Consider the following 259,428-nt stretch of genomic DNA (forward strand, 5'->3'; position numbering starts at 1 on the left):
TGTGGAGATGAAAGGTCCTAAGTCACAGATAATGGTTTACAAAATCAAAACCTCATTTTGCAGGGTAGTTAAGCCTTAACCCCAGCAACGCTTGACCGTTATCCGCCTCGGTGCTGATAAAGTTTAGGAGACGTGCCTGAATTAGACAAACGTGACCGATGTCCTTTCATAAGAAAGACACTTAGTAAAGAGTCCTAATGGAGTCACCCAATGTATTACTGTGGGCAATGAAACAAAGTGAGTTATAATAGGACAATAACAATCTGAGTTCAAGAAGTACACTTATGATCTGCTGGAGCTTCATCACGCGTTGTTTGCTCCTATCCAAATGGGAGACTGAAGATGCGCTTACGCCATCTACTGTAGCAGAGGGGCAAGTATTGGGGGGCAAAAGCTTGAATCTGAAAGCATGTGAAATGCAAGAACACTTTTAATTTTCTCCCTCCCCCAATATTTTTTTTAAAGCTAGGACCCAATGGGTGAAGAAGTACAAAAGTCTCGTTATTTTTGAAGAAGTTATTGGTTGCCACAGCAGATCATTTATTTCCATGGAAGTCCAGGTCATCGAATGATCCTGTATGGAAATCTGATTTTTATGATTTGTTTTTCACAATGGTGCTCGTTCAGAAAAGTTCCTTCACAAAACAAGATAATGTATTTTTGATTGCTGGTACGTTCACTGCATTTTAAGCCATAGATGAGACTATTCCACAATCTGTCTCTTTCAGCGTGAAGTCTATTTTCACTCCTGAAATCTTTATATTGCCTTTAGACCTTGGGTATAGATTTTTGGAAAAATGTGCTAAAACTAGATTCTCTTAACTTTTGAAAGTTACAAATGTTCTGTGTAATCTCCTTTCTCCATGTGAAAGTAGGCAAGTTGTCTCACGGCGGTTTTAGCTCCTGCCGGGAAAGAAACATAAAAAAGATTGTTGGCGATATTATTTCTGAAACCGAGTTGACGTTATTGCAGTTTTATGTGTCATGGGAAATCATTGTGTCCTGGGCTGCAGCAAATGATTATTGAGAACTAATAGTGTGCGATGTTTAATATAAGGGGAAGAACAGACAAAATCACTCATAGCACCTCAGGGAATGAATTAAGGGCGAGGGAGAGTGAGGGTATGTGTCATCTCTGCAGAAAGAGAATCTTTATTACCACCTGCCTTGCGTTGCGTTTTGTCATTACCGGGACACAACAAATGTCATACTGCACAGCTGTTTGAGACCTCCATTCCCAGAGTCTGCTGCAATGAGAACTGTGTGTGGACTGCAATGGTTTCTAAAGCCAATATATCTAGCAAATATTGATCTGAGAAATGTAGTGGGGAACCACGGTGTCGGCAAACTCCTGAGGCAATCTGCAGCATTACTTCATTTTTTTCATTTTTTTTTTTTGCCACATGTTTGACTTAACAGGTCCCCCCGTCTCATGTGTTTGGCGAATGGCGATGATGATACATTTCCTGTCCGTAAACAACATCATGTATAATTTACTCGTCCTTACTCGATAGTGGTGCAGCCCAGTAGTGGCCTGTGGTGGCAGGTCATTGAGTCCCCTCTGCAAGCCCGGTCCCCGGGCAGGCGGAGGCAGATCTCTCTCTCTCTCTCTCTCTCTCTCTCTCATTGACCTTCTGCAGGGCAGATGAAGGCTGGTGAGTGGTGGAGAAAAGCCGCGTGGTCTCAGGAGGCTCGCCTGTGCCCGGGTGTGCTTATCAGCAAGTGGAAGAGAGAGAGAGAGAGAGAGAGAGAGAAGCCATTTTCCCTTATCCTTCAACGAAGGGCAGCTGGAGAGGATTCAGCACAGGTGGGACCGGCCGCAGTATGAATACGTAGCTACAGAAAGAATCAATGAATATGCAAAATGATGGAGAAATATAGCACAATCCGTTATTTTATTTTTCATTTCTAATATTTAACCATAGCCATGGTTTGGTTTTAAATATGTGCTGAGAACAGTCAGTTAGATAGCTAGCTAGTACAAATGTTAGTTCTGTATATTTGTTTTGGAATCAAAAGGCGATTCATAATTATAATTCTGCTTCCATAAAAATTCATGAAAACATCTTTTGTTCATTTTTACAATGTGAAGTTTATTGGTTTTAAAATGTCCAACCACACAAAACCAATCACGGAAAACCCCAAAGCACAATCCCTACAATGCAAACCATAAGAAAGGAAACAACAACAAATAAATGACAAATGGGCTAATAATAAAAAGATAAGAAATAAGCCAGAAAATAACCAGTGCACTAAGATAAATCCAAAGAACGGCATTAACATTACATGACAAGTGTCAGTCCCCTGTACTGGGACCAATCACATCACCCATTTATCATTAATTAGGATATTCCCTCACCGTGCTCAGTCCTGACATTCATTCATCTTTGTCTGTTTACCAAAATACTTCATCCATGTTCCCGTATACACCAGGACAGATCAATTAATCAATCAATAAGTTTCAAAAATGTGAAAAAATGAAATCAGTTAGAGACACTTATTGGCTGGGACATTGCTCTTAAAGTAATAAAAAATGCTTACTTTAGCTTTCTCCAGTGACTTCTGGACCACTGCATGTCTTGCCTTCTGCATTAAGTCGTGGTGCTCGAGGTCTCAACAGAGCCGCAGTGGAGCGAGTGGTGATTAAGTTGGAAGGTCAGGTGGAATTGATCATTGTCCCCACGGTACATCCTTGCAGCACAACTGGCAATTTGTTTTTGGGGAGCATAGGATTATTTTTGGAGTTGATTTTTCATTTCCCTTGTTTCTCTCCTGGGCTTTTTATCATCTCTTATTGGCCCTCTGGTGCTGCCGTGACGAGACAAGTTCGGCCGCTGGCTAGAGGTCAGAGACGGAGTGGTCAGACATCGGGACAACAAGGCAAACCCTGCAGAGATTGGCTTAGTTGAGCTCAATTACTTCATGAGAGGGCACGCTCTAAACATAAGTGATCACTTAATGATTCATTAGTGCATTAATCACCCATTTAGCTAATGGGAATAACCCTTTATGCTTTAATAGCTGCTAATAACAAAAATAACTTGTCCTTGGTATATGGAAGGCTTTCCAGTGACAAGACCACCTCACAGCTCGTGAATAGCTGGATCACAAAGTATAGCCACTGCTCATATTTAAGTTGGAGCAACGAAATTGTTAATTAAGTTGTCACGCAAAATATTTGCTTCTTTTATTGTTTGTACGTGAAGATGTGTGTGGTTGGCACGCTGGCAGGCGTCGTGTATTTCATGTCATGTAGACAATATCTGAGCAGCGCGCGCTTCAATCTGACAACTCGCTCTGTTGTCTTAATGGCTCATCGAGCACTGACGGAAGCCGTAATTGTGGGTCGAGCTTTGATAGAGCTGTCTGACACAAAGCTGACAGCACACATACAGCCTCCATCAGTTAGGAAGCCTCCGACATTGTCTACATGTTTATTGGGCTGAGCTTATTCAAAGACACCTGAAGTATATCAAAGAAAAGCACAGAAAAATAGGCATATTTAACCAAAGTGGCTTGAAACAATGACACAAATAAGCATATGAAAAATGAAAACTATTCAGTAAGTCTCTATAACCTCAATGTTGCATATTTAGTGCTGATTGAATCCGTATTGACACACTTTCATGTGTGTTAGCTGTGTCAATATTTAATTTGTGCAAAATAAATTATGGATACATTGTACAAATATAACCCAAAAGGATTTCATCCATCCACCGGAGAGAGCAATACCGACATGGTAGATATCCCCAATCTCATCAGCATCAGCTGATGGAATCAGCAAGAAGAATGAGGATCAGGGGGATCCTGACACCATGCCTAATGCTCTGTGTGCAGCACGGCTTTTGAAGTTATCATGCAGACCTGGTGCGTTATGGATCAGCCAAATGTCCTTATGCTTAAATAGTATTGACACTGTGAGGATGCTAGCATTGCATTGAATATTGGCGCTTGTACTGGAACGGCACTTTGCAAATGAAGCAGAAATAGAGCAGCAGAAATGCATGTGCACTCCTGTAGAGTAAGTTGTTTAAAAAAAAATACCCCACAAAGCTCAGGTCAAAGCATTATTTTCCTTAGCACCCTTGTTCGTGTTTGTGTTCACGATATGGGGAGGTATCTGATACGTGTGTCGTGTGTGTGTGTTAGAGAGAGATGTCCTCTGGGACTGTATGCCTTTCTTTTTCACAGTTCATCCTTTGTCCCTACAGGTTGCCGCGCTTCAGCTGCAAGTCAGCCGTCTGTAGCCACCCCTCCTCATCCCCGGTATACACACACACACACACCTACACACACCTACACACACACATAATGTGTGGTCGATGGAGGCACTCTGACTGTGAAGAACAGGTGTAAAATGTGCCGCCGCTAAACGCCTCTCCACATCTCCCAGAGGAAATGCAGCCTCTGCACTCTCCCTCACCCTGTTTGTTCACATCCGTCGAAAATGGGTGTAGTGGTGGCGGTGGGGAGGTGCTTGGGTGGGTGCAATTGTTGGTTGGGTGGAGCGTTGGGCAGAGCAACAAATGCAATCATGACGCGGGGTAGCGGCTGCTTAGAATGGTAATGCTATTATAATGATTTTGAGGGAATGTCTTCATAAATGCCTGCTCTCTGGGGAGGCAGAGGGAGGATGCGGGGCCCTCTGCGTGGATGGGCTCGTTTTTTTTCTTTTTTTTTTTTAGCATGAATACATTCATGTCCACTCCCGTGTGCTGCTCTGTTTGCTCATCTCGCATGCAGCTGGTGCCGCGGCCCGTCCCGGGAGACGGAAGTTTGTAAACATGAATAATAATTAGGAGCAGGTTGACGGGCAGGTAATCTGCATGTGGGGTTCCTGTGGCGTCAGTATGGGTGGCCTTCTATTCGCATTTTGTTTCCCCCGGAGCACAGCTAATGTTTGTTCTCTTAAAAACGCAAACAGATTGGATGTGAATTCTCTTTGCGTCTGAAGGAGATTTAGACCTTTTACAAAGACTGAAATGACGAGAGCGTCTTTGACTTCGGGGGCATCTTTTGTCTTTAAACATTACTGTTAGGACTTCTGAATACTTTGCATCAACACAATGCGCATGGTCAGCAATGCGAATGCAGCAGTTGCAACGCTTTTTCAATTGAAAGGTTAGAAAAAAATGCACGCAGGCATGGGACAAGCTAACGGAGCCTGTGACACAGAGCCGTGGGAACATTTTTGCTTGGCCCAACCTTAGCAATGCTGTTGAGTTACCTTTTAGCAAAATGCTCTGATTGGCAAACATCCTATTTGAATAAAGAGATTTTATTGTGGTGAGCTAATAAAAAGTGCATCTGGTATGTGCTGCTTTGGTCTAGTTTGAAAGGCGTGATTTTGGATTTGACCGCAGAGCCTTGTTGTGCGTCATGGCGATTGGTTGAAGGCGTTCCTGCACGTGATTGGTGGATTCTTTTTGTCGAAGCTGAAAAACAATTAACCTCCATTAAGAACGACAATTTGTTGTTTTCTGCCTTCCTTGTATAAGCGCTCAAGACAAAAATGATATTTTGGTCAAACATATTGTGAGGCAAATTAAACGTACAAAAACCCCACCCAGTGAGTTAAGGGCTTTGTTCTCCACACACACTGCACATATTCAAAATTAATTATGAGACATTGGCCTAATTACTAGGGGGCATATACTACTAGTCTATGCAGCATTGTGCAGTACCACTCTGTTACCAGAAGACATAGCTCTTACCAAAACTCATAAGACACCATGACAGGATGCTAATGATTAATTAAGAGCCCGATTTTCATTATTACTGTGTCAAGAAAGACGTTTGATCTTGAAGTGACTTTGGAGCAGGACAAGAAATCAAGGCTTTTGCTATTCTGCAGCCATACCTTCTCCTGGCACTAATAAGCTCCTGACAGCAAACAAATCTTTGACAAGTCCCCCTCATCGCCCAACCCCCTCTTATAGATAGTCCTAAGACTTTAATCCGATCCAGTGACAGGCTCATCCCCAGTCAATAGGGTAAAGAGAAGTTCATGCCAGGGTTGTGTGCACTTGTCCAGAGGCTGGTTCAAGTGCTCGTGACCCGAATGTTAAACTTTAGCTCACCTTAAGTGAAGGGTATTGAAGAAAGGTTTGACAAATGTTTTGTGAATACGGCGCAGCACAGATATATTTTGTGTCGGTAGAAAAAAGTTTTCTTTTAATTCACTAAAATAAATCTCCATCCCAAAAGAGGTAAAAAGACAAAGTTTCTGCCAAGGGTTCCATTTTAAATCTGCATTAGATTCACTTGCTGTCTTTAACCTTCAAACCTGATCTTCAATCCTTCTGACCTTTTTAGAAATAAAATATATATATTTCCTCGTGTGTGTGTAGATGTGGGTGGTATCTTGTCCTTTCTGATGTGATCCATGCGCGGTCACATTTCAGAGCTTTGAGCTGGAGTGTGTGTGTGTGTGTGTGTGTGTGAGTGTGAGAGGATCTGCGGGTTATTGCTATGTGCCCTTCGGGTCCCAATCTGTCTTTGTTAGGCCCGCTGCGCAGACTATCGCACCAGACTTGGGGAAAGACTGATCACCACCATCTCCACTGGCGTGGGCAGCTGCAGATAATATAACAACTCACATCCACTTTGTAATTGTCACAGGTGGCACTTTAACTCTGTCTCTGTGTATTGTGACAACCCTATCTTCACCAAACATGCTGCATAGGGAAAAAAGGGAGGGTTTTAGATGCTTGCATATAGTTAGTGATAAATATACAGCGGATGGAGCAGCAAGTGCAATTACTCAAGAGCTGTGCATAATGCAGCACAAGACATTGAAGCAGCTTTTTCTTCTAACAAAAGGCTTTTTGTCAATGTGATGGTAAAAAAATATCATCTCTGAATTTTTGATAAATGAAAATAATTATTAATACCAAATACGCAAAGAACGCAAAAAAAAACTTAGTCCACACAGTGGCTGATGTCATGGTGACTATTTATACACATTCTATGGTAAAAGACTTGTTTACTCAGGTACAGAAGTTAAGGACAACTTTAAATAGAATGAAGTTACCTTTATATGGTTGTAATCACTTCATTTTGTATTAACATTAGCGCTAATGATTACTTGCATGTGACAGAGCTCTCACAAAGAATTATCAATTGACTCTGCACTTTTATTCTAAGAGACGTCACTTGGACGATCGGTTGATCAGGCGAACGCAATCTTGCAAATAAAGTTTCCTGCACTTTGGAGCACAGTTGAAGAGCAAGATATTTCTCAGGAGTTACCCAGATATAATGTTGTGTAATCTTCCAGCTCATATCAGGCATTAATAACATGTTTCTTTTAATTCAACAATTCCACAACTGGCGTTCCCACATTTTAGCATGAAAATATGTCTTAGACTCTGCTATTTATAATCTACAACGATGTGCTTTGAATCATACAATTACATCTGGATTAATTGAACATCAGCTGCTATTCATTCTTTTAACACAAAGCACCTCTTTATTGACTCTGTTGTTAACTTTATCAAGATGTCAATAGCCATTATTGCTTATCTTGTCTTGATTATCCACTGGACTGTAAAATCAATTAGGCATAATCCTATTCCGTTGTGCGGGTTAAACCTTGATACTTTATGATTCACTGTAGAATGTCAAGCCTCTTAAATGTATTAATAATACAATCTATTTCTGCCTTAAAGCAGTTAACATGAAGTTTTCTGAGCACCTGCGGAATACATTTTCATTCACCTAATAATGGCATCCCTTCATTTGTCTCTCAGCGGGAGTGCGCAGGTCATGCAATACTAATCACAAGGCTAATAATGTTGGATACAGTTCAGGCCGGCGCCACACGGAATGTCAATGATCAATAAGGACGAGACAGTGTGAGACAGAGCAAGGCAAAATATTCAGTGCAGAGCGCGCAGGTTACAGGTGGACATCATGACCCAGCTTGAATTAGCCAGCTCACAGGGGATTTTTGTGAATTTCCATACCCAAGGACAGACTGGTCCACATGGAGCATATTACTCTGTAAGCTCTGCGAATGACTCCATCTTTCCTTGCCAGGTGATGTGAGCAAATACAAGAGTGACAAAACGCAGGGTATAGAAACACTGAAGTAGTAATAATCCCCTTACTTCCCCCAGTAAATCCAATTTCAACAGCGCGCTATGTCTGGATAGGTGTTCATCCCTCACTGGATTTGATAGAAACCTGCAGTAACATGTGGGCTTGGCTGAGATAATGCAAAGTGACGTAACCACAAGTGGCTTTGTTTTCCCCATGTCTCTCCTGATGTAATTAAATGAGCCAAGGTGGAGTTAGAAATCACAGTGATTAAGAAAAGAAAAAAAAACAACAACAAAAAAACAGGTTCTGGTAATCATGCGGAAAAAATCAATAACAAACTGTTCTGAGGTTAAAAACCCAAAGTCAAAAGAAATGCCCCCAATTTGAATAATCAAAAGACTTTCACAGGGCGGTGAAAGAGGCTGTAGGTTATTGAGGAATTGTCCCCGGCGAGGCCCCGGCCTTCGCCCTCCACGTCTCTGGATGAGAGTACACTAATTTGATTTCACGGCATGCCGTTGAAGATGCATTAATCTTTCCCAGACCATCGCATGCCCCCGAGCAGCTGGAGAAGACACAGCTAGAGTGAGACACACAGAGAGGGAAGTGGGGTCGAAGCGACGTGCCTCCCATGCTAAAAAAATGTCCTCCTGCCTACAGAGGCGCATCCCCTGCGGGCAGTCCGTGTGAACGGCGCACGCCGCCTCAAAATCACTTTCACACCTTCGGAGACTTCCTCGGATCTCTGTCCCTCTCTGTGCCGCCTTCTCTCCCTGCGTCGGAGGACTGAGACCCCCCCATGGTCAGGTGGGCCGCTGCTTCTTTCAGTCGCTCACTTTGTCAATAACCATTTTTTTTTTTGCACCTTGCTGTCTATCCAAGGTGATCTTTGGTCCAAGCTACTGCGTGCTATTTCGATGATTTATTTGTATTAAAATGCAGGACTATTTAAATATAGTGTGTCTCAAATGTCTCAATCTCACACAATTTTAGAATCTCTCTATCTGGTTGATCTTTAAGAAGCGTCTGTTTTCTATTCTTTTAAACAAAGTGGACTATTGGTAACATTAGTATTCCATGCTATACATCTCAAGTTCTCATATACATAGTCCGGACCCCACAGGTTGGCCCCGAGAGAACTGTGTGCTCTGATAACTTCTGTCACAAAATCAAAGCTAATCCATAACCCAGAGGCAACTTCTCGTATCTCACTTTACAGCAAAGTGGAAATAAAAAAGATCCATCAATGAGCAAATGTCCCCAAGTCAATTTTGGGCGACAGTAATCAAAGCATAAAAGGAAGAGGAAGAAGAGAGAGAGGAGATAAAGGGGGACCACCAAAGATTCTTTCTTGCTGTTAACCCCCACCCGCCACCTGTCCCATTGGCCTAACCAACCGCCATCTCACTCTGGGGTACAGCATTAGCCGACATCTTTCTTGTCCCCTTCCATTGATCCCGTTTTTAACACTCAGTGGTGAAGACATCAAACGCTGCATGCCATGCAGGATGCATACCCCCCTCCCTTTACGGTTTTCAAAAGAAACGATGAAGGCACGAAAATATGAAAATGCTCTTCACAGGGGTCTGTGAAGAAGGCAATCTCTGTCTATGTCTATTTCCTATGTAGAGGAAAATAACACATTTCTCTGATGTTCCTCCACATGGAGTAGCAGTGACTCCACTTCTGCTGAAGCTTACAGTGTGGGTAGAACAGAATGGGGAGTATTAAATGACTTTTAACTCTTTATTTAGTTTACACCCCTGGGGTATGTAATCATAGGCCAAGCAAATCCTGGGATTGGCTTATTAGCATATTCATACACCCTGAGTTATTTGTTCACATGGAACTTTGCGGTTGTCCTTGATAAGCATTTTAAACTGGTTGTGTGATTGCAAAATCGTAATATATATATATATATATATTATACATACTGTATAAAGAGCGAAGGGAACACTGAAGCAGCAGAAGTGAAGGCAGTAATTTAAAGACTGCAGGCGGGACAAATGGAGGAATGAATTATGCATGTCGATATTCTAAATCAAACCCACACATTAGAGATGATGCTTAAATATTGAATATTGTGCAATACACCAGTATTGACAATTAGCAAGATATGTGAAATACAGATGTCAAATCAATTCAACAGGTAAGTTGAACTCTTTATATTCTAGTTAGTGTTTTTTTTATAGGTTTGTCCTTTGAGACCCTGATGTCTTTACTTAATTTCTGTTGGTTTACTTTGGTAACTCAATGTTCATTGATTGTCACAGTTGTTGACCTACGCTACCTATTGTCCGTTGTGTTTGCCCTTTTTGCACACTAATGATCTAGTGCTCGCTTATGTTACACCTGTACCTTTAGGCATTCTGAAAGGCCGTAACACTGCCCATCTACTGTCATTTTTTTCATGGATGTCCGGTTTAAAGCCAAGACAAATGCCATCCACACGCATCCGAGTTTTTAGATTTTAAACAAACATAGAGCCAAAGAGGGATCTTTGTATCACGCAGTGAAGTGAGGTTTGCATGGAGACTTGTGCGTAATCAGACTTTGATGAGTTGCAATTGCTTGGCAAATAAATATATAAATGGATCCCGTCCATTGTCCTTCAGATTTATTCAGCTGGCGTCCTCACGGGAAAGTAGAAGTTAATTAAGATCATCATGAGGGATGTGGCTCTGTCGAGCTACTCATAAAGATATTGTGGTTGGGGGGGGGTAGCGCTCCTTGGGCTGACTACAGTGTACAAAATAAACTTTTCATCAAAAGATTTTTTTTTTTTGCAAAGATACATTTACAGTTAATTCATTAATTAATCAGGTTTCAGGGGACTGACAATTTTGAATTATCAGGCTCTGCTTTTACTGAAAAATGATTTGTACTTTTGTACTTTTAAGTCTTAAAAGTACAATGAGAACCAAGTCTTTTGTAGATGGAGGTTTTGAATGATAATGGAAGAAAAATACCATTTTTGATTGGAGGTTAATTTTTATTAGGGTGTTTGTTGATATTTTTTCCTCCATATTATAAGACCTCTACATTTTGAAAAAGCATTTGAAAGGGAAAATATGAAAATATAAAAAATGAATAAATCAATCAATAATTGATTAAATGGAAAACTAAATGAGAGTAAATTAAAAATAACATTTTTACACTAGAAACCATGCAAATTAAAAAAGAAATATCAACTAATGTCACATTATATCAATGAAGTTGTGGCTATGTTTATCTTTGAGATCTTCTTTGCCATATTTATATCTTTTGCTAATAGCTTCTGTGCTCCCAATCCCTCAGCAAATACTGTAACTCAGCATTAGGGTGCCTATTTTTGTAAAGGCTGCTTTAAGTATACCGCATGAATATTAAGAGACACAGAAAACCTTTTTACAAAAGCAATATTGTATGCTTAATGAGAGTTTTGTGTACTAAACTATTCTATTGAGGACAAAAAATGCAACAGAAATATGAATCTGAGCTTTAACAACAGAATAAAGTTGGGTCTAAACAGTACAATGGCTTTAAACCTTCTAGTATTTAGCCCTTTCTACAATGTACATGTGTGATTACTGCCCCTCGGCCTGTATCACTTTGACATGCTTTTAACGCCATGCTTTAATTTATTAAAACCTACACTAGTGATATGCGTAAAAGAGCTCTGTATCTTTATTCCCCCCTGTTTTTTTCTTTCTTTGTTCCCTTAAAAGATATGTCATAAATGATGTTCAGTAGTTCAAACCTAATGATCCCATTGGTCCTCATTACTACTGCAATTTTGTAGAGGTCTACTTTATGGCTTTGCAGAAATTACCAGCCCTCATAGAGCTGCCCCAGGATGTTTCATAACTGCAACATTAAAATATATATTTTATACATTTTTTATTGTGGCTTTTTTTACATCCTGGCTTTGCAGCAGTTTTTAGAAGAGCTGCTTGGAGGGGGGGGGGCGGCATACCCAACAGTTCTAACGTGTATATGCTTATAAAAGACATGCAGTGGAGGCACAGCAGTGATTGAAATGAACCCCTTAGCTGTGACAGCTCCAGCCTTGATATTAATGGTAGCCCAGATAATTGCGCATGCCATTAAGGAAGTGCAGATGCTATCAGGGAGTGCACACATCATTATTTCACAGTGCAACACCTCATTAATATTTGTTGTTATTTTTATTTTTTTTGTTCACCGACCTCCCTCCCATTTAGAGGGGAGGAGCTGTGGACTGGCTGCTTGTGCAGGACAGAAAATGACAGCGAGATGAATCTTCTCGACTCCAGGGTCCGACGCCTCTCGTTCAGCATTGAAATAAGAGACTCTCCGGCTCTCAGAAGGGCCTCAGCAGCACGCCCACTGGATCGGGTGAAACATTTCTGAAGATTATCGGGTAGATTTAAGAACCTCTGCTGCACGCCTGGAACTTCTTTGAGTATCTAAAGGTCAGATGGCTGAGAGCATGTTGTGATCTATTCGTAGATGTGGGCAGGAACCGCAGCATCCCTTTGTAACCTTTTGCTGCTCAGGCCGCGGTTGGGTTTGTTGTGGCCCGCGGTTGTCACACTCAGTGGATCCATCGGAGACATGATGCGTTGGTGTGGTAAACACTATCATTTCACCGGCTGAGTAACAACTGCAGTGTAGGTTTTTTACTCGCCAACAGTATCCGTCAAATCTTCAATGGCTTTGGTTCAGAAGAGTAAAGGAACTACTGAGCCTTTTTAATTGCGGTTTTAAAGTATCTGTTGTCGAACCAAAATGAAGACAGATTTAGCCACCGTATTTTCGCGACTATAAGGCGCACTTAAAATCCTTTTTTTTCCTCAAATAATCCGGAGCGCCATATAGTCGCGAAAATACGGTAGATGTTTCTACATATCACACCAGGATTTTTTTTTTTGGGGGGGGGGGGCTTTTTTGGTAATATAATAGCAGGTTTCTAAGGTATCTTTTAAGCTTGTGATGAAATCACATTTTTTCTCCCTATGCTCAATTGGAGGTATGACTAGATATACTATACCTGCATTTTGAGGACAATGAGAAAAAGTTCCTACGCTGATTTTCTCCCAACACAACTCAAAAAAGCTTTATCTTTTCATAATAACTAGGTTCAAAATATGAACATTTGCAGCTCTACACAATGCAATCTACATGTTCTCCTTTCCAGGGCTGACTCAAACCTCGCAGCATTATTCGGTCTGAACCAAGAAAGCACTCATTGTACTCCTCGTCCTGGCTTTGAAACTAACTTATTAAACACACAATTAAGTGTCCTTTAAAATCCTCTACAGACCCATTTCTCCCATTCTGATTTTCTCTCTTCAGCCTTGAAAATAAAATAATATATTTTGGGAAGCACTGAACTGGAAGTCTTTTCTGTCATCTTCGATTTCATCATTTCTCCATCATTCTGCAATTTACGTCCGGGTTAAAGGAAACGCACCAGTAGATGTCCTATAACCCATGCAAATCTCATCCATTAAATGTATCATTCTCCTTTTTCCTTTTTGTAAAAGGGCAATAATAATTCATAATCTCGTATCCCAACATACACATTGACGTTCCCATTGCCAGGGAGGGGATGATGTTCAATACAGCTTATGTTTAATTGTGCTGCTTGGTGATTTAATGCAACGTTCACTGCATTAGCAGTCCTGATGGGCGGCAAAAGAGTTAAGCGGCACATTGAAGAACCTCCGGTGTGACACTTTGGAGGTAGTTATGTTCATTGCGCCTCTTGAGCTCCCCCCCCGGCACTTGAGATGTATGTGGTAGTTGAAGTAAAAGTGACTGTAAAAGCAGGGAAAGCCTGAATTCAGTAAATTGACCATGCAGCTGATTATAGCCTCCTTGATAGCACAGTTAACCGTTTCCCCCGGAGTGAAAGGAACATTCTGTAGTTACTTCAGCATTACAGCCTTACAGTGCATTTCTAAACAAAGTTTGACAAAAGACCATTTCAAATTCATTTTTTTTTTTTACATCATCACTCTTTTCTCTTTTCCCAGCACAATAGCTGTATGGTGAAACTGCATTTATAAAAAGAAACAGGTACCAACGATTAAATGTAATATGCCGCATGTAGACCACACGCAAATAATTGTTTCCCCACTAATGACCACGCTGCGGAGACGGAGACGTAGCTTTCTCCCTTTAGTAACCTCCGTTTGGGCATTTCTCGGAGCTCGTGTTGCCATCCCACGTAGTAACATTAGTGAAATATATGTCTTTGTTTGCAGAACCCGTGGTGCCACTCCAGTTATCCATCTCTACCATCTTATTACTGTTATTTGAAATGAGGTAACAATTTCAAGGCAATTTCCTGCATCTAACTAGACCAACTGGGAATATGTTTGTTGAGAATGATATGGCTGGGACACATCACCATCACTCCTCCCCATATAACTGTCATGTTATAGCGCTCCAATGTAATTACTGCATATGAATAATGCCATGCAATATCTTTCTCTAAATGAAACAGGTCCTAAATTGACCCCAAAAGGAAAAGGAAATTTAAGTTGTGCAAATTGAGAAGGAATTTGATGAACTTTTACGTATTATACATTATTTCTAGCATTATTGTGCATCTGCCTTTTTGACAACAACAGTGTTCTGTATAAACTGTATAAACACTGACCCACCAAAGTCTGCATTGAGTGCTGCGGCAATCATTTCTGAAAGCCTATAATCAGTGAGTAACAAAAGATGATCACAAAGAAAAAATAAATTCACCTTTTTAAAAGTTTTTAAGGATTTGTTTCCTGTTCTGTGGCTAAATTAGATTATTTTGTCATTGAATTACACACCAGTCTCCTTTGAGCCCAGTGGTGGCGATGTACAGCCGTGCTCACATGCTCTTGGTCACTCATAGACACGCTTTTTGGAAGTGGAAAAATCTCTTTGCAGAGGAAACATGTGCACGCATATCTTTTTAAAATTATCATATAACTCACCTTGCTTGCGTCTCTCACTTGGTCTCAACACTAAGATAATTACGTTGCCCGTAGTGATGGAGGACCAGATCCATTTCCAGGTCAAGTGCAGGGCGGAAGACATGACGCAAGTATGAGAAATGAAATGCACCTTTTGCTTAAGTATAAGCTGACAGAAAGATGAGAGTTAGTAAAAGATGACACACTACTTTAGAAAATGTAAACACTTGAGGTGAGTGCCTTTATCTATTGTGAGTGTAGGTATTTGCTAGATTAACCTAATGGGGATTTGGAGATAATCTTTGACTATTCCAGCCAAAAATATTTGAGTAATGTTATTTTAGCACTTGTTACTCACACCTCAATCCCACGTGGGCTGAAGCCTGGTGAAATGCAAACAGACTAATGAGGGATTTATCTGACTCAAACGTCCTTGTTTCTGCATACTTTTTGTCCGGTGTGAGATCATAATCTTTTTTTTTAGCGTGTCCTTGAAAGACTGTAAATTCTTGTCAACTGAAATCATCCCACTGTTCGGTACCCAATTAAATCTAACTGTTCAGCCCGATTTAATTGAGGGTCTTTCCCTCAGCACTACCCCCAAATCAACAACGTGGGGGGTTGTGAAGCATTTGTTGCTCGCTGCGGGTGGCTTGCCGTAAAGAGACAGCAAGTTCCCGTTAGATGACATATTATACGTTGGCTTCATTACCCTCTGGGCCAGTAACACTTCACACAGCTAATGAGAGAAATTATTTTAGTTTGCTGGGACCAGACACACAATTACTGGTGGTGATAGTCTTTCTGTACTAAACACAATTGTCTTTATCTCCATTACCGTTTTTTTTTACTGATAGTGCTATCACAACTGCAGCTAGAGTTAATCTTTCAATAAAATATCAATTACAATTTATAATGGGAAACCCGTACGAGCATCCCAAGAAGGGATGGAGAATCCTCTCCACAATCAATCTTAAATATCTTTGTGCTCTTTATCCACTTCAATGTCATCTTGCTCTTTCCCTCCCTCTTCATTTTTCTCTTTCCGAAGATCCAGTCTTTTCTAATTGGAGTTGATGAGTATGGGGACTTCATTACCGGATCGCGATGAATTATCACGTGGTCTAATTGGCCCTCCAGTCCCATATGAGGTGCCCTGCTTCAGCTGGTCCAAGAGGAGGAGGCTTCTCTGACCCAGGCCTGAACACGGCTGCAGTCTGACGTGAACTTCCTAGCAAGCCCATTTGTGAAAGTGTTGGAAATTAACCAGGGGCTCCTAGGATAACAGGGTTTTCCAACAGATGCTGCAGAATTGGCCAAATACATATTTAAGTCCTACTCATAAAGCTGGTGTTAATCAAAATCTTTATATCGCATAAGCATGAGTTAATTAACGTGTGTTAATGACTTCTAAGATGCTAATTGAGAGCCAGTGTTTACAGCACAATAAGCAACGCGTTCAGGCAGCGGCGTGAGCTCATGAAGGATGTCGGGCTGGCTGGTGCTGTAAGGCCCCTCACTCTCACACAGACGCGTGTTTAATAAATCACGGTGTCCTGTCAGAGTGACTAATAATTATGCCAAAGATCACACACTGAAACATTTCTAAAAGGGTTCACAGACGTTTTCCTCTTCCACTCATTGCGGTTGCTGCTGTCTCCTCACACATTTAAGGAGATTAGCGAATCTGAATGTGATGTGGTGTCAGAACAAAAGTTGGTCGCTAATTGAAAAAAAGCCAATTAGAGCCTAGATATCTAATTAAACTGGAATTGAATGGAAAAATCTTCCTTCAAACTCAATTGCTCTCTTTAATTTATAATCGCCCCGAGGCTGTGATTTGCCTGCTGAGTGAGTGCGGCGGCCCCTTTGTGTTGCTCGAATGCAATTGGCTTTTCCATTGTCACCATTGGACAGATTGATTTGTGGGTTCAATCCGAGTCCCCTCCATGCCCGATGAACAGATGAAAAAAAGATGAGCATGATAACACAGGGGCATTACGTGGATGGGAAGCCCGTAAACAAAGATAGTCCTGCGGATCTGCCTCCTCCCCTGGTGCCCACACGTGGACTCGTTCTCTGATTCGAAGCCTGACGCACACACACCACGGGGAGAGCGTGTTGAGGAGTTGATTGCAAAACGGAGACGTCGCTCGTGACAAACTGGTCCGTGTGCCGGAGCGGTGCGCCGCTCACGTTGTCACTCTCTCGGGGCGGCCGGGGTCCGTCTGAGATCCGCTGCCGCCCCTCTGCGACGCCGCAGAACCTAGCTGCTCACCTCTCGGTTTGTCCACCTCACGGAAAGGTGTGAAAAAAGTCAAAAACCAGAAGCACCTCGGGACGAGGTATGGACAGCTCCGGGGGCCCGGCATCAGTTAGGGGCCTTCGTAGAGGGCGGCTGTGTGAAGAATGAAAACTGTATTTGCGCTGACTGTATTCTATAGTTTTCTCCGGCTTCATTGTGTATTGTTTTGTAGGGTAATATGTTACAGGTTTTTTTTTTTTTTATGGGACCTGCTGGCTGCAGTTTTTCATCCGCCATAAACATTTTTCCGACTGTAGAGACGCATGGAAGTGAGGATTCAGTGTGGGCTGGAGAATTAGACGCACTTGCCAGACCTAAAGACATGCCACACCAATGCTACATTGTCTTAGGAAAGGAAGATTCTTTATTTTGGATTGACATACATATGGCTTTTGTGGTTTGGCGGTTTTGACAAGATGGATTTGGAGTTTGATTGAAAATTGATTGAGTGCCTTGACATTTTTTCCACCACTACTATAAGTTGAGGTCTTGGTTTTATTGTTGTATTTTACGGATAATGCAGAGATACGCCTTCAAATAAACAAATGCTTCATGATGTTTCACAATCTTCTCCTAAATCCAATTGAGTAGCTTCCTGTAAAGGTTTTATTTTGAAAAGACCATATGCATTTATATATATAGTGAAAAAACATGAAACCCATCCATTATTATGTTGAAATCAGAGAAAAGGCTCAGAAAGTATAATTAAAAAAAAGTAAAATAAAAAAAACAAGGAGCTATGCAGATGTGATGGATAGTTCAAATCAACCCACAGCTTTCAACCAACAAGGCTACTTATGTTGCATTGTTTACATCTAGTTCAGTTTAAGTATCTATTTTACGTGAAGCCATAATATTTTACTCCGTACCTATAAAAATAGTTTTATTGGAATCCTGGGAAAGTGTTTTTGTTTGAATCCCCAACATTTACCAGGCGGCGCTTCACAAAGTGCCTCCAAGGGTCCTGACCAGGCATCAGTATGTGACGAGTTGTAAGGCGTCTGTTTGGTATCTTGATGAATGGAAACGTTATATATAACACATCTACATTATAGGTAACACAAGTTCAGGGTCTTAAAGAAAATATAGATCACAGGATGTTATATCATTTCAAATCCTCTCTGTGCTTTATTATGTAAAAAGCCCTCTGAAACAAACTGAATAGTCATTTGTGGAGTTTGGGCTCCACTCAGCCATTTATCCTCTCCCATTATCTAAGGCATCCGCTCCCACTGACAGTTAAAGCAAGGACAAACGCTCACCTTCGCTTTTCTGCTTGATCTACTTTTTCTCTTAGGTTGACAGAGTGCTGAAGCAGGACGGACTGGATTTTCTCTGCAGCATTTCTTTTTAATCCTACTTTGAAATCATCCAGGGCGATGAATCAGTCTCTCCTTTGAAAACGGTAACTGCAGGTTTTTGCTTTAATAATTTATTTTCTGATTTTGAGTGACTTCTTTGCTCTACATTCATCCTAAAGTTCAGGTTTTCATTGTTGGCCCGCCGAAGCATTTCAATTTGGACTCCGCAGCAACGTACCGTTATTAAATAGTATAGACATAGTTTTCCTTTTGTACATTATTTTGTAACTTTCAAGGTCTTTTACACCTCTGATTGTGCTACAAAATATGTCTGTGCCCCGTGAGGCCTGCGCTTAGGTTTGACTTTAGGATGTGCGAGTAGATCAAAGGCGTCATTGAGGCACTAATGCCTTGTGGGTGGGACTGTTTTTATGTGTCATCACCTTTTTAAATCCATACAACCTGTTTATTTGATTGAATTGTTTACCAGAGCACGTTTCCAACGCCAGTTGGTTTTTCTAACATTCACACAGCACGTTTCTTTACCGTCTGTATACGGCTGAAAACTCCTCCTTAAAAAGACTGAACAGGCAAATACGACATAAGTGACAGCGCTGTTGGTGTGTTGTACCAATGTTTGAAGGTTTTCTTTGTTTATTTTGTATTACTTATTATCTATTTGTTTAATTTTCTTTCTTCTTTTATAATATTAATGCTTTTTGTCTAGTACAGCTTCTGAGATTTTACTGCTATTTTATCTTTCTATTTACAAGAACGGATTCCTAAATGTACTTCTGAGAATATTTCAAAATTGGCACTCTAAAGTAAATTGATTTGTGGCTATTATAGAAATAAATAGCAAGGGCTTTCTGTAATAGTCCTTTAAGAAGCTATTAGGAAGGCAACAGTAATTCATTCTGAACAATATTGTAATGAGTTTGCAATAGAAGAGTCCACAGAAGTTATTAATGAGAACTGGCCACAGACACGTAATTTAGAGTATTAACTTTTAAGGAGGGGGGAGTAAGAAAATGAATAGGAGGAGCCTAAACTGTATTAAGCCTTAAGCTGAAATGACTTCTTCAGCCTTTTCATGGCACAACTCACAAAGTCCAGGAAGGAACTCCTCTGCTACAAGTGCCAGTGGAGGTTTGACCTTTTCCAGCCTGCTACTGTACAAGTGAGGCAGAGAGAGAGAGAGAGAGCAAAAGAGAGCGCGTGAAATAGGACAAAAATGTCTCCAAGGGTGCGAGCGCGACTTCCACAACCGGGCCGAGGGCCACGCGGGGCAACCTGTGGAAAAGCCCGAGGCGGGGCAGGAACCTCCAGGGAACTGCAGCCCAACGCCGGCACCTAAAGATTCAAATCATTCACGGAGCACGGAGCGGGGGCCGAGGTAAACGGCAGGGTCACAGTCTCATCTCCCCCCCCGCATCTGTGTATCCCGTGGGGTAAACCAGCCTCACTCCGTCCCCCCCACCCCCCCTGCTGCTTTGTCCCTGCAGCGGTAAGTGACAGGGCCCGGAGAGAAGGGCAGGGGGGGGGGGGGAAGTCACTCCCATCTGGTACAGTTACATCAGCGTGGTCTGAGATGGGGGCGCGAGGGGTCATGTGTCCCTCTGCATCAGTGACAAGGCCGCTCCGTCTGGGATGACACTTTATCTGCTGGGAGGAATTCATTTTATCCACATATTTATATGCAGTTCCTTAGCCGGCTCGACTGTCTAATCGCAAAATAATTGCCCTACAGGTTGGACTAGAGGTTAGCTGGTATGACTGAGGTTTACTTGTTACTTTATATATATATATGATCTTTGTTGAACATTGAAATATGAAAGATGTGGCATGTTCACGTTCACACAATGGATCAGTCTCGATAAAGTTTCAAGTAGGGAAGATATCACACAATTTAAAGCACTAGATATCATTGTTTATTGCTGGCATTCATGTCAATTACTCATAAATGCTACTAAACTATTACATACCATGAAGTGTCAGTATTTGATTGTTATCACATACAATTGAGTCCACCTTTTAAATGAAGGACATTACTTTGACATTTCAGACCTTACTTGAAATGTATCATTGATAGTTTGTGTTTAAATCTTGGCTTTTAATCTTTCGTCAATGGTTCTTCTTGCAAGATTGGAGAAACCTACATTATTGTACAAAGGCAAATATCAGCGTATTGAGATGTCTCCCTATTTGTGTTTGTCCACAGTGATGAGTGGGTTTAAGATCTAACGGAGGTGAAACGGGTGAGTACCCTTTGCTCTTATTTGGACTTCAATGGATGGAAGAACCGACTTTTGGCTTCTACGACTAATTCACAAGTACGTGTCACTTTCACCAATTGTCTTCCCTGGTATATAACAGGGAAAACCCTCAAAATATATGTTATAATTTATAAGTATGGCGATCTGTTGGACTAAAATACAAAGTATATTCAAATCCAATTCTAAATTCTTTCACACAGCCAAACAATTTTCCAAATAATCTAATTTGGCGGGTTGCAAAAATGTTAACGTTGACATCTCAAAGTGCGACATGACTTAGATGGTTTGACCCCCCTCTCTTGCAGTCATCGATCATCATCATCATCTATAAGGGCAGAACATCAGTTGATGTACCTGAAGTTGGGAGCTTTTGCTACAACAAATATAAAATGAGAATAAGCGATATTTTTTCAGGAGGTCCTTTTGTCCAGCTGGGAAGTACATTCTCTTCCGAGCATTTTCATGAAGACGGAGCAAGAAAAGATTCCAGAAATGATTAAATATTCGTACCCGTTTAAAAAAAAAAACTGGATTAGTGTGACATTCATAATTATTGCCGGGATTTTGTTATTAGGAAATGAAAGCTTTCTTAGGATTCATTTGGGGGATGAAAGTCAAGGCACAACGAGTGCAATATCTTCATAAATGAGAGATACAGATTTATTTCTTTCATATTCGCCCCTTCTCCCCTGGATCACTTTACCTCCGTGTCTAATCCCCTTTCCTTTGGTGATGAGCCAGTCAGTAATTGCTTGATGAGCAGTCAGTCAAGGAGCATAAGTACACTGCCACCTTGTTTTCAGAGGGACCCCAGTGTGAAGGGCGCAGACTGAATCTATAAGGTGACTTAAATGACTAATTATGCCGCGTGCTTGTTAGCTGGCGGGTCAGTGGACCATGCCAGCTGTCCTGCCCCCTTGCCCCTCAGCTGTTAATCACAATGTCACACAGACTGATTACTTGGCAGCAAACTACTTCCAATTTTCTTTTTGAAAGGAGAATAATGTCCAATTTAATGTTAAATGTATTAATGATATGAGAAGAATAATTTATCTGCAGTGTAAGTGTGCTCCGTAAATTCTGCCAAGCGATAAAACCTTCGTCAATCACGCGGGGCCATTTTTGTATGAGCTTAGCCACCATCCATCCATTCATCCGTCCCTTTTATTAAACCAGTTATCTTGTTCAGGGTTGCGGCGGAGCGGGTATCCAATACGCTATGTTCTCCATTCTGAAAAAAAAATGTTCCTGGATCTTTATATCAGAGAGTTTACGAGAGAAACTACATAAGTACTTGGTGAAAATTGTTTGTCAGTGCCATTTCAAATAGATTCCCGACTGCCTGGACCATTCCAGCAAATCAAAGTGAATAACAGTGATGAAAGTGAACAATCAAAATCAAATAAAACAGGGTCACACATCACTGCAAGGGCAGAAAATGAGCAGTGAAATGGAAGTAATTTTTTTCCCTTGTGTCTCAACAAAAAATGGGGAAAAAAAGCCATCAGCGATGTTCAAAAAGCAAGTTGTCATTTTGCCTAAAGCAGCGCCAACCGCATCAACAGAAATATAGGTCTGTGTAGAACTTTATATGACAGTGGAGGGTCACTCATTTTAATTCAAAAGGACAGATCTTTTGTGAAAATGCGCTGAGCGTTCCAAAAACCCAGGCGAAGTAAAAGCGGAATGAATAACATGAATCTTATTCAATTTTATTAGCTTTTCTGTTCTGCTGTGGTAGATGTACCTGAGAAGGTAGGGAACCAGATATCCATCCAACGTATCTGCTGCGTATGAAAGAATATTTTCTAAAACATTTGCATAAATACATTTAAGACCAGCGTTAATCTTTCCATGATTGCTCTGCTAGAATTTCATTAAATTAAATTGTGCTGTTTTAATGAGAGGAAAAGATATTTTAGCAAAACCCCTTTCCATTACATCACATGTCATTTAGCTGACGCTTTTATCCAAAGCGACTTACAATGAGTGCATTTCAACCATAGAGATACAAAGTCAGAAGAACAAGAAACAAGAAAGTGCATTTTCATCAAATAAGCCGATTTAAAACTTGTTATAGATAAGAGCCATTATAAGTACAATGTAAGTGCTACTATTTGTTAGTGTTTCTAGTCGAGGTGTAGTCTGAAGAGGTGTGTCTTTAGTTTGAAGATGTAAAGGCTCTCTGCGGTCCCGATGTCGTCAGAGAGCTCGTTCCACCATTTAGGAGCCAGGACAGCAAAGAGTCGCCATCTCGCCGACTTTTTTCAGATTTAAGGAAAAAGACCAACCTAAAAGAAAAGGCTTCTCCAGGGCTGTAAATAACTGCTCTTGGCAGCATTTTCAAATCATAGGAATTGAATCCAGGAAAACCATCAAAAGAAGCACTTGTGGACCAACATTTTCTCCTTTATTATGGAATATTTTACCCATAGTTAGTATATTGTGTGAAATCACATGGAATCCTGCCAATGTTAATGTAAACTCACTTGGCAATGCTTATTCCCTTCTGGCTTTATTTAACACTTCTGACAGCTTTGAACAGCTGCCCTGGAAACACATCTGGTCCGAGTGGACAACCAACTCCCTAGTTAAAAAATGTACAATGACTGAGAAATATTTTTCATTTCAACTGATAAGTAAACAGTTAAAATATCACTCATTTCCCGGAGATGCTGGTGTAGTGTTGAATGTCGTTTTTTTTTGCATTTGTCATAGAAAGTGAGGAACAACAAGGCCTGGAGCTATGAACCTTGCATACTGAGTGAACTTTATTGAAAGTTGCGTGCATAAAAAGTGTTGTTACTGATTTACGCGAAATACATCTTCACAAGCGTGCACACGTGTTCTTTACTTTCCTTTTCTCGTGTTTGACTGAAAGGAGAGAAGGAAAAAAAAAAGCCTTTCTCAGCCCTTGAGAGGCGCAGGGGGGGGGGGGGGGGGGGGGGTTGGGGGGCATGTACGGTTCGTCTGCACCGGCGAGCAGCTTTCTCCAGGGGGGTATGAAACATGCGGCAGCCCATTAGGAGTCGACGGCCACCATGTTAAGCATGAGGAAGGTGGCCTCCTCTCTAATGATGTGAACGCTTGCCGACAGCATCCCCGCACACAGCTTGCATGATGAATCACACAGTCCGGGTAAACGGTGAGTATTACCCGTCTCTCTGTTGACGTACAATTACGAGTGTGTGTGTGTGTGTGTGTGTGTGTGTGTGTGTGTGTGTGTGTGTACCTGCGGACATTTGCAGAGTAATTTGGTAACAGCCCATAGTTCTCCATGCTGCTCCTAGGAGAAATTCATTTCAATATTCAGTATTTCAGTATGTCATTGGAAGCTTTTGGAGCAGACTCCCACTCTTTTTCTCCTCTATCACATCTCAGTAAACAGAAAGAAAAATATTGTGTTTTGATGTTACCCTCTTCTCTTTTTATCCCACCGTCTACTTCTACTCGACATCCCCCCGCTATTTACCACGCAGTTCACAGTATGATTTTGAACATTTCTTTTGTTTTGTGTGTGTATTAACTGTCACGCAGCGCTGACAGGTTGTCTGTTTGAGTCATCTTTGAGGAAAACGGGAGCAGTGGCTGAAGGCTCAAACCCTCCGCATCAACAGCAGACTGCGTTTCTCTCTAATCCCCCAACCCCCCCCCCCCCCCCCCCCAACCCGCCTTCCACCCCTGCAGGCCTGGCACATGTGTGACATATAATTGATTCATTAATAATATGAACAGATGTTTCAGGTCCGGTCTGGCACCATGCCAGCTTGCCAGCAAAGACTGCCAGGCTGCATCCCTTTAAATGCCCATTGACACAGAATGGAACAAGGTGATGCTTCTGTGGTCCTTAAGGGGGAGACGCCCCATGGGAATTGGCCACAAAATGTTGCAAATTGATACGACATGAAAACCCTCTAGTTGATCACTGACATTAAAATACATTTTTTCAAAATGTATGTTTGAATATGGAATAATTATGCTAATTTACACACATTTCCAGAACAACCATCTGAATACTGGATAATGCTAGATTATAACTTGTTTTTTTCACTTAAAAGGTTTAAAGAGAGGGACTTTCAGATATCTGTTTATAGTTCTGACTGCAAGTGTGAAAATAAAAAATGCAAGACAGGTGAAAACATCTTTTTTTTATTGTCATGCATCCACTCTTCACAGGAAACTAGTTTGGTTCAAGCCACAAAACCACTTCAATTTGAATATGTCTTTGTTTAGGTCACTTTTTGGTGAAAATGATTTCAACATTAAGCAGGGATTTTTTTTTTGTCTGTAGCACCTACCATTAAGAGATCTAGATTTATTGAATCATTTATGCACAAATATGTCAGAGAAATGTGTGACCCACCAACAGAAAAAGTGCTTTGGCAGATAGAAATAGTTTGTTTCACTATTAATGAGAATAGCAACTATGGTATTTTAAACTGGTCCTCCTCTCTGTTCCAGATTCTATTCCAAATACTGACAGTGGACATTTCTTGATTTGATTCAAAAGCTCTAATGATACTCAAAATTGTATTGTCTACATACTCAAAGGGTCTTTGTCCATTTTGTAAAAGCACCATCTATACCAAACCATAACAGCCCTGGTTGCACTGCATCAAAAATGAGTCCCAATAATGTTTTGTTTTCATGAAGTTAGATTTGCCCCACTAGTTGTTCTCAAATATCGGCGTATACGAGCCTATTTGTTTTGGGCGTTTCTGTTTGTGTGGAGTGACCATCATCATTTTCACCTCACGCTGGCCCGTCACACCTCGTCACACCAGGCCTGCTCTTGCTTGTAGGATATCAGATCACTATTAATCAGGAAGGGAAAAGGTTGAGAGAATAAACAGTTGTGGGAGGTCAAATAAAATGTCATCTCCATCCGTGATAGCAACACAGTACACTCAATTGGTATCATTTGGCAATTGTGCATGGAGAGAATATCAGTATCCAGTCCGGTTTGAAAGGAAAATATGTATTGTAGCCAAGATGTGGGGTCTTTTGTTGCAATGAGATGGAAAGGAGAGGCTTTAGAGCTCATGGTGACGGTCTAATTAATCAGTCACTGTGGCAGTTTCCCACAGCTATCCATTAGGGTCTCATTGAACAAGTCACTGGAGCTTCAATCTCACTGTCATTGTCGGAAATAGCTCCATAATAATAACATGATTGCGGATTGATCACTGGAAGGCTTTGAAAGGAAATGCGTGTGGTGAGGAATAATGATTCCCTGCATACATCTGTGTGGCTTGCCCTCAACAAAAGGATTTTTATACAAATTCAGTATTCATAACCAATTGGAAATAGTTCAAAATCACTTATGTTTCCCCCATCCACTTGAAACGGCGTGACAGCAGCAACAAAGCATTTTTTTCCACCAGGCGTCCAACGCACTGTGCCCATGAAGCACCAGGAGAACATCAATTTGTGTGCTAGGTGAGAACCACTGCTGAGCGATATCTCGGCCTCCCTGTGGCCAACCGAGCGTGATCAGGAAAGAACAATTAAAGTTGTTAATTTATACAGTCTGTTAACATCCGCCGCCATGCAAGGTCTCACCGTGGCGTCCGTGCGTGGGGCACAGCCCGCAAACGGCGGCTCATTTCGTCTTCTGTGGCGTCTGTCGAGTTTAACGCAGACGTTTTATCTTCCAAAACGAGCTAAAGATCAATCCGGTTAATCCGAAAGAAAAATGCAAAACATATGGGTTTGGACTTTCCTCTCACTCAATTCATTGGCTGATGGAATGTACACTGGTGTTACTGGTAAACTACATCTACAAACACACTTTGGATGATTGAATCTTCTTCGAGGAGATCCCTGAAACCGAAATGTGTCGGATTGCTCCCGTAGATTAAGTGAATTCAGCATCCTTAGTGTCCTAGACTGTCCTCGCTGCGATCTGACGTCTCATTGAACCCGCTGCACACCGTCTAGCGTGATCCCATCTGTTAATAGACTCGTCCGAGATAAGGCACGCCTGCACACGATCAGTCATCGGGAGTGGCGTGAGGCGTGCCTGTTAGATATGTGACTCTTGGTGAGCAGGGTCACGCCGTCGTCATTTTAGAGCGCAGCACGGTGAGTCAGGTTAATCCCAAATTTTCCCCTACGTTGGGTAACCTCATGGTATTTTAGTTCCTGTAATGAGTTATTATTTTTCTGTATTGTCAAACCGCATGAGTTGAGTTGATTATTTTTGTGCTTGCTCTCGTTCTTACAGGGAAGCATAGCCTCGCACAGTTTAGAGGTGCACGTGGCAAGATCCCTCCACCCTGTGTGTACACGTAAAAGCACTGGGACATGAATGTAGATTCTAGTGTTTGCCGCTCGGTCACTTAAGTGAGTGGTGTCTCTCCACCCAGCGTAGTCCGCCTCACTACCAGTGGCTGAGGCTGGCTTTACCCATTTCTGCTGAGTTTATGTTGAACTGGCAGTTTTAGATGCTGTAGAATGTCTCCCTGTTTCACATTTGGTATCAAGGACCTTTTTAGCTGAAATCAATCATGATTTCTGAAGATGTTCAAATAGTGCAAAGCACTGTGTGGTCAGGACGCGGCCTCATTCCAATGTCCTCCTGTGCTCAGTCTGGCTAAACGCTTGGGTCAGTGAAGGTTTGTGGCTTGTTTTTGCGGCAGCTGGTGATTTGACCAAACCCCCCTCCCCCCCCCCCTCAGGCTTAACACTGCGGGCCTCATTAATGCAAAGCTAGCTTTAACAGACTGTTGGGAAATTGGCTTGAAAAGGGAAGGAACGAGGTCAGGTAGCCCGGGCACAGGATTTTTAACTCAACTGGTGTGTCTGAAATGTGGCAAAAAAAAGTACATTTTACTTGCATTTGTGGCTCAACCTAGAAACAAAATCCTTGTTCAAGAATCTGAAAGTGAAGTAAACCACCAGTGTGTCAATGGTGACAGGATGCCCACGCTGATGTCTTAGGTGGAGGGAAAAATCGTTTTAACAAAGGGAAAGTTGTTCACTGTTTCTATGTTTCTAAAATTAGCAAAACGTATTCATTGTGGTTGTTCTTCTTGGCTCTTGTCACTTCAGGGTTCTTGAATGTTGTCCTGTCATGCTGTAAACATTACCAATTAAATTGGCATGGCCCAAGGGTTTTGCCTTCAGTTTGAGAATGCTATAATGAGGCCAATACAATACAACGTGCTGTTTCTAGTTATTCTTCTAAGCAGTGACAGTAGGACATGCATCAATTCAAAGGATCAGGGGTGAGAAGGTTTAAAATACTGCAATGCTGTTTTTCAAAACGGGAATTTTTGATTTCACGACCCTGTCTGTAATTTTTAACAGCTTGAAGTTTTATCTGCAACCTAAATATTGCACCATTCAGTTGAACTTGCCTTATGCATTTAAAAAATTGAGACTTCTCGTCTTCCCGATGTCACTTGAATCAATTGATTTAATTTGTCTCTACCATATAAACTTCACTTTAAAAAAAACACTCAATCATGTTTGAAAGGGCAAAACCGGTTTTAATAATCTTTTCAAAGAGCCTATAACTTTTCTCTGGATGTGTCCATTGTTTTAGTGGCCTGTAGTGCACCATTTTAAATGCTCACTTTGGAAATAATGCAAAATGGATTAAGTTTTTTTTTTTTCAAAAGTAATCCGACCCTACATTGCTCATCCAACTTTGTCATGTTACTCTGGGCACTGCTGTGAACTGCATGCATGTGTGCACTCGATGTGCTTTTAACACATGGATAAACTGGGTCCTTTTGGCGTGCTCAATCAGTGATATGAAGTAAAGACGAGCCGTGACATGATTGTCTTCGCCTGCAGGATGCTGTCACTTGACCAGCCTGTTTCCATTGGCTCCCGCCGCCCTGTAATGAGGGCACACAGCAGCACTGCAGGTTAACGTTCTGCCCATCTCCTGGAGAAGCCATGTCAATATGGATTAAGGGACTGAAGTAGCCCTAGAGGGGGGAGGGGGAGGGGAAACCTGTCCCATCTTCAATTACAATAAGCAAACAGCTTGTGGAAATGAAAGGGAGCAAGGGAGGAAATTCAGTTCAACAGCATCTGGTCCAACAAACAAAAGCTAAAGTAAACATTATTAGCGTAATAACATTTTCAATTTAGATTAACCCACATAACTGCGAGCTAATGGAACACAAAGCCCAAAGTTAATTAGATGGAATAACTTGTAATTACAACACAGTAAAGGCCCTTACAGGTTGCAACCTGAATGATGCTTCAGAGGATTTGGCCTGATTTTCTGTGGTCCTCATCGTGGGATGATACTCCTCTGACTAGCTGTGTACCATACATGAGGTCTTACTAAGATAATGGTCCCATCACAAGCTCTTCCTCTACTTCTTCCAATACACTACGGGCTGTTAATACCGGCCAATTGAAGGGCGTGTCCCTGTGGTATGTTCACGGCACATTGAGGGGGCAGGTACACCTGTGGGAACAATAACTGTCGAGCCTCGTGTTCTAAGTGATACAAGGAGATTGAAAAGGTTTTATGATCTGAGTGGAGTCCAGGTGTTGTTTCAGTAGCGCCATTTAACATCTGCTATCACGAGTATCATATGCTAGGGTTTTTTTTTCTATTCAATTAATGTTAATTTGGAGGAATAAGACATGGAGGAAGAAGACATTTGATGATCATGGCAAGATGTTTTAGGATTCTTTGATTGCTGGTTGTGTTTCCCCATGAATAAGCTTTCCACTGCTAATCTCCCTCAGAATCAGAATTTTTCTCAAAATGACATGGGAATACAGTGGTGCTGATTCAATCCATCTGTCCTTGTATCATGTGACTTGTTGCTCGAACATGAGGAGTACAGAAATGATCTTTTTCTTTTCAAAAATGTTTTCAATGTCATGACTGAATATTTAGCTCTTTTCAATAACTTTGATACAACAGAAAATTTCAATTTGCCGTCGCATTGAGGTGAGAACTTGGTGACACATAAATATAAGTAAAGTAGAAAGTGTTTATTTCTGTAGAGTTCTTTCCGTAATGCTCACTGATACTTAATATCAGTATAATAATAATAATCCGAGCCTGTGAGATGCAATAACCAGCACTATTGCCGACGGATAGGCGGTGAGAATTCTTGCCCTGAGTGAATACATCGCAGACCATTTACCGGCTGCAGCTTTCTCCCTCAATACTTGACCAATTTGGTGCAATCAGCCTGGAGGATTGATGCATTTAAATCCCTTTAAAGAGTTGCATGCATGACCCTGCTGAATGATTAGCGCACCTGTAAATGCAATACTAGAGACGGAGCGTATTTGAGTTTCACAAAGTAGAAACCGTAATGGTAACATTCTGCTAAGGGACCCCAAAATGCTCTGATAGTTTCCTTCTGTATGTTTAATGGAAAGTCGGATGTTAACACGATGTCTGGACTGCAGCGCGAGCTAACCAATGAGCACGAGCACCAGCTGAATAAAACTACAAGCTGAACAAAAATCACCAGAAAAAGAAATTGTGGAAGCCCATTCCTTCCTAAATGATTCAATTCAGTACTTAATATTGCACACATCCCGTAATTTGACATTAAGATATGTAACTTTGTTAGGTTTCATATCCTGTTCACAGTGAATTAGCTTTTGTTATTGCAGGCATTTTGAGAACAATAAAATGCGTAAAGCTTATAAAAGAAGCGCAAGTTCACAGCTATCTTCAGGGGGGAAGGGCTTTGGGTTCCCATCTCTTCTGGGACTTGCTTAAAACGTGTTTTACTAGAGCTTCATTAATATTGTAATAGGCAACGAGCCTTGGGACTGTTATGGCAACACAATTGCAGCACACCTCCCCATTAAACCTGATTACCTCTCATATGAAATACTTCTGATAATCATTTTATTCCTTTAAAGTCATGTGAAAAACAAAGCCCTTGCGTGACCTGCGAAAGTGTAAAAACCCATCCTCTGGGTACTAAACAACTTACATCAACGCCTGACGCATGATTTCACCACCTCTTTATTATGCAACGACAGTTGTGGAAGTGGAGTGACGCCGTTTAAATTGTTTTGAGCACCATGAAATTATAGTGCTGATCCACAACAAGCCAGTTGTTCAGGTCCACAAATGTTGTGTTCAAGCATGTTGCATGCTTTGCTTCTCCCTATCAATATTTAAACGTGTATAATCGGGCAGAAATGTTGTGGAAGTAGCATGCCAATGTTTTTTTACATTGATTGAATTTCTTACTCTAGGTCAATATGTTGGTATCTGTGAATGGAATTCTAACTAAAACAATGATTACAAAGCTTAAAATACTTCATAATATATTTTGGCCAATAATTATTTTTCCGCTTTTCAATAATACGCATGCAACATAACCTCATAAAAGCACAGTGGCACAAAGTGGCAGCTGTTAACATGTGACACAAGACACGTGATTCCATCCAGAGTGTGCGCACGGTGGGTGTCGTGCCCCGCGGCTGCGTGGAGGCTGTGCAGCACTGCGAGCTGCAGGCGGGATCACCGAGAGCTGGACACCATGTGGAAAGATGTGTCCATAACTGCTAGCAGTCCCTCCAGTGTTGGAACGGCCAACGTCGGCGTGTGGGCTGCGGGTCTTGTGGTTAACATTATTGGCAGGTGGTGCGTGAAGCCGGCTGTCTTTTTGTCAGGAGCCTAAAGGCAACTTCACAAACCAAACTGAGAGCAGACAGATCAACTTCTTTTCAAACATGAACAGGAGTACCCGTGTTGATCAGGCGAGGATACAATTCTAAGTGATTAAAGTGATAAAAAATACTATCTATTAATAGGGCACAATGGACTGAGGCTTATCAATGTTCATCTATGGAAAAGGACATGAATAATATTATTGACTATCACATTTTGTGGTTGGGAATGTACTTGATGTCAAAATGTGTAACCATTTTATTAAGTCCCTGAGAGTTATCTTCTCTCTAAAAAAAACAAACACCAAAAAGGTTGAAGCTGTGCTGCTGAGCCTTCAATAGGCAAAAAAAATGCTTGGAGGTCAGAAGTCGGTCATTTTAATCAGAAAACTCCAACCTCGGGGTTGTCTGCAAACAGCATAAAATGCAAAAACGTGCACTTAACCTGCAGGCCGGGCCAAACTCTGTAAGTACAACACACACAGGTGCAGAGTTCAATAACACAAATGCACTTCTGTTCTGCATTGTTTGAGAATTAAAGGTTTCCAAGCTCAGAATTGCATTCTTCATAAAGCAAGAGTGGTGATAATTAGAATGTAAGAGTGGCCAAATGAACAAACAAATGGTTCCATTTTCTGTTTCTTCACTTCTCTCTCTGGCAACTCTGCTTCTGTATTCCTCAATCGGACCCCACCTGCACCAGGTTAAACTGTGCAAACATTTGCAATGTCTAAATTATAGGCTATTCAAACAGATGTTGTTGTCACATCAGACATATCACAGGAAGGCTGTGGATGGAGGTCATTGTTGACAAAGCTTTCCGACAGGCCTGTGTGTGTGTGTTGTGCGTTTTGTGTGTGAAAAATCCATCTTATACAACCTGGACTTTAGTCCATTTTGCAAATAATCCGTACAATCTTTTGTTTCAATATGGTGCAGTGAAGAAAATTCACAGAGCAATGGAAACCATCGTAACACTAGAAACCAGTGAACCAGCGTTGTGTGGGGGTTTTGGTGTAATCTCCACTTGAATCAGGCTTCTGACTGGCGTCCGCCCCCGTCGGACCATCACTCTTTTTTTTTTGTTTGTTCGAAATAAATCAATTGTAATTTACGTCCCACTTACACCATGATGATTTTTAACTTACACAATAGGCCACATTCTTTCTGACAGGAGTTTCTCTCATTCAACTGATAATCAAGATGTTTGCTCCTAGATATCCACTGCAGGGGCTTCTGAAGCTGTCAACCTGTCTTTGGTACCAGGTTAAACTGAGAAAAAGAGAGGCGAGCAAACATGTTCTTTAGTGCTAGCTGAGAATCAAATCCAGATCTTTGTGTCTAACACTCCTTTAGTGAGGGCTTGGATACACGGTATAAATATACATGCAGATGTTTATTTGCTCGTTCCGTTTATCTTGAACAGATTGTGTCTCCTCCGCACTCGCACATGCACACATGGATAAGTGGTTGGCTTGTTGCCCCTTCACTCTCCTTCCGATGGCATCGACGAGGATGGATGGGCTTATTTTAAGCTGCAATTGGTCATCTGAAAACCTGCTGTGTGTATTTACTCAGTGATCTGCTCGCATAGATCTTGTTTTGTAAATACGTCCTAATCATTAGCACATGCTGTGCATACAGCAGGGGCAAAAAAATGAATCTTGTTCCTTCCGTGCACACAGACATTCTTTGGGCATTTTAAGCATTGTGTTTTAGCAAAATGCTGGAATGCATAAGTCTTTGCGCCACATGCGACAGCTGTTCTTTTAATTGATGCCAGATACAAGGTGCAGAAAGTAGAATAAAGCTTTCTAAAGACGGTACTTTGCATTGGTTGAGTGGCAGTGAGATGAGTGTGTGTGTGTGTGTGTGTGTCCGTTCTGGCTGCCGTGCCGGGGCTGGAGAGGGAGTCAGGAACAGTTCCACAGATCTGGGCATTAAACTAATGTGCTTGGATCAGGGGCCAGAGCCTCGCAAGCTGTCTCTTTGGCTTAAGGCTATAATACCAACGGGCCAGTGAGTGAGCACTGGCGCCGGAGATGGCACAGAAACCAAACACCTGCCGGAGTCTTGTTCCAGGCAACATAAACACATGCATTTACATCCATCTATCTCCCCTCCGTTTGTGATTAGTGTGATCAACAATGGACCCAGGTGATGAGATTAATGTGCCTGCTTTTTGTTTTTGGACCAGAGGGGCTGTTGAGAACCCACGTCTGGTGGCTGCTATTTGTCAAGTCATGCAGCATGATGGAAAACACCATCGCACTTTTAGAAAGCACATGGTGGGTGCTTGTAAAAATGTGCATCTGTCGCAATTTATTTATTTACTCCACCCGTGAGCTAAAGAGTTTCCATCACATCAAAAAAAGATTCGTCGGAGAAAGAGCTTTAGACTTTTACTTATTTAGATATAATGGGAAGACTGTATTTTATCGGCAAGAATAACTTCTGCAGGACGATTGAGACTTAATAACTCAATATGAAAGGAGCTTTATTTTTACTGCCAGAGATGAATTCCTCTGGACACGCTCACTGGCAGAGAAAGTTTCCTGATGGTGCTCGAGAGTGAAAGTGTTTCTTCTGTTCAAGTGGATCTTTTTTCAACTGCTCGAGTCATCTTTATGTCTCTTTAATCTCCTCTCTGATTCGTCTCTTGACATGGTCAGAAGCAATGGAGGAATCACAGAGGAGGAATGGATTTGTTGTCACACCACCATCCAGCTCCTTGTCCCTGAGAGTAATGGAAAGAAAAGGAGACCCAGATCAATTTGTATCTTTAAAAAAAAAAAAAAAGATGCAAAGTTTAGCTTTATATTAGCTGAGCTGTCTGTGGAACCTTGTGGTGGATTCCTTTTGTTTAATATTGGGACTTGCCATCCATTTTACTCTGCATGCCAACATCACATTCTTCACGTTGTGCGCATAAGAGACTTACATTCTTTCCTTGTCTGGCATTAGCAATTACCGCCACCAAGGAAAGGTCAGGAGATGTTTTTAAAATGCGACCAAGGCCTTTGCCTGACTGCTCTGCTAAAATATTGTCATTCATATATTGGGCATCAAACACGGCTTCTGCGTGTACTGCCAAGTAGAAAGCCGTGGCATCCTGACATTTTACATCCAAGGTGAAAAGCTGGAAGGAAAACTAGTGTTCCTCCTATATCCTCCTGCTCTAATGATGTCTGATAATTGAATTGAAATGGACAACAAAAATACGTTTTAATGATTCAGTTTGTTTATATTTTAAATATATGGCTTTAATTGGTCGTGCTCTCTTTTAGATTTAATTATAGAGACCTGGAGACACAATACAATACCAATTTCACTAAGATAGAAAATGAATTCCCAATTCAAAGAATATTTAATTTACATTAAGGTTAATAACGAGCACATTGCATATCATAATTACTCATTTCTACAATTAATGCCAGACTTGAAGTTAATGAAATAGACTTATTTCAAGTAATGTATATTTAGATAACCCTTCCCAATCTTGTGCTCTTAGTTTCATTCGCAATCTTAATCCTGCTCATCAAGCTGACCGTAGCGTGGCCCACTCGGCTCCATTTTAATTGTAGCAGTACAGTGTGAGCCTTAATGTGAGCCTAACTCACTTTACCCCTCAGCAGTTTAGGCTTAAGGCCTCATCCATCTCACTTAGGAACTGCACAGCCAGCCAGATCCCCACTCTATAAAGACATCAGCCTTATTACTGTGCCTAAAACAAGGATGCTAAATTATTTATCCTGTTTAGCTATGGTATTGCAAACAGCTGTACACAGAGTATTGTAGTAAGAATAGTAGTCTGTTTTGCCTACTATTCTTCTATGCTGGATGTTGAGGGAGGTGCATGAATATTAAAGATGAAGAGAATGATTTTTCAAAGGTTACATTTTACCACGGTCAGGTTTTGTTGGATTTTCATGGTATTTGCTCTGTGGGCACAGTGCCACATGCAGTTTAGCTGTCATGTTTTGGTAACATGACAGCTTTCTTTAAATGAAATAATTCAGAAGTTTTTTTACATATTGAAAATGGATGGAGATGTGATGGCAAACCAGCAACTTGATAGGAATGTTAAAATGCAGTGCTGAGTAGCACACACAGGCTAACAACTGGGACACGCCTGTCAAAAATACGGACCCTAAGAAATAGATGCTGGGATATAGATGCATGCTGGGATATAGATTTGCTTGACGCTAAATTGAAAACAAGATGGATGGCAGCCTTTAGACCAATACATTTTCAATGCCAAAATAAGGACAAAGAACTAGAGGCATTGCATGGCAGAACCCTGTAGGGACAGCATGTGGTGGCAGTTTTAGATGCAATATAAACTAATCAGATTATGCCCTGTATTAGTTGGGGATTCACTAAAATATACATATTTAAAATGTTTAGAATAAACAAAAAATGCTTTTTTCTGTTATTAATTAACTCATTTTAATTATGACAAAGGTGTGAGGCTGTGTGCAGAAACCCACACAGGTCTCTACAGGGCTCTTTCTCTGCTGGCTTTGTGTTTTTCCTCCACTTCCTTGCAGCCAGGAAAAGATAAAGGCACAGGAACAATGGGAGGGCCAAGGTGCATTACTTGTTTAGTTGATAAATTATGGATAGCTTTTCTGATAGGAGACGATGCCCTTTAGTTGAGTGTGACACCCCCTTTGATCTTTTGATTGCATATTCCTCCTCAAGCACAATCCTAATACATAATCAGCATTTCAATTCACCTTATTCATATAGCAACAAATCCGAATTGATCGTGAGACGCATTTCTAATAGAGATATATAGCGGATTATATTTAAGACAGACAAAAAATGCTTCCACAAGCAATCACTAAGCAGCTGTTTATTGGTTACAACAGGGGTGTCCAATAGGCCGATCGCGATCGAGCAGGCGATCATGAAGGCAGTACCAGTCAATCGCGTGGCATCGATTAAAAAATAAATAAAATGACGTCACGCACGCGCGGTCTACCACGGGAGATGACCGAAAACTAATGCTAATGCTAATTAGCGATGCTTGCTTACTAACGGACACGTTTAATTCCATTCCAAAGCAACCCAGGCTGACTCCAGTAAGGTAATGACCTTCATGTGCGCGATGCTTGTGACGGTTTCATCCTTCTGACAGATGCAGAGGCTCGTAGTTTTCTTTATATCGACTCGTTTTGTGCCGGTTCTCGGAGGGGTTCGTTTGGAACCCTTGAGCAGAATTGGGATCTCTGTTTAGCGGCCTTTTGCCTTAACAACTGGTTGATAAAGAGAGACATACAGGGCTTTCATAATAACAACAATAGTAGCACAGCAGCTATATGGATAGCTATAATGATGCTGTGTAATGATAGCAATGATTCTAGTATAATAGTATAAAAACAATAGATAAAAAATATTTACAGAAAAATATCTTCTAATGAAAACATAAATGTAAAACTGATAGACATATCACTGGTAATCATAGTAATGTCATCAGGGCCATGGCAGCAACTACAATTCCTGTTTAACTAACTTAGGTCCATAGGTACTCGAGGGACAAGAAGGACTGTGGGGAATTAGTCAAATTAGTATCATGCATTAATGGGATATGAGTGCATACAGATGGGTATGGAGAAGGAAAAGCATGAGAGAAAACCTCAATATATGCTAGGAAGTAAGTTATCCCATCTAGAACCATAGCAGCATAACGAGGGGCTGGTCCAAGGCAACCCGGAGCCAGCCCAAACTATTAGGTTTTTCAAAGAGGATTGGTTTTACTTTCTAGTAGTTGGATATGAAGAGAACGTCTTACTCCTGGCTCTATAAAAACTCAGAGATTGAAAGCTGAAGGCTCTGACTCCCATTCTACTAGAAACACAAGTAACATGTGCATTCTGGGATGCACTTTGCAACATGAACTGTTTAACGGAGAGCTCATGGCGCCTAACAGTTTATAGGCCTTTGTACACGAGGAGGAGGAGGACTTGAAAATATTCTGGATATTACAGAGAACTTGTGCTTTTTATCAGTACATGTCTGCTCCAGCCTTCTGGACCAACTGGACAGGCTTAAATGAGTGATTGGAGCAGTCCCTCCCAATTCTCAGGTCTCCCCCTCCGTTCTTACAACAGTTGTCATTGGCTTGGGTTTTAAACCCCTGAACACAAAGGTTCACCAAAGATAAATACACAAACTCTTTTGGTATTGGTAAACATGTGGGGACGGGATGTGGGGGTTTGCTTTTCTTGAGCTATCAGTCGAATGCCATTAAAAGGGTCTGTCATTGAGGATGATGTAAAGAATTGTGCTCTAGCAGGATCTCGAATGGTGAAATTGGGAAGAAAACACACCAAAGTGTTTGTTGCAGTATTGCTTTTAGTCGTCAAGTATTTCAATTTGGAGAGGTGGAAATCGACCTGTTCTGGATCTTTACACCCAATAAACTTATCACTAAAACAGTGATATCACTATAAACCTATAAACAGGTTTATTCATGAAACTAGACCAAAAGATACGTTTGTATGAAGGAGGGCAAACAACCAGGGAAATGTTTCTTTAATGGCTTACATATCATGGAGATGACATAAAAATAAAAAAAATCCAAGCTCCCAGGTCAGAAACAACACCTTGATTAACAGTGTGAGTAAGAGATACACCCCCATGAAAGACTGCACTCTAAAAAGCATTTTTGGGAGTAACTGGGACAAATGTGAGCAGTTTTAGTGACTATGTCAGAAGAAAGTAGGAGGGAGAAGAGGAAGCTTCTTTCACCTTCACTGTGCCTCCTTGTATTTTCATCTGCCTCTCTGTGTGATTAATGCGAGCTAAAAGCCACTTTGACCTTTCTGATAGATTTATAGACTTCGCAGTACAATAACTTGGTGTGTCCTTTTGCATTAATGTCCCCTCATTGGTATTTGTCATTTACAGGGTTCAGAATGTGGCCTTTTCCCTCCTACATGAGTTGTTTGCCTCCTAAGTTGATTAGCTCACAGTCTTTCGTGTCACGGGGATTTAAACTGTATTTTGCCTGGTGCACTCTCAACAGTTACAGCACAATTCCATGGAAATAAAGGGTCTAAAGAGACATTCAGACAGAATGGACCTGGGGACTCTATTTGAAGGCCGTGAGGAGTCTTCTCGCTGTTGCAGGTTAGGTCTGAAATGATGCAACTACCTGCCGGCGTGCTGGGTCCATAATGTGTGGAGATTGCATGTTCTTCCTCTACCCGCGTGTTTTTTTTAGTTCATCATACACACCTCATTTCGAGTTATTGTGGGACCTTTTGTTAACTCACACGGGTGGATGGCAATAGTTGCCCATCTTTCTATGTCAGCTCTGTGATTGATTAGGGTGACCCATGCCTCTCGCCCAATGCAGCTGGGTTGGATGCATTGATTGCTTTTGAATTGCAGAAGCGAGTGTGTGCATTTAGTGTATATTTTATATATTTATTCTTTTGGAGGAAGCATGGCTTGGTGCATCATCTGTGCAGGAAGGCAATACAAGTAGCTTGTGTTATCTCACAATTTCCAACAGCCTGGCATACAGTTAATGAGGATCACTTCCTACATTACTCTGGAGCTATACATTAGTTCATCTGGGTAGTAATGAGAATCACATGGTAATGTGTTTACTGTAGCATGTTAAGATCAGATGGCAAGACTTATATTCCAGCGTAGCTCATGCTTCTTATTGATTATCATTACATATGGAATGATGAAGCTTTTTTTCTGAGGGATGCCAAAGGTCTCCTCTACTTGGTCCTGACCTATCCTAAAGGGAAAACTAAATGTGCAGCATTGCGGTATTTTGTGAGGCATCCCATGCAACATGATCAGCCTGTCTGCCACTGACGTCTGACCTCCGTCCTCCAGCTGAAAATTGGCCATTAACAGGAGAAGGCTTGCTCAGCTTTTTGCACTTGCCAGCTGCTGTTAATGTCATGAGTTTGTTGGGATCAGAGGCAGCGCTTGAGGCAACAATGAGGCATTGCTTGATTTACACCCATTATTTTTTTTGTATTTTCTAGTGGGAATTGAAGATAGAAAAAAAAAAAACATCTCTTGCTGCACGGAATGTCTCGCTCTGATGTAAGACGCAAAACCATTTTTTTTACTAAAAAAACTGTTGAAACAAACTATTTTATTGAAAATGACATGCTGTGCTGTATTTTAACCAGGGTTGCCATGGATTTCCTTTTTTAATATTCGCATAATATTTGTGTGCTTCTTCCTTGTAGCCAAAACATGTTAAAAAAAGAAATTAGAGCCAAATGATCAAAAACCTTAAATTATTGATATCATATATCTCTGAAATTGTTGCTGTTGTATTTTACGTCTTAAATTTGATTCAGAGTGGCATAATAAAAACCTTTTGAAAGTCTTCAATGAAACTTGAACTTTATCCAATATTGTTGGAATTTTCATCTGTTTTCAAATTGACAAATAATGGCTGAAATGGATTGTCCATCGTGCTCTCTCTACCCCTGGCTGGCTGCTTCTGATCAGATGAACCGAGTGTTCAAGGGTCAGCGAAGACAGATTTCCCCCTACATAGCAATGTCCGTCATCCCATAACTTAACAGGTACAGACAGTTTCCCTTTGTCTCCAATGATTGTGCCGGCGTCTCTGACAAACCTTTCTTAAAATGCGGGCCCCTGCATGAAGCTCTCCATCTCAGCGAGTGAGGTCCCCGGGCAGACACCGTGAAATGGGCAGAGCTCTGGATCACAGAGCAGGCCAGTCAGCCCGCGCTACCCATAGTTGGTCCATTTACCATGGCCCATTAGTGTGATCATGCTTTGGTGGCTCCACAACCCGGCCGTTCATTCATCCTGCTGTGCTGAGGGTGTTTGACTACACTAATGTTCAAGGTACTCTGCTCAGCTCACTAGGTAGCTCCAGCTCTAATAGCCCTCGGCTCTGCAGGCAGGTAATGACTACAGACCATGCTAGACGTGCAGGATTGATGGCTTTGATTAGATTGGGTATCTTAGAGAATGTTATGCTTTGGCTTATTGATTTGCTTTTTGTGCAGTATCAATCATGACACCGAGCATATATTGTAACATTATTCTCAGGCTGATGAAAATCGTACAAACTGCCAAGCTATTGTCTTTACAATTGACAAAACTCCTAAAACCAAGTCGTTAACTATAACAAATGGAGAAAATATTTTACAATGGTGATGAGGCACGAGTCATTAGGATATCGATAAAGAAACCTGTCAGCCACCGATAGTACATTATTTGTTACGGGTAAAGTGCACGGTGAAATTGTGTAATGTAGTGCACATGTGTTGTGTCAGTGTGTCATAATGCAAAGGCCACTATTCCTGTCATCCCCGGTGATTTATTACCCATCTAGGAGCCCTTTGGCCTAGCTGTGGCCATCTCCCCAGGCCACAGGAGTCCCATCCATAAACAGACAAACAGCGCAATATTGCCTTGCTATGCTCCACTGAAGTCAGCTGACACAGGATTCTGTCTGGTGACACCACCGGGGCGTTATTTTTTACTTTCCAGGGTCAAGTCAATCAGAGCATGAAGGGTTAATGTGAAACCAGATTAGAGCAAAGTGCCAGTGGGTCTCGGAGTGGAGCAGCTCTCAATCGATATGTGGTGAATGACGCCGAATAAATTAACAACTAGGTATGATTTTATAAGCATGCCAAAGTATGCTCAAGTGATGGCCCGGCTGGTCTTAAGCGAAATTCTCCAACAGGTGTTTATTTGAATAAAATGTGATTTTTGCGAGTAAAGTAAATAGTCAGTGAACCAGAATGTAGGGTCACTGACGTAGAGAGTTACCGACCACCTGATTTGTCACATTGCTGTTGTAAGTCAAAGGTTCTCCGTGGTGTTTTTGAGAGCCGACTCCATTGTTCTCCTTTGCTTCACTTTCTCTGTCAAAGCAAAGCAGCCTGCTGCAAAATACATGCTAATGTTTCATTACTTTATTCAATAGCCTATTTAAAGCATGTAGTCAGGGGGCTCAGTAATTTGACTACAAACGGCTTCAATTAAATTGCTACTGAAATAAAGTATCAAACTATATAACCCATACAGTTGCTGTATTTTAATTTTCTCTTTAAAATGTCTCTAAATATCAAAGCTTTTTTTGACCTACCATTTTTACTTCCTGAAATAGCATTCTAGATATTCATGGAAATTAGGAGAAGGGCTCTGGGGATGGCAGTGACGCTCTCTCTGACTACTAATACTGCCACGGAATTTTGTCAGTGACAGTCATGTTCCCCAGAGAATAAACGCTGCCGACCGTTTCTTCCTGGAGAAGGTCAACATTTTTGGTATTTAGATGAGACAACAGGGAAGGTTCAATGATGCAAATATCCTCGGAACTTTACCTTTACGCAGTGGCAACAGTAAATAGAAGCTGAATATCATTAACTACATTTTCATACATTTGACAAAATATCAGTTTCATCATTTTGTGTGACAGCTGTTATGGATCATGAATCGTTGTACGATATTTGAAGCCCCCCCCCCCCCCCCTGGCAGACGTCCATCTCCTCGACCTGTGATTTAAACCATATGTCCCATGATAAGGCTAACGACATGCTGTTAAGGGCCACTGAATTGCCCCCTTTGGCACAGGCTGGTTAATGGCCAATTGTCAATCTCTTGAAATCAAGGGCACATAGGGGAGATATGGACGAGGGGAGGGTCTCACATCATCGCATTTGTCCTGTGAATAATTAACCTTCATAGGAAGGCAGCGCTGTTCATGTTAAACTAAGTCCTTTTAGCACTTTGCATTGTCTTGAAGTCCAGGTATGTTTTAAATTAGTTGTTGGGTTGATGCCTGAAATAAGGTCAACGGTTCGCACAAGTATATCTGAACAGTATCTTCAATATTAAATATGCCAGTAAATAACCCTTTCTATTCTGATGTGTTCATTTTGTGAGACTTTTCTTGCTGAACAAAGTGTGTAAGTATCAGAAACTTTGATTTGGCTAGTTTCAGCAATCAGTAAATAAAAATGGGGAAAATGTCATTGTTGAGGCATCCCATGCGATGTTGTAGTTGGCCTCCAAAAAGGTGTTGTTTGATTAAAATAACAAAGAACAGTTGTTTGTAGGTAGTACTTGCTTGTCAAGTTGTCTAAATGTTTGCAGTTGCTCAAATGTAAGCCAAAGGGCTGTGAAAAGACTGAGCCGGCCTTGGTATACATTCTACACTTGACCAAAGTAGTGTGTGTGTGTTTGTGCCTATTCTGTATGTGTGTGTCTTTTGTGTTTCCTACCTTCCTCTGCTTCGCTGTGCTTCACACGTTGGCCTCATCTGGGCCATTGTTTTTCATCAGGGGGTTTGAGTAACTTTGTTATTTTGAGCTGACTGTGCGTTCTGTAGGTCAGCTGCCTCTGCTGAGCCCCATTCTAGAGCCTTTAGCTCCCCAATGCCCCCCCCCCCCCCCCCCCAGCCCCACAGCCACACTAACCGCTATGCCCATATAACTCCTGCTGCTGACAACTCACAAAGACATCCTTGTAATTTAAGACGTAATTCCCTTTTCCTGGGAGCTGTATAAAAATCTATATTGCAACCATAAACAATTCGGGCTTTCCTTGGAGCCTCCTCATCCTCCTTTTTTTATGTATGCATAGACATATTATTGAAGATGTGCAATGGCAAGCAATTCTCTTCCCTGAAAGGCCATGCAGCATCACAGTGGAGTGAGCCCATGCCCCTGGTCGTCCTGATGGGGAAGCTTTTAGCCCTTTATTTAGTCTAGCCTCCTCGTTTGACTGTGATCTGTGAATCTTTTTTTTAGACTTAATTGACTGAGAATGAGCTATGGAGACATACACAATGTTTGTCTCCATAAATGGAGTAAAAGCGAGGAGCTGATAGTGGACAGAAGAAGGTGCAGACCCACACTTCTGTCTACAGAGCTCGGGTTGTGCAAGTTGGCAGCTCACTGCTCCTGGGAATCGGCTTCACAAATAGCCTGACGTGGTCACCAAATGGCTTTTACAGAAGGGCTGTAGAAAGCATCCTTACACACACAGGACAGGAGGGCTCCACACTGAGTAATTAAAACTAACTAGATGATGATTGGCATCCATCCACTGAGCATTAGTGATGTTGGCGAGAAGAGGAGCTTACCAAAAGTCAAAATCCACCCCAGCCACGACCTCTTCACCAAGCTGAGATGCAGGGATACAGATGTGAGAGCGGGCCGATACACAACACTTTCATGACAAAAGCAACAATTAGCAAAAAAAAATCTATTGGCTTGCAAATTGATCGCGCAGCATAGTGCCCCTGGAGTGTAAAGTCCTTAAATGTCCCATATTTTAAAAGCTGAGCTCTCGGTGAGAATCAAAGTGCAAAATAAATACTGTGAAAGTAAGGCAGGAATCGTGGAAAAATAGGATTTCTCTAAGCTTGTGCCAACGCTATAAAGCACATAAGACATTTCATGGTTTTAAAACATTCTACATTTTTTCAGGTCTCAGTGTTACATCAACTGAAAGGAATCCACACGGACCCAGAGCTCAACTCCGTCGAGACGCGCTAAATGGAGCGTTTCACACAGAGTTGAATATAGGTTTATCCAGACAGACAGTAATAGGCCCAGATCACACAGAGATGCGTCGCAACAGGCGCACGGACGCTTCAAAAACGCCCTTTGGCAAGGCGAGTCTGGCAAAACAGCTGATGAGGCTGTGGAACGGGGATGCATGTGCAACCAGGCGATTCGATATTAATAACAGGGGGGAAATGGATTCAGCACAGACATGGGACTCTTGTTGGATCCGTGTTCGATGAGAAGTTGCGGAATATAATTATATAAGCGTAATTAGCAAATGCTAATAACATCCTTTTGTCTGCCTTTGTCTGCTGCCACCAGATATACCCGGCATTAAAGCAGGAAGGCAGTAGTAAAGCTCGCCTCTTCTCCAGTTTTGATTGGCTGCCTGCACTAAGTGAAACAAAAATTGTTACCGATAAACATTAAAATAACACTAGAGTACACGGCGCGAAAGATAAGCGCACGCCAAAACAATGGTTTTCCGGAGTGATCGTTTTTTTCAATATTTGAAACGTATCATAATGTTGTCGTAGAAACCACAAATACACGCGTGCACATCGAACTGGGTGTGATATGCCTCCTTAAGCCTCAGCCCTTTTCTCCACCAAGGATGCTTGAGTTCACAGTGTTGTGAATGCTTTTGTAAATAATGGTCTGGGTCCTCATTATTGCACAAAGTCATTGTCCTATTATTTTCTTTTCTTTTTAGATTATTAATTTTTATGTGAATGTATTTTTTTTTTTTTAAGTTGCTACTGAGTCATGACGGATATGGGAAACAATCATGGTCGTTATTTTCTCTGGTTATTTATCATTTGTCTGACAGAAACGTCAAAAGCACTGAATTTCAATTTCGAACTGTTCCGCGGTGAGGCTAATTACGCATGTCTTCAGCCACCGGAACAATTTGTGCTTATGAGGCAGCTCATTGTGGCAGTTCCATGTGTCTACTGCTGCAGAGGCTCCAGGCGTTCTTCCACTTGAGCCTGACACCAGTGTCTCCTCCAATTCCATCTCATTGCATTAGTCATTAAGCTCGGCACTGACACCACCCATCATATCATTGCCTTAATCACATCTGAGCCCCACTGTGTGTACATATGACCGTATCATTAGCAGGGACCGCCGTCTCTCTCCCCTTCCGTCCTGCTCTCGCTATTATTCTAGTCCCAGGTTTGACCCAGTGTCTCACTCATCATACACCGTGGTCCAGTACCTGTACAGAGGGGACAAACGATGAACAATGATTCCCTCAGGGATTATTTCCGCTACCTGATATGCAAAATGATTAATCCTCAGGGCAGATGTGTGGGGCAACGGGGGGTTAAATAACAGGAAATGGAGTGCATTGTGGCTTCTAAACTTTGGGGGGGGGGAAAAAAAGAAAAAAGAAATCCATTCATCCATCTGCCAGCGGAGGGAGGCATGATGTTGGTGGGATTTTTCTATCTCCTCTCTCTGTGGGCAATGATGCGGGAAGTCTGCCCAACCATACTGATTATTAGTATTATAAAGGTCTGTACGGTGTATGTGTGGGAGGGGGCGGGAGGGTGAGGGTGGGGTGTAGGTAGGTAATCGTGTGTCTGAACTTTGCCGGGATGGTGATTACAGAAAACCTGTCGCCTGTCTAACGGAGAACTCCCGTACCTGAGGCCAATTCTCTTTTGCAGCCCTGGGTTCTGAAAGCTTTTCATGCTTTCAGACATATTTTCTAGAAAATTAGTGATTAAAATATCTCAGGGGATCAGACTCCTTTTTAGGGGGATATGGGAGACATTTTTAAAGTGGTGGACAAACTGATATTTTATATTTAGTACTAACTATGAAACACATCTTTTTCTCTTTTTTTCTGCCCCAGTTAACTTGCTCTGATTTAAGTAACTGTAATATGGGAATTGACAAATCTAAGCCAGAAAAGACCACATTTTCTCCTCCCAGCACACAAAAATTGACTGCTTTATTTTCTTCCCATGCTCCTTACATCATACCCATAATACCCTCTCAAGATCTCTATATTTAGCTCTGAGTACAAACCAGCAGAAATCATCGTCTCTGGACAGGAATGCATTAAATGGCTTTTAGCTGCTGGATGGCAGAGGATATGCATAGATGTCTCATAAAAGAGACAGTGGAGCAACGTGTCATTTGTAGTCACCTTGTATTCATAGAGCATCACAGTGCTGCCCATTTTCCTGTAAATGTGTGTTTGCTTTATTACTGTTTGCAAAAATGAGCTATAACCTGATCTTCTTTCTAATGGATGTATGCCGTCTGCTCTGCAATTTGTTGCATAATGTCATCTAAATTTTAGGGCACATTATGATGAGCCACAGTGGTAACGTCATGGTTGAGGTGTTTTCTTTTTTTGAGGAAATGGGGCTTATTCGATGGATTAAAGGAGCAGAAGCTGTGAAAATCCATCACTAATGCATCACATTTTCATTGCACGAAACCGTTTATTTGCATGTCTCACTCTGATTGTAATGTGTTCTTTCGCAACTTTTTCTGAGAGACTTTCGGATCAGAAAGTTCGTTGGGGGCCGTTCTGTGAACCATCATTGATTCACCTTGTAACATTTGCTGTGGTTCACGAGGAGGGAATAACATTTTTCCAATAACACAATCCTGTCTCCTGGTTAAGCTTGCTAAGCTGGGCTTCGATTTAATACACCAGGTCTTTCTAGTACACAATGAACTTACCGGGTTACCATTACAGGCCCAATTATTCGGATGCCTTCAAATCTATTTTTAAATCTGGAGACTAGATCATGTGGTGTACGGGAAAACAGTGTATATGACGCAAGGGATCTTGGCACACCCGTGGGCAATGATGGATTAACCCTCATATCTGTAATATGCCCCATTTTAAGGCCTGACTGATGATTGTTACACCCGAGGTCCTCAGGAGACCCCCCCCCTCTCTGCTGGAATCAGACCTTCATATGGAATTAACGCAGCTGAAATTGATGGTAAATGACAGCTGCTGAGTCACACCAAGGACTCACCTTAGCGGTACGAAAGTATTTCTTTTAGCTATTTCTGTAGTACGTGAGAGTCTCTATAATGAGCTTTCCATGACCACACAGGTCCCCTGAGTTATAGGAGATCTTTTGTTGGCTCTCCAAACCACTCTTACAGCCTATTACACCAAAATCAAACATAATTACAGGAACATGTCGGCTCCATTTACGGTTGTAACTAGGGCTGCAGCTAACGACTATATTCATTGGTGATTAGTCTGTTATCATTACAGGTTTGGGAATGTACAAAAGTGACAGGTGTTGCATACGACTGGATGGTGTTTCATTACCATCCCCTTCTCTGCATAGGCACTGAGCAAGGTAATGGTCCTTTTCAAATCCCTTTCAAATGGACTAAATACAAGATGTGAGCGGAGTTAGTGGGAATAATAAACAAAGAGCTGGACAAAGTCACTTTGCAGCAGTTAATGTGATCCTTTAATTAACCTTGACTGTAAAAAACAAGATTCATTTTAATCCGCACATAGTGTTGGACCTCTGTTTTTGGTGCACCTTGTTGAGAGGTTAGCAAAACACAACCAGTACAGACCCTAAAGCTGCCTGATAGGGAGAGAAGAACGGTCATCTGGACTCGCCGAGCACTTCTCAACTAAAGCCAACCGCCGACGTCCATCTTTAAACGGGAATACTCACAATGCAGGAAATGAATGTATTGTACATCATTCTGTACACATGACATCCGTTGTAGTCTGTCCATCCCCGAAGGGGGGAGCCGCCTCTCACTAAAGCTTCGGGAACAGAGAGTAAAGCCCTTTGAGGCTAATTTGCGATTTTGTGCTATACAAAATGAAATGAATTAAATTGAATGTGCTTTGCTAATTTTATGCCAACAGAAGTTCGAAACATCATCTGCGTACCTGCGTGAGACCCTTTCTGTACGCCCCATCTTCTGCAAAGGATTTATCGATACTTTTTCTCTGAAGTCTCTCAGTCAATTCCCCTTTCGGACACACACAGCCATATTGGTGGTCAAGCTTGAAAAAGAATTGTTCATAACAGAGAGAAAAAAAAAGTAATTTCATCTGCTCTGATGAAACTTCCTCTCGACAGTGATGGCACCGCAGGCTTAATCCACAGATACAATTATCCAAGTGGCCTTCTGGCATCAGAAGCAACACAAGAGGAGGAAGATGACACGGTGTTAGAAATATAAATGAGTCTTTCTTTCTTAGTCTATAGAAAAAGGAAGCTTTGAGGAAAACATAGTAGTAAGTAGAGTAATATATATTTTCTTATATTCATTATTCTTTCTTAAAACTGCTTTTTTACATTGATAGAATTCAGTAAATATTTCAATATAATATATGTGTATGAATAGTTCTGTGCAGTTTTTCCAGAAAGAATCTCCTTTGTATTCTAGAAGGTAAACCAGTGCCACTGTCTGAATGCCAAGGGCCGCAACTTTGAAACCTGCTTTAATTTAGGACTCGAATGCTGGAAGAGGCACAAAGATTATGTTAAATTTTTACATGATGGCATTCAGACAACAGCGCTGATTCTCAACCAAATACAAAAAGGGAACAGTCCTGAACCAACCAGGCATCTGTCCAGTAAATGTGTTTTTTAAATCCATTGACCTCAATGCAAGTGGCAGGTCTGTCCTATTAAAAGGTCTCTCCCCCCTGTCGTTGTCTGTGTGTAAACAGATCTTTCAAAGGCAACGAGGTTGCCTGGCCTGTGCTATTTTATCTCCAAAGTTACGATTGTCTGGAGAAGATGACCCCACGCTATTGATTTGTGATCCCTCACAAGAACACACACACACACACACACACAACCAAACACCAACTCTGTTTGGTTTACTTTCACTCTTGTGTTGGCCTTCGAAAAGGTTATTTATGGCCATCTGAGGGTTGCAGAAAAGAAGACAATTTTGGAACTTAACATAACACACGTAATTGCTCACAGAATGTTGTCTACGTGGACAATAGCTGAATTGTGTAGCTCCATGAAATACCACAGTAATTATATAAAACAGGAGATTAACATATTAACTTTTTGCTGTAAAACCATTTTGTCAAATTTTTGTCAGTTTTCCCTGTGTATCAAACATCTGTCTAATTCCATGTGTGAGCAGAATAAGGGAAGTGGCTAAATGTAGGTAAAAACCGATGAAGGCATCCATCTAAAGTAGAAATTAAAAACTCAAAAGCCATTCAATCCACCACCCTGGCACAGCCTCTTTTCCTTTACAACGCTGATTTTTCTTCCAGATGCCTGACTGTGTCACATCAATGTCAAATTTCAATGTTAATAGAATCTTAAATAATTCAACATGCAGTTTAACCCATTTGAACTATTCCCTGGCTCTAAATGACTCCCTTCTTACTTACTAATTCTAAAGTGTGTCCAATAAAGGGATACATTTGAGTTAAGGGTTGATTTAAATTATCAAAATATTTCGTACTTTATCACTTGATTTGTTTGCTAAACCACTATTGTAAATGTATTCCTGCTGTCCTTTTGAAGAAATGATATTGGTTAGACGGCAATAAAAATGATAGTTAAATCATGGTACTACTTAACATTATAATCCATTCCTTGTATATTGTTTAATCAGATTTTGGTTGTGATATAAATTATTATATAATTTTCTGGGGATAAACACTGTTGATGAACTCAGATTTCATCGTATGTACAAAAATGGGCATTTAGATGACACCCTGACATCACAAGTCTATACGAGTAGAAATGCAAAGGAAAAATGATATATTAATTAATAAAGGCGTGACTATATAAAAGATAATCAATAAAAAATACATTGTATAAAGGTCAACGCTAAAATCCTTGTTATAACTGAATATTCCCACAATGGCGATGCCACAGGACCGATTGCGTCTCTGCATACTGTTACTATCTTCAGATGGAAGATCTTCTATCTTCTATCTGAAGAAGATAGAAGATAGTAGCTGTGTTTCCGCTACCAAGAGGGGCATACCAGTTGACGTGTAAAATATATATCGGTAAAATGTATAGTAGTATTCTATATGCAGGGAGAACACTGACACCAACTGAGGTGTCTTTTTATGGGGATGAAAGAGGATGAAATGTTATTGGTGAGGAACAGGGGCCCACTGATTGTGAACTGTGAATGTGCCGGTGGCAGCATCTCCAGAATATGATTTATTATTGCAGAGAAAAGGAGCTGGAACTTTCATTGAATCACAGAGAAATCATTTATCACTTTTATTAGTCTCAAGTATTTGGTTGGCTATACCGCCTGGAGCCCTCCAAATAAACACAGAGGAGGAAGTCGGAGTGATTGGACCCCTAATGGCTGTGGCAGAGAGGCGGATTCTGATATGTTCCAGATGTTTTATGACGAGACATAACAGCCTTTGTGAAATTGCAACTTAGGCTATAGCCAAAAACTATTAAACTGTCTATTTACGCCCATTTGAGAACAATGCACTGCCCCAGAGAATTCTCAACATCTATTATGTAATTAGGGGGCCTGCACACCATATGTATCAGATCAGGTCTATCTGAAATCCTGTGTACAATAAAATGACAGTGAATAGAGCTGGTAATGGGAGTCATAATCGTTTCTTACGTCATCGGTTCACCTAATCGCTTAAATCGCCTGGTCCTCTGACGAAAACACACAGACAACCTCGCTAATGCTATAGACATCTGCTGGTTCAGACACCAGAGTAGAACTTACAATTCATTTAAGATTTCAACAAGGACGCAGATAATCTGCTCTTTTCCCTCCAATCAAGCTACAGCTTCATTCCACTGGGCACAACCGTCACACCAGTAACACACATTACGTTCCACTGAGATGCAAACAAATGACTACAAGTCCTTCTTCTCATGCATCAAACCCGGGCTTGGACTTATGCGACCTTTTGGCCGGCTTTTCCACATCTCTGTGACTTCATAATACTCCAGGGAGCCCTATTTCATGGGTCTTGACCTTGCCAGTAGTTCCCCACTGTCCCATATCCCATGTGCATGCTTTGATGAGACCAAATGTCACGGTTAATGCTGCTGGTGCGCTGTCATGTCAATTTGAGGCTTTTCAAAAATGTGACAATGCTTTTGAGGACAACAAAGCCCCCCCCCCCCCCCCCCGCACACTTCAATCAAGCAAATACAACACGCGTACACAAAGGCAGACAGGGGCAGAGATCCGTGTGCACGCCCATGGGCAACCATGCGCAGACACACAGGGTTATATATGAATTGAGAAAGAAGGAGTGTCGAACAAAAATTGTCACATTACTGAGGCTCCTCAGCAATAGCCAGTATGCGGTGTTCCTTCCCCGCGGCACGGCCATTTAATGGACGACACCCAGCAGCGGAAGGACAAATATTGGTTTTCTCCATCTTGCTCGGTACATAACTAGAGGGGTTCACATTCCCTTCCCCACTCTGCCCCCACCTCCCTTACCTCGCCCCCCCCCCCCCCCCTCCCTAAAATTGCTCACACGCTCATTACCTCTGCAGGATTGATGTTTTCTTTTCATAAAGCGCCGAGCTGATATCCTATGGATTCAGAATTAATAAAATATGAAGGACATTAATATTCCCAGCATTCCCATTATTGCAGAGGTGCTAGTGAAGCCCCTGACTCGCCCGGCCTGTCAATCACCCTCCAGGTGCGCTGCCGCCTCTCTGCCCTCGTCAGGCAGGAGGGGAGCACGGCTGGCAGACTTCAAGCGGCTCCCTCAAGGGCATTAAAGGGCAGATTAATGCAAAGTGCATGTCCATGCATTTGCAACCTACTTGTTTTGAGGTAAACCATGAGCAAAAGGAGATGCATGCACACAAACCTAAGTGTAATGATATTATGACATGCTGATGTTGGCCCATAACCATAACCATGTCCCACGCTCATTAACATATCTGTAACTTTGCAATATTCAGCTGAACCGTGGTCCTGGGATCTTCTCCATTTGAATGTTGTCCCTTTTAACCCTATCTTTGTTATTCCTGTCTTTCACCTGTCCATTCTCTCTCTCTCTCTCTCTCTACTGCACACTCCACACATTGACTGAACGTCGTGCTGATGATGGCGCCTGCCACCAATTGCGTTAAAAGATAGCGGCTATCTACAGTTATGAGTGGAGAGTGTTTTTGCTTTTTCTTTACCCATTTCATCTTGCATTTCTAACATTAACCAGCACCCACAGAAATTCTCTTTGTGCTCCCAAGAGCTACCTCGGGCCAGCTTCACGGTATCTACAAATGTATTAAAGTCCATACCCACCACACAAAGGGAAAATAACTACTGGATTTTAGTACTGCTCGCGTAGAATATCATGATGACGCTTAGAGATGAGCATTTGCATGTGACCCATTACAATTTCAAATCCTCCCAACCCCTTCTAACAAAAAAAATGATTGTTAACTTCCAAACTGGTTTCTTTTTTAATGTTTCTTTCTATATGGCGGACTGGACCAAAACGGCCCCCAAAGAAAACTACATGCACATATAGCATGGTCTCATTTTGTCTCGTTTCCCTCTCTCGTGGTAGCACAGGTTGTCCAGCCCTGTGGCTCCGTGGGTTTGTCTGACAGTCGTTAAACATGACAGATAAGAGGGAATAATTAATTTATCAGAGCAGGCCAGGCTTTAATCCCTGGTGTCCTGGTGATAAGGGAAGGTTTCTTCTCTCCTGATCCCTCTGCCGATAGGGGCTTTTTTTTTTTTCCTTGGCGGTTTCCCGTTAATAAGCCTGTCAAAGAGGCACACGACTCTGGGCTCTGTCCTGTACAGGTTATCTCGCCGCCACACGTTCCCATCTCCTCCCTGACAGGCGACAGCAGCCAGGTCGCTGGGCCTTTGAAACCCGGGGAGAGCAAGGCCTCTGGGCGTCTCACTGAGGCGGCCTTGTCATTTAAAAACCCATCTAATTTAAACATCAGGGGGGTCTGAACCCACAGGAGACTTGGTAGGGAAGAGAACACACTCCTGACAGACCAATAGACAGACCACACTTGCCAAAAGCTTAACTTAATAATTCTCTTTTAAGGCAACCAAAAATCCAGGCGTGCTTAGTGCAGCTTCTCTTCCTTTGTGCAGTACCCAACACTGTGTGTGTGTGTGTCTCCATCTCTCTTTGAGCTTTTGCTGAAATTGACTGGTTGCTTGTAAGAGGAAATAATTGTGGACATTTTTCATCCTTCTATAGTGTGAAGTGTATGTCTACATGGCAGAATGATGAGATCTTGACAAGCAGTGTCTGGCAGGAAATATGGTAATGGTGTGGCACGAGACTTTAGAACATACACTGTGTGCGTAGTAAGCAGCTTCAAGTTTTTCACAATCATAAGTTTCACAATCATAAGTAACGATTTCAGCTAAATCTGGAGTACAGTGATAATTTTAAACCAAACTGCTGATGCAACAATGACCGTGGCTCATTTCCCTTTTAATTTGGAGGCTGAGTGGAGTGAGTAAGGAGGACAGTGCACATCTCAGGGGACCAGCAGGATGTCTGCTAAGTAGCCGTCTGCGTGGTGGCCTTCGTATCGTGGTGCACTTCATCATTTCCACACAGCCTCACCTATTTTGCAGGCTGACGGAATACATTATCATATTTTATGATGGGTCATGAAAAGCACAAAGAGGTTGCACTGCACTTGAGATGTGCCCTTTATTGTGATGCAATGCATGCTTCGCTACATGCAAAAATAAAATCTCCCTATATTTATCCCCCCTCTATTATTCTGTAGAGGGGGGGATTATTTGATATTGATAAAGTGGTTCAAGCACCTAAGGGATATAACCCATGTCAGTTTGTCATGGTAATTATTTGTATTCCACGTGCCCCTGGAACAAGCTAGAAACCTTAAACTTGGCCCAATAGCTCAAAATTACCTCAAAACGCAATTTTGGAAAGGTCATGACCCTCACCAAGTCGTGCTGACTTGAGATTTCAATGTCCTCTACAAAAATAGTCTTTGGGCGCATTACCCTGCGGCGATGTGGTACCAAGGGAGGACGGGTGCAGTTCATCTGCATGTACTGTAGTGACAGCTTCCCCAAGCAGGAGGCAGAGAATAACGAAACATACGTCTGCTCATTGATTTCCCTCATCGAGAAGTTTAACTCATGCAGAAGTGCTGATGTTTGTGGAAGAATTTCTCTTTACAGTTTTTTTTTTTTCTTCCAGAATGATGATGGTATCTCTACCTCAGACACATTCTCTTATACTTTTTGCCATACGTACCACTATATTATTTTTAAATCTACTCTATCATACTTTGTTTTATTCCAGATCTTCTGCACTCTATTTGTTGTTTTTAAATCTTTTGAACCAGCGGAGCGGTTTACGCACAACAAGTCAAGGTCAGTTCTGAATGATTTACTTTGTCTCCTCGCCCGCGCCAGTCTGTCTCCGTCTATTTGTCTCTCTTCTGGCTAACCGGAGCACTTCAGAGTTTTCGATCTGTCCAGTCCAGGAGAAAAAAAACATTTAGCCGATGCCGCTCCTTATCTCTCCAGCTCTTCTAATCTTCTGTGAGCTGCAAGAGTGGAGGCAGAGGGGCTGTCATTGTCCGGGGATGTGAACCTGCAACCTTTTCAATTTCACCCCACGCTTTAAAGCCCTTCTGCCTGGACGATCGCACGTCCCGGACAAAGGTGCCATTTGCTTTTCATTTCCTCCACGATAAGGAAGGAGAAGAGAAGTATTGTATATTGTAATGCTCCCTCACCTTTCTGACATCAGCAAAATTGAGGTGCAGGCGAAAGATCAATACAAATTAAAAGTAAATACAAGAAAGGCGGTGAAGATGAGATACATTACCATGTTTGGGAAGCCGCTTGCTCTGGTTCTCCGGACCACAGTTGTAGTGATTGTAAGAAAGAAAGCGAGGAGAAATTTATAAAGTTAAAAAGCTGATGATGTATACATTTTCAGTATATATATTTAAAGTTAGTGTGTGTGTGTGTGTGTGTGTGTTATTTGGGGTTGTTTTCTCTAAATGCCACTCAAACCTGCATCACAACACCTGCCACCATGAAGGAGCTGGTGTCACCAGTAAGCTGTGATGTCATTCCTCATCTGGCCTGGACCTTAACTGGGGTCACAGCTGCGTGGCCAATGTTGTGGAGAAATCATGTGTTTTTACAATAGTTGCTTTTATTTTTGGTGAAATGACCCATGTGCTACAGTTCTAGCTTTACGTTGTGATTTATTGCAACATTATTGTATTTTTTCAACCGGACATTCCACTATTCCCCATTTCCCTTTTTTACTCTCCTGCCATCTTCTCCCTACTCCTCTGCTGCTGCAATCCAGCAACCTGATATTCTATCATTAAAGTAGCAATATCCTACACTACATTGAGCAAATTGCATCTGGCTGGCAGCATGTTCCAGCGCCTAAGCACACCTCACGGCGTGGCAGATGGCGTCGCATCGATCAAACGCAGCCCTGCTAAGATTGGTCGGGCAGAATGTGGAAAATGGCAGGCAATGTTTCTCTTTGCGCTGTTCTGTTGCTCTGACAGTCTTTAATTTCCATAAGAATGGCTCGAGGATGTTGCGCAGTGTTTCCCCTAAACGGATTGGCCAGTGTGGAACAGCTGGGCGTTGAAATGTAACAAAAAAAGAAATGATCCAAATTTGAACTTTTTATTTTTCTAATTGATTTTGTTACACTCTTTTCAGAGGGGATGCATACAAATTGAGAAAAGGAAGAGGATTTTATTTTGGTGTTGGTGTCTTCTCCAGGTGTAAGTGTAGACGGACACATGTGGTATCGTGTCCACATTGGACTAATCTACGTTATTAAAGATGTGGAGAGATTTGTTGCATTACCCTAACCAACATTTTGTCTGAAGCTTTGAGGTAGATGTGACCTAAAGGGTAACGATTGCACATGCAGCGCTGCAGTGGACATTTCCACTGTCTCTCATTGTGTCTTAGTTTGTGTGTTCAAGTGACAGAGTGAGTGATCCCACAAGCAATCCCAATACATCTAGCCACGGTGTTTGGTCCACCAACAGGCCCATTTTCCACCTGCTGTGAGAAGCCATGCGCACAGTGAGAAGATGACAAACACCCTGGGAGACTTAGTGGCATTTTCCCTGTTATTGCTTCTGTACATCTGAGCCGAGCCCTGGGATTACCATCAGTACAAATTAAAAACAAATAAAGGTTGCAGAAGGGAAACGGAAGGCAAAGCTGTGGATGTGTTATGTTCTGATTTGTGGACCGCTGATACATGGCAGGTCGGGTCAGTGAGCTGGTGAGTGTGCATTCTAGCAGCTTCATTGTCAACTCACCTGCCAGTCAATAACCTATTTAGTTTAATGTCACAGCCCATACGGAGAAAAGCATATTGACAGGCTGCAGAATACACCTTTCACAGGCCGCCCAGCTGCTAAGGCCAGATAAAATACATTTGAAAAATTCATTCTTTTCCTTGCTCCACAGTCCTTATAAATTATGAAAGCCCCTCAACCCCCCCCCCAATGAAATAGTAGGTAGAAAAAAAGAGTTGAGGAGCTAACGTCAGTGATTTGGGTTGTGGGGCAATCAGTTGTTGAAAAGACAAGTCGTATTTCCAGTCCACCAATTCCAGGAGACCACCCTCACAGGGTCACTTGGTGGCCTTTTGTGCATCTTCCAGAGGAGGGAAGAGGGGAAGAGATGGCATTTCATTGTTTAATATAGTGTCATTCCTAACCTGTAACGCTGGTTCTTTGTTTTACGCTCCAGACTGACACATTTAATATAACCTCTTTTGCTTTGAGACAGGCCAGATTCACCCAGAGGTTGAAGAAGAGGACAAAGTGCGTTGTGTTCACTTTGCTTCGCTCAACCCTCTTTTTCGCCTGAAAACAAAAGCGCCGTGTTCCAAACGTAATGATCCATCCTTGCGTGTGTGTCTCGGAAACATTCTGTTGGCCGGATGACATCTGAAGGTGACTTCCTTTACACGTCTACATTTTTGATGCCTCTCCCCGGTCGCAGTCAATAAGCCATTTAATCTCGGTGCTGAGCCGAGTCGATGCAGCCAATGTCGTGTTCGGGGCTTATGGTGGACAAGGCGAGGGTTCTGCACCAGACCTGATAAACCATTCATTTCCTTGAGCTCCTTTTTGTCTTTCATTGCTTTCAGAAAAAGAAGAAAAAAAAGAGAGCTCTTGGCCTATTTCAATCATGGATGCCTCTCTTTAATGAGCTGCTATAATCCATTGCATGGAACGTGGTTTGCCTTTCGGCAGGTCATAAATGAACCAGATTAAGGGATTACTCACATTTATGTATTCATGTACTAATTTATGAACACAAGCCATTCCATGAAAGACAATGCCAGTTTTGTCCATATCAAAAGCCTGTGTTGCACAAATTGACATTTTCTATGTTTGGAACATCAATTTGAGAGGATTAGCAAATGTTTTCATCGTCATTGTATTTGTACAAATGATAAACGACCCAGTTGAGTTGGTGGAGTCACATCATTCATGAATCTGAATATTTTTATTTTAAGAGGGACATTGTTTTTGCTGGTGAAAAGGTACAGGACCGCATTCATGTGAAATGTGGCAAACACAGGTAGTGTGTTTAGATATCACCATTGATTTGTCTTTCATCACATGTTTAAGTGTTCAAAAAGGATTTTACTTTCTTTTTTGTAACTAATTATTATTTTTTTAAAAGTATTTTCTAGTAATAGCGATCAGTTCTCTTCAGGTAACATTTGAATATTTAGAAATGCACAGACATAAAGGAGGAAAGGACAACGTTCATTGTACTGTAGCTCCCATATGAAAACGGCTGGAAAAGATTAAATAGCTTTAATTAACCATAATCTTATTCACCCGTCACAATTGCAATGAAAACAGGAAAGGGCCGAGCATGACATCAGGGGAACTTTAGTGACGTCTTTTAGAAATAACCAGCCAATGCCAAAATGCCCCAAAGACGAAACTTCAATACATCTTTATTTTCGTCGTTTCCTAGAAAAAAAATATAGTGCACCTGCACACCAGTAATTGCCAGCAAAACTTAATTTATTTCCCCCCAACCCTGGAAACGTCAAAGATGCGCTGCTGGAAGAGATGCTGACAGTGCTGGAAGAGCGAAACAACGATGGAGAATGAGATGTGCAACGCAGTCCGGTGTTTCAACACCAGGAGATGGAGGTGGAGATGGAGGTGGAGGTGGAGGTGGAACGAGTGCACCATGTACTCCTCTGAAGAAATGCATCTCACACACTTTCTTGGAAAAATAAAAGTGAATCCGTGGCGACGTTGAACTGCCATTTCACGCTCTCCTGATCGCAGGGCCATCAGGGTCGATTCCCTATCCAAATAATCCATCAGCATTTTTTAATCTCTCAACACAATGACATACTCGCATTAAAATTTTATAAAATCAAAAGAAATGAAATGCACAATCTGTGGGTCTGTTAAAGTAAAGTGAAACTTGGTGAGAGAAATGACCCTAAATGGTGCACATTTGAGCCAACTTCTGATACAGACAAACATTTACAAACTATTAGAGCTGACTCAACCAGCGGTGATCATTTCAAGGTTCATTTGATAATATACGATTTCTTTTTCTTTTTTTGTTTTCTGTTATTTTAGAGAACAATGCATTTAGTCATTTTTCAATAAATGCACATTGGGAGTTAATAACTGTAAATATGATTGAATGTGTGGTGTCGCTCAAAGTCTATTCCATTGTTTGGGCTTAAAGATCAAGCTCGTGGAAAACAAACCGTGTGAGGGGTGTTTGGGGGGGCAGACAAAGTGCGGTGGGACGCCTCCGAGGCTCCTCGGGATCGGGCCACAGAACGTCTCGGTAAATGTGGTCAGACAGATGAGTCTCGCCTCGGAGCGCTGCCTCCCAAGGGCAGAGTGACATTTTCTGGGGACAATATGCGACTGCATTGACTTAGAAAACAGCCCCCCCCCCCCCCCTACCGCCTTCCACTCTCTTCCTCCTCCTCCTCTCCATCCTTTCCTCCGCAGCCTTTTAGCCTTTTCATTCTTTTACAGGTCAAAAGACTTAGCAAAGTTTTGAAAGCCCGGTGACACCATGCTGGGGGAAAAATAAATGGACATTTTAAAAGTCTATTATCTTGCTTTTCCAGTTTTACGGCTGGTCCAAAATGATTGTGATTAAAATGCTGATCTCAATTTGCTCCGTCAAAAATGGCCAAATATGATATTTGTGGAGTCACAATAAGAAGCACTACTAAAATCTTAAATATTTTTTGACTGCTATAATACTAATATGTCCACCCAAAGAGCAAATCATCAACATGAATACCTCTGCGATACATCTTCTGTACCCTGATCATATATAATCTCCATATATGTAGACCAACACTAAATGGCAGCTGCATGTCAGTGTCCCCACATGTATGTACTGTTTAGCCTCCTGTACTGTGCTGTCATCCGTTTGAGTCCGACTGCACATCTGTCATTGTTGATTGCTGCGGTTGTCCGTGTGACAGATGAGTCCTTCCCTCTCAGCTGGGAGTCTCTTCGGGGGGAGGGAAGGGGAGGGGGAGGGGGGGGTCGCAAATCCCTGCGCATCCAACCATTGGCAATCATGCGCCGCACCTTGATGAGAGACAGCCCCCCCCCCCCCCCCCCCCCCCCGCCAACTGATTGACTGGCATCCTAACGCGGGGCGATGGCTACGAACACCACAGGGCGCGGGGAACGCAAAGGCCGAAAGGACGTATCGCTGCACGCAAAGAGTTCATCCTTCCCTCCTCTATTTGATCATGTGACTAGCTGATACCCATTGCTAATCTCATTAGGGCATGTGACGGAGCACGAGGGCGTGTTTGCATTGAAACTGCACTGAGTAGGTATTACCTTTTTTGATTACACAAACACCAGCCACTCCATCTTGAAGGACGATGCTTTATTGCCCACTTCAGCGGTAGGATAATGTATTCAATCAAGCTTCTGGAGAGTTCCTTGTCATGAGCTGCGGCGGGTCAGAGACAATTAACTTTCAAGGGTCTGGTGAAAATCGGGGGTTAAAAGCAACCAATCAAGTTAAGAAAGTAATTTGCTTTCCCCTGGTGTCGCACTGGTAAGGCAGTTACTCGTCGATCCAATTAAGTCTTTGGTTCAGACCCGTCGGCGTCCTGCCGGGAGACGTAGAGACGGAAAGCAGGAAGAGATCTCTGTGGAGGGCTGTCTGTCACACAGCGCTTGTTTTGAGCTGCGTCTTTTGATTGCTCACATTTTTCAGCGCTGGGTTTCCACCGCAGGGGGGGCGGACGGGGCCCAGGTTCAAGTCTCTCCTTCTGTCCGTCCCCTTCCCCCAGCGAAGGACAAGCTAGCGCCCCGCTGGGTCAGCGGGACACTGATTGGGCGAGAGATTCTCTGCCCGCCGCGAGCAAGAGAAAGGACGGCGCCCCGGCAGTCCTGCTGTTTGTTTAAGAGCAGGAAGCCGCGGGGGAAAGGCTTAATGTCTTAATTGGCCTGAGTGGCAACGGACGCTACCTGACGAGACTCATTAATCAGAGCGGGGTGAGGAGGCTGGAGGCTTGGATTGCACAGAGGGAAAGCAAAGGAAGAGGACAGAGAGAGAGAGAGCTGTGTGTCCACCAAGGCCCCTTAGCTGCTTTTGTTGTCCAACACAACCCACTGACACCTCGCAGCTGTGTCCGTCACACTCAGCCACTCAACCCCCAGAGTGCAGAATGGGGATGCGACAATAATTAGAATCTAGTCACACCCTCGCACACGCGTGCGTGTTTTGCACATGCATGGCACAAACGCGGCGGCGTTACAAGTTTAAAAAAAAATTAAATCATAGCCATGTGCCTTCGGCACAGGTGTTAATACATGGAGAATTGAGGATACAATTTAATTCAATTCAATTTATTTTGTATAGCCCAAAGCCACAAATCACAAATTCACCTCAGAGGGTTTTGTAATAAGTACACATGTGGCATCTTCTGTCCAGGCAGAAAAAAAACTGCCTGATAAAAAGGTTAAAAGAAGAAAAGTCTGCGGGAGCAACAGAGAGGGATCCCAAATGGACAGAGTAGGCGCAATAGGTGTGCACACAATGATCGACACAATAGTTAAAACGCAGTAATAGTGAGCAGAATGAATTAAACTTCTAATAATAACAGCGTCATTGAATATGGTAGAACAATGATAATTAAAGCAGTATATCTTGAGTATTATCCGTGTGACTACTTGTAATGATTATAGTAGCCGTGGGTGTCCGTCAGGCTCCAGATAACCACAAGAAACCTGCAAGGACACGAAGAACAAAGACTCCGGGGAAGAAGCTCAGTCAGTCATGGGCCTCAATGGTATCTGTAGCAGTAAGAACCAAGAAACAAAGTTGACAAAATGCTAAAGATTTTGACATTGACTGTTGTATAACAATATATTTTAATTGTTCCCTAATTTGTTAATACGTAGGATATTTCTACGCTAAAAAAGAAACTATTAATTCCTTTGAAAAATGGAAAAGATCTATGTTATTGATTGCAGCGTTTCTGATACCATGTATGACCTGACGGCTTGGGAGTTGTCCACTTGTGAACAGATCACGGAGCACATATGTTAATGCTCTGGTTTGCACATGGCCATCCGTGTTGTTCAGAGCGTGTCCCCTTTTTGGGTTTCATCCCTGTTAGTCATGTCAAACACGTCCTTTGTTTTTATGTGGGCTATTTCAAGCTCTGTCACACATATGTGACAGCAAAGCTCTAAAGACCCATACATGAACACACACACACACATCCAATACATACAAAAGTGTTCCCTTTGGGCCAGTCCATCAGACAGTAGCAATTGTTTAGGGACGTTCCTCTGCACAAAGTGGAAAAGGCAAAAAAAAAAAAAGTTCTTTTCTCCACTGTCTTTTGAAGCTTGTCCTTTCAGCATGTTTGCCCCGATTTTGTCCAGGTCGCTTCCCCTAATGGAGTCAAATTAAAGGCCTGAGGCCAGGAATTGTCCGTTGGATAGAAACATCCATGTTTCGGGACAACGACATGCTCCCCCCATGTGTCTCTGCCCCAGGCTCGTAGAGAGGGAAGTCACTTAGCTGCCTCTTACGTTGCCATTTTCTCCGCCTATTCACAAGGACACCATTAAAGTAAGGCTAGCACTTAGTTTGTTTCAGTGCATTTGTGCTCTGCCTCTCTGCTTCCTCTGTAAACGGGATATTGCTGCTGTGTTGCTAGTGAAGACTAGCAGTCATTTTATTTGCCAGAGTATTTAATCCGTCAATGTTTTTCTGTTGCCAATAATGATTTGGTGTTTGTTGAATCAATTAATAATCAGAAATGTTACATTTCACTGAAAAAACTAATGGTTTTCCTTGTAATCTTGTTTAATTCTCTATTCCATCATAATTTTTAATTTGACTATTGTATTTTTTTATTTTCTATATACCCTATACATAAATCCCTTTCTTTAAAAAAGTAAGAGCTCTGAAAGGTGCTCCATAAATTCTAATAATTTATAACTTTCCAATTTTTAGCTGTGAGAACAATTTAGGGATTCACTTTTCAATCTGTCTGACTGATGGTATGAATAATTCACATTGTTTTTATCAGCTTCTGAATGGCTTTAGTGATTCATTACAAAATGGGAAAACAAAGTTGTAAGTTATTTCTTTGTTTTTTTTAATTAGAAACTTTAACAGTTTGTTTGCCTTGTGCTTTTCAAAAGTTGACTCCGGGAACACAAGACAATCTATGGCTTTAATAATCGGTGTCATTGGCTGGTTGACACGGCGCTTTGCATCTTGGACCAAACTAATCAACGATGAAATCCGTTGCGAACCATAGTTGGAGTCCTTCCCATCAGGCTTTGCATAATATTTAAGGACAGTTTGCCTGGTGGGCATTGTTTTCTTCAACTGTCCGCCCCCCCACAACTCGTCATCTTTATTGTTCCTTCTGTTGATGTAAAATTCAATATAAGTGGCAGGGACCGTTTTGAATTGATTATGAATAGATGCCACTTCGTGGCTGTCTAGATTCATGACAGCTCCAGGAGAGTTGATGTACTGTATTAGACAAAGTTTGCGCGTGTGTGTGTGTGTGTGTGTGTGTGTGCGCGTCGGGGGGAATGAGTGGCGGTGTGTGGGGGATTCTTCATTATCTTGACTTGAAAAGTGGTTTGCTCAAAAATGTGGCACGTGGGTGACAAATAGTATCTGCATCGCCCACCCTCTTTTTTTTCCTTTTTCTTTTTTAAATAACCTTGCTGGTAGTGCATAGCAAATCTGTCTCTTCACATTTGTATAGATATGTTGAATTGCTCATGGGGCATGAACTTCTCCTTGCCGCTGGAAGATGTGGAGATAAAGATGAAAAACCATCAAGTTTTTACTTTTCACATGGCTGCACTCGACTCGCTGCTCTTCGATAGCATGCCCCTGCAACCTAAGCTGTGAATAATGACGTTTTTTAGTTCTTTTGACCTTGCCCCATATGTACACAACCTGACAAATATTTAACAGGTTGCAATTCCCACACCTGCTGTCTCTTGGCACACCCTCGGCACGACACTCCTGCGGCGCAAGCGGGGGCCAAGGAAGCTAAAAACCTGTCTGCGTCATCCTGAACTATGCAATGACAGGTGATCACCTGGAGAAAGAAAAAAAAAAAGCATTCATCCATCTGGAGAGTTGGACTCCAGAACACCTGCTGGTGACTGCACTATAGAGGAGTGCAGTTAGTGAACTGAATACAGCTACAAACAACTGAAAAGTGCACAAGACTTTAATTGATGCACATGTGTCCGTGGTATTTTTCCAAGGCATTTGACTGCTCCTTTTTTAATAAATCTGTATTGATCTGCAGAGTGTGCTCCAGACAGCAATCAAGACTCGCAACGCTCTGCAACCATTTCCTCTCTCATCCTCGGGCTACATTGATTTTATGAACGCGGGACTCTTCCAAACCTGGTTGGTGCTTTTAAAAACGTCATTGTCCTCCAGGCCGTTATCACCATGGCTCATGAGCCCTTGCTGCCCTTGGGAATGACAACTATTGCCACAACATTTGCCTCATTGCCATTAAATATATATATATATATATATACATCGCTTTAACTTCAAACGCGTTTCTGCTAGATAACCTCAACATAGAGTTAAGGTATGAGGTAAAAGCTCATTAGCAATTTGTCTCTCATATTAAGGCCCTGTGAATTTGCCTTGAACAATGGCTCCCAGATGGTGCAGCCCCTTTGTCCAAAATGTCCGGTTAGCAGACGATAAAGCTGTCTCACTAAATCTCCATGACCAAGAATATGCAACCCATCAACAGATTTGGAAAGACACTGCTGTGTCCGATCTTTGAACATTTTTTCAAAGTGGTAATAAAAGCTAATGCACAATCACAACTCTCACAGCCATAAATAGATGTAGAATTTGACACTCCCAACTACCCTGAACTGTTCCTTTGCCCTATCAACCACTCTCTCTCTCTCTCTCCCTTCATTAATTATAGGCTCAGCATCAGCAGCGCGTCTCCCAGCACGGGGTTAATGTAGACGAGGATATGACGCTTGGGGAAGCTGGTGCCTGATAACAGTCAGCTCTCCACACCCCTCACACATCCCACTGTGCCACCCACATCCACACGTTCTACCCACACGCAGCTAAGTGCACCTCTTAATCTGCTTTCAGAACTTTGCTAAACACTTGGCGTGTTTTCATGAAAAAATCATTTAGGCGCTCAAGTGGAATGGCTAACGCTGCGTGGCACCTGGCGTTTTCCTTTTTCATTCACACTGACAGGAAGAAAGCATTCGATTTGGACTGCTTTTCCATGAAAATATTTGCGGCTTTTAGCTTTTACAGCAGTGTAGATAGTAATGTCAGAAAGCCTGGTAAAATGAAATGCTTTGTTTGTTTTTGTTAACAGGTTAGACACGTCTTCACGGTGGCTTATTCCCCAAGTAAATGCCACATGGGTTTTATTTGAAGCTGATAGACCATGCATTCATTGTTACACTAAGCGTTGCATTTTTAAATCATCGTTTTCATTCTGTGTGACGTTACTGTACTGCATTGTGCACCATGTCGGTGGAGGAGGCATCGGCCCGCGCTCGCTTTAGGTGCGCAGTGTTAAAGTAAAAGGATTAGCACGATCAGTGTCAATCAAATCGTGTGATTTATATTGCCTACGGTGATAGTATTCTTCTGAGACAAAGACAAGTCATGATTAATTAGTTACAAACCATATCTCTGCTGCGGTGACTCAGAATGTTCAGGAAAAAAAACCCAATTTAATTTAGAATATCTGCTCACTCTGATGTAGACATTTTGTTTTATTGTAAATGTGCTCATGCACAGTAAATCCTCTGCTCAGCTCAGTGAGATGCAGCCCTCACATCTCACCTGGGAAATACTCTTGTGTTATTCCTTTTGGATAAATAAATGAATTCAATTACGTTCTATGCATCGAATAACTTGGCTCTCACACAGCTCGGCTTTGCCCGCTTCAAAGCGATTAATGCTGCAGCGGGGAGTGGCGTCTAAAGCACGGGAGGGCGTTATTGACATAAACTAAGATGCCACACCACACAAGCTCAGACTCTAGCTTCCACTGGAAGAGTCGCCGCTATCACATCGGGGAGACACACTGAACGGAACCAGAAGTTTGTCATTTCACCGGAGTTCTTTTGCGGCGTCATATTGGCACTTGGCCTCCACTTCCTGTCTCAAATCAGGGAAAATGACTTTTTGACTTGCTGCTGCCTGCCTTCGTCATCCTGTAATTGCACTTACTTCCATTTGGAGACACATGCCTAGCAGCCCTGACTGGTACCTGAGAGCTGCCACTGTGGGTTGGGTACCAACCAGGGCCCAGCTAAGGGGGGGCGGGGGGGGAATGAATGGGAATGAATGTGCAATGTTTCAACATTTCAGTTTTCCGTATGGTACCTTAAACCTGGATGTGTCTGAAGCAAAACCAGTTTCATATTATGCACACGAAGCTTGCAGAAACACCCAATTCCACATGGTTACCGTTGTGAAATGATCTGATCAACTTATCTGTGGTTTGCAGAAGCGTACAACAACAAACATCTTTTCAACTCGGCGGTTGGAAAGGTCATTGTTCCTTTTTGAGCCCGCTTTGCACGATGATGCACGAAATCTTTCCAGTCCAGAGTTTTATGATTTTTCTACTGAAACCCCTAAAACGTGACGATGATCCATCGGAAACAGCTGTATCAAGTTTGGTTAGTTTTAAACTAAGCTCACTTTGTTGGTTTTTTGTTGCAAGTTCTACCAAAGCAGTTTGTGCTTGCTGCGATAAGCCGGACCAGTAGTTTAGAAGTCTGTCAGGTTGACTCATCACAAAAGGGGCTGCGTTGCCATCTGTTTAGCGAACGCAGCACGAGACGCTGCTGTAGAGAAGGTAGTTTGCCCTCTGCTTTATGAGTGGTAAACATCTGTGCCGTCTCTTAGAAACCTGCGCACACTTTTAATGTTTTGGAGCACAGATGGTTCACGAAAAAAGTGTCACCTCTTTGCCGTGTCTTCCCGTCCTGATTCTTTTTTTTTTTTTATATTTTTCTTTCGAATCAGTGTGACATTCCGGATTTACAATATCATTTTATCTGTCATTATCCAATATTTATTTTTTCGACCATTATGTCTGTTCCTCTCAGAACTTTTTTTCTTTATCATTTTCTTCAACATTTAGTCAGTGATGCCATTAAGGACGGTGTGGGCTCTATGGTGAATCTGACAGCTTTGTGTTACTATCAACGAGGGCTTAGCATTTACAAATCTAGATCTCCTGGTCACTCCGGTGTTGACGGCTTTGTTGGTTTCAGTCTGATTTGTTTGTGGTTCGGTGTTTTCTTTGTGTCAAATGAACACATGGTAACAATCAACAACATCTACGGATCTGGTCGACTTCAATGAAAACTTCCCGAAAATCGAACAAAAACCATAAAAATAACTTTGTGGGCAAATAGCTTTTTAATATAGTATAATTAGTTATGCTGAAATGAATGCGATGCGGTTTGCATTATTCATGGGTCCGGAGCTTCATCACCAACGAAGACAGACGCTGCCACAAACAACACATTTAACTGAGATGCTGAAGCACCACAGCGGAATGGCTCCACAGTGGCCAGTTTATCTGTCGTGTCCGTCGCATACGCCTCAATTAGAAGGTCGTTTTCTCTACAAATACAGTCGTTGGGCTTCCTGGTCTATTCTTTTTGTTGTTGCTTTCAACAGTAGTTGAGCTGTGTAGTTGCTGTACATTGGGCCCATTATGGGTCGAGGTACAGTGCACTATGATGAGGGGCCATTTTGCTGAATGGATCACTATATGGAATGGCTTTCTTTCGGGGAACTGCAGAAAATGGCCTTCGGGCACAGCATGCCAGAACAATGGAGCTTGATTATTGTCTCTGGCTCGGGTTTCTTTCTGCTCAGGGAGTAAAGACAAATCAAATGAAATGAGTAAAAACTACAAAAAGCAAGAGGGAAGGAAGGAAAATGTTTCGCAACATCAATTTTTTGAAGCCGTTTCTTTTTTTTTTTTCTGAATAACTTGTCAATAATTGAATGGACTTCTGGATGTGGGGATATCACATTACTCCAGGATAAAAGGTTCAACCTGCATGTGCTGTAATGAGCTTTTTGATTAGGAATGAAAATCCGCTGGAGGGGGTGAAAAAAAAAAAAGACGTGTGATAGGCTAATTCTTTTCGGGGCCACTTTCGCTAAGCTTGCCTGCGTTCATAGAGAGCATTAAACGGCTGCTTTAGCCAAATGTCCCCTTCTTCCTCCAGCCTCCGCTGCCACAGTCAGGAAGCCAATACCCATCACATCTGTGGCCATTGTGATTTAAATAGAGATGGCTTGCCCGCACTCATTTATCCTTCAAACACACGTCCACCCCGTGCAGGATTGCACTCTCAGGATACGGATCCATGTCTTTGTGGAAAGTGAGCAAAACTACACGAAACGGAGAGGAGGCTACTGTTGAGAGAGCACATCACAGAAGGGTGGATGGAGGATAAGTTCTCTGCCGTCAGACTCGTGTTCATGCCCCATGTTGTCTATTACCTCCCCCTCCTCCACGCCGTGTTTGTTTGGCCTGTGTTCAGAGTTCATTAGTCTCCTTCTCGCTTCATTACGACCTAAAGACTGGCTGCCGTCACCACCGACGGCTTTGCACTAGTGTGCCCCCCCCTCCCCACCCCCCCTTCCTTCTCTCTCCATCCACAGCAGGGGCCAGAAGTGTCATGCATGGGGCACGAGCATTTCTTCGTGTCGCTTCTTTTGTTCGAGGAAGCTGGTTCCGAGCTCTCACACAAGGGGCCACCCGCAGCTGTGAGTCACCTGCCCGGAAAAAAAAAAAAAAAAAGAGTCAAGCAAATCATGCAAGAGAGTCCTAGAGGGAGAAGGAGAGGCTGAAGGGATGTTTCTAATTAAAGATCATGGGGATTTGGATGGCAGTGGTGGGGTGCTGATGTCTGTTTTGCTGTACAGGGCGATGTTAGACTTCCACTGGCCTCGTGTTGATGACACGCCGGGGCAGCATGTGGAGATAATCAGGCTCTATTCAGATGAGGATCAGGCAGGTTTGTTTGCAGGGATCCTCAGCACCCTAGGACTGCTATACAAACACCAGGCGCGTGGCGCCACGCCTGGCGGGGGGGGGGGGGGGGGGGGGGATTTCGGCCGCCTGGAGTAACACGGATGAAGTATAGTTGCTGGTTAAATTACAGCTTGTGATTTTCTATTTTTTTTCTTGGGTAAACAGGATGGACTTTACCGTTATCAGTGATGGACCCTTATCCCATCTTATACTGTCTGTAGAAATGCTTGGAGATTTGTCAAAATTGACTAAATCTGTGAGGTGGGCTATGTTACAAGGAATGACATTCATGGGGAAAAAAAGTGCTTTAGTTAAATAAAAAATATCCAATTTGTCTGCGAACTAAAAAGAGATATGGCCTTTTTTTCCCACCCATCACCCTTTTAGTGCTCATATAGTGACCTCAAGGGGGCAGTGTGGGAGTCTGATAGGTGTCAGATAGGTGTGAGTTCATACCTGCATGAAATGTGTCCTTTCATCCAGGGCCCTTTTCAAGACCTGCTACGTTGATATATTTCCAAATCGAACAGTGCATGTGTTTCAAACCTTTTAATGCATATGTAAACCCATCATGTCGGGGGGCCTCTGTCCGTCCTTTTGGTCTCTCGCTTTTTGTAACACGGCGCAGCCTTGGCGCACCCTTACCCACCGTGTCGTCTTCGTTGATCAGCCTGACAAGAATGCGCGCGGTGCGTATGGTTTCAGGATGGTTTTGTGCGTGTGTCTGGGTCAGACGCACCTGTGTCGTTACCCCACTCCACTGCACTAACGTCTTCGATGAACAGCAGCCACACACCGATTACGTGTTTTCCGGAATGTTGCTCTGCCTCTGTGACTGATCTCCTCGTCCAGCAGAAAGCGAGGGCTGCACCGGCATGCAGTGAAAGCAAAGGGTACCTTCTCCTCCGGCTCTCGCTGCGCCTCTTTTTAGCTTATAGGGGAAGAGAAAACTGAATGGGATTCGGGATTTGGTGCATAATCACGTCTGCAGGTGTAAACAAATTTGCAGCATGTTTTTTTTTTTTTTCTTTTTTGCGCTTGGCTGCATATGGGATGCATAATCAGTTGGCGCTTGACCTTGACTTGTATCATTAATTCAGTGAGTAAACTGTCAGCCTCTCTCACCAGCTGTATTCAGGATTATAACCTTGGTTACCTGAGGGTCAAGCACTCTTTACGAGATTTCTTCTCATGGTTTTTCTCTCTTCACTTTTCCGTGACTGTGGGTTTTGTGCAGCCTTTTATTTGTGTCATTAATTTACTAATTACTTCACAGAAAAAGCAAGTAGCTCCATTCATTTCATCACTCAGCCTAAATGTGCCAAAGACCCCCGAAATATTATGAAGCTTTTTTTTTTTTCTTACCACAGGTACCATGGTAACAGGGAACAGGGGGCGAGGGACTAATTATGTCCCGTCATTCCTGTTGAAATGGAAAAATTCCCAAATAATGCCCAATAAGAAATCTGTGTGGAAGTCAGCAGGAGGAGAGCCGGTGGGCAGCAGCTGCTTGTTTAGTGTAAAAATGGGGGTCACAGCGAGTTACAATATGATTCATTCAGGCTCTATTCAGTTAAATATAACTTTATCTTGATGTGTTCAAACGCAACTGTGTAGAAATCGGTTTCCGGTGAAAAACTGGGATGCAAAAATACAAAATTAGCAACAAAAAAAACTGTATGCTAATGGTAATAAAGGAGTGTATGTTTAAGGACGGGTGTGGTGGTGGTTGGTACCGTCTTAGGGTCAAACCCGCCCGGCGGCTCAGGCCTTTCTGCGTGGCGTTTGCAAAAATCAATTATTTGCTTTTCCCAACTGAGGGTAGGGTGAAAAGCGTGTCTTTAGTTTAAAATAAGGGAACAACATGTGCATATTTTTGGACAGTCTCTCGTGGAATGTGTTCATGGCATTACACTTTTCAATCACATGAAGGGAGGAAGGGTGGAAATAGTTTGTTAAAACTATGAGAAGAGGAGCTCTCATTTTTCTGCGATTACTGGGTCTGATGACTGTAATGGAGTGACTGGATTCCTTATCCTGCTGTACTAACTGAAATAAAAACCCCACCACAACATGTAACTATTGGCCAACTCCCCTGCAGTAGGGGAGTGTTGGCCTCATCAGATAGACAGGGCTGCACTCTGTGAAGGAACAACGGAGTTCCTCAGACAGCACATTCGATTCGATTCCAGCGCCCTGCCTTCTTTTCAGTTTATTTTCATCAGTCCCTCTTTGGTCAGCTAGGGGTGAACTGGAAACCACGTTTTACTTCAAATAATTTCAGCCGGCTTTTCCCCCACCTACACCGCCCCCCCCACCCGCCTTCAAATGACATTAAGTGTCCTCTCGTACATTAAGCGACGGACAAATCAAATTGCCATTTCAGGAGGAGGATCGCGGGTGAAACGAACCTTTCAAGGGATTTGGACGCAGGCTGACTTTTAAAAGCTCGCCGAGCATAACACTCACCCCTCCCCCCCCCCCCCCCCACCCCCGTCATGCCCTTTTAGACCTTGTTGCCTTAGAGCAGCGTCTCCTCCGCCTCCTGTGTACAAGGATGCGATGTCACGGGCTCCTTCTTGTTTGCCATGCCACAGAGCTCAATCAAATAAGTGTCGCTGATTGAGGCGGGGGTCACTGCGGATGTGTGTGTGTGTGTGTCCCCCCCCGCCCCCCCCCCCTGTCGTTGTCGTCTGCTATCTCAAGGGAAATGAGGTGGAAAAGCTGCTGTCGTGTGAGTGGCACAGGAGACACCGAGCGAGGAGGGGAAATGGATTGCGGTCGCATCCAGATTGGACTTTTGATAACAGGCGGGCCGGTCTTTGTGTGAGCGGACGCGCTGATGTGCAGTTAGCAGGGGGGGGGGGCACTCATCCTCGCAGTCGATATGTGTCACGTGAACCGCGAAGGCCAGAGGTCGCCGGAGGTCACAAGCTCAATGGCACATCGGCTGCGCAGCGGTTCAGCGGGATTGCTACAAGCCTAATGCGCGAAGCAATGGGATATGAATGCATTTGAACCGGAGACAAGTCGCAACGTCATTTTTGGATCAGGATCAGCGTGTGTTAAAGTGCTTCATTTGTGAAAATGCATGTTGCCACCTTTTTGGAATGTTGTGCTGGTTCTAGAGTACTTGAGTCCTCTCTTGTCAGCTTGAAACGTCTTTATTTCAAAAATCTAATTCTGGGTAAGGTGTGTAAGTCGATTTGCCCTGCAGGTCAACAGTCAACAAGCCGGTACAGATCTTCTGCTTTTTTTATACTGTAATGCACTCAGGTGGAGAGTAGTTCCATAAACCGATCCAACGACGCCATAGATGCCGCGTCCAAAAACGGACACTAGAGGGGTTGCTAAACGTTAGGGTTTGGTTCTGCGAGCTGAGGTATTTGACAAGTTAAGAGTGAGAATATCTTGGGAAATCCTTCTTTATTGGTATCTCAGGCCCTGCATCAGACGGTTTAAGGTCCTAAAGCCCAACGTGTAATGACATTAATGTTGGAAAAAGGGGGAAGGCAGTTTAAAGGATTGATTTTAGAGATGTGGTTTTACACTGAACAAACTAAAGAGAGATCCGCGGTCATACACACAGGCCAAGACAAAACCAAGATCCCCTTTCATCTCATTCTCTCACCGATGGACAATCATGGATCATCATTGGGCCTATATGTTGCTTAAACTTCAGTAGGACTTGATTTTATACTTGAGCCGTACGTTCGAATCATCTGAGACAGCAACGTTGTTTGCTTTTTGAATAATAATAACAATCATATATAGTGTTATTCATTCAAGAATTTAACAAAACTGCTATTCCGTGTGTAGCATACGTCAGAGTCTAAGGGTCACTTAATTCTAGGAAATGTTTATAATGGATGGGTGTTTACCCTCTGGCTCTAATTACATGGCACCCTCTCCCAACCCCTTCTCCCCCCCCCCGGTGACTGACTTGGCATAAAAGAGGGTGAAAGCCACTGCAGAGGATAGTGGCCTGTAACTGAATTAGTAAATTCAATCTCCTAAAAGAGGATCACGCTTACTTTGAAAAAGACTCACTCTACACTTTTAGCGTAATTGCCCACACAATTATGTTAATCTAAAGGTTCTGTTCTTAATGCCCTGCATGTTAGTTCTTAACCAAAATCCTATGATAATTTGAAAGGAAAGATTCCTTTATTTGAGATAAAAGGTTCAGATAAATGACATGTCCCTTTTTCAAAAACTAAATAAGAATTTGTTAAAGAATTTCTTTCGAGTGCTTGGGGATAAAATGTGCAATCGGAGTGAGAGCACATTTAGTCCATTTCATCCGAGCTTTAACATTATTTGCAAAATGACAGTTTCTCTCACTTGCTTTAGTACATTTTCAAATCATCCATTTGGAAAATTTGGAAAAAAACAAAATGCATTCCTTGAAAGGACTCGCAAAACGCTTTGCTGCAAAAGATCCGACTTTCTCAAAATCCTTAATGGGAATATTTATGTTAAAGTGTTCCACATATTGCATATGTTCATATATAAATAGGATATAAAGTCATGTTATTTTCACTCCCTCAGGAAATGTATAAACCATAAGGGATGTCACCTGTGCTTCAGTCCCAGTTTCCTTTCTCCCTTCATGTCCCTTACATGTGGACAGTCTTTGACAATTTGGATTTTATATCTGGGAAAGTATCCATGAAGCGCATACCATACCATGTATAAAGCATTGTTTTATAACTCACCTTTGCTGTTTTTTTATTCACAAACGATGTCATTGCGTTGGAGAAAAGAAGGGCCGTTTTACAGCAGCGCATTGCACAAAGGACCACAGCGTACCAAATTATACATTTAAACAATCCAAGATTTTCTTTAAAGAAAATTGTCTGATTGTTGGTTGATCAAACAAATTTCCCTTCATTGGTGAAACTCATCTAAAAACATTTCCTTAATTTGACTAAATAAAATACAATTAAACGTTTTAAGATATTTATATATATATATATATATATATATATAAAATTGTACAAAACTGTACCGGCTACTGAGAGCAAATGTGAGTAAATGGCTACAAATATCAAATGTTTTCTTTATGGATCGTTAAAAGTTTCTGAAACATCAGTGTAGCAAAAGAAAAAAGGGCCAAAAGCAATGTTTCTCATCACTTGGACATGTATTTGCTTCTGTTCCTTCCAGGTGGTCACATCAGTGTGAACAAGAAGAACAGACACGGTGTACAACACTCATGGAAGGGCTGTTGCTTGGCAACCTTAAAACTGGGGATGTCTAGTAGCGGATGGACAGGGTCGCACATGTTGAGTTAAAAGGGCTGCGGTTATCAAATATTTTTAATGCCACATACATTGATTTAGGGATGTTGATTGATTTTGAATTGCTAAATTCAAAATGCAGTACGCAAATGTGCAATCCGAGCAAAAATTCTCTGGGACTGTGTGGTACACGGTGTCACCATGACGATGTATAAACAAGGGCATGCCATCAGAATGGCTGCAAGTGATTCAATTATGATCTACATTCATCTACTCCACATGGGGCAAGAGGTGCAATGGGACATCAGAAATGGATCGTTTATTTCACAGTCAAGAGACATATAGTTCCTCTTTCATCCGTGACGAAGCACATGAGATATTATGCACCTTATAACACACTGCACTGTTTTCCAAACAGCAAGAAAATCTCTTTCTTCTTTTTTTTCCTTCTGCGACGTCTCAGTGGGTCGTAGCTCCATTAGCGCTATAACTCTCGGAGGGAAGCTAGCGTCAAGCTACATTAGGATTATAGCCTTGTGGATTTCACGTTAAATGACTTTTCTGTAGCAAATGTCAAAAGTTAATCATTTTGAATCCTAACAAAGTACATTTAAAAACGTACATTGAGCCGCAATAAGGCAAAGCCCATTGTGTGTGTGACACTCAGGAGGGCTGTGCGGTAATCCTAATGTTTGCCTCGTTGGGAGCTGCACCATGCGGCGGGGAACAAAGACAGCGTTTTGGCCCACAGGAGCCTGCATTGTCACAGCCTGATTCGAGTGGAGATTACACCAAGCCCCCCCCCACAAGAGTAACTCAACTCATGGGAAATTTTTATCCCAAAATCCAGCTCTGAGTTGGATTAGGAGTTCTTAGCCCCCCCTCGTCACTGAGACTATAAATAACAACACTACCTCCATCGGATCGTGGCTCAGTCCAAATTGACTTTGTGAAAGGAAGTGAAGAAATAATTAAAATTAAGTAAAATCTTAACTAATAGTCTTTGATTTTGCTGGACAAATAATAAACTGTTTTGTTATTGTTTTTTTTTTTGTGTGTGCTTCTGTTTTTTGGTAAGGAAGACAAATTCCCTTCAGTTCCCAAGAACATCCGCCACCAGAGAACATAGTTTTGAGCAGCGGCATCAAGTTTAAACACATCAACACCTATCTCAGAGTGAGAGGCTTTTGTCTGACCAGAGATGGGTTGGATACGTGTAAACATTGAGTTAACACCAATTATAAGACTACATTTCTTAACATAATTCTATGGAGGTCAATCATTTTATTAATAGTTTTCACACTTGATGACAACCAAACGGGCTCCTACCAATTTTACAACAGCTGCATTTCTATCTGTGCTCATAATGCAGTCTGGCAAAAAGCAGTCATGTGTGAGCAGTAATCATGGGGTGTCAATCATGTGCCTGAAGCTTTCACTCAGGAATCAATCAGCCTTGGGCGGCTTACAGGCAAATCAACCTTTTTGCAGGTGGACAGGATGGACTGTCTGACTGGCAGCTTATTCCGTCTGTCAGCAGAGAATTCAGCAGAAATCGAACACTGACTTGGTGCAAACTGGTAATAAGAAATACTATGACTTCGACCACCACCAAGAGCCCCAATATATATATATATATAGGGTGGGTTCATATTGAAAAAGCCTGATGTTTAAAAAGACTCGAGAATGAAGATCTAGGGGTTAAGTGCATCCTTATTGGTCAGCACAGGGCGGTTTCCATTCTTTGTAGTGTGATGCCATCATTTGAAATGGCCGGGTTAGTCACTGGGACCCTGATATTGGAAAAGATGGTGCAGTGTGGGATCCATTTATTCATGCCCTTTCTATCTACTCCACACAAATAAATCTTGAATATCCCTGGCGCCTCAGATGGACCGGGGGGGATTAGCGCTTCGGCGTTCCACTGGTCCCCAATAGAGACCAATTAAATGCCCTTTTTTTCCCTGTGTCCTGGTAACAACGCCAAATTGTGCGCTGCTGATATTTTGTCGCCCGTGCTGCTTCAGATCCAAACGTGCTTCATAAACATTTAACTGCCATTTTTACAGAGCTGTTACAAGTCATGCTGATACACACTGGGTGTCCGTAACAACCCCCGTTTATAAAATCGCTCACTTTGTAAAATCCCGACTGAGAGTGTAATTGGTGTTTAGCAACAAAAAGAGATGGTGCACTCACAGAGACCGACTCAATCAGCATGCATGTTTAGAGAATGTAAAGCCCCCCCCCCCCCCCCCCCCGAAGCAGTACCTTTGTACACAACATTCCAACAGGAATGAGTCGTATTCACATTTTTTTTCTGTATAACTCATTCAAACTTCACATGCCGTCAGGGCACAGAGGCGCAATCTAGGTGTTATTTAACATGGCCAGGTTCATCATTCACATGGGCCCATGACTGGAAAAGGTGGATTGATGAGTCTCGTGGCCTCTAAATGGGGGAGATTCATCACTACAGCATGCATGGATTGAATGCGTGTCATATCAAGGTTCTGTGAGAAATGTGCATCACTACAAAGACCGGGGACAGTGAGGCGTTGCACTAGTTATCTTGTAGTAATACAAGGGGACATTATTATCATTAGTTACTTAAAATCCTGTAAAAGACTTACATTATTGGTATGTGCGGTGTCAGACAATTTCATTCAAGCTCCAAAACAAGTGTAACGTTATGCGAGCTATTGGTGTGAGGTTTGTAGCAGAATTTAGCATCAAAATTTCTACAATATCATTTAGCCTTAAAAATGATTATGCTTGATCCCATTTTCAGCTAAAGTTGGCCAGAGACATGCAATCATCTGAAAACGCTCTTCCACTTCACAGGAAGTGGGCGTGCCAGCTACTTTCCTTCTGCTGGGACGTTCTTGCAACCACGCAAATTGTTCGACAAACATGTTTGCATCATAGAATAAATGATAATGAAAATGTATACAAATCCTTAAAAATGTAGCGGGGATCTGTGCTCCTGGAGTTATTGAGGGAAGTCCCAGTGGAGACTCCCAGCGGCGTTTGGTGTGCATGCCCGGGGGGGGGGGGAGGGCAAGCTGCACAAAAATAGTAGGATTACTAAAGATCCTAGGAGTGGTTTGGCTAGTCATATCTCCCTAGGGAAGAACACTGTGATGTCTTCTCTCACTGTCTCTCAAACACATGCATGCACACGCGTGCACACACACACACACACACAGAATAAGGAGAAAACCAAAGGCTGTGTCATAGAGAAGGAGAGAAAAACCAAAGAAAGGGAGAAAGAAGAGTTTTCTGTGCTGTGGTGTCTAGAGAGAGCAGAGCACATAGCCTGGGAGAGAGAGAGAGAGAGAGAGAGAGAGAGAGGGAGAGGGAGAGAGAAAGAGTTCACACAAGTTCAGGGGAAGACGAGGTCTGCAGCAGCAGCCGCTCTGTTGTGGCTCACCTTCTTTGTTGTGGTTTTTGTTGCAAATGACCAAAGATACGATGGGTGACAATGTCAGCAGGTACGGATAGACATAAAAACAACCCTGTCGTCTTGTTTTTAGCAAATTGTCCTTCCATCCTCCTAGAAAGTGTTCCTGGACTTGTATGTGAGTATATTTGGAAGCCATTAACAGCTGGAGTCATTGCAGAAATTCATATTAAAATCCAGCTAAAAGTCACTTCAGCGTTGTGCTGTGATGGTCGTCATGGTAACCGTAAATGTATGGTCTCTTAACAACTGTGTGTGCACAATTATATCGCATTAAGAAGAGAGGAATGAAGAGAGGAGATGAAATGATGAAGTCAAACCAATAATTATTTTTGTATTTTTCCAAAAGAGAAGGAAGAACTAGTTAACAAGTTATTGTAAAATGCTTTCATCTTCAGTTTGATTGTTGGGACTGTTTTCTTATTATTTAACAAACTTGATGTTGCATCCCAATACTTTAGTTGGCCGCAAAAATAAACAAAACATGTAGTGTCTCGAACAGCTATGGATAAAAACATTGGACTGCATGAACTGTATTTGAGTAATTGAGTTAGAGAAATCCCTTTTTAATATTTCTATAAAATAATTTCAACATAGATATGAGGAACAGTGTGGAAATACACAACTAAAAACAAAAAGTTACCTTTGTATAATAATCAGAATCTGGAATGCTTTCAGATGAATCCATTGAAGTACAAAACATAATAATAAGGATGAAATATGGGTAGAAATAGCCTAAAATAGACATTCGAGTTCAAATACTTCAAAGCTGTAGGCAAATAATTGCAGCGCTTGAGTAAATAGACTTAGTTGGACGTATTGATGCAGCGCTTGTTTATCAAAAACTTCTCCCTGGACTCATCTAAAACAACCCACGGACCACCAAGAACAACTAACAAATCTATGCGATTCAGCCCCTGAGCGTAGGTAAGAAATTGAGATAGTCAATTCCACCGTTGTCCTCGGCTCCCCCTCAACTCAGTACCTTTCCTGTTGTTGTCATTAAAACCCTGCTGTCCCCCACTCCCTGGTCTATTTTTTTTAAGTTTGGGTCGGTCTACCTTTTTAATATTGATGGTAAGTGTAATTGCATTAGCAGCACGAGAGGGAAGGTCATGAGTAGTTAAACAGGTATGGAATCGGTGAACTCCTATCTGGCCCAGGTGAACTAGATCTGCAATAGAGGGTGAATAGGGTGTGAAATGGTGATCAATACCTGTGGCTTCTCCAATGGTGCTGTTGCATGTGTGAAATGCGTTACATAACTATAAATGATTAGTGTACTTAAGAAGCAGGGTTTTGGGAAGGTTTAAAAACGGAAACACTTTGTAGTGACAGAATTCACTTCATGCACATTTCAGTGCACCCATATGGTGAAAGTTGTGTGGTGTGTCTCACATTTCTTTGGGTGGACCGATGAGGAGTTTTAGATCCAGTCCTCAGGAAAAAATCTACATTTTTAATATCATCTTTATAGATAATCACAGCCCAGGACTCCTACAGGACACATTTGGAGGTGCCTCAAAGCCATTCTATTGGTGAATAATTCATTATTAAAAAATTTAAACTTTGAACCAATCAAATTTAAATTTAAATCTTTTGGCAAACCAACCAATGGTTGTAAGTATCCAGAAGCCATATAGCAGCTGCTTTCCGATCTACGTAAAGGAAGTTGAAGCTCTTGGCATCTGGGTCAGAATCCTCACATTCCACTGAGAAACGTGAGAATCTCCAGCTGTGAAAGCATGCATTATTGTGCATGAAATTACTGATGATGATGGATACACATCATATGGAACACTGGGAAGAAAATGATTGGCATAATAAAGATTTGCCGTGTCTTTGCATCTGCGTGTTGCATCCATTTGAAAGTTTCAGTAAAGATGGTCTTTACTTTACTTTGGTCTTTACATTGTGTCCCACGTCTTTCTCTTTTATTCTGCCTCGGGCACCAAGAAGAATATAATGAAAGGGTTTAATGACTGTCAGATTGTGATGCTTTCATTTCCCCATTGACATCTTCAATCCCCCCATTTACATTTCATATAAGGAGAAGCTGCTGTCTGCCCCCCCACACCCCCCCCCTCCCTATGTGAAAGGCCAGGCTGGATTAAGGTATCATCGTGATGGTGTGCTGCCCTATGGACAGGCAGGCAGGCAGGAAGGAAGAAGACCTAAATCCCTGTCTGGAGCAGAGCAAGGTCTCAAGCTGCTGGTAAGCTCTAATCAGTCTCACCCTCTGACTTGCAGCTCTACCCCCCCCCCCCGTCGTACCTCGGAGATCGGGCGTGATGGCATTGTAATGGTTGATATAATTGCTTTGTCCTCTACCGCTCCCCCCCCCCCCCCTTTCTTAGTTTGGAACTAACCAAATCAAATGAGGTGACACAGGGTGAGGGGGGGGGGGCATGAACTCCATGTCTGTCAAAAAGCCCAATGATTTCTGCCTCACGTCCAGAGGTAAAGGTCCGATTGGCAGCAGTCTTGACAATACGTCCTTTCGGATATCCACTCACCAACATCTGGTGGCTCAGTGCAAATCATCTCTTTTTGTCTGGCTGCATTGCAGGAAGCAGCTGACTGACGATGTTGTTCTCTCTCTCTGTTTAACGGGGCTCCTAAGCCCTCAAATCTCATGTTTCAGTTCTGCGAGCTCACTCCCCGCTACTGTAGGCAGCCGCTATCCAAAACGCGAGCTGAGATGGGACAGTGATCCCACCAACGCAGGCAGTTCCTCCCATCGTGGAAAAAAAAACCCCACTGCGGATGAAGTGCTAACCTTGTTTTCGGAGTCGGAAGACGCCGTCGTCCGCCGTCACGGAACTGTTCCCCTTAAGCCGCGAACGATGGGGGGTCACCAAAGTGCCTTGTTAGTATGCAAAACAATGCATCGTGTGTTTATCTCGTTTACAATTGTGAATGGGGGAGGAGTGGGAGATGTCTGCGTTAAACAATTTGGTTCTGCTTAAATGGTGACTGATTTGGTCCCGTGGCCTCTGAGATGTGCATGGAGGAGGATTTATTGAAAATGCACGCCGTTCGCCCCGCTCGGCTAAGCAGACCCACTTAATACGAGGTCATCCTTGCGGGGGGGGGAGTGTGGAAATGTGTATAATTATAAAGAAATGCTTTATCAAGAGCTGAGACAAAGTGAGCAGCCCAAGTGAAATTAAATAGCCAGCATTGTCCTGAGATTCCTATTCTGATAAGAAACCTATTTAAACCCTCGACCATCTAATGGAAGGACTTTCTCTCTGGTTCCTTCCGTTTTCTTAGCATCCTCATGAGCATCCGTGTCTGTGCCGGTGGTCTGCCTGTTCTGGTGAGGCATTTTGGATTTGCTCACCTCATAGTTAAGCAGAGCTGTAAACCACTTAGTGCTGTGGGCACCAAGTACTTAATTGTTTTTAATATCAATGTTATTCATCTTCTCTGACAGCTCAATTGTGGCGCTGATACAATGCATGATGGACCAGCTGTGCCGCACCAGCACTCTGCTTCTATTTTGGAGGTGTTAGTTTTCCATACTGATGACATCTGAGTCGGATTTGCCTCCGCGAGTCTGATGCGGGCGATTTACAGCGCGAGGCTTCAACCCCATGGAATGCCTCCGAGCAAGGACAAAATCATTTCGTTTTTTTACATTTTTTTTTTTTTTTAATCGAGCACAATGCCTCACTCAGCAAACATATCAGAGCAGCTGGCAATTACCACATCTCCAGTGATTGCATCTCTGTGGAAATTAATTGCTATTTTCATTTAGTTTCTCCCGTTGACAGGTCCTGACAAGCTGAAAAGATGCCTCCAGTGAGAGACGTACGTATCGGGCCAGAGATCACACGCATTATGTTCACTTGAACTTCAGGGTGGGCTATTCTCCCTGAAGAGAGAGACAAAATTGCAGCCATGAAACCTCTTCGTACTCACCGAGATCATTACTCTGATATGACTGCCACTCTAAATAGTCGCAATTTATTGACAAAAACCTGACCCCCCGCATGATGTGATGTAGGTTTTGTCTTGTGAGAAGTGGACCAGCATCACCATAGAGTAGGCTGCTAACAGCCTCGGGCCGATTGTTTTCATTCTCATATCATCCAACTTGCAATCGCCTATGCCATCTCCGGTAGGAAGTAAGGGGCGAGGGAGGATGTCATTGCATTTGAGTCACTCTCGAAATAAGAGTTCCAAAAAAGACTTGAAATGCGCAATAAAAGCACAACCCATTTACTTTTTATGTTCGGTTTCAAGGTGAATCCTTTTTTATGGAAAAGCTGAAGGAACCCTCTATAGTTTTAGTTAGCACCATGAGGAAGAAATCTGAAGGTGTTCTCAGCTACTTTTTCTTCTTCGTTAATAAAAAAAACAAAAAAAAGGTGATGATGACGAGGACACTGCTCGACATTGGCGAAGAAATAAAAGGCATCACATGCCATGTCGTCATTACATTGACAGTTTACTTTTTCATTTAATTGTTTCCTGGTATTTGTTTTGTCTCCCCAGCCGGGAGCAAGGATCGCTTACACGGGTCAGAGAAGAGAGGGAATGGAGCTTCAGTGGAGTCGACGGGTTGCCACATTCCCTCGCGATATCTTCAGATATGGAAAGAATTAATGGCATCACTGGAGGCCCCTTTGAAACCCTTCAACTTGGGATGAAATCGCTGCGTGCGATCTCTTTGATCAGCAAATGGTCAAACCACAGCCCTGCAGTCGCCCATCTCGCCACGTTACCGTTGGGAGCCTTATTCCCATTACTGTTCACACCCCTCCAACTAGCCACTGTTTGATTTGCTCACTGAACTCATCTTCTTACAGACACGATCTACCCCTCTGTATCCCCCCCCCCCCCCCCTCTTTGCACGCTCCCTGCCGCCCCGTATATTCAGAGATAAACAGAAGGTACCGCACATCGCGCGGTCGTAATTCCAGCAGTTTAACCTTCTAACCCCCTGTGGGCTTTTAATCCCATTAGTTTCTTGCCTCACTTCTCTCCACAGAAACGGTCTCTACAAAAGTCAGATTCCAAATGTAAACATATAAAGTGGCCAATGGCCTCCTTAAACACTAATGACCAATAATCTGTACTTTGACTTCAGGTGCAGGGGGGGTGGAAGTGACTCAGTGAATTACCCTGGCCCATCTTGACACAGCCCAGGTAAGAGTCAGGTAATAATAATAATAAGCAAACGATGCATCGTTGCATGAAACCAAGCAAAGACCCAGAGCTGAGCAGGAAACACAGGAAACACAGGCACGCAAGTATGAATGTGTCCCTGCTGGATACTTTTGCATAATTGGAAAAGAGATTAAAAAAATGTTTAAGGAAGTTTAAGAAATGAATGTAGCGATATACAAACGTTCCATATGATGATTTCAAGGCTAGCTGCTGTTCTTACACTTTACATGTGTCTTTTTCTACTAATGACTATAAGAAGATAATTAAAGCTACTCTGCAGGCAATCGTGACCGATGGTTGTACTGCGATAACCGGGCCATGTATCAGTTTTGTCTTCAGGAAGAGGCCGAACATCTTGGAGACAGTTCTGTGCAACTTGTTCTTTCAATATCAATTGAGTTATATTGCAATCAAACAAATCACAGCTTGTACCAAACAGGGCTGTGAGTAATGGATTGGAAAAGACTGTGTTTGATTACCCCTGCTGCCCAGGGTTGAGTAACAGCCATTTGGTTGGTAGTGTGGTGGCATTTCAATATGGACAGCCTCCAGGTATTGACCCTGTCTTTAAGTGGACGCTGTGCTTTTAGTGTACTTACATTGGTTGTTCCAGATCTTCTTCCTCCTGGCAGTTTTGCAATACTTTTGAGGGCAGATACTGGCTTCCTTTTCCCCACTCTGCATTATTGATGCATCAGGGAATGTGGATAGCCTACTTTCTTTCTTTTTTTTTTTGTCATCATTTTCCAAACCACCAAGGACAAAGATAACTGTAATAGAAAACATGAGGATGTATGTACTGTATATTCATCAACCAATCCACTATCCCTTAACCTCTTATGCTTTTCAGGGTGAAAGTGTGTCTGGAGCCGAATCCCAGTTGACATTGGGCGAATGCAGGGGAGACGTCGCAACACTATCGGTAGGCTGACGCAACTATTGAGGCTCAAATCCACACCCACGGGTGATCGGCAACTACCTATGTGTAGCAATTCATACAATTTGAAAACAGAGGGGATTTATTTTCACTGAAGTTGGCTCAGTCCTGTGCTAATCCGTTTGATTGGTAAGTCTAGGTACGTATGTGAGCCGACGCGAATGAGGGAAAGGGAATAAAAAAGTGAAAGATGGAGATGGAGAGTGAGGCCTGTAGCTCAGCGTGTTCACAGTTTGGTCTAAAGATGGCAGTATTCTAGCAGAAACCGAGTTGGAGAGGGAGAGTGCAGGTACAACGAGGTGCTGTGCGGACAAACTGATCGGTTTACAACATTTTGCGATACGTTCGATACACAACGCAACAATTGTCAATTATATTGTCAATAGTCATGGTCTAAATCATCAAGTCGGTTACAAAGGAAATGCAAATTAAACGTGTGAATCATCCCACGGAGAATTATCAAAACTTCACATTAGAACGAGTGTGTTAGATACTTTTGGAATCTTTTTGTTCGCGGGGGGGGGGCATCGTGAATTGCCACGGTGTTTTTATGTTGTTTATGTTTTATTTAACAAACGTGCCTCAAATGGTTTTCTTAATGTTGTATTGGGATTGCATTTCAGAATGTTTTTCCAACACGTATCCATTATTCATCGTTTTTTCTTTGGGCGGAAACGGTTAACGCCATAATGAGCCGGGGTGTGAGGGGGGGGGGGGCGGGTTTAAACGCGCAGCGTGCCGGCGTGCAGGCAGCGTACACACACACACGCACACGCAGACACACGCGCACACCTACTGTACTGTATACTGATGGAGCCGCTAATCTCTGTCAGTACGGCAGAGCCCCGTGAGAAAGCAACGCCGTCGGTCTGAGCGCGCGCGCGCTGCGAACCCTACACCACACACCGCCGGACACGTCTCGCGAGCCCGGCCGCTTCGTGACCCGCGTGTCCGCGAGCCGCCCGGAGGACGCTCGAGCCCGGACTGAAGGAATGTGCCGTTTCGCGGAAGCGGCGTAGTCGGGTTGGCATCAGGAGGTCAAGCGCTAGCCGCGAAGTTTACTGCGCTGAATTTGCAGCCCCTCGTCGCGATAAAAAAAAGGCTTCCTGTTAAATACGTAACGTTATACTTGAATGAGCGACGCCACCTCCGCACGCTGCGCGGGTTCTGCGTACAGATGTGTTTAGAGGAATTGGAAGAAGAAGAAGAAGTGAATGTAAGCTCGTTTCAGCGTTATCCGAAAAGCGAGGCTTTGTAGCATTCGTTCATTTAAAAAAAAAAAAAAAAAGAGAGAAAAGAATTGTTACTGTGGATGTGAGGTCCAGCGCATCAGTAACGAGCCAGAGGACGAGCCTCCGCGCTGGAAGGAACAGGACAACCGGGATATCCAGTTTCAATGAAGAGGTGAGTCGTGGTCAACGCTCGTTACGGCTCAAATGTGCAAATATTGGTTTAAGCTCCCAAACTACAGCAACATAGCCGGGCAATTGTGTGCTTATTTCCGACACTGCAGACGGACATTTTTCGGCATTTTCATTTTTAGGCTGCGCGCGCTCCGCGGAGGTGGCAGCCGGACTAAATATGTGTAAATATGCAGTGAATGTATACATATACATATACATTACACTTGTATATGTGGCGGTGATGATGCGACACCGGTCAATGTATAACGTCAGTTTAGGACAATATGCAGGTACGGTCATTTCAGCTACAGTATCTATTACCATTGATGCTTTATTCTCATGTATTAGAGATGTTCTATTATCTGTACAGAGAGGATTCCATCTGCCATACGGACAAGCTGCTTATGGTTTGTGTTTGTGAAATCGTTTCTAGGACTATTTAATGCAGTTAGTTGACTAGTAGTAAATATATATATATATATTTTTAGTCATCCAACCATCACAATTTTGAATGATTAAAATTAGCTGACCTTGGTTTTGAGGGGCAAAACCTCAAAGGCATTTCCCATAGTGTCCACTTGATTTGTATTCACACAACCCTTGAGATTACACCTGGAACTGTATTTTAGAGGTATCATAGTGACTGTGGGTGGGCTACAGACCCGGATCTGTGTCTGGGACTGCAACAAGTGAACCTGGAGTCTGTTCCAATCACTCTGCTACATTTGTCTGTATTGACGTTTGTATTTATAAGCCTAAAAATAAATGCGGCGTGAAATAGTTTCAAACGGTCAGTGATAGAGTTCCCACCGTCTTAACAAATTCGTGCTGGATTTGTTCTCTCTGATACAACCAAAAAGCCCAAATTGCAACAACAACCAAACCTCAAACAATCTGATAAAACAGTCGCCAACTGGCATCAATTTAGGATCCCAGATTGGCTCTAGACCTCCTCTGTCCCAATTCAGCAGATGCGCCTACAAATCTTCATTCTCTGTCGGGCTGGCAGCGCTCCGGCAGGCAGCCGTGACAATGACTCTAAAGAAAATAAATGTTGTCTTAAGTAGGAAATTGCCTTACATTTGCATGAAAATAACTTGCATCTGCCACGGTTGTCGGGTAGCATATTAATCCCTCTGCTCCTGCAATCAAAACCCGTTCCTTCTTGGTGAGATCATGGTTTCGGTGAATGTGCAGCGTGACCCGCTCTCATCATTATTTTAATATCCAGCTCAAAGTGAAACAGCAGTTTGACCCCAAAGCAGCCACCAGGGTGGAAATTGCTGCCTTTGGAAGAACAAACCAGCACTCAGCATTGGTTTGATTATCACATGCTGATTATATTCACCTAATTAACTCCAATCTAATGGGTGGGGGGGGGGGGGGGGGGCGGTGGGGACACACATCCTCGGAGAGTGTGGCGATGCTGCTGCACAATCAGTACCTCTGACCAATTGGCTGTTCAGCAGCTATTGTATGCAACATTTTACACGGCACACAGGACACTGCTTCGTTAAAACATGTCCAACGTTAATTGGACGGTAACCTTTTAAAGTCCTTCGAAGACAACATCGTACGATAGCTGTTCACAATATAACTTCAGTTATTGTTGGTAATTCATCTCGGGGCAATTTGCCTTCTTTTTTAAAACCGGGAGGATATAAGCAAAGATTTTCAGGGTGCTGCTCGATGAATCAATCTCAAATTGAGGCCTTTGAAGGCACGCCGTCCGAGCGAGCCTCTCCAGAACATCACACATTCGTCCAATCAATATGTTTCCCTCACCAAACTGGAAAGAAATTGCTTGAACTGGAAAAACCGAGGTTCAGCTTTGTGGAGCAACGGTTGATGTTTCCTTGCCACTCTCTGTGTTTTCAATTGGCTTTACTGTGTAACTGTGCGGTGTGCAAGATATTCTGTCCGTACGACTTATGGTATCCACATGTGCTTAGGGGGGGAATCATCCGGTCTTGTATTCTTTAGTAGCAGTGTTTTTCAGCGGTCTTCAAACACAGGATAAATATACTTTGGTCAGGATCGTGCAGGATCTCAAACATTTCACGTTGCCTCTCTCGGATCGAGGAAATTCCATCGAAAGCATCCGCTGTACACGACTGCCTATCGCCATAGCTACCACAGCCACCGTCGGCCTCCATCAGTATGTGCGGCGCACTCTGCTGATTGGCGCGCGTGGCTCGAGAGCGTCCTCTGTTGATGAACAGGAAGGAGCCTTAACAAGGAGCGGAGTTAATTACGGGGGGGGGGGGGGGCACAGTGCGAGCACGCGGCCTCTTTCTGCTCAGTGACTTCCACTCAACAACCAAGATGACATTACCAACACATTTTTTAACTGCGTGATTTGCCACTGAACGTGTTGTTGTTGTTGTTGTTGCTGCCGCCTCTCCGTGTGCGCGCGCGCCGTGTCACCACCAGCACTCGCACGGCGCACGCTGCCCGCTCCTCTTCGGATCCCCCCCCGCCCCCCCTTAAGGCAGCCCGACTCACCACAGTTTAGCCTGAGAGATTTTGACAAGTCGTTACACATGCAGAATCCTTGACCTATTTCTTAATGAGTGAATACTGCGGATGCACTCAGCGGCTGAGTATTTGAAACAACACCCCCCCCCCCCCCCCCATCCACCCCTTCCTTAAAGCGACCCCCGCGGCCCCAACTGTCTTTTGCTTACACACACACGCAAACACGCCGACACATGCAGATAATGGTGCTTTTGTGAGTTCACTGACTCATTCTCCCACAGATACAGGTCCTCCCCTTTCTGTCCGCTCGAGTGTACAAATGGCGAGTGTTTGTTTGAATGCAATTGGCTCCCGTCTTCCCTCACTGTAGGCTGTTTATCTGAACCTCTCAACTGTCCAGCTGTCGCAACAGAGATCTCAATCTCCTCGAACCCCGCGCGCGCCCCGCTCGCTCGGCCTTGCTGCGCTGCATGCCTGCGCTTGGGGTCCGAGCGGGCGAATGGCGAGCGCGTGCGCGTGCCGATTGACACGCGGCGAGATCTGGATCTGCGGTGACATTGATCAAGTGGAGTGCAGCCGGGGAGAACGTTTAGTCTGAGGAGGTGAAAAGCAGGGAAGATCGCAACCGCCTTCTTCGCTCGCACACCGAGAGGCTTCCTTTGCATCCTCTTTCTTTCCTCTGGATAATTGTAAACAATGTGAGTTTTTCCCTCTAACGCTTCAAGCTCCAGATCCAGTAGAGATAGCCTCCAGGACGATTATTATCTCTTTTGTTGGTTGTGGAGGCAGCACTCTGCTGATATGTTGATTCAGGGGTGTAGGAACAGAGAAGTCTGTCTCTCTGATTCTGGGATGTGATGACACCAAGCTTTGTCGCAGTGGTACTGATGCTCCGTTGATAGCAAGGTATCAACTAAACACACACTTTGGAGAGCCTCTGCCTTATTACAACCTGATTGCAACAGAACGGAAGGAGGACATGCTCCTACTTGTATGTTCAAAAAGATACAATATTTGTGGACTTATTTGCTTAATGCGGAGGCTTAAAAGACTTGTTGCTGTGCCACGTCAATCCATATCGTTGCGGTGCAACACACTTGCTGAAATCGCTGAAAGGCGCACAAAGAACATGGAACACATTGGCACAGGCCGATTAATTGTTTTTCCCCCTCAGCGTGTGCATGAAAGGTGCCATAGCTAGCTACGTTACGGGTGACAATTACCATTCTGCAATCATTAAAGTAGCTCAAACCAGACCCAATAGCTCAAGACTCCGCTTTCATTCAATTGCCTGCATGTGACTTTGGAAGGGGAGCCTAATCTGAATGGCTTGTTGAACCACATGTTTTCTGATCTCGGCAGCCCACAAAAACAAACTGCCCCGTCCTATATCACAGGATGTGGGTTGGTACACACTTCACATGCCCCAATGTATTTGGACAAACAATTGTTGTTGTTTGTAATAAATCCCCTCTAAGTTAGAAAGCAATTGATTTTTTTCCCTCTCCATTACAGAGACGAATGTCGGATCTCTTTCATGGAGAAGTAGATGATATTTCTCTCGCTCTGCCCATAAAATTCTAGTGTTGTAGACCATCAGTCTCCGCCTTAATGCATTTGGCTAAACTGTTCAATTGCATCCCGACACTATATTTCCTTCTGCTGTCTCCCAAAGAGCAAAAATATTCTGTTGCTATTTACAGTATACTACACACATATAGGTATAAAAGAAATGGCATTACTCTTTTCACACAATAGCAAATGTTCAAAAACACCACAGGACTACATTTAATGGTCTGGTCATGCGGCTGCAGCTCTTTTCATCATCTTGAGTAGTTGTGCGTGTAGCCTTCGCTGACTTATTGAATCGTTGAAACCGTTTTAAATTGATCACTACAGGCCACTACATTGTTAAGTAGCAGCTTGCCCAGTGAGAGCAACACAAAAATCAATGCCACTCCTTTGCATTTCATTTTTCAAAATACGCAGGAAGACTACTCTTTTATACATTTTTTACTACTTGAAAGAAGAAAAAAAAATCACCTTTCCTGATAGATAGTGTTGACTGTGCTTGTATTTTTCTTTCCCGTTTATGATAGACCTGTTTAGAGAGTTTGATTCCCAATCTCTGTCAGGATGCTAGCTGTCGTCTTTAAGTGTATGTGTGAGTCCGCAGCTCCTCCAGAGCCTCCAGTCGGTCTCATCAAGGGCCCGTCGGCGAGCACTCGTCCCTCTGCCGGATCCAGATCTATTGATGGCAGCAAGTTAGCAATGAACCCCAGTGTGCACTCTGCTGTCCCAAAAAGCTTGCCAGCCTGCTGAAACAAAGCCTTTTGTAGGACCGCTGAATCCAACAGATGGTGGAATGGACAGTAAATGAAAGTGGAGGCAAAGGGGAATAAAGGAATTTAGATTGAGCATGTTTGCGGGTAGGCATTTAGGCTACTCCTTTGGGAAGCCTAACACCCTCACAATGAGACACTGGCAGAACTTAAATGTTCTCTCGTTGATGTGCTGGGAGAGCGGCTTTGCCCCCCCCCCCCCCCCCCCCCCTCCTACGTGAGTGGAAAAAGGCAGCCTGCTCGCGAGGGCTCTCCAGGGCCTGGGAAGCCTTTATTAAGATGTTAATGGAACTGCCTTCATGACACATTTCCACGGGACAGGATCGTTCTTTAGTGGCTAGATCTGCCCGCCACAATCATCAGTCTACACCCCCCCCATCTCGCACAACAGCCTGTTTAGGCATTCAGCTCCATCCCCACGTTCCCCACTGCCCAGGCGCTCTCCCTCTCTATCTAATCTCTGCTGTCACAAGTCATGCTATACTTTCCCAGGTGTACCGCGATGCCAGCGATAAAGGGCAGCTATTCTGCCACAGCAACCCGTAGAAGAACGAGATCACCGATCTTCCCGTTGTGATTGCGTCCCTTGCTAATTTTTCCGTAGACATCAAATGGCGAGCGACGCTGCCCACGCGTAGCCGAGCAGCTAATCAACGTAGCAACAACAAAAAGAGAAGGTAAGAAAGATCGCTAGCTTCACATTTAAAAAGCTCATACTTGAACGCATTGTCTCAACCGTTTTCTCTCTTCACATCCGTTTTGAATATACGTCAGTATAGCCCGGCGCCATCAATTATCAATTAGCTGGTGTCATGGGAGGATGTGAGTTTTAGTGTGGTGGCAAGTTGACAATAAGTGAGCAACAAAAAGAAGTGGGAGAAAGAGGCCGAGTGGGAGGGGGGGGGGGCACGGGGGGGCTGTGTTAGATGCCAAGGGGCAGCTGTCAGGAGCAGATGACTGACTGACTGTGTGTGTGTGTGTGAGAGAGAGAGAGATGGAGATTTGTGCTCGGCTGGCTGTGTTTGTATCCATTTTAATTTATTGGTGTTTAACTGCGTGGCTCGTGTGTGTGTGGTGAATATCAGGCACCGCCCATTCTTTCCCGTGTGGTTGGGGATGCCCCTGCCTGCCAATCGTCCCCATGGTTACAGCCGGAAAAGGGGGTGCAGACATGTACTTGTCTAGCCTACTCTTGGGCCATGAGAGGGGGGCTCCAACGCTATAACGCTCTGCTGTATAGCACGGCCCAGTCACAACTAAGTCCTCTTAGGAGGCTGTTCCGACCATTAGAGTATTCCAACGTGATGGACTTGTGCCCATATTTGCCCCAGCATTGTGGAACTCCAGCAGCTATTCGCACAAACGTAATTGTCTCTTCCCGTATTGAATTTCATTGCTATGAGGTTTTAGCTCAAATTCCCCTGTTGAGCTCTGATGCTCAGTGACATGCAGATACCTGCACCTATGCTCTCTGCATTGTTACTATTTTTTTTTCTCAGTCAGCTGTGGCCTTATCTTGATCTTCTCAGCGTGAGGCAGGAGACGTAACTGAGCACCGAGGAGAAGAAAAGCAAAGGGGGAATGTTGTCTTCAGAGTTCATTCCCGGCGTCAGATAGCGTACTGAAAAACCTTTTGTGGGGAAAGGTTTCCTGCTTCTTCTCTCGTTCACACACATTTGATAAACTTCTTCCACTAGTGCAGACCAAAGTAAATTGAGCTAATTTGATGATGAAAGACCTCGAAACTCCCACAACTTCAAAACATCAAATGTGGCCCACTGTGGCGTCTTATTTCCCTGCAATGTTGATAAAAGCATGAAGGCAAACAATTCCATCCTATGCCGCTGCTTGAGAGAAAAAAAACTGCATACATGCCTTGGAAGGTCCATTTTCTTCTCTTTTTGACTTTGGAACCGTTGGTCTGCGGTTGGGACGGTACTTGGGCGAGGGGGGTCTTGCATTCGTAGAGGGGGGGGGGGGGGGGAGCCACCGCCTGCAGTCTTGCGAATCCAGACTCTTTACTTTGGCCCAAGGTGATTTATAGTGTCCAGGCCGGGAGGAATGACTTCTCCCCAGGGAAAACGCTTATGTTTATGCATGAGTACATGACTCTGATCCACACGCTGAAGCCACTGGGAGAAAAGGGATGAAAGGTACGTGAACATGGAGGCGGCTTGTCATAAGGCCCACACAGTCTTTTAGGATGTGTGGTTGCTTGATGCAAAGCGGCCAAAAACACTTCATGGATGTCCTTTCCTTCCTTACTCACTATTTCGGCCCGACTTTTAAGATTAACTTAAATCTGCTTTGAGAGCTTTGTGGAATGTGTTTCCTCAGTCTTATCAAATGAAATAAACAATATGGCCTTTGTTAGTCATTCTGTACCGAGTGGAGTGGGCTTGGCGAACGGCCGGTATTTTTTTTCCTGCCAAACTTTATCAAGAGGAATCCGTCGTGGGGAAAGTTGGAGGTTGTTTTTGTTTCAATACTTTTTTACTTCCGGAAGCCCCTTTGCTATCAAAGGGAAGCACTCTATGTACTCAGTGGAACAGTGGGAGCTTGCCCAAACAGACACGTTACCATGCCTCTGTCAGAAGCAGTGAAATGGGGAAACATGACAGCAGCGTCTTCATGGGACCTGAATCCCAACAGAAAGGCGGATCATTAGCGTAGAGTCAGTGGCGTGACGTGATATCGCGCCATGCAAAGCGCGGAATCAAAAAATCGTCACACATGAGCTGCAGTGCAGAATAAGGGCTGGGGAGAATGAACCAAGGCTTTCTAAGACAATTATTCATAGTATGACAACCGAGCCTCACGCGGCGGAGGGCGCGTGTTGTCTGAGAAGATTCTGATTAAATATGACTGCACGGAAACTGTTTGGCTGCCTGAGGCGGGGCAGGAGTACAAAAAGAAGAAGGTAGGGATGTGAGAAGAGGGAGAAGGCACGGGACTTTTTGTCTTATCTGCAACAGTTAGGGATTTACGCTTTAAGGGGCTAATTAGCTCGACCAGAGCATCCACACAGAAGGTGCCTATTTCCCATGATGCCGCTGCTACATTACAGATGGTTTAACCAGACACACCTTTATTTCCTCATTCATCTCGCAGAGAGACTAAAGCGAGGAATTGAGTTTCTTTTTTTATCTTTTTTATTCTCATTGCAGAAGGTAACTGAGCTTGTAGGCACCATGTTTCCCCCGTAAAGCACTTTGCGCAAGCCTCATTTACTGTGCCCCCCCCCCTGCAAGCCCTCCCCCACATTTTTCCGAGAACATGTTCAACCTGACAGGGGTGAATAGGTGAGGTGAATTTGCATTTCATTACAAAGCATGCACAGTGTTTCAGGCGTTACTCTTTGTTGAACATACTGTTGCATATAAACAATTTGCTTCGAGAGGGTTTAAGTTGGTGTTTTTATTCACCAACAGATTTCACATGAGAAACGTGTGATCGGCACAATTAAGCATTCATTTAAGTAAGTCTTTTATTTTCAATATGGTAGAATAACTGGTTTATTCACAGCTGGTGATAAAAACTATTTTGTTAAATGTCTTTCGGTGTTGTCTTTTTCTTCTGCTTCCTCTGTTCCACTGTTTATTTGGCGGGTAGGAAGAGTGAGAAATGGCGAGAGTGAGCTAGGTGGAGGGATGCCAGAGGGGACTGGCATGTGGCTCAGATGCTGGGAAATGTCAGCACATTCTCACATTCACCTGTGTTTTGGGAACCGAGCCCACGTCCTGCCCAGCATCTTCAAAACAAATGAAAATTACCCCCAAAAAACGTGTGTTTTGAAACGAGGAGTGGCTGCCGGGCAACGTGTCGCTGAATACCGTCTAAGTAAAGTACCCACTGGCGCGTTGTTACTCATTTCAAAGCAAGCACGCACACACACTGCTTCTTACCACAATCTAAATCCTTCATGGGTTCCTCGTGCACAGACATTGAAAAGCCTGATAAACGACGGCTTGCCTTTGTTGGTTTTGCCAAGGCTACAGTGTCCGTGGGTTGTGTTGTTCAAAGCGTTAGTTGCTCCAGTAGCTTAAGGTCTGAAAGGGCTGGATTTCTGATGCGCTCAACATGTACAGTGGCTCAGTGTCAAGGTAGACAACACCCTCTTTGATGGAAATAGTTATTACAAGCAAAAGCCAAGAAAAGTGAAAATTAAAGCTGTCGACAGAAGGACATTATTTCAGCCCAGTTTCTTCACAACAAGCTTCCAACATCAAGCAATTTCTAAGCTGCTTGTAAGTCTTGGCACTAAAGTTTAACTAGGAGATATTCTAAGGAAATGGAGAGTAATTAGCTGCACAATATCAAAAGTATAGTGTTGTCATTAGTAATTGTATGGCCATTGATGGTTAATTAGATAAATAAAATAAAGGTACGTGTTGCAATTTTCTGATTAAGATGAGAGGAATGCACATATTAGATGCATATGTCCAACCCTTTGATTTTGACTGATACTGCTGAAAAGTGTCCCGGCTTAGAAGGGCTCCACAGAAAACACGCTAAATACTGTCTCTCAGGTGGCCACAACAATGTGGCTCCAAGTCATCATCCCCATAGACCCCAATGTTAAAAAGCCCAGCTCAATAGCATAAATAAACAGCTAGTCTTTGTCTCACGCCTCCCCTGCTGCTAAAACATTTCGGATCGATTCATGGTTGAAGGAAATATTTTGATATCAAAATATGAAGAGTTCAAGAAGAATAGGTGCGCAATGTGTACTCTGTTTTCATTACATTTGGCCTTAAAGGGTTCTGCCTCTGAATGGAAGGTTTCGGCTTTCTTACTCAAAGACACTTGAGTCAGACAGGAACCGGAGAGGAAGCTGCAAGGGAGGAATGGAAGTCGAGCGGATGTTGTGCCAGTCGGAGGTGTTACCCAGGGACACCACATGGTTAGGCAAAGTACAACTTGAGAGGGAGAGGATGACTAACTAGCTCTGCAAAGTTTAGTCTTTGTAGATGATCTATGTGCGTGTGTACGTGTAATACTCCTCACTAATGGGGGAATTCTCTCATTGACTCCGAGGCGGTCCCAGCCAGACTGAAACACTAGTGAACCAACAACAAAGTACCCTAATTAGCCCACTTCAGCATCTTCGTCTTCCCTAGATGCTTCTATTTATGTTGGTGATAAAATGCTGAATGGGCCTCCCCCCCCCCCCCCCCCCTTGGTTACATTAACTTCAGGGAAGCAAATAGTCGATCTTATAATTTTCTCTTTCCTGCTATTGCAGTTTTTTGCTTGAGTATGATTATATATTTTGCCTCTGCTGATGCAGTTTATAGGGGACCGGCAGCAGCAACGGGCCTGTTTTGCTTGGCTAAAAAGGCCTCTGTCAAGTACCCTACCCCTTGTTTTACCCCCCCATCTCCTGCAGCTAAGAAATGACGGACCGTGGTGATCAGATGAAATACTTGGGCCGCCCGCCGCTGTGTTTATGCTGACTCCTCATCCCATCCGCCGCATACTTACCATCGGGAGGCTTCAGTTACATCTCTCAACTGGATGGAGAGGGGGCCGGCTGGCTTACCCGAGCCCCATTTTTACCGCTCCACTAAACCCGTGGCCCAGTATGATCGCTTTTAAAGCAGTCAAGCCACAGCGTCTCCGCCTCGGCTTCATCATCTCTGTGTGCGGCCTGAGGAAAAAGTTGATGCGAGGTAAAAGCTGCCACTGAGGCGTTCAAATCGCCTGGGTTTGGCATTGGTCATACTGACCACTGGATGGGAATGTTCATGTTCTTTATTGCTTTCTTTTTTCTCTCTTTATGTTTTTCCCCTCTCTCTGCTCCTTAGTGCGCTCACTCTTTTCGTCTGTCGGGTCTCTCTCTTTTGCATCCTGGGTTCTGGTCCCAGCTCGCCTCACTTCCTTAACAGTGAGGCAGATGCTAATTTAAATCATCTTACAAGCAGAGATTAGTCTTTGATCGAACTTAATGCTCAGAAAGCAACTGCTGCATTCAGCTTTACAAGGGGAGAGAGAGAGAGAGAGAGAGAGAGAGAGAGAGGCTGTGCTTGTAAATGTGATCTGGTGACTAAGGCAACGCAGGGCACTCCACTTGAGTGCTGTTACACTTAAGCCTTTCACACATGCATTTCTCTTGCCCAACATTTTACATGATGTGCTGTCAAAGCATTGTCAGCATCTACACACACAAGAGCTGGATTCAGACTCTGGCTGCTATGAATATCTGTATTTCCCGCCCTCCAGAACTACTTTTGTTCTTGCAAGTGTGTGTGTGTGTGATTACATCATTGACATGCGTTCCACGTAGCCTCTCCACCCTATAGCAAGATGTAGTGCAAGAAGACTACTGACGGACAGTTGTTTTGAGGCTGGCCACATGTAACGGATGCCTCTAGTGTGTGTGTGTGAAGAATATGGATGGCCTCACTATCTCCGTGTTATATCTACAGCAGAGCAGGGGACAGATTCAGAAGCCCTTGGACTGTGAAAATGAACCTACTCCCAGGTTCAGTGACGTGGTGGACGAGCTGCAGTTCCTCTTGTTGTGCTTCACCGCGATTCCCTCGGTCACACCTACTTCATATCGGTGTGCTGGACTACATCGTGACTTACAGGGGAGGAAGAAAGAGTTAAGGGAGCTTGGTGCATGGAGGAAAAAACAACAACAACAAAGCAAAACACACTATGCAACCACGTTATGTTGCACGGTGTGCAAGGCTTTTCTGTGCTGCTCTTGCTGTTTAAGGCCGGACAATATAAACCCAAGAAGTCGATAAGGCCATTTCTCGTTTCCTTCCTGTCTCTGTGACTTTGAACATAATGAGCATTGGATCTCTTCCCTTTCGGATCCTTTGTTGTTCTCTGTGCTTCAGTACAGTACTCAACTTTCACAGCAGTAGTGAATAAAACCATGCTTGGCTGTTACACTGCCAAAGCACTATTTTTCATCACAGTCCTACTAAGTCAATGTGACCTTCCTTCTTTTCTTCCATCTTACTATTAGCAGGTGGGGAGCACGTGTTTACATGCCTTTAGTCCAGAGCTGTTTCTAAATGATTATTTTTTTTAACCTCATAGTTGCTCATTGTATTGTGATACATTGAACCGTGAGCCGACGTGGCCACAGCCTTCCTAAAACTTCCCACGAGTACGTTGATGAAAAAGCTAAATGCCAACTCAACTCTCAGGATACTGTTTCACAGGAAACCAGCCGCTGCCGATTTTCCGTCAAATCCAAGCCAGCCTCGCATCCTGCGCGGGGTTCACACGGAACGGGCCGGAAGTTATGCGTGTACGCTTCAGCGCGCGTCCAGCAAGTCCATCGGCCTGTCAGCCAGCTTGCTCTCCTTCTCTCTGTCCCATCCCACCCTCTCGTGTGTTGGCTTGGCCTGGCGACAGCTCCTGTGCTCCGGAGGACGATCAGGTGGATTTTCACACAGCCGGCTGCTCATGCACGAGGCTGAGTTAACGCTCACTGCTGCGCTCACTACTGTTTTATTATCCATATATATTGCAAAACCTAGTTGGCCTTGCATACAGATGTGGGTCGAGGTTTTTTTTTAAACTCTGCTTCCATATTTGCTAGACTTTAGATTAGATTTCTTTTCAATTTTCTTTCCAGAAAAGCAATTCAAACCAGTCTGCCATTCAAGTGAGCTCTAGAGAACATGTAGCTAATTAGCTCGTGGCCAATGAACCTACTGAATTCTTTTCATCCATTTCTTTAAATATCGGGATTATTATTAATCATTAAGTTGTCAACTGCTTACAATTGTATTAAACTTTGACACATGTATTTATGCAACCTTTTTGTTGCATGTGTAAATAATGAGTATGCTGCACGGATAGAGATGAGTACCATTGTTCTGCTCTGTAGTCCACACGCATTCTGCTTGCAAGGCATGTATCCGTCTGTGTGAGTAAGCACCTAATTTCCTCCCCAAATGCCGGCATTGCCTCTCATCCAAACAGAGATTGGGCTAAGTAGACTAGACGGGAGTGGCTGCAGACTTTATTTGTGGTGTTTTATCACCTCTGATGAAATTAGAGTGCCATCTACCACGCTAAGGTAGAGAGCGACTGCTCTGCTGTGTGAATGTTTTCCTGAGCTGAAAGAACTGGAAAATGGGTAATAATGGTCCACATGCAGTCTATTTGTTTGTGAGGCGGCCACTACTCTGCTCGCGGGCCACAGCGGCTCTTGAACACAAAGAGAGAAGGTTTCCATTCCTCGTGTAAAAGTGAACGATGATAATAACACAATACCAGCATTAACAGTATCTGAAATGTCTAGTTTCTATGGAGAAATGTCCAGATTATTTCCCAAATGACATGAGATGTTTTTAGCGCAATCTTCACGCCCCGACGACAGACCTCAGTCTGTCCTTCACTTTTCCACAGGAAGCCTTATCCGTTTTATTGTTTCACAGATGTAGCCTGGCTTTACTCTTTACTAAACTCTCATGTTTGCCCTTTTTTGACCCTCATTGGGGTTTGGCGAAAAAAAATACAGGAGCAACAGGAGGTGTGATGTTTATGCTCCCTCTCTCTCTCTCTGTCAGTCTGCAGGGAAGGAGAGCGGGTCATTGGGGTCAGGTGGTTTAACTCCTCACAAGTGCCTCCACTGCAATAAGTCATAAGAGTGAGATAAGCGCGTGTGTGTCTGGAGCCACTGATGGCCCCGAGGAGACGGGGCTTGTTTGTGGACCGCGACCCGCCGCGGAGCTCGGGCTGGAAGCGCCGTGACGGTCACATCTCGGAGTGACTCGGCGCGGCGGCGGGAAGCGAGCGTTTATTTGTACAGTCTTGCTGCGTTTGTGGCAACGGCCGTGAAGGAGGAGTGTGGCTAGCTGTAAACATCATTAACCCGGCGGAGAGCGTCCCAGAGGAAACTGGCTGCTGTCCTGGATGAATTAAATCAACATGTACGCTGACACGGAAAGAGTCAGTGACATGTTTTTGTGTGTGTGTGTGTGTGTGTGTGTGCGCGCACAGCCTAACTACTGTAGACCTCATCAAAAAAACAGCCGAGAAGAACAAACAACCATCTCCTGCTTTCTCAGCTGACTGAAAACTGGGCTTCAACTCAAAGTTCACTGTGAAGCGGAGGGTGTTTATTGTGTCTTTGCGTTGTGTGTGAGTGAGTGTGTATGTATATTTCTTCTCTTTACGTATCTGTGTCCTGCATGCTGTCAGCTGGGGATTGGAGATCACACATGCTCTAGTGTCATGTCAATTGCATTGACACATAATTGATTTTAGTGTGGAAACAGCTGCCCCAGGGTCGGTTCACGGTCACATGTCTGCAATGCATCATAATTCCGCTTTGAACTGCTCAGTGCTGGATCACAGCCCTGCTCCTCGGCGCTATTGTATGTCATCGTACACACCGTTTACTACCGCACCTGTCTGGCGGGGGCCTTTTTTTTTTTTTTTAGCCTTGGAGCGATTCACTGTGGTCTCCGGTACAACGTTTCCGATGGTGGAGCTCAGTGGAGGAGCGGGTTCCCCGCTGAGTTTCCAGTGCCTGGGTGTTAGCCTCCTCGTCTCAGCCGGCGGGTGATTACAGAGCGAGACCACGATAGATATCCTACAGTCTTCAGATGAATCCAGTGGCAGGGAGGGTCTTGAAGGAATTACTTTGACTGACAGGATTCCAATCATCCTCCCTCCCGGCCTTCAGAAACTCTTGCGTTACTGTTCAGGACTCGGGCTTGTCATGGCTGTGGGAATTAACACATGTCTACAGCCTAAAATGCTGGTATTAGCGAGTACGGATGTGAGAAATCCCGTATTGGAAAATATGTCATTGGAGCGTGTAAAAAAACCCCTTCCTTTCTCAAAATGTCTCCGCCAGTTCCTCTCACTGTTCAACCACTACCACCTATACCTCCTCTCTCCAGTGTGCTTTGTAAATTCTCTCCAGATAATAGCGGACGCACAGGGCCAACTTACGGAGCGGGGGCAGCTACTGTGGCTGTAAAGACTTGTTACCCCACTGGACTAATGGCTTCACAGCTCTCTCTCTCTCTCTCTCTCCTCGTTTCCTTCCTGTTTTCCTTTCCTCCTGCTCTCCCTGTTTTTGTTTCATTTTTTTTCCCCCTCTATCCTGAAATAGAACTGTTTTTATCCGTCTCGCTCGCTGTCACGGATCATAATTCACGGTTCCTGTGCCCTTATCTCAATTCCTTTCTCGCTGCACAACTTTATGGCTCCCCTTCCGCTTTTCCTGCTGGTCTTTCTCGCTTCTCTAAATCCCTGCAAAAGTAGTCACTGTGGCCACTGAGCCATGCTTCAGCCCGACTCTGATCCCGATGAGACAGATGATGAAGTGGGGGGGGGGGGGGACGGGGGATGGACATTTATTTTAACTTCTGCATTAGTCCCCCCCTGAATGTTTTACATGCGCACTCCATGGAACAAGCCGAAGCCTTCTAAATTTCGACTAACTTTCAGCAGAGTTTGTTTGTACTAAATTTGCATTTTTATCTATTTTTATCTGAAAGAAGGTTTGGTCTAGCGGTGTCTCGTTCTGATTGGACAGCTGCACACTAAAGATCAGAGTCCACGCTTCGCTTTGCACAGTGCAGATGCAAGCAGATAACCCCTCTGCAGGGAGAGACTGTTTATAAAGAAAGCAAATACATGGAGACAAACCTGAGCACACAATGTGACAAGCACATGCACTCAAGGCCCACGCAGCGGCCTGCCCTTGTTTGGGTTGATCTGTCATCTGTATCTCCTTGGCCCGGCTGCCCCTCACCATAGTTGGTCCTCTCTCTTAATCTTCAGCTAAGTGAGTTATGTAATCCGATTGCAGCCAAGCCAGACGAGCTTCTCATTTATTTCATTTCAGTCTGCTGCACACGGGACGCACAATTGCCTGCTCATTCAGACCAATGCCCCCATGGCTGTCCGTTGCACCTGCTACCTGGTTCACCAGCCAAGTGCATTTGTCTGCTTCAACAACTCTTGAATACGCCACGAGATTTGGCCAGAGAGAAGCAAGCCGTGGTTACACTTCATCACTTTCGTGGGGCAAACAGGTCCGTGCGCTTCCAGATCAGATCCGTCAGCCAGACCAGTTTCTTGGTGTGGTGTGTACAGCGTATGGCCACAAAATAATTTGAAAGAATTAATGGAAATATGAAAATGAAATTTGCAGAGCTTTGTTCTTCAACAAAACAACCTCCAAGTACGGCACGGCAGAAAGCTAAGCTGCAGAAATAACTTACAGACATCGCCGATCACTCTTAAGAGTGGTTGATCTGGTGGATGTGGTTGCAAAATTCGTATCTTGAAAAGACGAGTATTACTTTTGTCAGTTTGAGACTAGGATTTATGCATTTACTAGACTGGAATTAATCATTTAATTGAGGAGATGAAAGGAATTTGGTTTCTTTTTGTATTTCATTCCTCAATCACCCCGCAATAGGTTTGCATGATCTTGATTCCCATGTCTCTGCCTATTTCCTATTCATACAGACATTTTTAAATTCAGGCACCCACAAAACACCACAGGTACTTCACCTTTCATGTTTGTACAATTGCATCGCTCCACGTCCCACTTGCATTACACCACTGTATCGAGTATCAAGGTGAAAGGATTGTACAGCATCGGCAATGCGCTTCGGGGATAGTTAAGGCCTTCCGATTTGATCAAGTGTGTGTGTGTGTGTGTGTGTGTGTGTGTGTGTGGTGTCAATGAAAGAGACTTCTTCAGCGTGTTAGCTGAGGTGAGCTATCTGATCCCGTGGCCTCCGCTGACATCCCGCTCTATTTATTTTCTTTCCCCTTCGAGAAATCCCTCTCGTCCCGCTGAGGCCCCCTTTACAATTTAGATTTATGGAAATACGTCGTAATAGAAACCTGCTTCCTGAGGATGAGAGACAGCAATGACGAGGCGTGGCGCGTGGAGCTACTCGTAGTGGGACTGCCTGAGAAAGATCACGCCTCTGGATTCAACCTCCCGATTCAATAAGAGAAGTACACGGAGGCTGTTGTCGTGTCGGCTGGAACAAGGATGGAAGCGGGATAGTTTATGAACTTCTGTGTGTTCCCGTGTCGATGTGTGCCCAGGCCTCTTTATTGGGGGTGTGGATGCGTGCACGTCTGAGCCCGTACAAGACGGGAGAGGGAATGTGTGTGTGTGTGTGTGTGTTTTGCATGAGGCCGTGGGAGGGGAAACAAATCATCAGTATAACAATGACTTTGTAATCTCTCTCAGTGGATTTCATAGGTTTTAATAGCAGTGTGTGTTTGCTCAAACAGAGTTTGAAGTGTGCGAAGCGAGGGTGGGGGGTGCTCAGCAGAGACGGGGTTAAGAGGAAGATTATATGCGGGGGCCCTTGTTTGCATTCAGGGATCGGCAGATACGCACATAATTATTTCTTTTCTTCTTTTTTTTTTTTGTGCGCAACATTTTATATTTTCTGTGTGGGATGTTTTTTTAATAAACGTTAACTTGCATTTGTTGAAGCAAAAACTCTGAGAGGCTAATGTGTCTCTGACTTCTTTGAATGGGTGCAACAAAACCTCAAAGCCTCGCTGCTGGCCCTTCAACTCGGATTTCATAAGCATACAAAAATGATGCTATTGAGCGCTGGATGCAAAGTGTTCCGTTAGAGTGCCTTTGGAGCTGATGCTTAACTGTTGGCAAGTGCAAGCTAATTAAACATGCAATACATAATTAAAGCTGTTTAAGAAATAGCTCACAGTCGAATGTACATCTGAACAAAAACAAAGCAAAACGACAAGGCGATGGCTTAAAATTAGCAACCACAGTGATTGCACCACTGCGATGTTATTGCTCTGTGACTATTTCTTACTTTTCTAATCTTTTAACGTGACTGAAAGGAGATATTAAACATAAACAACCGCTTACTGGACAGCACGGGAAACCAGTCAGTTAAAGTCTCCTTGTGGAAGGACGGCTGGATGCAGAATAGATGTGCCGAGTTCTCTTGTAAGCTGACTGATGGAGCTGGCACTGGAACAGACAAATCCATTTTCTAGTGAGACAAAAGAATGTATAAATATAACTCCAGCTCAACATCTCAAGATGCCGGCAAGTCCCCTCATTACCTATGCTCTCGATAGCAGCAAAAAGGGAAGACTAATGGACTAACCTCTGCTGGTAATCGCTTTTTTATAGGCTCCTATATAAGAAGATTTCCCTTTAGGGGGTTGACTAAACTTTCTATTTTTTACCGTGCAAATGGCTGCGGCAAAATGTTTTAAAACATGTTCTTGACTAGCTGGTTTGTTGCTTTTGATTCCAAGCTGTCTCTTTTAATTTGTAGTGTATCACATTTACTTAAACATAAGGATTTCACGCTTTACATTAATTATTCAGGGAATAACACATTAATCCAAGGCATGAAATTACAATCTCCCATTTCAGTTTCCTATCCAACAACAATGGATTAAGCGCCATGAATGGATTTTGGTTTATGTTCTCTATCTTTCGAAATTCAATTGCTTTAAATATGAATTGAGGAGATCAAGCAAATTTGGCTACATTGTTAAGAAGCTTAGGATATGGAGACGATGAAAAAGTAAAAGACCTGCTGCCTATTCCAGGGTGACAGAGGTTTAGAGCTGCTCCTGCTCCAGAGGCCGCATCCTAAGGCCTGTTCTTCCCTGATTCCGTTGGCTGGCTGCTGCACTGCCCCAAGGCTGTTGTGTTCACAACCCCCCCCCCCCCCCCCCCCCCCCCCGTAATGGCTTGCATTGCTTATCGTTCCACATTCATTTCATTTCTGGTCTTGCCTATTCCAGCTGCTGCTTCTTTTGCATCTCTTTTTCGAGATAAGCACACACAATGCATCTGCATTTGACCGTGGCTGGCCCGGGTCGCTGTATCCTGCCCAGCGGCTGGTGCAAATCCCCAGTATTCTGGCGCGGGGACGCGCACAACCAGGCACAGCGGGATCAGTTTGTTTTAACAAGCGCTCAGAAGCAGCCCGGCTGAGGGTGCAGAATCACTGTTTTGTGAGTCTGTCTGTTCATGCCCTCTTCTTTTTTTTTCTAGGTCAGTAGGTGATGTTTGCAATTCATCATTCATGGTTGCATTTATATGTTAATTTACTTCGCGGATGTTCAGACTTCTAGCCAACCACAGAATGTCGTGGCTTTGAACACTGGAGCACAAGTGGTGATCCGGTGTTGTTCTTATTCTTTTCAAGTTTACTCCTCAGCTCTATACTACAGAGAAGTCTCTGTCAACTGCAACAAAGGTGCGGTCATGCAATCAACTTAAACAGAGGCTCTATTCCCTCTGTCACTGACAGCAATATGAACGGATAACCTTTTGTTGGGTTATTTATTTCGAGCATTCAGCCACTTTCTTTCTCTGCAGCTGTTGCCACAACATGAGGGAGTAATGCATGCCTTTTTTTTCTGTGGAAGAGGAGAGAAAAACAAAAAGACAAGGAAGAAAAGATGGATGGGGAATAAATGTTGAATACACATACGCGATTAAGGGGCGGGGGTGTCGCAGCAGCTCTAAAGGGCAAAAGGCTGCGGGGCTTGAGGAAAAAGCTGGCGCAGCAGGAGGCTGATTATACCACCAAAGGGATCCACTTTGCACTTCCAGCATGTACAAACTCAAACAAAGGAGCATGGCAGCGTGCAGGCAGCTGAAAGTGAAGGTGGGGGTCTGACCCCTCGCTGCTTTTTCAGAAGCAATGGCACTTTTATGGCCGTGCTAATAAAGTGCTTCTGGGAGAGAGCACCTCCCACACCCCCGTCTGCTCACACGCCGAGAACAGCTTGACCGGGCTTTAGGACCTGTGTTTATGGACACATGAATCAATACACTCCCCGAGGGTCTGCATTTAAGTCCGAGCTGAGCAACGTCCCCCGTTGAACGCAGAGGCGAGGGGGGGAGGAGACCCCGAGATGGCCATTACCAAATCTGGAACGAGGTTTATAAAAAGGACGGAACGCGATTCGCCGAGGAATCCCAAATCAAACCTCCCGCCCTCCCTCCCTCCCGCCCTCCAGCACGCTTGCTGCTGCTGCTGCTGCCTGGATGTGCAGGCTCTCCCCTACGCGAACGCTCCTTCTATCTCGGGCGGCAAGTGCTCGTTAATTCACGGCGCAGTCGCTGATTATTCCAGCCACATCCTTCACCGCTGATGCTCCGTGCCCTCGCTGCTGAAAATGCAAATCTGCGGCGTGACAAACGATGTAGGGCCATCTCTGACACGTTCGAGCCCCCCTGGCGTCCCCGTGTCGTTCCCCAGCTTACCTCCTCCAGCTCTGCAGTAATTACCCTTGTTGAATTGCTACGCCTAATCATACTTGATTTTGGGATGCACTGCCATTGTCTCCACTTGTTAGCCCCTCACAGTGCTGGGTTCTGATCGAGGACGCTGATAACGCTGTGAGAACAAGGCACACATACACACTTACTGTACTATACACGTGTATTATACTGTTGGCTGGCGTTTTTATGAGGGAACAGTAATGCAGTGATTTATCTAAAGATGATTGTTTTGCTGCCAGTGATTAATCCCTCTGCGATCTGATCAAGTCGGCCGAAGAAAAATAGAATCAAATGATAACAAAAACAACAACAGCAACATTTGGAATAATAAAATTGAATAGGTTCAGATGCTGTAAAAGCCATATGAAAGGCAGACAGCAAGGGGAGGGATGCGTGGAAGTGGCTCCCAATTTGTTCTCACTTTGTTCCAGTAATAAGATCCCTTCTTTCCTTTCCAATGGACGAGATAATTAACTCCCGGGGACAGACAGCGCAGAGCTCGGTCTCCTGCTTTATGGCACAGAGAGGCAGATCTCTGCAGCCCGGGCTGAGCATGGTTGTATGATTGGCAAATACTGACTGATGTTTGTTCTTGCAGATATATGGAGGGCTTAGGACATCGGTTGATCACATGTAGTTGTAATAAAAACTGTGAAGGAGGGTGTAAACGTGGAATAAATGATTGTGATTCACGTTTTTTGTTAAATGTTGCATGCACAAAGCTAAATTATTTTTTTTATTTTCCTTTAAAATGCTATTTTCATTGTACATTTAAAAGTGGACTCTACTAGGAAACTAGAATAATACTCACTTACAGTTCCAATTTAAGTATGCAGAGTCATTGGCAAGTCTCCAAGGCTTTGTGTCATGCCGTTTTGTTCTTGGAAAACACTTGCTCAGTGTGTGTCAGCGTAAGGGTTAGCATGAGTCAGGTCGGGATCATTTCCATTGCCTTTTCTTTCCTGCATTGTCCAGCACTGTGGAGCAACTCCTTTGGAATGTGCACCATGATGGTTTCCGCTCATTGTCGCTTTAAACCTCCCCTTCTTTTCATCGCCTCACCGAGGAAGAACTTTGACCTTTTCAAACAGTGAAAGCTCTCCGCTCTAATAAGAGGCTTTTCCATTGAGTCAGATTGTTTCCTTTTGTAGGATGTGTTGAACATATTGTGATATCTAAAATCGGTTTCTTTCTTCTTTCCCCCCCCAGAAACATGTGAAGACCCTTGCAGAGATTTAACCAGCGAGTTTAGCCTTCAGCAACAGAACGGCGAAGGTCTCCTTCAATCCCCCCCCCCCCCGTCCGTTTTCTCTGTGGAGGATCTTTGCAGTATCCGTGCAGGCCCATCCTACATGGCGGGCCGGCGGGCTGCACGCAGGACTCTATCGCCTGTCCATAAAGTAGGAGCAATGGCTCATCTGCTAGGTTTTTGGCTCTTGGCGATCCCCGCCCTGTGCAGCGGGCAGACCTTCACTAGTTTCCACCCCGAACGCCGGGACTGGCTGTTCAACCACCTGACGGTTCACCAGAGCACGGGGGCGTTGTACATTGGAGCGGTCAACCGCGTGTACAAGCTCTCTGGCAACCTGACCCTCCTGGTTTCCCATGATACAGGCCCGGAGGATGACAACAAGGCCTGCTACCCACCTCTGATTGTCCAGCCCTGTTCTGAGCCTCTCGTCTCCACCAACAACGTCAACAAGCTCCTGCTCATTGATTACTCCCAAAATCGGTTGCTGGCCTGTGGCAGCCTCTACCAGGGCGTCTGCAAACTCCTCAGATTGGATGACCTCTTTATCTTAGTGGAGCCCTCTCACAAGAAAGAGCACTACCTCTCCAGCGTCAACCAGACTGGGACGATGTACGGGGTCATTGTGCCCTCGCAGGGCCAGGATGGAACCCTATTTATCGGCACGGCGGTGGATGGAAAGCAAGACTACTTCCCCACCATCTCCAGTCGAAAGCTGCCCCGCGATCCGGAGTCTTCCGCGATGCTCGACTACGAACTGCACACGGACTTTGTGTCCTCGCTCATCAAGATACCATCGGACACACTGGCACTGGTCTCCCACTTTGACATCTATTACGTCTACGGCTTTGCCAGCGGCAGCTTTGTTTACTTCCTCACTGTGCAGCCGGAGACGCCAGAGAACAGCATGTCGTCAAGCGGGTCCTCCAGTGACCTCTTCTACACTTCTCGGATTGTCCGGCTCTGCAAAGACGACCGCAAGTTTCACTCGTACGTCTCCCTGCCGATTGGCTGCGTGAAGAACGGCGTCGAGTACCGCCTGCTGCAGGCCGCCCACCTCGGCAAGCCGGGCCGCGTTCTCGCTCTCTCGCTCAACATCAGCGCCCAAGACGATGTGCTCTTCACCGTCTTCTCCAAGGGCCAGAAGCAGTTCCATCGCCCTCCGGATGACTCGGCGCTCTGCATATTCACCATCCGAGACATCAACGCACGCATAAAGGAGCGCCTGCAGTCCTGCTACCAGGGGGAAGGAAACCTGGAGCTCAACTGGCTGCTTGGGAAGGATGTGCAGTGCACCAAAGCGGTGAGTTCCATCTTCACACATGTACAGATGCACTCTATTAACACCATGGACTTCTTACACATTCACAGGATGGAAATGATAATAACTGAAACATGGCTGTTCCACATGGTGACAATAGGACATTTCTATTAAAGTACACATCTGCGGCCCGAGAGTTCTCTTAGGGAAATGTGACTTTCTGAACTTTATGAATACTTGTGTGTCCAACCACATCTACATCTTGCTTACTTGCTTTAAGGTAAGAAGGTCAACATTAAGGGAAAGGCCCACACTTCCCAATGAGCCTAGAAGTTTGGAGGGCGTATGCTGCTGGCAAAATAAACACAGCGCTTGTGAGGAAATGCTTTTGGCTGCCTTGCACAGCTGACTCTCTGTTATCAAATGATTCTCACACTGCATGTAATTATGCATAATTGTTTTGCAGCTCCGATATCAGAAGAACATGCACTTTCAAGTACATTTCAATGGAAGATGCATTAATGAGGGCCGATTTATTTTTCTTGACAACCACCAAAGTGATAATCTCCTCGAGCACAACACAAATAAACACACCACCCCGGGGGGCGTGGGGATCACACACCAGACTATTCCTTCTGAAACCCACCAATTATGCTGCACTACATGTATCTGCTGCATGCTTTCAAGTAGAATGAGGTCTCCTGATTTTCCCTCTTTCCCAAGAGGATACAGTCCTTTGTGCTTTCATTCTTTAATTGCTAATAGGAATTTAAGAGGATTCAATATTAATGACTACTGTAGCTACGTGTGTGTAAGTGTAACTAGTTCATTACTGTTTGTGTACGTGTGTGTTTGTAGTGTAGTGAAGGTCTAAATGCATTTTCGACCAATCTTATTAAAATCACTACATTCCTCATTAGCGCAATGTCAGGGGTGATTGTAAAGAGGATGGCGACATTATCTCAAACAGGAGCTTTTTGAGTTTTATTAGCTCAACTTTAACAGTGGAAGCTCAAAGCTCAGCCTTTTTTCAGTTTGCCAGAGGAGTTTCAGATCATCTCATTGTGCTCATATGGATGCCAGCCTTTACCTGGAAAACGTAGAAAATGATCAGAAGGACTGACGGTTTTTCATGATCATTTAACCAGTACAAAGGAAATGGCCGGTTTTAAGCATTAAGTGCTAGTTTTAGTCTATACAGCATTAAATCTCACCTGAATGAGTCTGGAACTTGCCGCATGCCCGCTTAGTTTAAGATGTGGTGAACCTGCTGCTACATTGATTTTGGAATTGTCTCCACTTCTATTCTTTTTCTATCAACCTCCCACTCCCTTATTTAGGAATGCACTCCGAAAGGTTTCTGCAATCCTTTCCCATTGTACACCACAAGACTTGTGATGAAAATCAGACTGATCATGTCCTCATGCTCAAAGAGCAGCCAATAAATCCATTGTGTTATATGGATAAGGCAGATGAGGAACTCTTATAAGCCTATACAAATTACATTTAAGAACCTGATATATCAACAATGCAAACTTGTTTTGTCGGATTGCTGCTAAAAGCTTCCAACTCACTTGTGGTTGCTTTAAAGTGCACATGTGTTTCACCGCTAGTGTTTCTTAAATAAACATGTTCCCGATATTTTTAGAGCACTTTGGGTTCGATCGAACTCTGAGCGGCATCAAGGTTAGGCACCAGAGATTTGTTTTTATTATTTATTTGCTAGTTTCTCCCCACACGTGCCATGGTGGTACCTTTCCTCTATAGCCCATTGCTTACAGCGGGTAGCTACCTTAATGACCTCCCCGGCTCTCACTGCCGCCGTGCAGACGTCCCGCGCTGTGTATGCCAACATGCGGGCCGGGGCTGAGGCTGCGAGTGGAGCTGAGGCTGAGCCAGGGGATCCTGACACGGCAGCCAATCAAAGATTTATCACTCAGCCGTCCAGCCTTCTGCCATCTGGAGGCTCACACCATCTCTGTAGTCACTCCCAAGGAGGACAGATATGATGGGATTCTTTCTGTAACAAGCTGTCAGTGTGTGTGTGTGTGTGTCTCTGACTAACACTATCATCCTGTCCTACTTTTGCCTCATCCCCCAACAACTTATTAACTTCTCATGAGAGCAAAGCAGGATACCACCGATATACCTTGGGCGGGAAACTCCCAGAGCAGATATCCCGCCACATGCAATTCATCCTTCACTCAGAACCTCGGAAAACCTGAGTGTGCAGTCGACCGTGGAAGCACACCTGTGTTTCCCCAGCAAGAAGCATAACTATTGCACTGAATTGCGAGTTGTTCGATAAGGATTAATCACACAGGGTTACAGTCTATTTCGGTCTCACCACAGCTCTGCTAAAGATAACCAACGTAATCTGTGCGAAACAGTCAGAGACGTTGCAAATCTGCATTTCATCACTGCTTCTGAGATTTGTGATAAAGAGGAGGGAGAACGAAAAGAATCAGCTGCAAGGTGTACGGGGAGACTCAACCATGTGCAATCCCGGGGGGGGTGGATCAGATTTGGTAGCCAAGTCTGCTAAGCGTACATCATCTAAACAATCTAGATGTAATCTGAACCAAATGTCTTTGTTCCCAAAAGACCACGTTGGGAATGGCGGCATGCGTTGGAGCCGGCAGCTATTGATAGGCCGGCGTCTGGAACTCACGGCTGTTTCATGAGACGGACGCTTGCCTTCCCATCTGATACATTTAAAAAGAAAAAAAGCCATTATTTTAAACAAGTTGGAACTGTAACAATTGTGTATGCTCAAATAGATTTTTATTTTTTTAATTCTGCAGTAGTGTACCCCCTGGCACTCTGTGCTATTTTGAGCAGGGGAAATACATGGAAATGCCACAAAGTTTGGGGGCCGTGACAACAGAGCGGAGGCAATTGCTCCCTGTCTGCATTATTGCCTTTGCACCACTCATTAAAGTTTTACAGCCGCGGTGTGCAGTGACGGGCTTACCCGCCCCCCCCCCCCCCCACAGTGGGAGATGTCCCTCCACCTCGCCTGCTTGTACCACTCTGACAGCGAAGAAGAGAGAGACGTACAGTCGTGTCAGATAGAGACTTAATGAGTCTCTGTTGACAGGGGACATTTCTTTCTGAGGGAAATCGAGAGAGTTTGTGTGCAAGCTGCTATGCGATGTGTTCGCGGGGAGGCGTGCTGGGCCGTCTCACTTTGCCCCACATGGCAATTAAACGCCACTCACCCTCAGAGCGTCGCACCTGACTTTGATTCACCAGAAAGGCTCGCTGTCTGGCTCTTTAATTCACCATCTCCTCATATCTTCAGGGTGGAGTCAAGTCTTTGCTCTACGCCATTCTTCCAAGACACACAGTTCACAGCTTAATGAGACTTCATGGCAGGCATTCTCTGCTAATGAATGAGTAAATGCAGCTCATTGCAGCCTCTTCGCTTAAACACTTATCTCAGGGTTGCACAGTCATCGGGTAGTGTATTTGCCACTGCACGTAGTTATCATGCAGCATGTGTTTTCCTTCAGATGTGTGATGATAGGTCAGGGTAATGAGCCACGGTGAGAGCAAGGTGGAGTTCAGTCAGGCGGAGCTGAGGCATGCCTGCAAAGTGGAACTGAGAGGCAAGCGTTTGTCTGGCTGGGAGACTCTGCCGCACACCTCCACCTCGCTCTGATCTCCCTCGCGCGCTCTCTCAGGCTCACCCCTCTCGCCTCCCTCATTTCCGCCTCAGACGCTCTCTGACACCGCAACTATTTTCACAATTTGGACCATCACTCTTTGTCTCACTCGGTCACCTTCATTTTTCCTCCTTTCCGAGCTGTCTTCTTTTATAATCCTCTGGGTCTCAGCCCATGCTCTCTCTAATGTCTTCTTCTCTGAGTCTGCCTCTCCGTCTGAGGTATTTCCGTTGCCCCCCACCCCTGCCATATAGTACATTTCTCGTCATTCCATGTTTAATGTGGCACTTTTGTCTCATTGTGATGAGCTCCTCTCTAATGTTTTCCCAGGTTGCCCTCCCTTCACATTGCTCTGAACTCTTTCCCCTTGTCCGTGTCTGCAGCCGGTGCCCATCGACGACTCCTTCTGTGGTCTGGACATCAACCAGCCGCTGGGTGGTTCTCAGCTGGTGACAGGTCACACTCTCTACACCGAGACTCGGGATCGAATGACTTCTGTCACCTCCTATATCTACAACGGTTACTGTGTAGCCTTCGTGGGCACCAAGAGTGGACGGCTAAAGAAGGTGCGTCACCAGTTATTTTCCTTCTCCCTCCCAGCGGTTAAACTCCTGTTGTTCTGCTTTGTTCATCTTTGGGATACATGAAGACTGTCCACAGGTCCGCGGTCTCATTTCCGTCTAGATGTACGTCTCATGGTCAGAGGGAAACTTATCCACTTAATATTTAATGCCTGCTCTCAAAGTGTAGGAATATTATTGATGGCTAGCAGGAGCTCTGTGGTGGTCAGTTACCTGTTAAGTGAGCTCTTGTGTCTCGGTGTTAAATAACCTGTACTAGTCCATTCATTTTAATAAGCACCTTTCTGCCTGTGGCTCGCTGAGGGGTAAAAGCGAGAGGAGGTCCGTGCTCTAAACCCTTCTGGTTTTTGTGAGAGAATACATTTAAGCCACACAGAGTGTAAAGGGCTGCTAGCCAGTTAATGATAGATGTCATGCACCAGCCACAGGAAACAAGGTATTGGAGAAGATTTCCCACTGACAGAATTAAATGGCAAGGGAAATAATTGCTCTGGATTTGGAATAATATGAGTTCGATTTTTAAATGATGAATTTGGAGCAGCTGTTGCACTGTTTAACTCAACTCAACTTTATTTATAAAGCACTTTCAACACCACAAGTGGAACCAAAGTGCTGTACAGAAGGTAAAACAAACAGTAAAAAACAAAACAAAAAAACAAACAAAAAAAATGAATACAAAACATATGATGTACAAACCTTACAAAGCATTATCAAATGCTAAAGGAAACAAGTAGGTTTTAAGCGCACTCTGAAAGAAATCCCAAATGAAGGACATGTTTTTACAGACAGAGGAAGGTCATTCCGAAGCCTAGGAGCTGCAACAGAAAAGGCCCGATCACCTTTACATTTTAAACGGGTTCGCGGAACCACGAGAAGCAACTGATCATTTGAACGTAGAGATCTACTGGATTTACTCCAGCTGATTAAATCAGTAACATATTCAGGGGCTAGACCATGCAGAGACTTAAAAACATACAACTTTGTATTGGATTCTGTATCTTACAGGTAACCAATGTAGTTTAATTAACACCGGAGTCATGTGATCTCTCTTCTTAGTACCTGTTAAAAGTACTAAGGCTTAGGCACTGACGCCTCGACTGGCGGTCTAATATTAAACTGTTATCGACCTGCTTTAGAGTGCATTAGGTTTTTTGGTGTGTGTGCATTCTGTCACCATGGTTGTTTACCTTGCTTACCGATAGAACTTTCTAGACTGCACCTATCATGATAATCACATGTTTAACAAATCATGAAAATATCTAGTACAACCGTGATCATTTATTGTACAATATATGGATATGACCTTATTTGTTTTTGATGTTTTCAAAACTATGAGGCAACATAACAGAATAAACTAATATAAAACCATTATATCAGTAACAAACATATGGTTAATCAGAATCATATCCAGGACAATATATTCGGAATTTGTAATTGTGACAGGCGGATTCTAGACTACATTTAGACAGCCGTTTGAAGGCTTAGCTCCTCCTCCCATGGGGCGGCCTGTTTGAGTGACAGCAGGAGTGTGTCCCTCGGCCCTAAGTGGCTTATACAGTCATCCCTCCCCCTAACAACAGCTGTGTGCTCAGAGGAAAACATTGCAAAGGGAAGTTTTTTGCATGTTCTTTGGTATTTCAAGAGAGGAAATCTAACAAATAAACAGTGCCGGCCTGGTTTATTTTGATCTCCATCTATTCATAATTAAATCAATACATCAATCAGCACGTGGTGGAGTAAATTCATCTCATGTAATCCCCAGCTTGAGCTGTTAAATAATAGAGCACCTTTTTTGATTTATTTAAATTAAGTGAGACAGAAAAGAGTGTTTTCCCCTCTGTACAGTCAGAGCTTGCATATTGTTAAATCTCTCCCTTTCCTTCCGTACTCGAGATGTCATTTCCCTTCCCCAGCTTGGGAATCCATGCAAACTAGCATTGTGTGCTCCTCATGAATGTATGGGGGGGGGAATCTGTTTCCATTATTATTATTTAAGTTCACCTGGAGTTGGGGGTGGCCATTGCAGGAAGACGTTGTGGAGCATTCAACCACTGAGCCGGGGTCCACGAGAGTTGGGTTGTTAAACCACTTGTACTAGCGGAACCTTCATGTAACGAGCATCATGTTGTTTCCCTTTTATAATAATTAGCTCACAGCCTCTCCCCATTAGATAGCCTAATTTAGAAAATGCAAGAGGTCTGTTTGCTAAAAGCACTCTGCTGCAAAAGATGCCATCAACACTAAATGTGCTTGTAATGTCAACAAAGGCTCTCAGGCATTCCGTCTAGACTTTTTAAGCTTAGTTCCCTATGAGCTATATCAGAAAGGATTTTTTTAAAAATATTCATCAATCTAAGATTATCAGATTTACTTTTCATTGCAATATTTATTAATTTTGATGAATGGGCAAAGAGTGTTGCCCCATTGATCCCCTCGGTGACCCGATGTAGTGTGACCCCTGGCTGCAGCTCCTCTGCAGAAGGCGGGATAAGCTCCTACAGAGTTACGTCGGATGTGTAGACGGGGTAGAAGGCCGCAGGCCTCCTTCAGATCGAAGCATGACACAGCCATAGGGTGACAAGATTTGATGCTTTGCTGGTGATACAGTTCTATACCGTTAACCTCTTTAGCGCCACCGAGAGAGACGGACAGATGGGGAAGGGGAGGGTGTGTGGGCCTGCACGGTTAAGGGGGTGTGAGTGTGTGCCATGATGAGGAAAAGAGAAGCAGCAAGAGGCAGAGATAGGAGAAGGAGGAAGGTTCTGGGGGAGGGAGGGAGGGAGGGAGGGAGGGAGAGACCGTTGAAATGTGAATTTAGTGTCGCCAAAGAAACCAGGGCTGCAACGCTGCCTGTAATTGGATTGGCTCCCTTCCCAAACCCCCTGCCCTCCAACTCCCACTTCCCCGTTCAATCACGCTCCCCCCCCCCCACACCTTCTCGGTCTCCCTGCAGACCAGCTCCTGTATATGCTGCTGTTTCCCTGGGCTCAGCTGGAGCATGGCAAAGCAGGGGTTTGTAGTGTTGGCGGATATTCCACTGCCTGTGCACGGCTTTTGCAGGGGATTGATTGAGGAAGAGGGGTTAAGAAGGTAGGTGCATGAATATATATTCCAAACAATAAGAGCCTCATCCAGTATACTAGCTCTCACATTCTGTGATCACATGCACAGTGTGTGGAGTGCCTACATTTCCCTGTGTGGTGTAGGTTCAAACAAAAACGTCTTTATCTCATAAAAGTTGGAGAATGTTCCATCCCAACCAAGAGTGAAACGGAGTACTATCATACAACTGTAGGAGCCTGTTGCCTGAGTGTCATGAGGCTTTCAAAGAGTGGTGGTGAACTTCTGGGTGGCACCCTGGAGGCAATGATGGATTGTGGAGGGCGGTAGATGTTCACCTCAGCAGAAAGCTGCTGGGGGGAAATCAATATCTAAGGCCTTTGTGTACTTTTTCTTGCAAAACGGAAACCAGTTATAAATCAGGAACAATACGAGACCTTTAGTCCACTCTGAGATATCACCAGAAGCTGTACACCAGCAATCCAGTCTCAATCCTAACTCTTTAGAGAGTTGATCAGTGACACGCAGAATATTATACCGATGCAACAAAGCACTCTTTAACATTTGTATTGGATGCACCAGGCCCTCAACTCCAATGCATCCATATTTGACATTTAGACCAACACAAGTTGTTATGAAGAGTTTCAAAGTCTATATAGGTCAGAGAGGAATGGCTGGTTATTAAATATGATACATGACTCAGACAGGACACAACTGTTCATGTGCTGTGTGAAAACAAGTCAAAGTTGACTTATTTCACCACCGTTCAACCAAAGCCTGACTTATTTTATGTAACAACGACGTTATTTAATCCCATATTTTCATAAACCTAACCTTGAACTTTTTATTGTCTTAACAAAGCCATGTAGTTTTAGCCAAAGTAATACTTTTTCATTTTTAACTGTATGCCCGTTTTCAAGCTGAAAGTTTACATTAATTAAACGACACTCTATGAGCAGAAACATCTGTGCTGAGTCCTACAGAGATACCTAGAGCCTCATACATGAAAGCATAAGGTCACTGCCCAGGAGTTAATGTCCTATTTAAATTCTAGATCTAGGTTTACATTGATGCTCACCAGGCTCCATCGTCTCCATTATCACTCCAATGTACCCAAAGACCAAAAGACTGCTCGAGGGCTCCGCAAGTCGGATACAGAGATATGCGATCTGCTCTGCATTTTCTTTCCGAATACCCTTTATCCAAGACTTACATCATCTAAATTGGAATTGGCTGTGTGTGGTGCACTCGGTGCTTGAGCACAGATCCATCCCACTCGGGGACTGGGATTGGTGGGAAGCAACAACGGCATTAGGGAAGAGAGGAGCTGCAGGGAGCACATCCTTTGATATAGATTGAGATGGAGGGCAAGGCCGCACATGTAAAACTGGATATTGAAAGACATCCCAGCAATGGATGAATGGGGGGGAGGGGGTGTTAAACCAAGCCCATCTGAGGCACATTCAGGATTCATCTGTTAATCAGATGAGAATAAACGTCAGTGCTTCCTTGTAGAGCAGCAGGGGTTAAACATCGTTGAACCCGATATGGTATTCCATGCTTTCTTCATGTACCTTTATTCATTAAAGATTCGTTTTAGGCAGCTATTTGCAAATGTGAAGAAATGGAGGAGTGATCAACGTGAGGAGAGAATGAGGCCACTCTCCGTGTGGTGTGGTGATGATGATTCCCTGAGCTTTTGTCTTCATAGCCTCACAGCGCATGCGAGTGTGCCGCACTGGTCAGCTCACGGCTGCCCTCTTTGCACCGCACTCATTCGGTGGTTACAGCTCATGTGTTTTTTCCGCGGGAAGCGTAGCGCTCGCCCTCCAATCCTCCCACATATAAACGCGCTGCGCTGTCGGCACTGTTGGAGTTGTTTTCACTATTAGAGCTGTTAGCTATGAGCTGCCTGCTAAGCTGTCACCATGTTTTCAAAATATATTTAAACGTAACATATGTACTAGCAGTGGTAGGGTAGCATCTCGTCAGTATGCTTTGTTTTCTTGATTCAGACAGCCAAAAATGAGGCTGATGGAATCGGTTGTTGAATTGAAGTCGGCTGTATTAATTGTTCGCATCATGCCCTGATGGCTAATCAGGAATTGGTTTGGATGATGCCGCTGGCAGACGAAGTGGGCAACTTGAAAGGGTGATTCAGGTGTTTAAGTGGAAAAGGCCTGTTGAACCGGTTAACGAAGCAGACGGCGAACGTCTGGCTCACCTGCCCCCCCCCACTGGCCCGATTTGACAGAGAGGATGCGTGCGTCGGGAAGGCAGCGTGCCCTCTGAAGGTAGCAGCTGATCATAGGGCATGAAGTGTCGGCAACTTGAAAGGCTCGTAAATGCAGGCAGCTGCTCCTACGGGGGGCCGACGAGCGGCGACCCCTCCCCTCCCGACTCCTCTCTCACCCTTCTGTGCTCTGTTCACCCCTAATCAGCCTCAAAGAGTTAGTCCTTGGATTGGCGTCCCTCAGAGGAAACGTGATCCGAGAGCTTTGCCAGTCTGTAGCTTGTCGACCCAGAGGCTGCTCACCTGCTTCCCTTTTCTAGGCCCTGCTTTGGTTGAGGTCTGGCACAGCCTGGCCTAGATTTCTACGTGGCAGCGGGGGATAGGCTAAACAGATTTTGTTGTCACTCTGCTTTTCGAGCCTCGGGCCCCCCCATTCGCCGTAGCATACCTTTATTGTCAAGCTGATAAAAGAAGGAGGGAATTGAGACATGGAGACAGACAACTAAGGAGAAGCAGATATAAGGCTTGGATGAATGGAGCGGCAGGGCCTTTCAGCGCCCCCCCCCCTGTGTGGGGAAGAGGAGGACAGGTGGGAAAGGACAGGCAATGGAGAAACAAAATGATCAACAAACTCAACCTAACTACCAATAAATATGATGGAGCAAAAACCAAATTGGAAGCCCGTTTCCTGTTATCCGACTCCCCAAAGTCACATCCACACACAAGCATACTGCCATGATCTATGAACTTTTATATGAACACAAACCCGCTTCATTTTCATTTTAATAACTGCTTTCCGTTGTGGTTGGTCATTAGTTCTCTCACGTGGGATTGCAAATAAACAAGCACAGAGAAGTAATCATGTTAATAGCTTTATTAAACATCTTTTTTTTGTGGCCGCAAGACCTGCATTAACCTCGAGCCAACATGAAAAGAAATACAATTACAAATGAAAAGCATCCTCACAATTGCCACAAGGTAGAACACGTTTCCAATCGTCATAATCACACATTTCTCATTGAATGCCTTCTATAATGGAAATGACATTACCTTGTTTCAGATTGAATGATGAGGTTCAAATAATCCTGCACACGGCAAATAATTCCATCCCTTTGTTAAACATTTGTTTCAATGAAAATCAACACTATTTATGAAAGCAAGTTTACACACTGACAAAATGAGTATTTTAGCTGGAACGAAAGTGCTAATGTGTAAATATTAACAGCAAACTGCAGGACTATCCTGCTGGATTGCCTGCAACCTTATTAAATTATGTTAAACTAAATGATAAACAATACCGCCTCAGTTTGCCCATTGGCAACAGCTGGTAGCCACGCATCGCCTGCAGAAAGCTTCTGCTAGTAAAATAACATTTATCCTCCAAACACAACCTGCAGCACTCCCTCAAAGAGGCCGAGTCACAGTAAATTCGACACTGCATCTGGAGAATCGCTGAACTACGGCCGGAGGGTGTCTTCTGGATGGACTGCCCACCATCCTTCAAGCCGAAGCCCCGCTGTTTAAAGGTCTTAAGCCTGAAACAATGACTGTCATGTGCCAAGTTGAATGAGTATGTTTGAGTGTGTCTGTGGTTGCCATAGGTGTTTATTTACCATAACCATCCATAGTGTAGCTGATGACTAGCCTCTTCATCGAGTTGGTAGGATGTCTGCATGAGCTTTTTAGAACCTGACCTCCCCTTGACCCCCCCCTCCTGCTCGGTTCTTAACCCTGTGCCAGATAAAGAGGCGGCCGATGGCCCCAAGCAGCCGGCTGTGTCTTTGGAGGACAAGCCCTCTGTCTCCAAACCCTGGTCCAGGGTTCTCTAAGGACTAGGGGGGGGGGGGGACTGAAAGGCCCTGCCGTTCCATTCATCCAAACCTTATATCTTATATCTCATTCGCTCTTTCTTGTCATAGCAGTAGAGTTAAATCTACCCTGGTCAGTCAACTGGCTGTCCCATCTCCTTTTCTTCCCCTTTTCTTCTCTGTCTTGCTTCCTGTCCCTTTCTCGGTTTTAGCCCCTCACTCTTTTCCTCCTTCTCTCTCGTACTCAGCCTATTACAATGACACTGCCTACCCTGCAGTGATCTCATTAATCACATTCGAACAGCTCTCTGCTGCTTTCACTCCTTCTATCTGTGTCCCTCTCCATTTTCTTTCTCTAATTGCACGGCCTTTTCTTGGCCAGTTTGTCCGCAGAAGCCTTTTTTCATTATCCAACAACAGGAGACCAATACTTGCATAGTACATACCTTATACTGACAGATTTGATTAATGTAGGCTTAATTTAGCCACTTTAATTCAGCCAGTTTTTAAGCATCATGCATCCATGGCAGTATAGCCATATCCCAAAAGACACACAGACAGAATCACATACAGTATATGTGCATATGTTTAGAGCGGGTCTTATTCATTAATGTACTAAAATACTTTTTTCATTTATTAGATTTCTCACTGGAACACACTTTGGTTTGTAGACAACAATTTACTCTCGTAAATTCCCGTAGTTGGAACAAACTGCATGAGTGAGATCAATCAACTCGTTGTTGTTGGACAACCACGTATGTCTATTTATAGAACGAACATGGCTGTGATTGAGTTTTTAAACATGTTTTCCTCAATTCAATCTAAGAAATAATTAAATAGCAGCATCACTTACCTAGCCCATGAACATTTTAAAAATGGAAAATAAGATGTTGATTTTGGCTCTGCTCTCACATTCGTATATAGAGTCTCTGAGTCATACTAAGCCTGCGGTGGTGAATCGTGTGTGTGTGTGTGTTTTTTTTTTTTTTTTTACCAATACCGCAGCGCTATTAGGTTAAGGAAGCCACATCAATAGCTGCCAACTACCCAAATCCATGTCTTCCCGGTTAGGCCGAAGGAATTTAACAAGTGAAAATAAGGCTGAATATTCCCAAATGTTTCCGTCAGTCTCTATTCCCATGAACATGGTATTACTAGCCCGCATCCAGGCAATCCAATGTTTTATGTGCAATTGAAACACAAGGAACATATGTCAAAGACATTATGCAAGGGTGTCGTGTTGGGACGCCGGGCCCCGCCGCCTATCAACATTCCTGTTTAGTCTGCAGCCAAGGTGTGCACTACAGGGAGAACGTTTGAAATTCATAGAAATTCTTATCAGTTGTTAAGTCGCTGTTATTGATCTGTTACCGTGGAAACAGCATGGTACGGGTACAAGCCTTCTTATTTTTTCTCTCTCTTGCCCGAGGTGCACGTCTGAGAGCTCCAATGACTTCCAAAACTTCTACCAATCAAAGCCAAAATGTCTGTCTCTGGCTTTAAACGCTCACTGCTTGACTTTTGTCCTCTGAGTTGCCAGCTGGCACAGATTATGAGTTTCTTTTTCTTTTTTTGTCTTCAATTTCCCGGTTGACCTTGCCGAAGCACAAGGCGAGAAAGGGGACAGGGAATGGGTAAACATCTTTAGGACAGAAAAGAGAAAACAGAAATAGATTAGCTAGCAACGTTTGTCAAAGTGGATGGCTGGCTCAGTGCCAAGCTTTATTGATTTGCTTTACAAAGCACTTGAATAGGCCAGATAACTGTGATTAGCCAATTCATTACTGCTGGCTCTTAGACCAAAATTAGATAAAAGGGGGGAAGGGGAAGGACAAACTATTACTTTGTAAACTTGCACGCAAGCTCCGACAGTGGTTCACAACAGAGTGGGAATTTTTTTTCCTACTTTACATGCGCTGTAATGATCATGCTCATTAGAAGCGGCTACAAAAAAAACAGCATTGTTTTCGCATTTGATAGCATGCATAATCATTCTCGATTACCCAAGCTACTAAAACAGCGTTCCTCTGATCTGCTCTGCAAATGTGTGCTTGATTTCAAGTGTCTCTTCAACTTGCACGGCGCCAATAGATCTCAGAAATGAGAATTATTTTTGGCTTCGATGATACACTAAACTGTTGTCTGTGTGAAGGCAAACGAATGTGACAGCGACTAATGTTTCCCTCTGATAGTGGGACGGCTGTACTGCTCCTCAGTCTCTGCTTTATACAGAACAGCAGCAGTTATCAGGGCCCCGAGAGTCGAGCGTGTCTCGGTGACAGCATTGTTTAATGCATTTCTGTGATCACGCAGTGTTTACAGGAATCTTTTATGGGCTCATAACACAAATCCTTTTTTTTTTAAATATAGGTTTTGACGTCGTACAGGCGTCTGGGCCACCATGTATTACAGACGTTATGACAATAAGAATTTGTTTTTTTCTTGGTGCAACGTTAAATACCGCACATGTCCCATTTCCCTCTGATGTACTGCTGTTTTCTTCTTAAACCTGGATGTTGAATCTCTGACACGGAGTGAGGGATCGGAGCAAGCCAGCCTTCATCTTTTTCACAGATCTTCCTCCCGTGCCACTTTCTTTCTACATTTGTTCTGTGCAACACCCTCCTTATTTCCCTCTCGCTCTCTTCATCTCTCCAGAAACTCCCGGCTAGCCATCCGACCTAATGAATAGTGATACAGTGCTAATAGCATGTGATAATGTTTCGAGCCACTGGTAATCTCCAGGCTCACTCAGCCTCTACCTGCTCCTCACTTCTGCACATTTAATTCACACGTACATGCACGCACACACAGGGCAGCGCTTTCTCTTGACAGCTGCATGTCAGGTCTTGGCCTCGTGCTGTCATGAAACCGAGCTGTCAGTCTAGACTCCCTCTTAATAGTCCAGCAGTCCAGTTTACAGTCTTAATGGGATTGGACAGTTCCTTCTGCAGAGCTTGTTGCACGGTGAGCATCCATTAAAACCTCATGGTGACTTTTCCTTTTAAATGGCATTTTAATTCTATAACTGACCCCATGGCTGTATTTTAATCACCGTAAATTCCGGCACCTGAATATAAGCCGCACCACCTAAATTAGAAGGAAAAAAAGCTGTGTACATATATAAGCCGCACCTGTCTGTAAGCCGCAGGTGTCCACGCGGCATAAAAACGACTGCTGACGTAGAGTCTTCACATTGCCGTCGCCAACGTCTCACCATTGATTCATTGATGGCAAGTTTACGTGCAGCCCCTCCGTTTCCTTACCTGACAGACTGACACTGTAATAGGACAGAGGGCCGAGTCGCAGATGAAGATCTAAGGGACACAGGGAAATGGCAAGGCCATGTGTGTGATCGCTAAAAACACCTGCATAAACCAGAATAGCCCATGCCAGGCCCCAGAGGGGCATCGGCGAGGTCATGGTATCAAAGAACAGAGCCGGAGCCAGAGGTCTCCTACAGACACGGGTCGGCGCAGCCATCGCTGTTATTCATTAAACCCTAATGGTTAGCGGTTGGGAAAACATTATCAGGGCCACCGGTAACTCGACTAAAGGTGAAGGTCAGGGCCAAAGGCGGGAGGGGAACGATCTCCATGCCTGGTGACATAGGCACACCGTGTCGGATTGGATTAGCTGTCAACGTGTAGGTGATGATTGGATGGAATCACAACACAGCAGAGAGCCATCAACATTCCTCCTCTTTACTCCGCTTACAAGGCCGGTGGAAGGAGTTTCCGCGGGGGGAGCAGCGCGTTACCGCCAGTCACAGTTAAGTGTTTCGCTGGATTCGGGCAGCAGTTGGTGCCGCTGGAAACAGCTGTTGGCTCAGTAGGTTTCAGGCATAAAGGAGGGTGTCTCGCGCGCCTTTACTTGTATGTTTGGCCTACATTAGCCGACTGTGATAATGAATTAGCAGAAAAACAGCCACAGCGGTTTAGGGTGAGCCCTCTTTTGGAGATAAGAGGGCAACGATCTTGTCTACATCATTTGCACGATGCGTCCCCCGAGGTATTGCGCCTGTACGGTGTAATGAATCTCTTTAAGTTTGACATGCACGCGCCCACAATGTCTCTGGAATTGTGTGCACTGTGTGTTTTTATCACAGGTACACATTGGCATAGCATTCTTTGGTGTAGTGAACGCACAAACTGCGCTCCCTTCGCTTATTTGTACGGCGGAGGGGCGCGGAACCCCCCCCCCTTCATCATACATTCAAAAGACACTGTGTTTCACTCAATTTCAAGAGTGTTTCATCACACACACACACACACACACACACACGCATGCACGCACATTCACACGTACACACATAGCGCAGGGGGGGAGGCTTTTGCCCTCCGAAGACGCTTCACAAGTTTTCACCCTAATAAGTCTGGATCATTGCCGTCGGGTGCACATTTGGGTGCAGGTATGCCGGCTTCAGGCCCTGAGCTGTGTTTTAAGGGGGGGGGGGGGGGGGGTAGAGGACTGTGTAGGAGCCCCGGTTTGGAAGGGGGACAGGACGCTGTTTGGGTTACACCATGCTGGGATTTCTGTCCTCTTTTAAATAAGACACACTTGAAGCGGGTGTAGCTGATCAGATTAGTGTGGCTGATCAGGTTTCTCAGCAGGTTGCTGGCTCCCACCGGCTGAACATCTCGCCTGGAAAACGCTGTTAGCATTCAACACACTGCAGAACAAAGGGCACAATGAAGGGATTTACCGACATAGTTTAGCTGTTGCGCGGATGGGAAATGTATTTTTACTGGATTCATCTGCGATCACCACAGCCTTGGCCGTTTAGTTTGCCTTTCTGCATCTATAGTCTTTCTCAAGGTCAGTAAGTTATTCTCTCTGGCAGCGGAGACAAATCCTGCAATAAAGTGGACCTATGGGAGTCGGTCTGAAACAATGGTGGCAGGATGAATCGTAGCAAACGAGTCGTGCTGGATTCTATTGTTAAGTTTGCTATTGTGTGACGAGGAGGAAACCGTTTCTGTTCTCTGGGCCCTGATGAACCAACCCTTCAAAAAACGAGCGCTCATTGAAACGACACGAGTGGAGGAGAACAACAAGAATATCATAGGAAAGCGTGTCTTTGTTTGATGCTCAGTTTCTACCCTCTTTCTTTCTTCTTCTCGTGCTGTTAGTGCCTGCAAGTAGCCTCCATCTTTTCTTCTCTCTTTGTGCACAACCACGTTTCAGCATCCTCGTATCGGGCTATTTTTTTTTCTCCTGCTCCTGCCCCTGCTCTCTCTCTCTCTCTCTCTCTCTGTCTCTCCTTCTATTTTTCATTCTTCATGGCTTCTCACCCGTGATCCGTCGCGGCCAGGCCACAATCCCTTATAAGGCCCCGTGGAAGCCCCCGTCTGGCCTCTTATTTCCATATCAGATCTGCAGTAACAGACAGGGTTTATACAGGATCAAGTGTGGAATGTGAGGCTGCCTCTCTGCCCCCCCCCCCCCCCCCCCCCCCCGTCGGCTGTGCCACAAACCTCTCTGCTCCTGGGCGCCAACCTGGCCACGTCTCCTCCTTCCCCTCTCCTCTCCTGCTCGTCTCGGAGCTTTGTCTTCTCTCACCTCTTGTTTCCTCACGCATATCTCCCCCAACACGTCTTCTCATCTCTCTGCTTCATCCTTCCTCTTCTCTTTTCTTACTTGCTTCTTTTCTTCTATTCCGCGCCACCTCAACGCTAAGCACACAAACACACTCGCACTTCTCTGGCAGCATCCTTGCTCGAGCACACATCCACGTTCGGGGACCGACACGCAGCGTCGCTCAGATGGTTGCTTCACAGCTCATGCAACGACGCGGCCGCAAAACAAAAAAGACTTAAGCCGCATCTGAGAGCGATACATAAAGAGGAACGCAGTAATGCCTTACAGTACAACTCCACAACAAACACTCACTGAAACCGACTCAAAGGACATCTGCGGTTTCGGGCTTACATTATTTTAAAAGCTCTTCCCTTTTCGCGTCGTTATTACATCCTTCTGCCTCCTCGTGTCTTCCATTCCGTCCCTTATGCAGCCTCTCTGCCTGTTTCTCATTACAATTTCATGTTTCTACAGGCTTTTTTCCCCTCCCTGCCGAGTTTTAATATGTAAAGTGTCGACTTCCCTCTGTGCGTGTGTGTGTGTGTGTGTGGGGGTGAGTGTGTGGTTTGGTTTGTTGTCGTAGAGAATCTGTTCCTGATTAGGCCTGCTCCAGCTAAGCTTTCCCTTTCCTGCCACTTTCGGGCCTCCCTTGGCATCGGAGCCGTTTTTTAAAAGTGAATCTCATGCAGACCTTAATTGTTTTAGAAACCGTGCAGACCTGGCTTTTCTTCCTGGCTCCCCCCGTTGTGTCTTTCCATCCGTTCCCGCTCTCTGTTCCATTCCACCACCTTCTCCTTTGTTCCTCCCTTTTCTCTCCCAGGGTCTGACACAAATGGAGGGATGAGAGGGTATCTCATATAGCCTATAATGCTTATCTCCTCTGGGGCCTGCATAGCTCATTAACCCACGTTACTCTACACGCGCCTCCATTTAAAGAGAGACACCTGGCTCCGGAGGGCCCAGCGGCGAAGTGACAAGCCTAGTCCCCTTTCCCTTCATTGGCTTCAACAGGCTCATCACTGTGCCAGACCGCCTATAGCCTCTGTAGCGACACTTGAGTTCCTTTATCGTGGCGACGGCGGTTATCGATGCTGACGCGTTGAGTTCCCCGTCCCTGTCAGCTGTGCTGTAATGTGACATGTATATACAACACATTGAAATAATGACGTCCACATTAGGTACCGGTGGCATTCCGTGAATAGCAAGTAGGCCCGCTCCTCGCGTCTGAGGGAAAAATCAGAGCAGCAGAGCATCGGCTTCTTCCAGACGGGGAAACGCGCTGTGAGCTGCTGGTACAGCGGCAAGTCTCCGATTAGCCAAAGTCCCTTTCAGGGCCCGGGCGACTTCTGCTGCATTCAGGGGTTAGGCATTGAAATGTACACTGAGAGTAATTGCCAGTGAAAAGCCTAAATCTTGTTTGGGCGATGCATCCCAAATCTGTGTTCCGGTCCCTAGGCTGCCTGTGGTTAATCTGCCCGCTGGGTACTTATGGCTTTTCTAATGTTCCTCCCGTCCACTGTGCAACACGCAGGAATGCGGCGATAAGCAGAATTTCCCTAATAAATGCTCGTGACTGTTGAAATCACATTTGGAGAAAAGCTATGCAGAAGGACTGTATATCTTTGTTTAATTTCCCGTGACTTCCTGTTTTTCCCTTCCGTCCTTCCTAGTCTCTATTCCGATATCTGTGGGTAGATTTGCCACCATGGCCTTTCTGAGGCTAAAGTGAGTATGCTGAGCTTTAATGTCAAACTCCATGTTTTCCACAACACTGACCTCTTTGTCTTCTGCTGCCACCAGTTTTTCTGTCCACTGCGCTCCCCTTTCTTTATTTTCAAGTGCTCCCTCTCACCGTGTGTGTGTGTGTGTGTGTGTGTGTGTGTGTGTGTGTGTGTGTGTGCGTGTGTGTGACAGACAAGTGGATATTAGGGAGTTACAGCGATCTGGAATGGTCTGTAGAGTTCACTTTTTTTCTCCCCCCCCCCCCCCCCCCCCCCTCTCCTCTTCTCAGTGTATTTCTCCCCTATTGCTGCTGCTACTCTTTCTTCAGTTTGTCTCCAGTGCAAGAAATATTAACATATCATTGCCTTGAGGATCCTCGAACTTCACAATTAATGGGTTTTTAATGGTTCCCCGGACCTCACCATTATGTAGCCGGGCTCCTTGGTTAATCCAGTGGGGACCATATGGGCAGCAGCCCGACTCCATTCACTGGACCCAGAGGTGTATTGAAAGCAGAGCCAGAATGTATTTAAATCCAAAAGAGCTCGGGGCTTTATTTAAAACCAAAGAAAGTTTATTTGTTCAAGGCCCCTCGGAGACTGGAAAGAGTGCAGGAGGGGCTCTCCTCTCCTCCTGGATTAGAGGTCCACTTCGGTTCGAGGTGTTAAAGTGTGAAAAAATGTTTGTATTTGGACGCGGACGTTGTGAGTCCTGACGGTGAGGATGAAACCAGCAAGGATTGCCAGCAGAGTAAAATGATTAATACCATTTACACAGTCCGTGTCGGCATATTTAAAGGGGATGTTTGCTGGATTTGTTAGTGTTGTAGTTTTAGTATCAACCCAACACCCCTCTGCTCACTCCTCCCTGAGAAAACACATTCTTACCTTCACAGGGTTATGGTTAAGGACATTTTACGCCGTATCTGCCAACAGATCCATGGAAATGCTATGCACCGTACCTTAAATCTTAAAACTTAACCTTACATTTGCTGGTACATCTATTGTTTTTTAGCATGATTTGCAAAGGAAGATGTCTGTGTTGAAGGTTTGTGAGCTGCTGTCTGTTCAGAGAAAAGTGCCCCAGAGTGAATTCAGAACTGATTAGAGTGACTCATACGGCCCTTACACCTCCAGTTGTTTTTCTTCTCCCTGGAATCAGACCGTGGTCTCATTTTAGCCCGCAGGCAGATAACTAGTCACATTCAATCGACTTAACATGAAACATTGGTGAATGCGTGAATGTCTGATTTTAAAGGACTCCGCCCGCAAAAAAACATGATGATTCCACGAATACAAACATGAATGTTCTCAACGATCCGCGGCCCATTCACAACAAAGTGCTCAATACCTTCAGACTTTGTCCTTGTTCACTCTCCAGTAAACTCACAGTGATCCAATTTGGAAATGCAATCCTTCTCGATGGACTTGAGAATGAATTACCAAAGGTCGAACGAACTGGCCGAGCAGCTAACAAGCCAGCGGAAACACCTGAGTGGAAAGCAGCCAGAAAAGCTCTTTACTCATTACGTTTCCTGTCAATGGAAAGAAGATTAAAAACGGCTAAAGACTTTGTCTCCTCGGCTCATGCGCCTTTTCCTCAACATGATCCACTTTCCCTTTTAATGTAATGAATCTTATTTGGGGGGGGGGCTGTGGTGTTACAGGACGTGTGCGGTTACCTCTCTCCTTCTGTGTGTCTGCGTGATCGCCGCACTGTACAGGACGCTGTGTGTGTGTGTGTGTCCATGTCCAGGTAATGGCCTGCAGCAGCAGCACCGCTGCCCGGGGCCTGGCAGAGGAGGAATGACATTTACTGCCACCATAACTAGCTCATTAGCCTGCTTCTCAGTCCCTCTCTTTTCATTCCACAGAGGGTAATTAGAATAGCGCTGTCTTACTTTTCCAGTTGTTATTTTACTCATGCCGATTAAGGCTATCGAGATGGAGCTCTCTCATTGTGTTGCGAAACGGGTCCTTTTTCTCTCGCCGTGCAAGCGTTCACCCACTCTGAAGTGTCTGAAGCAACGATGGATGAAGAGTGCTGCATCTTTCAATGACTGCTATTCACCGTTCCCCTCGGCGAGATATCACAGCAACATTCTCACCTACAGCGAGCTCCTCTTTCAACCGGGGGCTGATCCAGGAGACTGATTGGCCCTATTGTTACTATTTACGGGCTTTATTTCTGAAAGACTAACGTGCGTTTCTGTGCACACAGGCACTTGTGCGCACTGCTCCACAAACATCTTCATTATGGCACTTCTTTGGTTGATTGGAGGGTTGTTTGTGTGATATAGATGTGGGACAGACTCAACGCAATCCTTCCTCTACTCCCTCACTGCCTGACGTTTCTCTCTCCTTCTTTAGGGACAAAGAGATTTAAGTGAGTGAGGCACAGAAGCACTGCAGGCAAAAATGCAACGCAAATAGCAAATAAGAGTTAATTAACAGATTCTAAAGCTGGGCCTCCTATACTCTGGCAGCTGATTTTCAGCTCTCTGTCTGCGGCTGTTGACTGACATCAGCACCTGCAAGGGGAGATGTGTTTGTTTAGGAGGCGTGTGAGCCCTGTGGCTATACAGTGTCAAACACACACACACACACAGGCCTCAGGCCCCACAGCACATCCCCTGGTTATTGTTCTGGACAAAATGATAAGGCCTGTAAGAACTTACGTTACAGGCAAAAGAAGGTTGAGATTTCTTCTTTTTGGAAAAAGCAAAAGGGGATTTTACCTGCTTTTGGGTGTTGTTTTTCCCAAACTTGACCAGAAATGAATTATGATACTATAGAATGCGTTAGGATTGCTGTGATGGGCGCATGTATACAGTGTTCATAATAGTAATAGTTAAAATATCTTTGCATGGCCATGTTATGGGCAGTGAGTGTGTCTTCCTCCCTTCCGGTTCATGGTCTACCTTCAACTCGGTGCAGTCTCTGGTGTAAAAACAGCCCAGGGCCTGTTCTTACTGTCTGACCCCCCCCTTGTCTCCCTCGCACTAATTGACTCTGCGTGTTGGTTCTCGTGTCTACTGATTCAGCTCAAACACCATATCCTGTGTTTACAACATTAATGTAGCCGGTTTGACGGTAGGCTGTCTGTGACTCATAATGAGTTATTGTACTCTTCTTTGCGAGGCCTGACCCCGGAGGCAAAGCGCAGAGGCCTCAGCGTGTCTGCGCTCTTAACAGGTATCAGACAGCATTACAGGTTCCCACAAGAAGTGGATTAGACCGCACATACTTAGCCCCTCAAAGTAAATACGCCGTTCCCCTGAAATCCGTGTCAACGTCAGTCCAGTGTGCTCCGGTTCTCATTCTTCGTCGAGGATCGCTGGGGATATGAAACTCTCTGAATGGCTGCGCCTTTAAACCCTAATGTGCTGTCAGTTTTGTTTAAGACGCGTTTCAGTCCCTACTGTTCCTCTGACCCTGCCGTGTGGTACGGAAATGAATCGCTGTTGGCCCTCCTGTTCTCAATATTTACTTCTGGAAAGTAATGAAGCGGCGCTAAGACCCCGCTCAGGGACCATTCCAATTAAGATGTTCCGGCTTCCCTTTTACTTCTGGCACGTGGTTGTGTTGAAACACACTTGGTTCTGGTGCCAAATGAGGTGGACGTTTGGCCAGCACCTTACACTTTACTCCATTTTCTACAAAAACCCACGGGGGAGAAAGTTTGCTCACCACGCAAATATGCCAGCTGTGACCAATCGCAGAGCTTCCCCCTGATGCCCTGCTACATTCACAGCCACTTAATTCCACTTTAACTGGTCCGGATCACTGGATCAGTGCTGGAGAGAATTGTCCTTTTTATGAGCTTTCAAGTCTAAACAAAAAACCAAATCACTGCAGGCTGTGTCTTTATTATTCCGTCTTAGCTCATGTCCTCCATGTCACGAAAACAACTGCTTATTTCAGACAGCTTAATTAACTAAGTTGAACTCCTTCTCTCCCCCGGCTGCTTTGTTAGCGCTGTGTCTGCTCGTATTTTTAGCTGACAGTCCGCCTGCATAATGACAGCCTTGATTCGTGCAGATTCGTGCCCGTAGATGCAGACATTCTGCGCATACGTGCAATCAATGACGCACAGGAAGGACCGAAAGGCACGTACGCCAGTTGCGGCCTCAGAGACTGCCTCTACGTTTTTATTTCATCACATGACTGTTGAATTATGCTGCCTTTCCTTACACGACCAGCCGAGAGCAAACCTCGGCCTGTCAGAGGCAAATACCAGAGTTCTTGTTTAATTCATGAAAGACAGCTGTCCCGAGTTGTAGGATGATGTTAACAAATCACTTGTGACATTCAATGAAACCAATGTAGTATGCTTTATCCACATGGCTGTTCAATAAACTAAACAGACATACATTATTCCATATTCAATTTTAACCAGGCGGGGCGTAATGCAATTTCTGCTTGCACTGTATGTCTTGTCAAACACACATTTAAATGACCTGCCTCTGAAAGATTACAGACTTAACACTCATGGCAAGGTGCCGTGCTTTCATTTACTTTAATGATTGCATTCTTCTACCTTAGTCACCGCTCTCTGTTGGCTGTGTTGTTGCATCTCCGAAGCCACTCACTGTATTGTTTGTGCCGTCATTGTTGAGGGCTTTCCAAGACACCGGCTAGTGAGGCTCAACCGGGCACCACGCGCTCGTCTTGAAGCAAGGGTTAGTCAAGAGAGGCTTTTAATGAAGTCCGCATCACGAGGACGGTCCCAGAAAGAGGGACTAATCACACAAACATGACACAAAGGCAGCTGCAGTAACGCATGTTGTGACCTTTGGATATCATTAGAGAAAAGCGTCACCTTCTTTCCTCAGTGAGTTCATCACCTTTGGTGAAGTATTGTAGGACTATAAGAGGATAAGGGTTCGGGGGTTCGACACATGACCCTCATTAAAAAAACCATGTTATGGCTTCCAGAGAATAATTGGCGTCACGCTGCATTGAAAGGACAGGTGATTGATTTAACCGAAACATGATCGATACGGCAACCCTTCGGTAAAACCGCTCCTCTATACTCCGGTCCGTGTGGGTCGGCTGACCGCGTGTGTATGAAATGCATAATTTTGTGTTTTTATTGGGCGCCTTGCAGGCCAAGCGAGCGGTCACGGCGGCTCAGTCATCCGGGGAACCCTGGGAGGCAGCTGCACCCCTCCAATCTGTCTCCTGCTCCGTAGGGGCGGGGAGGGGGCAGACCGGGGTGAGGTGGGTCGACAGGAGGCAGGGTGGCTAGGTTAGAGAGGAGGGAGGGAGGGAGGGAGGGTGGGAGGGACAGGCTGGATCTCTGTCGGCCTTGCTTCTGGCTGCAGGCGGCGTGTCAGCTGGGCCTTTTCCCCCTCTGCACTTCCCCCATTGCGCCATTCCAGCCCCTCTCTCCAATCAGTGATGGACGGATGGTTTGGGGGGGAAGAAGGCGGCGCATGGCCAGTTAGTTCCGCGCCACGGCGTCCTGCTTTATTGGGCCTTCATTGGGGATTATTGTTATTGAATTATGGAGGGCCTCCCTTCAGACGATCCCTAGCAGGAAGTAAGGATGGAAGGCCTTTACGCAACTGCTGATGTGTGACGCTCTTTTCCCGCCCTCCCCCCCCCCCCCCCCCCCCCACCAGCCTGCATCCTCTCGTACGGCTCCAGCCCCCGAGCATCAGTAGGCATGCATGCCATTGAGATCCCTTACACAGACAGTACACACACATTCAGATGGAAAAGGGTCACACCATTAATAGTAATTTGTCTTTTGGCTGATATTGGCCAAGCATTAAGAGAAGCAGAGGATAAATAAATGGAAAGTGCGAGGCAGACGGATGAGGTGTATGAAGGGGTGATATAGGCTCTAGGTGGGGGGTCCATATCGCTGCATGTCTGTTCACCCCAGTCCATCTCGGTCATTGCCCTCACAACTCTGCATTCCTCACGCTCATCCGTAAGCCCCCCCCCCCCCCCCCCCCCCCCCCTCCTCCGCCCCTAACGCTGTCTGGCCTCAACAACCCCCAAACCCTGACTCGCACGTGTTCAGTAGAGGGGCACAGACCAAGAGATACCCAAGAGACTGAAAACCAATTATGCATGTATGAATGTTTACACACAGATACACACACACACACACACACACTCACAACCGTCATCTGCTCTGCACCGGCTCCATGCCTTTGTACAGAATTGAGATTATAACTGCCTATTGTGCTGCACCCAAAGGATTACAGTAGGTGATCCTGGCTTTGCAGATGTCTGGGACCTCCCTATACACTGTAGATTAGACACTGTGATTTATAGAGAACCCCAGGATTGGTTGATGGTCATGAAACTATTAAGGCAAGCCACCAAGCTGATTTCTTTTCAGTTATGTATAGCAGATTATAGTGAGGTAATCTGGTTAAAGGCACGCTGTTGGCTAAATCTGAGGGATTAACTTCAAGTCCACCAGGAAATAGTTCATGATACGATGGCCACCACATTGATGTTTCCTCTTGACCTTCATGCACACTCAATTTCCTTCTCACATGAAACGGCTTATGAAGGGATTTAGTGACCTTTGACCCCCCCCCCAAGCCCACCCACCCCAACCCCCCCAACCTTAGTAGCTTTACACCTACAGGAGAGAACATATGACATCTGCGGCTCTGCATTAACACCCATGACTCTCTAAACATACAAATGATCCTCGGGACAACCGGGCTGGAGATGCGGCTCCAGAAGGGTTCTTCCTACAGGGCCCACGTTCAAACTGTTGATGAAGAGAGCGTGTTCCTCCTCTCACAGAGGATTTTATTACGAACCCTTTTCATCCAAAGCAATATTTCTTCAAGGATAGTTGAAAGAATGGGTGTTTAAAATAAATGTAGCAAACCGCACAGCCCCAACTGTGATTGTGAACCACGATTGTTGTGGGTTGGCTGAACCCATTTAGCCCCGTATAACCCCCTTAAAATATGACGGTGCTCTCCTGTGGGGGAACCTTGGAGTATAAACGATTATCGGTAGGTTCACAGATGTTTCTAGATATAACATTTATGTTGGGTTCTTGTGGAACCTTTTGTAATACGGTAGTATTACAGTAACTTAAAAAATGGATCTGCTGTTAGTACAAGCCAGAAAACCTGAATGGTTTTGGGTTAGGACCTTTTTTCTGATAAAAGTTGTTTTTCTGTTCACCGTATAAAACAATTAGAATTAAATGACCAGTACTTCTCTGTTTACATATTGAACTTTCAGCTGTTCAGACAGCACAGAGCCCAGATTGATTTTCTTTCCCTTTTCCGATACAGCTGGAAATTCTGTACCCAGCAGAAAACTGATCCTCACACGTTTTCTTTTTGGGGGGGCTGTAACACAAATGTGTGCGATGACTACTCTGCTCCTCTTGTCATCTGCAGCTTCCTGTCCTTCTCTCCTCACGGCATGCTATAGGTGAGACAGTTAATCACGTGCGTAACTGTCGTCCCTGTGGCTCATTTTGAATGCACTCTGACCTTTCCCTTTTACAATCCCTGCAGGGAGGCTTTGTGTCTGTGTGTGTCTCAAGGGGGTGTCCACTGTCCAACCTCTTTAAGACAGAGAAATGACCTCCGTGGGTCTACCAAAAACCGTTAACCAACCAATCACCCCATTTCTCATCCTCCCTCTTCTTTGTTCGCCCCGTCATCACTGCCCACATATGGTTATAGTTATTTTGCCTCTTGTTGTAAGGGGACAAAGCGGTCGGGGGGGGGGGGAGAAATGTAGACATCAGCGTGCTATGAATCCTTCCCACAAGGCCCCCGCTCTCCCCAAAGCCCTCCCGCTTTCCTGTAAAGATGGAAAAACAAGCCTTTAGGTATGTCTTGACCAAAACATTTATGCGGTTTTCAGATTAAGAAAAACGAGGAGGGGAGACACAGAGAGAAAAGGGGGGGGGGGGGAATTAAAAGAAATGTGTTTTTCTAGAAAAGGACAGAAAGCCAAGTTGTGGGTTAACAGGAAGCCAAAGAGTTTTTTTGGGAATCTGAACTTTAGGTACCACAACATGGAGCCGTCTGGCAGGAGTCTGTGGTCGGCTCATGAAAAATAGAAAAAGGAGAAAGCAACTATTGGCTCATGTGGGTCTTTACATCTTTTGTTTTCTTTAGCTAATTAAAGCGCTGAAAACAACCTAATTTGCGAGGTTAGCTCATATTTAAATGTTACATTCTGATCGAGCATTTGCAATTTGAATCTCAAAGCATTCATGTGATAAAGTAGACTAACACTCCCTCTAGAGAGCATGATCTCATCCTTAATCTAGCCGAGTTGTGATGAAGTAAGTGAAAATACAGCATACTGTAACAGGCTTCCTTTTTGGATTTCACGGTAGTCTTGTATGCTTTCTGGCACATGATGTTTTAGTAACAAAACCCCTTCTAATGCTAGACATTACCTCACAAAAGTGGATTTGTGCAGAGGAAACGGTGAATCCCGCAGGTAATATACAGTAAGCATGAATTAGTCAGGCCAGACAGGAGGAAAGATTGCGCTCGCCATCGTTTCTCACACAAAGCCGAGATAGCCCCTCAGTGGTGTAGCTATTGTACATGTGGAGGAGAGGCAGAGCTGTCACAGCCCTTTATACTTTCACTCTCAATATAGCTCAAAGCCTGAGCACACAGTGTGTGTGTAGAAGCAGGAAAAGAATAAGGGGTCCAGGGTTGTCGGTTTAATTGCTTGTGCCTTGCCAGATAAAGAATAGACAACCATTTATAGACACATGGGTTACTGGAAGCACGTGCAGACAAACTCACAATCCAAGTTTTAGAATGTACATGTTGGTGCAGTAACTGATGAGTTAGTGGGAACCTCGTATTCACACCAATCAAGCAGAAAATCAAATTGAGTTTCCTCCTTCAGCGTGTTATTGTACATCCCCCAACTCCTCCACTTCACAGACTACACGTAGTAACACACACAAACTATCCGGCTGCTGACCGGCACTAATGCCCTAATGGCGCTTGTCCTACATACTTGTTACGCTAGTCTCTGTTGGCAACCTCACTCGCCCACCCTGAGCTGGAGGCGGATGGGAAGGAGAGAGGAACAAGATGGGAGGAGAGGGCTGTCCCCCAGGCGGGCACCTCGACTCATTTCCCCTCAGCTCCAGCTGCATTCCGCCACCAGGAAAGCCACCCCCGTCTGATGCAATTTGTTTTGATTCTGAAAGTCTTCAAACAAATGGTCGTCGATCCAATAATTTCGTCAGTACCAGGTATTTGGTTGGACAGCACCAGTATATTTAAAGAAATAAATATACCCATGTGACTGTTGGTGTTTTATGTATGTCACTCTTCCCCAGTTCTTCATTGAATATAAATGTAACTCTGGTTTCCCCTTTTTTTTCGTAAACCTATTATCAATGGAACATTTCTGAAAATAAATTGACACATTTTTCACAAATGTGTTGCACATGTTTTTAAATCCTATTTTTATTTGCATTGCTTCAAAAGCTGCTAGTGGGAAACTTTTGGCGTTTGCCATGCCGTTTCCTCAATTTCCAAAATGTGATTTGCTGACAAATTGGAGAGCTCGTATCTATTTCCCCGGCCTCTACCTGATTACCACATGGCGCCGTACACATCTGCCAGCCTATACGTGTCAGAGACGGAGATGGTCTAACCGAGCAGACTGGTCATCGATGCCTGCACCGTGAGCCGGGCAAGTGCTACTGTCTGGGCTCCTATTAATCCTCCCATCCAGTAAAAATCCCCTGCTTCCCGCCCCCTTTGCATACGGACCAGGGAAGATAAAGCGTCGCAGTGTGATGGAGGTGTATATTGACCCAGTGAGGCAATGAGGATGGAATACTAATAGGGTTAATAGAGTTAATGGTGATGTCACCATTGCTTGGGCAGGCCTTTCTGCTTGCTTTGGCAATACTGTGATTTGTATTCTGCTTGTATTCGTCTCATAACATCCGCGTTGTGTAGTTCTCATCTTCTTTTCGCTTATACTCATCATTTTATCCATTCCTCTCTCTTTCTCCGCTCAAATATATTAAAGGAGCGGAATGCAGCAATCAATGCGGGAATATTAAAGCAAACGGCTTTTACGTATGCAAAGATATAGTGGTCAAATGTCTTCGTGACACTGCCTCGCTGTGTGTTGGTATCCAAGCCCGATCGTGCGCACTTGAGGCCGTGTCCTGGCATTTGAGAGTGCCCCACTGGCTGGCTCACTGCCGCCGGTATACGCTGCTCTTGACCAACGGCGTTGTCTGTGCAGCGTGGAACCCGCCCTGTGGTTCTCCCTTGGGTAAACAAGGCGAGCTCTGTCATCACAATTTCCGTAGTTTGTGCTGTACCATTAGCTACGAGCTGACAGCTCCGATGGCACCATGTTTGGAGCAGGTGACAGGCAATTAAAATGCTCCAGATCTTGCATTATGCACCTTTGAAGCTGTTGTAATAATGCACCTTTTCTGCAAATACCCTTCGCCATTTAGCTATCGATTTTTAAAAAAAGTGGTTGTGATCTATAACTTTTTTTAATCTCTTGTGTCCTTGCAGGGGTCGGATTTGTGTATGTGTGCAAAAGGTGCTGTGTGTGTGTGTTTATTATTCTGCGCTGGTCCTGAGGCAGGCGGTGTGTGTATTAATGGAAGGTGCACATTTAAAGCAGTGTGTTTAGTGCCACTGAATTAGCATACTTTAACTGGCCGGTCTTTTCCTCCTGGTGAGAAGCGGGCATTAAATCCTGACGCAACATTGGTTGGCAATTTTCGAGCTTTAGTGAAGATTCATAGACTACAAAATGTGCAGACATCACAAACACACGCACATACACACACACACACACACACACAGATTACTCTCTGACTTCTTTGTCTCCCTCCTTCGTTTTCAACTCACTCTGACCCGGGTGTCGGCCGCACGCCTTTTCTGCATACACAGCGTTTTCCTCTCCTGCCGCTTCAGAGCACGTGTATGAGTTATGAGGGGGTGAGAGAGGGTGTGTGTGTGTGTGTGTGTGTGTGTGTGGGGGGGGGGGGGATAAAGGAAGATGCTCTGTCACCAACACATGCCTCTTCTGATGAGTATCTCTGATTCCCCAGTCTACATGAAGACACAGGCTCGTTGCTGTTTTACATGCAAACAGCTGTGGTCTGCAGTGTTTAAAGTCTAAAGAGGCCCCCGGTGTGTTATTGTATGTCAGTATATAAACCTTTCCCGGCTCGGTGCTGAGATCTTCTGGACCAACCTTGGTGATGATTGCTCACAATGTGTAGGAGGAGTAGCAGTGAGCAAAACGTTTTGGACGCAATTCAAAAATTGCAGAAAATGTGTCAACTGGACACAGCTTATTCAAGTAGTTGTCTGGGCCAAAAGAATCATGAACAAAACCGTTTTTGAGGCTCATTGTTCAAAAGTTACACTAAGAGCTGGTAACACTGTTTTCTCACTGGAAAGTGGACAACTCAAGATTACCAACCTATGGATATAAATGGGTTTAAGTACAATACTGACCCAACATATCCTGTTTGTAATGGAAACCAGTACTCAAACACCCCAAAGTCCCTTAGAAGGACAGAGACTAAAAATGATCAGCACACATATCAACTAGCTCATCCTGAACCAAAGGGCAATTGGAATTACATAAGAGTATTTCTATATCTATACACACACACACACATTCACACGGACACACACTTTCAGTTGATTCCCTGCTGATCTTGTGCCCAAGGAGAGAGGTTACCATGGCAACCCTTGTCCAGCACGGGAGTTTTGGCCTGCTTTTCTTGTGAACATGTTGAATGGGCTTAACCCTCCCTCCCACCTACTATTTCTGTCTGGTGGCCAATAGAGGTTAAAGTTCCACAGTGTGATGTCCATCTTACCCGTCTCCACAAGAGAGACCAACAGGAGTAGCTTTAATTACCCAATTGCTGCAGGAGGAGAAGTTAGAGGTGAAAGGTCTTCTGTCTCTACGGCGCTAGATGTGGTACGGTTTGATAATATGGCGTTGGCCCAATTCCATCAAAAAGAGTTATTGGCCCCTTATGCAACCTCACCAAATAAAATTTTAAAAAATACATAATTGAATCAATGGTACCCTTGCTAATAGAGAAAGGGAATGTAGAGGCAGGTGGTGGAAAATCCGAAAGGTATTCCTTGATGACGCAGCAAAACATTTTGCGACATGAAATCTTGTGTTTTAGTGGCTAACTAGTCCATGTTGTGCTCTATGAAGAATCTTGCATCAAATTTGAGCCTTATTGTTTAAAGAAATAATGATGTGAAACGATTTACGGAATAATCAAGGCAACATATATCAAAGGGATGCCCTGATGAAAGCTTCATTGAGTGTCAAAGCGTCGCAGGGATATTATACATTGGCCAATTGCATGATCATCTCCGCTATCAAATCTATCTCCGTAGTATCAACCACAGGATGAAACATGTAAGGGGGGGAGGGGGGGTATTCAAGCTCACACACATTACAGGTGTAAGCGGTGGTTTGATTGAAGTGCCTTCATTCTCATTTGCTGCTCGGATCCCGCCGGCAATAATCTCGTAGTATCTCAACACTTCCACCTGCCAATCTTGTCCCACATTAAAATCTCACAAATCCAGTGGGAGAAATTGAAACAATTTCCAGCTAATTCGCCCCTCACCCGAACCTTTTCTTGGCTGCTTTTGGGATTTGCATATCTTGGTTATCTATTTTAAAGTATGCCGAGGGACAAAACAGGAAGTGGGATTTTTCTTTTTTCCGGTTTATATTGTTTGACATTGCTGTAATAGCTTTTCTCTAACCATCAGTGTGAAGGACCTGTGTGCTGCTTCTAATATTCCCCTTACTGCTTCGCCCCCCTTTGCTTATTTTCTTTAATAACAGCTAATCCGAAGAAAAACTAATTCTGTGGAGAATGTCCCAGTATAGAACATTCTTTTTTTGCAATTTGATTGGTTTATGGTGATGTAACACCCACATAGTATTACATCTAATTCCCAAACTCCATGAGCTGAGAGGGTGGAGCAACAGACCTAATAAGGGCAGGTCCGTTAAAAACTCCCTTACTGATGCTGGGTTGTTCGGTTGGTTCACAATAATTACCGACAGCCAAATAATTGGATCAATGGTACCCTAGCCTGAGGGATATGCTAGCTGTTGTTTTACATCCTATAGCAACTGCTGTTCCATAGCAACCACCTGAGTGTATGCAGGCATCCAGAGCAGGAGACCCTCATCTTTGTGCACATCATTTATCAAAAAAAACAACCTGGCTTAAATAGGAACGTATCCAACACTTTCTTATTTATGCAGCTGATGACCTTTTTTAAGTTTATATTAACATGATGAAATATAAGCATTTGTAAGTATAACTTTAAGAGAGTCTGTGTGTGTGTGTGTGTGTGTGCATTAGACCTGAACCAGGGACACGTGGTTTGGTTGAATTGTGAATGCTGCTGCTTCTCTGCTCCGAGTAACCACAGCGCTTTATTTCTCACCTCCCCTTTATACTGCCAGTATTCATTCCTCAAAACATTCCTTCCTTCCATTTTGTATTTGTTTGATCCTCCTCATCTCTCTCACTGGTCCCTTTGCTCATTCTTCTGTTGCGTCAGCTAATAAAGGAAAACTTACTGTGGTGTCAGCTATTTAGTTTGTGTATGCAAACCATTTTCCGTGTTTGAGGGAGCTGCTTCTCGGTCCTGGCCAACCTCATTTTTGGGGGGCTCAGCAGAAAATCCCTCCCACCACCGCTTTTGCTCTCTCTGAACCCTCTTGGCCGGCATCCATCACCGGTGCGCTGGCCCCCGTTCAGTGTTTTAATGCAGAGCTAAATATAGGCCTCGCGTTACGCTGCTGTGCTCGACATTTGTGTTTGGGTTGATTAGAGTTGAGGCGCGATGACATCCTACCACAGACCCTAAATGCATGTGGTGGTGTCTGGTTTCTACTTGGATGGTATGGTGAGGGGTAAAACACGGATGTGCTGATATAATGTTCAGGGTTGTGAGTTTTTGTGACTGAAATAAATGGCAACAATGCAGAGCTAAAATGGAATTGAACAATTGTCGGATGCAGCTATTATGGAGACGGCCGCTGTAACGTTGGTTGGTTGTTAAAACACGCTGGGATTCTGTTTAATACAATGTTTGCTTTCAATATTCAAAACCAACAAAAAAAAATTGTCAATTTGAATGCTCATCATCTGTGATTTGTTAGTCACTTGCATTTCTGTCCATTTAGATGAGGAACGATGTTGTTCAGGAGAGGGTTAACTGCTTTGCCCATGGAGTGCAGAGGCAAATCAATAGGCTTTATGGTGCCTGGCCAAAAATATGAAGTAATTGCCCTTGTATTGACTAAGGGCTCAGACCATTTTAGAAGATATTATGCCGCTGTACAATCAGGTTAAGGAGGAAATTACACTTCTGTGAAGAGTGGTCTTTGTCTTGATCCCTGTGTCTGTTTCTTTCATTTGCCCCTCTCCGGCCTCCCAATCCCTCTCTACTTTCTCATTTTGCTCCATTACATTTCCCCTCAATCTCTACATCCGTCCATTTTGTTTCCCCCGCCCGTCTTCGCTCTGTCTCTGTCCTTCCTCGCGGTCCTCTCCTCCATCACCGCAGACAGGGCCCCTCTGACCTCAGTCTGTCCGATGGGGAGTGACACGTAAAGCATATAGGCAAGCAGGCGAACATAAGCCTTATGGGAGCTTAGGTTGTACAGCAGGAAAAGGAACAAAAGAGACGGCGTGGAGAGTCATCACGAAGGCGCGCAGCACATTTCTGCATCGCTACTGACACCTGAATTCTTCCACCTGACACTGGTGATGGATTAGATGCGTTAGCGAGGCAGAGAGGGGCTCCATGCTTTCTCCCAGTGCACGGAGAGAGAAAGAAAGAAAGAAAGAGAGAGGGAGGGAGGGAGACACACACAGGCAGAGGAATAGCCATTCCACCTAAAGTACAGGAATACAATAGCAGTCTGCTAAATTCCATGCAGTTTCCAGGACAGACACACAAATAGATGAAGATAGTGAGCCTGGTTGGTACACGGTGTTCTGCCAGCTGTCGAATACAGCCCGTTGATTTATGTCCATGTTCAGCGTGCCTGTGTGTGAGAAATTGGCCTTTTATGTTCTGTCATGTGCTGGGCATTTTTGTGTATGGCAGAGCTGCATGATGTATCGCTTACGCATCATTGCTGTGGGTGAACGCGCAAAAGTAAGTAAGCAAAATAGGCTCAAACATCGGGCAAAAATCAAAGCACCAAGGCAGAAATGAACACAGTTCTTATTTTCCACGACTAATCCAGTGTTTCCCATTAATTACCTAGAGGTAAGCTGGGCACAGTTCTAAAATGACCTGTATCTATACTTACCAAATCCGCCCGAGCTGCACAACTCAGTGGGTCAGAGACAGCATGTCGCTTTGGGAGGAATATCTTGTGTGCACCCAATATGTTTATTAATGATTTTGATTGGTGGATCACATTGATTACATACTATCCATCCACTCAGCCTGATGCGGAGATCCACCTCGTGCCCCAAAGGTACTGACTTCAGCGTAGGCTGGGCATTATACGTCCATCTCCAAGGCGGGCTGATGGTGAATCTCTCTGTACACCTTATACTCTTGTGCCACTCGTCTTTTACACCACCATCTAAAATACCGTAACTCCACTCACGTACTGATATAATGCGAGACAGTGGTGGATGTTGACTTTGGAGGAAATGACAAATTGCACCAAGTATGTGGCAAAATGTCTGTTTTTTCCTCCTCAAAGTGCAAAACCGTGGCAAGAGTGCTGCGCTGATACAAAAGCTTTAGTAATCACAGATGCCTCCTGACAAGCTTAAAATGCTGTCAGCACTCTGTCACCCGTCATCTGGCCCAAGGTACTGATCTCAACATCCATTTTAGGATCATTTACCGAGGCTAAGATCAGACATTGGATTTGATTGGATAAGGTATATCATTTTCATGGTCAGATCCCTCTGGCTTTTTCAATCAGCACCACCCAACAAAGCGCCCATTTCCTTGTTGTCCACGGTGGTAAAGGTTCATTGTATATAGACCGAGTGAACACGTGTGGCAGTGTACTTTAGCAGAAATCTAATCCAGCCTCAACATCCAAGACTTATCAACTGGACCCGCGTAGATGCAGGACATGGCTGCTGAGTAGCCTAATAAGGGGGCTTCAAACCTCCCCTCTTTCGTCAGGCACAATGTGTTACTGAGTTTCAGCCATGAAAACATAATTTACCGAAAATCTACTCTCAGTATACTATTTTGGTACGCGGTGTAGGAGGAGGACCTACAATTTGACTCAACCCTATCCTTGCACAAGGTGTCCGAGTGTGCTGCACACACATTGTGGTTTGTTAAAGGTACCCGTGCGTGGGTTACAGTCTGCTCTGCCAGCTAAAAGACTGTAGTAAAATGATATACACCCTCAGAAGTGTCTGTCTTGTGTGTGTGTGTGTCCTGTTTCAGAAACACTAACCTCCCCCAAGGCCAAGGTAAGCCCCAAACTGAAAAGAAAGCAGCTCCCAGGTAATTGTTAGCAGCTGTGGCCATTAACGGAGAAACGGCCTTAAGAAATTGAGTGGCTAATGCTAAGAAAACATTCGGTGACGAGCTGTACCAGAACACCAGTCGATCCAGCCTCCTCGTTTCCCTTCCCTTCCACAGTCCTAATTTTTTGTATCTCACTTGCTTCTCATAAAGTGGGATTATACGGTTTGGCCAGTCATCTTGTTGCATCTGTAGCCTAAAAGTGTCTCAAGCAACTCAAGCTTGTTCTTTCTCCCTTTTGTCTTTGAGCAGCAGCATCTATAATGCACTGCAAACACATTCTAGGCCCTTTTTCACCGTGGGTTCATTCAGCACTTTTCCTCAACAAATTGCTTCACACGGACTCACCCGCTTGGGGATCTTGTGTCTGGCACAGTGTTCAAAACCAGTGAGACCAAGGGAGAAAGAGAGAACGAGAGAAAGAGGTAGAAGGGCAATTTGGATTGGAGTTTGGTCACTCTTCAAACGTTTTTTCCAGGGTGCTTACATGGTCCGATCAAAAGCACCCCACTGGCACAGGCTCCTGTAGCCACGAGGGGAGGCCTGTGATGCCGCTGCCACGGCTTCCCCGCTGGCCGGAGCCTCCATTCCGCTCCTGCCTCACTAGGTGCTGCAACAAGAAGTCTGTGTTCATGCCGTTTAACGGAAGAACAAATGCGACTGGGAAATATGGTTTAAACAGTCTTGTTGAATAATTTAAAACAAGAATGGCCTGTTGACCAACCTGGTTCTTTGCACGCTTGTGACTCTGTGGTATCGGGAGACGCCAAGTGCAGAACTGTGAAAAAAATTCGGAATGGAAGCGAGGCAAATGGCGTAACCGTGGAAGTCGCTGCAGTAACTGAGTGTAGGGGTGTCCAGTTAGTTTCAATCCGCAGCCACTAGTAGATGCCACATTAGATAATGTAACTCAAAAGCACACTGCTACACCATAACAAGACTGGGGGAGCTCATGCTTGCACGTAATAAAAGGTGAAAGAGGCGGTGTGGTCTCGCCTACTTCGTCACAGGTATCACCTGGAAAATGTTAATTTTTTCTTCAGATTTGTACTGCAGATAAGTCCAACGTTATGTGAAAGTGGTTTGGATTTTGAAAACTTTATACGGCAACTGATTCAGAGGAAGTCTGCTCAGTGACGCCTGGGGACATTTGGGTCTGTCCTCAGCTCTCCAGGCCTCTCAATGGTTTCAAAATGTTGTAAATATCTAACGTTCAGGACAGTACATTCATTTTCTTTTCACATATATTAACTACACGGGTGATGGTGCTACTGGGGTACATGTAGAGTGTTTTTCAACACCCTCAGCAATCTTCACCCCCCCTCCCCTCCCCCTACTCCCCTTCCTCACTTTACTCAGTTGCAGCTCCCCGACACTGGTGACAGAGACTGACCAGCTAATGGCGGATGTGTTGAAATAGGGGACCAAGGACGCCTCTCTGGGGCACCAGGGTTCTTTTTTTATTTTCAGTGAATGGATTCTCCTAAAATAGAGGCCCAGTGATACTGTCTAAAGGGCTTCAGGGTATGAATCCAACCTGTAAGCAGCCTTCTCACCCAGCCTTATAAATAATGCAGGGTCAAAAGGGACAGACAGGGCACAGGTTTAAGTACCTGAGAGCAGACTAAAGGCCAAAGTGATGCTGAGGAAATGGATGTGTTGGGCCTGAGAGCCGCTTACTCAGGTGGTGGATTCTGCCTGCGAGTGGAATAGTAGCGTGGGAGGGAGGGAGGGAGCGGGGGGAGGGAGGGAGCATGGTAAAGAGATGGAAACGGTATTATTTTGGTTTTTCCATGTACTTGCCCAAGGTTTTAATTTTTCTCTCTCTGTCTTTGTTGTTGTCTCATTCGCCCACCCAGAGGTGAGCCCGCCCCTCAAGGTCCCTCACATGCAACCCACACACACACACACATACTCATTTTACTTGCTTACAATGATGTGGGTGTGTGTGTGTGTGTTTGTATCTACATATGTGTTATTGTAACAGTTTGCTGGATCTATTGCGCCCATGGAGAGAAAAAACAAAACAGCTTCTTAACTTTGAAAGCAATTGGATGTGCGTGTGTTTGTGTGTAGTGTGAGTGCTTCTGCAGTGCTTGAGTGTTGCTTCTGTTGATTTGCTTTTCTCTCTGGGAACCATAAGCAGATCAAGAAAAAATCCCATTAAAATGCATTTGCTGTTAAGTGACAGCTAGGACTAGGAAGAGAAGCCCCACACTTCCTCTGATTGGCTCGTACTCATTGCCTTCTTTTTTAAATATAGTGCTAGTGAAGAAGGTGGGTGGTGGGTGGTTTATAGGGTTAATGATTTAAACTGGATGAAAGCCTTCTTGTCAAATGCTGTCATATATAATTACAATGCGCTGGTTATGGCGTAAAACTAAAACCAATCTAAAAACTATTAGTTGGAGACTAACAATTTTCAGCTGAATATTCGGTGACGTTATTAAACTTAATGTTATCATAATGTTTATATGGCACACTGATTAACAAGAGACATCTTTAAATGGCACTCCATATCAAAAAGGTTACTGACCCATGCTTGAGAAACAGCTGTTTGTAGGAGTGTGCGTCTCTGGCCACATGTGAATTTAGAGGTCCCTCGGCCGCTGTGCGAGACTGCGTGATAGCAATCTGATTCAGATGAACTGCAGGCGTGCACGGGGGGGTGTCGGGTTATCTTGTGATCCCTAGTGGCGGCCTGCTCGGACACATATCACACAATGACAGACTGCTCCTACGGGTGCACACACACACACACATAAACGCACAACACCCACACAGAAACAGTAGTGAACAGAGCAGCGCTGTCGACATGCTTTATGGATGAGCACATTTGCTGAGGTCTCCCTTTGCACTAAAGTGTCACCGACCAGATGAAGACTGGCAAGGACCCCACATCCTGCCCCCCCCCCCCCCCCCCCCCACACCGCCCCTGTCCTCCTCCTGCCTACGGTTTTCACATACGTCTCCTTTCCCCTGTTTGGTTAAGCCTGCCAAGGTCAGACGTAGGTCAGCCATCGAAGGCTCAACCACTTTGGAGCTCTGCCCCTCAAATGTGCTGCCTGCTGTGGTGTACTGGGTCAACCCTGCAGCTTTAAACGCAAAGCTCTGGGGGCTTTGTGTAAACTTACTTCACATTTCGCCTATTTTTTTTTTTAGCATTTACCATCGAGCAATCCGAGACACGCGTGGTCACACAAAGGTTTGTGTGTGTGTAGGCAAACTAATTTGCTCATGTACCCTCCCGCCCTCTCGCAGTTGATCTTCTTTTGACAGACATTTGACCTTGACTTTCCCCTCTGTGATGTTTTATAGAGAGTCTAAATGCCATTCGGTGCTGTCAGTATCTGAATAGATATAGATGAATGTTTGGGTTTTTGCAGCCGGGGATGCACAGATGATAGAGCCATCAGCTTTCAAGGGTGGGGGAGGGCCTCGCGGCATGTGACATCACAGAGACATTTCTCATGCCGAGCATCACAAAACCCGCGCTGCCCCGCAAGATTTACTGTCCTGCATATATTGGTCCAACAAGCATCTAGTGAATAAAGCAGAAAAGGCGTGAGGAGGAACATGCACCTCAAATAAGATATTAGAAGGCTTCGCCACAGTTTTTGGAGTTATGTGGTCTTGGCTTCTTCAAGGCTCTACTGTGGGAATACATCAGTCAGCATGAGAGGGAGGAAAGGAAAACAGAGCTCAGGTTACACAAAGGTCTGACAGAATTAACTTAAAATTCCTGACAGTTGTTGTAACCCCATCCTGTATGGAAACTCCGGGGGCTGACATTTACCGCTTTTTTAATAAATAAAGAGTTAAAAACATTGAATGGCATTTATTTATTGCTGCCATTTTTAATTATTCACTTGTTCAACAACCCTCATTATTATTTCCACCTACTCCAATCTCCAAGTTGCTAAACGATAATAATAGATTGTTTTGCAAATATTATTTGACCCACTTCCGACCCTTTCAATCATTCTCCCTCTGTTTTCCCGCTACTCCTCCCATGGTATAAATAGCAATAATGGACCTCCTTCTCTCCTGTGTTCCTCAGATCCGCGTTGATGGGCCGCCTCACGGTGGTGTCCAGTACGAGACGATAACGGTCATCAAGGATGGCAGCCCCGTCCTGCGAGATATGGCTTTCTCCCTCGACCGCAACTACCTCTACGTCATGTCTGAGAGACAGGTGGGTGTTGGAAAGACTCATGTATGCAAACCTCTGTTCACTTAAGTGCCCTCCTGCAGGAGAATGGAGGGTTTAGGTTTGTCTGGGTGTGTGTGTGTGCATATGTTTAAATGTCAGGAAAAGTGTGTGTGTGCGCGCGCTCCGGCAGGGCCCGAGATGGCCCACCTCTCAGCACCATGAGCATCACCTCCCTCTGTTAGCTATAAATAACCTGGGTGGCACAGTGGGGGGACGTTATGACAGCGCTTGATAATGAAGGAGAACAATGAGGGCAGGGAAAAGGAAAGAAACACCCGAGAAAAGGTAGAACGGGAGAGAAAAAGATGAAGGGCACTTGCCGGCTGGCTTGTCGAGGCACAGTATGAAAGGGGGGGGGGCGACGAGGGAAAGGGGGACAGCCGGAGTAGTGCATGACTTAGTGAAGAAAGACACTAAAATAGAGAGGCGGAGTGCAAGGTCATCCTTTCACACTTCTAACGAAGTGACACAGCGTTACGGGTGGCGAGGTCAGGCGAGGACGGAAAGGGGACACGGGGACAGATTATGGGTGAGGAGGAGGAGAAGAAGACATGGAAGGATGAAAAAAAAGAAAGGTGAATGGAGGAGTAGAAGTGGCGAGAGGGGGGGCGAGGAGGAGGAGCAGCTGCAGGGGAGACAGGCGACCGGCGACGTGCGAGGCTGTCAGTGCGAGGTGACAGATTGCAGTCCTCCCTCCGTATCTCTGCTTTTAACACACTCAACAACTTGCTGGCTAGAGCTCACAGGTTAGGATTCAGTGTGAAGGAGTTATTTAGGCAATGGCGTGAGAAGAGCAAACGTGTTTATGATGCTCAATGTTTGTTTTGTTTTTGTTGTTGCCCTTTAGCATTTGTGATTAACACATAGCTGTGCTGAGTGGGATTTGTTTTGTTTTTTTGTCAAACGGTTTGCAGTAATACACGAATGGCAAATTGAATCCCATCACTCTTAATAGCTTTAAACACCATTACGCTGAGATTGGGCCACCACGTTTAAAATATAGCTCTTGTTTCTATTCTTTATAAAGGAGCCAAATCTGCGACATCCTCATCCAAACAGAATGAATGCATGGCTGTGCAGCAAGCCATGACTTATTCCACAGATAAAGAGTGTGTGCCAAGTCTAAAGTCTGTTTCCAATAGTTACTAATCCTTCCTTCACACTTATTGCGCGGATGAAACGAGCTTTTGATGTTGAGCTCATAACTGCTAGTCATCTGAATGAGAAGTAATGCTGGAGAATATCGAAGTAGACAGCCGCACACACGCAGACACACACGCACACACTGAAATGATCTCAAATCTCAAGTGCGTTGGGGTTGTTGCCGTGCATGTTCAAGGAGACAACTCAACAGTCGAGCAGATCAACCTACTTTCCTATTTGGGCAAATTACATATATATTTTGTCACTCTCTTCATGTGACGTAACCTGTCCGTACTCAAGGTAACCTCATAATATTGGGTATTTTTCACACTGCACACTGTAGCTACTTTCTAAACAAGCCCTTTGCACTAGCTTTCAGTGACCTTTACCTCGTTACCCTGAATGTCACCTCGAGATGCTCTTGAAGTCAGACACACGCGGCCTCACGCGGGATCCGTCACGCCTGAGCTCCGCTTGTTCTCAGGCGCCCTGGTTGATTCCGTCTGAGGCCGAACGCGTGGCGATGGGAGACGCTAAGAACAAAGGGAGGGATGATATCAAACAGAAAGCGGGGCAGATTCGGCTCTGGTTGCATTCCCTACTATGAATAACAAAGAGGCCCTCTGTACTTGACACAGAGAGGATACAGACAGACATTGAATGAGAGTGTAATATTTGCTCAGCCGAGGCCACGCTCCACGATCTGGACTCTGGCTCTGTCCAGTCCTCACACCTGTCCGCGCGCGCGTGTGTGTGTGTGTGTGTGTTGTGGTGAGGCTGGGAGTCGTGGGATGTGCGAGGCCTTTGTAAACACAAACAAGGCAGACAGGCAGCCACGGGGACACAAACACACACAAAGCACATGCTCCCTCTGATTCCATTTGCATAGGCGCCGAGACAATGCTCCGGCTTTGCAATCACATGTAACCTCACCGAAAAAACAAAACTACAAATCACAGACCAGTATCCTATTCAGTATTTAAATGGAATCTGTGAGTCCTTCGTAGGCTTTATATCCTTCAGTATTATATATATTTAAAATTACACCTAATTAAATTATTAGGTGTTAAATATTATTCTTCAGTTACACATTCAATGTCCACCCCAAGTATTCTTTCAGTGTCTGTAATAATTTCCTGCTCTCTTTCTTATTCTAATTTGTTTCTTCGCCGCACACACAGACCCGACACCGATCATTCGTTGTCGTCCCCGTCCCCCCCCCCCCCTCCCACCAAACACATTTAATAGCTCCCTGTTTCATATTCTATCCATGGTGCTGCCCTGTTACACACTGCTATTGTTTTATAGATATAATGGCAATAGCATCCACCATATTAATGATGTGGCGAGATTGACCCAATGCGAGGCAGAGCAGTGGAACTGATGAAAAGGCCTGGCTCACTGACTCGCTCTTCTAAAGGAGGATTATCAATGTGTGCGTGCATTCCTGTCTGTTGCTGTATTATTACTTGGAATACATAACCGCAGGTCTTGATCTCAGGGTCTTCACACATCTGTGCACATCCACTGTGGTGCCTCTATTGCAAAAAGCTCACAAACACGCCAGTCATCTTCATAAGACTCCCACTTACGCCTGTGTGTCTTCCAAATGTCCTCGTGCACCCTGTGACTCTGCAGATCCGTTGTTTGGATTTCTCCCGTATCACATGTTTGAGTCATGTACCGTTTGTCAGTGTGTGACTCCTTCTGTTTTTAGAACAACGGCCGAGCGATTTAGATACTTTGCTAGGAAGCGATGCCGCCGGCAAAGGCAGTGATGGAGAGAAAAAGGTCATGGCTTGTTTTGAACGATTCAGCTGAGCGGCCTCCCCGACTTTTTCCCCCGCTCCTCCTATGTCTTTTCCTCTTTGTCTGCGCCATATGAAATGCCCCCTGAGATGTCTGACATTCTTGAAACACCTCCTTGCAGTTAATATTGCATCAAAAGCTTTGGATTTCAAAGTGAATACCCCATTTCCTACTGCTGTAACGAAGCACACACGGGGACCTGCTACATAGGTTTTACATAATAAAGCTCAGGGGCCTTTAACCTTAACTATAAGCCCCACTTTACATACAGTCGGATACAACGTGACTACTGCATTACTCCAAAGCCATAACAATTCCTGCAGATGCTCCAATCAAACAGGTAGAAAGTGTATCCATGTGTGAGTGGCAGCTGGAGCAGAGCTTAAACCACTGGTGCTTTTGCCAGCTCATGCAAATTCACCGAGTGTTTAGTCTGGCTTCGTCCCCACCCAACTGGAGCCTTTGTCTCTCTCTTTGTCTCTCACCCATTACCCACCACTCCTTTCTCCCTTGTTGGTTTAAAGATGTGTATCGACCGAGAATGCCACGGCCGCACCTGTTCCTTTTTGTGGTGCTGCTATCGGTCACGTGTTAGTGTGCGCTGTACTGCATTTTGACGGTTATAAAGTGCATGCATGCCCGACACCGTTGGCCGCGCCAGGCCTTGAGCAGCATTTACTCTGTCTTTGTTGCCGGTTTATCGACACAATGCAGCGCGCTGGGATAAATGGCGACAACTGCCTCGGTTCCGAATGGGGTCTTGCGGGGCCGGGATTATCAATACTTCTTTATGAGGCCTTTTCATTTGCTTTTTTTTTTTTTGTATATTGGGCTGTTTTGGCCGCTGGCACGCAGCAGTAGGTAGAGCACTCATCCCACACCGTTGAGATTCAGTGACTGTATTATGTTTGTTGCTTTGGTCAGCTGCCAGTACGCAGAGCCCAGGCTATCATGTATTATTCATGGGGAACAAACAAGGTTTAACATCTGAAAGGGTATTGAAGTGATACCTGTGGCGTTTCCTTAGAAAATAATTTTTGAAAACACCTAAATAAAGGAAAGACTGCACACACACACACACACACACACAAAATGCAATGGTTATGTTTAAATCACGTCTTAATTAAATCCAAAGAAAGGAGGCAGGTGCTGACTTTGTAGCTGAATGGTTTTCGTAATGCAGTTTGGCTGCGGCACCCAAGACCAGATAATAGACCTTAACACACAGGATAGTGTTCCCTCGAAATAGTGTCCGTCTAATTGCCAGCTCTTTATAAGGATAAGTGTGAAATTCTAGCATGACCAACTGAGGGATACTGAGCTGGCTTGTAAAACAGACTTGTCTTTCATGGACAGACACACAGTCCTCCCCCTATAGAGGCGTTGAGCCATGTGCTGCTGTCACTCTCCAATACACCCGTGGCTCTTTAGCAAACATTAAACCCCCTCAGCTTCCAATCCTCGTACGCCAACCTTCCTCCCTTAGCCAGCTCCATGTATGGAACGGCAACATTACAGCTCTCAGATTATCAGAAAAGAAAAGGAGTCCCTTTTTTAAGCCTTGGCAATTTCTTCCAGGTGCTCAGCTGTGAAATTTGAAATCCATGCATGGATTCTTTCTACTACTTTTTTTTCTGTACGAGGCCTCTCCTCAACCTGTTCTCCCTCCAAGAACTCCCCTCCCTCCTTTCGCCTCGGGCTTTGTGATTCTCCTCCCTCCTTCTCCTTATTCCCCACAACCTTTGTTGGATGCTGTGGTGAGATTAGGAGGAAATGGGTTCAGTGGTTATCAAGACGGGAGGAAATAGGATTCATTCACACCTCGTCGAGGCTTAGATTATCTGACATTCTACTGGCTCATCATCATGCAAGACTTTGGTGTGTATTACACGCCGATTTTACATGTTAATGGTCATGGAACGCATTACGGTTTGTAGCAAAGGCCTTCCGCTGTGAACTGTAGGTGCCACAGCTTGTGCAGACTTTTACAACAAAACAAAAAAAAGCTGCCAGCAGCAGTGTTGGTGGTGAGCCTTTTGTTTCCAGGGTCTACTGTTTACACTGCTTGCAACAAGCAGCTTGGACTGGCTCATGTCCAGACCCCCCTCACTCAAAGACCTAATTATGAGTTTTGTGTTTTGGGGATTTTTTCCCCCCCATGACTTCTAATTTATATTTTAACCAGAGCTTACTTTATAGATGCTCGTTTTCTTATCTCAAAGAAGAGGACCAATGCTGGGGGGGGGAAGTAGTTCTGGCAAAAGGGTCAGGCAGAAACATGGCACGCAACATGAGGGCAAACAAAGTCTAAATGGCATCGGCACAAAAGATTAGAGCTTTGTGTCTACTTCTCCTGAGCCCCTCCTTCCTTTCCACTGCTTTGTTGGTTTGCAGTGAGTGCCGAGTCGTGCGCGGGGTTTTTTCCGGGCAACTACCACCACCTCAACAAGTGTTGCCTTTGCGGTCCCTTGACCCTGCGCTGGCCTCGGGGCGGGCTGTTTGGCTTGCAGCTGCCAGAGAGTGAACAAGCCGAGGGGTTTGACCGATGACCTTTACGCCTGTGTTTCTTACAAATCTGTAACACTTGGAGAAAGAGCTCCAAGAGCTTGACTACCCACCGTTAAATGGCAGAGAACAATCAAGAGGCTTTATTCCAGGATGAAAGAGCAATGTTTAAAATTCAGTTTATGATCTCTTCTCGAATAATTCTCCCGTTATTGCCTGCAATCCAAAAACTGGAATGCTGAATTTTTTTTCTCTCTAACCCCTGGCCTTAAATTTAAGTTAAATTAAGTGTAATACGGTAAAACTTGCTTAACAGGCGGTGCCATACATTCCCAGTGACCATAAAAAACAGCAGTAATTAAATGAGCGACTTGAACAAAGGTTCACCGTCATACATGAGAAAACTGTGACGCCATGTGCCAGCATCTGGACCACACATCTGCATCCCATTCCCGTTGAGGCTGATCAAGAGAGAGGAACCGTGGCCACAGCTGCTTTCGACAGACCTCAACAACAGACAAACATTGTGGGGACAGGCCGCTATCAGTCAGACAACAGACACCGGCCGTGATAGATTGGCTGTCATGTTTTATCGCGGATGTAAGCGCGACGGCTGGGTCAGTTCGGTAACCGCATGGGGCGAGGGCCAGCAAATCAATCGCATGGCCGCCTGCTTACCCAGGTGTTCAGCAGTCGCAACGGTGGTGAGGAGACCTCGGGCTCAGATTCTTCACTGCTTCCATGACGGCTTCACTTGATATTGACACTCGGGCCTATTAGGATAAATTCTCCTGTCAATACAACACATCCAATGTTATCGATGATGCCATTTGGCTTTTCCTTTCAGTGCTGACCTACATGTCAAGCTCCCTTAATCTGGAGCTTGTGTGTGTGTGTGTGTGCACTTGTGTTTGATAGTTTCAGTTTGATATGAAGGAACTAATGTGACCATAGATGTTGTTATTTTGTAGCTTACCTTAAGTACATGTTTTGGTACCATTTTGTTCTCAACTACCGACACTCGGAGAGTGCTTGTCGTTGTCTGGTACGAACGTAAAAGGGACACTTAGACAAAGTATACGAAGTAAGTAAGTTTGGTACTGTCGGGAAAGATGAGTGGTTGATCAGTCAAAGATAGTTGTATTGTTAGAACCAATTTTTTGTCTGTCTCAATTTGCTGCTTGTAAATGTCTTGATTCAGCTTTCATTCTATATCTGAATTCTGGGCAAGTTCATAGTTGTCTGACTCTGTTTCCAGTCCCATCCCCCACTAAAATCATTCAATGACTTTGCAGCTGTTGAATGGAAGATTCACTTCTCAAATGACATGGCTTGTTTCATGGTAGTTAAGTGCATGTTGCATGTGCCTCATTTCCTGCCTCAAGCAGCCATGTTGGAAGGTTTATGGTCATGTGGGTGCATGTTGGCATACATGCTCCGTGTGTTTGGTTTAATATATGGACATTCCATTTGTTAATGTGCGGCCCCTCAGCATTGGGAGGTCAGAGGTTGTGGGAAGTTCAAAGGTTCACTGACTCTGTTCATCAAACCTAACAGGTCACCCAGCAGGTCGGTTAGAGATGCCCCTTCATTGAATTATGATTTAATAGCATCCATCTGCTGGACCACTGCTAGTCAGCTATTGTATTCTCATGATGACCGATATGAGTATCCTTACCCTTTTTGGCTATGTTCTAGCCATGTTTTACATGTCTGAATGTCCCTGTTTTCACCCTCTGTGCTTACCCACCCGACAAAGGCACCTCATTTACATGAGTCTCTGAGCAGGCATTGTTAATTGACTTAAGCTAGGATTAGTGTTAATCAGGTTTTGTGCCTTGGAACCATTGGCCAATCCTAACCTCATTATTTGATAGCAACACACGTCCTGTCAGCCCCCATCAAGCTGTTAATTAAAAGAATCCTGTGCAGCTCCCAGCCTGAACGGTCTCTTACCCTCCATTTCCCCATCCATCTATCCATCCATCCTCCAACCTCCATCATCACCCCCCCCCACACACCCCTCTCCCCCACCTTCACACCTAAGTCCCCTGCTAAACCAGCAAAGGTCAAAACAAGCTAACGCGCTGTACAAGCTGTGAATTATTGTAGCCGCATGGAGCTCAGCATCAACAAATAAACTCAACAGTGTCAAGTAAAGTATAAATGAATTCCAAGACCCACATGAGGGTTCGTTTGTGTCTAGTTTTCTTTGGTCTAAAATCGCACGGCTGTCTCCTCCCGCTCCAACCCTCCCCTCCGTCTATTCCGCAGAAGCCTATCACTGGCACCCTGACATAATATGAGATAATGAGGAAAATGATACGTGAGCCATAGACACCTCTGTCTCTGTATCTCTGCAGTCTCCCAGAGTTTGCCGTCATCCAGCTGACCCACAAACGTAGCTCCTGAATGAATATGTCTCAATTTTACACGCAGTCTGCACTTTTGCTAAATGCTTGAACCATGCAAAAGATCCTGCACATGATGAACACAAGTGATGCACATTTTTAGAAATGAGGATAGACCGATAGACGGAGAGATCTGAGCTAGCTGCCCCTCATAGCAGCTCATGCAAATACTAAACTTTTATTTTATTTCTTTCTTTTTTCATATTATGCAAATCAAATCAACATTGAAGAAGATAAGTAATGATGATTGATTGGTTCCTATCATATCTTCTTTTCCTGGTAAAAAAGGCAAAAATGATCCCACTTTTCAAAGGTTAATCAAGTAAAATACAAGATTACGGAAATAATATATAGCTACCGCTCTAGTTCACAATTTTGAACCTTTTATGTGTTTTTCATGCCCACTTTGTGAATGTGAGCCAAGGAAGCAGTCCAGTAGCCATCCTGCCAGAATAATCAGCTCTATAATTAAGAGCTGCGAGCAACTGCTGTCATATACCCCCTTCTCTCTTTCTGTCTCTTTCACTCTCAGTGTCTGTCTGCCCCTATAATGGCGCTGCATTTGTCTCCTTCCCCCCTACGCCTATGCAGAATGCTCATGACATTTATTGTGAAACTAATGGCGCTGCTTCAGTCCTCCTAATTGTAGCCTTTAATTGCAATAATTATTTACAAGCCTAATTAGAGCCTAGAGAGTGTCAGGGAGAAACATGAGGGCTGGTTGAAGGAATCAAGACGGGTTTGTCGGGAGCCAGGAGAACGGTAAAGTGAATAGAGGGGCACTGTTTGGTCTATAATTGGGGGAGACCACGTCTTCAGGGCTCCCCCCCCGCGCTTTTAACTTAGTAAAACTAAGTAACTTTTGTGCATTGGTTGCTGTGTGTGCTGGTTGATTTGCTGCATTTGGCAGACCCTCGGGTGGTCTTTTCTGTCGGTGTGTTTCTGTTGTGTGATGCGCTCACGTAGCCAGGTCTGCAATATGGTCTTTGTCCAGTCTTAGCAAACAGCCACAGCAGCACAGCTGTTGGTTTTGATGGGCTACACATGGGAGCTCAACCTCTTCTTCTGCTGTCACTCCCCCTCTCTGGTTGCTGCGTGGGGATTGTGCAACACGTTCCCTAATTTTTTCCCCCTCTATCTTTTCTTCTCTTCTGTCAGTGCTGCGTCCGACGGGAGGACTCAATCCCACAATGGCATTTCCCTTCTCCCCTGCAGCTCACTTTGACAAATCTGTTAGCCTGAGCCCTAGTTGTATTGTACAGTGCCTATGTGTGTGTCAGCTCCCACTTTTTATTTGTCATTTTGGTTATTTATTGTCGAGTAGGTTACCTTATTTTTTAATCTTGCTTAACTTGCTATTCAAAAATGTACACTTAGGTGTGTTTTTGGTTAGAAGTAAGGTAAAGAGGTCCTGTACATGACTCATATTACAGAAGATCCTTGTTGCCAATCTTTAAGATGTTGGGGAAAGGTGTACTCAGATGCGCACGCACACACACACACACAGACACACACACAGACTCCCAGGCAAAAGTGTATCTATCTTCTTGTATATATTCAAACACTCATTCGGCTAAAGGAAGAAGATGAATGTGCGGGAATGGATAACATATCTCTAATGCAATATATGAGGAAAATATTAGAAAGAGCAAAGGCTAGATAAGCCTTGTGATTAAAACAGTGTGTCTGCCGACAGCCTGTTGAAATATTACCCCTTTGCCAACTTGCAAATCGGATATTTGGAGCCAGTAGGATCACATGGCAGTAATAGATAGGGCCACAGAGTGACGAGTAGGTTTTTTTATGACAGATTTGTGGTGGACACACACCATACTTGCAGCATACAGAGCTGTTTAAAGTTCACATGTGGAACCAAAAAAAAAGAAAAAAAGAAGACGATGTGTCTCTCAGAGACAAAACGCTTATTTATTTCACCCTTTCCAAAAGCAAGTGGGGAACGGTTAATTTGGCTGCACAGAAGCAGCTGTCTGAGAGTCGGGGGATGAGGGGAGAAAGAAACAGAGGGTGGAGAGAGAAGAGAGTGAGACACAAAGGAAGTTCGGGCTCATTATGTGGATTTTTTTTTTTTCCTCCCCTGCCAAACAAAAACACCAAGGCAAAACCCACACCACCGGAGATCAGTCACTGCTTTTCCTTTTCACCCCCAGGCACATCTAATAATGTTCTTTCCACTGCAGGAACCTGTTTGTCTCTATTTATTACTCACAGAATCAAATTGGATTAGATCCTGTTGGCTGTATTATAGGGTGTGAGGAGACTCTTCTGTAGTCCATGCACACTCTCAGCTGAGGTCCATGGCGAAGAGGACTTTGCATGTGATACACATGGAAACCTGCCCAGCACAGATGTGCATGCATGCATGCAAACAAACACACACATACAAATTGTACAAATACACAAACTCATTTTGGGGATTAGAAGAAGTGTCCCTCACCACCTGTGCTGAGTTGCCATTGCCCCCCCCCCCCCTCCCTGTCTGTCTGTCTCTTTCTCATCAAGGCAAAAACACACGTTTACGCTGATGCAAAAGCGCAGCCCTTTGAGCAGCGGGGTGTAACCAAACCCTTCATTTGTATGTACATCATGTTCACTGCCAGAGACGCTGAGACAAAGAACAAACATCCTCACACCCATGCACACACACACACACACGTAAAAACACACACACAAAAAAAACCGTCCACGCTCCGGACATGCACTGTGGAGTCCCTCTGTGGATCAGAATTCATTTCTTTCTGCCTTCCCCTCCAAATCAATACCCCCGTTGGTCAACAGACATCCATAAGTGTGCCAGGGCGGCTTCCCAGGCTTCACACCCTCCCCAAACACACACACACACACACACAGGCTCATGCCTGTTGATGTGTGATGGCCTCTGCTGCTTCCTTATTAACTCCTTACATGCTGACTGAAGCATACACCTCATTACTGGCTGAATTGGCAGTCAGGGATCCCGCTGAGAGACACACAGACAGACAGACAGGCCAGAGATAAATAGAGAGACAAAGAGATAAAGTCAAGTGACAGATAGCAAGACATATCACATAGACAGGGTGGTTAGAGAAAAGGATACAGACAGTTAGATTGATGGACAAGAAAATCAGTCCAAAAAAAGCTAAACTGAATACTCCCAAAAAAGCAAATAACCAAGTAGACATAATAATGAGTGAGACAGGTATGTAGACAGACATTGTGACGTTGACTCCTATAGGTATGCACTAGAGATATGGAGTGACAGCCACGGGAGCCGTAAAGTGAGCGTGTAATGAAAGCCACAGGTTTTTAATGTATTCCTAGAATACTCGTAGAAACAAACACGTTGTCTTGGGTCGACACCAGAAGTTGGCATTGCCCTGGTCCCCGAATGGGATTTTCCATTGGATCTTGGGTTATTGAATAAACGCAAGAAACAGGTCAAAACATGCTACTTAAAAGGTATTGTTCAGCCAGATAATCTTCACAAATGAACACCACTTTTAAGCTTGAAGGCAATTGTTCGTCTTTAAACGCCTACACAACGGGATGAAAGAACCAAAAAACAGGCATTCAGAGATGTCAAGATCAGTGGCGTCAGTTGAGTTGAGCAAAGCTATTAAAAAAAAAAAAAAGAATGTTCTGTGTAATTCCAGCATAGTAAACCAGACTTATCACAGTATATCAGTGTGTCGATTGGTTGTAGCTAGCACAGATCCATCTTTAAAATGCCTTTTAAACCAGTTGGCAGTAAGCAGTTTAGAGGGGGCCTCGGAGCTCGGTGGTGAGGCAGCATGGATGCAATTCCCTCCCTTTCGCCTCCTGACTGAATCACCTTGAAAAGAGGCCTGGAACCTGCAAAGAGGAGCCAATATGGGAGCATGGAAGGGTGGGCTCAGGATGGGGGAGGAAAATAAAAATCCATGGGCTTTTATGTCCATTCCCCAGTATACATCCTACTACACAATATGAAGCATTAGAAAAGTATTTAACATTAAATTAAACATTTAATCTTAAAGCATTGCTCCTACCTTAGCACTCAGTGGTATGTAATTAATAACTAGTTATATATATTATATCAATTGTTTTATGTTTAGTTTTGTGAATGTCTGTGAAGTCTAGAAACCTGATGCAGGATTTATTCTCAAAGGGCGAAGTAAGTAAAGGAGAAAAGTGTGTAGATGTATCATTAGCTTACCATTATGCTGGTATGTGAACCTGTTAAATTATGCAAACAAATTCATGCATTCTTCATGTTTTTATACAATAAGGTTAATGGTTGACACGCGCGTTATATTTATGTTGGTTAATAGAAGTGAATATTGACAAAGAAAATTACAAAGAGTAGCCGTCATGAGAGCAACACTGAGAGGACAAGGTCTGCACTGGTTCCCAATATCTCCACTTTTCAGGCTAACCTACTCCTCTGCTCTCCTTTCCCCAAAAAGAGGATTGAAGCCATACATAATTGATACACTCCTAGCTGTATCGACTGGTTGGATTTTTCATCCTCCTCACTGGTCGATTCCCTCACTCCATTATTTCTATGCTCTTTCTCCCTCCGCTGCCTCACATCCCCGAGTGACTCCTCCCTCTGGTCTGTAAAGGCTAAACGCACACACACAAACACACACACACACACACACACACACACACACACTGAGATGAGAAGCCAGGCAGCCCCGTCTTCCTCCTCCATCTTCCTTATTGCCCGTTGTGCCACTTTGTCTTTAATCCATACAGTTGGTTATTAGTCCGGGGGACACATGCTGAAATCCATGGGAGAGGGGGCTTTTGTCTGCTTCTGCACAGCTGTACTCTTTGGGAAAGTGGAATGAGTGGAGGGAGATGTAGTTGGGGGGAGGGGAGCAGGGGGGGTGAAGGGGCGCCTAACATAACACCACATATCGCATAACATTTATGATTAATTAATGAATCAGTTGTAGCCACAACTGATCAACTTGTGAATTAGTAAAATATATATATGACATTCTTCTTATAAAGATGGAATATTGGAGGTTAGGGGCAACCCGATCATTCACTCCAGAATTCCTCGATACGCCATCAATCTATATGGGTGGAATGTACTCTTTGTCACACAGTTGTGATTCAGCTGACAATTAACTGGAAGACCAGTGTGTGAGAGCAGGATAGTCATTTGAAATATATAGAAAAACATGGATGGACATGGATATGCTGTCAGGGTGCCGATGCTCCATGGGGAGGGGATTTGAAAAACAAGAGTTTTGCTTGATTAAACTATGATAGCTAGATATCCACCATAGTTCAGTATCAATTCAGAGAGTTAGTGTAGCTGCTGCCCCCCCCCCCATTCTTTCATTCTGCTCTAAACCCAGTCACTGTGCTGTTGCTTTTTTCAATTGACCCAAATCTGTGAGCTCAGGCCAAATCCAATAAAGCAAATGAATGTGTGTGGCTCTCTGTGTGTCTTCTCTTTGTGTGGATGCATATACAGTGGGGACTGAGAAAAGGAGGGGCTGAGAGCGCTGGCCGCGACAATAAAGGTTAAAAGCTCCCGTTTTCACAGCAAATCATTTTTGGAGTACGCGAGATGGCTGTTTGTAGATGAAGCGAGCTGTATCATTACATGTTGGCTCTGATTCTTCTCCCTCCAAGGTTTAGAGTCTTTAAAATCAATGAATGATATTTACTCGGACTGCTATCTCCTGCACTTTAAAATCTGTTCCTCTATAAACCACCGTAGCAAAACCGGTTATGACCTTCAGAAAACACCCATTGGTAGTTTATATCCCATTGAATGAGCCTAAGTCCCGTTTACCCAGAACATATCCTGCATTAATTCTGAAGACGGCTCTCTAATAAAAGTGGTACTCTGGCTAAAATCAATCAATCAATATTGTAGATTTCTACACAAAACTGGTAGGCCAGGTGTCGTGGGTTCTTTTTCTACTCAAGGCCTCTGAGGGATCAGCACTCGCACAAGTACCCCCCCACCCCCCCCTTTGACCAGCCACAACCCTCACCCCTCTTTCAAATTGTCATTCCTGTACAACAGGTTGAGCCAAATCAGGAGAAGGTTTGATAGCCCCTTACATTGGAGGCACAGTTGAGTGTGTTTCTTTGAGAACGCTGCTCTGCCACCCAACCACGCGGCGGATCGGTTTTTCGGTCTTGGGGGGGGTGGGGACAGCAGGAGGATTTTGTGCACCGAGGAGTGGGAGACCACGGAGACAGCGAGAACAAGACCAGGGGAGATGTGGCCGCTGTCCTTCTGAAGAGCCTCGGGGGGATTACTCAAGCGGATTAACGAGCGTGCGTCCTTGTGTGTAGTTTAGTCGGGACACGAGCGACCCGGGGCGGGTCACTGGGGGAGCAGCGGTCTCAGGGACGTTTTAGATTTAATTGCTTTTCTTTCATTCAGTAGCAAGTATTTGCTTTGCTTTTGTGCCTTTTGTCGTTAGGCCCGCTCAAAAATACACACACACACCTTCCTCCCATCCCCATGCCCCCCCCCCCCCCCCCTCCCTTTTTCTCTGCTGGAATGGAATGGGTATTGTGTTCATGATCGATGTGCCTCATTCCAGTGACGTGGTAGCTTGGCTAACTCCCATTAAAAATGTATAGGGTGTAGGTGAGCCACCAGTGTGTGTGTGTGTGTGTGTGTGTTTGTGTGTACATGTTTAAAACGAGGTGTAGGTGGCAGGAAGTCCCAGAGGTGCCAGCTGTTTACCGTGTACTGTTTCGAAGGTTTAGAAGGTTGGAGCCAGTGGTGGTGGATGTGGGGGTGTTCCTGAGGTCAGAGCCAGACCTGTTGCCTTGGCAACCACTTGCAAAATAGCTTCCTCAGAATTAGTGGGGACGGTGGGATCTGTCTCCTTCTCTCTCCCGCTCAGCATGGCGAGGCACATCTGGCACCGCTGAGACCGCGGGTCCCATCAGAACACAAAACAATGGGCCGCTTCCACTCCGCTCTGCCATCCTTTCATCCTGCTTCTTTTCCCTCTTACGCTTTCTTTTTTGGTCTTTTTTCTCATGCTGCCCCTGTGCCCCCCCCACCCCCATCAAAGAGATATCTCAGGGTAGCACAGCAGAGGAGCTGAAAATGGAGCCTCTATTCACAAGTGGCCAAAAATAGCATTGGAAATGAGTTGTAGTTAAAAAAAACGTATAAGGATTATTTTGCAATACGCACCCGTAACATCATCACCATTTGTTGATGTTAAAGTTGTTCTTCGACCCCAACTGTAAGAAGCATGAGCTTCATTAGTTATTTTAAGTCACATGATACAATTGTTGGGAGTCCCAAATGGCCTTCGAAGGGTCGGATTTAAAAGCCATTTTAATCCATTTGCGCATTCACTTCTGTACTGTGACTTATTTCCTAGTGAAATGATGTACAAATGTTTTGCGTTTGATTGGACCGCTTAAACATGGCCAGGCTCAGAGTTAAGTGGCCTACAGAGGACTGTTGAGGCCTAACATGTTGTTCTTTTACAAAGACGCTATTAGTTTTTACTCCAAATGTGTCATTACCGACACTTAAATGCGGTGCACTGGATTAAAACTGTGAAAGCGTGTTTGTCCTTTCACTGTTAAGATGAAGCATACAAATCCTGCATCAGGGCTGGGCTTTACTGCTAGAATACAAACCCCTATAGGTTTCATTCACAGAGAAGACACCCCTGGTTTAGAGGACGCTTGGCAATGACAATGCAGGCTGAAGTCTTCTATTCAGCCTTTTGCCTATGAAAGAGACAAAGCTGTTGTTTTAACCCGCGGCTGTCAGTCAGTCACCCCGGGTTCCTCCAGTAAGCGACTCCACTGTAGCCTCTCTGGTTGAATAACCCCCCGCTAAGGCCATCTTAGGCAGGAATTTTATTAGCATTGATTTACCAGAGCGCAGTGCTCCTCGCCAACAATGCTCTCCAGCTCAGGTCAGCCGCTCAGCCGGCAGAGAAAGTGGGAGGCGATCAGACCAGATTGTGCGCTGCGCTCCTTTGTCCGCCCTGAAAACACAGGAACAACAATCTGCACATCCGTTATGACGCCGTGCATGTGTGCCTACAAGCACACACACACACACACACACACACACACACACACACACACACACACACACACACACACACGCCCGTGCACACACAGTGGGAGAAGGGGCTTCATTGTGCAGCCCTGCTGTGTTGAGTGACTGTAGCGTGTGCTGGGCAACAGCTGCTGTGACACCCCCCCCCCCACACACACACTCCCCCTCCCACCTACCCCTCACCCTCCTCCAACCCTCACCTCTGCTACCGGCCCATGCTGGCCTACACATCAATGCACTCTCTCGCACTCACACACACAGCCACACTGTCCTTTTTCAGTTCCCATCCTTCATTATTATTACCCCCCCTCCTACCTTTTTGTATGTTTCAGTCTGTATCAGCTCAGTCAGTCTCCCCCCCCCCCCCCATACTTTCCCCCCTGCTGACAGCTGTCTCCACACTGTAACCCTTTTGCGAGGCCGGGCATCGGTGGAAGTTCTACAAACAAAGTTTCAGCCTCTGACACTTTTTGGGAAGGATGGGAAATATTTTCAGAGGGCTTCACTTTGGGATCAACTTTGAGACACGCACTGTTTTTTCCCCCGCCGGCGTTCCTGGTGGGCTTGTTTGTCATCAGTTGCAGTTTCTGCTGCTGATGTGACCCCGTCTGCAGCTCATTACAGCATGCCACCTGTTTGTCCTGAAGCTAGACGACTCACACACAAATAGAGTTTGTTTAGGTGACAGGGGGTTAATCTAACAGGAGTGTCCGTGGCGTAGCTGCCACACAGAGCAGGGACTGTTGACGTCCCACCGTGTCAATGGCTTTCTTTGTCCCCTGGGCCCGTCCCTCTGTTGCCGCGGGGTTTAGGACCAGCAGGCCGACAGGTGGACGGTTATTGAGCCTTTTTAAGGAGCAAAGACAAAACATGGGATAGATGTGGGCCGGAGCGCATGTTGCTGCAGAGGGGCTGTAGTTCTGTGAGCCAGCACTGAAGTTAGCGTCCCACCGGTTCCCTGATGGAAAAAGGCAATGGGATTTTTCAATTGGATTTAGAATAACTGCAGAAAATAAGCTCTGAGGCGAATCCAACATTTTCTATACTGAAACACGTTCTTCAATGAGATGCTTATCCCCACAAATAAACATTTATGGGATTTTTGGCAGTGTGAATGCAATGCAACGGGTAAAAAAGAAGGCTTATTAGCTTCATTTAAAACTCAAGAAAGGGCCGTTTACTTACATATTTTTCATTGTCGAACAACAGAATATCTTAAGCTTGTGCTAACTAGAGACAAAAAGACTCAAATTCATTTGAAAAACCCATTGGCTTTGGGACAAGGGAACCAACAATGCAAAAACACAACCTCATATTCAGGTTTTAGGACTCATTCTTGCAGCACTTTTTTGCCCGGAGTTTTCACAGCAACTGACAGCTTTTCAGAGGCCGTGCAATAAGCGCAAGTTACAAATGTTGCTGTCAGCTGTTTTTTTTGTTTTTTTTTAATAAGGATGCAATAAGGAAAAACCTCTGATGGACACCCAGCTGCTATCTATTCCTATAGCTGACAGTTAATTCCAGCCCGTGGTGCAACTAGCAATTAATATCACCCAGTTGTGGGCGATTTGCATGGGGTTCGAGAAACACTTGAAGTGTTTAATGAGCACCCTTCGTTCACTCCCCGCAATTTGCGCAGACGCATTGAGGTTTAGGCTGAACGGGGCGCACTGTCAGAGTGTGCCGGCCTTACACAACAGTGAGACTGCCAGAACTAATCTCTATCTCGAGTCTTACTCCTCTGCTGCATCTGGTCGTTATGCCGTGCGGTCCTGTTGATGCACGTACGACTTGGGCCGCCCCTCAACGCCACACTTAAGGACACACACACACACACACTAACGGACACAAACTGACCTCCAGATCGCACAGACCTCTACTCAAACAGACTGAGTGTGCCATGTGGCTGAGCAGAACCTTGTCTGGCAGACGGACAGACACACAGCTAGATTCACCCGCATACACGCACGCACGCACACACACATACTCATTATATATAACTGACAGACGGATGAGTGCATATTATGAAGCAGCTGAAAAAAGGCCCAGCCGGTGGATCACACAACAACTCAGCTAGTTGGCTTGCTGAGATGTGTGATTTGATTTTTAGTGCTTCTCTACTCAGTTGTCTTCACATAATGTAAATGATGAATTGTTATGTCAATCGCACAAGCACATAAGCGCTATGAGGCTGTTTGTTCTTCATTCAAATGATGGCTGTCGGACAGCCCTGTTTGGAGTAGCCTGCAGCGTGTTTACTTTGAGCTGTAAGTGCTTATTCAAATACTTTGCTGTTGACCCTTTCAATATGTTTAGCTTCGAACTCTCTGCTCCTTTCATTTACAAAACATCGAAAATGATTCGCTGTGCAACATGACTGATTATTTTTCAGATTTTAAATTTGTTTAATGAAGTAGATCTTAACACAGGCGCTAGGGAAAAACGTTGTTTGTTCATTGCAACCTTCCCCTGAATGATGACCATGTTGTTCTATTTCAAATTCATGTAATCAAGTCAGACTGGAGAAGGTGTGTCCGTCACTACTCTTCCATACGAAAGTGTTTTTGCACAGACAAAAGCCTACTGATGGCAGAGCGACAGCTTTCTCTGGCCAACTGAACCCACCTGCTCACTTCTGTTCCTCTGGCTCGAGATAAAGCGAACAGTTGCCTGTGCAGTTGACGTCTCACACATTGACACACCGAGGCACCCAGACATTAGAGGCACATCATCCCCCATACATAATCCATCAACATGAAACGCCATATATACACACACCCAGAGGCTTCTTTGTGTACATGTAGTGATGTCTGTTGCTCTGCCTGCACTCTGATCCTGATCCTTTCATGTGCTTTTAGGTTACCCAAGTTCCCATCGAGTCATGTGAGCAGTACGGCACTTGTGGAGAGTGTTTGAGCTCCGGGGACCCACACTGCGGCTGGTGTGTCCTGCATAATATGTGAGTATCCCTCAATCCTCATTCGGTTGGTTTAAACATACTTTTCACAGATTTTGTTTAACATTTACCAAAAAAAAAAAGAGCAAAATTAAGCAATATATATTTAAGAATAGGCATAGAAGCCATGAGTGACACCTGCTGGAATTAAAGGGTTACTGCAATAAGACCAACTTCTAGAAAACCATAGGACAACGTGCGCATATTTTGTGTATGACTCATAAACCTGTAAATTGAACTGACAATATAATGTAGAGAATATATTGGGCACACAAGATTAATACAGCTCACTGCTACAGTGAGTCTCCATCTTCATCTTAACTTCCACCTCTTTGTTTCCTCAGCACAAACATTCACTCTCAGTCTGGGCTTCTCCTTTGCAGTTGAATTTTGTGTTGAATTCCCCACTTACATCCTTTGCTGAATGCAGCCACTCTCTCTAAAGGTATAGCTGAATATTTGTGTGTCAGAGCCCCGCCGCAATCATCATTACCGTGATGGCGGCCCCTGCAAAGTGCACTTAAAGTAATTTACATCACTCCAACGCTGGGACAGGCCAAATAATTGCCTAGTGACAAGGTAATTCAGCATGTTTCTGCCGAGGTGCTGGAGGGGATGGCTAAAGCCTTATATTCTTTACTGTGTGCGTGCCTTCACAGAAGGATAATTTACCACAACATTAGCCTTTGTGCTTTACTGTTAATCACATGATTTTTCTGTAGGTGTGGTAGAAAGTGGAACCTTATTAATTCAGATCCGCTGCGGGTCAGGGGTGGCGACACGTTTTTTTTAAGCTGTTTTGTGGTGAAAGCCGCTGTGAAGAGGGAACAGCTGTTTATTGTGCAAATGCCGTGGTGGAGTAAGTTGCGTGTGGGCTTGCGAGTGGATGTGTGCGCATGGATGTGCATGCACCCGGGTTGGATTTTTGAGAACGTACACAGACACTCGCCTCGAACACTGTGCTGTACCACGGGGGGAGGAAAGGTCAGCCCCGCAATTCACGTCAGATCAGCCATCTGCTCTCTCACCACAGTAAACCTTGGTGCCACCTGACTCTGGTTTCTGTGTCTTGAGCCTGGAATGAGTGTGACGGGACCCCTGTCAGCTGTGGCCGAGTGGCTGCAAAGAGGAAAAAACATTTAAATGAAGACTATGCGAGTGGTGTGAATAGGGCCTTACAGGGCCTCATTGAGCGCAATCTGCTGTAAACAAAGCATCCTTAAAATGACTAATATCACAGTTGCATGTTGTCAGATGTTTCATCTGAGTTGCAAGACAGTTGATAGCAACGGCAATTTTGTATCGGGTAACTGACGAATTACAGTTGAAATGTGATAAAAAGAGATGTTATGGGATTCGCATCTGGACTGTACCAATGTACAACCAAAGCAACAATAGAAGAAAGTATCTGGGTGCCAATGTTTTTAACACTATTATTGATATTGATATTATTTTGTGTTTTTTTTTGCTTATTGTGCTTATTTTCTGTATTTTAAAGCACAGTATGAAATGTGCAATGAAATCAAATGTGTACTACTACTAGTAGTTGTTGTATTCGTGCCTGATACTGCTGGAGAAAAGCAGCTGCGCCCTCCCGGTGAAGAGCTCCCCTCTTCCCACTCACACCAAATTAAATCCCTTGCCAGCCGCGGTGCCAGCCACAGCTGTGATGCTACCGCTTCCTTCTGCCCCCTTCTCCCTAAATCCATTGTTGATTTTATAAAGTGACCTTTCCCCCGCTCCCCACGTTGCACCTCATTCAGCTAGTATGTAGCTACGGTGTGCCACTCGTCTCGGGCCCACGACTAAAGTGCGTCCCATTCTTCCCTCTGGAAACGGCTCTTCTACACTCCAGAGATGGTTTTTCTTGCTACACATAGGACCCTAACCCCCCCCGCCTCACCCCTCGGCGCCCTTCTACAGCTGCCATCCACAATATTCATCCCCCTTTTTTCTCCAACATTGTGTATGCGCGTTGAAGTGCAGCATTCTAAGGTGGCCGATGAGGAACGCAGGAGGATACGAGCTCGTGTTGAGGGGAAGGAGAGAATGCAGAGGAGGCGGTGAGCTGGTCAGGAGCGGCTTTCTCCTAGCTTTCTTCTTCCTCTGAGTCAGTGGCGTGTGAGCCTCCAAAGTCCTTTAATTACCAGCAGCTGCTAGGCATCCACTGAATGCACGAAAAATTAAAGGGGGGCGGGGGGGGGGGGGGGGGGGGGGGGAGGTAGGAATGCGAGAGGGTAGAGTGTTTGATGCTGCGCACTCATCGGCCCACAAGACCAAACAGGGTTTTGATTGCAGCTCAAAGGGGCAATCATCTCCAGCGCCCTTCAGTCAGAGTTCTGTGAATGGGTCGTTCAGCCTCCGACTGACCGCCATCCAAAAACATGGAGCCGTGGCGACGCTTTCCCTCTGCTGCTCCCCCCCTCAGCCTGCTTCTCATCGCTGTTCGATTACCTGTCTAATCATGCCCAGAAGAGGATTTTCCATCGGAAAATGTCGCACATCACTCCGTTGCCCCTTCAGTCGGATGGCTCCCAAATCCCAGGAGAAGACGGGAAGTTTTCTTTAGATCTGTCTGCGTTATTCTGTCCTTCTGTCCAGGGAGGGAGGAGGAGATCTAGTGCCACGGTCAGCATTTAACCAGCATTTTGATTCAATTTTATTCTTTTTATTATACAATATCACGACTCGCGTAGTAAAATAAATAACATGTACAGTTTGTGTAAATCAAGGCTTGCTCGTGGATGACAGCTCCGGGCTATTGGTGTAGTAGGCCCCAGCAGAGAGTGAGTCAGCATTTAAAGGCTGCTCTGAGCGTAAAAACACATCGCTACTACGCTGTGATACTGTTTTGTGCTTTCCCGTCAATCTGCATGTAGCCCGAACCGCTTCGATCTGTTTCTGCAACAACCCACAAAGCAGCAGCACGAATGGCACAGCTGTCCACTTGTCAGAAATCGGTGCTATCGGAGATTTATTGCTGCCAAAAGACTTGTCTGGCACCCCGGTTTGGATCACATTATAACGCCGGCAAAAAAAACATGCCATTTTTACCTGCAGGACAAGAAAGCACAAAGAAGGAGGGGAAGGAGCCAGCTTAGTAACGCGTATTAATGGGACACGAATGCAGTCAGAAGGAGGAGCTCAATGTGTCATGTAACTAGAGGTCTGGTCCAGCACCAAAACGATCAGTGTCATCACCAAGCAAATGTCATCCCTATTCTTAAATCTGGAGGGGCTGTCTCCCACTCCCACTTCGACTGTGCCGGTTCCACCAGAAAAGGAATCTTTTAATGAGGCATGTTCATCACATGACGTCAAACACCGATCATAAAAAATCTCTAATTGACCAGTGGCAACAGCAATTAGCACAGCGATGAAAATGGCTGCTTGAGCCCATTGCGGATGTCAGTCTGTGTGTCTAATGGCAGACTCATCAGCTACAGGCGATATTAGCAGTCAGAGGAAAGCTGCATCCATCTTCCCGATTGTGCCTAATGAGATATCGACCACGGACATGCGGGTCTATCAATATTTCCATAGATTGCCGGCACATAGAGCTCGTACGCGTTGCCTGCCATGATTTTTGGAAACGCTGCACCAGTGTGTGTGTGTGTGTGTGTAAAAGTGGGCAGGCTACATGTAATACAGTTAATGATCCGTGCTCGCTCACTCATTTTCTCTCTGAGACGCTTCCGACCCCGCGCTGCTCTTTCTCTCTGCTCAGCCCACGCAAGGAAAGCTAGAGCTGCTGCAGAGCAGTGAGCAATAGTCGCCCCTCAAATCTCCCGTTATCTCCCGTCTCCTCTCCTCTACCCTCACTCAATACCGTTAACGCATGCCGACCCCGTTTGCGTAAACCATGTGCCTCCGAGGGCGTTCGACTCAGTTTACACAATAAGAGCTCCCTGCGGGAGGGCCGCACTCTGCTCTGCGTCCTGAGGGCGTTGTACCGCGGTGACATTATCCGCCGCCACTGGGGACACAGACCCTGAGTTTCATCTGTTAGTTTGACCCCTGACGTGAACTGTACACGACTTTCAGCTTCAACCTGTTGGTTTGAAGTAGAACACTACTCTTTTTTTATTACTCCTCCTTTACCTCCTGGAATTAGTTTATATGGATGTTTTCACACTTTAGGAAAAACGCCCGAAATCACTAAATGAGGTTAAAACAGTTTGTGTGTTGCTTTTGTGGAAGCAGGCAGGGGGCACAACACTTCACTGCTCACCTTATTGTTCCTTTTTTTCATGTTTGAGAGCCAAAAGCCAGGTGCAGTGGAGTTTCATACATTTTAGTCATGCAAATCATGCCAGTGATTCTTTGCCATAATGGGCTGCCACTTAAGACTATAAGCTTTGTTAAGCACCATCAAATATTCAATATACATCTAGTTATTCCTCATCATACCTACATTATGGCCCCCTTCTTCTTCTCCCACCCCCCCCCCCCCCTCCCCTTGTGTCTCCAAACCCTCATTTTCCTCTTTTTTTGTGGCGGTTGTGGTCTGGCTCTAGCAAAGGAAGGTGATTTTAAAATGGCTCCCCCTCCTTTTTTACACACGGCACTCAAAACGAGAGCTGCAATCAGACAGTCCTCCACACTCCCATTGAAGTCCTTAGATGTGGTAAGGACGGGGGGAGGAGAAGGCATCGAGGAACGTGCGTCTGCGCATGGAGGCTTGAGTGGGACGGGCCGCGTTATTTCATGTTTGTTACGTATGCGTATACGTTGTTGTGGTTCTCTTGTTTGTTTGTTGTCATGTTTATGTGAATGGGTGTGTGAATTCGTAAGGTTGGTTGTCCATCAAAGCCTGGCACAGCCGCGATTACCGGTGCAAGGCGACAAAATAACAAGCAGTCACCCGGTGGAACAGCCCCTGAGGTATGGCCTCAGCTGACCTCCACCTCCCACTTTGTAAAATGTTCCTTTGCACCCACACACCACTACAAGTTGCTCTGCATGTAAGGGTTAGCGACGTAGATCACAGTGCAAACGTGTGTAGAGGCTTTAGTTGCACCAGTGCAGCCCACACATCTTACACTGGAGACAACAATAAGCCGTCCGTGTTTTGTCTGTCTTCTCTCACCTGCCTCACATGTCTGCATGAAATCTGACTGCCACTTACAAATGCACCCATACCCTGCAGTAGAGTTGTAGATGCCAGAGAGGAGTAATAATAGGAGAGCAAGCAGCTACTTCAGCACCACGGACAGGGCTTGACACCCAGGCTGCTTCCAGCTCCCGGCGGAGGGCAAAAAATATCCCAATAATTACAGGAGACGGGACAAGAACGGCGTGCATTTACTGCAAGTCAGTGTGTGTACATGGAATTCTGTATGCAAGTACAGTATTTATGTTTGTTTGTTTGTTTCTCATTTGAGAGAAATTCACCTTTTAACACCTTATTTCTCTGCGAGAGCGTCCCTCCTGTAGTGACGGAGCACAAAGCATCGGCGGATCTGCTGAGTGACAGGCCAGGGCCAGACAGGAGGATGGGAGGGGAGTGTGGAGCGGGGGGGGGAGTGGATGAGGAAGGCAGGATCCTAGTCAACACTCAGTGGCATGCACTTCAGCTAATGAGAGATGCAAGGGGTCAGTTTATAACTACACAGAGATAATGGCCATCTCCTGAAACCATGGCAACAGCAGCCATCCTGCACACCATCCCCGCTGCCACATCCCCCTCGCCGCGCTCTCATCTTACTTTACCCCAAACCAAAATGATTTTTTTTGAAAATTACAGTGAGGAAAATCAATGCAGTGCTTTTTGTCTGTTAATGACCACCCAAGTTTTTGCATCCGTACCCGTGCAGCTTGAATACATGCATAAAACATTGTGCTGCAGTCCACACCTGAAAGCACATTAAGTATCATTCTGTGCTGCCATTGTGACTGTAAAAGAAGCGCCAAATTGCAGACTAAGAAAGCTATAGTAATTTTAACTTGGAATTTTAAGAGTGAGGCAAAAAGGGAGAGACATGGAGAGAGAGAGTGTGAGGGAGAGAGATACAGGATGAACTAAAATGAAGAGGCAAGGTATACGGTGTTTCAGAAGTAACAATGAAAACGTACAAATACAGTTTCAAAACTGGGGATGTTAAAAAGATATCCTTTAGTGACATATTCACAATAATAAACTAATCCTACACTTTCCCTATATCTAAAATCCCTATGGACTGTTCTGATTGTGTGTGTGTGTGTGTGTGTGTGCTCGTGCCTGTTCATGTGCGTCAGCTGGCTATGGCTTGAATTTCTGACACCATAATAACAGACAGAAGCTGTGGATGAAGATGTAGCTTAGAATCACTGTGTGTGAGAGCATGTGGTTAAGAGGCATGATATCGGCCTGACACACACACACACACACACACATTGTCAGCAGCCACGGGAGAATGGACAGGGTCTGAAGTAGCACGTAAGCACCATGGACAGCGACTGACCCATCGGGGTCCAATTAGAGCTGCTGTGCCCAGACAGGCAGTTAACCGGACTGGGTTGGATGAGGATAGAGAGCCTTTGGTGCAGTGGGATGCAGGGAACACACCGTTTTAATGAGAGGGAGGAGGTGGTTGAGTTTTTTTTTTAATGAAGGATGTGGCGGTTTGTGGGGGTGTCGCGCAGGCACTTGATATACTGTCTGGCTATTAAGATCTCTTATGAGTGAGCACCGTGTAATTTGCACCAGTTGCATGACCAGAGTTGTCCAGCGATTGAGGAATATATTTCGGCCGTGTAGTGCTTAATCCTGTGGCTTCGTGGTTTATGTTTAGCATGGTGTATTAAATTACTCACTGGAGACACAGGCTTCACTGCTGCTGCTACCGCTCGTTTGTGTGGTCTGTTACGCAATGAATAACTTCCAATGTCGCCTACCATGGTAAGAAACGTTGGGGCTACGTGTCCTAGGAGAGACAGCTGCTGTTTTTGCTCGCAGTCTCATGAAACCACATTTTTACAACGCTGAGCTTATGGCTTCAATTGTTTTTGTAAAACAACAAGAAAACAAGCTGTCTCTTCGGGAACAACATAACTAATCTAAAATCAAGAGTATGTCAAATCAGCCTTTTCTCAACACAAAACAAACAAATCTACACGAGTAGAACAGAAAAAGAGGAGAAAGGATGCCCTGAGCATCTGGTGTAGTTTGGAGGGATCCATCCAGCTGCCTTAAAGACTGAGGTGGTGAATCTAAATGCGCTTTTATAATGTGTCCATGAGAAGCAGGGCTGATAAATCCCGCCTTAACCAGTTATTTCATCATCACAGCAATGCTAGTATTGTAAACCAACATTACTCAATGCTTGTTTTCTTCACAATGTTTACTGCTAGTGTTTTTGACAGTTTGATCCCAATCTTTCCACATCCTTCCCTGTCACAACATTGGCAATTAGTCTTTTTTTAATCTGTCACTTAGTATGTTCATTGCTGCAATTATTTGGAATCAGTATTGATGTCTAACTCTAGGCCTTTTTTACTTTTCGTTGTGTCGTATTGTATATTAAACGCTATTTTCTGATCGTTCATTGAGGGGTTTTTTTGTAATGGATTTTCTTAGGGCCGTGCTACTTCTGGCAGCCACTGTTTTTATTTCCCTGCTAAAGAACAAATATGAGTAACACCATATTTCTTTGCCCCTCCCTCTCCCTTCGGTCCAGCTGCTCTCAGAGGAACCGCTGTGAGCGCGCAGATGAGGCCAACCGTTTCGCCGCCTCCCTCAACCAGTGTGTGAAGGCCACTGTGTACCCAGAAAGCATTGCGGTGTCGGAGCCCAGTGTACCTGTAAGTTCACACACGCACATTCCTACTTGCAGTACGCACAAAAAATTCCAAATATCTGCAATCTTAACCTGGTTGCTCGCGTTACAATGACAAATATGCTATTTTTTACCTTCTCTCCCACCCACGTTTTTTTTAATGAGCCCACATGGCAGTTTTGATTTCGGTTGATGCATAAACATTAGATGAGAAGGTTCATAAGAGCTCAATATGGGCGTTTCAGTGTGCATATGCTCACTTGGTACAAAGCAGTCAATATGTGTGCCAAGACGTGTTTGTGTGGGTGTGTGTGTAGGTGTTAAAGTTGTTAGAGGGCAGCGAGTACAGTGCAGTATCTCCACATGGACTGAACCAAAACAGGCAGATAGAACATCAGTAAAGTATTCTCTGCCCATCCAAGTCCTCTTGAAGTTTACTACACACGTACACACACAAGTTAGTTCTTCAAATAACCGCACTGTGTGTCTGTCTGTCTGTTAATACAGCACCCATACTTTTTTCATCTACCTCCTTAGATATGGATTTATCAGAATCATTATTTCTCTTGTCTTTTGGTGGCTGTACTACCAAGTAGACGTCTTGGTACCTCAACGTGAAGAGGGTGTGCTCTCCTATGCATCCCAATACCATTTCGGCTAAGAAAAAGATGTGTAAACCCTGTTTACCTCAAATAACCTCCCCTGCGCCACAGTTCATAGCTAAAAGCTTCGGGGAAAGGTTCCACCCTGAATGAGACGCTCCACAGATAACCCTTCAATGGTGTAATGGTTTTACCAGGAAAGCTCTATGGGATTTAATCCAGAATATTTTCACCCCTCTCTTTTATATTCCAAATGCTCCATCCAGAACCCACTAAGCGTCACTAGTGAGGCTCTCAAGGGGCTGATGTGGTTCAGCGTCACCCACAACAATCGCAGCTTCCAATTGTAGTTTTTCGGGCTGTTTTGTCCGTGAAGATCTTTCAACACCCAACTATCCTTAAATTACTCTTTCTTCCAAGAATTGCCTCTTTGTATGAACATTACTCATAATAAAACCTTTTGTCTTAAGGATCAACGGTTTAAAAACCTTTTTCCTTGGAGAACAGAAGCAAATTGTCTCCCAGTAGATCATCACTTATTTAGGAAGAAGCCTTTTAGAAACCTCAGCTTTCGGTACAGCCCTCGGTATTCCTGTCCCCGGCAACAGTGTGAAACAGCAGTTAATCAGAAAACATGTCTCCATGTCAGCCTCCCCCAGCTACAGGGTCATCTCACCAAACGGTTCACAGTTCACAAATTCCACAGGGGCCGACGTCTCCATGACTACGCAGCCTCTTCATTTGGGCAACAGGAGAGATAGGAACAAAGCAAAAAGAATCAAATAACCTTTTATTAAAATCTCTGCCACCAATTAGGCTCATAAAGTCCATCATCACAAGGGAGGACAGGAAAATATGAAAAGAGCAAATGCTTAACTCTGGGACAAGCTCACTTTCAAATGCAGCCTTGCTTCCTCGTTGTGTGTGTGTGTGTTTATCTGTATATGTGTGTCTTGACAAAATCATGAGAGCTAATTAATGTGAGAGGATCCTCTGGGAATTCCACGTTGAACAAAAGACATTGATTGCTGTGATTGCCGTAATCAAGGATCTCTCGAACACACCTCAGAGCAAAGTAACACAAACACGGTGAAAGTAAAACAGGGGAAGACAAGAGGTCCTCAGCAGGAAAAAAAAAAATCCCACATCTGTCCTCTCAGTGGGTACAAGAGTAAGCCAGCTAACGAGGGAGGCAGTGTAGTGCATTGAAAGACCCACAGTTAAGCTGCTCAGCTGCCGTGCCCGTCCCAGTAGCCCCGCGGTGTTTAGTGAGAGGCAGATAAAACAAAGAGAAACTTCAAACGGCATGGCCCAAAAATAACAGCTAATGGAACAAGGCTGTGAAATGCCGTGATGATAATTATCCGGGCTGCCTCTCTTGGCTAGAGAGCAGGATCACACACCCTGTGCGCAGAATACATTTATTTATAGGCACAGCCGCTGAACGCTCCAGCACTGGTGTCACCGCTCTCCAGAGGACGACTTCAAACACTCATGTGTGCATCTACGTATTGCACACGGACTGTCCATTGGGTTTACGTTTGCTTTTTCGTATATCTTTGTGTCCTTGTAAACTTTAGAGGATAAAGAAACCAGAACAGAAGCTGCCAGGCGGCTTTACGCTTTCCTTTATGTAAAATGTAGTTTGGTTTTGACCACAGACTGAATCACAATGTGTCTCTAACTGGGGAATGATATCCTCCACATTGAAATGAGTTCCTCAGATGTAAACACAGGCCTATTGTCTTTATAATGATGACATTTTGAAGACACAGTTGCACTTCTTGAAAAAGTTTTATTTTTTATTTAAGTTTTATAAAGTTTCATCTAATATTCACCACTTCACCGCAAGTGCTGCTGCCTTTAGGGGTGTGCCATGGGAAACCTTTTACAGTTGTTTTGCTAATAGAGCATCTTTGAGGCACAACAATAGCCGATTTAGGCTTTGCCTAAAAAGTTGACATATTGCGTAACCATGCTGCCCATTTTGGTTTCCTTATTCAAATGGCCGCATGTAACGTTAACATTGTTGTCATTTTCCCCCCGCACCCCTTTGTTCAGCTGCTGGTGCGGGTGAGCCACGTTCCAGACCTTTCTGCGGGCATCACTTGCTCCTTCGGCAACCTGACGGAGGTGGAGGGGCAGGTCAATGGAAACCAGATACTGTGTGTGTCTCCTACTGCCAAGGATGTCCCCCTCATTCCCACCGACCAAGGTAGATGCAACACACACTCACAGCCATCCACTGAATACATACTGATTAATGGGTATTCAAAAAGCACAAAAAATAGAGCAAGTTAATTATATGTAGGATTATATATTCGTATGTATTTGTAAAAATGTCTTAAAGTAAACTGAAGAAAATATTTCCGATCCATGCAGACACATAACACACATTATAAGATAAAACTTAACCAACAATTACCAGTTGGGGTAACTTATAATCACATTGTTATGTATTATAACAGTGATCATAATGCAGCATTTAAAATATAATACTGTTATGTGTGTTTTTGTAGCCTATTAGTCATGTTAAAATGCTTTACATCTACGATTATACAGTACTATGAGAAGATTGTATATTAGTATAAATCTGTTGACAATGCATCAGTTATGAACTGCTTCGAAAAACATTTGACAGTGTAGTTCACCCTAGCGCTACCCTAAAGCCCTTTTAGGGCTCCCATGTCCCTCTCTTTGTGCTACGTATGCTGCACCGAGCCAACTGTTCAACTGCCCCCACCCTGGAACATCTTTATTGACTCAGCCCTCGTGATTAAAGCAGACGCCGTCAACACGACAAGCTCCCGCATTTCCAGGATCAGTCTCCTGGCTCTGAAGTGTGCTGCACGCGAGGCTAGGCCACATTACGGCTGACGGGGGGGTCAGACTGAGATCCCTTAGCCTGTGGCTGAGCCGCAGCTCGCCACATTATTGCCCCGTGGACTCGGGTAATTGGCAACGGTCTAACAAGCAGGTTCAATGGGGGGGGGGGGTTTAGTTGAGGGGACGACGCAGAAGTTGATGTGGTGGATTAGTATCTTGGCATACCCAAGGCACAGGGAGTTGATCTGTTGTTTGCTTTGGAGAAAGCGGGACCTGAACACAGGACAAAACGTATAATGAATAATAATTGTAATTCATAATAGTAAGGAATTGTTTTTCGGCCGGTAAAAACTCAAAGCTCATTTTACGAAATCTAGAGTTCAAGTATTCATGGCTGTGGAGTGTATATCCAAACATTGCCTGGACAATGTTTAGGTCCAGGAACAAAATGTATGCTAATCGCCTCTAATATACAATTCATAACAATCTCATGACCTTTCAAACATTCCTCGAGCATAACTTCATGAATATATCACCGCGGCTCTGGGGTCCATTTATTTGCAAACAAAATATATATCATTATAATACTAACACCTGTTATTTGACAATAAATACCTTTTTGCCAGCCAAGATGGCAGCAGGGTGACAAACCCAAACACCCCGAATAAGATATTATGTGCATATTATGTGCAGTGTGGAAATGACTGTGTGTTTTGGGGGTGTGGTAATCCTCCTCCCTGCGAGTAAATGACAGCCCTGTTTGCCCAGAGCTCCCTCGGGGACTGGTGCATCAAGTACTGATATAAATGTTGTCCCCTAGGTAAATGTCAGCCAATCCCCCTGGTAGGCCCTTCCTCCATCCATCAAGCTTTTCATCCATCATACCATTCCTCTCTTTGAGCACCATCCTCCCTTCTGTTTTGTTGCATCTCCTAACGGTACACACCTCCATTTTTTACTCCACATCCATCCCCCTGAGGCCATTTCCCCCTGACCTCCCCGCTATCCTCCTCCATCTCCTGTCCCCGAGCAAGCAATTTCTATCTGTTGCACATCAACATTGATCGTGTGGTGGCAATGGCCTGAGGAGAGGAAAGAAGAAAGGAGAGGAAAAGGGAGGAGAATTTGGGATCACATATTGTAGGCTGAGAAGAAGGAAAAAATAAAGGTGAAGTTAACAGAACAGAACAAAAGAGTGAAAGTAGAGGTTAGGTTGAAACTGTGGACATAGACAAAGCTTGACATGAAGGGAAATAGTTGGCATTTTTCTTCACAAAAGAAAAGCAAAACCCTAAAGGGGACTTTGTGTGGACAGGAACTCTGTACCACTTTGTTTTCCTGATCCTATGAGACAAATGTGAAATGCTAGAAGTCAGCCATGAGTCCAGCCTACCCGCCACAGTGCAACAGAGCCTGATTCCCAACAGGTGCTATGGAGAGAATGGGGCACACACACACACACACACACACACGGGGGCTTAGCAACATACTCTACACATCTGTCTCCCCAGCAACATCTTCCAGCCCTTTCTGCAGTACCTCTAAGGCGCTCTTGCCACACAAGATATATAACCTCCTCAGTCTTCTACCCCGGGGGGCTTCTTACCAGTTGGATGTGTCCAGAAAAACATCCTGACCAGATGACAGAAACCGCCTCAGACGATCTAGTGCGAGCCCTCTCCTGATGTCTGAGCTGCTCTCCTTAAAGCTCATCCCTAAAGCTAAACGCAGACCCCTTCAAGGGAAGCTCATTTCGCCACTTGATTCCGCAATTGCATTCTTTCTTCTTTATGCTCAATGTCATTCGTTCCCCGCCCAAAGCTCATGGCCATAGATGAGGGCTTGAATCCAGACGGGTTTGTGAATCGAGAGCGTCTCCATTCTAGCCTCCCTTGTCCAATGACCGGATCGCGAACCAACTGCCTCTCATATGCGCAACAATGAATAGCGCGTGAGTATAAATTACAATGTCAGCTTTCATCTCCTCTCTTTCAGACTGGTCCGGTGTGGAGCTGAGGCTCAACTCTAAGGAGACCGGTCAGATGCTTATCAGCACAGAGGTCAAGTTTTACAACTGCAGTGTCCACCAACTGTGAGTATGTCTTTCACAGCCCGTTCCTTCTCTGTTCATATTACAAAAAAAAAAACAATGCCCCAGACTCGCTGCCCGAAACCGCTGGATCGATGCTCTGGGAATTAGTTTAAATTTGTCCTCAACCCAAGCTGGCCCCTGTCCTCCTAAAAATATCCCTGGTAAAGTCTAATGGAACCTGATAGCTGACTGCTCCCTGAGCACAGTCACAGGACGTTTCTTTGCTGTTGCACTAATGAAGCCTTTTTCTTAGACACGCCGCGGCACAGAACACAAAGCTCTCTGCCTAACCGGCCTTCAGGAGGGATTTTCTGCCCGTTTTCATGCTACGTTTGTCCCCGATTGAGGGATTTGGAATCCAAGATCCTGGGTTGGAGAGCAGGAGACTGAGGATATCACAGCAGTAATGCTAGCACGGCTTGCATGCCATGTTACTCTTTTACCACCCCGTCGACATCGAGAGCCAAATGTTGCAGCCAATGTCTCCTTTGCTATTCTGCGTCTCTCGCACTCACACTGCCCTGCAACTTCTGCTGTCTGAGAACCCTGTCTGAGTAGCACGGAAAGCAATTAGCGGCTTTCACGTCAGCTCAGTTAATGGGCAGTGACACACACACGCACTGAAAGACATAAAGACAGATACATAGACTTGAAAAGGCCACGCGCTGTCCCTCTCCCTTTCCCTTGTCCCCGTCTCTCCTTCTTGAATACTTACTGTAAACTCTCTCTGCCAGAAGGTGAATCATTCCTATTATTCTGAATTAGTGTGCTTGCCAGAGATTCCTCACATGCTTTTGCATCGATGAATATTCAACAATAAGGCAGTGTGCATAACTCAGCCGTATTTAGAAGGAAGAAGAGGGGGAGAGCCAATACGCTGTGTGATTGCAATACGCTCTCCAAACAACTCTGAATACATGGCGTCGTAATTTCCGAATCAATTGAAAGTCTTGGCAACATTGAGAGAGAATTATGTATTTTCCATGCTTGTATTTGCTCATCTCTCATTCACATCATTCATATTGTAAGCAGTATACAGGGTTGCCAACTGTCCTGTATTAGTCGGCACGTCCCCTATATGAGGCTAAATTGGTTTGGCCCATGCAGGACCTTGTCTTTGTACACGACTGCTACTCTACACTGATCATCAAATCCAATCTCATACAACAGCACTAGTTAAAGTGCTTATCACAACTAAATCACAACTACAGTGCAAACGCCTTGATTCCTGCCGAAAAAAAGGTTTTTGGGGTTGTTAAGCCATCATATATGTTACTATAATGATACAGTTTCAGTGAAGCTATATTGATTTGCCAGTTAATTACACAAATTTTCATTGACACACACCCTTATGTTTCTACTAGTACTAAATAAGAAATCCACATATGAAATATTTGCGCACCATAAGTACATCAGTAAATACAAATAACTATATCAGCTTTGCACACAGAAAGTCCTTGTACGCTATTAACAGCGTCTGCAGGGGTGTACTTTTAGGGCAGAATTAAGTGTGGCAAAGTTCACTTGGGGGTAGAATCTCTTCTTTAGTCTGTTCTTCAGTATTACAGTATGTAACCCTAGTGAGACCCTTACACAAACTTGCATATGGTAAATGCTCAAAAAGAGGCATACACCTAACAGCTGGTAATAACAGTCAGACTCCAACAATGCAGGGCTAATGGTAATTGCAGAATCAAGCAGCGCCAAATCTTGTTTGCCCTCATTACTCGATGTTCCTCTCTTTCTTCATTTGATTAAGGCCACGAGGGCTAATATGCAGCCCAACTTTCTCGCATGATACGCCGTATTAATGTGCGGCTCTTGAAAATGTGTGCAGGGCAGAACTTGGCCCATCAGCCTCAGTGCTAACCGCGTAGGCACAACCACAGCAGGTGGCCCCTCGGGACCTGAACTAATTTCCTCGGTTGTACTTACCTCCTCCACTGTACTGTTTTTTCCTGATTCCCTTCTTTGTGTGTGTTTCCATCCATGCAGGTGTTTGTCTTGTGTGAACAGTGCCTTCCGCTGCCACTGGTGCAAGTACCGCAACTTGTGTACCCATGACCCCTCCAGCTGTTCCTTCCAGGAGGGACGAGTCAACGCCTCTGAGGTCGGTGGAACACAAGCGTGCGCACACTGTGCGTGCCTATCAGCAGCCTTTTCATTCTCCCTCTTGCTCTCTCTCTCTCCTATTGCTCTTCTCCCCTGCACCTTCCCGCAGCCTTCCTCTCTGTGTTCCAGCTCTGTGTCAGCCTTAGGGCATATCTTCAGAAAAAAAAAGCCATTTAAGCTCTTCTATTTCCGAATTGGCGTTTCTCATTCAGAGTGCTTGTTCTTTGTAGTGGCAATTAACACTCTATTATCTCCGGAGTTATTGAGCTTAGCGTGTCTTAACATTGACACGGGATCACTTTGACCCAGTCTGTCATGTGAGGTAGATGCAAATTGCTTTAAAGTATGCCAGTGTGCATGGTTTCCAATCGTCTCTGACTGTGCACATAGATAGTTCTCTGGTATTTGCCCAGGTGTGAGATGCCGCTACGATGGTTATCAGATGTTGCACTGCTAACAGAGTTGACCTCGGAATTGCCGCCCTGCACCGCAAACCACTGACCACTAATTTAATAATTATCTTCGCCAAATTGGCCAATTCAAAACTCCACTCTTGATAATGGGTTGTTCAAAGCTCAGCCATTAGTTCAGAGATTTGCAAGGTCACAGGAGAGATGTATTATCATTTCAGCTGCACTCGCGGCTATTCATACTTATCAGCATGAACAAAAGGGGACAAATATAACTTTTGGAGATCAAGCACATGAGCAAATCTGCCGATTCACAGATTTTTGTGAGATCTTGTGCTTGAATATAAGGCTCTAAACAAAAAACGCTCAACATCTTGAGAAATTATTTACTTCATTTTCCATATTTGTATTAAAACATTGTTTTGGACATTACTAATTGTAATTAGTAAACTTAGCAATTAGGTTGCTGTGAAAGTATTTCCTTGTCATAAATGAAACAATATTTAATTTCTCACGAAAAAACACTGCATTAAAATATGTTGTTTTCAAAGAAGTTAACCACAAACTTTTTGTACATTGGCCTTTAGCTCGAGCAACGTTGCTAGCCCTCCTACCAATTTTAACAGATTTGTTCAAATATTTACTTTCTTTCATGCTATGATGACGAATCCGTGTAATGAATCCGCAGATCTACCATGGTCTTTTACTCCACTGGATAGCGCTAACGTTTGCTCCTCTCCAGGACTGTCCCCAACTGGTGCGCTCCGAGGAGATTCTGATCCCAGTGGGGGAGGTGAAGCCCATCACCCTGAAGGCAAGGAACCTACCGCAGCCCCAGTCTGGTCAGCGAGGTTACGAGTGTGTCCTCCACATCCAGGGGGTCGACCACCGAGTAACCGCCCTCCGCTTCAACAGCTCCAGCGTGCAGTGCCAGAACAGCTCGGTGGGTTTGGTGACGCTTCCACAGGCTGTGCCACGTTGTACATTTAGCGTTTAGAGGATTACACACAAGTTATCCGCCTACTGTTGAAAACATGGCTGTGTGTGTGTGTCTGTATTTGGGTAGGCACACTAAATGCCCCCACAGTAGTAGTGCAGCCGGGCTGTGCCCTCCTCAAGCACACAGAGACTTCTGCAATGTAGTCTCACAGGAACCAAAGACATACACATCCTCTCTCTCAACACACACTGTACAAACCCATGCCCGATGACAGTAAGGCTGTTATTAAGGGCACAGGAGGCAGTTAAGGACAGTGTCTCCGAGTGGCCCGGGACGCTCCAGCGTCTGCTCTGCTGTCCAGGGCCTTGTGGCTTTCTCCCTTTGTCAGCTCTCTGTTGAAGGAACTCGAGGAGGACATTGTGCTGTATCTGCGAGGGCTCATGGGAATAACAATTCTTCCATATTCTTTGTCTATGTTCCACCTTCACCCCGTCTCTCTTCTCCTCGCCTCCATCTTTGGGCCCTGTAGTATCTGTACGAGGGAATGAAAATCAGTGAGCTGCCTGTGGATTTCTCGGTGGTGTGGAATGGGAACTTCATTATTGATAACCCGGAGAATATCCAAGGTGAGAACCAAAGACACTGCTGTCAACATGTGCCGGCCAACCGGATGCAGATGGAAAAATCTAACACATAGATGTAGTAACCTATACAGGTGAAACTCGAAAAATTAGAATATTGTGCAAAAATTAATTTATTTCAGTAATTCAACTTAAAAGGTAAAACTAATATATTATATAGACTCATTACAAGCAAAGTAAGATATTTCAAGCCTTTATTCGATATAATTTTGGATGATTATGGCATACAGCTTATGAAAATTCAAAATCTCAGAAATTTTTTGGCAGTGTTGGCAAATGCCAAGTTAAAAAAAAAATGAAGTCAGCATCTCCATAAAGCTTGTCTGCTGAAGGAAGCATGAAGTGCTCTAAAATGTCAGTCGAATTACTGAAATAAATGAACTTTTATTCTAATTTTTCGAGTTTCACCTGTACATAATATTCCTCATCTTTCTCCTCATTGACCTTTTGTCGTTCCCGAGCAAAATTTCACAGAAATCACATGCTGTATATTTGAATGGGTTATTGGAGATTAACACAAGAATGCATAACCTGTGGGGATTTTTTACTCATAGCAGACCAACTGTATTGTTTTCTTCAAATAAAGAAAGTCTCTCCTGTTGTTGTGTGTTCACCGTGTATCTGTTCTGCCTCCCATATCCCACAGTGCACCTGTACAAGTGTGCAGCCCAGCGGGACAGCTGTGGCACGTGTCTGAAGGCGGAGAGGAAATTCCAGTGCGGGTGGTGCAGCGGGGAGGGCAGGTGTACTCTGCGGCACCACTGCCCTCCCATCAATCCTTACACCACCCGCTGGCTAAACCTGTCCAGTAAGAATGTCAAGTGCACCAACCCACGCATCGCTGAGGTCAGTACCCATAATCCTCCGTCTGTCCCTCCTGCCTGCCCACACGCATCCAGCTCCAATCAATACGGAATAATCAGCTGCCACTTCCTCGTGTTCCGCGGGGGGGTCACGGCGCGGTTACTAATTATAACCCCAAAATATTTATTTGTTTTTATCAGGGACTCTGTGTCACGGAAGAGGCATCGCCCGATTACGTTGTGCGTAACTGTTTTAGCTGCTCCGATTATCACAACCACACAGAGGCTCACTCCTTTCCACCGTAACAAGATCCACACCCACTGTTCTTGCCTTTCACAACTGAAGCACCTCACATATAGTATTAGCAGGGAAGCCTTTTTTAGTTTTTGTGTCATTCATTCGTCACGCCCCTTTTTTCTGTAAAGCCCTTTAAATATGGGACTAAATGACAGCTCAATAAGACAAGCGGCAATGCTAATCCGTAGTTTGGTTTGCTCCGATTACTCTTGATCCTTTTTGTCTTTCAAACAGTTTTGAAATAAATCGTGTTCTTAAAAAACGGTAGGATTCTCCACAAAAAGTGTCTGAATGGCATTTTAAGGTATCAGAGAGAACCTATGTTGTTCTGTTTTCCTGTAGCCTGAAGTTTATATCTAATATTTGATAATAATCTCTAATTGAGAGCATTTTCTTTGCTTTCTTTCTTTTTTAAATATAAGAGGAAGCACATTTTCTAGTAACCTTTGTGTGTGTGATGTGTTACAAGCTGTGGTAATGGCCAAAATAACAATTATTTCTTAATCAATGTAGAGATTTAAGGACATATAATTGTATTGCATTTTTTGACACTTTTAAATGTTGCTTCCATGTTGTCCTGCTATTGTTCATATCTTTGCATTGAAATAAGACTCATATTCACCTTCTGGCCTCTGTCAAAGGGGTTAATGTACTGTATATAACTCTAGCATTACCCAAAAGCTGCAGCATCTCGATCGGACTCTAGTGGCTCGCTGCAGATTCTACAGGCGGAGCACGCATTGGAAATGTCAACACCAACCATTCATGTTTATTTAATTGTAGGAAAACAAAAGTGTGATTCTGATTAATACTTGATTAACATGCAGCCCAAGTACATACCTGTATGGCTGCATGTGTCTCACCTTCAAGGTTTATCCAAAGGCAAATGCCCTGGCACACACACACACACACACACACACAGGGTCAGATATATTCAGATTTATAGGCCTGTCTCCTTGACATCTTCTCTTTGTGTAGTATGCACGGATGCCTTCTCATAGATTAGATGGTCTTTTGTCTTCTCACACGGCATTGCAACCAACCACGTCAATGGTTGGATATCTTCCACCTCAGCAACCCCATGATTATGACCTGGAAGTGCTTTTTTGTTTCACCTTAAGTGAGCCTTTGCTTCCTGCATCCACATTCTCTCTCCGACTGGTGGGTTTGCTGCCACTGAGGGAGTCGGGCCAGGAGGACATACTATTTAATTAGGCTTGGTAGTGCACCGGTGCACTGTGGTTAACCCACCAGACCCCACTACCTCCAAATTGATTTATTTGGCCTCTCATTCCTCCACAGCACACTCCCGTCTAACTGCGGCCAATTAAAAAGTTGAAGTTAAAGACTTTGTTAATTGATTATCTGTACTGTATGCAGATTAAGACAGAAAAAGAGAAAAGACATTTTTAAACTCATTCTCCCCATCTGATTATCCCTGCTTCCCTCCCCTGTATGTGTGCGTCTCTGTGTTGCGCTCATCTCTGATGTTGTTGAATTACATTATGCTCTCATGTAACTCCATTATTCTTTCAGTTTGCCACTGTATGGTACCTGCTCATTGCAATCCAGATCAGTGTTTTCATTAGCGTAATGATCACAACGTGTGAATACGTATTGCCCATCTGTCACTTGGAAAGCATTAAGGGAGAGGGAATTGGAGAAATACAGATGCACACAAAAAGCTTTACAATTTAGCATTATGAGGAGAGTGCCTAATGTTGTGTTTTTTCACACAGGAATGGGGCACTTTAATACATGAGCTGATGAGTAGGTAAAATATTTAGGCTGTAACATGTTACGGTGCAAAGCAGAAGCATGAAATGAGCGATACAATGAAAAGTAAACTTAAACATAGAGCAGCTTCAGGTGCAGTTTACCTGGATTATTGGATCCATCTGTTGACAACAGTGACGCGTCGATCATTACTCCTGGCCTGTTTCAGCCGACAAGAAGTCACCGCAAGATTTTTACACAAGAGCTATACAACTATCTCGGATATAAACAGAGAACATCAGGTTCATGTGTCTGTTTGTCAGAATTCCAGTAAAGGCTTAAGGATCCAGGCAGAAATCCATCGTATATCGGCAATAATGCGCCATTTATCCACCTACAGAAGCTGCAAGGCCTTTTATTCTGAGCCAGAGATTTCAGCACTTGTGAAACTAAAATGTATTGCCGAAGCGCTTTGCAAATACTCAGTGTGCAAGCAAAAGATCGATGCAACAGGTTTCATTTTGGAGGGGAGCTGTCAAAGGGCATATAGAAAAAAACAGTATAAAAAACCCCCACAGAAGTATATCAAAACAACCGAGTGAATCTCTGGGCACGGGTAATGTTCAAACTTTGAATGAAAGCAAGGAGCATACGTTGTGATTGGGGCTAAGTGAGGCAACAGAGACAACAAAACACAGAGCTGGGGAAATGAACCGAGAAAAGGGGGGGGAAGAACCACCGAGGGAAGCGCTTGGAAGATAAAGCCCCCGTGGGCCGTCTAAACTCAAGTCTGTTTACAACCGTGGGTGCCAAAACCAACTCTGCATTCATTTAGACGATTCACATCGGCACGTACTTCAGATACACATAAACGTGTTCACTGGCTAATCCTGTTCACTGGCTGTGAAGTCGGCATTCATTTGTGCCGAGCCCCACCCCCCCACCCCCCCTCGTCTCTCAGTGATTACAGTTTCTTTAAGAAGCAGACGTCTCCCTGGTGTGCTGAATTTATTAATAAATTTGGTTTTGATTGTATGCACCAAAGCCCCCATCATGAGCTGATTTGTATACATACTAGCACATTAGTATATGTGCCTACCACAAGATGGGTGTTTTGAATAATTAATGTTTCTATTAAGTGCCATGGTGCCTCCCACCATGGGTCATTAATATTGAAGAAATGTAAGCCCCTGCTAACAGCAGAGGGAACGACATCAAGTGAAGCTGGGAGCTGGATGGGCATATGAAAGGGGTCTTCTCCGTCGTCTCTGGCCGTGGCTTGTGTGTGCGTTCGCAGTACAGTAATGAGGCTTCCCTGCCTTCCAGTGACAGCGAATATAAACATCTATAGCTGCCGCCCTGGGACAGAACCAAAGTGGGATTCCCACGCGGCGAACGCACGCTCGCTGTTGATATTTTGCACACCACCGGGATGGTGGGCCCGTCAGTCAGTATCATAGTAAACTGAACCCTCCTCTCTGCTGTAACCCTCAGAGAGCAGCAGTTACCCCTATTAACCCAGCCAATAGAAAGAAGAACATGTGCAATGCCAACGCACATCTTCGCTTAGGTTCAAGTGGTTTGTTTGAACACACAGCACGTGTTTACACACTGAGGAAAGCTCAGCCGTCCACCAACAGGCCCGTCACCCCGTCATCCTTCAGTCTGTGTTCTCCTCCATGCACGACGCAAACTGCTGTTCATTATGCCCCATTTCTCTTGGCTGACTACAAGGCATTTAAGTCCCCATAAAGTATTTAGGATGGAGTTTGTTAGCGAACAAGTGATCAGTGTTTTTTTTTTATCAAGCTCATTAAATGCTACTCACAATTAAATGTGACACGCTCAAATTAGTGTGAGCAGAGTCCAAAAGACAAAGGGATTAGCTACAAGCTCCTAAATTGTATCCAGTGGTGTTTCTTTTCAGAAGCAAAATATCCAGCTTTGGAATCTGCATCTCAGCGCTTCAAGGATGCTGCCATAAAACATGCGGATATTAAACTGCTTTCTTTAAGGCTCAAAACCAATGCTGTCCTGAATAGTAATCCGTCAAAATTCTTATAAAATGCCGTAACATTTAAAATCCTAAACTGTTACATCACCACATCAGAGGACCGTATAACACTTTATCTATTTTCTTGTGCGTGGTCCGGACGGCTTCCACAGTTGCAGGGACACGCTAGGCTCGCACGGCCCGAAGGCAGCAGCATGTATTGAGATTAGCCTCGGCTGCATCAGCACAACTTTCCCCACCATTACTTCAGCTGAATAAGTCAACACAACACTGGTAGAAACCCGCAGGCGGTTCACGTTGACGGCCATTTCTCTGTGTCTCCATAGTTTTTATTTTGCCTAGACTGCCCCCTTAAAAGGTGCCCCATTATTTTGCCTCTCTGCTCACTTTAGGTCATCTGAGCCCTCTCACGCCTCACTCACGCTGTTGCCAAATCCTACGGAATGATTAAAGGAAGTAGCGGTGGTTCACAGGCCGATACTTTGATCCCCTGAGCTGCAAAAAAGGGCGGGGGAGTGCGATGTGCAAGCTGCCGGGCCGTTTGTCGGGAATCACCCTCTATTGACAGTGTGACAATGCCAGGCGGGCAGCAGCACTGCTCTTAAAAGGATTACACAGAGAGCGTGGCACGGCAACACTGGGTGGGAATGGGAGAGCAGTGAGGGACGGGGAGGGTGTGCGGTGCATGTTCAATGAGGCTTCATCTTCCGCTTCCCTGTATGTCTGTATGTTGAGACAAAAAAGCGTGCCGGTGCTTGGAGGAGGAGGAGGAGGAGGAGGAGGAGGAGGAGGAGGAGGAGGAGGATGTATCACCCAGCCTCGGGAGGAACGTGGGGGATGAGAGACAGACGGCAAAGGGATGCAAAGTAGAAGCTGTTGCAGTGAAATTTGGAGACAAACTGCACCCTTTAAAAATGATCAGTACATGACTGGAGGCAGTTCCCTCTGGTCTGCAAAGGTCATCAGGTCTTCTATACAGGGCCTTTACTTTATAGATTTAGTGCCTGTGTTTGTGTAAGCAATAGAGACTTTGAAGCGGTCCTTTTTTCTGTGATCTGCTGACCAACCAAAGCTCTTCCTCAAGGCTCATCTGCCAATGGGGAGCTCAGGCAAAATGGTTTCGTGCACGGATTGGAACCCCCTCTGTGCTCGGCCCGCCGCGGGAAGAGCTCCATGTCAGCCTCAGAAGTAGAAGGGGGAGGTCTGGCGAGCTTTTAGAGTGCCCGTCTGTGCTACAGCGCGCGCCACCATGTCACCGTACCTGCCTCACCTGTCATCCTTCTTGGCTGATGGGACTGAACAGACCGGCCTCCACGTTCCCCGCGTTGTCTTTCTGTCCCCTTTCTCTTTTCTTCCCTCTCTACTTGGTCACCCCCTTTCTCTCTCCTATCTCCTCTCCTCGTTCTCTCTCTTGTTCTCTCCCAGGGCCTCACATTGCTTATGTAACCATCACTGCTAGAAGTCTACTCGAATAGCTGCTGCCATCGCCTGACAAGGATATATTTAGCCATTATGTCTCCCCCTCCCCCCCCCACCCCCCCCTCTATACCCCGCAAGCCCAAGCAGTGCTAAAAGATTCATGTATTCAGACCCCTCAGGCGGTGCAGTGACACAATTACTTTACATCCAGAGCAATTAATGTCCACTGAATCTAGATTACAATGCCAGCGTCCCACAGGGAGGCCGCAATGCCCTGGTGGGTGTCGGGGTGGGGAGGGGGGGGTGTCCGGCGTTGTGTGGCGCTTTGCAGCTCAGTAAGCGGCCACTACTCTGGCTGACAGTTGTTTTTCTTCCCCCTTCTGCCTGCATGGGCAGTAATAGCATATTGATTGTTTACGTAGCCGGTCCACACAGCAAAGACACCGTCACCTCTCGCCTCCTTTCCTCCTGTTTCTTAGCGCCCCCCTTCTCTCTTTCTCTCTCCCCTTTACCTCCGTGTTCACCAAACCTCATCGTCTCCTCTCTTGGTCTTTCTGTATCTCCTCCTTCCCACTCCCCATCCGCTACTCCTCTCTTGTATGAAGGGCTGGATGACGGCCAGGTCTGAGCCTCAAAAGGGCTCTGCAGCACAGAAGGCCGTGTTGCCCCCTGTGCCAAGGTCAAGCTGGGCAGCCGTATTGCATTTTATGAGAAGGAGATCTGCACTAAGCGTTAATATGGCTCAATGTTTTAGATTTATCATCTATGACACCAGCAGCAGTTAATGAGCACGGGCTCACCCAGAATGTTAAATAAAATGGTGAAATTGTGATTTAAAGTTTTTTAAATCTGACTTGCCATTGTATAGTCAAACAGAAGTTGTTACATAACTTTAGAAAGTTTGTGTGTGTGTGTGTGTGCGTGTGTGTGTGCGTGTGTGTGTGTGTGTGTGCGTGTGTGTGTGTGGATGCCACATTTAGACAAATGCCATGAGCTAGTGTTGTGATTAGAGCACGCTCCTGGCACAATGACTCATGGCATGTTGTTCAGTGGATGCAGGCGTGGGGAGTGCTCTTAATTGCTTTTACAGCCACCTGGACCGTAAGAGTGTATTTACCCTTGAGCATGCACGGAAAGCTGTTTCCGTTTCTGATGTCAAGACAGGTCCATGACTAAAGAGAGACAACACGATATTGGTATTTGCAAATTACTCAGAGACTCATTATTTTCACTGTGCTCTGCAGGTGACCCCAGTCGCTGGACCGCCAGAGGGAGGAACACGGGTGACCATCCATGGCACGAACCTCGGTCTGGCCTTCTCGGACATGGTGGGCAACGTGGAAGTGGCCGGGGTCAGGTGTACCCCCGTAGAGGAAGGCTACATCATTGCTGAACAGTAAGCAGAACCATTATTATTAAATGATTTAGTGTATATAAGAGCTCACAAACCCCCTAGATGACAAAATGCTGCTATTTGCAGCATCACTGCGTTAATGAAGTGTGGAGCAGGTCCAGGCAATCTGCCCCTGACATTGCTGTTCTCCCCCCGCAGCACTCTAGCCCGGTTCTCTCTCTCTCTGTGGCTCGTGGATTCAGCAGCAATCCCACACAACAGCTGTGTGTGTTTACTTGTGTTTACCCCCCTAATTGTCCCATGCTGTGCATGCATCACGTTGAAGCCTGTCCCGCTCACCCTGAACTAATGAAACGTTGCCCATGCTTCACAACTAGCCCATCTCCCAGGGAGTGCGTAGATTAGGAAGCCCAGTGCCTTATGGCGGTTCAACCTCCCCGGGAGATGAAGACCTTGTGAGGGAAAGGAACCCGAGGACTGATAACAAGGATACTTTACCCGACATCTGATCAGAGTTCCGACTTGGTTTCACTGGAGGTTATTTTCTTTGGTCCTTTCAATTGATTGAAGTTTTTAGCTGCGCGCTGAGGCCCAGCTGACACGCACACACTCTCACAGTTATGGCTCTCCGAGGAGACTTTAACCCTAATTATTTCTTTGGCCTATTTCTGCCCTCAGAAGGAGAACAGCTCAGCCATTGCTTTAACACACACACACACACACACACACACTGTCAGCATTAGAGGGCTGTTACTATACATATGTCCCACACATACTAATCTCTATATACAGATTCTGCAGTCATACGCGGAATCATCATGACAACATTTAATTGTATTGTGTATACATTGGTTGTATGCAGGTGAAAAGTCCATGTGGGGAGAGGATCAACTCCAGCTCCGGTCTTTTATATCTTAAGTTGCCAATCAGAGTTTAGTCAACAAGCAGAAGTCCTGGCACCGGATGCACAGAGACTTATCGCTGTAACACTAATTACCGGTTTGTTCCATATTGACTAACTTTTTCTTTATGATACTTATATTTTCCACTTTTTGGGGGTATATGAAAGATATGCGGTTAGAGTTTGAGTTGTGTGGATGAGGAGCAGTGTAACTCTGTGGTTCCTAGCTCTTCACTGCCCAGTTGTAATTAAAACTCACTACGTGCCATTTGGCTGTAGGGGACAATTTGTCAGCTGTGCACTGATCTGACAGCACTTTAATCCAATTGAGGACAAGCAACAGAATTAATTTAAATGGGGTATAAAATAAAATGGACTGAGCGAAGATAGAACCTATAACGTATGGCCCTTTGGTGTGACTTTAAAGGAGTTGGAGTATTTGTGGTTCATTATGTGCTCGGGATGCACTCATCCCACTTCTTCTGCCCTGATAGAAATACCTGTGCCTTTAAGTGCCGTTCCGATACCAGCATTTCATTTGCTGTAATAAGCTTTCTTTAAACAATTATATAAAAAAACAATACACACATTTAAGAAAACCAAACTACTATTTATAAAAAAAAGGGTATGAGGTAGATATTGATACGGGTAACGGAGCATCTCTCTGGTTCTCTGTTGCTGTTTGTTTTGAGTCTTTATTCGGTCAACAGCATAGATTGGACTAGATCTGACAAAAAAAGGAAAACAAATCCATATTTATGTCTACCACTTCAGAAGAGCGTGTGAAAGCCACTCCTGCTTTGAAGAAAAAGGCTCAACTTTTGTGTTTTTTTCAAAGCCAGAAAGTAAAAAGAAATGCGAGCGCTGATACAGCTGCATTTCTTTTTTTATAGTGGCCAAATTGTGTGCTGATTAGTTAAAATTTTGTTTAAATTGTTGTGAAGTAAAGTAACCCTCAGGTTTTAATGTCAGAGCAGGTGCTTTGATGGAAACATAGATTTTATTTTAAAAGGCCAAAGCTCTAACCACAAATATGCCACTTCAAAGAAGGACTAGTGTAGTTGGCCTTTAGGTGAGATGAACAAGTGAGTGTCTGCCTCTCTGAGGCCATGTTCAGAAAAAAAGGTTTTGTCAGTAAGTAAACTCTTCGTTTAGACACTCTCTTCCATATCTGTAGTACTTTGGGTTATGATCTATAACCGCCATCAATATTCAATGTTAAATGTATAGTTAATTACATTTAAGCTGACACTGTTTTACTGCTATTGAAAATATATATATTTTTAACCATTTGACAAAGCATTATAATCAGCACCGGGAACTCTATAATCTATTCTTGTATGATTATAACACTAATCAATAGACCCCCTCATTTTATTATGTCATTTGATCTAGTCACCTGCAGCGCTTTGCTCTCACCTGGTCACATGGCACAATGAAGCGGTATTGATCCTGCTGCATGATTTACACTAGATGTAGCGCCCTGGCGCAGCATCAGAGCAGTGTGGGGGGGGTGGGCTGTTGGTGTGAAATCTACTTCACGTAGGTGGGGTGTGCCGTGGTGCCAAGAGAGGAGGAGCGCGGCTCTCATTTAAAGACTGTCATCGGAGGGGGTCCTGGTCGATGCCTGGATGTGTCCCGTAATGAAACGAGTGAGACGACAAAAGAAGATTGCCTTGAGAGGGGGAAGTTGAATCGATATCAAGCCCGCGGAGTGTTGTGATTACTCTCTGGCAGCGCTCAAACCTAAAGGGCGACCTCTGCGCTTTAGCTACATTTTTGAGAAAGGAGGAGTTTTCTGCCGCCCCGCTGACATTTTTTTTTCTTCTTTTCATGTGTATTATGTAGAGCGATTTTAAAGAATTCTTTTGTGTCTTCTTTTAGGATTGTATGTGAGATGGACGCCGCCCCCGCAGACAATCGACCCGGTCCGGTCCAGCTGTGCGTTGGCGAGTGCAGACCGGAACTCAGGGCTCGCTCCTCGCAACTCTTCTCCTTTGTGGTATGACTGGAACTACAACATGCATGTTGCTCTCTGTCTTCATATCATAAACCCTTAGTAAAATGAAACGTACTAAGGGGCCACATTAAAGTTAGTTCAAATAAGTAATTGTTTATGCGCCATGCTTGCCTGACGGCGTGATCGAGCTCCTCTTTTTGTGGTTGCTTGCTTCTTATTCGGGAAATAACACTCATCCAGAATCGGCGCATGGTTCCCATTTATGATCTCTGCAGCTCTCTGGTTGTGGATGTTGTTTGCTTTTAGTAAGATTGGATCCCGAAGCTAAATTGATATAGCATCATGAACCGTCTTGCAAACCAATATATTTCTTACAACTCACTTGCTTGGCTGCATTAAGTTCAGCAATGTGCATAGCGGGAAACCAATGAATAGAAAATATCCGATTTCTCGGAGCTCTTGCGGTGCCTTAGGTAAATTCCGTAGGCAATAGCTCGTACAAAGTGGGAAATGAAAATAGATAAAATGTGATGGTTGTTCAGGGTCATAAGAGAGAGGGAGAGAAAGACATGCACAATCAACTTGCTGAAATGGAAAGCAACACTCCACTCAGCAGGTAAACATTATCTGCTCCCCATTTTCACAAGTTTGTGCACACGCTTCCTCCTCTCTGTCATTTGCCGTCTGCGCTGCCTGCAGCTAACAGATAATCTTCCTTTTCCATTTGCGCTCTCTCAGACCCTCACAATTAGCACTTCCATAACAATTAACAGCAGCCAGTAATTACCACGGTTGCTTTCAGGTCACCTGCATGTGGAGTCACACTTAGCTGACGCTTTTGATGCTCTCGGCTCCCTTGTAAAAGCTGTAAATCTTTTTCTCACTAATCTTACAGCTGCTACCCGGGGGAAGCAGTGAAACTATCAAGAGAATAGTTCACGGAGACTAGAATTGGCTCCACTTGCATTTCCCTTGTACTGCAGGCCGCCTGGAAAAAAGAAAAAAACATCATGGGAACTGTTCTTCAGTTTTCCTGAGAAGACACACTCCTTATGTGACTGTCTTTTCCAGCCTGTAATACTTAAGCGCACCGTGTGTGTGTGTGTGTGTGTGCTTGTCTGTTCACGTGTGTATGACTGTCTGCTGCAATATTTCTCCTTCTGTCTGTGTGATGGCGGGCTAGCTGCCGGCAGCCGTAAACACTAGTTATTTTCAGACTGTCTTAAAAAAAGCTCCACTCGAACACACGCAGGGACTGTAAGAGCTCCTGGTTTCATCCTCTTTTCTCTCGCTGCACTCTCCCGCCATCGCCCTGGCGATGTGAATAACTGTTATTTGCTCGGCATCTGTGATCATGTGTGAAAGTATTAAGAAGACACAGAGATGCTGCCCTTTTCCATGTTTTTATTCCCCCTTTTGGTCTCATGGTATGTCCCTTTCATTCTGCTCCTTACCTGTTTTCTCTAACTTGCTCCCTTTCCCCGCATCTCTCCGTTTCCGTAGACTCCTACGGTCACAGGTATGTCCCCCAGCAGAGGTCCAGAATCTGGAGGCACGAAAGTTACCGTATTGGGGGAGAACCTCGGCGCCGGCAGCAGTGTCAACGTTCAGTTTGGAAACCAGACGTGCGAGTTCTTCGGGTGAGACTTTCCTCTTGTGTCAGTGCCGCCAGACACCTCGAAAAGGCGACTCTGCGTAAACAGGCTGCAAGATGTTGCTTTGGCTTGAAACAGACTATTCATAAGAGAAAGGCTTTTTATCGTACATTATGGTGATGTGCAAAAGGAATTGACTAAAGTCAAAGAACCATTCCGTCACTACGGTGTAATATGGATATTAGGAGGTGAAGCAGATCCACTCACTGTGTTGAATTTTAACTTATATTGAGTTATTAAAATGAAAAAGTAAAATTTAATGGTGACATTTCATTGACATTTCATTTCATTTTTCTACAGCACCTAAACATCTGCAGCATTTATGCCATATGTAACAAAAAACTCGGTGTCTGACAATGTTATAAATATATATATATATATATATATATATATATATATATATATATATATATATATATATATATATATATATATATATATATATATATGACATGCTGTCAGCCAATGAAAGAATCACAACATACAAGCGCTTACGCCTCCTGACGAAGATGTGTATTACTAGCATTAAAGGAGCTGTGTTCTTTCACGTTCTTCCTGGTATTTTATTCCCCTTGATATTACTGAGAAATCCCTGGGGGGAAAGCCTCGCTCTATCTCTCCCTCAGAAACTTACGTAAATCTTAATAAGGTTTTGATGACCTATACCGCAATAAACTCTGTAATAATCCAGAAAACCTGGTACTCCTATGGATCTTTCTGCTGTTTTTAATCCAACTCCATTCTTTCATTTTCTATCAATTTGTTAAGCTGGTCACACTCTCCTGTTTTTCTTTTTTCTTTATTCTCTTGGTTGCTCTCACACGTCCTCCTTCCACTTTCCTCTGCTGTAGGCATCTATTTTAAGCCCCGCAACAGTAGTCTGACTGTAATGTTGTAAGGTTGGGGAGTCAAGCCAGCTATAATGAGATATGGGGCTAATTACTGGTTTCTGTTTCTCCACTGTATTCCTGGAATGGATAGGGAGAGGAAGTCGGGAGGCTGTTCTACTACAGGCTCTCTGCTAATGAATTGGGACAAATTCAGGTTGTGGACATGGGGGACATAGGGCCTTGGAGATGGAGGGGGAAGCACAAAGGTGGAGATATGTGTTAGTTAGAGAGATCCAAGGTAAACAGAAGAGCCTGTTTTAAGGGCAAATGTCTTCCATCCATTCATTAGAGGCCTTCACAATTTAGTTTCTTATTTCCTTCTTCTTACCTAAGTAATTATAGAACTGCACTGGAAGAACAGGGGGCATTTTTGCTCATCTCAATAGAGGCTCAATGTTCAAAGAATATAATTCACTACTACGTGTATCTTAAGTCAAACCTTTCGAACTACGTAGGTAGCTTCTGCGATCATGTTTAGCTTTTCATTCCAAGGTCCATTACTCTTCATGTATTTGATCAAATTGAAATATTTCCTACTCTGCTTCACTCGTAGACGGACCATGACGGAGATAGTGTGTTACTCCGCCCCTTCCCTGTCTGGCGTCGGCCTTGTGCAGATCAGCGTGAGCGTGGACCGCGCCCAAGTCAGGGAGAGCCTCACCTTCGAGTACATCGAGGACCCCACCGTCCAGCGCATCGACCCAGAGTGGAGCATCGCAAGGTAAAGTCCCCACACTCAAAAGGATTGAGGACTGTACTCGCGGGATGCCATTTTATCTCCACGTTCCCATCAACCAACCTTCAGCTTCTTTCTCCCCCCTCGCACCGCCAGACCGGGCAAACGGCAATAAGCAGACAGAAGTCAATATTGCACTTTCAATTACGGTTCGGTTCTCGTCCAATTAGTGCGGATCCGATGGAACCGCCACAGCTGGCAGATTGCGGAGGATGGTTACTGTTGAGACTGAGATTCTCCTATCGAATTCAATGTTGATCCATCTGCTGAAGGACTTTGGCAGATAGACACTCTGCACCAGTAATTAAAAGGAAGAGAGGGATGAAGATGAAATAGCGGCTTAGTAGAACAATGTGCTATCAGAGGTGTGAGGTCTGCAGCAGATGGCTCGGGCTCTGAGACGGAGTGTGGGCGACGCTGCAGCAGAAGTGTGATGGCACGGAGGGAGAACAGAGGGGAAATGAAGGAAGCACTATTGGTCATCTCTCTCTCTTCGCTTCGTAGACTGATGGATGGAGGCATGGATAGACAGACGGAAAAGATTGTCATTTAATTAGACAAAAAACACAGCAGAGATCGGGGGCGTGAGTGCAGCATATGTAATATAATAACCCCATAGTGCAAAGTCCATCCACAGTAACTCGCTGTACACAGCTGTAATGTGACGCCACAGCCCAATAACACAGGCACATCTGACATTTATTATTGTACCAGCTCTTGTCTGTTGCCACCTTCTTTTTTCTGCATGCCACATTGACAGGCGCAACAGCACAATAAACAAACCCAAACAGCTGCAGGGAGAGACGCTTACCCAGCAGCAGCCCCCCCCCCACCCCCACCCCCCTCTGCTTTGTTTGTGTGCTTTGTTTGTGCTGCTGTGTTGTGCAGCACAGGACTACCAGTGCATCCTTATATGCTTGAGCTGCCTTGGTATCTTAAACACAAATGTGCACCGGTTGATTGTAGTCGGCAAAGTCGGTTAAAACGCATCTCTAATCATCCGCCACTCCGAAGGCTGTTACCCCCTTAAGGAAAACGAGGATGAAAGAAGGTTTGCTGCGCTCTTGATTGACAGCCATTATCCAAACAAGAGAATCGTCTTGGTTAGAAAGTTTTGTCTAGAATAGCCTTTGATTTTCTTAGTTTCATTCAGGTTCTTTTACTTTCCGTTTCAACCACATTGTCTCTCTGTCTTTTTATCTTTTTTATCTGTCTTTTCTTCATTTTTAAGTCGAGGGAGTGACACACCATTGGACAAATATGGTTATTTAAGCCCTTAGTAAATTGAGCCTGTTTTTGTTTTTCCCCAGCGGTCACACCCCCCTGATGGTGTCAGGGACCAACCTGGACGTGGTTCAGGAGCCCAGGATCCGTGTCAAATACGCCGGCAGAGAGTCTGTCAATGTAAGAACCACTAAACTGTCCCTGAATACACCTACTACATGCTGGAAAATGTGTGCATACAAGGTCCAGTTTCACTCACCCAATACTGCTTTACAATCAAGCTAAGTGATGTTTAGCTGGGATAATAAAAGTACTGTCTCTGCTAACAGACCCTCAAGCTTCATACGCTTCACTTAAACCCAGTCGTCTCAACAAAAAAAAGCAATCATTTGAATAATACAGCTGGCAGTGAGAGCGGGCTGTATGCAGTATGCAGTATTTAATTAAGAGTTCAACATTTTCTTCAGGCTAAATACAGCCCCCCCCCCCCACCTGCCCCGTCTTGCCTTAATGTGACACTACTCATCCTAAAAGACATTTCTACTTGTGTAAAGGGAGTCACTACAGGCAAAAACATCTTTCCTTATGCGCTGATCAATATTGAGATTCGGGGCCGTTTTGCTGCATTCCTGTTGCAGAGAAGTGGAGAGAAAGCACGCAAAATACCATATGTAGGTGTTTATTTTACCACACTTTGTTTATTTGTGCCTGTAGGTCTTTCCTTAATGTCCCCACATCTTTTTCATATTAAATATGTAACTTTCAATATGTCTTATGTCTTATATATGTAAATTAGGACATACATTACATATAATGATGCCTTGTTTGCATACGCAAATGTACAAAAAATGGTTGCCTTTAATTAGCTGGTGAGATTTCACTGCGATTTATATAATTTTATTATTTGTATATACACCATTTTCATCTGGCCTGTGCCCAAATACTTTATTGTATCCCTACTGGCTGAAAGATTGTATAGTATGAGGAAAAGGTTTTTGGAGCAGGTCATTGTTGGAGGTGTGGATGATCGCCATTCAGAAGTCTTTGGTCAGCATAAAGGGATCATGAATAATCAAAGTCTCGCTCCGGGAAATCGTTACAAATTGCATTTGAGCCCCCTTCCTAGGGCTTGTTGTTTAATTGAGAAGATGGGATTTTCCTTCCATGATCTGGACAAAAGGACAAAGAATACAAAGGATGAAAAGAGAGCGGAGGCACAAGGGGAAAATAGGTATTTATTTTGGGAGTTTTCAACTGAATCACTTGGAACATTTTAGCGATATATTTAAGTGTATGTTAATTACACACTACAATCTAATTTTTAACATTCATCAATGTCCTTATAAAAGGCTAATTCTTTTTTCAGAGCATATCTACAGCTCTCATGATGGTCACAGCTGAGCTGAACAGTGCTATCGGAGCTACGGGGGGGATTCCTGGGGGGTAACCGGATCAGACGCTGTCTGGTGGGACTGTAAACCCAACGTGATCAGCAGTGATCGACGTTTGAGCACAGTGCTGCCGATGGAGCAAGCTGCTCACATGCTCTGAAATGCAGTTGTGGCCGAGCTGTTGTGTCGTAAAAGGAACTAAAAAGCTCTCACGACGAGAGTGACTTCCTCCGCAATATTAATGATCTGAGGAATGAACGTAGAGCCTTTGATTTACAGAATTCCCTTATGAACATATTTTTAAATGTTTGTTCGTCAGATGTAATATTCAAATTCTAACAGAAAATAGATTTTCCCCTTTTCGCTATTTCACAAGGATTTGTTCAAATGCACAATGTACACTGCAAACAAACCCCCGTTCAAGTGGGACACTCGCATTTACCGTAGCATTAAAATACTGGGAAGCATGCAAGTTGGCACGTACTTAAACCAGTCTCACACACAACACTCTAGTAAATAGCAGCCTAAATGCTCATACCTCATTTATCGGATCTCAGGAGAGTTGAGTACACATGAATGCAAAAAACGTCTCATCTGTAGTATCCCACACAGATTCGTCCCTGACATCAGTATTCTAAAATTGGCCTTCAGTGTCCTAATTATTTGGCAAATGTTGCTTTATCAAAAGCCTCTGGCCTGTTATTACTCTTATGAGGACACACCTTTTGTGAGTTATGAAACAGTAGTGAGTAAAAGATGCATCTTAGCTGTGTTATTTTCAGGTGGGGGGAGGGACTGGACCTGGCGAAATGTGATTCGACTCCTGTGTGTGTGTGTGTGTGTGTGTGTGTGCTGTTTGGTTTGTCATTTTCTGAGGGGAGTATAAAAGACGCTCCCCCCCCCCCCCTTGCCTAGTCCAACTTCCCACCTAGCAGCTTGGAAAAGAAGCCTGTGTCACTGTCTTGATTGGCCCCACAGGCACATAGAATACATTTCTATTAAATGCTAAGGTTACAATTACCCACCCCTCACCCCCGCCACCCTCCACGTCTCCCCCTTTCCCCTTTTGTGACTTGGAGGAAGGCAAACGGCACCGCGGCCTACAGCAATAAGAGCTCCTGTCCGTCAGCCAGCCTTCAAACAATCACCTGTCTCCCACCAAATTGCCTCTCTTCTCTTCATCTCTCCTGTCACCTGCGCAGATTTACCAGGAGACCGGGAGAGGGGGGGGGGTTAAAAAAAGAAGAAAGCAAAAAAAGACCATTTCCTTTGTGAAATGCTCTGTATCCGTCACGGGATTCACAATTGAAACATTTAGCATAATCTTGATAAAAGCTAAAGGGGCTATTTTCCAGCTGCAGAACATTTCCCTGTCCTAGAAAGATTTCATCTACCGCATTTTCCACACTTAAGAGCATCCGCTCCGCTGCTGATCAGAGAAAGTGTTCAGCACGGGTCTGCGATCACATCTCGGCCAATCAGGCTGATTGTCCGATCGTCCTGCAGCCAATGACAATCATCACTCACAACTTAAAGGAGCAATAGGAGACATTCAGCATTGATATAGAAGCAAACGGCTGTTTTCTATTTTCAACAAATCCTAATGTCTACCTGTGCAGAGAATGAGGTCACTCTCTCTGTGGGTGGATATTGAGCTTCCCCCTGTTCTTTGTCCGTCAATGCCTGCTTCTAGCGGATGTTGGTGCACGTGTTTCGTAGTTTTAGTTGTGGTGTTGACAGCCAATGAGAGACAATTTAAAGTTTACCAAGATGGGGGCCAACCACCGTTTTCTCTTTGACATCCGTGGGTAGCTTCTTAAGTTAAGACGAGCAACTTGTTGAGGCACAACGCGGTGCTCCCAGAGGAAATGTTGGGAAATGTTAGTCATGGACGTCATCATAGCGCCTCCACCGGGGAGGATTTCCTTCCGTCAATAGAGGAAAACTGAAGCTGGTGATTCTCTCTTTGCACCAGCTGAACTAACGGCCTATTCGCGGACGGATTGGAGCAGGCGTTGGAATGACCGCAACTATAATCACTCGGTTGGTCTAAGAGGGCAGCCAGGAAGGTGGACAGCGTAGGAGTACAGGAAGGAACAGCCAGCGACTAGCTGCTGAATCTTAGCCTCCAGATGACCTTTTGACTGTGTGACCTCTCAGCATTTCTCCTACGCACATCTGCACAGGCGGGTCCATCTAACTCCTCATTCCTCTCTCCCTCTTTCCCTCATTGCTAGCCTGGCCAGAGACCTTTGAACGGTTGAGTGGGCTGTAGCAGCACAGTAGATCATGGTAATGTATTCAGCCAGAGGGGTTGGAGTGTTACTGCCTTAAAACACCCGGGCTCCATCCAACACTCGAGAAAGAAGACAGATGAGGCCAAGATTCCAATTATTTTCTCTATCTGTTGACCTCAATTCACTTCATCAATGCTTGCTAGCTTCTTTCTGCACATGGCTTAAAAGAATAGATGGAGATAGAAAGCGAGAATATCTGTTGTTTGGAATGGAAGCAGTGAAATGTCATCACTGTACATTATAGAATTCTGCTGTTAAGTAAATGTAATTGTAAAAACTAATCTTGTCACCCAGAAGAGTATTTGGAAATCCAGTAATCCTTATAAACCCTTTGTATGGTATGCAGGATGCACTAGACTTTCATTTAAAAACATTACTTAAAATCCCTTTTATTGAAAGAAAGTAGTCATACAAAGGTGATTGGATGTTCTGAAAAATAGCAATTTATTGCCTCACTCACAAAACACTATCAAATAATTGAATCCCACAATGCCGGGAATAACCATCTACCTGCTCATCACACTGGATTTACAAACATCAAACTCACTGCCAGCTGCCTGCAGAACATCGCACAATGACAGCAGCAGTTTTCTATCCTGACAGGATTTATTTAATTAATTAAGCGACAAAGAGGAGGGAAAGGGAGGCCAGTATAGGAAGAAAAAAAAAAACCACGGTATTCATCTCTGGAGGAGCAGATGGTAGTCGAAGCTCTAGTTGACTTGCAAATGCCTCGCTGTCCACCATGACAGTCACGAGGATGCTGCCGCAGCATCTGGGCCTGTCTGTAACATGGCACCATGCAAACAGTGAAGAACAACCCCACATCCAACTTTGCTTGCACACGTGTATCCCTTAAACATTTTAAATGAACACACTTTATGAGAGAGTGATATCGCATCGTTCTTTCCCAAGTCACTGACACAATGTCGCTAGGCATTTAATCATTGACTTTGTTTTGTCTATTAATGGATTTCATATTTGTTCTTCATCCCGTCAAATCCAAATAGATACTTCTGACTTACCCAAGTCTTTCACAATCTCCTGACTGAAGGAGCTACGGTATGCGGAAAGGCACAGTTTGGTGGTTTAACACTTCCAATGTTTTCCAGACATAAATAATGGATGAATTGAGAAAATAATAAACAACATAATATCATAATAATAATAATAAAATAATATAATAAAATAATAATAATATCAACATAATAATCAAATGATTAAAATAATAAAAAGCCAGAGCCTTAAGTCGTACGCTTGCGATGTATTTGTGCACACTACCAAAGTTCTTGAAATTAAATGAATAAGAAAATAAATAAAGAGACCGGTCTTCCTTTCGGCTAAATCCTCCCACTCCCTCAATCGGCCTTGCCACATGCTGGAAAAAATGCAATCAGGCGTGGAATACACAGAATGAGTTTGCATTGATCTCCCAGGCTTGCTGCGGAGCGGTAGACAACAGGTAGGAGGCGTGGTAGTCGCTAGTATTCACCAGCTTTGATGATATTTACCTCTAATTAAGTTTCTACCCCAGAGAGAGAGCGAGAGAAAAAGAGCTGGGAGGGACGGAAAGGAGATAAAATAAAAAAAATCTCTGCGAACAGTGTGTTGTGCACCAATCAATCCTCGCTCCCCTTCCCTCAAGAGCTGCGCTGGGGAAGGATGAATGAAAGACAGGTCTCTCATCTGGGAAAACTGGGGAGAAGTAATAAAAGAGCCATACCTCAACCTCCACCCGGAGAGACAAAGGACCAATGCCTCCATCCTTTGTGCTTGTTGTCCTCCAGCGTTTTTCAGCAGCAGCAGTTTATTTCCGATTCTACGGAGGCTTCCTCTCCAGTAAAGATGGATTTAATTTAACAGCAGACAATAAATCTCTTGGGGATTTTATTTGCCAGTTATTAGGTGGCTGAGTTCCCTGCAGGGTTTGTGTTGATACCATGTGTTTCACTTCAGATCAGGTTAAAGCAAACAGAAGGCTTTGCAACGGATCAGCTTAAATCTTGGGTGTTTTCTTTTCATTTTCGGAGCCAGAGAAAAAGGAAACCAAACATCATGACGGTCCTGAACTGTTTAAATTTATCCCGGATTACTGAAAATATCTATATCTATATCTAAGGCTATTGTCGCGTGTGTAAACTGTTTTGAGTGCACCATGTCCCCGGCGCCATCTGAGAAAGGGAGACGTCCTTACCTCTCTTTCTTCATTGTCGCTAGGTTTGCAAAGTTTTGAACACCACCACCATGAGCTGCTTCGCTCCCTCCCTGATGGCAGAGTACAGTCCACTCCTGGACACGGTGAAGCACGCCGATGAGTTTGGGTTCATCTTCAACAACGTCCAGGCGCTGCTGGTCTACAACAACACCAACCTCCTCTACTACCCGAACCCTTACTTCGAGCCCCTCAGCGCCACTGGAGTCTTGGAGCAAAAGCCAGGCTCACCCATCATTCTCAAGGTACAGAACCGCAGATCGGTACTCAAACACAAGAAAGAAAGGAAGCCTGTTGACAAGTTCTTTAAAGTTGAATATATTTTTGACTTGTCAACTACTCCGCTGGCTAAAAGAAGTCGAGTCTCACTCAATGTATTATTTCAGTAACACTTGTAAATAGATCTTCATGCTTTGGATCAGCGTGACATTTGTTTAGTTGATAAAAGTGAATCGAAAGATGTTGGTCGTCTAAAAGTCGCTTGGCCGTCACCTCTCATTTCTGGTTTCCCAAAGGTGGGAGAATAACGTACTCAAGGATTCAAACCCATAATCAACAGTCCACAAGTCTACCGTTCAACAGCCACTTTTATAACAGTTTTCCTGGGAAAACACAGAAACCTCTTACATTCTCTGGATAATGTATTTCATTTTCGTGATATTTTCTCTCTCTCATTGCATTTGGGTGTAAGAAGTCTTGAACCTGACTCTTAATCCGTTCGACGAATACATTTCTTTTTTTCTTTTTTTCATGCTTGCCAGCTGTCCCCGCTAGCCGCCACTGTGAAATATATTCCCTTGTTTGATCTCAGCATGGAGTCAAATTTGCCCGCAGCTGTCCCCAAACCTACGAATGTTATTTACAGTCTTTGTAGGGGAGATACTGGCTTTGTGGGTTTTTGTCTTCATCTCCCCCTCCCCCCCCCACCCCCCCCCCAACATGAGCTTGTGTGTTTCTCTCCCAATTTCACACCCCTCTGTCTGTCTCTGTGTGCCCACAGGGCAGAAACCTGGTCCCCCCAACATCGGGAGGGGTGAAGCTTAACTACACTGTGCTGATCGGAGAGACTCCCTGCTCTGTCACTGTGTCCGAGAGCCAGCTGCTCTGTGAGCCACCCAACCTCACCGGGCAATACAAAGTCATGGTCAGTATGTCTGTTTGTTAGTGTCTATTTCAGCACGTTCCTCTTCTACTCAATTAAAGCCAATCCCCGTATGTGTTGTTTTTTTCTTCTTATACTATATAAACGCCATCATCTCTGCTTTCATCGTTGTTCGGTCAGCTGGAGAAAAGAGGTCAAAGGGAGACCAGCATGAGCACGCTTTAGCCGTCAAAAGCTTCTGCCAGGAGCCATGGCAATTATTTTTGGCTGTCAGTTTGCTTATTGAGTGCAAAGCCCACAGTATTTCCCTCTCAACGTCAGCATGTGGGTGGCCGCGTGTGTTCTCGCTTGGGATCAATCCCAGCAGGAAATATTTACCTAAGTTTTAGCAGGGTTTCTGAGGCTTGAGTTTTGTAGATCTCAAGACTGTTTCAAACGTATTTCCTTCAATTTGATGCGTCGTCCTCTTTGGACGGAGATCCTCAAAACTCATTCACGACCATGTTCATTAATTACCCGTGTTTCTCTGCGCAGGTTCAGGTAGGTGGTCTTCACGTATCCCCCGGTGCGGTCCACATCATGTCGGACAGCCTGCTGACCCTTCCGGCCATCGTCAGCATTGCTGCCGGGGGAGGCCTCCTTCTCATCATCGTCATCCTCGTCCTCATCGCCTACAAGCGCAAGTCGCGCGAAAATGACCTCACCCTGAAGCGCTTGCAGATGCAAATGGACAACCTCGAGTCACGAGTCGCCCTAGAGTGCAAAGAAGGTAATTATTTTGAATAGTCTAAGAGTCAGCAGTCAGACTAAGTGCACCGCTGTGTAATAAGCTGCTGTTAGGCTTTAGATTGCAGAGGGCGATTATGGGTCTTCTCTGCTTCATTTGCAGTACGTAATTTTAGAGGCTGCTCCATCACTAGTTGAGTTGAATTGGGCTGATGAATGCACTTCGCTTGTGCAGACTGTAATCACTTAACAGGCATAATTTGTGCACATAACACAGAAAGTAAATTACTGGTGGTCTTTGTGTTAACTAATCCTGTGGAAATGTATCCATATCTGGGTTAGAGAATAATCTAGGTTATATATCACTATATTGCGACCCGTCTTTCAGTTCTTACTGCTTTCTAGCTCGCATGCTGGATAAAGGCTCACACACAAAGTGAAGCAATCAATAGTGTTACACGACCTGCTTATTCTCGTCTTCACCAGAGGGGTAATTCCGAGTTTATTTTGCATGCAATGTGGTTTGTTAGTTGATGTGTCAAAGGGGATTTCATCAGCCAGAGATGTTATAAATCCACTTCAGCCACCCTTGATGTAACTTACCAATGTTATCATGCAGTAAAAGAAAAAATCCTATTGCAGAAAACTTCCAGGATGATCCAGACTTATAGACAGGCAGGCAAACGGGAGGGGAATCAGTCACACACAGGCAGCCTGGTGAAAGGAAAGATTAATGTTTTAACCATTAGCACTGACCAGGAGTGTGATGCCCCAAGGGTGGATTTAGATGGGTACCCGGGTTTCCTCCTTATGAGTATTCACCCTCCGTGTGTGCCTGTAAGCCCATGTGTTGGTGTGTAAACCCAGGAGTCGCAGGGGGCCATGGGCCAGGAGGTAAGGGCTCCGACTGGTTGGAGACGTCGGAGTAGGCGACTGCTGCTGCTCCTGTGATAGGCTGCAGACATGGAGCCTCCCAAAGGGCGACGGAGCAGAGCCTACTGAGCCCGGGGCCTCAACAGGAGTCAGTCAGGAAGGAGCCAATTAACTAGTGCTCACCTGCAGCCTCACGCTGAGCTGACACACACTCTTTCAGGCCCTTAGCTACAGCCAATTTACGGGCTGGTAGATCAAATCAGGTGAGAAAGGGAAGCAGAGTGAGGTCTGTGTAGAGATGTGAAATATTGGGTTTCTCCGACATGAAGACTATCTTGGGCTTTAGCTGTCAGCTTTGGGATAGCAGCAGTAAACACTTTGAATATGAGAATGATTTCTGTATTTCCTCCCTGGGGATTATAGAATGGTGTAAATCTCATGCTGGATGCCTCGAGTATTTCCTCCAACTCGTTCCCCTTTCTTGTCTCCCTTCTCTCCCAGCCTTTGCAGAGCTGCAGACAGACATCAACGAGCTAACTAGTGACCTGGATAGAGCTGGTATCCCCCATCTGGACTACAGGACATACGCCATGAGGGTCCTCTTTCCGGGCATAGAGGATCATCCTGTCCTCAGAGAACTGGAGGTAACGACAAACAAGACAGCAAATGCACAAAGAAAGGGCAAGAGAAAGGGAAACTGAGGTAAAGAGAGCGATAGGGAGCGATTAGTAGATTGTGTCCTCCCTCTGCAGGATAAGCGCCATGAGACGGAAAACCGCTTGAGGCTAAATGGATACCAGTGTGCCACTTATCCTCTCTAAACTCTGCTCTCTATAAGGTATAGCATATACCCAGCTGTGCTGGGCAGCAACTTACATGCAAGCTACCTCGTGGAAAACAGGGCGCCAGCACATGGCCATTTCATCCAGTAGTGCCTACAGTATGAGAGGTAATTAACTGAGTAATGCTCTATCCTCAAGCAGTACTGTGGGGTTCTCCTTTAGTGGGAAAAAAATTGCTTTTTTTCTCCTTTTCTGCATGCAAAGTTTCTTAAGAGAAACTACTTTTTCTTTTTACAAAAATGACCCAATTTCGAATAAACAGAGCAAGTGAGTTGTGGCACTATGGGTTTGGTTTTACTCAGGCGCGTTGCTTGCCTTGAATGTCATACGGCATCTAACTTTGTGTTTAATGGTTTTTAACATATCTGGGTGGATCATTGATTAAGATCTTGTTGTTTACTCACCATGAGTGGGCACTTCTGTCTGCCTGGAGTGAAACATGAATGAATTTTTTGTGCCTTTTGAAAAACACTATTTATTTTCTGTGAGATTCCAGAACATCTATTATTCAAATTAGGGCTAACAAGCCGTATTCTCTCTCCCTCGTCTGCCCAGGTGTCAGGGAATGGCCAGCTGAATGTGGAGAAAGCCCTGAAGCTGTTTGGACAGCTCATCAACAACAAAGTTTTCCTGCTCACCTTCATCCGAACGCTGGAAATGCAGCGCTCGTTCTCCATGCGGGACCGTGGCAACGTGGCCTCACTTATCATGACGGCCCTGCAGGGGCGACTGGAGTACGCTACCGACGTCCTTAAACACCTGCTGTCGGACCTCATCGACCGCAATCTGGAGAGCAAGAACCACCCCAAGCTGCTGCTGCGCAGGTAACGCGTGGCACGAGATAACGTCCTGTTGCATGGGAATCGCATAACTCGCGCTTCGGATCACATGTCGCTTTTGAGGGACTGAAAAAATGATGAGCCACATCATAAAAAAAGGATGAGCCATATCATCCAATATGTTACATTTTGTCCATGTCATTTTGTAGCAGCTAGTGTAGATCTCATAATACTGTCCCTAATATATACAGCCTTAAAAAGATCTCCTTCTAAAAAGAATATTTATTTATTTCCGTAGACCGGGATCTATACACAATGTGGATCAACCCCACCTGTCATACGGGGGCTCTGTTTAGTAGAGAGAGACAGCTGGATTTAAAGGTTATTTATTTCATGCATTAATTAAAGATAAGATGTCAATCAAAAAATCTTTTTGCTGCAGTTAAAAAACTTTTTTTTTTAAATATAATATTTTGATTGACATTGATGTTCATATTTGGAGTGAATTAACATAAATTAATATAAACAACATTATCATATTCAGTGAAATCCCATAATCCTCACTGTATGCTCTTCGAAACAGGTAGAGTTGTTTGATTTGATTACTTCCAGTCAGGAAGAACGAGAACATCATTTCGTATCACCCCATATCGGTAAATGTGTGATAGTGCTCTCAGAGGAGAGTTTTGCAGCTCTAAGTTAAAAACAGGTAAGGAAGCTGTAGGAGGATGTTGATGCATATGGACAGATGGATGGGGATTTTTTTGGAGCGTTGTGTTCTTCCCTCTTTTTCTTGTGGGTGGATGCATTTTAATCCCCCCCCCCCCCCCCCCCCCCTGTGTTATTTGGTCGACGGTTCACCGAATCAGGCTCGTAATGAGTTCTAACACCACTTCTACAGTATCCGGAGACAAACACCAGGCAATCTTCACATTGTGAGAAAACCCTCCTGATTCTCTGCGTAGTTCCGTTCTTCTCTCTCTTTTAAAGCCACTGTCAGTCTCACTCATCCTCCAGTCTGGGAGTCCTTATAAAACATTCAGAAATGCTTCTATGTAACTTTCTTCACTTTCTTTTCACCCCCCCGGTGTACATTGTTTTTTTTCCGGGGGATTTAGGCTGATGTGCTAAAACTTTAAACACCTGCCAAGTCCTTCGGCTGCTTCGGTGGCTCTGTAGCGGGTTAAAGAGGCTGGAAAGGTACCGAATGTTTTGGAGCGCAGTCTCTCTGACAGCTTGACTGCTCTGGACATGATTTTGATTGTGTTTGCATGACTAATAGGCAGAGACGAAGAGAGCAGGCAGCCGCTGGACCTTCGTTTTGCGATGCTAACGTTCCCGTAGTGCCTCCATTTGAAAAGCACCCGTCATTAGTAGTCGGAAAATTAGGTTGAAAAGACGGCGAAAGTGACAGAGCCACAAATGGACCTGTCTTAAGCTTTTACTCCACATGGCAGCAGGGCCCCATGTCCGTTTTTAAAGGATGGCTACCCACTCTCATTAGGGACACAGTGGTACGTAATCCTCCTGCCGTCCTGCTGTTGCCTTAAGGATAAATGTCCTACAGTTTTTACATTTCACTTCCCACTTTTTCTGAAGAATTCAAGAGATTATGGATTTGACACGGCTCTTTGCGGCCGCCGACTTGCTCATTGTCTCTTTAGGGGGAAAAAAGCCGACGCTCAAGCCGGCGTGCTGACTCGCACGCCCACACACACACACAGACACACACACACACACACAGACATACACAGTCAAATTGAGCATGTCTTGCAGCAGTAATTGTGTTTGTTGCAGGTCTTGGAGTGAAGGCTGATGCCTTTTCTGTCATTTCTTCTTTCACTTGTCTCTTTCCATCAACCTTTACTTGATTAATTTCTTCCCGTTAGGGATTGTCTATTTCTCTGTAATTTGTCATTTGTAATCCGTTATGGAAATCACATCAATATGTTGTGCATAATATTATGCTCCCAATAGCAAGCAAATGACTGTTGTTCTAAATGAATTATTATAGTGAGCTGAGCTGTAGGGGGTGGAGGTTATAGGAGAGCACCAACATACAACTAGAGTCCTGAGGTCATACAACCCTCTTCCTGTTCCCATTTATATTACAGTGGGTTGAAACGATTCAGTCGTAGTGAAGAACTTTTTTCTGCTCATCCGTCAATGGGGGTGTTGGTTGGTTGAGGGGGGGGACTATTTCCACGAGATGGCATGCCAGACCTTTTAAGAGGAAACCATCATCTCAGAAGCATTACAGATTATGACACTGTGTGTCAGCATGTTATCCATAAGAGTGACATTTATTATTTGTGATGGTCTATACGTCTTGGCCCCAAACACGTTTGTTTCTTTCTAAAGCTTTAAAAGATTATGAACAAATATTTTCATCTTAAAAAAACAGCAGGGACTTTTTAGCAATCGTTACTCAAACAAGACAAAGTTATTTATTTTTTTGCTGTGGATTTCCTTTTCTTGTGAGAATTCACACGGCAGGGACTCGAAATAATGATATATGTTATGTTCTGTGAATCTCACCACCTTAGAAAGTGTTACAGTAAGTCCTTGTTGTAGTATATGTGCTGTACAATAGAGAATGTAGGTACTGTGTGTGAAGGCGGCGCAGAGGGAAGCTATGGCAGCGCCGTACGATGTGTTTCCTCCGGTTTATCTCCGTTCTGTGTGGTGAGACGATGGAGTACCGTGCCGTCCCCCTACCACAGCATGAGGGGAAAGTAGAGGACAAGAGGGGAGACGAGAGCGTGGGGGGGGGGGAGATCTAAGAATGAGGAGGATTATTAGAACCAATGACTTACATTTCAACAACTAATGAACACATAATTAAGCAAATTGAATGGAGGTTCTGAATGCTTTCCACAAAGTGCTTTCCAAGTGTCCTGGCCAGCACATTGAAGATGCTGCATGTAAACATGTCCTCTGATTAGCATTAACACTCTGCCTGCCTCTCACCACCTCCGTGTGTCTCCAACATTCCCAATGTCTGTAATCCTCTCACTCGTCTCGCCCTTGGTTCATCACATATGTAATACAAGAGGAAGATGTACTAATGTACAAACTCCACTTCATTGTGAATTGTGATATTAAATTGACATATCAGTCTGCAGTAGCTACACGTTTAGACTAAATAATCATTTGAGATACAAAGAAAGGAGAGAGATACAAAGGTAATGAGAAAAATGGCTCTCTCACTTAGCTTCCAGGGCTAAAGGTAGATTGAATAAAACGGCTGTTTGAAATAGCATTCCTCTTCACTTATTAGTCTGGATGCCATCCACCTGGTTAACAAAGTGACCAAAATGCATCCTCTTTGTTTACCCCCAGAACTGAAGGAAATCCAACGGGCCTGAACCCTTTTGAGAATTTCCCAAATTGCAGAACACGTATAATAGAATGAAAATGTCGAAAGCCTCTTGGCATATTAAGCAGGATGGAAGTAGTTGACTGCATAAAAGTTACTTAAGCTACAATAAACGCAGCAGACGTTGGCCCGTGTCCTTGGCTGAGTGTAAAAGATTGGCTCCATGTGTTTGAACGCCAGAGAGGAGCCTGCGATACGTTCCGTTGAAGTTGGTCAGGGGAAAGCACTCTTTTTCCTATTATCATGCTCATCCTTTGAGTGCCAGCTCTCACTTCACCAACCATCCTGCCAACCCAGTTGAAAACTAATTCTGGCATGTACGGCAGCTTGCCTTTTTGCAGCCGAGCTGTAATATCCCCACTCCGTTAAGATTTCCTGAGGAGTGCGCTCGTGCTCCTCCGAGGTGTGTTTCACAAAAGAACTCTAGTCTCTTTGGTATTTAAAGATTTGTTATGCCTGCCTCCTTCATTGCCTTGATAGGAATACCTTTTTCGCGTTCTCCTAAAAGCTTTTTAAAAGCAACATCTAAGCTTTGATAGAGTGTTTTTTTTACGATTCCCTCAATCTCCATTGAGTGGAGCTGGAGCTGCTACTCATGGTGTTGGATTGTATTCCGCTACATTGAGGAAATATGTTGTTGTGCTCGTTTCCTCTGTCTCAACCTCCCTCCTGTTCCTGTTGTCATTTCACAGCCTCTCTTTCAGCGTGTCCATTATCACTGACGTTCTTCCGGCGAGACGATGACTCCCCACCACACCGGGACATTCTATATAGACGCGAACCGCTTCTTGATCAAACTCCCCTCTCTGTGCTCTCCATCTCCTTCTTACGTCTTCAACATTCAAGCTCTTCACGCAGTTCCCTTCGCTCCTTTTATAACGTCCTTTTAATGGAATCACAGAACATTGCCTCTATCACCTTGAGACTTTCCAATCTTGTATTATTTTTCTCCTCAGCATTTTTTCGTAATGAGATTTCCGCCCATGCAGAGCAATGGAGTACAGAGTTATTAGGAGTGGGGGTATTGTGTTTGGCATTAGTTTCATTGAAAGACTTTCCATAGCCTGCTAATGAAGCCGCCCCCCAACACCACCCCTCCACCGAGCTGCCATTAGGAGACCAGAAATGCGTGGGGGTATGTGAGGCCCCTCTTCAACACTATGTGGGATAATGAAATCCTGATGTTCATTAATGAAACTCAATTAATAGATAGGCGGAAGTGGAGGCAGATGAGGAGGAGGACAAGAAGGAATGGAGAAAGAGGAGAACAAAGTGCGTCTCCCTCCTCTGACATTCAAAAGGAAAGATATTGAGGGGGAGTCAGCAAAGCCTCCACATTAAAAAAAAGACTTTATTTGACTTCCTTCTTCGGGACTTGCTGAGCTTATTAAAAATGCTTAATAGGTTCCATTAACTTCTAACACACTCAAGTGTCACACAAGCTGGGAGGGGGGCGCATGGAAAGAATGGGGAAGAGAGGTGAATTCTCATAAAAGAAGGAGGGCAATTACAAAGGGATTTTGGGTACAGTCCAATAAAAGAATAAATGTATGTAGCTATATCAGCATGGAAATACACCCTCAGGCACTCGTAGTGGCCCCTGGTGTTTTCAAAGGACGTTCTTTTTTTTTTTTTGGTTCTTGCTGCGTTGTCAAGGTTCAGTTTGTGAATTCTGTGGCTGTGTGTATCTCTTTATCTGTTCACGTATACTCCCACCAGACGGACTGTTTATGTCAGAGTGACGGAAGAGACCTTCTCCGTGTGCCACTAGAGTGGAGGCCGACCCGCTGCACACGTAAACGCACACGCGCATGACCAGGGGCTTCTGCTGCAGCCCTCCAGCAATGTTTACGCCCCTCATCCCGCGGCTGAAACTGAGGGAGCTAATCTCGCCCTGCTCCCCTTCCCCCGCTGGAACATCGCACTTCAAATAGGCTGTCAGCCGGCTCTCCATCTTTTCGACGAGCTGCCAGCAGACCGGCCAGCAGTCACATTCTCAGAGGAATTGCCTCCCGCCATGGCAGACATCATCACAGCTCTTGCTGTCATTCAAAATAAAATGTAACCTCTGCTCCACTGTCCCGCTACTGCAGGAGGGTGGTGTATTAGCAAAAAAGACGGAGAGAGAGAGAGGAATGCTCACTCTGTCTCACTTAATGAGACAGGAAGAATGACGGACACTCTTGACTGAAATCAAGCTGATGAAACCTCCACTGACTCAGACCATCCTTCAGGGACTTATGTTTCGGCTCCAGGCCGATGCTCGTAGACCTGGAACACGAATTTCACACAATTATCTCCATAAAAGTCATAATTTCTCTGTAGTTCCATTCAGAGACTGGATAGGTACAATCATCCCGGGCACTATTTCTCCCTGAGGAGACAAAAGCCTTCCAGCCTGCCGTAATACTTCGCTAGTATCGCTGTAATTTCTCACTGCATTAAGATGGTAATTTCTTATTTATTTGTTCAATGCGTTAAAATGGCAACACGACCACAACTATCATTTGCAGCCAAGTGACCATGTGTGTGGCACTTTATCACGGGATCTTAACCTGTGATTAGTGGGGGTAGTCATTGGCGACAGAAGTGAGGTGCACAATCTCGCTTTCTCCCCTTTATTCTGTTATGCATTAGCTCCTTTCTTATTGTCTTGGTAGTTTTTGTAGCTGCTGATGCTTGGTGGACCAAAAGCGGGACTGGGAAAAAAAATGAAATTCCGATCCAAACCGGTTTGGTTTTTGGTGCCAAGAGCCAGGACATAGGCTTTTTCTACAAGACGAGCTTGTTGTTGCCCTTCACCTCAGCTGCTCGCACACACACAAGCCGCGCAGAACTAACCCTCTCATCTGCGCTTCATGCTCGTTAACCATTCCCACCCGGCTGTTTGGTGTTCTGCCTTTGTTTTCCTTCTTCTTCTTAATATCTAAATTCACCCTCTGTCTCTCTCGTGTTGCAGATATGAGCGAGAATCCAAAACAGAGCTACACACACACACACACACACACACACACACAGTCCCCTCGTGTGCTCTGCGGCAGAAACAGTCGAGAGGTCATTGCACACGCGTGAGTTTTCATGCCCAATCAAGCCCAGCAGCGAGCTGTGGCTCCGTGTGTGATTGACTGGGAAGGGAGGCGAGGTACGGGGAGGTGGAAGAGAGGAACATGAGAGGAGGGAAGAGAGGAGATCGTTTTGGCTGTGATCAGGCGTTACCTGGCTGTGACAGCACTCGTCTCTCTCTCTTTCTCTCTCTCTCAGCAGCTGAGGCTCGTCGCAGCTGCCGACGTCCCGCTGTGTTCAACCGTGCGTGAATCGGCGCGCAGACACGCAATCACACAGGCTTTTAATTTTTTTTTTATAACGTGTCTGCGCACACACACACACGCGCGGATGCCCTCTCCCACCGCTCGCCTGTGTTCTGCTCGCTCACTGTGACCTCAGATCGGCAGACAGCACACAGGCAAAATGAAACGGCAGGATGCAAACACCCGGGATGCCAGGATAGAGTCGCGCAAGTCTTGCACATGACCTCCAAAATTATTCAACTCTAATATCTTGTAAAGGTTTTGGCATATTAAAGATAAACAGTTGAGTTCAATTTTCTTTGTTCTTGGTTTAAAAAAAAATAATTAACAACGTGATGTGTGATTTCAGAACGGAGTCGGTTGCAGAGAAGATGCTCACAAACTGGTTCGCCTTCCTCCTCCATAAATTCCTTAAGGTTGGTACACCAAGCAACAACACATTTAGTGTGTGTTTGTAAGTAATGACACATACAGATACATCCTATCCTGTCTATGTTATTAATTAAACAATTGTGTATATAAATAATAAAAAGTGCGATTGTACGTGACATTTACTATTTCTGCTTTGGGTGTTATTGGACATGGGATTCTTTTGTGTGTTTATGCTGTGATATTCTCATGTGTGAATCTGTGGGTTGTGTGTGTGTGTGTGTGTGTGTGTGTGTGTGTGTTTGTTTACAGGAGTGTGCTGGGGAGCCTCTGTTCATGCTGTACTGCGCCATCAAGCAGCAGATGGAAAAGGGGCCCATCGACGCCATCACTGGAGAGGCCCGCTACTCCCTCAGTGAAGACAAGCTCATCCGCCAGCAGATCGAGTACAAAACCTTGGTAGGTAACATACCACGAGGCTCACAGACATGCACCGACACACAGGTAGAACCTCGAGATGAACCGCACGCTGTACAGGAAGCTCTTGGCTGTGTGAAATACACACAAATGCACACACCTTTTTGCTAAAATATCACGCACTTAAATGGTCTTATCTCATTCACCACACATCATTTTCAGGACAGCACAGCTTTGGATTCTGTGTTGGGTTTAGCTAATGATCCCCCTGGCCCCAGTGTTGTTCCAACAGGAGGGTGGGTGGTTGAGGAGATTGGAACACACCAAACAGCCTCCGCTACATGCACACGCACTCAAGAAAACACACTCCGATAGCCAGCGTGCGACATGACAATGCTCTGATTACTCTGACTGGGAATTTAGCTCATTACGTGCTAATACCCTGGCAGAGCTGGAAATTGGTGTCCCGCCGAAGGTGTGAAATTAGAATTTGGGAAGCCAGCTAGAGCGGAAATGGTTTCACATAGCTCCCGCCATGCTCCAAAGAGACTCTAATGAGGGGGAAGCCTCAAGCTGGAGCTAAAGCCAGGCAGTAAGAGGACGCTTTCCTGTGCACCCTCACTTCCTTCTGTGACTTTTCTTTCTTATTCACGCTCCCCTTCTCCCCCCTCGTTACAATCCAGACCCTGAATTGTGTGAACCCGGACAATGAGAACAGTCCAGAGATTCCGGTCAAGGTGCTCAACTGCGACACCATCACCCAAGTGAAGGAGAAGATACTGGACGCGGTTTACAAGAACATGCCCTACTCTCAGCGGCCGCGCGCCGTCGACATGGACCTTGGTACGACACACGCACAGTCGCACACACACACACACACACACACACACACACACACAGACTCGCAAAACGCCCGCACACGCAGACACACGCGGGCGGACGTTCGCAGATGCAGTTGGCAGGTTTAAAGTACTTCACACCCGTAGATGAATGTATCAGTGGGAGAAAACCCAGCCGTGTGTACAGATTATCAGTGAATTAGTGTGATAAAAGCTGTGTTCCAGCAACCCAGCCAGCCAGCCAGCTCCGGTGTGCTGCTGCCAGGCCTCCTATCAAGCTGACTGACAGTGTGCGCCGTGCCCCTGCGTCTGGCTGCAGGCGCCGCCCGGTAGTGCCAGTAAGACGCAGCAGATCGAAACAGATGGACGCTCGCACGTCTGAATGCTTGCGCGCTGTTGTGTCTGTCCGTCCGACCCAGGTACGAGCCGACGGACTCAATCCGGGCTCCACCCTCCACTTCCATACTCGCCTGTCCGCCCCTGATTGTGTCTCTCTTCACATGGTTTGAGATAAAAAAAAGACCGCCCCCCCCCCCACACACACACACACTTTGTGGCATATTAGCACACTAAATATTGATCACTTGGGCTGATACTACAGGCTTGACATAAACATTCTCAAATAAAGAAAATTCAACAAACAAACAAACAAATTTAAATTCATGAACCATGAATTAACATAATATTGTTGTTTCCCTGCACAATCATATTCTTTAAAATCACACATTTTTAACACTGAACATTTTTTTTTATCTAGGAGTTTATTAAAGCAATAAGGTACGAGAGGCTGTACTTTATCGTCCAATAATGTTCGAGGGTTGCCGGCCCTCCGCTGCTCGTCGGGCCTAACTACACCCTCGAACTGTTACATTATTGAAGATAAAGTACTGCCTCAAGTACCTTATTGCTTTAATAACACGGTTACCAGCGAAATTATGAATGCGGTTCATACTTTCAATCAGGACAGACTTCCTTAGAATGAACAATAATTTATTACACATGCACAAGAAATAATAGTGCAAAGGTCCTTTGTGATTGGGCTTCATCCTGAAGGAGTATAATAGAAGCCTAGTGATGTTTCGGTTGGATAAAATATAATCCCCCTGGAGTCCAGACACTGGTGGTGGTGATAAAGGGAATCGCTGAAAGGACGATTGACGGCAGCAGAGAGAAGAACATTTTCACAGCAATGATGTGATTGGCTAGAGGAAACCGTGGAAGTTGACTTAAGGTGAACGCCCAAAATCATCTGAGTAATTACAGGTAGAGAGGGGGGACTGAGATATAAAAAATAGTGAATAAAAAAAGGATTGTAAAGAAAGTCATGCTGACTGAACTTCCGCTAAGCTTACTTCTATTAACCCGCAACAAACCGCCAGCCACTGCCCTCCACCAGAGCTACTTATAGCCTCCACCTGCTTTCCCCGCTTCCAATTTTCTCCTTTTCAAAGGCACTGATTTTCTCATAGATAGCGTTTTCATCCTTTCTCGCCTGCTCCACTCTTCTTTCTTTCTGACCCTGACGTGCCGACTGTGGCTTATGCTAATAGCGCGCCGTTTCCACGAGACAAGTACCAATTAAGGCGTGCTCGCTGCCTGCATATACATCTTGAAATGGTTTTTGTGTGATGTTTAATTAAGATGCGTGTCAATCCAAGTCTGCGAGAGGAGTATGCTTCCCGGGAGCCTCGGGAGAACTGCTGATATCAACTGTGTGAAGAGAGCTCTCTTTGGGACTCATGTAGCCTGAAAGGTGAACGAGGTTTGAAAGAGAAGTGTTTAAAGAGTTTGTTTAGCAGAATGTGAGAACGTAAGTTTATTTCAGGACGCTCGCGAGGTTAAACTGGTTCCAAAGGCACTAAATGCTGCACACACAAAAGTATGAACCGCATGCTCGTTCACAGCAGATGTGCATCTCGGGGCACGCGGTGGTTTAAAGTTGTACATGTTTAAAAAGCCTCTGCTGGAAAAAAAAAACGACAACTACTACATGTCGTTCGCAGAGGCCCCTGTGTATAATTTAGATTGTGTTTGTGTCCTCAGAGTGGCGCCAGGGGCGAATGGCTCGCGTGGTGTTACAGGATGAAGACATCACCACCAAGATAGAAAATGACTGGAAGAGGCTCAACACTCTGATGCACTATCAGGTAAATATCCTGTACACAGAGGCTTTAGTATGATATTTGTGTCCTTAATTAACTCTCAAACCTCAAGTTAACTTTAGTTCAACTTCCGCCGTTACTCTGATATTATTCCACATACCTTGCCAAACTTTGATGCATTCCCGCTCTTGACTTTTAGACAGCCAATTTTCAGCTCCTCATTTGCATGTCCCTGCCTCGTTGTAATCCGAGTGACAGAGTGGAGGACAATTACTGTACAGGTGGCAGACGAGATGAACTCTCAGCATCTCAGCTGACTCTTCTCCCTCCTCCCTGGAGAGAGGAAGCTGCTAGCTCCAGTCACGAGGACAGTGTCTCTCGCTCTCTCTCTCTCTCCCCATTGACTCCTACGCTGGCAACACTTAGATCTGCTGTGGCTTTCTGCTTCCGTCTTTTCCCGAGGTAGAACGTAGATAGATTTGCAATTTACGGGCTAACCTGTTTCCCCCTGTTTAACGGAGAGGCGAGTGAATGGCTAAAGGGGGGCAAAAGTTAATTTAAGAATTTTAGGCCGGTCGAGGTTCTAAACGGAAAAAAACGCCGTAGCAGCAGGGAGTTATAGAAAGCTGGATTGAGATATTTAAAGAGGAATAAAAAAAAGAACAGGCAGGGCAGAATGAGAAGGCAGCCCCCTCAGCGGGTCATGAATCTTTCGCAGCACACGCTCGGCCAGCTCTCATTAGTCAACCAGGGGGGGGGACCATCTGCTTGAGGACTAAATGAGGCTCGGTCCTGGGCTACCTGGTCGAGGGCAGAGGCCGGGGTTGAGTTTCAGCTGCTGGCTGGGAGAAGCTGGGGTTGGACACTTGGGCCAAGGTGCCAAGGAGTGCAGCTCCATATAGGGTTAAGAACATCGGGACGAGGTCTAGTAAGGCTCGGGCCCTCATGGCGAGGGGAGGGGGGGTCATTCTCAACTACTGCCCCGGCCGAGTTAGCAGAATAATTTAACAGATGTAGGAGTCATTAAAAAAAAGGGACACGTCATAGTGTCCTTCACCAAGGACTTGGCACCATGCTGCTGCTTCCTTCACCTTTGTCTTCCCTCCCATGTCGCTCCCCTTTCTGTCCTCGCCCTCATTGTCTCCACCCCCTCTACAAAAGTTTTCGGCTTTCCTCCACCGCCAAAACAAGCTTCCCTTCTCGCCCACTGACGTGTAATTCTTTTTGCCTTCATTTCCTACTGCTGCTCTTCTCTGGTCTCAGCAGTATGTTCCACCCGTGGTGTGCTTCTCTGCTGTTGTTGTTGTTGTTGTTTTTTAGCGATCCCTTCGCGTCGCAGTCTGTCTGCCATCGTTAGCCAAGGGAGATGCTACGGGGGGGGGGGGGAACACGGTAACGTGTGTGTCGCCGCTTCCCTTATTCGTTCGCTCAATAGCAGATCTAAAGACTCCTATTGATCGCGCATCTGAGGCTTGCTGCGGAGAACATGAGGCCCGACATGGTGCGTCTTCAGAGGGGATGCCTGGGGGGGGCGGGGGGGGGGGGCAATGTGGGAACGAGAGAAGAAGGGAGGGAGCACTGAGGACGAGGACACTTGGTTGCAGGAGGGATGAGCGTCTGATTGGACAACAGAGGCACCTGTGTGGTGTTACAGTTTTGATGTGCTGGCAACGGCCAGCAACGTGTGGGCTGGTGTTTTTTTTTTTGGGCTCGAGTGCAAGCATTTGCAGTTGCGACAGAACATCTGGCTGCTTATCACAGCAAGAGAGCAGAGCTCATTAAGCCACAGAGTGAGGGAAAAGCTTGAAGAGAAAAAGAATTGGAAAAGGTAAAGAGGAGGTATTGAAAGAGGGTCTAAAATAAGCATGACTTAATTCTCCCATAGAATAGAAACAGGGTCCAGATGATACAATTCACAGGACTCTCAGCCTCCCAGGAAACCCCAGCAGGTATTTACCCTGCCACACGGGAAATTATGGTTTACATAACCTGGATATGGAAATGCACACCTTCGCGGCTCCCTATTATACCAAAATTAAAAACATGAATGCACAGATTTAAAAAGAGTTCAAAATCTTTATTCTGTATTTATTCAACTCCTTGGCGTTCACAGTCAGGGTACTAAACTCACCCCACCCCACCCTCACTATTTCTGTGCTTTTATAATCTTTGTGCATAGACACAGATGTGGGAAGCACATAGAAGCACACTCAGATATGCACAAAGGGAATGGTCAAACACACATGCGCATGCTTACACACAGACATATACAGAAGATGAGATAAAAGACTACAGAGATTGGAGAATTTTTGGCTGATGGCGATTTTGATCTTTTTGTTGTTTAATCTTCCCCCTTCATCAAAGGAAAGTGTTTCATCACACCTTCTTTCTTTTCCACCTTCCCCGTCTCTGTCACCGTGGAACCTAGCTCCTGCTGGACAGCTTTCGTCAGTTCCCGCGGATACCAGAGCCTCAATTATTATGTTATTTCATGATGATTCATGCTATTCACCGGGCAATGCGAGAGTAATTACGTTGATGATGTTTGACAGTGCTGATTTATGAGCGGTTGATTGTTGCTTTACCAGCATATTCATCTTTGTTTGTCACATCTATCTGCAGGGATACTTGGGCAGTGTGTGTGTGTGTGTGTTTTTTGTTCTGGAATATTATTCCAAATAAGTGTTAGCTGTGCAAAGGCTGCACCCTCGCTCACTTTGGCTGACACTGCGTCAAAAAAGAAAGTCAGTTTGGAAACTTCCCTCCCCTGCTGCCTGGTGACCTCTGTCCGTCCTCTTCTCTGCGGTAAAGGAACAGGGAGAGCAGACACTGATGACCACACCAGGAGAGGCTGCCAGCTAGATCCGGTTACCCACCTTGCAGGCATCACTTGGGGCCTTTTTGGGCTATTTTCAACAGCGCCAGACACAACGGATACTACCACATCGCTGTTTGCTAATCTGTCTCTGCCCACTGTTCCCCAATGTGAATCTAAAACAAAATCCTGGGCAGGTGGTAATGCAGTGCTGCAGCGATGACGTAGCCTACAAACAAACTAACGTTACACCATGGCCGCAAGACTCTATGTAGCCGCCACGAAGCGAAAGGTGGAGTGGTAGGCTCATTATACCACCAGTTAGCAACCGCTTAAGATCGGTATTTTGTTTGTTGCAAAATGTCATAACCTCTTAAGTATGTGTTTGCCACATTCCAGGGAATGGGAAGTGCAAAAATCTTTACTAGTACCAGTGTGTTGCGGACTCTTTCCTGCAGGCTTTTAGAAGGAGGATTATTGAGTGAATGTTTGTGGAATAGTGTGAAACGGAGGGACATATTGGATCAATCCTGCACTGTTGCTTTGCTGCGCCAAGTCATTTCCACAATGGCAACAACGGTAGTATTTGTAAAAAACCTTTTCATTAATTTAATTTGATTGGTTTTAATCTGCCCGCAGATTGGCCATTCTCTTTAAGGAAGAATCACCAATGCGAGTAAATAACGGCCCATCTCAAATGTCATCTCTACTGACCGGATGGGCACGTACGCACAGGCTGCTACAGGGTGCACAGGTGTGATACGCATCATAATCTCGGGGCACGTGTCCAGCTGAGATGGGACACTGAGGGGGATCGCGCTTGGGCCAGGTCTGCGGTCCGCGTGGGGGGGGCTCCGAAAAGAAAGATAGAGGCTGACCACACTGTGCTGTCTGGTCGTCTAATGGAAGGCCTTATCACAGGCAGGGCCCCACAACCCTTATCGCACCCACCCACTATCAGCCCCACACTGGATTATCCCTGAAGGGCGAATCTGCAAGCCTTCAATCATTTACTCTATCACAGGGACCCATCTCTGCTGTATCCTCTCCGTCAGCCTTGAAAAAAATGCAGAGAAAGAGATGGAGGAAAGCATAAGGGTGGGGGGGGGGGTCAGAGAAGCTATTTCATCCTCCCCGGTGAAAATAGATCACATGAATAGTAGTTAAGCCTCCACTTGAAGTCTACACTGTTGGTGTTTCAGAGGTAGTCTTTGCATCATCAATCTAGAGGAGCCGTAGTATGGAGGTGCCTTTAATAATTAGGCGTAGGAAAAGACCAATGAGAAGTAGGCGAGGTGAGCGATTGAAGGGTCAAAGATGCCGGTTGTGGGTAAAGGGTCGGGGTTAGAAAGAACATTTTTCACCCCCCCCCCCGCCCTAGAAGCCAGGAAGCCAGAGTTGCATCTTTAAAGAGGATTCCTTCAGATTTCATTTCCAGTGTCAAGTGTCTCTCCTGCGAGGACAGCAGAGGCCAGATGGCAACTCCAACTAATAGTGCAGGCGAGATCAGTTTGGAAGGGCTGGAGGATTGGGTTTGCAGAGCAAAGAAAGGACTCCGTACATCCCAACATCCACTGGCTTATTCTCCAGCCAGGGATGGGAAGAGAAGAAGCCCATTCTCCCTAAAGCACGTGAACAGAAAACATTTCAGTCTTTCTAAAGATTCTTTGAAGTATTCATTTTGGAGCTTGGCATTTGCCTTTTGTTTAGATCTTAACTGGAGGCTCGTCGGTTTTATTTCTTCGGTAGGTCTGAAGCAGAAATCCTTCCTCGGGGTGAGCTGTAAATGCCAGCCAACAAGCTGTTTGTTGTTTTGGCTTCAAGAAGAAAAAAGCTTTTGTGTCTGCCTTGTTTTATAATTTTCTAGAATATGGCTGTGGTGGTTTATTATATTTAATTTAGAGTGAGCGACTATCTTTTTTGTACCTGCACAGTGGTCAGCACGGTTCTCCCTCTCATTGTTTTTCATTCAAAAAAATGAATTATTGCCAAACTGCAATCTCATTAACAATTGATTGCCCTGTTCGATTCATGACATATCTCAGTTTGGAATAAAAAACGTTTTAAAAGATGATCTTTCTCTCAGTTCATCACACAGGGCCAAGAGCCTCTTGTAAATACAGAGCCCAGTGTCGCTCTATTGTCCATGAGACGCCTTCTTTTACAGAGCTGCTTCTGTTCTTCTCTCACTTTGACTCTGCCTGCGTGCTGCTCTAATGCTCTTATTAAACCGGCGTACCCCATTTTCTTTAAGGGGCGCCAAGTGTACACGAGATGTGACATTCAGTATTTCGCTTTTTCTCCCTTTTCTGACAGTCTCTCTCCCTTTTCACGCGCTCTCTCCTTCTCTCCTTCTTAGCGTCTTATCCCTTTTCCAAAGCTTACATCATGTCTCTGGTGTTTGTGAAGGGGATGACAATGACAGTCATGTTGAGTACCGCCATCATGTAGCCAGAGCACTCTGCTGAAGGAAAGCCACGGGCGTGTGGTAGAGAACAGCAGGCTGCAGCGATATGACGGGAAGGAATGAGAAGGGGGGGCGGGGTGTTTTGTTTACGGGTTTGTTCACTAAGGGCGTTACATTCCTTCATGTAATCTACCTTTTACCATGACATTTTTCCAGGGAAAAAGCCGTAATTATTGAGTTTGAATTAAAATGGGAGAGACAGTGGCATGACACCAGCTGATTTGAATGTTTCGTGTGTCTCCTCACACAGGTGTCAGACCGCTGCGTCGTGGCTTTGGTGCCAAAACAGACCTCATCATACAACATCCCTTCCTCAGCCAGCATATCCCGCTCCTCCATCAGCAGATATGGTGAGTCAGTGGACCAGATTGCTCTTTAAATACCCTCATTGTGACGTATACCAGACTCACTGCAAAATGTAATTCCACCGTTAATTCCACGCAAATGTCATTTGATCTTGTGGCCTGACTTACACATCAGAATGTTTTGATATTAGTTGTTTCAGACATGAAAAGCCAAACCCAATCTCCACAGAGACGTGGTCCGCTCTGTTTGCAGCAGCTTTTCTTTTTGCTGCAAAGGGGCTTGTTCAGTTTTTTGCAGCCTTTTTCCCCATCTCCAACTGTGTGTGCGCTGCAGCTTGTTTTGCAGTTCCGGGCCAAGCTCTGTTGGATGTTACAGTGATGGAGAGACTAGAGAGAAAATGAGTACAAGCGGAGGAGAGAAGTAGAGACATAGCCAATCGTTTGTTTTTAAAAGGCTTGATATTACTATAATGTGGATAGCATTCTGTTCAGGACTTTGTGCTGCTGAGAGCAAAAGTTGATCCCATGCCAGACACTCACAGCCACACGAGGCAACTTGTGATTGCTAATTATTCTGTGTTAACGGAAAGAACTGTTTGGAAAATGATCCGGATGGGAGATGGAACGTGAGCACCGCCTTCAACCCAGAAAGCACAGCTAATCCTTCCGAGCAATTACAGGTGTTATTTAGGTCTGTTTACCTGTGGATCCTTTGTGGATCCGTCATGTGTTTTAAAAATGTGATGGAATGACGGTTATTGATGAGGACCTGAGGTCCAACATTACATTGCGTTGCTCTCTTATGAACAGATGGACAAACAGGGCCTTATTATGTAAAGGATATGAACTACCGATGTAACGGGGAAGAACCCTGCAATCTGCATCATGTATTTCTATAAATATAAGATCTTAATAGGCCCTCTGCTTCTGGCGCTTTGCACCCACGTCATTACTCTCAAAAACCACAAGCCATGTTTACACAATCCACTTCAATGCGGCTTTTATCATCCGGAGATGCATCATCCCCTACACAGGAGTTCTTCACCTCTGGAGCAAAAGCTTTTGCTCTTTCACACTCTTGGAAAGCAGAATAATGGAAGACTCTTATGTGATTCATTTGGAGGCGTTTGTGTTTAGCAGCTATTCTTGCATAAAACAAGTCTACAGATATTGCAAGAAAGGAAGAGTAATCTATAGAAATAAAAAAAAAAAATGTTGCAACTGAGTGTATTTATCACCAAATAAACAGAGCTTGTTAGCAGCTATTCTACTACAGGGAGGAAGAATAAGCAGTAATAATAACAAGGGGACTTTTACTTTTAAGAATTTATAGAAAAATCACTATCTGATCAGGTCATGATTTTCCACCGTGGACACACAAATGCCGACACAGACGAGTTCCGAAATGACGCATCCGGACACAAAAGTCACATTGAAATGCAGGTGTAACCAAGGCCTCAGTCACAAGGGATATTTTAATCCATTATGAAATTGCAATGAGCTGCTGCGCCTGGTGGCTGCTGAGAGGCGTCCGTTTCTTATTTTTTACTTTGTGTGTGCGAGTGCTCAATCAACTGGAGTTGGACGTGCACGGTGTGGAAAGCAGAGGCTCCGCTGGCGCCTGCCCGTCCCTCATCAATCATGGATTGGCACAGCAGGCACAGCTGCACCTCGACACCTGCTGATGGATTCATACCAATTTCACGTTCAACACTTAGCATCTTGACTCAATTTAAAGCCCCCGGTCCCACCTCCCCTTCGTCGAGCATTCAAATCAGCCACAACACGTTCCCCGACTGTCCAGGAGCTGCAGCAGAAGTGGGCAGCCCTCCGCTGCTTAGTGCATCGAGAGGTGGGAGAGGAGGTGGGGGCTGCCAGAAGGTTGGGGGGGGGAGAGGAAATACCAGAACAGTAAAAGCCAGTGACTGGATTAAGATGGGATTTGGGACCTCAATCTACCCTGCACACAGGCACATATATTCCACCCTCCTAACTCAGGCCCCTGGTCCCTGGCGACCACTGCAGAGGCAGGTCGGGTCTTATCTGAAAGGTTTAAGCGGCTGTATCGGCAGCAAAAAAAAAGCTTTGTTGTTGGGGCTTGGCCTTTGAAGCCGGGTCAGAGCCTCGTTGAGATCCTCAGATCCTGAAGCTCCAGAGAGCCGGCCGACGGGAGGAGAATCCGGCTAATTGGGGGAACTGAAAGCAACATGGCAAGGATGGGGTGCAGGGCGGGGGAGGGCGGAGGAGGGCGGAGAAGGGCGTCAGCGTGTTTGAGAGGGACGTTTTCAACATTACGTCGGAGCAGCGTGGCGGTAAAGGGCCAATCACGGGTGTGAGTTTAGAAAGGGGGGGGGGGGGGGGGGAAACCTTAAAAGCAAACAAGTATCTAATTATTCATGACCGTTGCAGGAGAAGTTTATATATTTATCAATGTGTCAATACCTCCTGGCTGAACAGCGTACGTAGGATGAAGATAAATGTGCGGTGAGGCCATCTAGGATATCCGTTTCAAGAAGACCGCTAGCCATCCCTCCCGTTCATTACTTTGTTTCCTCTACACCACGGCTTAAGTCCTTTTTATGCAAACATTCTGCACGTCAGTATGTTGTTTCAAATAGTTTGAAGTACTTTTGCACAGAATGTAATGTTTACACCATCCTGCCTTTTTGTATTGTCTGATGCAAACTATTTGCAGCCATGTATTCCACTTTTTTTGTCCTGTTTATTCATCCCATGCTCAGTGAGTAAAGACCTTTCCAGCAGAGGCGGAAAACATTCTGCTTTGTAATGACTTACAAACGAGGCAATAAGGGCGAGGCTGCGTCATTAAGGATTACTGACAACTCTTAATCTGTTTTTTTTTGTCCCTGGTCAGACTCTTCATTCCGCTACACAGGGAGTCCCGACAGCCTCCGCTCACGGGCCCCCATGATAACCCCGGATCTAGAGAGTGGCGTGAAGGTGTGGCACTTGGTGAAGAACCACGAGCACGGAGACCAGAAGGAAGGAGACCGCGGTAGCAAGATGGTCTCTGAGATTTATCTGACCAGGCTGCTGGCTACCAAGGTAAGAAACGGCTCCCCCCACGTCGACATGTCCCGTATCTCCTTCAGGTTGTTCTTGACATTATTGCCTTCTGGCTGCTTTACATATTGCTCATTTTTTGTCTACTCTCTTTTTTTTTTTCTTTTTTTTTTCAAGGGTACTTTACAAAAATTTGTCGACGATCTGTTTGAGACGTTGTTCAGTACAGTCCACCGAGGGAGCACTCTGCCGCTCGCCATCAAATACATGTTTGACTTCCTGGATGAGCAGGCAGACAAACATGGCATACATGACACGGATGTACGTCACACGTGGAAAAGCAACTGGTGAGGGACACTTGTTTTATAAAGTATGGGCGGAATCAATTATTTTTCTCATTGAGAGATAACTTCACCCTTCTATTACTCATTCTCTTCCAGCCTGCCATTGCGTTTCTGGGTGAACGTGATTAAGAACCCGCAGTTTGTGTTTGATATCCACAAGAGCAGCATCACGGACGCCTGTCTGTCTGTAGTAGCGCAGACCTTTATGGATTCTTGCTCCACTTCAGAGCACCGCCTGGGCAAAGACTCTCCATCGAATAAGCTGCTCTACGCTAAAGATATCCCCAATTACAAGAGCTGGGTAGAGAGGTAAAAGCTTTATACATCTCTATGTCACAAATCTTTTTGTATCCTCTTAGAATAAAATGCGGGGGGATTTGCAGTAATTGATTCATGGACGTCCATTGTTTGGAAAGTAATATTCTAGCTGAAAAGTCTGACTCGATATATAATTTAACATTGACTGAGTGAGTGCCTGCGAGTGATACCAAGTGTTGCCCCTCGTCTGCGTCCTCAGGTACTACGCTGACATTAACCGGCTGCCAGCCATCAGTGACCAGGACATGAATGCCTATTTGGCGGAACAGGCCAGACTGCACTCCACAGAGTTTAACATGCTCAGCGCTCTCAATGAGATTTACTCTTACATCAGCAAGTACAGCGAGGAGGTAAGTGATACTTACACACATACATGTATTCACACACGCGTGTTAACGTAAGCACAACAGTTGTATGATGCAGTACCGATAATTAAGTGTTTTTCCTAATTCAACTCTGAGACATTTAGCTGTGTATTTGATTGAAACATCATCCATCTCCATTTTTTTATTATATAAAAGAATCTGTACTTCTTATTAATAACTTTCTTTTCTGAGCCTGTAATCCCAGGTAAATCCCTCCTCTCTTTGAACCACAGAGCACCTTCACTTGCAGATGTTACCTGGAGGGCTGTCCAAGGCTCTGATTGCGTAATGAGCTGCTGCCTTAGAAAATCAGCTGCTAATTACAGGCAGATTGCCAGCGCAAATTGAACAAAAGGCTCACAGCAAATTCGCCCCTTGCTTCAATATACGTTTATGTTGCCCTTGGTGTTGGAAGACTGCTCATAACTGGCGAAGGTTAGTGGGGTCAGCCCTTTTGTCTTCAGCAGACTTCCCCAAAGCTAAGAGGTCTAGAGAGACGTGCTCTCGACAAGGCAGTGTGTCTGATCTGCAGAGCAGACAGCAAATGTCTACAAGCTCTCAGCGTGCTGCTGCGTCCTTTCGTCTGTGCCGAGTTAGAGTGCACTATCTGTTAAGCCTAGGCAGCACGTACACACACACACACACACACACACACACACACACACACACACACACACATGCACTGTCACGTCCCAGGACGTGTAGTAAAGAAGGGAGGCAGATAGGGAAGAAGGAGAAAGAAATTGCATTCATGGAGACATTCTGCTCTTAATGTCAGCTCCTCCTCTGGGAAGCATTTGCCTGACCTTTGTGTTGGATCACAGTATTTCTCACTCTAATTTTCTCTGTCCGTCCTTCCTGTACTTTCCATTACTTCTTACCTATTATCAAGTCAGCTTCTCTTTTGCTCTCCATGAATCTCACACATCCACTTTTGCTGCGGCTGCAGTTGTAGCCGCCGAGACATACGCAAAGCTCCCTCTCATTGTGCACACATGCACTCTGCACACATGCACCCCATCAATCCTGCAGTGTCTGCAGTGTCTAAAAACCTCACCTCGCATTAACGGCACTTCATTCCAACCACACCTGCAGCCTGCTTAAATGGATTGGGGAGACGGCAGAGAGAGCTGCACCTGCATACAGTACCACAGATTAATAATAGATTGCTATCGGTCCCTATGAGGAGGAAACACGCTTCCTGTAGCTTTCCAGCCTTTAAGAGCACTTAAGCAGATGAGTGGAAGACGGTCGGCGTCCTGCCCAAGCGCGGGGTGCTGTAACCGGGCTGCCAGCGAGCAAGGGTTTGCCAGGCTATGCAACAAAGAAAGAAAAAGGGCATTAGAATATTGTTAACATGTTTTCCAGACAACGAGCAGCCAAGTCCACTTTTACTGCACACCAGGGGGCGGAACTACTGACCCACCAAAAAGAAATGTCTGAAAACTGAAAGTGCGGTTCTGACTGATTGAGGTCCCATGTGTCAACCAAAAAGATGGCGTGGAACTGTGTGCAAAATGCTTGTGTTTATTCAGATATTCTATCAGTGAGATGGAAACAGTGATGGCGTTTGGGCCCGGACGCTCTGAATCACCCGGAGTACAGACAAATAATAATTCCGTGGTTAATTTTGTGTTTTAACATCAATAAATGGGACATTACTGGTGACAGTTTTTCTCCCACATTCATTTATTATTAATCTCCTACCTCAGAATATTTCAAATTAAATTCATAATTTTGTTTGGATCATGAATCATTGAGCAAAACACCGCATTATAGTCTAGTGTAGTTTCTTTTGAAATGGATTTTCGGGCAGCAAACTATAAACCATATTTGGAAATAAAAGCTCCGGCACTTGGACACAGATATCAATACCTGCCACTGCCACTCTGCCATGGATTCATCCTGACGAGGCAGACACTAGATGAGAGGACAAAGAGACAGAGAGCCTGTCTGAATTCCGTTTGAACCGCACTTGACAAATGCCAAATATACAAGAAATGGGCTCAGAAGATAAAACGGCAAAGGCTAATACACAAATACTCCATGTTGCCAAAGGCAGTGATGTAATTCATCTCTTCTCTTTCATGTCACTTTCCTATGCAGAAGGAACAGGGCCTCTCTGAAACCCACGTTTGTCTCTTAAAGACAATCAGCTGGGATGTTGTAGACATATTTTTTCCATATATTATCTATTACTGTGTGTCCGGGGCTGGAGGCCTGATGGTATTGGGCTGTCCTGCCCCTCGCCCCCCCCGCAGTGTTCCCGCAGTGGCGAGGACGCGTGTTTTTCGGCGGTTGTCCGTCGTTCCCATTCAGGTGACGTCTCGATTGTCTTTAAATTTGGCACACACGTCCACTTGGACCCAAGGGTGTTGTTGTTCAAAGGTCACAGTGACCTCAAAAAACATGTTTTTGCCAATTTATATGGTAATCATGGAACTGCCTAATAGGATGTGGATGCATATTGGGACTTGACTGGTTGGCCGAGGCGAACGACAGCGAGACGGTGGTTGTAGTTCATGGCGGGGAGTTGACGGTCCTCGTATCTCCTCCACAGATCACAGCAGCGCTGGAGCAGGACGAACAGGCGAGGAAACAGAGGTTGTCCTACAAGGTGGAGCAGCTCATCTCTGCCATGTCCCTCGAGAGCTGAGAGCGACCGCCACTCAAAGTGAGAGAGAGGACGCGAGAGAGAGACTAATCGAATGACTTACCGCTCATTGTGGGACCTGGGACCTGGGACGGCCACGCACCTGCTTTAGTTTGCAAGCCTCCCACCTCCTTCCATCACAGCTCCAGCAGACTGAGAGAGAAGCCCCTGCAGCTGGAGCTGATAATGGCCTGAGTAGAGAAGGCAACAACATGGCTTATGTTTTGCTTTCTCTTTTTTTTTTTTCTCAGTTTGACAGGAAACTGTATGTTGTGTGTGCGCGCGGGCTTGAGTGTGTGTGTTTGTGTCGTACTGAGAACGACTCCTGCAAGACCGGGGAACAAATGGAGGAACAAATGTATTCCCCAGCCAGTGAGAAACTCACATTTGAGTTTGGAAAAAAAAACAAAAACAACGGCGAGGAGCAGATCTCATGTAGGACAGCTGAGTTTGCATTCAGATTTTCTCAGATTTTATTTTTGTACTTGTACATTTGAATATTATCAGTTGCAGTTTAAAAAAAATACACCCGGGATCCCATATGCGTTGTTGTAGAAAGACATTAAGAGTGCAACAACGCGTCGGCGAAGTGCAGCGTTCCAATGTCTTCTTCTCCTTCCTTCCTTGGACCGATGCTTCACGTGACTCGGACAAAACCATCTGCATTTTAATCCAATCAAAGGTGTACAGGAAACCATGAGACCTGTGCTGGTCATCGGAGAGTCGGCGGACCTCCGCCCGTGGTGGTCACAATCCAGCCGGCATGCTTTTGCACCTGGACCCGAGGGTGAAGTCTGGGGTGCATTCAGGGGAGGACCTTGAATCAGCATCCATCTGATGGCTTCTTTTCAGCAGCGAGGTCATCTCTGTGTATTTAGCGGCTGATACTGGCCAATCCGTGTATGTGAATGTACAAATGTTTTCGGTTGGTTTGTAACTCTGTTTTTTTGAGTTTGGCGAACAGAAAGGGGCTCAGTTGAACTGAGCTCCGCAGACATTTGCAGTAGCTCGTCAAGTGAACAGCTCCATTCGACCGCCCCGTCCCCAACCCCCCCCCCCACGACCCGCCCCTCCCCCCGGCCCATCCAGCTGCTTCCCCACTTTGCTTTCCTGAAATCACTTTCCCCCAAGTGGGGAGTGTGTACCGTCTGCGTTGTGGCCGTCGCTGCTCATACGCCGCGGAGCTTACAGACGACCCCCCCCCCCCCAACTCTCTTTTATATAACCACAGTGTGTCTCTTTGGGAACTTGATAGATATTATGTGTACTTTGCATGCATGCTATTGCCATCTTTGATTTGATCAAGTGCCAATGAGTCATGCCAGCTCTAGTTGGCCAGTTTAGGTGTTGGCTGATGACGCCACGTGTCCTCACACAGGCAACAGGAAGTCTAGCTCCGTGGGTTTGGTTGGAACAAGTGCCAAAAGATCCTGTGTCAAAAATCGGTCTATGCTTTACAGAGGGAGCAAAACTCTCAAAGCTCTCACGTTGGAGTTGGGAACCTGTCAAAGCTGAAGCTCGTGTAAACTGGAATTTGGAGTTTTTTTTGTGGAAGGTACAAAAAATAAGCAAAAGAAAGGGAACGTGGGAATGAAGGAAACAAAAGCACGGTCAACACGGACTTGAAAAAAGTACCATGTGTCATGTTGTGTGGGTGTCCTGACTTAAACCAAAAGGTCACACAAGTTAAAAGGCCGATGTAACGTTTTAACCTTCTAGCTGGGTGACAACAAACTGTAGATTTCATTCTCTGCATACGTAATTTCATTTTGTTTCCGGGACAAACGTTTTGCTTGTTGTTTACATCAAGTACTTGAAAATAGGTAGTATTAAAGGTTTGCACAGCGTGCTGTAAATGCGTGTCTTCTCCGTGGCCTTAGATTCCCACCTGCTCAGTGGTCTCTCGTGTCCATCAGCCTTCCACTCGGCCCTTGCAGCGCTTCGGAGCCCAATAGTTCTTTCGGCGGTACCCGGCGCTGGCACTCGGTCTCAGACGGATGAAGGAGAAGGAAAAGGTGAAGAGGCTTCAGTCTGGCTCGGGCAGACGTTGCCTCCCCCCCCCCGCGCTCGGCCCGCCCGAGCTGTTTGAAGAGAAAGTGTCGAGAAACGAGGAGAGAGGGAGAGGTAGAACGAGAGAGAGGCCCTTTAGCTCTGGTTTCCTGCGCCGGCTTTGAAGCTGCTCTTTGATCTGAGCCAGTTGTGTGCACAGTGTGATCAGAAGATGGAAAGAAGAAGAAAAAACATCAAGCTCAAATGCGAGGAGAAATGTAGGATGAGGTGATGATCGACGTGTTATTACTGTGTCCGGCCAGTAGGGGCAAAGGTGGGAAGGAATGAATGTGATTTGTTCCTTTATCTGAAAAAGCACCTTCTTGCTCCCTAAACCTCACAATAGACATTCCTAAGTACACAATGGCGCAAATATACAGTGCATACACGAAAAAATAAAGCTTCCTTCTTTTGATTAAGGTGTCTTCCCAATTTCAGCGTATAGAATTGTATCCTCCTCATACCTCACGTTGCTTGTACGGAGTAATGTTTTTATCATTTTAACAGGACCTAAATGCCTTTTCCTTTTTGTAAAGGGATGACAAATGTTTATTATAGTATTTCCAACCCTTACAGGAGCTTCCCTGTATTCAGAATTGTGACGCATTCAGAGCCACACAAATTGTTGGAAAGTCGCTTTGCTTTTCATTCATATCAGGGTGTTTTCTTTGGTTTTGTGTGAGATTTTTGCATGCATTTTAATTCATCCTGTAGTTGTGCTTGGTATTCTGTACCATTATTAGTCCGACGGAAACTCTTAAACCTAAAAGACCATCTGTACACATCAAGCACCACAGCTAAATGCACCTTTTTTTTTGTCAAAGAGATTTGTTTTTGTTTTGTGACCAGCTGTTGCTCGTCTCCGTGCTGTACACTCGCTTCTAAAAAAAAAAAAAGTCCAAAGTTCAGTTTGAACTGAAAAGAGGATCATTTGTTTGCTCCTTTGACTGCCAATGGAAAGATTTTCATAAACGCAACCGCCTCTTTTCAGCTCAGGCCGCCGGCTAACTGGAGATGATTAATGTGTAGCTGAGGAGATCGCGTCGTGTCATTTTATTTTTTTTGGTTCCATGGCATCACACAAAGGAATTGAGATCCTGATTTGGCGCATTACTCTAAAGTCAAGATATTACAACGTATAAAATAAGTATCCTTCCATTTTAAACACTTTGTAAACAAACCCTTTGTAGACACTGGAGTTCTGTAAAATAGTAATTACTGGCGATGATGACGATGATGATAATAATAATAATGGCTGTCTGTTCTTCTTGTTTTATAAAAGTGTTGTGAAAATTGTAAGAAACTTAAAGTATTTAAAAAAAGGTCGTTCTCTTGTTTTTTTTATTTGCTTTGATTTTGTTATGATAATATATTATTGTGTACCTATTGTAAATATGAAGCACACCTATTTTGCAAGCCAAGGATTCACTTTGTACTGTTGTTATATATAATTAAACTTTGCTGGTTAAAAATTGCGTTGGGGCGAAAACTGAATTTGTGTCTTTTTGTTGAGCAACCCCCCCCCCCCCAATATGGACAAGAAGAAACAGCAGAATAGAGTGTAAAGAAGTGTAAGTGTTTACAAAATTCAGTAGGAAAAGTGTGATTATTGACAGTGGCACGTGGCGCTGGATGAACAGGTGCTGAAAACTGGAATGATGACTGATGAGGAGCCACAAAGCTAAAAACCACAATAACTGACTCCCTGTAGTTTTTATTAAACGGACTCACACATTATATGTTTTGCCTCAAGTCCCTTCCTCCCACGGCCTCACAGTTTGTCTTAATTCAGGCCGTCATTACAAACTGGCCCGAGCTTCTTTGTGCCACCACAGGTAATGGATGTGTTTAATGGCGCTGCGAGGTCATTGATTCCTCAGCAGGATGAATGTGGATGAACACCGGGCTGCGAGCTCCAACCGTTGTAAACTTTCTGGATGCATTTTGTATCGTACAGGTACGTGTAGCCTATGGAGAAGCAGCAACAATGGGGAGGGGGACACGGTGTCATTTAGAGTGGGAGGGGAGAGGAGTATTCATTCATACGTGACATTAAGTAATAACCATGTAGTTAGTCATAGTTTACAGAGGAGTGGTAAACAATGACCCTCAGCTTCCTGTTGCAGCCTGTTATCAAGCAATATTTATTCTATATCTTAAGACTCTTGGCCACCCTTGCTCCTATATTTCCTCCGGGGAAGGTCTAATCCCCACTGCTTCTAATCCTGCAGTGCTGAGACCAATTCAAATCCACGCGGGATTTAACGCCCTGTAATGCCTTTACAAGTAGTTGCATAAATCTGACATCCCATTGGTTCTGGGTAGGATTCTCATCCTGGATTACAAGGCAAATTCTGAAATAATTACGGTAATGTGAGTTTTGCAAGACGTGCCGCGGGTGGTTTCTGCTCAATATTGAGGAATATTAATTTGACATTTTATGCAAACCCTGACATTTTGTCAGTGCTTCTCATTGCGTTTTATCCTTTAGATGCAAGTCACAGGCAGTAATGTAAAGCTTTCAAGGAGGACTCTGCCAGTGGCCCAGTAGTGTAAGAAAATATTGAAACACTTCAGAATCTGAAGTGCTAAGATGTTGATGGTAACAGGGATAAATGTAAAAAAAACAATCCTACACTATATGTATGAGCTAAAGTTAATAGACAGGTAGAAGCAAACCACTTTTACAGAGAAGACATTAGAGGCAGCACGGAGCCCGAGAAGAGCACAAGCAAGAGATGTGTGTGCTGTGGTAGTTGGTCGGAGGGAAGTTGTGAACCCAGGTGTCCTAAACTCTCGGCACAAGTTCTATTGATAGTCTGGCTTCCCGTTGTCGGGCCTGTCATCCTCATCCCGCCGCCCGCTGGCCCCGCTCTCATTAGCACGGCCACGTCGAGTGGGCGCTCTGCATAATTCACAGGTCAGAGACGCGTAGAGCAGCATGTGTTTCTCACACACACACACACACACACACAGCCCAGGAAAACAGGTGCATTACGTTGCCTTTAAATCACGCAAATGCCTGTTCAAATGAGAAGGGAAACGGCGATGAATGAACTGCTTCCCTCGTGCATATAGACGGTCTCCCTCTGCCCGTTTGATGACAACAAGTTCGCCCACTTCTTTTGAGCGCTGTGACCGTTGGAGTCTGCAGGAGAGGCCGAACATCAGAGCCTGCAGCCTCTGCTCCCTGCGATGGCAACGAGTCTCTCCCAGCAGGCCCACTGACACGACTCCCGTGGTGTGGCCCCATCCCTTTCAGCGCGGTGCAGCAGAAACAAAGAGGTAGGGGAGTGGCGTCCGTTCGACCCAGTGCGCCCCCCCCCCCCCCCCCCCCCCCCCCCCCTCCCTCGGTCCACGCGTACCAACTGTGCTCCTGCAAAAAGTTCTTCAGCTGTGTTAATGGACATTAAAATACACAAGTGCACTCTGGAGCAGGGTTGCGTCGTGAACATCACAGAACATACATCACTTGATTGTATATGTGTGTGTGTGTGTGTGTGTGTGTGTGTGTGTGTGTGTGTGTGTGCATGCACTAAGTGTACCCACATGTACACACGTAACCCAACCCTGCTGCGTTCTGGGTACAGGTGAAAAAACTCCTGCCAAATTTCCCTAGCTGGAGCACTCGTTTGCATATGCAGATGTTAATTACCACTGGAGCTTGTATGGGCCAATCAGCGTGCCGCTGGAACAGCTTGTGCATCTCTCCGCCCCCCCCCCCCCCCACAGGTCGCCCCTTCCACAGCTACTCCCCTGGCTGATAATAAAGATAATCACCTCAGATTTCCTTCATGGCTCATTTTCTCCGGCTCGCTTCTGAAAGGCCAGAGCGCCGCTGTGTGATTTTCCACGGCGAGCTCTTATCGGCGCGCCAAGGGCCGAGGACTGGGGCGGGGGGCCAAGTCGACACACGCCACCTGCCACCCACCCACCAGAGGGGACCGATTCGTTCAGTCAGGGTCTCCGATATGGAGGGGTAATGAGTGCGAGATCATCCATCCGGTATGGTGTAATTGTGGTTTGGAATAAAGTCCTGGATGAGAGTGGGGTCAGATCAGATGAGATCAGGTGCTGCTTGTTATCACACAGACTGAAAGGGGGGGAGGGAGGGGTCCTCGGGTTAGAATGAAAGTAGGTTTTCAGAAACCTTGAAATTAAGTCTCGGTCCACTAAAGACAACAGATAATATCCATCAGATTGGTTTATCCTGAGCCCTTCACGGAAGTTAAAATGTGATGAATCGGGACATTTTACATTTACTCGATAATCTTTGTCACTGTAAAGCAGCGTGTTTAAAATGTTCCAACGCTTTAAATCTCCTTTAACATGTCCTTGATGTACATTTGCACACTGTATATTCAGATGACAACCCCTAATCGTAACCCATCTGTTCACACAATAGATCAAATCCACTGTCTGCCTCACTCTACGACCCCCTCCCCCCCTCCTCCCCTCCCTCCTTCTGTCTCCCTCCTTGTCCTCCCTTGAATCCATTGTCCGGATAGAAACGTGCCCGGGATGGCAAAGGCTCGTTTTCGGGCGCACCTCTTTGAGAATTATTTAAGGTTTAGGAGATTCTGTGAAATGAATATTTGATGTGGAGGACCCGAGCGTCTCCCGACGAGCCCAAAGCAACACTTCAGAAGGTGTATAGCTACCTGCTTCAAAACACACACACACACACACACACACACAAACACACTCATCACCATATCCACGAAAAACACTGCGGACAGTTTATGGTTTGCTATTGAAAGAAATGGTCTGCATCACACAGTGTTGAGGATAACTGATCAGATTGCGGGGTTCATGTTGCCTGAGACTTGAGTTCTTTTATTTGCCGTTTTCACTCACTCATTCGTTTAGTTCAGCTTTGAGTTCACATTTTCCTCGGACTCTTATCATCACCTCAATTTAGGACAGTTTCATGGCATGCCCACTGCATATGTTTGTATGGCAGGACTTGGAGAGATGCAACATAAATAGTTTGCTCTAGTTGCCACTAGAGGGCAGAGTTGAGTCGTCCAGAAGTGGATCTTTCCTTTGTGCCGACGTGTGAGGGATTTTAAAGCCTGATCCTGCAGCGCCATCTAACGGTTCGTGGCGTGAAATCACTGTGATGTGACACCAAAGTAGTAATTGCATATCAACACCTGCATTTAAAAGATGAGTAGGACTTATACAAGTAAACAACTAGAGTCACACATGCTGTGGTAAAACTAATTTAGAATAAAAATGTTTAGCATCTGTTTCAGCAAAGCTTTATTTGAACTTTACATTGTTTTTTTGTTTTTTTAATAAGGCCCCTGGAGACCATAATATCAGTCAATACAAATGGGTTTTTACTGATGTAGCCCTCTTACTGGCGACAGTTTGACTTATGTGAAAGTACTCCAGAGATGAATTGAGCAGATACATGTAATGAGAGCCATCTGGGCAGGCAGCACTCTAATGAATTAATCCGATGTTATCGGGCCAGAACACACGCACTTTATTAGTTTCTTACTGGAAGGCAAACGCTACGGAGGGCTGCGCTTGTCTGGCGTCGCGCAAGCAGCAGCAGCGATTGATTTTCTGTGGCCCCTCCTCGTTGTGATGGATGACAGAGCAGTCTGGGAAGTGAGGAAAGTTGCGATCAAAACAAGGGACTGCGTTTGAGACGTGAATGGAGCTAATGAAACGTCTGGTGAAAATCAGTTTACTTTCTCGTTCTTGCTTGTCTCCCTTCTTGGTATTTTGTAGCAAATGAAACTAGCAGATCAGTTATACAACTCGGACATTAAGGACCAATAGATGATTGCTCAATATAATTGCAAAAACTGGAATTATACATAAGTATGTGCAGCAGTGAAATGTGAGTTTGGAAATGCCTTTTGAAATACTTAATGCTTTGCTCTTGATCACGGCGAGAGCTCTCTTCTGCATTAACATGCATAGTTGCTTAATAGATGCACTCCAAAGGAAATTAGGATCCGGGCTTAAGATTGAGACCTCTGAGACCCAAAGCTCTCCCAACCTTCACAGCCCTCTCGACCTTGAGCCTGAATTACTTCAAGATGTCTACGGAGTCGACCCAATCAGAGCCAATTAGGGCTAGTTAAAGGCCTGTGGAGAATGCCACTTTCAAGACAAACTGGAGGAAGCTGGGGGACAAGGAGCAGAGGAGAGAGAGGTGATCGGGGGGGGGGGGGGGGTAGAAAGTGGGACAGAAAGAGCGTTTTGTTATAGGAATCCTCTCCCCTGAGCAGGGATTTCCTAAAGGTCTTGCAGTTGTTGTTATTTTGACTAACTTTCCTCTCTGTGCTTCTAATCATGCGTGAGAAACTGACCGCGCGTAGATGCTACGCGTGTTGGGCTGGGTCGGTCTGGGTCGGTCTGGGTCGGTCTGAACCATGAAATTGATGTTTATGAACAATAGCTTGTAGGCTCCTTCCGGAGGGGGAGCGCTAAAGAACATCTGTATGGGATCACGGCAGTGGGAGAGTGGAAGGTGGGGGGAGAAGGGAAGGGAGGATCTTTGGCAGTGGGCTCTGCGTTTTGGGGAATGCGACAACGTAGACGACTCCATCAATACAGCGGCAAGCTCGTGCATATCTTTAAAAAGGTAGTAAGATAAGGGAAAGTTCTCTGTGCTCCACACAAAAGTTCCTTGAGACTGTGTATCCAGTTTGCAGTTTGTTGTTCCTGCAGATTCAACAGTATTGTGTGTGTGTGTGTGTGTGTGTGTGTGTGTGTGTGTGTGTGTGTGTGTGTCTTCTTTGGGTTTCCCAAAACATGATCATCACAAAAGGGTTTGGGGAGGCCTCTGTTATATTACCTGTTAAACTGTTTGCTCGTGGCAGTCTCTTCCTCAATAGGAAGTGCTGTCAAGAGAATGTTACAGGGGACATCATGACACTCACAAGCTTTCTGTTTTTCTGTTTTCCAAATGCTTCCAGGTAACCCAGTACGATTCAATATATTCAGAACAAAGCACATTGTTTGGGCATTCGTGCTACCCCCACATCAGAGGCAGACGGCTTTACATTGACCAACTGCAGAGTAGTAGTCTGCAGAGGTCCAGCTGTGTCCCACTTTGCTTTGTTAACCCTTTCAACCCAGCTCTCTTTGTGAGAAACTCAGTTCTGATGGCGCCCCTCCATCAAGGGGCAGAAAACAGCTGGCCAGGTCCGTCTCGTATTCACAGGGTCCCATGTGACACACCCGCGAGGCGGGCCATCAAGATAGCACAAGCTGCAGGGTTGGGGGTGAGTATAAATACGTTTCCATGTTTGTCTTTCACGGGTTTGGGGGTCATTGCTGGGTCTGCCTGCACAGGGAAGGCTGGATTATTGGCTCTTAGCAAACATCACACAAGGAGAATGGCAGGAAACAGAAGAGGGACTTGGGCAGGTCAGCAGGATGTTTAGGGACACGTGCAGTGTCATTACATGGACGGAGGATGTTGCTTTGTTTCCACCACTCCATCGGTCAAATCATCACTGATATTCCGTTCCAGCGAAGCGCCAAGCTTCCAAATCCACTCTCCAACAGCACTGATGAAAAGGAAAACAGGAAAAGCCTCTCCATTTACAGAAATGTTTGTTTTTAAAATGAATTCATTTAAACTGTTGTGTCCCAAATGACCTCAAATTGAGCTTATTTTAACATCATGATGTCATGACGTATAGAACTAAACTCTTTATGGCATCAGCTTCACAATTGGCAACTGTTCATGTAAATTCAACAACATGAACACAAATGTTTCCCAAGGCAGAATGACTATAACATTACAAAGAGAAACAAACAAACAAAATTCAATTTTCAGATTTAACCGGTGTTGACGGCAAAAACAAATACTAGTTTTAACAATGTTTTACATGCCACAGTAGAAAAAAAACATACTGGAGAAAGAAAAGCAACCAAACTCTATGAGCAGAGAGACAAATGATGGTACATAAGGCCAGGAGCAGGACTGACTATTGGCTTAGTATTTAAGTATTTAAGCCTGTACTGTGACTCCTGTCACATGTCAGTCCTGCTCTGGTGATGGTTGCAGCCAACTGGAATCCAGCAGACTCACAAAGTATCAAAACCTACCATGTGCTGATCCTCATGATGTCCTGGTAATGGCCCTCAAGTCAGAGACACACACACACACACACACACACACACACTTTACAGAGACTCTTTGTGCAAATGAACCAAAATAATTGCAACCTCAGACAGGGAGAGTGACTAAATGGAGCAAAATGGAGGAAAGCTATGCCCATCATAGCTTATCAGGATCCTTCAGAGGAAACCGTCACATGCCTCACAAAAGAATGCATTTTTTTAACCGTACTGTGCAAAGATAATCCTACAGGAGCAAATGCCATACAGCTGTGTGATGGAAACATTTGAGAACATGCAAATACATCCACATGTTTGTATTACTGAGCATTATAGAGGATAGAGAACCTTCTTCATATTGTAGTGTGAAGTATTTTTTACACACAGCTGTTTAAACCTTGTCTGCCAGAGGTCCTATATTATAGTTTGGGAACTTCTACAGTTCCTCTCACAGAACAAGTTGTCAGAAATGTTGAAGTTCTTCCAACGAGGCGTTTTCCTTTGGCATTTTGCTCAAATAAAAATTTTACTTACTTAAGCTACTTTGTCGATTTCTTTTTCTTGCCCAATGCAGGTCATTGCCAGTGGAGTCGCCCCTTTACGACATTATTACGTTCAAAACCAAGCATGAGGTGTAAAAAGGTAGACGTACAGTCACAGCAGGTTCTCCGGGGCAGTGTGGCGGCGTTTGGTCGCCCCGAACAACCAACCATCCAGTTGGTCTGCTGGACTTGATCCAATTCTTCACAAAGTAGATGCGTGTATTCTGTCATATGCCATTAGTGATAAACACAAACAAATAAAATAAAGAAATGAATAGAAATCTAAATTGATTGGTACAGTGCAAACACACCGTGAGTATGAAGCATCCTTTACACATTCCACAATTTGGGATTCTCTACCATCTTATTGACTGTGAATGTCATTTCAAGGCCCCCCTTAACAAACGCGACACACGCATCTGGTTTGAAACCTACAGGGTGACCCGCCGGATTTTGGCTTCATGTGTCACAATGATCGGTGCTGGTGCGGGCGGAAGCAGGCAGGACTCAGATGCAGGGGTGCTCGATCAAGGTGCTCTTTATTCAAAAGACAAACCAATAACGTGCTCCAACGGCGAGGGACAGGAAACAGGAAACGTGAAACAGACTAGACTTGACTTGCATGAACACTGACATGTAGACAATGACGCGACAAAGGACAACTGGCACACAGGGCTTAAATACACAAGGGAGGTGCAGGTGATTGGACACAGGTGGAAACACTCAGGCAATCACGGGACAAGGCAGGAAGTGAAGTTACCCAGGAACACAAGAGACATGAAAACTACAAAATAAAACAGGAAGAGGACCCAAACCGTGACATCATGAGGTGCATTGTTTGACAAGCGCGTCTCTAGGCGGTCCTCAAAAACCCGGTGCAGTGCTTCCAGATGTGGCCTGACTGACTTCACTGGATCAGCCTTTCTCCTGGTGAACATGAACGGCGCACAGCCGGCGTCACGCCCCTACTACACGCCGCACATTGGTGCGACAGCGGGTCCCTTTTTTTCTGCTGATACGGCGGAACTAATGACGCCGGTGCCGTGTGTGAAACACCGAAAGTGTAAGTTTGCATTCGTGTCCCCACGGATGACTCACTGCAAGCTGTCAGTCATTTGTCCAGGGACCCACAAACACCAGGGGCCAGGCGTTGGGTGTGACGCCATCTGCTCTTACGTCATGCAGGCGTCAGGAGGAGCGCTTCTTGTCTACCGGGCGCATCTTCAAATGTTGACGGTCAGCTTTTGGCTATTTTTCCCCACAAATCTTTTCCAAGTCGAGCCGAAGCTCGTTGTTGATTTTAAAAACGGGCGTTCACGTTCTTTTCATAGACCAACGAGTGTAAACAGTCTGTATTTGTTAACTTATCTGTTTCATGCCTCACCTGAAGGTTTCCAACCGCAACCCCCACAAATTGAAAAGAAAAAATCAGTTGCACCGCTATTATTTCTCACGAGGAAACAACACTGCAGTTCAGATCAAGCTCAACAGGATGTCACCCACTAACATCTGGTTCTGGTGCTGGCTGTACATGTGCACGCACGCACACACACACACACACACATTCAGGGACAAGGGAGGACGTAGGGACGGTTGCATCGGGGGATGAAGGCGGATAGAAAAATGGGTGTGGAAAGAGCCGAGAGAGAGAGAGAGAGAGAGAGAGAGAGAGGGAGGCCAAAGGAGTGGAGCCGTATAAAGAGCAACAGAACACAAGCCGGGCTTTATTCCGCCTGATTGTCCCGCTCACCGAGTCCTCACAGGTTCACTTAATATCCCTTTTTTACTCTCACACAGCCCCTCCGGCCACACTGAGTCTGACCCGACAGGATGGCTGCGTCCATGTGGAGAATGAGTGGCCCCTGCAGAAGGATGGCTGCGGTTCTGCTGCTCTGCGCTCTAATGCTCAGCAGTGAGTACTCTTGTTGCTGTTGGTTACAGCTCCAACATTCCCGCTCTTCTTAGAATGTGCTCTATGGACACAGTCTTGTGTTATTTACTCATTTAAACTTTTCTGCAGTTCCTTTGTGCCTCTCTTCTCTTTCACGTCATGCCGTCTGTGTGCGTCGGGGGCTTTTTTACACGCTGGTTGGGGGGGGGGGGGGGGGGGGGGGGCGGGTTTGCTTTGAAGTGTTCTGCCATGAGGTTGCAGGCACATGCAAAGAGGCAGGGTTGGCAGCGGGGTGGCTGCAGGCACAAAGGCTCTGCTCAAGAGGGGAAAGTTGCAATTGAGAAAGATTATGCTTCACAACCTGAAGTGCATCTGGGCACCGCTGTGTGAATGTGTGTGAAGGGATGTGAACCGAGCACACAATACAGCATAAAAGAGGAAATATATGTAGTCTGTTCTCATTTTTGCATATGCCTGACTGTGACTGCGTGTGAGCTGCAGCGTGCTAAATGTAACAAGTCATTCAGAGGAGAGCAGAAAATACTCCCCTCGCTTGGGTTCACTTTTGCGTGTGTCTGTCTGTGCGCTTTAACGCTGTATCGCAGTGGGCAGTCCACTCCAAACCAGGCTGAGGGCCTAATTGCAGGGTGATGTATGACTTGGACGGTGTTGCTGCCCTGCTGTTCGTAATGCAGGACTAGTTCTAGTTCAGCCCGATGTAAGTAACGACTTCTACGGATCCATTAGGACTCCTCTGGGGGCACAGGGGCATGGAGCGTTTTGGGGTGACCTTGTGTAGAGGAGTGTTCCAGAAGGATGGAAATAGTTAATGGTTTACTTTAACGGGGGGAAATATCATGAGATGGCGGAACGTGCCTGTAGTTTGCACAATAAAAGTGAACGCTACAAACGTCCTGCATCAGCAGCTCAACAGATGGTAATTAGATTGACATGGGAGATCTAATTATTCTGGGCACACCCTGCCGAGAAATTAAAGTCGCAATACGTCGCTATCTTAAATTGGCCCAAAACGTCTTGCCTCTGCTTGGTGGTTTTAGCAGAAAGCTTCTGATTTCTACTTTGAGACCAACGTAGACGTGTTGGCTGTGGCCTGCAGACCCGTCCTTGATTCCACCGTTGCTACAGTGTTGTTGACACTTGTGTCCAACTGGCAATGCGGTGGGAGGTTTCAGAGGCAAAGAAACACACCTCTCTCTTTGATACATGCAAAGGTCCAAGGCCCGAACTGTTACTGTGATCTCCAACCTGCCGGTTTGGTCGCTCTGTTGATCGTCTGCATGCTTTTTGCCAAGTCACGAGAGACCATTTGTCTCCTCGTTGACTCTTCCCTCCCAGCGCAGCTGTGTATACGGGCATCATTCATTGAAAGACGTACATTGTGTTAATGTTTCTCGCTTCATGTGGATGTCTTGGTGTGCACACAGAAGACTCTTTGTCAAGTCACTGTATTTTGACGCACGCAGAGGCGCTCCACTGCACAGCTCCGTGCGTTGTTGTGTTTTGTTTTCAAATGAGGAAATGTGTTTGATTGGGAGGCTTCAATCCATTCCACTTCCGATTTGGTGGCAACGATTCATTAGTCATTAGCCCCAGAAGGGGGGGAACTGATTTAACAATGCTTTCTTGTATTTCTGCAAAGCAGAGGAGAGTCCGACTGTCATCTTCTCTCTCTTTGTCACGCATTTGGAAACCATGGAAACCGGCAAACTCAACATTTCACCAAGTCCTTGAGCTTTCTGCTCATTGTACGACATGTTTATGGACTCCGTTTTTTCAAGCATCGGGCCCAGTCAAAGACAATGGTGGCACCACAATATTAACAGACTGTAGCTTAACAAAAGCTCAGTTAACAGCATTTGCATCTGGCAAACTTCTTGTTTAGATGTAAAGGATCAAAACGGAGATTCAGCCAAAGACTGGATGGAGGAAAGAATGCCAGGAAGACAGGACGAGAGCCTCCGATGCCCTTGATGAGCGAGTGTGTTTGACTTTGCAATCAGAGCAAACATATCGGTCATGTATGAGTAGGGTTGGGTATCGAGAATCGAGAATCGATTGGAATCGGAACTAGCTTTGCGATTTACCCGGTATCGTTCAAAAGTTTAAAATTCGATTCCTAGTTTCGATTCTCAGTCCGCCGGCGCCGACCGGAAATAGAAACCGCTGAACACCAACGAAGAAGCGTCCACCGGCGTGTTGGCGTAACAGCGCGATCGAACATTTATAGCGTGCGTCGGCGTTTCAAAGTGTGGTTACACTTCTCGAAACAAACCGAAAACTCGGCAAAAAACTCCCGGTTGTTGTGAATTTGTGACGCATCAGACCAGTGCGCGCGCGGGTGCCGGGTGGCGTGAGCGGAGCGGTCCTCTCTGTTAAAATGAGCAGTGAGGCTGGCGCTGCAAAGAAAAAAAAAGATTGTACTAGCCCTCCCCGCGTCGACCGCCAGCAGCCCCCCCGTCAGCGAAAGTGTCCCTGATTTGGGGTTGGGAGAGTTGCGCGCGCCCCCCCCTCCGTGTGCCCCGTGTTTGACGCGCTGCCTCTTCCTCTGATTCCAAGGGTTCGTCCATCAGTGGGAGCAAGGTAACGTTTAAGTACCTGCAGTATCATACACTCACGAGTAAATGTGTTTTTGTGAGGTTTCAAAAATAAAGCTCTCTGGAGGAAAGTGTACCCCTGTTAAAATATATTCATAATTTATAATGTTTATACAATATTCAAGTTCATAGTTTGATATTTATATTGTAGTTGAAAACAGCCCTGTTAGAAATTCATAGTAAAGTTAATAAAAAGTTCATAGAATTAACATTGGAGAAGGTCAGACTATTTCCTTCAGAAAGACCCTTGGTTAGCTAGCTCATTTAAAATATCTTAAACTTAAACTTTTTTGACCCTGTCTCTTAAAAGAATCGGAATCGAGAATCGCTGGGAACCGGAATCGAAACCAGGAATCGAAATCGGAATCGGAATCGCTCAAATTCAAACGATACCCAACCCTATGTATGAGCATTCCAATCATCCGGAATCTCCGGCAAACAGATTTAGTTTATGCTCCCACTTCCCATGGCTGTCATTCAGCAGTTATGCAGGCGTGCAAATATGTAGCGCTGAAATGGGCATGGACTGCAATGTTAGATGATGTCATCCATGGCCTCTTGGAGTACGTTTGAAGCTGTCTCTCCCACAGGATTTGGGGGGGGGGAAACCCACGCTTTACATCTGCTGTGGAGAAGGGGAAAAACGTAATGTCTTGCTCATTTCAGGTTGTCATTTACAATGACTGTCAGTGACGTTAAGCCACTGACAGTCATTGCATCTGAGTTTGTCTGTGTTTAAGCCACCGTGTACGCCGTGTGCAACACACACACACACACACACACACACTTAAGTAGCCTGTAAAGAGAAACGTTTATTAGAAAATGCCATGAAATAAACTGACACAATAAGAAAAATAATATCGTGATTAAAACATTGAGAAAGACGGCACATTCTTTACATTCAAAGTCGGCGGCCATATCTGCCAGCAGATGAATGCACAAGACTTTGTTTCTCAGACAGCCGCTTCGGCCCCGGCCAACGTAAACACGGGCAGAGTGTCGTCACTCCTCTTCTCATGGCCGGCATACTTTCTGTCCCAAGCTTGCGATGCTAAAGTCGCGTTCACGTCATCCGCCGGCGGGTGTGTGTATTTTTCTACGAGCCTTGGCCAGCGAGCGGTCTGATGTCAGCCCAGGGTGTGTGTCCACTTGGGCCCCAGAGTGAGGGCTTGGGAGCCACGTGAGCCTGCAGAGTATTTCAAACTGCAGCCCTGTGTTCTGTCAAAGGGCCAATCCGCTTCAGTGGTTTCTACATGTGGGAGAGGCAGGTCAGGCTGCAGCTGAAACCGTTCAAACGTTCTACCAAGCCCGGCCTGTCACCAGTGTCCGCCGCGTCACCTCGTCTGTTAGCCTTCATCAGACAATCACCATAACAAGAGGACGGGAGGACCTTCTAGAGCCTATTTTCCCTCCGTGAATTATCTTCATTTAGGGCTAACTCTTGTTCAAAGAAAAACATATTCATGATGGGAAACAAAGCCACTGTCGCTGGTGCAAACGATCATCCGGAACAAGGAGTTGACTCGGAGAAGTAGATCATCTAGCAACAATATTTACGCACTGAAACAATTTGAATGAAAAGCAGACGGTGTGTTGGCAAATCTTTCTATTCCAATTACTGCTGTTTGGGGGAAATTATTGTTCCACGCTCCCCTGGCACCCTGCTGGAATTTTACAGCTGTTGGTTTCTACCAGCATGGAGGGCGGGGGGGTCTCCTGTTTCTCCTGTGCATAATGAACAAGTCCTAGCATGATTTATCTTTTTCTTTGGTAAAACTTCAGAAACTCTACAGCTATCGTCCCCGACTGATCCAAGGTTTACGCTGATGTCGATATAAAGCTATGGTTTAAGGTTACTCTTTTTTTATTTTTCATTGGCCCAGAAAACCTTTTTTCACCGTTATAAAATCACAAAAAAGTCATGTTTAGTCAGTTCAGTTTGTGAACTTTTTCCTATTTGCTGCTCTATGGGACTGCATACAAAATTACAATTCCTATTACTTTCCATGTGCAACTCAAGATAAGAAGGAAACAAGATGGCTCCAACCTTCACCACTTACATTATCAAATCGCCCCCCAAAAATAGGTTTTAAAGTATTTTTTTCTTGGACAAATGAGTTTCTAGATTTACTAGCCCCATTTTACTTGCCCCGGGCGAGCTGGTTCTCCTTATTGCCCTGTATTGTATGTCGTCGAGCCAATCAGGGCTGTATTTATGGAGGGGTATACTGCTAACCTCTGAGAATAAAAACATTTAATTAGCCTTGACTGCCAGAATAATTGCTCCTCATAATTAATGTTTGGTCAAATTTACGCCGTTGAAGCCATACTTTATACTTGATTAAAAACACAAGGCCGTACCTTTTTGCTTAAGACTTTTGACCTTGTTCATTTGGTCTATGTGTATAAACAGTGTGCTCGTTTTTTCCTTCTTAAAACAAAACTGCAGACTTTAGCTATATATCTGGGGGGCGATCGCATTTGTGCTTTTTTTCCTCGATTATGCTCTCACACTTTGGCTCCTTAGCCTCAACCATATCGAAGCCAGATTGTTCGGGGCCGTAGGTTTTGCATTTCTTTTTGAAACCCTCCCACACGCGGCCTCATGTAAAGACGGCGGCTGGAATCGGTCCATGGGCATCTGCTGTTTGCAGCCCAGTGCTGGTTCTGACACAGTGTACAGAGCAGCTGCTGCTTACAGCTTTTCATCCGCTAACAAAAAACAAACAGGCTGGAAACAGGTTTAAAGTTTTACTGATCTGCTGAAACGACTTCAATGAGTAAATTAGAGGTTGAATCAAAACAATGGTCAATAGCTGCTATAAATCTTAACGTTTCCCTTTTCTTTCCTTGCTTTTGTCCCTCCCAGGGTTTCCTCAGCTTTTGGTTTTACAAACATTGAATAATGGCACGTGAAGGAAAGACAAATGTCAGTTAGAATTTGGCTAGTGTGTGTCTTTAATCCTACTCCAGGAGTGACGTCCTGTTTTCGAAGCGTGTTCACCTCTGCGGTCGGACGAGGTCACCGAATGCATTCATAACATTCCACACCTTTTCCCTTTTCTTGTATTTTGTATCTTGTATTTTGTCCTGGTGTCAGGGCGGAAAAGTCCACTTTTGCCACTCGTCTGTGCAGAAAAAAAGAAAAAAAACTTCTCACGTTCAGGGGGCACAGACCATGTATTCCTGCATATTCTGATCTCTGTAGAAAATGGTTGTTAAAGAGGACTTGGTTTCCATGGTTACAGTTAGTGGTATACTGTTCTATTTGATTTCACAAAAGAAGGGTTGTGCTACGAGACCACATTATTACCTTAAGAATAGAACTATGATGCCAGTAGTTTGACAAAGGGCCCAGGCTCACAGCTGAAAGGTGAGGATTTGCTCTTTCTTCTTCTCCATCATGTTAAATGGCCAGAGTCTTGGAAAGAAGGGAGGAGTCCTCTTGCGTGTCTTAGCCCCAGAAGTCCCTTGGGTCTCTGTGAGACTGAAAGAACTCCCAAGCAAAGCTGTAGTTACATTTCTCCTCCTAGAGAATGGAAAGAAAAGAGGGGAGATTTGGGGGCGGTTTTGTGTGACATACAGCGGCCATGGGGGAGTAATGGAGAAGAGGGTGTGGCACATAGTCACAGCCAAGGTTTTGCCTCTGTTTTCTGGGTGGAGGTCAAAGGTGAGATTTAGGGCTGAAACTTGTCCCCTTCTTACGCGTGATGTCAGACACTTCAGAGCACAGCACATGGGCTTCAGAAAGGGACAACTGCATGAGTTTACTGTAACACAAACTTGTTATTACAGAGTGTCTGTGTGTAAATTACCATGTTTAGAAGGATGTAAACAATAAGGAGCAGCGAGCCTTAGAACAATGTGTATTTGTAACATAGCAGAAGGGCACAAGTAGTTTTTATGACCTCGCTAGGAATGGGACTTATGCACTTATTCAAAATGGATCCTGTATTGTTACTTAAAATGGAGGTCGCACCAGGTACCAAGTTCTACCAAAAAAAAACTCATTTTAGGGAAGCCCTTGCATTAGATCTACAAAAAAGGACGGCTGGAATACATCAGAGACCAGCGTGTTTAACCAATGAGAGGTGACTGTGTCTAATGGAAAGTGTACTTCACCTGATGTCATCCTGTGACAGCAACTGTTGCATCGTCCAAATTCCAATGTCATTTTGAATTGGATTTTGGATTATTACAGAGAATAAAGTCTGTGTACAGAACAAAATGTAAAAGAGCTTAAGCTTGTGGAAAAAGAATTACGACTTTGAGACAGAAGGATCGCAAAAGTTCAAAAATGCTAACTCATTTCCAATATTTTACGACTCAGCACACGACTTGTTCTGTGGCAGCGGATCGGCCAAACAATATAATGCATGTGAAGGTGTTCATCTATTTATTTTTAGATTTGACTATATCCTTAAATTTAAGCTCTGTGTGAAAATGTTTAAATACAGGTGGGTGAAATTGGTAATCTACAAAAGGAATGTGAACAAAAAAATCATCGGTTTAGTCCAAGTCTCTTTGGGAGGACTTTATTTGTTTTCACTAGTGCCATTTATGCGTGATGTAGGCACACGGAACAAATAACATGCTTACTTTTTTTTTTAAGGGATTAGGCTTGCTTTACCACCTGATGTCTAGAATATGATTCAGTTCAGGCGATGCTTATGTTCCCTTAAAGTACGAAGTACATGGGGTCAGCTTACACACCAGTGACTCCTTAGCTTCAACATATTCCAGCAGCACGTCAACAATAACAATCGTAGTCTTGAATCATGCATTTTCATTGACTGAGCCAAAAAGTAGCCTGGGGCTTTGTGTGCTAAATATGTCAGCATGCATGGGGCCGTAAGGCACTTGACGTATTACATTCTTTAGGGATATATCTGCCTTTATGCTGCCTTATAATCACAGTTGTTTTTCCCAACCACATGCAAAAGAAATGCTGCATTTGAACTGCCACTCAGCATCATTCTCTCTTTAACCTATGATTCCGTTCTTTGCATCTGGCATGGCTGCACACCACGCACCACGTCAAAGACTGGAACACCCCGTCTGAAAGCTTCGAGGAAGGAGGACACTCACTCTTGATGTAGCCCAGTAGTGAAGATCAGAACCGAGTCTGCAGCTTTGGCCTTGTGCTTTCCGAGCCCATTAGAAACACTCTGCAAGGACACACAAAGGTTTTGTTTATAAAGCAGGAGTGATTTGTGCGTCTCCTTGTGTTTGTGTTGAGACTGGAGGTCGTAAGGCTTCGTGTTGATGCTGCGGGGACGGATCTGAAAACACACTGAGATTTCTCACACAGCTGTCTGATGCGTTTCTGGCCACAATGGTGGAGTGTTATTGAACATTTATACCTAAAGGGTATAAAAACAGTGAATGCTTTTAAAAACATTGCATGAATATTATTTGTCTGAATAAGATGAAAAGGCGCTGCAGGAGGAAACCGTATATATTACAAAGCCTGTGATCCCTGATCGGGTCTAACAAATATAGATTATTGATACTCAAGGATTGCTTAACACAATATTGATGGCTGTTAACATATAGTCCAAATGAGAGTACTAACCAGATAATTCTTTTTTTTTGGAGAAATCTATTAATTACCCTAAAAAACCTTTCATGAACTGTAGAAAAATCATTCCTACTTTCTATAATCGTCTTATGTGAGGTTTTAGCACCATGCAGATTATTATAGAAACGCCATGTTTCCAAGAAGAAGGATATGTGATTAAGAGGTCATGACCTTCCGACTCGAGACGTTTATTTGGAAATGCTAGAGGCACTGAAAGTTGATTCACAAGTGATGACTCATTAGTGAGAGCCTCTAAGATCACATGCCAAATCAGATTGGCGTCTTTGAGAGTGGCACCAGGCTTGGTTCACGCGGCCATGCGTCAAAGAGCATTGATTCATGGGGGGGAAAGTGTCTGAGTTGCTGTCTCTCTGTGTGTCTCCTGCTCATTTAGCTGCGGTGATGTGTGAAGATCCTGAAGCATCAATAACAACTGAAACACCTACAGTCACTAATGGTAGGTTGATTATATCATTGGTATTTTTGATTCATCTCAGGGTTGGGATTTGGTCATGCTTGGTTGCTGATGAAACACGTGTCTTTGACACATCCTGTATTGGTCTGTATATAACAGCACTGTCCTTGGATTATTTAGGGACGACTGCTCACGAAAATGCAGGTGTTTCTACATCAGTCGGTGGACTATCTGGTGATTCGGGTACTCCTTCGGCTAGCACTGCGCCTCCTGGCAGCGAGGTCAAAGCCACCTCAATCCCCATTTCTAGTGGAGCCCCAGGAGCGTCGGTGAGTACATTCATGTACCATGTTTAGATTTAGAATTTATTTTGGTTGTGAAATAGTATAGGCCTATAAAAAAGCATGCAACAAAGACCTCACATTTTTGTGCTGTTTAACATTTTAACAGATATGCCTTTTTAAGGAATGACTTGTGCGGTTACAACAGTATGTGCGCAGTGGGCCGTCTGCTCCTGACATTGTATGCTTCTCTGACCTGGCTCCCTCTCTCCACAGTTCAATGTGATGTGTGTTGGAGTGTTGGAAAAGAGGAAATTCCAGCAGTTTGCATAAAAAAAAAAAGTTGTATACAGAGAGAAAATGATCAACCTTTAGTTGCAAAGACCAAGAACACTTTTAACATCTTAGCTTTGAGAGTTTGTGTGTTGAAAGACGTGGGAGAGCAGCATCCACCAACAGACCCGTGATGTGGTTTCAATGTCCCACACAAGCTGCTTTTGACCACAACATTATGTCTTCAACTTGTTTGCAGCATAAGACCGACAGCCCACCTTCATCAGGTTCCTCTGTCTTTGTGGGAATCCTCGTCAGTGGTCTGCTCGCTGCCCTTGCAATCACTCTGGGATACCTCAAATGCCAACGCAGGACTGACACCAAGGGAGAGAGCCTGGTGAGCACATTTTCTACTTCTGAGGAAAGGATCTACAAGATCCTACACCACACTGTTTGTTGCCACTGCCGACTTGTTTTACTCTGGTTTACTCTGGTGTTCATGCTGCCTATCAGTGAGAAATAATTCAGCCCAGAGCCCATCAATTAGCGAGATTTTGCCTTTTCCACAGCGGACCATGCGGAATGTTTGTTTGATCATGTTTGCAATTAATTGAATTTGTTAACCTGATATATATTTACATTCTTACATTTTTACCACTGATCTGAGGTAGCTTAAATAATGACCTGCTGGATGTAATATTTCACCGAGTGTTTTGCAGGTTTTTCTTATCATACCCCTCATTACAGAGCCAGTTACTTCATGGATAGATTTCCTCAGTCAAGGTTGATCTAAAATCAAAACAGCACTCTTTCCTTCTTTTTGGAATCCATTGCTGCCAAAGTTTTAATTAGGATATGTTGCTGGCCAGATATCACAGGGAATACACACAGAAAGAGTGTGTGTTACGCCCTGTTCTCTGCTGCCTCGTTCATCTGCAGAGCTCACTGTTTCTAGCCAGGCAGAGCTGTTTACCTCCTGCAATATCACATGCTGGAGAGCACGTCGGATCGTGTGTGTTTGTGTGTGTTTATAAGGAATAGTGGGAGGGCGTGAGGGTTAGTAGAGGCATCTGTGTACATGTGCGCCTCACAGAACTGTGTCTGATTATCAGATCTGACCCTTAACAACATTTGATCCAGAGAAGCCGCTGTTCCCTTTAGTTGACCGATTTTTTTTTTAAAAGAAAAAAAAGAAGGGCCTCGCCTCACAGCTCGTTCACTTCCTATGCACTCAAGCAATAAGTATTCCGACTCCCATGTGGTGATGCATTTGTTGTTCATTTGTTCAGTATTTGCAGGCAGAGGAGTCCTATCCAGTAGAGCAGGACAACCAGGGGAACACTCTCGTATCTCTGGCCCCTCTGAACCCCCCCCTGGAAACCCCGGAGAAACCCAGCGTGAATGGAGAGGCCCCGGAGGCGGACAAGACCGAGCCTCCTCCTCCCACTAACGGCCACTCCACCACCAAGACAGCCGACACCGAGATGTGAAATAGTCTACAAGTAATTGTAGCCCAGGAATGACCCCCCAAAAACACCCCCCCCCCCCCTGACCCCATCCATACACACACACATACCTTTGCAGAGTCGCCTCCATTCGGAATCATCTCGTGCCCAACTACAGTGAGTCCACTTCATGGTGGACATCAGGGACTAGAACAATATCGTCCATCAATGGTGCCCTTTCCTCCCTCTTAATCTCTCCCAATCTCCTCTCCCAATTAATCAGGAAAGAACTAGCCTGATGGCAGTGACGAATGATGATGACGAAGGCCTATGGGAGTCAGGCTGGAGAAGAGAGACAGGAGATGGGCAGTTCAGGGCGGGAAGAGGGTTGTATTTAAGCATTAGTCAGCACTGGTTTCCATGATGCCTGTGGTCCCACATGTGTGCTGTCAACACAAAGCAAAGTCTCTGCATGTCATGCAGTCTAAAGCTGCGGCCAACCCACTAGTAAAGCTAGTAAAGCCAGCATAAGCACATCAGTGAAATGGTTCCTTAGTTCATTGCATAGCTACGGCAGACGAAGAGGGAATGAATCACACCGCAATAAAATCCATTCACAAACTCACAGAGAAAACACAACGGGCTCCTATTTTGTTTGTCTGACTGAGACTGTGAGAGTGCATGGGCTGCTTTAAACTTTGCATGAGTGTGCTATTGTTTACTTTCATCTGTACTGTGCCTGGGCTGTATGTATATCCATACACGAATCTACGCTTCCCTTGATTGGTGTGTCAGGGTTTCCACGCGTTGGCTGAGTTTAAACTACAAGGCTTTCAATCAGAACTCCCCAAGATGGATAGCATTGCAGTCTGAAAGCGTTATTTTTAGGATCATATTTATTTGAACAGTAGTTTATGGACAAGAGCATGTTGGTAATGGAGTGGAAACGCTGTGATCACACCCTCGAGACACCACGCATGGCAGCACATGCAGGTTGGAGGACATTATATAACGTGAATAATGTTAAATCTGTTCTTTGCCTGCAATGAATGAGAATTGAGATACTAACAAATGGAAATTCGAGGCCAAAACAACAACAACAAAAATACTGACTAAATACTGGCAAACAATATTTTTTTTACCTTACATGAGTTTATCCTTTGATCGCAGAACTGCATTGCTCATGTATTTTATATTACTAGTAAATTGGACTTGGTGTGGTGTGATAAACAGATAAGAGTCATTGATAAGTTATATTTAATGACTATAATGTACCACAGAAAGCAACACAGTAGTGACATCCACATCATCAATGGAAATGTCCTAAAACGTTCCAGGTAAATGACCTCTGGACAAAGTGTGGGAACCTTGTGTTTACACCAATGTGTGGTTGATGAACGTTATCAATATGCAAGTGAATGTTAAGTCTGAATGTGACATTAGCATGAAAGTGAGTGTAGCTCAACCACATTCACATGGTGAGATTAAAGAAGTATTCAAGTTTATATCACGTAACTTTTTTGAAGAGAGAGCCACAAGGAATTGTTCCACCTATCACTGCAAACTGCGGTCACATCCATCACAGAGCCAACCGGCCTCTCTACGTCATCAGCGTGACCAACGGACTCCTAAAGGCTTCAGATGCAGAGCCTCTTACTCTCAACTCTGCCCATCTATTTGATTTATTTTCGTTTCAATATACTTTTTACTACCAGTATTCTATTGAACAGTGTCATTTTTTTTTTGTAAACCCATGTTGTGTTTTCTTCCATGTGCATTTCATATTGTATGTTGTGCTAAAGCATGTACTTCTTTGGTGTCTTTATAACATCTGATCCAGCCCATATAACACAAGGAAATATCTCCAAGGGCTGCTGAGGAAAGTTTTGGCGGCCAATTGGTTTGTTTGTCCTGCAAATTCAGCTTTTTCTGACAAACCGGAGATCAAATACTAAAGGAAACAGTAATGTTTTGTATTTGAACTAGAACAAGGAAACATATTCTGGTACATAAATGGATAGATTTCAATCCATTTTGTATCTTTTCTTTGCTAACATTCCAATGGGACTGTTTCATTTTACTAGCAATACATTTGATACAACAATGGAGAAAATAAAAAGTGAAAGATTAATAACTTTTTAAAAATGTTTTCAGCCTCATTTCATCTTAAAAAGAGTGAATGGAAAAACCGATGCGTTTTTAACTACAGAAACGTGTGTTAGTGCACTAAAACACACACACATCTGTTCACAAAAAAATCATAACAATGTATAAACAGAAAAGAACAAATGTGTACGTTTCGTTTTACATATTACAACTTGTGTTATTGAAAACATATAAACATGTTTAATACCTAATGATTGAGGACAAATAGTGTCATTCAAGCAGAATAAGCAGAATCTTATTCTAGTCTTTAATATTAGATTCAATGTTATTGGTACAAACAGTTAGGCTCCCTCATGTGGCTCAAAGGCGTACAGCAGATATAAATGTTGACCAAATCAAAGAAATTCTGCTTATTTATTTTGCGACCATAATAAAATCTCCCTCGTCCTTCCTGTGGGTCCCATTCCTTGTGAATGACTGTTTGACTAACGCACACTTTAAATCCTGTACATCCCATGAGGTCACACAGCTGGTTTGCATGAGCAGTAGTCATGACATCACTTCACACTGTTTTCTCTCCTAGTTTGGGTGGGGCAGTGAAAACATCCACCAGCTGTCTTCTCTCAACGACGTCGGCCACATTTTCGAGCACCGTGTCAGTCCCGAGTCTATCAACTTGTGATCTTCACACACACACGTATTTTCAATTATTCTTTGGCCTCCATTCAATGCATGAGACAGTGAGACCGGTTTATTTCCCCATCTACTCACGGCCTTCTTTCATCATAGGATCAAGCCCCACGTGGGTTACTCCCTCTTCTCTGTCCCCCCCTCCGCACCCTAAAGGGAGAAATATTTCCCACAGGCCACGGAGCAATCCTGTTGTCGCAATATGTCACAACCGCAGAGCCACAATAAAAGGTCCAACCTAAAGATATAAATATAAGACATCTAAAAAACAAAGACATGGCCAACTGCTGCATGGCACGAATATTAAAAGGTGTAAATTCCAATGGATAAATATATATATATATATATACACACATAGATGTCTCCTTTATGTTTCACCTGTGTGACATTAAACTCTTTGAGGTGAACAACATGATCATCAGTGTCCAGATAACGACCATGTAAGAATATTGAGTCTGTTTTGTTTGGTCCACATTCATTAATTCCTCTCATGCTCTCTTGCCTGTCATCCTTAAATTGATTGGATCACATTACACACAAAAGAAAACATAGTTTCCCACTCATCCCTAATGGTGTCTTGCAAAGCTGATGGTTTTATTTGGCCATGTTTTTAAGTTATACATCTCTGGATTTTCCACCAATGCCATAATATAATGGAGATTAATGGAATGAATTTATTGCTGGAAAAAGCCACATCTCTTTCTCTGTTCACAACAAGAGACTTTGTTGTGGACATTATACTACTTACTAAGAAAGCTCAAATAGTACTGGGGATTGTGGCTGAACCTGTAAAATAAAAGCAATTCCATCAAACTGTCTAGATACTAGAAGTAAGTGATTAAACATGTTTTATCTGTAATTCGGATGAACTCTTCAAGTTTTCCACCCATCGGCCCCTGCGCCCCTTCATCTTCTCTTCCTCAGCCGTTCTTTAATGTCACACAAGCCTCCCCCCGCACCCACCCACACACACCCAGCTCCAGCTCCAGCTCCCTCCCATCCTTCACCTCCTCCAGCTCCGTTCTTCTATCCAGTCGTGGAATCTGGCATTACGAGCAAAACTCAGTTGCTTGTTTTATTGTGGGGTGGCTCCCCCCTCCGTTCACTCAAAGCTGCCAAGTACGTCATGCTTTCCCTCTCCGAGCCAAAAGCACGCCCTTCTGAATTGATTGATGGTAGGATAATATTGGATGGAATGGACGGGTGGGAGGTAAGGGACCGCACACAAGAGGCCGAGCCATGGGACTCAGAGGCCATAGGGGTCCGCAGGGTGAGCCTATGATGAAAAGTGAAGGCTGATCAACTTTCAGGTTCATGAAAAGGTTACACGAATGCAGGGAGGCAAATTACCAAAAGGAGCCTATTGAGTCTTTGGTTGCGCATGATGAAGGATTGGATCTCTTTACCACTATAAATACACATTATACCCTGTGATTATTATGGGCATACTGTATTATTATCAAAGCAATTAAGCACAAGATTTAAGAAAGGGGGGGAAATAGCTTCCTCCAGGTTAAGCAAATAGAAGTGAAGATTTAATTAACTTAAACACGCGATAGCTATTTTCACTAATTCCACTCAGAAGAAATAAGTTAGGATGAAATCAATATCTTTCGCAAATGTCTGTTAATGCAGTGACGTTAGCTAACACGACTTTGGACAAAGGTCACCCGAAAAGGTGGTCTATAGTGTATCAAAGATGGCGGTTGGCCATCGCGCAGGGAAAGTAGCGTCAACGTCAACTTGAGAAACATGGGACGGTTTGTTTTCTCCAACCGTGCAGCGGAAGGAATGCGTCTCCATCCCGGTAGTTAATAAGCCCTCACAAGTGCGGTAAGTGGACGTAAACTGTATCTGGTTAACTGCTAATGGTTACATAACTTAACGTAACGTTATGTGAACGGACCTAGGGCTAGCTGCCAGCTAATGCTAACGGCTACTCTAGTTAGCCTAGCTAACGTCATCCACTTTCAGGGTTGAAACCAAAAAAAATGTTCATCTAAGCTGTAGCACCTCCATGTATTGTTTATTGTTGAGATTTCGTCCTAAAATGAACTAGCCGGACAGTTAGGCAAATATGCTGTTACTGTAACAATTATTTTACCGGATAGTTAGCTAAAAACTGTCCGGGTCAGGACAGTCACCTTACTTAGTTTTCTTTGGATCAATAAGAAATAATCTTTAATAAACGTTAAATCAAAGTCTATTATTAATATATATTACTAACCTGCAATCAATTAACACAACCCGTTTTAGAAGAGATCAATTTGCCAACCAATCACACTATGAAAGTTTGAGTAATGCAATCTAGCTGACCTTGATAAATGATCTATGTTGACACTTTAGCAGCATGAACGCCACAGTGTGAATCGAGCCACACACACACACACACACACACACACACACACGGATATTCTCCAAAAATCCATAGTGTGTGACAAGAGAAACACAAAATACACAAAACGTGCATCC

General features: G+C 44.6%; 2 protein-coding genes across 3 annotated transcripts; both read left to right on the forward strand.

Moving 5' to 3' along the window:
- The first annotated feature begins 84,557 nt into the window (after window positions 1–84,557).
- plxna2 (plexin A2) lies at window positions 84,558–231,354 on the forward strand. Of its 2 annotated transcripts, XM_062565349.1 has the most exons (33): window positions 84,558–84,821; window positions 90,245–90,317; window positions 106,100–107,442; window positions 111,452–111,634; window positions 146,662–146,796; window positions 165,600–165,700; window positions 173,356–173,479; window positions 176,118–176,271; window positions 178,878–178,974; window positions 180,970–181,084; window positions 182,239–182,439; window positions 182,966–183,062; window positions 183,724–183,923; window positions 190,572–190,723; window positions 193,467–193,584; window positions 195,046–195,182; window positions 196,641–196,808; window positions 198,134–198,227; window positions 203,953–204,192; window positions 204,948–205,091; window positions 205,584–205,818; window positions 207,150–207,292; window positions 208,046–208,314; window positions 215,306–215,372; window positions 215,638–215,784; window positions 216,426–216,585; window positions 218,625–218,728; window positions 224,216–224,315; window positions 227,146–227,336; window positions 227,472–227,641; window positions 227,735–227,947; window positions 228,156–228,306; window positions 230,882–231,354. In XM_062565349.1, the coding sequence occupies exons 3-33, from the start codon at window positions 106,243–106,245 to the stop codon at window positions 230,975–230,977; spliced, it is 5,706 nt and encodes a 1,901-aa protein (XP_062421333.1). In that variant the 5' UTR covers window positions 84,558–84,821; window positions 90,245–90,317; window positions 106,100–106,242; the 3' UTR covers window positions 230,978–231,354. The 2 variants fall into 2 exon arrangements, with proteins under 2 accessions (XP_062421333.1, XP_037334327.2); XM_037478430.2 differs by lacking the exon at window positions 90,245–90,317 and having other exon boundaries at window positions 84,693–84,821.
- Window positions 231,355–243,362: 12,008 nt separating this feature from the next.
- On the forward strand, window positions 243,363–256,699 carry cd34 (CD34 molecule). Its single transcript, XM_037480944.2, has 5 exons — window positions 243,363–243,571; window positions 252,141–252,203; window positions 252,342–252,490; window positions 252,975–253,112; window positions 254,005–256,699. The coding sequence occupies exons 1-5, from the start codon at window positions 243,490–243,492 to the stop codon at window positions 254,203–254,205; spliced, it is 633 nt and encodes a 210-aa protein (XP_037336841.2). The 5' UTR covers window positions 243,363–243,489; the 3' UTR covers window positions 254,206–256,699.
- The last annotated feature ends 2,729 nt before the right edge of the window (window positions 256,700–259,428 follow it).

Source organism: Pungitius pungitius, chromosome 1 (assembly GCF_949316345.1).
Source record: "Pungitius pungitius chromosome 1, fPunPun2.1, whole genome shotgun sequence".
NCBI classification, from domain to species: Eukaryota; Metazoa; Chordata; class Actinopteri; order Perciformes; family Gasterosteidae; genus Pungitius; species Pungitius pungitius.

Excerpts from the sequence above, each read along its gene's own strand:
- plxna2 (XM_062565349.1), top strand. The coding sequence starts at position 106,243 with ATGGCGGGCCGGCGGGCTGCACGCAGGACTCTATCGCCTGTCCATAAA. Across the intron at positions 183,924-190,571 it reads CCAACCCACGCATCGCTGAG|GTGACCCCAGTCGCTGGACC; the intron begins GTCAGTACCCAT and ends TGTGCTCTGCAG. Across the intron at positions 227,948-228,155 it reads TACAAGAGCTGGGTAGAGAG|GTACTACGCTGACATTAACC; the intron begins GTAAAAGCTTTA and ends CTGCGTCCTCAG.
- cd34 (XM_037480944.2), top strand. The coding sequence starts at position 243,490 with ATGGCTGCGTCCATGTGGAGAATGAGTGGCCCCTGCAGAAGGATGGCT. Across the intron at positions 243,572-252,140 it reads CTGCGCTCTAATGCTCAGCA|CTGCGGTGATGTGTGAAGAT; the intron begins GTGAGTACTCTT and ends CTGCTCATTTAG. Across the intron at positions 252,204-252,341 it reads AACACCTACAGTCACTAATG|GGACGACTGCTCACGAAAAT; the intron begins GTAGGTTGATTA and ends TGGATTATTTAG.